General features: G+C 48.6%; 1 protein-coding gene and 1 pseudogene across 2 annotated transcripts; one reads left to right on the top strand and one right to left on the bottom strand.

Annotated features, from left to right (window-relative positions):
• LOC126076498 (60S ribosomal protein L17-like) overlaps positions 1-418 on the bottom strand; it is a 590-nt pseudogene extending 172 nt beyond the window's left edge.
• A 135,211-nt stretch (positions 419-135,629) lies between these two features.
• PHF21B (PHD finger protein 21B) lies at positions 135,630-280,558 on the top strand. Of its 2 annotated transcripts, none has more exons than XM_049884637.1 (13): positions 135,630-135,683; positions 136,868-136,933; positions 247,943-248,035; positions 249,784-250,134; positions 253,083-253,223; positions 265,123-265,174; positions 266,373-266,449; positions 267,494-267,548; positions 269,598-269,620; positions 271,516-271,674; positions 277,074-277,149; positions 277,378-277,481; positions 280,285-280,558. In XM_049884637.1, the coding sequence occupies exons 1-13, from the start codon at positions 135,630-135,632 to the stop codon at positions 280,501-280,503; spliced, it is 1,470 nt and encodes a 489-aa protein (XP_049740594.1). In that variant the 3' UTR covers positions 280,504-280,558. The 2 variants fall into 2 exon arrangements, with proteins under 2 accessions (XP_049740594.1, XP_049740595.1); XM_049884638.1 differs by lacking the exon at positions 135,630-135,683 and adding an exon at positions 136,625-136,693.
• The last annotated feature ends 7,800 nt before the right edge of the window (positions 280,559-288,358 follow it).

Below are 288,358 nucleotides of genomic sequence, written 5' to 3'. Positions count from 1 at the left end.
TTAATCTGCCCGTTAACTGTGTCAGTGCCGCAGCTCATCTCGAGGGCTTTGTTCACCTGGGCGTGCAGCTCAGTGACCGGAGAGTCTACATCTGAACCCGTAAGTTTGACATTACTCTCTGCACTTTTAAGCATGTGCACCAAAAATGCAGCACCCTTTCTGGGCCACCGACCCTGTATCCAACCCCACAGTTTGGCCTGGGCACACCTACCAACTCCACCATTGTCGCATCAGAATGGTTCTCGTCGCTTCTGCAAAGTGACATCTTTCAGAGACTTGGTGGCTTTTCAGATATGCATACCCTTGATGGCCTTGGCAGTTTCATTTCGTGGGTGTTCTTAAAATAGCCCTGAAGATATGAACCTCCTGATTTGCATGATTTTGTGGGGTTTTGGGGGTCGGGTGGGTAGTGAGCCATTCTGACAGATCACCTCAGGCCACTTCTCTTTCCCCTTTTTTAACAGAGTCTTTGGCGTTCCTCTTTTTATAGTAATTCTTTATATGTTTTGGAAATTACATTGTTTCGTTGGACTGCCATGACAAATTACCACAAACAAGGTGGCTTGAAACAACAGGAATGTATCGTCTCATGGTTCTGGAGGCCACAAGTCCAAGATGAAGGTGTTGGCAGGTCATGCTCCCTCCAAAGGCTCTAGGGGAGAGTCCTTGCTTGCCTCTTACTAGCTGCTGGTGTCTCCAGGTTTTCTTGGCTGGAGGCAGTATCAGTCATCTCTCTGCGTCCATTGTCATGTGGCCTTCTTTTTCTCTGTGCCTTGGATCTCCCTCTGCCTTTCTTTCTCTCTGTTTTTAAACTTAAATGCATTTTTAATCGCTTTAAGTAGAAATTACGACATCCAGACGAGCAGAATCTACAAACCAGAGAGATGGGCTCTTGTATGAAGAAGCTTCTGCCAGGTCCTTTCAGGAAGTTTTAAATCCACGGAGAACTAGAAATAACGATGACAGCGAGCAGCAGAACTTACATGGAGAAAAACCAGGTATGGCTATTTTAATAAAATGGATGTCATCAAATAAAGTTGAATTTATTTTGTTATCTCCATTCTTGGTGAACCTAAATGCGATATTCAAAAACTACTCACCTTGGGATAGCAGTTTCATACAACTCCTGCCAAAGAGCATGGGTTTTATAACTATCAGTTAGTGGTGTAATATTTATAGAATGCTGAGTTGGGTGTTGGGGTATCTGAATTTGTGTCCCATGTCAACTCAGGCGGACAAACGAATGTAGCATTAATTCCTTCAGTTCCTCCTTAACTCTCAGGACATTTTTGTCAGGACAGTTACTCCCTTTTCAATCTGAAAGAAGTTTTTTATATGTGTTCTAGAAAAGGTTTCCAGAACCACTGTGACTTCATGGGGAGAATTTTTTTTTTTTTTTAAGAGAGATTTCTTGTTTTCGTTTTCTTTTCTAAAAAAAAAAAAAAAAATTTTTTTTTTTAAATTATTGTACTTTAGATGAAGGCTTACAGAACAAACTAGTTTCTCATTAAAGAGTTAGTACATATATTGTTCTGTGACATTGGTTAACAACCCCAGGACATACCAACACTCTCCCTTCTTGACCTTGGGTGCCCTGTTACCAGCTTTCGTGTTCCCTCCCGCCTTCTAGTCCTTGCCCTGGGCTGGTGTGCCCCTTTAGTCTTACTTTGTTTTATGGGCTGTCTAATCTTGGGCTGGAAACCCTGGTGGATTAGTGGTTAAGAGCTACCGCTGCTAACCAAAAACGTTGGGAGTTTGAATCCACCAGGTGCTCCTTCGAAACTCTATGGGGCAGTTCTACTCTGTCCTGTAGGGTCGCTGTAAGTCGGAATTGACTCGATGGCAGTGGGTTTAATCTTTGGCTGAAGGGTGAGCCTTGGGAGTGACTTCATTACTGAGCTAAAAGGGTGTCTGGGGGCCATACTCTCGGAGTTTCTCCAGTCTCTGTCAGGCCGGTAAGTCTGATCTTTTTTTTTTTTTTGAGTTAGAATTTTGTTCTACATTTTTCTCCGGCTCTATCAGGGACCTTCTATTGTGATCCTTGTCGTTTCCATTTTTTCTTGATGATTTTCACACTCATATTCTAGACACTGAAGATCTAGATGACTAAAGGGCACAATATATTTCCTTTAAGTCTCCCAATATCTACTGAGGAAAATTATACATTTCTTTCTTTCTTTTATTGTGCTTTGAAGGAAAGTTAACAGGTCAAGTTAATCGCTCCTTCAAAGATTTGTACACATATTGTTTTGTGACATTGGTTGCAATCCCTAGCCTTTCTCTTAAAAGAACACTTGTTGTTTGTTTTAGGGATCAACCCAAATCTGGGATGGTCTTATCTCAGGATCCTTGGTTATATCTGCCAAGACTCTATTTCCAAAGAAGATCATATTCACAGATTCTGGGTGGACGTATCTTTTGGGGGCCACCATCTGACAACTACAGAAATCAATCTTTCCGTGTTACATGCATTGCTGAGTCTTCTCCTACCCCGTGACCTGACGTTTCTTTCTGTTTATGGTGACTTAGGTTGTAACGAAGTTTTCGTTTTTTATATAGTCGCACTTAGCAACCTTTTCCTTAACGGTTTGTGTTTTTCGCATGCTAAGACCCTCTTACCCTGAAAACAAACAAGACCAAACCCAGTGCCGTCGAGTCGATTCTGACTCATAGCGACCCTATAGGACAGAGTAGAACTGCCCCATACAGTTTCCAAGGAGCGCCTGGCGGATTCGAACTGCCGACCCTTTGGTTAGCAGCTGTAGCACTTAACCTCTACGCCACCAGGGTTTCCTGAGATCACAAAAATATTCTCTTAGTTTTCTTCTGAAAGTTTGCAAGTCTTGCCCTTCCCTTTAGATCTTTAATCCACCTGGAATTTATTTTGGAGAACAGTGTTAGGAAGGAATTCACTTTTAATTTTTTTCGTATAGAAAACCAATTGCCCTGTAGTGAGTTCAAGGGGAGGCTGATCAAGGAAAAAGATACAACCATGAGATAACAGATTGGGGCTGGAGCATTGACAGCCACAGGCTGGCGGGGGCGGGAGGGGGAGCAGTCCTTTACACAGGATGTCTGCCAGAGGCAAGTGGGCAGGAGCCCCTAGAAGGGGAAGGGAGTTCATGTGTGCCTTCGTGATGTTCTCCGGCAGCAAGGTGGGGAACCTTTGGGTCAGAGAGTTCCAAAGGACAGCAGCAGCTAGGGATCCTTCTAACTATAGGGCTTCATCTTACCTTGGGCTGGCAGAGATTGGGCACCGTTTTGTAGGTAGGCTCTAAGTGGCTAAAACCCAGCTTATTAGGGCTATTTTTAAGATAATTGGATGTGTAAAAATTTAAGTTTGGCATGGCGGGGGGGAGGCTTTTTTAGGCCAATAAGCCTCAGCTTGCTGTAAGGAGGTAAACAGCCTGGGGTCAATACACAGGGGCCATCTTTGGTTCATTTACATAACACGCCCCAAACCCATTTATTAAATTCTTTTCCCTTTGTTATGCCATCTTCTTGCATGCTGTGTTCCCATATATGCATGGGTGTCTTCGTGCTCTCTACTCTGACTCATGGTATGTTCATCTCCGGGCCAGTATATATATATTTTTTTTTGAACAAAATCATTAATATCACATGCAAGCAAAATTTTGCTGAAGAACATTCAAAAACGGCTGCAGCAGTATATCGACAGGGAACTGCCAGAAATTCAGGCCACTTTCAGAAGAGGATGTGGAACTCAGGGATATCATTGCTGATGTCAGATGGATCCTGGCTGAAAGCAGAGAATACCAGAAGGATGTTTACCTGTGTTCTATTGACTATGCTAAGGCATTCGGCTGTGTGGATCATAACAAACTATGGATAACACTGCAAAGAGTGGGAATTCCAGAACACTTCATTGTGCTCATAAGGAACCTTTACATAGATCAAGAGGCAGTTGTTTGGACAGAACAAGGGGATACTGATTGGTTTAAAGTCAGGAAAGGTGTGTGCGTCAGGGTTGTGTTCTTTCACCATACCTATTCAATCTGTATGCTGAGCAAATAATCCGAGAAGCTGGACTATATGAAGAAGAACGGGTTAGAAGCTGGACTATATGAAGAAGAACGGGGCATCAGGTTTGGAGGAAGACTCGTTAACAACCTGTGTTATGCAGATGACACAACCTTCCTTTCTGAAAGTGAGAAGGACTTGAAGCAGTTACAAATGGAGATCAAAGACCACAGCCTTCAGTATGGTTTGCACCTCAACATAAAGAAAACAAACATCCTCACAACTGGACCAATGAGCAACATCGTGATAAACCGAGAAAAGATTGAGGTTGTCAAGGATTTCATTTTACTTGGATCCAAAGTCAATACCCATGGAAGCAGCAGTCAAGAAATCAAAAGATGCATTGCATTGGGCAAATCTGCTGCAAAGGACCTCTTTAAAGTGTTGAAGAGCAAAGATGTCACCTTGAAGACTGAGGTGCTCCTGATCCAAGCAATGGCATTTTCAATTGCATCATATGCATGTGAAAGCTGGACAGTAAGGAAGACCGAAGAAGAATTGACGCCTTTGAATGGTGGTGTTAGCGAAGAATATTGAATATACCCTGGACTGCCAAAAGAATGAACAAATCTGTTTTAGAAGAAGTACAACCAGAATGCTCCTTAGAAGCAAGAACAGCGAGACTGTGCCTTACATACTTTGGACATGTTGTCAGGAGGGATCAGTCCCTGGAGAAGGACATCGTGCTTGGCAAAGTACAGGGTCAGCGGAAAAGAGGAAGACCCGCAACAAGGTGGATTGACCCAGTGGCTGCAACAATGAGCTCAGGCACAGCAACGATTGTAAGGATGGTGCAGGACAGGGCAGTGTTCCGTTTTGTTGTGCACAGAGTCACTATGAGTCGGAACCGACTCGACGGCACCTAACAACAACAATGTGTTTGGCGTGTGTGTGTGTGTGTGTGCGTGCATTGTCTAACAGGATTGGTCATGATGGGGTGGTGTTGCACACTGGAGGGCAAAGGTATGTTCAAATATCTAACAATGGAAACAATGTGTATGCTTAGTTAATTAATAATCCCTCTTTTTTCTAATACGTGTATTTAGGGCTGTACTTTATATGATTCCCACAAGTTTAGATTCATAGCATTTTCATTATTGTTCAGTCTTGAATTATTATAGTTTGTTTTATGAAATCTTCTTTGACTCATGAATTAATTTTATTTTTCAAAGTTTCAATCGTAAGGACATTTTTTGATTTATAGTTTTGTTATCAATTCTTATCTTTAATTAAGGACCCCTGGTGGGGCGAAGGGTAGGTACTTCACTGCTAACTAAAAGGTTGGTGGTTCAAAGCCACTCAGCAGCTCTGCAGGAGAAAGACCTGGCAAACGGCTCCTGTAAAGATTATAGCCTAGGAGGCCCTATGGGAGGGGGGACAGTTCTACTCTGTCACATAGGGTCGCTATGAGTTGCGATTGACTCGATGGCACACATCTTTAATTAATTGAGTTCAGGGAACTAGTCTTTATTGTATCCATTTTTGGTATTTGTTGAGTCTTGCATTCTAGCTTAGTGTGCGATCAACTTCTGTGAACATTCACCATGTCCTTGGAAAGACAGTGTATTCTTCCACTGTGACCGTGGTTTTGTCACTGTCTCCTTGCAGCTCTGTCAGTTTTGAGTTGCTGTGTTTTGAGAGTATGTTTTTAGGTTAGAACGCGTTTGTAATTCTTACATCTTGGTGGGAAAATGCCTCTGTTATCATGTCCTCTTATCCCTAATGACGCTTTAGTTCCTTTTTTTTTTTTTTTGGTAATAAGATAACTGCATCAGCTTGTTACAAGACAGGGCTTCCCAGCTCGGGACTAAGCCCTGCTTAGGTTCTTACCTTCTTCTGACCAAGAATGACCAGGAGAGGCTCAGAGATTCCACATGAATAAAGGTTTATTAGAGACGGAGTAAAAGGCTCGCCAGGGAGAGAAAGAGAGGGGTTTTCGCCTATGCTAGCCTCCAGTCTCTCAACTGGGCAAAGGATTTCATAGGGCTTATAAGAGTTTATAAGAGTTCTTAGGTGCGGGTGGAGGGGGGAGGCATTATCTTTATTCATTAGACGGGTGGAGGTTTCTAGGAGAAGGGGAGGGATTACGGAAATTACATGCACACGCAGTTAGAATTCCTAGCAGAGGACTTCCCTCGCAGAGGTCGCGGGAACTAAAGTGGAGCCTGTCACAAAGGCTGCCGGGATGTCGAACAGGACTTATTCTGGGATGTTGTACATGAGCGATGCCTCTGGATCTTGGTTCGGGCCCCGGCGCGGGGTCCCTGTTCATGTTTGTCTGATGTGGAAGGTCATCCATAGGCCGCGTTGATCTTTACTGTGTATGCTCTGCACCTGGTGAGGCCGTGAAAAAACAACTCAGGAAGCTTCTCAGTAATTTATAGCTGGTCAGGCACACAGGGCCTTGAAATGTAGCCCTTTGTCTTGTCTAAGCACCTAGTTTGTTAATTATAAGTAGTTTTCGAATGCCAGTAGCAAAAGTTATATGGTGGCTTATACTTAGGTTTAGATTCAGAGGGTATTTAATTATAGCTGGTCAAGCACACAGGGCCTTGAAATGTAGCCTTTGTTTAATTCAGCCAGCCCGATCTCTTCCCTGTTTCAAGTTTTTTTGTTGTTGTTAATATTTGTCTGGTAAGCCTTTTTTCCCCTCCTTTCAGTCTCATTCTTTCTAGGTATTGAAGTTTTAAGTGCATTTCTTGCAAATATCACACAGATCAGTTTTTCTTACCTATATTCAGTCTGTGAGTCTCAGCCTTGCTGTGGTAACTACAGTGTTTATAGTCATTGTGACTGCAGATACATACGTATTGATTTCTGCCGTCTAATTTTGTGTTTTCTACATTTTGTATTTTTTTGTTTGTTTGATTAAAAAAAAAAAAAACTCTTCCTGCCTTAAACTGTATTGCTTGAGTTTCCATGACACGCCTTCCTCCACTTTCACCCCACCCCACAGGTTCCAAGGTATATTCTCTTTCCATATCTGTCATTCATACTTGCCCCATCCAAAATGAATCAGTTTCTCTCCCCTACTCTTGTCTCGAGTAACACCAAGGCCTTAAAATGCTTTAATCCAAACACTCCCTTCCATCTTCTATGTCATTCTTGTCCATTGTTCTAGCTCTTCCCTCTTTTTGAATTCTCCCAGTTAGTTAGTATAGTTGTTGTTTGTATGCGGCCAGTGCTAACTTAGGTTTGCCCACATAGTTCCCATTTTCCTTGTCCGCCATTGTTTCTTACAGCTCTCTCTTTCCTTTTAGGCTCAAATATTTTCTTTCTGAAATAAATCCTGTAGTCTTTCTTTCAGCAAGAATCTTTATAGTGGCATTCTTTCAGTCTTCTAAGAAATAAAACCTCTTCTCTCCCCCATTCTTAGGTTCACATTGAGCTTGGAAAGGAATTCTACTTGGGCATTTATGTTCTCTCAGCACTTCCGTTGACATTGTTTCCTGGCTTCTATTGATAAATCTAATTATGCTCCTTCTTAGATTACATTGGGCCACAAGCAGTGAATGGAGCAGCTGTGTTTCGAACCCCGGCTCATCTGATAATACTTGTTGCCATCGAGTTGTTTCTGACTCATAGTGACCCTATAGGAGGGAATAGAACTGCCTCATAGGGTTTCCAAGGAGCAGCTGGTAGATTTGAACTTCCGACCTTTTTTGTGTGCAGCCTGAGCTCTTAACCATTATGCCACCAGGGCTCCATCTGACACTAGTTGTCGTCAAGTTGATTCTGACTCCTGACCACCCTGTGCGTGTTATAGCAGAGCTGTGTTCCATAGGGTTTTCAGTGGCTGACTTTTCAGAAGTAGATTGGCAGGCCTTTCTTCTGAGGCATCTCTGGGTGGGCTCGAACCTCCAACCTTTTGTTAGCAGCTGACCTCATTCACCATTTGCACCACTCAGAGACTCCAGGTCCATCTGATACCAGGGCTATTTAGAGCCACCAAATAATACAACATTTGAACAATAACAAAGTCCTTGATGCATCCATATCATGAAAACATTTAGGCAAATTTTAAAAATGGGATATTCAGTTTAGCTCAGCAAGCATTTTTGCAAACTACCCATCTGCTGAACGACACGGGGTACACAAGGACATTGCCGGTTGACTGAGAGCTGCATCCCCTACGGAAATGGAAGGTATCCCACAAGGATTTATCCCATTTCAGTGGTTAGTGTTCTACTTGCTGGAGATTCACATTGTTTGCAAATAGAAAACAGATAAAGGCTCCTTTCAAGCCATGAATAGACCTTTGTAGGGATTGCCCTCAGAAGTACACACACCGGCATTCTATCCTGGCCAGGTTCCCCTGGAAAACACGCCTGAGACTAGGGTTTGCATGCAGATAGTTTATTTTGAAGGGGACACTGGTGGTTTAGTGATAGAATTCTCACCTTCCACGTGGGAGACCCTGGTTGGATTTCAGCCAATGCACCTTGTGTATAGCCACCACCTATGTGTCCATGGAAGTGTTGCAGGGCAAGGCTTCCCAGCTTGGGACCAAGTTCTGCCTAGGTTCTTGCCTTCTACTGACCAAGAATGACCGGGAGAGGCTCAGAGGTTCCACACGACCAAAGGTTTATTAGTGACAGAAAGAAAGCAGAGGCTCGCGAGGGAGAGACGGAGAGGGGGTTCCACCTACCCTAGCTTCCAGTCTCTCCCGGAATGGAGATTTTCCTGGAGTTTATAAGGGGTTTTAGGTGGGAAGGATCTTCTGTTTTATTCATTGCTTTTGGGGGGAAAAGGTGGGGCTTTCTGGGAAATGGCAGTGTTAAAGAAATTAGGTGCGTGCGCACCTGGAATCCAAGATGGAGTCAGTTTGGACAATGTCACGTCACTACTGCGCAGTCTGGGTGGCCACTTGACATGACTGTAAGGTCGTACCCATTTTCACTGCACACGCCCCAGGGATCCACTGATTCTGTTCATCTTTAGGAAACAGTTTATAGGGAAGATACATAGAACTCCATGTCAGGGCCCAGGATGTGGGTTTTTTTGTGACACCACTCCCTATGGTGGAGTCCTGAAAGACAACTTACAAGAGAGATATGCAAAACTTTGTGCCTCCCAGGCTGTATGTGTGTGTTACCTTGTAACACCACCCCGGGGACAGAGGCCCAGATCAACGGGCAGGTTATTCTGGCCTTGAGGCTGTCCAGCCTTCTGTCTGTGATGCTGCACAGGTTTCAGCAGAACTTCCGGACTAAGATAGACTAGGAAGAAAGGCTTGGTGATCTACTTCTGAAAACCAGCCAGTGAAGACCCTATGGATCACAGCTGGTCTGATTGTGACCGAGCCTGGGGACGGTGCGGGACTGGTGTATGGGTCACCATGAGCTGGGGGCTGACTTGACAGCAGCTGACGCCAGCAGTTCCCACAACCCTATGAGGTAGGAAGCAGTGTTGGTCTGTCTTAACAGACGAAGAAGCTAAGGCAGGGGAGTGAATGCGCTTGTCCAGGGCTAGGAGAAACCACGGAGCTGGAATTAAAACCAGAAGGTGACTCTGGGGGCTGAGCTCTGCATTACACCGTCACGCGGTTGCCGTTTCCATACGCCCTGTCTCCAGATTTCCGGGGCAGTCCTGATTAGCATCATTTCCATCTTCTCAACCAAGGCAATTCATCAGCTTTCCTTCCAGCACATCCTTCAGGACCCAGCCTGCGTGCCAGCTCCCTGCCTCCTCTGCAGAGCTTCTCATGGCTTTCATTGCTCCCAGTTTTTTAATTATAGCTATTTTCTGCATCCCAAACTGGGCACCAAGGATCTGTTCTAAGTTTGAAATCTGTGTGGAAAATCTTACAAATGCTTTCTAGAGAAGTTGCCATGAAATGTGTATCATCAGCCTGAACCTCTCCTCTGAACTCCAGGTTCACTTCTCTGCTTGCCTCCTCAGCGTGTCTATTTGGATGTTTAACAGGCATTGCAAAATTCAAAGCCTGAATCCCTCATCTCCACGAACCCCCCAAGCTACCTCCCTGGTCTGCTTCCCTTGCAGGCTCCCCGTCTCAGGTAATGGTATTTCCAGTCCTCCAGGTGCGTGGGACAAAGCCTCTCCTTCTCTCAGAACTCCACATATAGTCTGTTAACGAATCCGTTGTTGTGGTGTTGGGTGCCGTCAAGTTGATACGACTCATAGTGATCCCGTGTGACAGAGTAGGACTGTCCCATGGGGTTTTCTAGGCTGGAATCTTTATGGGAGTAAATCAGGAGGTCTTTCTCTTGTGGAACGCTGGATGGGTTTGAACTGCCAACCTTTTGGTTACCAACCAGCCTAGCGATTCACCATTGCGCCACCAGGGCTCCTGATGTATCCATTGGTTCTCCAGTTATCCATGCCCAGAATCCAGCCATTTCCTACCACCTCTGCTATCACCTTTGTCCAAGCCGCCCCCGTCTCTGCCTGGATGACTGCGAAAACCTGAATCATGAGATAAATCAACGAATGAGTGTAGGCTGGACTAGAAGGATGCATACGAGTTTGCTAGGTGGAAGATTAACTACATTTACAAGCAAGAAGCAAGCTCTTTGTTATATTAAATAATGATATGTTTGGTGTTTATATATATCCACAGTACGCATATAGGTGCTTATTATAGGGAGTCACTGTTCCACTCATTAATTTTGTTTAGTGACAAGCATGTAAGGACAAAGTTTATAAATCTAATAGGAATATTTTCTATACTAATCACCTATACACACAACTTCAATGAACAATGCATACCGTTTGTATAAATCTTTTCATTTTTTCCCAGGTTAAATTTGTTCTGGTTATATTTATTGGAAGTATAATTTTATATCTGTTGAATCGAATAATAAAAAAAATAGGACTGGTTGAAAAAAAGGGGTTGCTAGATGGAGAAGTGGCGGCAGAATGACATTTAATAGAGGAACCCGCAGAAACAGAGGCATGGTGAGTTGTGAGAGGTTATATCCATCGCTTCAGGTCGAGACCGGATGGGGAGGCAAGGCAGAGCCCATTGGGGCATATCACGAAGTCTCCTGTAAAGTTTTTTTTTTCACTTATATGTCAAATTTCTGCTTTACTAATTCAGAAAGTTTTATCTGGATTTTTATTTTATTTAAATAAGAGCATTTGGTGAAACTCAGTGCTGTCTCTTCGCATTCCCCACCAACTTCTTTTTATTTATTTATTTTTCTTGTGCTTTACGTGAAAGTTCACAGTTCGAGTTAGTTTCTTATACAAACATTTATACACACATCGTTATGTAACCCTGGCTGCTCCCCTACAAGGTGACAGCACGCTCCTCCTTTCCACCCAGGATTTCCTGTGTCTGTTTGACCAGCTCCGGTCCCTTTTCACCTTCTCATCTCTGCTCTGGACAGAAGCTGCCCATTTAGTCTCACGTATCTACATGAGCTAAGAAGCACTCTCTTCACGAGTGTCGTTTTATGTCTTACACTCCAGTCTAATCTTTGTCTGAAGAGTTGGCTTCTGGAATGGTTTCAGTTCTGGGCTAACAGAGAGTCCGGGGGCTGTGTCTCCTGGGGTCCCTGCAGCCTCAGTCAGATCATTAAGTCTAGTCTTTTTACTAGAATTTGAGTTCTGCACCCCACTTTTCCCCTGCTCCGTCAGGGACCCTCTGGTGTGTTCCCTGTCAGGGCGGTCACTGGTGGTAGCCGGGCGCCATCTAGTTCTGGTCTCAGGCTGACGGAGTCTCTGGTTTATGTGGCCCTTTCTGTCTCTTGGGCTCATATTTTCCTTGTGTCTTTGGTGGTCTTCATTCTCCTTTGCTCCAGGTGGGTTGGGACAATTGATGCATCTTAGACAGCTGCTTGCTAGCTTTTAAGAGCCCACACGCCACTCACCAAAGCCCCACCAACTTCTTTTAAAAAAACACTGGTTGATTCCAACTCGAGATGACCTCATGGTGTCACAGCAGGACTGTGTTCTGTAGGGCTTTCAGTGGCTAATTTTTTGGAAGTTCATCACCAGGCCTTTCTTCCAGTGTGCCTCTGGGTGAATTCAAACCTCCAACCTTTTGATTAGCAGCCGAGCACGTTAACCATTTGCACCACCCAGGGACTCCCACCAACTTCTTGTTGTTGTTAGGTGCCGTTGAGTCGGTTCTGACTCCTAGTGACCCCATGTACAACAGAGCAAAACACTGCCCGGTCCTGCGCCATCCTCACATTGTTAGGCTTGAGCCCATTGTTGCAGCCACTGTGTCAGTCCATCTCATTGAGGGTTGTCCTCTTTTTCACTGACCCTCTACTTTACCAAGCATGATGTCCTTCTCCAGGGACTGATCCCTCCTGACAACATGTCCAAAGTATGTGAGATGTAGTCTCACCATCCTTGCTTCTAAGAAGCATTCTGGTTGTACTTCTTCCAAGACAGATTTCTTCATTCGTCTGGCAGTCCATGGTATATTCAATATTCTTTGCCAACACCACAATTCAAAGGCGTCAGCTCTTCTTCGGTCTTCCTTATTCATTGTCCATCTTTCACATGCATATGATGTGATTGAAAATACCATTGCTTGGGTCAGGCGCACCTTAGTCTTCAGGGTGACATCTTTGCTCTTCAACACTTTAAAGAGGTCCTTTGCACCAGATTTACCCAATGCAATGCGTGTTTTGATTTCTTGACTGCTGCCTCCATGGCTGTTAATTGTGGATCCAAGTAAAATGAAACCCTTGACAACTTCAATCTTTTCTCCTTTTATCATGATGTTGCTCATTGGTCCAGTTGTGAAGATTTTTGTTTTCTTTATGTTGAGGTGCAATCCATACTGAAGGCTGTCGTCTTTGATCTTCATTAGTAAGTGCTTCAAGTCCTCTTCACTTTCAGCAAGCAAGGTTGTATCATCTGCATAGCACAGGTTGTTAACGAGTCTTTTCCCAATCCTGATGCCACGTGTTCTTCTTCATGTAGTCCAGCTTCTTGGATTATTTGCTCAGCATATGTAGGTTGAAAAGGTATGGTGAAAGGATACAAGCCTGATGCACGCCTTTCCTGACTTTAAACCACACAGCATCCCCTTGTTTTGTTCGAGTGACTGCCTCTTGATATGTGTACAGGTTTCTCATGAGCACAATTAAGTGTTCTGGAATTCCCATTCTTCACAGTGTTATCCATAATTTGTTATGATCCACACAGTCGAATGCCTTTGCATAGTCAGTAAAACACAGGTAAACATCTTTGTGGTATTTTCTGCTTTCAGCTAAAATCCACCTGACATCAGCGATGTTATCCCTCATTCCACATCCTCTTCTGAATTTCTGAAAGTCCTGAATTTCTGGAAGTTCCCTGTCGATGTACTGCTGCAATCGTTTTTGAATGATCTTCAGCAAAATCTGACTTATGTGTGATATTAATGATAACTATTCGATAATTTCCGTGTTCTGTTGGCTCACGTTTCTTTGGAATGGGCACAGATATGGATGGATCTCTTCCAGTCAGTTGGCCAGGTAGCTGTTTTCCACATCTGTTGGCATAGATGAGTGAGTGCTTGCAGTGCTGCATCTGTTTGTGGAAACATCTCCATTTGTATTCTGTCAATTTCTGGAGCCTTGCTTTTCACCACTCTTGGGTAAGTAGGCCTAATTCAGAGGTTCAGTATTAAGAAATGTAGTTGCCTGCAGAGATAAGCTAGATTTTAAAATATTAGTTTTATCAGTAATAAAGTCAGTGTTTTGTCATTCTTCACAATCCATTCACAAGTCGTACATGGAAAAGGGATGCTTTTTATTGGATTCTCCAAAATGGTAACAAATTTCTGTTACTGTTTTGTACAGTAATTAGTTTGCCAATATTTTCCCAATATTTACTGATTTATTTGTTCATCCTTTCTTCTTGCATCTCAGACTTTCCTCATGGGATCATTCTTCTTCCTGATATTATCCTTTATTTGTTCCTTTTGTCAGGATCTGTTGCTGGTAAACTTTCCCGATTTTGTCTGACTTTTATTTTATCCTTGCTCTTGAAAAATAGTTTCATGTGTATACAATTCTTGGCTTTCAGTTATTTTATCAGAAGATCGCATTCCACTGGCTTCTGACCTTTATTGTTGCTGTTCATAAGTCAGCTGTCAATCTAATTATTGCTCCTCTGTAAGTATCTCTGTCTTCTTACTGGTTACTTTTAAGACCTTTTTGTCTTTTATATTCTACAGTTTCACAATGATAATTCAAAATATAGATTTTAAAAAATCCTATTTGGAATTAACTGCAAATCCTGAATCTGAGAATTTGTTTTTTAATTAAATTTGAGAAATTCTCAACTATATCTCTCCCCTGTTCCTCTGTCATCTCTTTCTGGAACACCTTACTTATTTCTCAACTTCTGATATTTTCTACCTTTATTTCTCACTTTACTGCATTCTATTTTCTTCAGTTCTATCTTCCAGTTCACTAATTCTTTCTTCAGCTATGTCTAACGAGCTGTTTAACATATTCATAGAGGTTTTAATGTTAAGTTTTATGCTTTTTATTTGTATAAATTTTAATTAAAAAAAAAAACTCCTTGGTCTTTTGCTTTATAGTTTCTTGTTTTCTACTCATATTTTTAATCTTCCCTTTTTATTTAAATATGTTAGAGACACTTGTTTTATGTTTCATATCTGATAATGTACAAAATCTGGAGCTTTTGCTGCTCTGCAGTATGTTGTGTCTGCTCACTCATACTCATGGAGGCTTGTTTATTCATGTAGGTGTGCTTTTTGATGGGAAGGGTATGCTCCTTAAAGCTTTGTCAATGTGAATTATTCGAGGGCCTGCTTGAGGGTGAAGATTTAGTTGGCTTCTATCAGGCTCCTGGGGACACTACCAACCTGGGACCACTTTAAATCCCATTCTCAGCCTGAGGTTTTTTCTGGCCACGTAGGTAGTGTTAATTTAAGCTGCAAACCTGTGTGAGGACTGACTTGTGTTTAAGAATTTTTTGTGCAGCCTTTTCCCGTTCACCAAGAGTTAAACCTGAGACAGACTGGTTTCCTTACTGACCACTTTGCAGGGTGCATTTTTTTTCTGGTTTACCCTTTCAGGGGTTTCTGGTAGAAACTCCTATCTTGTGTGCACCAAAGCTTTGTCTGCTTAATGCCAAAGCTGTTGTTCCCATGGCTGGCAGCTGCTGGCCTCCTGCCTCAGTGCTTGCTCTCCTTCCATCATTCCTGCTCCTGCTTTGTTTTTGGCACCTGAGAGTTTCCTTTTTTTTCTTTCAAGTCCAGCCATGCACTTAAAAGAATGTCTTTTATATTTGATCTAGAATTTTAGGCATTTTTATTTATTTAAAGAACAGAAATTTATTTTCTCACAGTTCAGGAGACTAGAATTCACAGCATCAGCTCTAGGGGGAGGCTTGCTCTCTCTGTAGGCTTTAGAGGAAGATCTTTGTCTTTTCCAGCATTCCTTGAATCCTTGGCAAGACTCACTGGTGTGGCATCTGCCGTACCCCATTTGTGCTCACTTGTTTCTGTGTCTGTGCCAGTCCTTATAACTCAGGAGTGATTAGGTTTAGGATACACCTTAGCCCCATATGGACTCATTTATTATGATAAAGAACACCCTATTCCCAAATAGGATTATATCCACAGGTTTAGAGGTTAGGATTCCAACACATATTTTGGTGGGGAACCCAATTCAGTCCATACCAGCTCCCAAACCATTATTTTCCAGCTTTTGCTAAAAGCTAACTTACCGCTTAGAAAGGTAGAACTTTAGGCATTTTTAATACGACAGTGTCAGGATAACTTGACCACGTTTTTGCTGGAAACAAACTTCCTGTGAGGTCCTTTCATTCTTTTTACTTCAAGGAAGCTCACCCTCCTCTTATAATAGAGCCTTCTGTTATGACCATTGCTTTCACCTCAGCGAACTGTTCCTTCCGTGAAATTTATGTATCGAAAAAGATGCTTCCTCTCTGCTCCCACCTTTGCTAAGATAGAAGTATGCCTGTTACCAAACCTGGGGAGGTGGGTCCTTGTCTGGCATGCTCAGACTTGCCAGTTACCTGGACACCCGTCTTTGAGAAAGAGAAAGTAACTTTATTGCAATGCACAGAGTAAGGAGGCAGGAAGGAGTTCCTCAGATCCGGGCTCACTAAGATACAGAGGAGCAGGGCTTCTATGTGATTCAGGCAGCAAGATGGCAGCTGCACACGGGTCTGGGGAGGGAAAACTCTAGCAGGTGGCCAGGAAACAGGAGGTGAGTGATTCTTGTTGGACCTCTCACTTCGAAATAGTGTCAGGGTGATGATTTTCCTTCTGATTTGTTCCTCCAGTTGCTGCGTCCTCTGTTGAGGTCAATTAGCGGTCACAGCTGGCCCTTCTGTTCATTTGGGGTGGGTCAGATCTGATTTGGGTTAGTTTAAGGACTAATGGAAATTTACTGGCATTAGTAGGGTCAGGTTACCAATGGCGGGAACTTCCTCACAGATGCTATGTATGGGGAGTAACTGCCCTCCTTCCTGGACTCTCATTTGTTCCCGTCGATGCCTGTGGTGAATTTTTGGATATTTACTACTTGATTGTGCTCTAGGTGGACTAGGGAACTGAATCGACTAATTCGAAGGAATTTTTTTATTGACTCTTTTTGTGTATCAGAGGAGATCCTTTGGTTGAATATAGGTTTCACATGTCATAAATTGCACAACTGGAATTGTACAATCGTATGTGGATTAAACCAGCGAAAATATTTTGGAAGCTTCTGTAATTATCTTATTGATGAAAACGATACCTCTTTCATCACTGGTATACTTAACAGTCACCCAACACCTATCGCCTGAACGAAGGGACTCGATAAAGCCCTGTTCCGTGTCCTCTGGGAAGCTGCCTTTTGCCTGCTGCCTTTCAGCCAGAGCAGACTGGCAGCCACGTCAGGCTCACTGGCCAGGCAGGAAGACGCCGTTGCCTGTGTACTGTGAGGACGACAGAGCAGTTGGCATGCTTCGTTATCCTTCAGAGAACAGCTACTCATCACTCCTACTTATTTCCAGGAATAATGATCTTCCCTTGTTTCTTTAAGTAACCAAGGGAATGAGCCCAGAGTGGAAGGCGTCCCGGCAGCTTTTGGTATCTCGTTTTGTCATCCTTCTGGAAAGCATGACCAGTATCTTGTTCACTCCTCCCACCTACAGCCTGGATGTTCATTTAAAGACAGTAAGGGAGAATTTTGTGACATGCCTCCCTGACAGGTGCAGTGTGTGGAACATCCAGAAGACGACGAGGAGCCCCAGGGACCCCCGGACAACAGGCCGCAGCATTATTTAGGGAATAAGGAGTTGGAGATGAGGTGGACCTTTCTGAGACTTTGCACATCTCTCTCACAAGCCTACAAAGGAGAGTTGAAGAGCTTCACAATGAGAAAGTGTAAAGTAGTGAAGAACGGGATCAGAACAAAGAGGAATGATAGCCACAGCCTCTTTATTTTAGGGATCTTTTAGAGCTGCTCATTGCCTTTGTCAAGACCAAGGATTCCAAGGAAAAGGTGTCTATTTGTCAACTGTGCTAAGATTTAAAAAAAAAAAAGGTTCTTATGCTGGGAGTTAAAAATGCCAAAGCAGCATTATGACTTTGTCCCATCTTTATGTTATTTCTGAAAATCTAAGAAAGTTCAGACTTCCTTGCAAGCACAGAAGTTCTCACAGTTGCATGTCCATCAGGGGAACCATGGTCAAGACAGCCGTTAGGCTGCCACCTTCCACTGAACCAAAAGACAGCCTTTAATGAAACCCACCTGAGCTGTGCTTCTGATCCTAGTTGTTTCCTCTGCTCCCTCAGGGTGTCCACGTGTTGGAAGCACCCTGGAGAGGCCTTTTCAATGTACAGCACTTTTGGTCTTAATTATCGTGCTCTAGGTACATCAGGAAGCACAGTGTCCTACAGCTGGTGACAACTCTGATAAGTGTTGCGGTCTGATTCCAAGTGTCAGGAGAGCAGAGGGCATCACATTTTTGACCTTGACTTTGAAGGTAGGATCTCATTGCTAGGCTTCATCCTCCCCTCTTGCTACTCCTCACGGATTCCAAAAGAAGTCACCCATGGCTAGAAGAAGCCTTAGCACATTGTCTTAGTTGGGTTCTCTAGAAGAGCAAAATTCAGACATATATATATATATATATATGGAAACCTTGGTGGTATAGTGGTTAACCACTGAGCAACCAGTGCCCCATGTATATGTATGTGTGTGTATATATATATATATATGTATATCTTGGTCATCTAGTGCTGCTGTAACAGAAATACCACAAGTGGATGGCTTTAACAAAGAGAAGTTTATTCTCTCACAGTCTAGTAGGCTACAAGGATGGTGCAGGACTGGGGAGTGTTTCGTTCTGTTGTACATAGGGCCGCTATGAACTGGAACTGACTCAACGACACCTAACAACATTTATACACAGGCATGGCATATGACTATTCTCATGAACGTATGACTATTCTCATGAACATACATTAACAGTCATACATATGTCTTGAAAGCGGAGTGGTGTTTCAGTGGTAGAATTCTCACCTTCCATGCGGGAGACCTGGGTTCGATTCCTTCCCGGTGTGCCTAATGCGCGCCTACCACCCGTCTGTCAGTGGAGGCTTGCGTGTTGCTGTGATGCTGAACAGGTTTCAGCAGAGCGTTCATATTAAGACTGGCTAGGAGGAAAGGCCTGGCAATCGACTTCTGAAAATCTGCCAATAAAGCCCTATGGATCAATAGTCTGAGCTGCAGCCAATCCCGGGGATGGCCCAGGATCAGGCAGCATCTCGTTCTATTGTGCGTGGAGTCCCCATGAGTCGTGGTCTGACTTGATGGTCTCTAACAACAAGAACAACAACAACAAAAAGTCTGTTATGTGTGGCCTGAGATTTTGACCTCTTAAGCCCTGTAATGCCTGTGTCCTGAACAAGGAAGTTTTTGGCTTCAGAATGTCACCCAAAGAACAGTTCTGATTGCCTTGTAAGTAGTATGCGCCTCAGGTTATTATCTCAATAACCACCAGTGGGCTGTGGTTTATCCTTTGGAGACAGAGCCCGTCCATGCTTCCCATTAAATCATGAAGATCAAACCCAAGAATGAGGTTGAATGCTTATTCAATGTTTACGAAGGGGATTTGCTGGGAGGAACGAGAGCTGAGAAAAATAAACAGTGGTGGGCACAGAAGAGCCTTGTTAAATCACCTGAGCCGAGCTTGTCACTTGGCATATTTACAGTAACGTGACAGGGTACATCAGCATCCTCCAGGAAGGCCAGGCCCTCCAAAGAAAGGGGCTTAAAAAAAGAAAGACGCTTTCTGTTACAACGCTGCCTACCTTTGCTACGCTCTAAGCTTTCCCAAAGGTCCTTCGCATGTGCTGTTTAATTGGAATTCTTAGGACAACACTGTGAGCTTGCCCAGATCACAAAGCTGGTACGTCTCAGGTTGGGGCTTGAGCCACAGTCTGCGTCCAGAGCCCACGCTCTGAGCCACAGTAAGCATTTTGGGGGGCTTATCCGTGGCGTAGTGCTAAATCTTTGTTTAAAGGCTGCCTGAGCCAGCACCCTTAAACCCCTCGCCCTCTGTCTCTCTCCCTTTGTTTCTCGTGGGGAAGAAAAGAGACACTTAAGCCATTTAAGCATCAGCACGTTTGCAATTACTTCAAGTACTTTTCTTTGTTATGGCGGAGCCCTGGTGGTGCAGTGGTTACTAGCTACACCTGCTAACCAGAAAGGTTGACCGTTCAAATCCACCAGCTGCTCCTTGGAAACCCTGTGGGGCAGTTCTCCTCTGTCCTGTAGGGTTGCTATGAGTTGGAATTGACTCGATGGCGATGGGTTTGGCTTGGCTCTGGATTTCTTCAGCAAACATTTATTTTGTCTAAAAAGGCTAGAAGAAGAAGGCAGGAGCAGTCACTTTCAGGAGGGTCCAAGGGAGCCTAGTGAAGTTGCACAGACATTTGAAAGAAGAAACGTAATTCAGATAAGGTCCAGCTTCTGTGTCCAGCACAGCGATCGCTGTCTTTGAATCCCTGGGGGGTTCTGAACAGGAGCCTGTTTCTGGGGTCTCCCCTCTCCCTCTGCATCTCCATCGGCTGGCAGCTGGTTCTACCATAGCCTCCGTTCTGAATGACCCGAAGCTTATGATACACAAGTCCCCACTCAGGCTGGTTAATGTATTTTCTGCAGGAAGCAACACATTTCTCAAGCAAAGTAGTAACGATTTCTCAAGGAACTTTATGGAAATGAGTCTCAGTTCTGGGCATATGTGGAGTGGCTATCCTCTCCACTCTCAAGTTTATATTCTCACTGAGAAGGTTAAAGTAGAGTGAAAAAAAAGCAGTGTGAGTTTAGCAGTGACACAAAGGAACCACACAGCAATGTCCTGAGACAGACACGATGAACAGAACTCAGGGAGTAGAGAAGTGGCCCTGGGCTGGGCCAGTTTGAGACGGCTTCACCCAGAAGAGGGGGAGTTCGCACTGCCCGTGACCAGCGTGTAGTGATGAGCCTTCTTCTCATAGTGGCAATCAAGCCCCAGGTCGAAGAAGGCAGCAGCTTGACCTCCTGTAAGCACAAAACAGCCAGATTTACCCAACCGTGGTGGGAATCAGTGTATGGAATGGTTTATCCTTTCCATTCCCCGAACTGATTTCTTTCCATCTGTTGTCATTACTTGATGAATCTTTGCACTAATTAATAGCCGTACTTCATTTTCAGCAGCTTAACCTGCTGCTGAAAATTATGACAGAGCTAAAAACGAATGATTGCCAAGATATACTAATTACCCCTCAAGGGAAGCGCCCAAGATATTTAGCCGATCTTGTCTCCTCCTTGGTGGCCTTCCCCCAGTGAGCAAATTTGCTCTAATCACTTCTGAAGACAGCAAGTTACATTGTAACACTCTAGTGCCTGGGGGTTTGTAAGTGCGAGAGCTAAGGGTAGGATTGGGTTATGTTAGCAGAGTGTTGGCAGCCTTTGAAATGAGATGTGCCAAGGCCTGACCCATTTTCTTCCTTATTCATCAGAAAGGGAGATGACGGTGGAATGTTGGCAAAGGGGTAAAATAGAGCAGGTGGCAGGACCGGCCCGCACAGTCTGACTCCTGATTCAGGTAGTGGGTTCTTGCGATTCGAAAGGAAGAGGGCGAGGTGGTAGATAAAATTCTGATAAAAATTCTGAGGGTACCATCTTTGGTACGTGGCCAGACAGCTTCTTTACCGGGACCTCACCATATTGGTATCTTTGGACTTCATATTTTAGAAGTGGCCACATTTTAACATTGTAAGTTGAAACTTAAGAATTAAAGACTTTGAGTGGAATTTACGTAGATCCAGATTTCTTACATTTTTGTTCTGATTTTCATTAAGTAGGATTAGACTGATGTAATGGATTGAACTGTGTCCCTCCCAAAAATGTGTTAAGGGGCCTTGGTGGCACCATGGTTAAGCCCTTAGCTACTAAGTTTACTGAGAGAAAAACTTGACTGCTATTTCAAATTAAAACAGAGAGGTTTATTAAGGGTTTAAAAAAATTGCAATCGGGGAACTACGTAGCCCATTGAAAATGGAACCGGGTAGTCCAGGGGCAGTTTCGTCCTACAAGTATTCTTATGGGGTAAAAAGAGGAACCAAACCACAGGGAGAGCAATTACAGGCAAACGAATGAGTATTGTAACAGTCATCCTTTGCTTGGTTACTGGTTATTAATAGCATAATTAGTGACTACAGGGTTTCACAGGATGCTTGTGGTCACAAGATACATGTATTTTCTTTGTCTATTTTGTAAAAATATGTTGTTGGCAACAGCACCCAGACAGCACTCTTCCTGAGTCTGTGTATTTTGAGGGGTACAGATGGTCACTTGGTTAAGAACCCTGGAGGGCATACGGTTTCACATCCCAGTTTTGATCACTGAGGAAAAACATGTTTTTCTCAAAAAACATGGCTAGTAGTCTAGAAATCCAGGTTAAAATTAGATAGCGTGGTCAGCATAGTATGCCTCTGTCTCACTGGCTGCAACGTAAGTTGTCTTTTCCTGAGACACAACTGAACGGTTGGTGGTTCAAACTCACAAATGGCTCTGAGGGAGAAAAGACCTGGCGATCTGCTTCCGTAAGGATTGCAACCTAGGAAACCCTATGGGGAGTTCTAGTCGGCCATATCGAGTTTGTCAGAATCGACTCCATGGCACACGATAACAACAAAAATTGTGTTGGGATCCTAACTCTCCTACCTGCAGATGTCATCCCCTTTGGGAATAGGGTTTTCGTTATTATGTTAATGGGGGCCACAGCAGCGTAGAATGGGTCTTAAACCTCATCATTTTTGAGATAAGAAAAGAGCAGTCTAGACAGACAAGTAAGCATGAATGGGGGAAACATGGATGCCACGTGGAGATAGCAAGGAGCCGAGGAACGCCAGGCTAGAGAAGCTGAGACAAAGATTTCCCTCCAGAGTGGACAGAGAGAGAGAGAGCCTCCCCTTAGAGTTGGTGCCCTGAAGCTGGACTTCTAGCTCCTAAACTGTGAGAAAATAAATTTCTTGTTTGTTAAAGCCACCCACTTGAGGTATTTCTCTTACAGCAGCACCAGATAACTAAGACAACTGAGTTTGTTGACTGGTGTGTGGTGCTGGCCACACACTGAGAGTTAGTTACTGCAAGGACCTGCAGTTCTTTTCCCGAGGGCTCTTCTGGCTCTGAGCCCACAGAGTAGGGTTTGGGCATTACATGTTCCGGTGTGAGTTGCCCTGAGTGAAGACCCTGACATCCTGTAAGGTCTAGGTAACTGGCTGCTGGCTGGGTGGCCTCCCTCACAGCACCATGGCCCCCCTACCCAAACATATTTGTACCTTCCTCCTCTCCTGGACTATCCTGTCCCCTTATCTCAAATTGCCACCTGTGGCAGGCGCGGATAGACCTACATATAGACAAGGAGCTGCAGGGAGGTGTTCAACAGTCTCCAGGTCAGCACCTTCAGAGAGCCTCTTGTCAAGGTCACACCATTTCCAGGGCAGCCCATGTCTGGTGACTGAGAGAGGCGAGGGTATGATGCCTAGCCAGTGGGAGACGCTTGTTCGAGAGCGCCTCACTGGTTGGGCCTAAGCCTTGTTGAGCGTGCATTGTGGTTTGACTTCTTCCTCTGTCCAAACCTCTCTGTCCCCTTCCTTTCACAAGTGTTGATCCCTTATAAACATCTTGCAGCCCGAACTCCATCTCAGCTCTTCTTCCCAAGAACCCAATCTGTGACATCGTCCGTCAGGGCCCAGCTTGACCTCAGCCTCTTCCAGCTGACAGTCCTGGTTTGTGGATGCATCATTCCAGTCTTTGCCTCCGCCCTCACATGGCTGCCTCTTCTCTGTGCCTCTTCTCTTTTCTAAGGACGCCCCTCATTGGATTAGGACTCACCCTACTCCAGTACGACCTCTTGTTAACGGACACCATCTTCAGAGACTCTATTTCCAAACAAGGTCATGTTCACAGGTACCAGAGTTAGGCCTTCAACATATTTTTTTGGAGGACACAATTCAACTCACAGCAGGTAGGTTTGTTGTATGGTTGATCTGTTGACTTTTACGGTCATTGGCTGCAGAATGGAACCGGCCTTCCCAGCCCAGTACCTACCGTTCATGATCTACAGAACTAGTTATTACTGCAGGAATTTACTCAGCAAAGAATTCCCACAGCCTTGTGAAGTCTGTCCGTTGTTGTCCTGAGCAATATACCTCTTACATTTTAATGCAGCCTCTCCAGTGTGTGTTGCCTCCCTGCCTGGAATGTGCATCCATGAACGCATAGGCCATGTCTTCAATATCGATCGTGTTGTAGATGCTCAATCAATATTTAGGGATTGGTTTGTACCTTTCAGATTTCAGGTGGGGACAAAAAGACTGAAGGCTACTAACCAGTCTGGTATTTTCAACCATTCTTACCGTTGGTTGGCATATTAGTTTCCTAGAGCTGCTGTAACAAAGTACCATCAACTGGGTGGCTTAAAACAACAGACATTTATTGCCTTACGGTTCGGGAGGCTAGAAGTCCAAATTAAGGTGTCAGTGGGGCCATGCTGTATCTGAAGGCCCTAAGGGAAGACCCGCCCTGCCTCTTCCACCTTCTGGCGGTTGCTGGCCATCCTGGGCTCGCAGATGCATTGCTCTAATCCCTGCGTCTGTCTTCCCATGTATGTGTCTGTGTCTTGTCTCTTTTATAAGGATACTAGTCAGGTTGGCTTAGGATTCATCTTACTATGACCTCCCGCCAATTTCATTGTGGTAAAACATATGACACAAAATTTGCCATCTTAGCCATTTTAAGGGTACAATTCAGCGACATTGATAACGTTCACATTATGCAACCACCCCTCTGCCAACTTCCAAACCTTTTCATCACCCCAAACAGAAACTGTACCCATTACGCAATCCCTCGCCATTCTCTCTTCCTCCCAAGCCCTGATAACTTTCTGTGCATTTGTCTATTCTAGGTATTTCATGTAGGTGGGATCCTACGTGTGGCGTTTTGCATCTGACTTATTTCACTCTCTGTCACGTCTCAAGGTTCGGCGTCACAGCGTGTGTCAGAGCTTCATTTCTCCTTATGGCTGAATAACATTCTTCAGCGTCACAGTTTTTACAGTGCTCAGCCGCTTACGGAAAGGTTGGCGGTTCAAACCCACCAGCTGCTCCATTGGAGAAAGACACGGCAGTTGGCACTGGTAAAGATTTATAGCTGTGGACACCCTGTGAGCAGGTCTACTCTGTCATCTAGGGCAGCTATGAATCAGAATTGACTCCGTGGCAATTTCTTTTTTTAATGGGTGTCTTTTTGACTTGTGTCTATCATTCTTTGAATGCCTCCTTGCCAGTGGCCCCTTTCTCCCTGTGGTCTCTCATCTCTGCCTCCTGTGGTCTCTCATCTCTGTCTCCTGTGGTCTCTCATCTCTGTCTCCCTGTGGTCTCTCATCTCTGTCTCCTGTGGTCTCTCATCTGTCTCCCTGTAGTCTCTCATCTCTGTCTCCTGTGGTCTCTCATCTGTCTCCCTGTGGTCTCTCATCTCTGTCTCCTTGTGGTCTCTCATCTCTGTCTCCCTGTGGTCTCATCTCTGTGTCCCTGTGGTCTCTCATCTTTGTCTCCTTGTGGTCTTATCTCTGTCTCCTGTGGTCTCTCATTCTCTGTCTCCCTGTGGTCTCTCATCTCTGTCTCCTGTGGTCTCTCATTCTCTGTCTCCTGTGGTCTCTCATCTCTGTCTTCTGTGGTCTCATTCTCTGTCTCCCTATGGTCTCTCATCTCTGTCTCCCTGTGATCTCTCATCTCTGTCTCCCTGTGGTCTCTCATCTCTGTCTCCCTTTGGTCTGTCATCTCTGTCTCCCTGTGGTCTCATCTCTGTCTTCTGTGGTCTCTCATCTCTGTCTCCCTGTGGTCTCTCTGTCTCCTGTGGTCTCTCATCTCTGTCTCCCTGTGGTCTCTCTGTCTCCTGTGGTCTCTCAGCTCTGTCTCTCTGTGGTCTCTCATCCCTTTCTCCCTGTGGTCTCTCATCTCTGTCTCCCTGTGGTCTCTCATCTCTTTCTCCCTGTGGTCTCTCATCTCTGTCTCCCTGTGGTCTCATCTCTGTCTCCCTGTAGTCTCTCATCTCTTTTTCCCTGTGGTCTCTCATCTGACTCCCTGTGGTCTCTCATCTCTGTCTCCCTGTGGTCTCTCATCTCTGTCTCCCTGTGGTCTCTTATCTGTCTCCTGTGGTCTCTCATTCTCTGTCTCCTGTGGTCTCTCATCTCTGTCTCCCCGTGGTCTCTCATCTCTGTCTCCACGATTCTCAGCATTGTGTGATTGTCCTCCATTTTGTGATTGATGTAACTTTCCTGTGCGTTGTAAATCCTAACCCCTGCCTGTGGTTAATGAGGCAAGAATGCCAGCCACTGCTGTCAAGTCGATTCCGACTCATAGCGACCCTATAGGACAGAGTAAAACTGCCCTATGCTAAAAAGGATTAGGGTAGAATGTAACACCCTTACCCAGGTCACATCCCTGATGCAGTGTAAAGGGACTTTCCCTGGGGTGTGGCCTGCACCACCTTTTATTTCTTAGAAGTTGAAAGGAAAGTGAGCAGAGAGGCATGGGGACCTCATACCACCAAGAAAGCAGTGCCAGGAGCAAAGCATGTCCTTTGGACCTGGGGTTCCTGTGCAAAGAAGCTCCTAGTCCAGGAAGACTGATGACAAGGACCTTACTCCAGAGCTGACAGAGAGAGAGCCTTCCCTGGGAGCTGACTTTCTGAATTTGGACTTCTAGCCTAATAGACGGCGAGAGAATAAATTTCTCTTTGTTAAAGCCATCCCCTTGTGGTATTTCTGTTAGAGCAGCACTAGATGACTAAGAGAGGTGGCTTCGGCTAGCAGGCCGCCATGTATTGCTGCGGCTGGAGCTGCCTGCATTTCAAAGAGCGTTTCACATTTCCACAAGGCAGTTTCATCCGGAGCCTTGCAGTTGCAGGGGGTTGAAATCCCATCGGATCTTGCTTAAGCAGGGAAGGAAGTTACTGGTTGAATGAGCAGAACTTGCAAGGGCCAGCACAGGCTGCGGGCAGGGCTGCGCTCGGGGAGGTCGGCAGGACTCAGCCTCTCTCATCTCCCAATGCTCTTTTCCCATTGTTGCCTTCGCTCTCAGACATGCTTTCTCTGCAGCAGCCAAAAAACAAAAAAAATAAAATAAAAACGACGGCTCCAGGCTTACACGCTCCTCAGTACTCGAGTCCTTAAAAGGAGAGAAAAATCTCTTTGTCCAAGCACATACCTCTGCCTAGCTGCTGTGCCCCTCCCCTGCCCCGACCATGTCTACACTCTGCCAGGCTGGTCTCTAAGCCCAGCTTGACTCAGAGGAGCAAGGACAGCGAAGCAAAATTGCACAGAGTGGGTGTCCTGGATTAAATTGTGTTCCCCCAAAGAGATGTGCTGAAGGCCCAATCCCTGTACCTGTGAGCGTGACCTTGTTTGGAAATGGGGCCTTTGAAGGTGGTATCAGTTAATATGCGGTTATACTGGAGCAGGGTGGGTCCTAATCCTAGAGGACTGATGTCCTTATGAAAGAGAAGAGACACAGAGACACCCAGAGGGAAGGCAGCCATGTGACATGCAGCTGAAAGCCAAGGAAGGCCTGTAGGTACCAGAAACTAGAAGAGAGGCTTAGAACAGAGTCTGCCTCAAAGCCTTAGAAGGAATCAACAGGGCCGACACCCTGATCTTGAACTCTCAGCCTCCAGAACTGTGAATGAATAAACTCCTGTTGTTCAAAGCCACTGCTCTGTGATACTTTGTTAGGGCAGCCCTTTGTTCACACAGTGGGTGAGGAACACTGAGCTGGAAGGATAAGTGTCGGTTGTAGGAGGCAGGCTGGCCGGTTTTCTTGTGTAATTAAGGGGTGTGAATAGTGAGATTCCAGGCCAGTAAGGACTTGCCTTGGCTCCCACGGGTAGGACTAGAACCCAGCCCTGTGAGTGTCAACGCTGTACTCTTCTCTGCGCTTTATAGAAGCTGTTGATGCCGTGAGGCCCCAGTCCTCACGTGACCGGTCTTGGTGTTCCCTGGACATGAGTTTTGTTACTAGAATTCGGGCCAAGGTCAGAGGGGGATCTTGAGATTTGTTTTTTGGAATTTTATGTTTATTATTTCTTCTTGCAAAAGTGTTGCCCGTTCGCTGTCAAAATATTAGAACGTGTAGAAAATCAGGAAAAAACTCATAATCCAGTATCTGAACGATAGCCATGGCTGATGGAGCGATTTCTTTCTTGATACCCAGCTGAGCTTACACTGTATGTACAATTTGGCACCTGCTTTTGTGCTAAAAATCCTCAGTGTTCCTCCGTGGGTGTCTTGAAGGGTCCTGCCTCAGACAAGCATGGGCCAGTCCCTGGCTGAGATTCCAGGACTGCTTTGTAGGGAACAGCGGGCTTGGGGCAGGAAGCCTGGCAAGTCGTGGAACACGCTGTCTTGGTCACCCAGAGCTGCTGTAACGAAACACCGCACGCGGTGGCCTTAAAAAGCAGAATTTTATTTTCTTACAGTTCTGGAGGCCAGAAGTCCAAATTTAGGGTGTGGCTCTTTTTTTTTTTGTTTATTTCAGCTTAATAGCAGCTAACAAACCTTGGCATTTCTGGGCTTGTAGATGGATTTGCTGTGTGAGTCTGTCTTCATATGGTATCTTTGTCCTGTGCGTGTCTCTTCTGGTCTTTTTATAACTCAGAAGTGATTAGGTTCAGGACCCACTCTACTCTGGTATGACCTCACTAACATAACAAAGAAAGCTTCTTTCTAAACATTGTCGTATTTGCAGGCACCAAAACCAAAATTCTGATTCCAACTCATAGTGACCCTAAAGGACAGAGTAGAATTGCCCATAGGGTTTCCCAGGCTGTAATCTTTATGGAAAAGGAGCCCTGGTGGGAGCAGTGGTTAAAGGGCTCGGCCACTAACCGAAAGGAACCCACCAGCTGTTCTGTAGGAGAGAGATGTGGCAGCCTGCTTCCGTGAGGATTTACAGCCTTGGAAACCCTCTGGGGCAGTTCTTCCCTGTCTATAGGGCTGCTGAGTCGGAATCAACTTGACGGCAGTGGGCTTAATATTTGTGGAAGCAGACTACCACATCCTTCTCCCATAGAGGAGCTGGTGGATTTGAACCTCCGACCTTTCGCTTAGCCCTGAGCACTCTAATCACTGTGCCACAGGGATCAGAGGTTAGAATTTGAACACATATTTTGTGGGGACACAATTCAATCCATAACCTGGTCCAAACTATGCCATTGTGAACAAACACTTTTCTAGGAGACCACAGTCAAGTGTACACGTCGACAGTTCATACAGATGACTTCCCACCTGCTGCCTGACTTTATAGCTTTTGATGTGTGTGATGGTGAGGAAGGTACGAAAGGGGGCATAGCCACCCTTGGGCTGCTTTCCTGTCTTCCTTTGGCTGGTTGGTGGCAGACGAGCAGAGCGTCAAGAGTCGTATCAACAGTCTCTTCACTGGTTGGGCGCACACTCCCGGGGCCTGCCTTGCTGCTGAAGGATTGGTGAAGACGGCTCCTGAGCGTGGGATGATCAGATGGGCGGTGGAGGTTCCTGAGCGTGGCTCCGCACATCTCAGCCCCTTTACAAACCGGGCTATTGACTCAACAGCAGGAGTGGTCCCAGGGGGCCATTTTCCTCCATGTGTACCTCCGTGCTTAGGGAAGTTTAGCACAGATTATACACTCAGCCAGCTGAGATGAGTCGCTGTCACCATCACAGTCAGTGGTGAAAATCCACACACACCACTCTGTAAAGCAAATTATTTCCCCACCTGATAGGCCATAATAGTTCTCCAGAGTTGTTAAGACCTAAATAGTCCGTGGAGAGCTTGTGGGGGTTGGGGGGAGGTGGGGAAGGGTGATGGGTGTCAGAGGAGTCGTCTCACCCTGTTCCTCCTTCCAGAAAGCCTGCATGATGAAAGCGAGCGTGCACTTTTCCTCGAATTCCAATCCTTAACTGTTCCTGCACATAAGGGGCTCGTAAACATCACTGCACTCGTCTACTAACCGAAAGGTTGGTGGTTCACATCCACCCAGAGGCGACTTGGAAGAAAGGCCTGGAAATCTATTTCTGAAAACTCAGCCATTGAAAACCCTGTGGAGCACGGTTCTACTCTGCACACATGGGGTCGCAGTCAGTTGACTCCATACCAGCTGGTTTGGTTTTTTTTTTTTTTTTTCAACACCACTGAGTCCTTTTCTGTATCCCCATGCACAACTGCCTGTTTGGCCAACATCCAACTCCCTTTGTAATGTGTGTAAAGCCCGGAGGAAGGGCCATGTACGTGTGTGGTGGTTAATGTTATGTGTCAACTTGGCTAGGCTGTGATTCTCTGTGGTTTGGCAGACACTGGACTGTTTGCTCTTCTAGAATGTAATATAATATAATCACTTTCTGCCTTAGGCCAGGCTCAACAGAGGTGCAAAACCAGTGAAACTTATAAATATATACTTTTGTTGTTAGGTGCTGTCGAGTTGGTTTCAAATCACAGCAACCTTATGTATACACATATACATATATATATATTGAGAGAGGGATTTAATTCAAGGAAATGGCTCACGCAGTTGTGGAGGCTGGCAAGTCCCAAAATCTGTGGATCGGGTGTTAGGCTGGAGGCTTCTCCTGACTCACGTGGTTGCAGGGGCGGACAAATCCCAAATCAGCAGATCAGACAGCAGGCAGCTGGCTCATGTCCCAAGAACCAGAGGTCAGAGGACGATGAATCAGATGCAGGATCCAGAGTGAGAAGGAGCCTTGCTGGTACATCCATTTATATACTGGAGGAAGGTCACACCCCCAAGGAAACTTCCTTTTCAACCTATTGGCTGCTCACAGCAGGTCTCCTAATGAAGGTGATTACATTATATCAGATGCCATCATGGGGGTGATCACATTATATTATGGAAGAGCAATCGGTTCAATGCCTGCCAAACCACTGAGAATCATAGCCTAGCCAAGGTGACACATAACATTAACCATCACGCCTTCCATGATGTGATCTGATGTGAGCAGCCAATCAGTTGAAAGAGGAGTTTCCTTGGAAGTATGGCCTGCCTCTAGCATATAAATGGATGTTCTGGCAAAGCTCAGTCTCTCTCGACCCTACACTCTTCTCATCACCTTACCTCTGCTTCTTGGGACATAGGCCAGCAGAAGTCTCCAGCCTGTCACCTGACCTATGGATTTCAGACTTGTCAGCCCCCACAGTGTGTGAGCCCTTTCTCTGAAGTAAATCTCTCTCTCTCTATATATGTGTATATGTCTTAGGCTGGGTTCTCTAGAGAAGCAAAACCAGAGAGAGATTTATCTCAAGGAAATGGCTCACGTGGTTGTAGAAGCTGGCAAGTCCCAAGTCTGTGGGTCAGACAACAGGCTGCAGGCTCCTGCTGACTCATGTACCTGCAGGGACTAACGAACACAAGATCTACAGGTCAGACAGCAGACCACTGGCTCACAGGCTGTGGAGGCTGACAAATCAAGATCAGCAGTGAGCTGGCTAGCTCAAGTCCCAAGAGCTGGAGATAAGATGATGATGAGCCAGATGCAGGACCCAGAGTGAGAACCTTGCTGGAAAACCTGTTTATATACTTGAGGCAGGCCACGCCCCCAAGGAAACTCACTTTCAACCGATTGGCTGCTTACAGCAGGTCTCATCCTGGAGGTGATTACATCATTACCTAACTGCCAAGCCGCTGAGGATCATGGCCCAGCCAAACTGACACACAACCTTCACCATCATGATATACATATGGCAATGTGTCTGCCACTAATGATACCATTAGCATTCAACCAGGTCCCACTCTCCTTTAAGGCCTAAGACCCACCTCTTGGTGAAATCCAGCTGCTCCCCGGTGCTCCCCTGCCCTCTGAATCCTGATGATGATGATGATGATGAGTAAGATGAAGATGGTTGGCAGCCAGCACCCATCAAACATGGTTGGTGGGCCAAGCACTACCCTGTTTATCTCTCTTATCTGCACTAATCAGTTAATACAACAGTGCTCCCGGGGGCGCCTGTCACTGTCACCCCTGTTATAACGATTAGGAAACTAAGTCAGGAGCGCCTGAGTGACTTGCCCCAGGCCACAGGCTAGTTAGAGGCAGAGCCAGATCGGACCCAGGAAGACCCACTGCCTTGGCTGTGTCGTCAGAGGCAGCAGCCCCGTCTGGGCACTTTCACTCAGCTGGGATCGCTGGCTAACTGCCTCTGCTGCTGTGCCTTTGGCTCTTGAAGCTAAGAGTCATCCCTTAGTCTCTGTGCTCCCCAGAGTGTACACAGGAAGTGCTCCATGAGAGAAAGACCTGGCCATCTGCTTCCATAAAGACTGTCGTTAAATGCCATCAAGTCGGTTCCAGCTCATAGTGACCCCATGTACAAAAGAAACGCTGCCCGGTCCTGCGCCATCCTCACAGTCGCTGTTATGTTTGAGCCCGTTGTTGCAGCCACTGTGTCAATCCATCTCATGGAGGGTCTTCCTCTTTTTCGCTGACCCTCCATTTTACCAAGCATTATGTCCTTCTCCAGGGATGAATCCCTCCTGGTAACACGTCCAAAGTACGTGAGACAAAGTCTCACCACCCTTGCTTCCAAGGAGCATTCTGATTGTACTTTCTCCAAGACAGATTTGTTTCTTCTTTTGGTAGTCCACGGTGTATTCAGTATTCTTTGCCAACGCCATATTTCAAAGGCATCAATTCTTCTTCAGTCTTCCTTATTCCTCATCTAGCTTTTGCTTGCATATGAGCTTTCTCAGCCTGGAGGGAAAGAGAAACTCTGGGGACAGACCACTCAGGTAGACGGGCTAAAGGAAGCCACCAGGCCACCTACAAGGTTTTTCGCAGGAGTATGTGGCAGCTAATAGGAGACAGAAGTACTTTGAAACCTCTGTCTTTGGGCAAGACACCGATAACTAATTCTGAATCCCACCAGAGGCGGGGACCTTGCCCTCTGCTTTCTTGATTGGCTGCTGCTGTTGTTGTTAGTTGCTGTTAAGTCAGTTCTGACTCATGGCGACCGGACGTGTTACAGAGTAGAACTGCACCGTAGGATTTGCTTGGAAGCAGATTGCCGGGCCTTTCTTCCATGGCACCACTGGGTTTGAATCACCAATCCTCCTGTTAGTAGTGCAAACCATTTGCACCACCCAAGGACAATCAGTAGGTGCTCAACACTTGGTGAGTGAATGCATGACTGTTGAATGAATGACCCACACATCCGGAGCCATTGTGGTGGACAGAGCCAGGAGTCATGCATTAATGCACTAAGCAGTTTCATGCTATCGTTTTTAAAAATAATCGTTGTTGTTGTTGCTGAAAATATGCTCAGCGGAACATACACCAATTCAACAATTTCTGTGTGTCCAATTCAGTGACATTGATTACATCCTTTAAGTTATACACCCATTTTTTTCCCAAATTGTTCATCCCCCATTACTATAAACTCACTGCTCCCTAAGCTTCCTATTTAACCTTTCAAGTTGCTGTTGTCAGTTTGATCCCATACAGATAATTCTTGAAGAGAGTACAATGCTCAAGGCAGACATTCTTTACTAATTAAGCTAAACTATTATTTGGCTTAAAGAAGACTTTAGGGGATATTTTTGATTTAAAGTTTAAATATTATCTCAGGGCAATAGTTTTGGGGGTTCATCTAGCCTCAATGACTCCAGCAACTCTGGATTTCATGGAGACTTTGAAATTCTGTTCTACATTATCCCCCCTTTTGATCAGGATTCTTGTATTCTATAGATGAAAATATTCAGTAATGGTTTCATGCTATCACTCTGACAGAGGAGACAGGTAGGAGTTTTTTAGGTAGGGAAGAACGAGAGCTTTGACTCTCCCGTGACCTCTCTTGATTTCACTGGATCAGTCAATTGCCTGCAACGGACAGGGAGTCCGGAATAGTCTGTCTCAAAGTATGACCCATGAACCCACCGCATCTAAACAGCAGGAGGGGCCCCAGGAGTCTACATTTTTACCAAACACTGTGGGTGATTCTTATTCAGAAGGTAAAGCCTGTTTCTATTAAGAAGAGAAAATGCAAGAGGAAGACGTGTCAGAACGAGACAATAGCTTTAGCCCAAGCGGATTTTGAGTAATCATCTGGGTAACACTGTGCTCACTTTTAAATATAGACAATAATATATAGATTGGTGTTCTCAACCAATCAGCCTAATGCCCCCTTCTCATACCAGGTACTTTGTAATGCCCCCTTTTTTGCACTAAAATGAAATTCATAGATAACATAACCTTCCTACACACATAATTTTGAAAAAAAAAAAACTCGATATAATGCCCTAACTGTAATAAGAGGGAGAAGTAAAAAGAAAGTAATTGATAAAACCAAATCCGCTGCTGCCTAGTTGATTCCGACTCATAGAAACCCCACAGGGTTTCCCAGGCTGTAAACCCGCACGGAAGCAGACTGCCACATCTTTCTCCCGTGGAGCTGCTGGTGATTTCGAACCACCGGCGTTTTGGTTAGCAGTCGATTGCTTTAACCACTGCACCACAGGGCTCCTTAATTGATGATAAGGTAAGGTGTATTTCAACATGTAAATACTCAGGTTTGACCTCACCAGGAGACGTAAAAGAGTGGTCAGATGCTTACACCCATAGGAGTTAGATAATCACTGGGCGTATGTACTGTTACAGGTGGGTGGGATCGACTTGAATGCCACAGCATATTGTGGCCGGTGGTGTGGTTTTTCAAAATGGTGAGCAATCTTTGGTAAGCTTCCAGTGAGAACACATAGATAGTCTTCCCTAGATTTGCTTGTCACTGTTCATTGGGAGTTACTGTTTTGGGCTGAGTTCTCTAAAGAAGCAAAACCTGTAAAGCGTATAAATATATTAAAAAAAAAAAAAATTTTTTATACATATATATATATATATATCAAGAAAATGGCTCATGCAGTTGTAGGGACTGGAAAGTCCCAAGTCTGTGGGTCAGGCTAGAGGCTTCTCCTGATTCTCATAGCCACAGGGGCCGGCGAACCCAAGATCTGCAGGTCAGAGAGCAGGGCCCTTGCTCACAGGCTGTGAAGACCAACGAATCCCAAGATTGGCAGGCAAGACCCCAGGTAAGCTACGAGCTCAAGTCCGAAGATCCAGAGGTCGGACAAACAGAAGCCAGCTGCAGGATCCAGCTTGAGCAAAAAGCCCACGAGCCTTGCCAGAATGTCCACTTATATTTGATGCAGGCCACACACCCAAGGAAATGCCCTTTCAACTGATTGTCTACTCACAGCAGATCCCATCATTGAGTTGATCACATTATATCAAATCTCATCATGAAAATGATCACAACATCATAATAAATAAATAAATACATGCTAAATCACTGAGAATCGTGGCCTAGCCGAGTTAACACACAACCTTAACCATCACGGTTACCAGTGAGTTGATTCCAACTCAGGGCAGCCCCCTATGTGCAGAGCAGAACTGTTTTGTAGGGTTTTCAAAGCTACAACCCCTCAGAAGGAGGTCGCCAGGCCTGTCTTCCAAGGTGCCTCTGGGTGGGTTTGAACTACCAACCTTTCAGCTAGTATTTGAGCACGCAACTATTTGCACCACCCATGGACTCTTATCATGTAAATTAAAACCCTGAAAAAAAAAAAAAAAAAACATTGCTAGGCCTAGATAGTTAGAAACACATTTTTTTTTTTTTTCGCCTATACCAATGTCCACCGAAGGAGCCCTGGTGGCACAATGGTTAAGTGCTAAGCTGTTAACTGAAAGGTTGGTGGTTTGAACCCATCCAGCAACTCCATGGTAGAAAAGTCCTAGTGATCTGCTCCCTCGGAAGCCCTTTGGGGCAGTTCTACTGTGTCACGTTGGGCCGCTATGAGTCTGAATCAATTCAACAGCACCTAACAACGTCCATCAGAACATTTGAAAAAAATGTATGAGACATGTGGCCATTCTTTGTGCGGGACTGTCCCCGTTCATTGCAGGACATCTAGCAAACCTGGTCTGTTGGTGGCCCCCATCATGGTGATAACAACAACAACAAAAAAAACACCCTACATATTCCAGACTGTCCCCTAGGGAGTGATATACAGGAAGAAACACCAAAAGTGTACCTTAATAAATGAGTGTAAGCCAATGTCACAAAACAATATGTGTACTAATTGCTTAATGAGAAGCTAGTTTGCTCTGTAAACCTTCGTCTAAAGAACAAAAAAAAAACTTAAAAAAGCTGATACAACTTCTACTTGGTTCTCTTGGAGCTCTGAGCTGCCATGTAGGAAGTCCAGGGTGGTCAGGTGGCCACGCTGAGAGGAAGCCCAGGCCGTGTGTAGTTAGTCTGGCTGACAGCTGATTGCCAACATCAACTCTGAAACATATCAGTGATCTTATCTCCAGGTGATTCCTGACCCCGGCCGTGGAGCCCGCAGCTTTCTGGTCCCCCCAGTCAAACCTCCAGATATCACTAACAAAGCCTTCTTAACTGTGTTCTTTCTGAAGTGCCCACAGAATCAGTGAGCATAATAAAAGTATTTTAAGCTACTAAAAACAGGAAAACCCTCCAAGACTCCTCTTGCAGCTTTCAGCACCTAGTTCTCTCGGTCACACAAGCTGGACAACCCCAGCGTTCTCATTTCCACACACACTTAACTGCTAAGTCCAAGGAATTCCACCTCCAATGTCTCTGAAATTTCTGGCCCCTCTTCTGCCAACCCACTGCCACAGCCCTGGTTCAGGCCCTCGCCATTGCTTACCTGGATTGTGACAACAGCCTCCTCCCTGGTCTCCCTGAATCCAGTCTCTCACCTTTACAAAGCTATCACCAGAACGTCCTCCTGAACCACGGGCCTTACCTTGTCATTCCAATGCTCAAATCTAAAATTCAGATTCCCGAAAGGTCAATCCACAGGACACTTGTTCCATGGGCTGTTCATAGCTAAATTAAAATAAGGGGGGGGGGGCAGAATTTAATAAGGCGGTGGGGGGCAATGCCCAGATAAGGGGGGGCAATGCCCAAATAAGTTTGGTCCATTGAGAAACATTGGGCTAAACAAGTTTCAACAGGCTCCTTTACTGCAGAACTCGTTCGGGTCCTTCTTGTGCTAGTGGACACTTTAAGTCTCCAAGAAAGAGGTCATAAGTCATCTTTTCTCAAACTTATCTGACACCAGAGTTCTTTTCTTTCTTTCTTTTTTTACAGAATATTCTTGTTTCAAGAAATACCTTAAAGGCCTACACTGACTCTCCAAAGCCTTCGCCCAGTTCTTAGCCCTTGGCTACCTCTCTGCCTCCCTTGCTTCTCCCTACATGACAATGCTCCTCTTACTTCAGGACTTACCGGGTGCTAGCCACCTCCTGCATGAAGCCTTCCAGTCCGTCCTCTCTTCTTCCTTCCCACAGCCTTCTGCTTGAATTTACTTTTTACCTCTCCCTCCAACTTGTATCATGACCCTGGTTATTTGCTTCCTCCACGTGTCTCTGTCTGCCCACCCCCTCAGTGTCTCACATATTGTATATTTGCTGAGTTCGCTAATTCACACGTTTACCCTCCCCTTCCAGGTGTTAGAGGCTCTGTAGTTGTACACAGGAATCTGATTCCACCAAATAAATGGAGTATGTGTGTATGTATAAAAACAGGCTAATTGTTCAAAATAAATAAATAAATGCATGTAAGCAAATAGTACCCTTTCAGCCACCACCCAGGCTGAGAAGTAGAACTTTGCCACCTATTCCAGAAGTTCCTCTCGATCACAGGCCCTCCTTTCCCCCCAAAGATGCCTGACTCTTGTAGTTAACACTTCCTTGCCTTTCTTGAAGGTTTCATCACTCAACAGTATATCCCTGGACACTACAGCTCAGCCTTGCCTACTTAAAACTTTTGATATTTTTTAAAAATTCTTTTCATCTATAACTTGAACCTCCATTTTTTCTTTTTTTTTGTTCTTCTTTACAAGTTCTCTGCTGAGGAATGGGGGCCCTTCGTCCTGTAGAGTTTCCCACTGATGGTCTGCGTTCTGCTGGTTGCGTCTTCATGGTGCAGTTCAGTGTGTTCCTGTCTGCTGGGTTCCTTCCCTTTGACAAGACTCTAGGTGCTGCTGCATTTTTTTGGTAATCAGAGGGCTCATGATGTCTTGTTGACTCTCCTTTTGTGACGTTAGCAGGTGTTGGTTAATTCTAGAACCCATTAATTCATTGAGTGGCATCAGTCTGTCCTAGCAGATGAGCAAGTGAACGAGCGAGCCGTGAATGACCATCTCATTCTAGGGAGCGCTACTCAGTTCGGCCTGATTCAGCACTTCGGGGCTTACATAAATACCTAGCTGTCCTCAGGCCTCACCTCCTTGGTGACAATTTTGTGTCGCCGCTCCCTGTCCCCTGTCTCCTGGCCCAGTCCTTTCTCCCCAACACTCCAAAAAAAACACTCCAGTCCCCTACAATCGCCTCATTTTGTCCTCTGGGCTGCACAAAAGCTCCGAACAGCCCATCTCCGTGTCACTAGATGGCGCTGGAGAGTAATTTTGTTTAGTCTCTTGAAGAAAGACGTCTTTTGTTTTCTTCTAGGCTAGGGTTGCTAAGAGTCAGAATCCACTCGATGACAACGGGTTTTTTTTTTTTTTTTTATGGGAGCAGTTAGGCAGGCCGGGCCAGGTGGGATTGCTTTCAGTGTCACCTACCTGGGGTCACGTGGCCTTAAAGCTTTGCAGTGGTTTTGGGTTTCTAATGTCTTTAGTTGGGGAAGCCCCTGCTGTCTCCTTGAAAAGGGGTAGAAGTATTGGGAAGACATAGGCATATTGGAAAGAGCTTTGAAGGATGTGTCAAAAATCTACATTTCAGGCCTAGCTCTGGCAAGAACTCTCCAGGTGTGACCTGGACAAGTCATTTGGGCTCTCTGGGCCTCAGTTTCCCTGCCTGTAAAATCAGGGGGTTGGGTTAGCTAGTGGCTCTCGGTTGTGGGAGGGTGCATGAGCATTGCCCCATGGAGAGAATGTCACACCTGCCCCCCTGCAGACCAGACCTGCTGCACTGGAAATCTAGAAGTGCTTGTAAACACTGTCCAGGTGATTCTAATAGAGTGGGGTTAGGTGGCCCGCAGGGCAGTGATGGTTCACTGGTAGAATCCCCGCCTTCCATGAGGGATACCTGGTTCAATTCCCGACCAGTGAGCCTCATGCACGGACACCACCTGTCCGTGGAGGCTTGGGTGCTGCTGTGATGCTGAACAGATTTCAGCAGAGCTTCCAGACTGAGACACTAGGAAGAGAGGCCTGGTGATCTACTTCTGAAAATCCGCCAGCGACAACTCTGTGGATCACAGCAGTCCGACCTGCAGCTGGTCACAGGGATGGCGCAGGACCAGGCGGCATGAGGATGGCGCAGGACTGGGCAGGGCTTTTTTCCATTGTGCACGGGGCTCTATCCCTTATCAGCTGGGTAATCGGGAGGAACGAACTCTTTTAAAGCCCCAGATTTTTCGTCTTATAAAATGGTCCCTATTATTGCGTAAGGAGCCCTGGTGACGCAGCGGTTAAGCGCTTGGCTGCTAACTGAAAGGTCGGCAGTTCGACCACCAGCCGCTCCACAGTAAGAAGATATGACAACCTGCTTCCGTAAAGATTACAGCCTTAGAAACCCTATGAGGCAGTTCTATTCTGTCCTGTAGGGTCCTTATGGATCAGAATCGACTGGACGGCAATAGGGTGTGGGGATTAGAGGAAGCAGTATGAGGAAAGCACCTATCACAGTGCCCGGGTGTCAGCCTGTGCCCTGCTGTTGCAACCAAACACTCATTACCATTGAGCCGATTCCCACTCATAGAAACCCAACAGGACAGAGTAGAACTGCCCCACAGGGTTTCCAACACTATTAATCTTTACATACTGCATTGGGCAAATCTGCTGCAAAAGACTTCTTTAAAGCATTCAAAAGCAAAGATGTCATTTTGAGGACTAAAATGTGCCTGAACCAAGCCATGGTATTTTCTTTTTCTAATTGTTCTTTAGAACAAACTAGCTTCTCATTAAACAGTTAGTACACATATTGTTTTGGGACATTGGTTGCAAACCCCATGACATGTCAACACTTTCCCTTCTCGACCATGGGCTCCCTATTACCAGCTTTCCTGTCCCCTCCTGCCTTCTAGTCCTTGCCCCTGGGCTGGTGCGCCCCTTTAGTCTCGCTTTGTTTTATGGGCCTGTCTATTCTTTGGCTGAAGGGTGAACCTCAGGAGTGACTTCATTACCGAGCTAAAAGAGTGTCCAGGGGTCATACTTTCAGGGTTTCTCCAGTCTCTGTCAGGCCAGTAAGTCTGGACTTTTTTTTGTGAGTCAGAATTTTGTCCTGCATTTTTCTCCAGCTCTGTCAGAGCAGTGGTAGCTGGATACCATCTAGTTGTGCTGGACTCAGCCTGGTGGAGGCCGTGGTAATTGTGGTCCATTACTAAGTCATGCTATTTTCAATTGCTTCATATGCATTTGAAAGCTCAATGATGAGTAAGGACGACAGAAGATTTGACGCCTTTGAATTATGGTGTTGGTGAAGAATATTGAATATACCATGGACTTCCAGAAGAATGAACAAATCCGTCTTAGAAGAAATACAGCCAGAATGCTATACTCGAGTTGCTGTTGTCAATTTGATTCCATATAGATAGTTCCTTAAAGAGCGTAATGCTTAAGGCAGACCTTTTTTAGTAGTTAAGCTAAACTATCGTTCGGTTTTAAGATGATTTCCGGGGATATTTTTGGTTCGAGGTTTAAAGATTATCTCAGGGCAATAGTTTCAGGGCTCCAGAAAGTCTAGTGTTCATCAGAATTTGAAATTCTGTTCCGCATTTTCCCCTTTTTGCTCAGGATCCTTCTATGGAATCTGATCAAAATGTTCAGTGACGGCAGCTGGGCACCATGCAGTTCTTCTGATCTCCTGACAAAGGAGGCAGTTGTTCGTGGAGGCAATTAGCTACACATTCCATTTCCTCCTCCTATGCCTGACTCTCCTTCCTCTGTTGCTTCAGGTGAATAGAAACCAATTGTCGTGATGTGGATGACTGCTTGCAAGCTTTTAAGACCCCAGGCCCTACAGAATGAACTAGGAGGCAGAACAAAAGAACTAAGCACATTATTAGGCCAATTCACTGAGATGTCCCATGAAACCATGACCCTAATCCTCCAAACCAAGGACCCAAATTCCATGAGATGTTTGGTTGTACGTAAGCAGCCTCAGCAGCCACTCTTTTTGTTGTTGTAAATACATCTATCATATATGACTTTTGCCAAATCATTGTTTTACAGGTGTACAACGTGTCGTCAGGTGCCATTGAATTGGTTCTGACTCATAGTAGTCCTGTGTACAACAGAATGAAACACTGCCGGGCTCTGTGCCATCCTCACAGTCTTTGTTATGCTCGAGCCCATTGTTGCAGCCACTGTGTCTGTCCATCTTGTTGAGGGCCTTCCTCTTTTTTGATGACCTTCTACTTTACCAAGCATGATGTCCTTCTCCAGGGTCTGTCCCCTCAGGATAACATGTGCAAAGTATGTGAGACGAAGTCTCGCCACCCTGCCTTCTAAGAAGCATTCTGGTTGTACTTCTTCCAAGACAGATTTGTTCATTCTTTTGGCAGTCCATGGTATATTCAATATTCTTCGCCAACACCACAATTCAAAGGTGTCAGTTCTTCTTTGGTCTTCCTTATTCATTGTCCAGCTTTCACATGCATATGATGCCATTGAAAATGCCATGGCTTGGGTCAGGTGCACCTTAGTCTTCAGGGTGACAGCTTTGCTCTTCAACACTTTCTAGAGGTCCTTTGCAGCAGATTTACCCGATGCAATGCGTCTTTTGATTTCTTGACTGCTGCTTCCATGGCTGTTGATTGTGGATCCAAGTAAAATGAAATCCTTGACAACTTCAGTCTTTTCCCCGTGTATCATGACGTTGCTTATTGATCCAGTTGTGAAGATTTTTATTTTCTTTATGTTGAGGTATAATCCATGCTGAAAGCTGTGGTCTTTGAGCTTCATCAGTAAGCGCTTCAAATCCTCTTCACTTTCAGCAAGAAAGATTGTGTCATCTGCGTAACACAGGTTGTTAGCAAAAGTGCACAATGCTAATTTTTTTTTTTTTTTTTTAGCACCAACATGTGGAAGAGGATTGGCATGGCAATGCTTGTAAGGGTGCCTCGAGGAGGGAAGACATGGCCGACAAACCAATGCAGAAGGCGAGCGTTGTTTGTGTAAAAATATGGTACTGTAGCTGTGTTTTAAAACCAGGAAGTGTGAGTCCTCCTACCTTGGTCTTCTCTTTCAACATTTTTTAGCCATTTGCAGCCTCTTGCCATTCCATACAGAGTTGAGGATTGGTTTTTTCTATCTCTGTAAAGAAAGCTGCTGGAATTTTGATCAGGAGTGCCTTGAATCTGTGGATTGCTTTGGGTAATACTGACATCTTAACAATATTAAGTCTTCCAATCATGAGCACAGAACATCTTTGCATTTATTTAAGCCTTCCTTAATCTCTTTCAGCAGTTTTTATAGTTTTCATTGTGTAAGTCCTTCAAGTCCCTGGTTAGATTTGTTCCTGGGTATTTTAATCTCTTAGATGCTATTGTAAATGGAATGGTTTCCCTAATTTCCCTCTCGTATTTCTTATTGCTGATGTGTAGAAACCCAACTGATTTTTGTTTGTTGACCTCATACCCTGCAACTTTGCTAAATTCCTCTATTAGCTCTAGAAATTTTCTTGTGAACTCTTTGGGATGTTCTAAATATAGGATCATATCATCTATGAATAGAGATAATTTTGCTTCTTCTTTTCCAATCTGGGTACCTTTTATTTCTTTTTCTTGTCTTATTGCTCTGGGTAGGACTTCTAACACAATACTGAATAGAAGTGGTGAGAGTGGCACCCTTGTCTTGTTCCTGATTTCAAGGGGAAATCTCTCAGTCTCTCTCCATTAAGTACAGTGTTGGCTGTTGGCTTTTCATATGTGCCCTAAATCACATTGAGGAATTTCTCTTCTATTCCGATCTTCTTAAGGGCGTTCATCAAGAAAGGGTATTGGATTTTATCAAATGCTTTTTCGGCATTCATAGAAATGATTGTGTGTTTCTTTTGTTCTATTGATGTCATGTATTACATTGATTGATTTTCCAATGTTGAACTATCCCTACATTCCTGGAATAAATCCCACTTGGCCATGGTGTATGACTTTTTTAATAAACTGTTGGATTCTGTTCACTGGTATTTTGTTGAGGATTTTTACATCTATATTCATAAGAGATACTGGCCTGTAGCTTTCATTTCTTATGGTGTCTTGTGGGTCTCAGGGTTATGTTTGCTTTGTAGAATGAATTAGGGTGTATCCCTTCCTTATCTATCTTTTGGAAGAATTTAAACAGTGTTGGTGTCAATTCTTCTCTAAATGTTTGGTAGAATTCCCCAGTGAAGCCATCTGGTCCAGGACTTTTTTTTTTGTTGGGAGGTTTTTGATCACTGATTCAGTCTCTTCACTTGTTATGGGTCTGTTGAGACTTTCTATTTCCTCTTCAGCCAGTTTGGGTAGGTCGTGTGCTTCTAAGAGTTTGTCACTTTCATCTAGTTGTCCAGTTTGTTGCCATACAGTTGTTCATAATCTATCATAATTCTCTTTATTTCTATCAGATCAGTTGTAATGTCCCCTGTTTCATTTTGGTTATTTACATCTTTTCTTTGTCAGTCTAGCTAAGGGTTTGTCAATTTTATCAATCATTTCAAAGAACCAACTTCTGGATTTATTGATTCCTTCTATTGTTTTTCTGTTTTCAATTTCATTTATTTCTGCTCTGATCTTTGTTATTTTTATCTTCTTCCAGTAGGTTTAGGCTTAGTTTGCTCTTCTTTTTCTAGTTCCTGGAGTTGTCAGGTTAGGCTGTGAATTTGAGATCTTTTTTTATGTAGACATTTATTGCTGTAAGTTTCCCTCTGAGCACTACCTTCCCTGCAAACCATAAGTTTTGGTACCTTGTGCTTTCATTTTCATTTGACTCTAAGAAATTTATGATTCCTCTTTTGATTTCTTCCTTGACCCATTGGTAGTTTAATAGTGTGTTGTTTAATTTCCATATGTTTGTGTATTTTTCAGGTTTTTTTTTTTTTTTTTTTCCTGTTACTGATTTCTAGCTTCACCTCGTTGTGGTCAGAGAACATACTTTGCATGGTTTAAATCTTTTTAAATTTATCAAGACTTGCTTTGTGGCCTAAAATGTGGTCTGTCCTGGAGAATAATTCGTGTGTACTGGAGTAGAAAGTATATTGTGTAGTTTTTGTGTGGAATGTTATATATATGTCTGTTAAGTCTAGCTGGTTTATAGTGTCATTCAGGTCCTCTGTTTTCTTTTTTATCTTTTTAGATGTTCTGTCCAATATTGAAAGTGGTGTATTGAAGTCTCCAGTAATTACTGTCGTATTATCTATTTCTCCCTTCAATTCTTTCAGTGTTTGCTTTATGTATTTAGGTGCCCCAATGTTGGGTGCATATATATTTATGATTGTTAGATCTTCTTGATTGACACTTTCGTCACTAGATAATGTCCATCTTTATCTCTTTGGACATATTTTGTCTTAAAGTTTACTTTTTCTGATACTAAGATTGCCACCCCAGCTGTCCTTTGGTTATTACGTGCATGGAATTTTTTCTCCGTCTTTTCACTTTCAACTTATTTGTGGCCTTGGTTTTAAGGTGTGCCTCTTGTAAACACCATATAGCTGGATTGTATTTTTTTAATCCATTCTTCCACTCTCTGGCTTTTGATTGGAGCACTTAGTCCATTTACATTCACTGTAATTACTGATAAGAAGGGACTTACTTCCGCCATTTTGTTGTTTTTTTGTGTGTCTTAAGCTTTCTTTATCTTTGTCCTTGAGTACTGCTTGTTTTTGTGTTTTGTTGGCTTCTTGCAGTGAGCCTTTTTGGTTTTCCTTTTCCTTTCCTTTTGTGTTTTTTTTTTTAATGTATTTTCTTAGTGGTTATCATGAACATTACATTTAAGAGCTTGTATTTATAACATTCTAGGGTAAGTTGGTACCAACTTAACTTCAGTAACATACAAGAAATTCTGTATCTATACCATTCTTCTCCCTCCCTTTTGTTGTTATTACTAATTACGACTTTATATTTCATGTGCCCTATAACATAGTTTGGAAACCCTGGTTGAGTAGTGGTTAAGAGCTATGGCTGCTAACTATAAGGTCGGCAGTTCGAATTCACCAGGTGCTCCTTGGAAACTCTGTGAGGCGGTTCTACTCTGTCCTATAGGGTTGCTATGAGTCAGAATTAATTCGATGGCAACGGGTTTTTTTTTTTTTTAATAACAGAGTTTTATCCTTGCTTTTTATATATTTGTTATTAAAAACATGAAGGACAAAACATTTAGAATTACCAAGCATGAATACCTTGTCACCAGCCCTTATACTTGTCCATGCATTTTTCCTTATCATGGATCTTTCTTTTTTATGTATAGCTTTGAATTACTTTCTAGTGTCTTTTCCCTTCCATCTGCAGAAATCCCATTAGTATTTTTTGTAGGACCAGTCTGGTGAATATAAACTCTCTAAGCTTCTGTTTGTCTGGGAATGTTTGAATTTCATCCTCATTCTTGAAGGATAGTTTTGCTGTGTATAGTATTCTTGGTTGACAGTTTTTTTTTTCTTTCAGCACTTTAAATGTATCATTCCATTGCCTTCTGGCCTCCAATGCTTCTGAGGAAAAATCAGCATTTATTCTTACTGGGGATCCTTTGTATGTGACTGTTTGCTTCTCTCTCACTGCTTTCAGGATTCTCTCTTTATCTTTAAATTTTGAGAGCCTAACTATGGTGTAGAGCCCTGGTGGCACAGTGGTTAAGAGCTCAGCTGCTAACTAAAAAACTGGCACTTTGAGTCCACCAGCTACTCCTTGGAAACCCTACAGGGCAGTTCTACTCTGTTCTGTAGGGTTGTTATGAGTCAGAACCCACTCGATGGCAATGGGTTTGGTTTTTTTTAAACTATGGTGTGTCTTGGTGTAGATCTCTTTGGGTTTATCCTACTTGGGGTTCTTTGAGCTTCTTGGGTTTGTAGATTCGGGTCCTTTGTTAGATTGGGGAAATTTTCTGTGATTATTTCTTCATTCTTTCTGTCCCTTTCCCTTCCTCATCTCCTGGGATTCCCATGATGCGTATATTAGGTCCCTGGTTGTCTGTGATTCCATTGAACTGTGCACAGCCTTCTGGAGCCTCAGTTCTTGTTGCTCTTCACCATCTGTAATTTTAACCATCAAACCCTGGTGGCATAGTGGTTAAGTGCTACAGCTGCTAACCAAGAGGCTGACGGTTCGAATCCATGAGGCGCTCCTTGGAAACTCTATGGGGCAGTTCTACTCTGTCCTATAGGTTCGCTATGAGTTGGAATCGCCTCGATGGCACTGGGTTTGGTTTTTTTGGTTATCCTCTAATTTGTGGATTCTTCCTTCTCCCTGATTAAATTTGTTGGTAGTCCTTCTATTGTGTTGCTTATTTCAATTATTGTCCCTTTCAGTTGCAATATCTCTTCTTTTGATCCTCACTTTGTTTTTGCATTGTTTTCCTTATTTCTTTTAGCTTTTTGTCTGTATTTTTCCTTAGTTCTTTAATTGTGTTTAGTGTTGCGTTATATTCTGTTTCTTTCTTCCCCTCATTGGTCGGTCATCCCTAGATGGGCTTTCACTCCTGTTGTCATGTTCCTTTGGATGGGCCATTGTTTCTCTGTTCTTTGTGTGTTGTTAATTGCCATTGTGTGGGCTCCTACTCATGGCAACTCCGTGTACAGCAGAATGAAACGTCGCCGGTCCCATAACATCTTCATGACTGTAGGTATGCTTGAGTCCGTTGTTGTGGCCACTGTATTCTGAGTGCCTCCAACGTAGGTGGTTCATCCTCCAGCACTGTATCAGAAAATGTTCTGTCGCGACCTGTAGGGTTTTCATTGGCTGATATTTGGAAGTAGATCACTAGGCCTTTCTTCTTAGTCTGTCTTAGTCTGGAAGTTCTTCTGAAACCTGTCCACCATGGGTGACCCCACTGGTATTTGAAATCTTGGCGGCATAGCTTCCAGCATCACAGCATCACATAAGCCACCACAGTACAACAAACAGACAGATGCGTGGTGGAATTGTTATTTAAAAATTTTAAAGGTAGGGACGGTTCTCACATCAGTGCACCCTGCTGCCCCCAGCACAGACCAAGGAGGTTCTTAATGCTGTGGAATGGTTTTAGCCCTGTGGGAAAACTCCTCCCATGACAGAAGGGTGACATCACACCACACCAAGGGACAGACCGGAGCCCCCTGTCAGCGCTCCCTGCCTTTGGGAAGAAGGACTCAACTCTTCTCTTAGACAAAGAAGAAGAATCTCGCTTTCTGAGGTGAGCAAGTAAATTAATGAAAGTCATCCTAACCTCTCCAATCTTCAGGAAAGTTCTGGGAAGAGAAGAAGAAGGCATTTGGAAGAAAAATGATGTGTAAAGATGTGAAAGGAAATATGGGATATTTGACTTCTTAGAGTCATGGAACCTAGTAAGTATTGATTATTTTAACACACAATGTATGACGATGTGTGCTGGGCTGGACACAAACTGATTTTTATGATTAATTTTTACAAGCACTTTTCATGGAGCCAATGTAGTTACAGTCAAACTTCTCCCGTCCAGCGTCCTGAGAAATTGACGCATCTTCCACCAGTGAATTTTCTGGATAACTGAAGGATCCTCCTTTGAGGACTGACACCCTGTTGCATTTTAACTCTTTAGATGGAAGCCTTTCTAAAGCGCATAGCACACTTTCCTTCATTCGCAAATAGAGGGTCTTGGGTAGTATTCCTGTTCTTCTTGATGATTCTAGGTCATTGCCATCAAGTCCTGGTCAGGACCTTCCCTGGGAAGGGGCTGTGGTGGTCCCAGTCAGCCATAAAGTCAGATTCCCAAGGATTTAAAAAAGTAAATAAATAGGTCACAGGTTTCCTTTGTTGCCATTAAAAAATCATAGAACATCAAAATGAGAAAGAACCTTAGAAATAAACCTAGCCTAACATCTTCCCCCTTCTATTGACATGGAAACTGAGCTAAGAGAGGTTAAGTGGCTGCCAGGACCCACAGCACGTTTGCTATGGGATGGGGTGTCTTCATTCTTTTGGCCTCCTCTGACCGCTGTGATGAGCTGACCTTGGGCAGCCGGTCCTTACAACACTCTGTGATGGGTATTCCTTGTCCTCCTTACGACACCCTGTGATGGGTATTCCTTGTCCTCCTTACAACACCCTGTGATGGGTATTCCTTGTTAACTCCTTACAACACCCTGTGATGGGTGTTTCTTGTTACTCCTTGCAACACCCTGTGATGGGTGTTCCTTGTTACTCCTTACAACACCCTGTGATGGGTATTCCTTGTCCTTACAACACCCTGTGATGGGTATTCCTTGTCCTTACAACACCCTGTGATGGGTATTCCTTGTCCTCCTTACAACACCCTGTGATGGGTATTCCTTGTCCTCCTTACAACACTCTGTGATGGGTACTCCTTGTTACTCCTTCAGCCCACTTCCCATCCTTCTCCTTCCCTGTGCCCTGGAGGCTGATCCCTGTAATTGGCGTCAAACTCTTTCCCTCTGGCTCTCACTTCAGTTTGGCCAATAGAGGGCACTGGCAGGAGATAGGAGAACAGAAGGAGAGAGAAGTCTGACCGGTTGACTCTCTGCTCCATCCCTGCCAGAATTGCTGGATAAAATATAGGACACAGTGTTAAATTTGAGTTTTTGATAAACAACAAATAATTTTTAGTATAACCATGTCTTATGCAATGTTTGGGACTTACAGTCGATTCTGGTTATTTCTGGTAGTTACATAAAGACCAATGACCTATTAATTGGAATACCTTTTTTCAACAACATAAACAGTGACTATACAAGTGGATCTAACCAGATGGAATACACAGGAACCAAATAGACTACATCTGCATAAACAGACGATGGAGAAGCTCAATATCATCAGGCAGAACAAGGCCAGGGGCCAACTGTGGAACAGACCACCAATTGCTTATATGTAAGTTCAAGTTGAAGCTGAAGAAAATTAAAGCAAGTACATGAGAGCCAAAGTACAAACTTAAACGTATCCCAACTGAATCTGGAGATCATTACAAGAATAGATTTGACACACTGAACACTAATGACTGAAGATCAGACAAGTTGTGGAATGACATCAAGGACATCATACATGAAGAAAGGAAGAGATCATTAAAAAGACAAGAAAGAAAGAAAAGACCAAAATGGATGTCAGAAGAGACTAAAAAGAAAGAAAAGACCAAAATGGATGTCAGAAGAGACTCTAAAACTTGCTGTTGAACACAGAGTAAAGTGAATGGAAGAAATGATGAAGTAAAAGAGCTGAACAGAAGATTTCAAAGGGCTGCTTGAGAAGACAGAGGAAAGTCTTATGATGAAATGTGCAAAGACCTGGAGTTAGAAAATAAAAAGAAAAGAATATGCTTGGCATTTCTAAAGTTGAAAGAACTGAAGAAGGTGTTCAGGCCTCAAGTTGCACTATTGAAGGATTCTATGTGCAAAATGTTGAGCAGTGCAGAATGCATCAAAAGAAGGTGGAAGGAATACACAGAGTCATGGTACCAAAAAGAATTGGTCAACATTCAGCCAATTCAAGGAGTAGCATATGATCAAGAACCTATGGTACTGAAGGAAGAAGTCCAAGCTGCACAGAAGGCATTGGCAAAAAACAAGGCTCCAGGAATTGATGGAATACCATTCGAGATGTTTCAACAAACGGATGCAGTGCTGGAGGTGCTCACTCGTCTATGCCAAGAAATTTGGAGGACAGCTTCCTGGCCAACTGACTGGAAGAGATCCATATCTATGCCCATTCCAAAGAAAGGTGATCCAATTGAATGTGGAAATGATTGAACAATATCATCAATATCACATGCAAGTGAAATTTTGCTGAAGGTAATTCAGAAATGGTTGCAGCGGTATATTGACATGGAACTGCCAGAAAGTCAAGCCACATTCAGAAGAGGTTGTGGAACCAGGGGTATCATTGCTGATGTCAGATGGATCCTGGCTGAAAGCAAAGAATACCAGAAGGATGTTTACCTGTGTTTTATTGACTATGCAAAGGCATTTGATTGTGTGGATCATAACAAATTACGGATAACATGGCAAGAATGGGAATTCCAGAACACTTAATTGTGCTCATGAGGAACCTGTACATAGATCAAGAGGCAGTCATTCAAACAGAACAAGGGGATACTGACTGGTTTAAAGTCAGGAAAGGTGTGCGTCAGGGTTGTATTTTTTCATCATACTTATTCAATCTGTATGCTGAACAAATAATCCAAGAAGCTGGGGTATATGAAGAACGGGGCATCAGGATTGGAGGAAGACTCATTAACAACCTGCTTTATGCAGATAACACAACCTTGCTTGCTGAAAGTGAAGAGGACTTGAAGCACTTACTGATGAAGATCAAAGACCACAGCCTTCGGTATGGATTACACCTCAACATAAAGAAAACAAAAATCCTCACAACTGGACCAATAAGACACATCATGATAAACGGAGAAAAGATTGACGTTGTCAAGGATTTCATTTTACTTGGATAGATGCAACAATGGGCTCAAGCATAACAAGGATTGTAAGGATGGTACAGGACCAGGCAGTGTTTCGTTCTGTTGTACACAGGATTGCTCTGAGTTGGAACTGACTAGATGGCACCTAACAACAGTAACTATTCTATAAAGGCACCAAGAATACTGAATTAGTGAACACAGACATTTGCTCCTAGGCAGAATACAAAGTTGGGTTCCTGCGAGCCTCTAATCACAATACTTTTGTCAATCTATCAATACGTGACCTTGTTTTATGTGTGTTTCTGTTTAAAGACACCTTTTTTGGTTTGTTTTTCGGTTATTTAATATATATGGTTGATTCATTAGCATCAACCTCACGGCCAGTGAAGCTCACCTAATGCAGGTGTTTTCTCTATAAGCACATTTCAGCCTTAATGACCTCCACATCCCAAGGAGGGTGTCTCTCAGGAGGAAGTGCCAAGTGATGTTGGTAGGAGGGAGATCAGACGTCCCCTGTGGAGCTCCGAGTCGCCCTCAGTGTGTGAGGTGTTCTGTGCATGGGTGTGTCTGTGTCTGAGGAAACCAGGTAGCTCAAGGGCTCCACAGAGCCATCACAGCCAGAGAGGTGCAGTTTTAAAACAAACTAAAAGAAAATAACCCATCAGCAATGAGTAGTAGGATCAAAAGATTAATCCTTTATATGTTGGTTTGATAAAGATGATTTTAATTAGCAGTCATAGATTTCTCAGGAATTGGACTTTGGTTTTATTGATTGAGACCCAAGATTTTCACCTAAAAAAAAAAGCAAACTCAGTGTATAGATTGTTACTGAAAGCACGCATTTCACGTATTTCTTCTATGGAGGTGTGTGTTTGCGTGTGTATTTGTATTTGTGTGTATGTACGTATATGTGTATGCATGTGTGTGTATGTTTGTGTATGCACACACGTGTGTGTGTATATGTGTGTATGTGTATATGTGTATGTTTGTGTGTACACACATGTTTTTGTGTGCATATGTTTGTGTGCCAGAATGTTCCTTTGAAGCAAAGATGGCGAGACTGTGTCTCACATACTTTGGACATGTTATCAGGAGGGACTAGTCCCTGAGAAGGACATCATGCTTGGTAAAATAGAGGATCAGAGAAAAAGAGGAAGACCGTCAATGAGATGGATTGATACAGTGGCTGCAACAATGGGCTCAAACAGCAACGATTGTGAGGATGATACAGGACTGGGAAGTGTTTCGTCGTGTTGTACATGGGGTACAACTGAGTCGGAATTGACTTGATGGCACCTAACAACAACAAAAAAAACATGTTTGTGTGTGCACGTGTGTGTTTGTGTGTATCTGTGTGTACACACCCGTGTGTGTGTGTGTGTGTGGCTGTCCACCAGAGATCATGGAAGCTACTGTGTCAATAGTGAGAAAATCACTTCCTGGAGGGCCGTTGCCATTTGATTGCGAGTGAGGAGCTTTTGCTAACATCCTTAGACCCTGCACCTCATTTGCAAGGGCAGCGGATAAGAATATTAGAGAGCCGAGCCCCTCACTGAGCAGGAAGCCAAACTCTGCAGGCTTCAGAAATGCAAACACCGCACAAACTGGCGGCCCCTGTTCCTCAGGGACCCTCGGGAACCCGGGAGGGGAGAGTTCAAACAAACAGTTTGTGTTGACACAAGAAATATAAATACAATTCTGACTGCCAGACTTCAAACAAAGTCCTCTCTGCTTCCTAGGATTGGTCTTCAGCCTTAGTTGTGGGGAAAAGGTTTTGTCTCATTTATATGAATTTCAGGCAAAAGCAGGTGAGAAAGATTTATTGTGCCAAGTGTGGCACTGTCCACCGGAAATGTAATGGCAGCCACGTGGGTCACTTAAAATAGCCTGGTAGTCACATTCAGTCCCTGGGTGGCGCAGACGGCCAAGCGCTCGGCTGCTAGCAGAAAGGTCGGTGGTTTGAGTCTACCCAGAGGTACTTTAGAAGAAAGGCCTGGCAATCTACTTCTGAAAGTCCAGCCGCTGAAAACCCTACAGAGCACAGTTCTCCTCGGGCGCACCTGCGGTTGCCAGGAGTGGGAATCGACTTCATAGCAACTGGTTTAGATTTTTTTTAGTAGTCACATTAAAGAAAGGGGGAAAAATCAGGTGAAATCAATTTGAATCTTAAGCTTTTATAACTCAACACATACAAAATATTATCCATTCCACACGTAATCCATGTAGACATTATTAACGAGCTAGTTGACATTTTTATTTCATGCCTGCTGCATTCTGCAATATGGAGATGACGGAAGATGACCGAGGCGTCCGGGAAGTAAGCTGTTACTAGGGAGAAGGAGGGAGTGCAGAAGTGACGGTCCTTTAAAGTCGAACCTTCCACCCCGTGTGACTGGAACACTCTCCCAATGGCCAAGTTCTGTCCAGCTCAGACCCTGGGCCCACCTGTCCCCAGGAAGGCCTATCAGCTTTCTGCGGCTGCTGCAACCAAGCGCCACAAACTGGGGGATGAAAACAGTTGATCGTCTTGAAGTTCTGGAGGTTGAAAGGATGAAATCAGGGTGTCAGCAGGGCCATGCTCCCTCTGAAGGCTCTAGGGGAGAATGCTGCCTTGTCTCTTCCAGCTTCTGGTGGCCCCAGGCGTTCTTGGCTTGTGGCTGCATCGCTCCAGTCTCTGCCCACATCCTCACATGGACTCTCCCTGTGTGTGTCCATGTCTGTCTCTTCTTCTCTTCATGTAAGGACACCAGTCCTATTGAATTAGGACCTGTCCTACTCCAGTGTCACCTTATCTTAACTAATTACATCTGCAAAGACCCTATTTCTAAATAAGGTCTCATTCTGAGGTTCCGGGGTTAGGACTTTTTCTTAGTTATCTTGTGCTACTATAACAGAAATACCCCAAGTGGGTGGCTTTAACAAACAGCAGTTTATTCTCTCACAGTTTAGGAGGCTAGAAGTCCGAATTCAGGGCGTCAGCTCCAGAGGAAGGCCTTCTTTCTCTGTCAGCTCTGTGGGGAAGGTCCTTGTCATCAATCTTCCCCTGGTCTAGGAGTTCTCAGTACAGGGACCCTGCGTCCAAAGGACACACTCTGCTCCTGGCTCTTCTTGCTTGGTGGTAACGATGTCCTTCTCCTTTCTGCTCGCTTCTCTTTTTTATATCTCAAAAGAGATTGACTCAAGACACAACCTAATCCTATAGACTGAGTCCTGCCTTATTAACATAATTGCCTTTAATCCTGCCTCATTAACATCATAAAGGTTAGGATTTACAACACACAGGGTAATCTCAAAATGGTGGACAACCACACAATACTGGGAATCATGGCATAACCAAGTTGATGTGCATTTTTGACGGATACAATTCAATCCACAACAGGCTTCAACACACATTTTTTGGGGGACACAGTACACCCTATAACAGGAACGTGTCTCAGGAACCCCCTCAGGCCTGGAAAATCATCACCCTGGTGACTTAACTCTTCTGCACCCTGATTTCCTCACCTGGGAAGAGGGTCAGCACAGTGCCCACCTCCAGGGGGTGTGGCTGAGCCCAGCGAGGTCCTGTGCTGCAGCCCCACCCTGTGCTGGTGCGCTGAGCACCCGGTGGGCAGCGGCTCTGATCAGGACAGCAGTGAGCTTAGCAGGAGCGCTGTCAGGGTGGTCTTGGGGGTGAGAGGAGGGAGAGAACGAGCTGACACTGAGTAGATCACAGCCCTCCTCATCCAGGGAGTGGAGAGGGCTGCTCAGCTGCCATGGTAGGCAGGCAGGACATTCAGGGGCAAAGCGGGCAAAGTTGGGTCAGGCTCAGTGCCTGGAGGGCCATCTAGGGCGTGGGCGCAGCAGGCAGACGTTGGGCCTGGATAACTGCAGCAGGCTCTCGGGTGATCTGCCTGAGCAGGGCCTCTGCCGGCTTCCGGCGCAGGTGGTAGACACTCTGGCGGGGCTGGGCAGCCCCCTCAGTGCCCTCTGAGCTCCTCCAGCAGACATCATCCATGGCAGCGGTCAGCTGCCAGTGAGTCCACAGGCCAGGGAGCACCAGTGGTCCCCTCTCCAGCATCACTCAACGCGGATGGAGTGCTCAGTCACCAGGCTGGGCTCAGGAAGGAGGCTGCAGCTCAAAGCAGAGTCTCTGGGAATATGGGGCAGAAGTCTGGGAATATTATGGGCTGTGGATGAAAGTTGGAAACCCTGGTGGCGTAATGGTTAAGTGCTACAGCTGCTATCCAAGAGGTCGGCAGTTCAAATCCACCGGGCGCTCCTTGGAAACTCTTTGGGGCAGTTCTACTCTGTCCCATAGGGTCACTATGAATTGGAATCTACTCAATGGCAGTGGGTTTTGGTTTTGGATGAAAGTTGGTGCTACAGACCTTGGGTCAGCCCGAGTGGCTTCCTGGGTTTCCTGCTGGACTAGCTAGCAAAGCCAACTGTTGGAAGCTTGGGGCTAGCACAGGTAAGGGAGGGGAGCCAGAGGCAGATCCAGCTGTTGGGGGCTTGGGGCAGGCACAGGTAAGGGAGGGGAGCCAGGGACTGGGCCTCTGAGCCCCCACACCTGACTGCACTTAGTGGGGAGGACCAAGGCTGTACTCAGGGAACAAGTGTATCAGTCAGCTGTAGCTAACAAACAGCCCCAACACTCAGTGGCTCAGAAAACCACACCGTGTGTTTTTGCTATGAAGCGACAGCTCAGCGGGACGGTTCTTCCACTCTTGGCTGGGCTACCTCATGCATCTGTGGTCTGCCTGCAGCTTGGCCAATCTGGCCTGCTCCCTCATATCTGTGGGGCTTAGACGGGGACAGCTGGGCTGACTCGGTGCCCCATGGTCTCTCCTCCCTTAGCAGCCAGCCCAGGTTCTTCCCATGGAGGTGTTGGGGCCCAAAGAGAATGTGGGAGCAGGTGAGGCTCCTTGGACCTGGGCTTGGAGCAGGCACGCTGGTACTTCTTCCACAGTCAGTCAGCCAAAACGAGTCACATGGCCTGGCCAGATCCCAGGGTCGTTAGTGGCGGTCCAGTCAGTCCTGACTCATGGTGACCCTGTGCACAACAGCACAAAACACTGCCCCGTCCTGTGCCATCGTCATGGTCGTTGGTATGCTCGAGTCCGTTGTTTTGGCCATGGCGTATTTTGAGAGCCTCCAACCTATGGGGCTCATCTTCCAGCACGATATCGGACAATATTCCAGAGGGCTTTCATTGGCTGATTTTCAGAAGTAGATTGCCAGGCCTTTCTTCCTAGTCTGTGTTAGTCTGGAAGCTCTGCTGAAACCTGTCCACCACAGGTGACCCTGCTGGTATTTGAAATATGGGCGGCACAGCTTCCAGCATCACGGCAACATGCAAGCCACCACAGTGCAACAAACCAACAGACGATGGTGGATGTCCCAGGGAGAGGGTGGCTAGAGGCTGTATCTCTCAAAGGGAGGAGTAGCAAATTCCATTGCAAAGGGTGGAGGAATGGGGGAGGGTGGAGAAATGGAGCCATTACTGCTAAATACCCCCTGAGGGAGCAGAGAAAGGCCCACCACTCCCTCTCCTATCCGATTCCTTGCGGAGCTTCCTTAAGAATTATAGAGGCGAGTAGCGTGGGGCACATGAGTCAACTCTTATAACAAAGGACAGTGATCCTTTCTGGGAAGGCATCTGTAGCCATCACTCATGCCTGAGTCACTGCTTTTCTCGGGAGATGGAGAGAACAGCCCGCCCGTGAGCTGGTGAGCTGCGTGCGGCTCGTTTTAAACCTCACGCCATTCACAGCTCTCAGTGTGCCACGGCACCCTTCTGATGCGCCAGTGGGCTGGGAAGGGGGATTGCTGCCAACGTGACTAATAATTTCTAAATTCTCTGTGTGACAATTATAGGGAATAAAGAGCAAGGCAGAATTTTAACGAAATTTTTAAAAGCATTGCTCTGGCTGTCTCCATTTATTTAGTTCTGCTTTGTGAGCGCTAACTATGCGCCAGGCTGGGCTGGGTCCTGGATAAGCTTTCTGTTATGGACTCCTACAGAGCCTCCCGAGATGGACGTTATCATTCGCTCTGAGGCTCAGAGAAGTTGTGGCACTTGTCCAAGGTCACCCAGCAAGAATGTGGCAAGCCTGTCTGGAACTCACGTACAACCCTAAACTCAAGTGTCTTGGCCTTGGTACCACGGCCTAGCTGAATGTAACTTTGCCTCATGAATTCCAAAGAATTCAATTCATTGGCTCAGAGTATATTGCTGAGTCAGGTCACTGGTTAACAGTATTGGGCACCTACTATGTGACAGGGCCTATTTTAGGCATGAGAGGGACCGAGCTCTGAGAACAGGACCTGCCCTCGAAACGCTGAGATCCCATGTGTGTGACACAGAACCGTGTGTGAGTAGATCTATGCTCCACACGGTTTTCAGTGGCTGGTTTTTCGGAAGTAGATTGCCAGGCCTTTCTTCTGAGGCACCTCTGGGTAGACTCGAACATCCAACCTTTCGCTCCGCAGTGCAGCAGGTTACCCTCATGCACCACCGGGGTACTCCAGAGGTAACCACTATTGTGACAGTTGTCCGGTTTTACCCGTTTTGTGCATCATGTACACGGAATCACACTGACTGCAGTCTTTTGGGTCTGGCGTCTTTCACTCACCACGTCTGTGAGATTCTCCCAGTTGTTGCCTGTAGCAGGAGATCGTTCCATTGTGTAGGTATTTATACCACAGTTTATCCATTGTCCTGTTGACTGTCATTTAGGCTGTTTCCCTTTTTTTTTCGGCAACTGAGTAAAGCTGCAAGGAACATACTTGCGTATGTCTTCCTGTGGGCACACGCTCTCACTCCTCTAGGGTATAATCCTAAAAGCAGAATTGCTAGGCCCTAGGGTAGGCATAAAGAGCCCTGGTGGCACAGTGGTGATGTGCTCGGTTGCTAACTGAAAGGTTGGTGGTTTGAACCCACCCAGCGGCTCTGTGGAAAAGGATCTGTTCCTGTAAAGATTACGGCCCAGGATGGGGCAGTTTTCTCTGTCACATGGGGTCCTTATGAGTCAGAATCAACTTGGCAGCACCCAACAACATCCTCCGCCCCATTCGCATGACCTCGCCTGTGGCTGATTCGAGGAAGCTAAGGCTGGGTGGGCTGCAAAACTTGCCCCAAGTTACCAGCAGGTACAGGGTGGACCTGGGCCTGAGCCGCTAACCAGTGCCCTCCCCCTGTCTATACCACTGCCCTTTGGACACGCGGGCCTGCTTTGTGTTCTCCCTCTGTGCTCTGTCGGTACAGGGCAGCCCCTGGAGGTCGGGTGGGGGTTCCCAGGTCTGGCTCACCTGGGGCTCAGCTGAGGCCCTGAGAAATGGCTGATCGATGTTTGTGGCCTCAGATTGACGGAGGAAGGCCAGGGGGTGGGGAGGAGCCCCCAGGTGCTAAGGAGGGTGCGGGGGAGGGGCCTGCGGGGCGGGGGGCTTCCCCGGAGCCAGGGCTCCCCTCACCTCTTTCCCCCGACCCCGTCTCTGCCATGGTGGCACACCAGCAGCGCTCCTTCTTCAGGCGGCTTCACGACACCCTCTCCACAGCGGGAAACTGCATTTCAGCGGTTGTTAATACCCACTCATGTGAGGGAAGACAAATTAAACCAGGGCTTCGGGCTCCTCAGGCAGGCAGGCGCCAAGCGAAGGGCAGCGGCGCTGCTGGGAACTGGTGGGCTTTCAAAGATGGCGGCGAGGGAGCGAGCAGGCCCGAGGGAGCTCACTGGGGGCCTCTCTGAGCGGCCGGACCGGGGAGGCTCTGACAGAGACCCGGACGGGGGTCAAGAGAAAGGACTTGTCCTCTAAAAGCCTCATGGCCGGGAGAAAATTTCCTCAGAATCGTTGCCCGAGGAGGCAGTGGTGGTTCAGTGGAAGAATTCTTGCCTTCTCTGAAGAAGACCTGGGTTCGATTCCCGGCAAGAGCACCTCATTCGCACCCAACACCCGTCTGTCAGTGGAGGCTTGTGTGTTGCTGTGATGCCGGACAGCTTTCAGTGCAGCTTCCAGACTCAGACTGGGAAGAAAGCCCTAGTGACCGACTTCGAAAATCAGCCAATGACAATGGAGCACAGTGGTTTGACCTCCGATCGGCGTTGGGGGTAGTGCTGGAGCGGCCTTCCCCAGGGCTGCCCATCCCGTCCCCTGCCCTCAGCAGAGCTTCCGGCTTCGATGTCATCCTCACATCCCCGTCCGACCTGCGGTATCATTGAGCTGCCTTATTTTTGCCAAGGAGCCCTGGTGGCGCAGCGGTTAAGTGCTCGGCTGCTAACCAAAAGGTCGGTGGTTTGAACTCACCAGCAGCTCTGTGGAAGACAGACGTGGCAGTCTGCTCCTGTAAAGATTACAGCCTGGGGAACCCTGTGGGACAGTTCGGCTCTGTAGGTCTACCCTGTAGGATCACTACTTGTCGGAATCAACTCCACGGCAATGGGTTTTTTTTTTTTGGGTTTTAAAATTTTTGCCCGTCTCATAGATGTAAAAAGGTAGCACAAATTGTTAGTGCTTGTCTACTAACTGAAAGGTTGGTGGTTCAAACCCACCTATAGACACTGTGGAAGAAAGGCCTGGTGATCTGCTTTGGTGAAGATTACGGCCAAAGACACCGCATGGAGCAATTCTACTCCGGAACACAAATAGGTGTTAAGTGAACCCTTATTGTTATGTCATCACTATTTCATTTTAATTTTTCGGATTACGGTCACTTTTGAACACCTTATCCTCTTGCTTGTTAACTTTTTGGATTCTCTCTTCTGCAGATTCACACTTTTTTCTGTAGAGGTTTGATCTTTTTCTTTTTGAGCTATACAGCTTTCTGAATGGATTAATTATTATTTTGATTTTGTCCTTTTCTTTTTGTATTTTGTCATCTGCACGTTTTTTCAGTGTCAAAAACATTTCATAGGCCATTAAAACTCACAGGCCCTTTTGGCACTCTGCCAATAATATCACTACCAAAATATATATATAATAAAAAAAAAATAGTTGACATTTACTGAGCATTTACTAGCCAGATGTATGTAGAAATTCAGTCTTCACACTTCCATCACAACCCGTTGCCGTCGAGCCGATTCCGACTCATAGTGACCCTATAGGACAGAGTAGAACAGCCCCATAGGGTTTCCAAGGAGCACCTGGTGGATTCGAACTGCCAACCTTCTGGTTAGCAGTCAAGCTAACCAGAGCTAACCAGGGTTTCCAAGTGTTGAAGAGAGAGGCGCTAATTAAGACTTTCTTTTGGCATCACCAGAGGAAATGAGAGTGGTTAGCTGTACAGCGAACACTTGGGAGAGAATCAGGGATAGCTGCGTGCTTGGGGAAGGAGCCCTGATGGTGCAGTGGTTAAGTGCTCAACTGCTAACCCAAAGGTCAGTGGTTCGAATCCATCAACTACTCTGTGGGAGAAAGATGTGGCAGTCTGCTTCTGTAAAGATTATGGCCTTGGAAACCTTAAGGGGCCGCTCTACTCGGTCCTGCAGGGTCTCTGTGAGTCAGAACTGATTGGATGACAACAGAACGGGTATAGCGAGTGTGTTTGGAGCAGAGCATCATGGTTTATTGAGAGTGCCAATTCCCTGGGATTGGGGAAGGGCCTAGCAGAACTGTCTGACTGGAAATTGGACTTAACCCCTGTAACAGAAGCCTTGAAAACTCTGTGGAGCAGCTCTACTCTGCACTCACGGGGTAGTCATGAGTCGGAACTGACTAGGCAGAAACAACCACCAGCTGCAATAGACGCTTCCCTCCCAGAAGTGCTAGAGAGGTGTGAATCAGGGCTTTCCTGAAATCTATGACGCCTGCAAGGTAGGGCCCGCCTTCCACCCCAAGATCCCACCAACCCCCGACAGAGGTACGGGTTATCTGCTCTTGCCCCCTCCTGCCACTTCAAGGACGCTGGCTGATGAGCCCAAGCTGAGATGTACAGCCAAGAAGAACCTTGTGCAGCTGCTGCCAGTACTTGTCTCTGCAAATCTCGCCAAACGGCGGAGGGGTGGCAGCAGGCTGGGGGCGCTGGAGCTGGAGGGACACCACTGGCCACCAGGTGTGGGGCTGGCCCTAGGGCTGTCCGAGCCAGCCAGGGGGAGCCTGGGCGTGGGTGCACAGAACCTTCCAGAAGATTGGCTCTCTTCCCTCTTGGTCCTCTTTCTAGCTATTGCTCCCTCTCCGTTTGCTGTTAGTTTTTTGTACTTCTCTTTTCTCCTTCTCACTTTCTTTCCTATCTTCTGCCTTTCCCTTCTTCTGTCCCTTTTCTGATTTTCCTCCCTCCCTCTCTTCCCACCTCCCTCTCTCCCTCCCTTCCTCTCTTCCTTCCTTCCTCCCTTCCTTCCCGTCTTCTGCCCTCCCTTTCTGTTCCTTCTGTCTCTACACCACGGGGCTCACTCACTTATTCAGCTGTTTATTCAGTAAATATCTAGTAACTGCTAATGTGTCAGGTGCTGTGCTGGGTTCCACGGACCTGATGGCAACAACACCAGATGCAGTACCTGCTCCCAGGAAACTTACATTTTAGCAGGGAAGACAGACCTGTAAAAACACCTGTTGCCTGTTAGGAGCCCTAATACATGGCATAAACAGTATACAAAACATTATAAAGAATGTAGAAGAAAAACTGGATAACTGGGAGCTCCTAAAAATCAAACACCTATGCTCATCCAAAGACTTCACCAAAAGAGTAAAAAGACTACCTACAGATTGGGAAAAAGTTTTTAGCTATGACATTTCTGATCAGTGCCTGATCTCTAAAATCTACATGATACTGCAAAAACTCAACTGCAAAAAGACAACCCAATTAAAAAATGGGCAAAAGATATGAATAGACACTTCACTAAAGAAGACATTCAGGTAGCTAACAGATATGTGAGGAAATGTTCACGATCATTAGCCATTAGAGAAATGCAGATCAAAACTACTATGAGATTTCATCTCACTCCAACAAGGCTGGCACTAATCCAAAAAACACAAAATAATAAATGTTGGAGAGGCTGTGGAAAGATTGGAACACTTCTACACGGCTGGTGGGAATGTCAAATAGTACAACCACTTTGGAAACCGATTTGGCACTTCATTAAAAAGCTAGAAATAGAACTACCATACGATCCAGCAATCCCACTCCTTGGAATATATCCTAGAGAAATAAGAGCCATTACACGAACAGATAAATGCACACCCATGTTTATTGCAGCACTGTTTACAATAGCAAAAAGATAGAAACAACCAAGGTGCCCATCAACAGATGAATGGATAAATAAATTATGGTATATTCACACAATGGAATACTACACAGCGATAAGGAACAGTGAGGAATCTGTGAAACATTTCATAACATGGAGGAACCTGGAAGGCATTATGCTGAGTGAAATTAGTCAGTTGCAAAAGGACAAATATTGTATAAGACCACTATTATAAGAACTTGAGAAATAGTTTAAACCGAGAAGAAAACATTCTTTTGTGGTTACGAGAGGGGGGAGGGAGGGAGGGTGGAAGAGGGGCATTCACTAATTAGATAGTAGATAAGAACTACTTTAGGTTAAGGAAAAGACAGCATACAATACAGGGGAGGTCAGCAGAATTGGACTAAACCAAAAGCAAATAAATTTCCTGAATAAACTGAATGCTTCAAAGGCCAGCGTAGCAGGGGCAGGGGTCTGGGGACCATGGTTTCAGGGGATGTCTAAGTCAATTGGCATAATAAAATCTATTAAGAAAACATTCTGCATCCCACTTTGAAGAGTGGCGTCTGGGGTCTTAAACACCAGCAGGCAGCCATCTAAGATGCATCAATTGGTCTCAATCCACATGGAGCAAAGGAGAATGAAGAACACCAAAGACACAAGGTAATTATGAGCCCAAGAGACAGAAAGGGCCACATAAACCAGAGACTACACCATCCTGAGACCAGAAGAACTAGATGGTGCCCGGCTACAGCTGAGGACTGCCCTGACAGGAAACACAACAGAGAACCCCTGAGGGAGCAGCAGAGCAGTGGGATGCAGATCCCAAATTCTCATAAGACCAGACTCAATAGTCTGACTGAGACTAGAAGGACCCCAGTGGTCATGGCCCCCAGACCTTCTGTTGGCCCAGGACAGGAACCATTCCCGAAACCAACTCTTCGACAGGGATTGGACTGGACAATGCGTTGGAGAGGGATGCTGGTGAGGAGTGAGCTTCTTGGATCAGGAGGACACTTGAGACTATGTTAGCATCTCCTGCCTAGAGGGGAGATGAGAGGGTGGAGGGGGTTAGAAGCTGGCGAAATGGACAGGAAAAGAGAGAGTGGAGGGAGAGAGCGGGCTGTCTCATTAGGGGAGAGAGTAACTGGGAGTGTGTAGCAAGGTGTATATGGGTTTTTGTGTGAGAGACTGCCTTGATTTGTAAACTTTCACTTAAAGCACAATAAAAATTATATTAAAAAAAAACACCTGTTGCCATCGAGTTGATTCCAACTCAGAGCGACCCTATAGGACAGAGTAGAACTTCCCCATAGGATTTTTAAGGAGCAGCTGGTAGATCCAAACTGCCAACATTTTGGTTAGCAGCCGTACCTCATAACCGCTAACCACCAGGGCTCCAGGGAAGACAGACGGTCATGAAATAACAGTGCAAAATGACGTAAAGCTACGGGGGAGAAAGTGCTCTGGAGGAAGGTACAGACTAAAAAAAATCACACACACACACAAAAACCTATTGCCATCCGGTTGACTCCGACTCACAGTGACCCTACGGGACAGATCAGAACTGCCCCATAGGGTTTCCAAGGAGCGGCGAGAGGATTCAAACTGCTGACCTTTTGGCTAGCAGCCAAGCTCTTAACCACTGTGCTACTAGGGCTCCTGGGGGTAGACTAGGAGAGCACTAAACAGCAGACCTGACCTAGACTGGGGGTCAGGACTGGCTTTTCTGAGAGGGAAAAAAAAAAAAAACTGAACTGGGATCAGGTGGGTGAAGAGGAGTTTGACCAGGTGAAGGGGTCAGGGGTGGGGGTGGGCGAGGAGAGGTGGGGGGAGGGAGAGCCTGGTACATCTAGGAAGTGGGAGAGTACAGTGTGGCCGGAGCCCAGAGGTGAGGCTGGAGAGGCAGGTATGGCTGGAGCCCAGAGGTGAGGCTGGGGAGGCCAATGTGGCCGGAGCCCAGAGGTGAGGCTGGAGAGGCAGGTGTGGCCAGAGCCCAGTGGTGAAGCTGGCTGGAGAGGCAGGTGTAGCTGGAGTCCGGAGGTGAGGCTGGAGAGGCCAGTGTGGCTGGAGCCCAGAGGTGAGGCTAGAGAGGCAGGCAAGGGCAGAATGTGCAGGTAAGCAGACGGGCCTCTTCCTGAACTGAGGAGACCCACGGGCAGGTCTTAAGGGAGGCAAGCATCTTGGGAAGATGGCTCGGGCTGCGGGGTAGAGAGTGGGCTGGGGGGCTCGAAATGGCCGTGGGACAGCCCTCAGGGGTCTCAGGTGGGACTCTAGGGAGGCCTGAACAAGTGTACGGCAGTGGCACAGCTGGGACTAGGGTGAGGCAAGTGAGGCATCCAGGGTGCAAAATTGAAGAAGGTGCTCTCTCTTGGGGTCGCACATGCTGGGTGGGCCCCTGAGAGTGTGCGCCCCTTAAATTTTGGGGAGAACTACAGGAGCACGGTGGACAGGCCTTGTGGCAGACTCCATTGGGGAGGGGGAGCAGAGGGACAGGAGTGTGCAGGGGGGTCCAGGCCTCCAGCCTGAGGAACTGGAAAGAGGAGGCAGAGCTAGAGGAGCAGCCAGGGAGAGGTGCCCCGGGACCTAGGAGTCGAGAAGCTTTCAGGAATGGGACATGGGGGTGTGGGGTGGTCACAGGGACCCTGGGCCCTTGGAGTCTCTGTTTCTGTTGCCTGTTTGCTCCTCAGGCTCATCAAGGTTGCTCCTGGAAGTCTAGGGGACAGAGGGGCCCAGGCCTGGTGCCATGATGAGGCCTAGGGTTAGGATAGGGCTCCATGTCCTGGGCCCTGTGCTGGTTTTCCCTCTACCTGGACAAGACCCCACACAGTGCCCACTGCAGCCTGATGTCCTTGCAACCTTCCGCAGCACCCTAGCCCCAAGTCAACCTGCCCTGGTTCATCAGACACTCTGGCCTCCTGCGGGTACTGCTGAGCCAGGCAGAGCCTCAGCCCTGTCTGCTTTCTGCCTCTGCCTTGTTCTCGGCAGGACACGCTCCATCCAAACGTGTCTCCTTACAGGGCCACTTATGACAGACGGTGGAGGTGAGGTACGAGGGGCCTGTCCGAATGTCAGATGGTGATGTATACCCCTGTGTGCTGGCTGAAGACAACCCAGTTAATAGGCTCTCTACAGAGAGAAGAATGCTGGATCCACCTGCCTCTCCCTTTGTCCAGGCTGACCACTGGCCTTCCAGACCCACTTCCCATGCCACTTCTCCCATTCAGCAGCCCCTCTGCCCTCGGGGAGCTGAAGGATTAGCTGTGGGAAAGGCAGACACAGTGCCTGGTCTCTCCACAACTGTACACGGTGTGAACAGGGCTCCAGTGCAGGACACATTGCTGTCTGCCATGGAGCCCAGAGAGGCCCCGACTCTGCGTGGATGAGGAAGATAGAACAACTGTCAATTCCTTGATCGTAACAGAATTTCAAAGTGTGTGTAGCAAGGACCAGGACGACCACAGGGAAAAGCAGACGGCTCCTTGGTCTTAGTGGGTGACTTTAATCAGCCTGTCTTAGTAGCTTGTAAAATTTGAAAAGCAAACAATAAATGAGTAGAGATAAAGATTTGAACAACTCAGTTAACAAACTTGACCCGATTGACAAGGAGCCCTGGGGGTGCAGTGGTTTAGCGCTCAGCTGCTAACCAAAAGGCCAGAGGTTCCGACCCACTATCTGCTCTGTTGGAGAAAAATGTGGCAGTCTGCTTCCATAAAGATTTACAATGTTGGGAACCCTATGGGGCAGTCCTACCCTGCTCTACAGGGTTGCTATGAGCTGGAAGTGACTTGATGGCAGTGGGTTTGGTTTTGGTTTGGACCCAGTTGATGAGGGAAGCTCCATCCCCAATTAAATGTAGGTTTCACATTCTTTTCAAGTAAACATGGAACAAGGAGCAAAATTGACCATACACTGGACCATAAAGCAAGTGTCAACAAATTTCCAAAGATTGAACACATATACAGCATGTTCTCTGGCCAGAGGAGAAGTAAGCCAGAAACCAATAACAAAAAGAGATAAGTACAAAATTCCCACCCCCACCCCACCTCAGTGTTTGAAAGAAAGCAATACACTTCTAAAAAACCAAAAAAGGAAACCAAAAGACTCCATGGGTCAAAAGAGAAATCCCAGTGAGTGTTATCAAACATTTTAAAACTGGGCAATAATGAAAATACCACATATCATCACTTGTGGGATGGAACTATTGTGGTGGCTGGAGGGAAATTTAGAGCCTAAAATGCGTATTTTAGAAGTGATGAAAGGATGAAAATCAATGAGCTAAGTATCCATCTCAGGGAGTTAGAAAAAGAAAAGCAAAATAAACCAAAAGACAGTAGAAGGAATAACACAGATAATAGCAGAAATGACTGAAATAGAAAGCAAATGTATAATAGAGAAAAATCCACCAGACCCTCGCACGGCTTCTCATTGCAGCTAGAATCAAACGTGGAGGCCATGCCTGAGCCTCAGAGCTTTTCACCGTCCAGCCCTTGTCTACCCTACAGCCCCACTGAAGTGGACATGAGGGCTGACCAGGCATCTGCTTCACCCCAGAAGACCTAATCAGTTCTGGGAATCCCATCTGCCTTGCCCGTGATTGGTTCCCAAAAGGCCAAACGAGCCCGTTTTGGCCCATGAGGCAGGAGTGGAAGCTGCTGGGGTTCTTTGCCCCTGCAGAAAAGGCAAGCGATGAGTTCTGTCTTTGCCACCTAGTACTGCTGTGGCACAAATGCTAAAAGTGGGTGGCTTTAAAGAGCAGAAGTATTTTCTCACAGTTCAGGAGGCTAGAAGTCTAAATCAGGGCCTGGGCCGTGTAGCCTCCTTCCTCATCAGCAGCCCTAAGCGTTCCTTGGTTCCTCAGTGATCCTTGGCTTGTAGACGGTCCTCATATGGCGTCTGTCGTCCCCTGTGTCTCTGCATCTATTTTGGTCTTTTATAATTCAGAAGGGATTAGACTTAGGACCCATCCTGCTCTGGCATGACCTCATTAACATAACAAAAGAAAACCCCTATTTCCCAACAGGATCACATCCACAGGTACACAGGTACAGGGGCCAAGAATTCCACTCATATTTTGGGGAACGCAATTCAACTCCTAACAGTCGCTTTCTCCCTCAGGAATTTCTTGTCTCGATGAGATGCTAGGACTGTTGCATCTGGACCCTACGGGGACACCACCCTGAAATCTAAGCCAGGTGCAGTCATCAGAGCCACCGGTGGTCCTTTACAGGGCTGGCCCCGCCTCCTGGCCGGCCTTGTGTCCCACCTCCTTCCCGTGGCTTCCACTGCTCCAGCCACACTGGCCTCCTAGATTCTCCAACGTCCTGTGAGCCCTCTACCTGCAGGCCTTGCTGCCCTGTTCCCTCTGTTTCCACGGCTACCCCCGTGGCTCCCTCCTTCCTCCACATCTCTGCTCAGATGTCCCCAAGACCCTGAGACCTCCTTGATCACTCTAAATGGAATGCACCTTTCTCGTCAAGTTCGGTGTCCTCACTCTGTTATATGTCTTCATAGCACAGTTCCCACCTGACACATACATTGAGCCCTGGTGGCCCAATGATAAAGCGCTCGGCTGCTAGGTTTGAACCCACCAACTGCTCGCAGGAGAAAGATGCTTCTGTAAAGATTTACAGCCTTGGAAACCCTACGGGGCAGCTCTGCTCTGTCTTATAGGGTTGCTGTGAATTGGAATCGACTCGACGACAACGGGTTTGGTTTTTTAAAATTTTTTGCTGTTGTTTGCTTATTGTTGTTACGTGTCATTGAGTCGATTTTGAGTCATAGAGACTCCATGTGACAGAGTAGAACTGCCCCGTAGGATTTTCTTGGCTGTCAGCTTTGCGGGAGCAGACTGCCAGGTCTTTCTCCCACGGAGCTGCTGGGTAGGTTTGAACTACCAACTTTTCAGTTAGCAGCCGAGCTCTTAACTGTTACATGGCCAGGGCTCCTTAGGTCTTTGGACAGGACTGAAATTTCTATGACTGTGGGAATTGGTCTGCTGTGTTCTTGGCTAAATTCCCAGCAGGTGCTTGATATATATTTATCTAATGACTGACAGAATGGGTGAACGAATGGCTCGCTGTGGATGGCAGAGCAAAGACAGGAAAGAACCTGGGTTCTCCAGGCTGCCGTTGGGCTGCCAGACCATCCATGTGGAAGCTTGCTCCCTTCAGACTTTGGCTTTGTGGACCCATTTCCTTACTTTGGAAGCCTCGCTCCAAGTGGCCTTTCCTCCCTGACCAAGCCAAGCCCACTGTTATCGAGTTGATTCCAACTCGTAGCAACCCTGTAGGACAGGGTAGAACTGCCCCACAGGGTTTCCTAGGCTGTAATCTTTGCGGAAGCAGACTGCCACATCTTTCTCCCGCAGAATGCCTGGTGGGTTTGGACTGCTGACCTTTCTATTAGCAGCCAAGTGCTTAACCACTGCGCCACCAGGGCTCTTTCCCTCCCTGACCACACAGCCTGAGTTGCCCTGCCTCCCCACTGAGTGGTCTCTATCCCACTTACCTGCTTTTTTCCCTTCACAACACTCACTCAGGTGCTTTGTTGTAGGCCATCCATCTCCTCCTGTCTCCCCCGCCCCACATCTCTGGAACATAAGTGGGGAAGAGGCCTACAACTATACCGATCAGCGGGCAGGCGGGGCAACTTCAGACTGAAAGGTCGGCTCATGTTGGTGGGTTGAGTGAGTTAGAGCCAATTCCATGGCAACTGTATTTTTTTTTTTAATGTGCCAGGAACCATTCTAGACTCAGGAGATTTGGTTTTGAACAGGATAGACTCCAACCCATGGCAACCCTATGTGTATCAGAGGAAAATAGTGCTCCATAGGGTTTTCAATGATTGATTTTTCAGAAGTAGATGTTGTTGTTGTTGTTGTTGGGTGCTGTCAAGTCGGTTCCGACTCATAGCGACCTTACAGATAACAGAATGAAGCACTGCCCAGGTCTGCACCATCCTCAAAATCTTTGTTATGTTTGAGCCCACGGTTGCAGCCACTGTGCCAACCTATCTCTTTGAGGGTTTTCCTCTTTTTCGCTGACTCTCTACTTTACCAAGCATGATGTTCTCCTGATAACATGTCCAAAGAACATATGAGACACAGTCTCCCCATCCTTGCTTCCAAGGAGCATTCTGGCTGTACTTCTTCCAAGACAGATTTGTTCTTTCTTCTGGCAGTCAATATCCTTTGCCGACACCATGACTCAAAGGTGTCAATTCTTCAGACTTCCTTATTCATTGTCCAGCTTTTGTACGCATATGAGGTGATTGAAAACACCACGGCTTGGGTCAGGCGCACCTTAGTCCTTAGAGCAGCACCTTTGCTTTTTAACACTTTAAAGAGGTCTTTTGCAGCAGATCTGTCCAATGCAATATGTTTGATTTCTTGACTGCTGCTTTCACAGGTGTTTATTGTTCATTTTACATTACACACCCCCAAAAAGTTACCACATGCAGGTACTTATCTGTGAGGATCAGTGTGAATCAGGATTTTCTTGCTACTGTAAAACCAAAATAAAATTCAGAAATAAATTGGATGCTTGGGTGCTGTGTTAGCTTCCTAGGGCTGTGATAACAAAGCAGCACAAACTGGGTGACTTATAAGAACAGAAATTTATTCTCTCACAGCCCTGTAGGCTGGGAGTCCAAGACCAAGGCACTGGCCTTGTTGATTCCTTCTGAGGGCTCTGAGGTAGAAACTGTCCCGTGCCTCTCTCCTAGCTTCCAGCGATGCCAGCAATTCTTGGCGCTCCTTGACTTGTAGATGCATCAGTCCATCTTACCTCCTTCGTCACATGGCCATCCTTCTTCTGTCTCTGTGTCTCTTCTCCCCTTTTATAAGGACACCTTTCACATTGAGTTAGGACCCACCCTACTCCAGTATGGCCTCGTGTTAACTAATTATATCTGCAAAGACCCTATTTCCAAACAAGGTCAAGTGCACAGGTACAGGGGTTAGGACTTCAGCGTAACTTTTTGGAGGACACCATTGAATCCACAGCAGATGCTAAGGGAACAACCATCTTCCATAACCTCAGAGTTAAAATTTGTGTTTGTTTAAACAGCCTTCTTTATATTTGGTGGCGTAGTGGTTAAGTGCTACTGCTGCTAACCGAAAGGTCGGCAGTTGGAATCCGCCAGGCGCTCCTTGGAAACTCTATGGGGCAGTTCTACTCTGTCCTATAGGGTCACTATGAGTTAGAAACGACTCGGCAGCACTGGGTTTGGTTTGGCTTGGTTTTCTTTGTATTTTGGTTGATTTTATTATAAGCATATAAGTTTAAATCTATAAAATAAATTAAACGACTAATAGAAAGCAGGATGGCAATATCAGCCGTATCTTTCACCAGCCTTTCCCGATTATAAGCTCTAAAGGACTCAGTTTTGTTCATTTGCACCAGACACAGACCCAGCTCAGAGCAGGGGTTTGGTTATATTTGTCAAAATGAAGTCACTGTCTGTCCACCTTCTCAGGGACTGAAGAGGGGGTTCCTGTATGAGGGGTCTCTGGGTGGGGGTGGGGTAAGCTCTGGGGCCTCCAACCTTCCGTCTGGGAAATTCCAGGACTCCAACTTGCTGGCTTCTGGTCTGGGTTGTAAACTCCAGGCTTCTCAGCCCACCTTCTCTCCCCATTCGTAGAATTTTCCTAATGCCATGCTTTGTGTTCTAAAGATACTGACGTATTTAAGCAGAGAGGATGAATCACAACACCGAAGACATCAGTGTCCTATAAATAGCGCCTAGCTGTTGACACAGCTAGAGTCCTATATCCATGTGTCACCCTTTGGCCCCCACCCCCACCATCTGCCCCTCCATAAGGCTAGTCCCTCGTCTTCCTGGCAGCCTCTGGCCCCTGAAAGACTTGGGTGGGGGACCTGGGATGTATGATGAGGTGGCTGCCAAGGGGGAGCCAGTCATGCCCCCCTAGGCCTGTATCAGAGGTGACCCCACTGCAGCCACCAGACTGGGTCATGTGAAGTAGACAGTGTGTTCCCCATCATGGGATGTGCTTGTGACGGGGGGAGGAGGTTCGTGGGTCTTTTCTTGTATGTCTTTTTAATACAGGTATAAACACACAGTGAACTGCACAGGCCTTAAGAGTACAGTTCAATGAGTCTTGACAGATGTCCGCACCCATATAACCCACACCTGGATCAAGATCTAGAATATTCCATCACCCCAGGAAGGACAAATGCTGTATGATCCCATTTATATGAAGTATCTAGGACAGGCAAGTGTATAGAGACCAAAATTTATTAGTGGTAAACCAGGGGTGACCCATGGTTATGAACATTTACACTAAGAGTGGTGAGAGAGGGGAGAGAGGGAGGAAGGGCGAGTTATTGCTTGTTCTTATTGTTGTTAGCTGCTGTTGAGCTGGCCCCAACTCACGGGCACCAAGTTTCAGTTCAGGGTGACGGAAAAATCTGGAAACACTGGTGATGGCTATACAAAAGACGAATGTGATTAGTGTGACTGAATTATACACGTGAAAACGGTCGAAGTGACAAATGTTTTGTTAAATACATTTTACCACGATAAAAAAAGAAGACATAAGTATTATTCACTCACTTATCCATTGATGCAATAAATGGGTGCTCAGCATTTGTGGGTGCTGGGCCCTGTGCTGGATGTCTTAGGGTGCCCTGAGGAAGACAGAGCCTGACCCAGAGCTGAGAGATAAGGGACCACAGCAGCCCAGGGGAAGGACCGAGGACCTTGCTGGGGGAATGGTGGGGCAGCCCGAGGATGTGGCACAAAGGTGGGGCCCTGCAGATGAGTGTGGAAGACCCCGATTGGGAATTCTATGGGCATTGGTGAGCAGTGACCGTCTCAAGAGAGCAACAGAACAGTTGGTTTAACAGGGTGGTGGATGCTGGTGGGAGGGCCGGAGAGCAGAGAGAGAGGGGGGAGGATGACGCTGGGGTCTGCCCATGGCATCTGGCTGATGGTGCAGCCACGGGAGGACCGCAGTGTTAGGCGCTCCCGGGGCATCTGTAGGGAGGGTCTGTCAGCTGTGGCCTGGGCGCCTGTCCCAGAGGAGGAGCCCCAGGCGTCTGTGGCGTGAACGGGTGAAGGGGTTTGAGTGCGCGGTAGACCACCAGCTTTCCGCCGGGTGGCAGGTGCAGCAGAGGAGACCTCGTGGAGGAGAGGGGCAGTGAGGCGAGGGGGGCTGGGACAGGCCCCCAGGCCGGGCGGCAGAGACAGGAGGCCACTGAGGGGCTGCCTGGGGGTGTCGGTTCTGGTTGGGGCTCAGCTGAAGGCTGGCATGGGCACCTCCCTTCCCTCTTCTCAGCCTCAGTTTCCCCAAGCTGTAACAAGGGGAGGCTCTGGCAAGAAGATCTCCAAGCGTACCACCAGGTTTGACACTGCATGCCTTGAGAACTTTTGGATCTTGATGACTTGATTTTTCACTTTTTTTTTTTTTTTTTTAATGAATTCAGTTGACTGTGAAGCAAAGTACAGCAACACGGAAGTTAGAACAACCTCGGAAGGTCCTGAGTCCTTCACTGACGAAAATAGATAAACCCCCGTGGCTTCAGATTACACCTTGTGGGGCCACACTCTGAGAGGGTTCCGGAAGCCAAGAAATGATTATAGCGTCTCTCTCTCGTGTGTGTGTGTGTGTGTTCCAGTTATGTTCTAACATGACTTTGGCACTAACTAGCTGAATGATCTTGGGGGATTTATCTAATATCACTGAACTTCAGTTTTCTCATCTGCAGAATGGGGCCAAGAGCAGGTAATAAGCTCATGTGGCTGTCGGACTGAATGAGTTAAGCCAGGAAACCACTTAGAGCACAGATTGGCACAGAGTGGTGGTGTTGTGGGGTACCCTTGAGTCAATTCCAACTCACAGCGACGCCATATGACAGAGTAGAAATGCCCTATAGGGCTTTCTTGACTGTGATCTTTACAGAAGCAGATCGCCAGGTCTTTCTTCCTCGGAGCTGCTGGGTGGGTTTGAACCGCCAACATTTCAGTTAGCAGCTGATCGCTTAATCATTTGTGCCACCAGGGTTCCATTGGGACAGAATAAGAGCTAAATAAATATCAGCTATCATTAGTATTATGATCCGCATTTTGACCACCTTCAAATACCTTTGCCCACATTGTATGTGCATTCATTTCCACCCCGACTCCTGTGCCACTCTTCTCTGCCCAGTTGAGAAATTTATCCATACAGTGTCTGCCTCCTGCTGGTATTTTCTAGTCAACAGCAGGACTGGCTGCAAAGGCATAATCCTAGTAATTAAAAGCTTAAAATGACCCTGTTTACTGAAAGTCAAAGATAGGTCTTACAGCATAGTGTTTTGGGGCTCAGGCCAAGGCCTCCAAGTTTTCTCCAGGACAGAGATTAGGTTGCAAAGTACGGCTGGGGTGACCCCAGTGGACCTCCATTTTCTCAGCTCTTGATTGGGAGGAATGATCTCTGTCTGGTTTACCCAGGACAGGTAAACCAACTCAGGTTACCAGGCCCTAGGTGTTGTGTATTAAAAAAAAAAAAAAAAAAAAAAAATTTTTTTTTTTTTTGTCACCTTACTTGACTTCTCTGACTGAGGTCCTTGCTGGTCAGGAAGCTGTGTGCCTCCACACGTTCCACCTGTGGTGGACTGAATTGTAGTCCCCAAGAATATGTGTTTCCTGGCCCCTGTACCCTGGGATGTGATTCTGTTTGGAAATAGGGTTTTCTTTTGTTATATGAATGAGGTCATGCTAGAGTGGGTTGGGTCCTAAACCTAATCACTTCTGAGTTCTAAAAAGAGCAGAACAGATACAGACACACACACAGGAGGAAGATGCCACAGGAACACAGACTACACAGCAGGTACGTCTACAAGCCCAGGAACGCCAAGGATTGCCGCCTATTCAAAGCTGAAACAGACAAAAACGGATGCTCCCCTAGAGACACACCCTAAATCTGGACTTCCGGTCTCCTGAACTGTGAGCAAATAAATGTCTTCTTTAAAGCCACCCACTTGTGGCACTAGGTAATTAGTTACTAGGTGACTAAGGCACTACCCTATGGGCCCCCAGATGTCCCTGACAGGAGCCCCTTTGATTTCCCATAAGGATAGTGACTGTGCTGGACTTGAGGGTACGTTCAGGGATTCCAGTAAGTTCCTGTTGGGGGTAAGGACCAAGGGCTAAGCTCCCCTCAGGTGATATGGTGTTCCCCTACTTTCCCACTCACCAGGTAAGGCCTCAAGATGGACAGGGAGTCACAGTGATGGGGGGACTGTCCCAGTTACCCGATGAAACCGATGGACCACGTTTTACTCTTCACAGAAGGACTTCACACCCACCTGGCAGGCCGCCTGGGTGGGAATCATCTCCTCTTTCAGATGAGGAATCGTGGCTGACGGGCTTCAAATGACATCTAATTATACAGTTGACATTGCCAGTCACATCACCTCATCCCTCCACTAACTTGTGCTACCTCTGGGCAGGAGGGAGGGGCCTTGCCAAATGGAATCAACTGGGTCCTCTGTCCATGGACAATGCTCAGAGACAGTCATGAACAACATCCATTTCAAGGGAAGAAGCCTTGGTCTCAGCCACAAATAAACTGTTGCTTCTTGGTTTTGCTCATGGGCTGCATTCCCTGGGCCAACGTTTTGCTTTTTCTTGGAAAGTTTGGGAGGTGGGTGGTGACATTTTCAGCTGCTATTTTCATGCATCTTTCTTAGTCACTGTGGGCAGCTTAGAAGCCAGCAAAGAGCCTTCCCACTGCCGGGGCTGGTTATTCCCAACTCGACAGTGCTAGCTCTCCTACTTTCAGGAGAAAGTGACAGGGACTTGTCTCTGCTCTGCGACCCAGGAGGACAGGAGGCATAACGACTCTTCCCAATGTAAAGAAAAGCCAAGTCTCAGTGAGAGCCAACCTCACAGCAACCCCTGACTTCTAGGAGGTCTGTTATCTGCTCCGTTAACCACCTAGAATATTCCCTGGAAATGGAAGAAACAAAGATGGGCCTCTGAACATGTGGGATAGAAGTTAAGGACCAGCACACTCAAGTTTATGCATATAACTCATGAGAGAACCCCCCAGGCTCCCACTGTAAAGCATTTACTTTTATTTTGGGTGGAATTTAATAGCTCTGAGCTTCTTAAGTATGGTGGGTTAAAAGTAACAAACTCTAATGTGTTGTCTCTGTGTGGCTGCTCTCAAAGGGATTAAAGTATCAAGTGGGCGGTCATATTAGATGGATCTTAAGGTACTGTCTTAGTCATCTAGTGCTGCTGTAACAGAAATACCACAAGGGGATGGCTTTAGCAAAGACAAATTCATTTCTTCACAGTAAAGTAGGCTAAAAGTCCCAATTCAGGGCATTGGCTCCAAGGAAAGGCTTTCTTTCTATTGGCCTTCTCATCAATCTTCCCCAGGACTAGGAGCTTCTCTGTGCAGGGACCCCTGGTCCAAAGAATGTGCTCTGCTCTCAGCACTGCTTTCTTGGTGGTATGAGGTCCTCAACTCTGCTTGCGTCCCTTTCCTTTTATCTCTTGTAAGATAAAAGGTGATGCAGGCCACACCCCAGGGAAACTCCCTTTACATTGGTTCAGGGATGTGACCTTATAAGAGTGTTACAATCCCACCCTAATTCTCTTTAACGTAAAATTACAATCATAAAATGGAGGACAACCACACAATACTGGGAATCATGGCCCAGCCAAATGGACACACACAGTTTTGGGGGACATAATTCAATCTATGACAGGTAATTTCCAGCCCCAATATTTCAAATTTTCATAATCCTCAGGATATTATAAAAGAACTTTACATAATGGACATGGCTTTATAATTCATTTATCAACACTAAACTCTTCCACAAACATTACTGTGATTTTAGGAGCTTATAAACTTCTTCAATTATTTCTCTCCCTTTTGTTTTTTGACATTTTAGAGAGGCAGCTTTGTTGCATGAAGGGAACCCTGGACTCAGGAGTGACTTTGTATGTTACTTAACTGCTCTGAGTTTGTCTTCTCTTCTCTTCTATGAAATAGAGACTCATTCATTCACCAACATTTATTGAGCAATAATTACGTGCCAGGTGTCCCTGGGTGGTAGCCAAAAGGCAGGAGAGTAGAGTCCACCCAGAGGTGCCTTGGAAGAAAGGCCTAGCTCTCTATTTCTGCCCCCAAGGTGCTGTCAGTTTGTCGTACTGTGCCCATTCAAAGGAAGATGATCCAACCGAGCGCGGAAATTGTTGAACAATATCGTTAATATTGTACACAAGGCAAATTTTGCTGAAGATCATTCAAAAGCGGCTGCAGCAGTACATCCACAGGGAACTGCCAGAAATTCAAGCCTAATTCAGAAGAGAATATGGAACCAGGGATATCATTGCTGATATCAGATGGATCCTGGCTGAAAGCAGAGAGTACCAGAAAGATGTTTACCTGTGTTTTATTGACTATGCAAAGGCGTTCTACAGTGTGGATCATAACAAATTATGGATAACATTGTGGAGAATGGGAACTCCAGAACACTTAATTGCACTCATGAGGAACTTGTACATAGATCAAGAGGCAGTCGTTCGAACAGAACAAGGGGATACCGCAAAGTTTAAAGTCAGGAAAGGTGTGCGTCAGGGCTGTATTCTTTCACCATACCTTTTCAATCTGTATGCTGAGCAAATAATCCGAGAAGCTGGACTATATGAAGAAGAACGGGGCATCAGGATTGGAGGAAAACTTATTAACAACCTGCGTTTTGCAGGTGACACAACCTTGCTTGCTGCAAGTGAAGAGGACTCGAAGCACTTACTGATGAAGATCAAAGACCACAGCCTTCAGTATGGATCACACCTCAAGATAAAGAAAACAAAAATCCTCACAACTGGACCAGTGAGCAACATCAGGATCGACAGAGAAAAGACTGAAGTTGTCAAGGATTTCATTTTACTTGGATCCACAATCAACAGCCATGGAAGCAGCAGTCAAGAAATCAAAAGATGCATTGCATTGGGCAAATCTGCTGCAAAGGACCTCTTTAAAAAAGTGTTGAAAAGCAAAGACTAAGGTTCACCTGACCGAAGCCATGGTATTTTCAATTGCCTCATATGCACATGAAAGCTGGACAATGAATAAGGCAGACCAAAGAATTGATGTCTTTGAGTTGTGGTGTTGGTGAAGAATATTGAATATACCACTGACTACCAGAAGAACCAACAAATCTGTATTAGAAGAAGTACAACCAGAAGGCTCCTTAGAAGCAATGATGGCAAAGCTTCGTCTTACATACTTTGGACATGTTATCAGAAGGGACAGTCATAGGAGAAGGACATCATGCTTGGTAAAGTAAGGGGTCAGCGAAAAAGAAGAAGACACTCAACTAGATGGATTGACACAGTCGCTGCAACAATGGGCTCAAGAAAATCACGATTGTGAGGATAGTGCAGGACCACCCTCAGTGTTTCATTCTATTGTACACGGGGTCGCTATGAGTCGGAACCGATTTGACGGCACCTAATAGCAACAACATCAATTGCTCCATCAGTGGGAGAAGACATGATGAGAAATACTGTTCTATACACAGGGATCGAATGTTCTGGCCCTGCCAGCATCTTCCTCCCAAGTCTCCAGTGTTCAGCGTCCCTCTGCGTAGGACATCAGTGTGCTTCAGCACAATAAGAGGCTCTGTCAAGTGTACAGTTTGCAAGCCCCTTTGTCACCAGTCGGCTGGCACTCAGTGGGCATCATGCCCCTGACTGCACTGCAAAAGCCTGTCCAAGTGTGGACTGCGGAGTGAGCTGCTGGGACAGGGAGTGCTTGCCTTGCAAGGTCCTGCTCAGAGCAGGAGATCATGGAAGTCACCTCTTAATTAACAACTGTGTGTTGTCAAAACACTCTTATATATGTTTCACTGATTCCTAGTTGAGAAGTCACTCCAATCTCTGATTTCATACAGGAAGTCAGTCCAGGAGTATCCTGGGGAAGCAGATCTGGACTCAGGAGAGCCCTTACCTTGGGTTCCAGTCATGCCTCTACTACTACCTGCAGTGCAACTTTGGGAAAGTCCCTCAACTTCTCCATGACCCACTTTCCTCCTCTGTTAAATGGGGATGACAAGCATATTTGCACCATCTACCTCCAGGGAGTTGTGAGATAGGAGAAGAGATATATAAAAGTGCTGCGTAGGAATAATATGTTGTTGTTGTCGGGTGCCATCCAGTTGGCTCTAAATCAGAACCAAATATTGCCCAGTCATATGCCATGTCATATGCCATCTTCATGATCAAACTCAGAGGTTTCCTCTCCCCACTCAGGATGCCAGCTGTAAGCCAGGGTTCTCAAGGGTCCCCTCACCTGTGACCTGGCTGACTACAAATTTGGAGGTTGCCACTACTCTGCAGAAAGCCAGGTGTAAGCTTGAAGTTCCCCAGGTTCTCCCCACGACTTCGGACCTGCTGGCTACAAATTTGGGAATTCCCATTATCCTCCCCCACCCTTCACCCAGGTTTGAGAATTCACTAGAACAACTCGCAGAACTCAGGAAAGTGCTATACTTAAAATTACAGTTTCATTGTAGTAAAAAAGATACAACTGAAGAGACACAGGTGAGGTCTGGGAGGGTTCTCAGCGCAGAGTTCCCATGTCCCGAAGGATGCGCGACATTTCCCCATGTGTCAATGTCTTTAACAAACCAGGAAGCCCCAAAGCTTTTAGTAGGGCCCCAGTATGTAGGTATGGTTGATTGAATCACTGCCCATCTGGTTGAACTCAGCCTCCAGCCTCCCTCCCCTGAAGCTGGTTGGTCTTTCCACCCAAAACTCACTTCATTAGTATAAACCCTCAGGTGTGGTCTGAAGTCTTTGTGGAAAACCCAGACTCCAATTACTGGGAAATTCCAAGGTTTTAGAGGTTATCTTTCAGGAACCAAGGACAAAGACCCAAATCTCAGGGTGAAATTATCTATAAAGCCCACATTTGCCTCCCCAGCTTTTTCCAACTCCCCTCCTCCCTAATTTGCCAGGCCTCCTCACCATCTCACAAATGTCCTGTGAGTACCCATTCCTCTTCCCTTCTCCCTCTTCTCCTGCCTGACCAGCCCACACCTGTCCTATCCACACCTGTTCCTTAAGGTATGAATCACACATCACCTGCTTGGTGACTTGTTCCGACCTTTCTGTATCCACCCAGGACTTGGGGAGGGAAGGGACACCAGTGACCAGCCACTTGCATACTGTGAATCACAGACCCTGAGAGAAAGGGAGTAACTCAGAGTAAATATTCACCACATTCAGCCATGTCCAGTAAGGCAGGTCACAGAACACACTCATGGGTGCCAGGGGCCACCCTTGAGTGCCAGGACCACCATCAGAAGAGAATCACTATAAAAACAGATGCGCCGCCCAATTAGCACCCTAACGCAGCCAGACAACTGAATGAAGCCATCACCTGGCCCAGAGCCTGGTCTTAATACATTTATTGACTTGGTTGCAGGACCTTTTTATCACACACGACACACACGCACACACACACACAAATCTACACAAAGGAACATGTAGAAGGATTTATGTGTGCACTTGTATGTCATATTGGTCAATTCCTGAAATTTCTACTGAGTCTTAAACAAATAACCAAGATGTGCAAGGACCAGCAATCTCTTCTTTGCAACCCTTTGATGTTTAAATTTGCAGTGACCTGAAGCATCTAATGATTTTAATATCTGAAGTTTTCTTCAATAGACCGTGGCCACTGGTGATGCACAAATATGCCAATAGAAAAAGAATGATTCCAGGCTCCCAGGGTCCAGTAGCATTTGACCTCAAGGCCAGTGTGCACCCGGTCACGACTACCTGCTACCTGTTGTCTCAGTTTCTGGGGTTGCCGTGACAAAGTACCACAAACGGGGTGCTTAAGACAAGAGAAATATATTCTCTCACAGATCTGGAGGCCAGAAGCCTAAAATCAAAGTGTTGGCAAGGCCATGCTCCCTCCAAAGGCTCTAGGGGAGAAACTTCCATGCCTCTTCCAGCTTCTGGTGGTCTCAGGCATTCCTGGGCTTGTGGCAGCATCGCTCCAATTCCTGCCTCCATCTTCACACAGCCTTCTCCTCTGTGTGCATCAAATCTCCCTCTGCCTCTCTCTTATAAGATTACCTGTCATTGGATTTCATGTCCACCCTAAATTCAGGGTGACCTCATCTAAAGATCCTTAACGTAACTGCACCTGCAAAGACCGTTGTTTCCAAACAAGGTCACACTTACAGGTACCACGGTTGAGGGCTTGCCCATATATTTTGGAGGGACACAGTTCAACCTACTACAGTCATCATGTAGGATGATGACCCACCCAACGTCTAGCCTCTATGTGTCAAGCGCCCGTTAGGGATTATTCACAATAATCATGATAGCAAGCACCTTTTGTAAAGCTTTTCCCTCTGTCCCAGTAACTCTGTGCCAGTGCAGAGATGACCCCATTGTAAGATGAGCAACCCAAGCGACTACCCAAGGATGCACAGCTAATGAGGAAGTGGCAACCCCGGAGGCAAACTTCCATTTCTCTGACTGTCTACCCCTCTGCTCTACTGCCCTTTTCATTGTTCTCCAAAAAGCTCACCTGGACAGGGAGGGAGGGAGGAGAAGACAGAGAAAAGAGGAATATAATTAAAGCCACGTGGTAGTCAGCCTACATAAGAGTGACATTCAAAATTAGTAGGCAGATGAAGCAGTAGAAATATTCTGCAGATGCATATCGGCACAAAAATAAAACTAGCAAAAATACAGGGCTCTTCAACATAGCAGGGGTGGGGGTTTGGGGACCATGGTTTCAGGGGACATCTAAGTCAATTGGCATAATAAAATCTATTAAGAAAACATTCTGCATCTCACCTTGGAGAGAGGGGTCTGGGGTCTTAAATGACAGCAAGAGGCCACCTAAGACGCATCAGTTGGTCTCAACCCACCTGGATCAAAGGAGAATGAAGAACACCAAAGACACAAGGTAATTATGAGCCCAAGAGACAAAAAGGGCCACATAAACCAGAGACTACATCAGCCTGAGACCAGAAGAGCTAGATGGTACCCGGCTACAACTGATGACTGCTCTGACAGGGAACACAACAGAGAACCCCTGATGGAGCAGGAGAGCAGTGGGCTGCAGACCCCAAATTCTCGTAAAAAGACCAGACTTAATGGTCTGACTGAGACTAGAAGGACCCCGGTAGTCATGGCCCCCAGACCTTCTGTTGGCCCAGGACAGGAACCATTTCCAAAGACAACTCTTCAGACATGGATTGGACTGGACAATGGGTTGGAGAGGGATGCTGGTGAGGAGTGAGCTTCTGGACACTTGAGACTATGTTGGCATCTCCTGCCTGGAGGGGAGACGAGAGGGTAGATGTGGTTAGAAGCTGGCGAAATGGATACGAAAAGAGAGAGTGGAGGGAGGGAGCGGGCTGTCTCATTAGGGGGAGAGTAATTGGGAGTATGTAACAAGGTGTATATAAGTTTTCGTGTGAGAGACTGACTTGATTTGTAAACTTTCATTTAAAGCACAATAAAAAAAAAAGAGTGGAAAAACCAAAAAAAAAAAAAAAAAAAAAACCTGAGTCAACAGTATAAAAGTCTAAAAATCCAATATATATATATATATGTATAGGGCTCTTTATCTCCTAAAGAAATTATTTGGAGGGCTGTCCCCAGGGAAATTCAGACAAAAAATAAAATAGAAACATTAAGGAAGATATAGGCTGCCGAATATATCATTACATCACCCTGGAAGCTGAGGAAATGCTATTTTTATGCACTTCATTTATAGACTTGAGTTTTTATTAACCAAAGAAAAACACACCAAACTCAGAAATGATGCCCATGACACAATTCTTGCAAATGTTGTCATTGTTGTTAGGTTTCTTCGAGTTGGTTCCAACTCCTAGCAACCCTATGTATGACAGAACGAAAAACTGTCCTGTCCTGCGCCATCCTCACAATCGTTCCTATGCTTGAGCCCATTGTTGCAGCCACTGTGTCAATCCATCTTGTTGAGGGTCTTCCTCTTTTTCACTGACACTCTACTTTACCAAGTATGATGTCCTTCTCCAGGGACTGGTCCCCCCTGATAACATATGAGGTGATTGAAAACATCATGGCTTGGGTCAGCGGCGCCTTAGTCTTCAAGATGACACCTTTGCTGTTCAACACTTCTAAGAGGTCTTTTGCAGCAAATTTGCCCAACGCAATGAGTCTTTTGATTTCTTGACTGCTGCTTCCATGGCTGTTGATTGTGGATCCAAGTAAAATGAAATCCTTGACGACTTCAATCATTTCTCTATTTATCATGATATTGCTTACTGGTCCAGTTGTGAGGATTTCTGTTTTCTTTATGTTGAGGTGTAATCCATACTAAAGGCTGTGGTCTCTGATCTTCATCAGTAAGTGCTTCAAGTCCTCTTCACGTTCAACAAGCAAGGCTATGTCATCTGCATAATGCAGGTTGTTAATAAGTCGTCCTCCAATTCTGATACCCCATTCTTCTTCATATAGTCCAGCTTCTCAAATTATTTGCTCAGCATATAGATTGGATAAGTGTGGTGAAAGGACACAACCCTGATGCACACTTTTCATGACTTTAAACCATGAAGTATCTCCTTGTTCTGTTCAAACAACTACCTCTTCATGTATGTATGGGTTCTCACGAGCACAGTTAAGTGTTCTGGAATTCCCATTCTTCGCAATGTTATCCATAATTTGTTATGATCCACACTGTAGAATGTCTTTGCATAGTCAAGAAAACACAGGTAATTAATTATCTTTCCGGTATTCTCTGCTTTCAGCCAGGATCAATCTGACATCAGCCATCATATATCTGGTTCCATGTCCTCTTCTGAATTCAGCTTGAATTTCTGGTAGTTCCCTGTCAACGTACTATTGCAGCCGCTTTTGAATGATCTTCAGCAAAATTCTACTTGCGTGTGATATTAATGATGTTGTTCGATAATTTCCACATTTGGTTGGATCACCTTTCTAGGGAATAGAAAAAATATGGGTCTTTTCCAGTCAGTTGGCCAGGTAGCTGTCTTCCAAATTTCTTGGCATAGATGAATGAGCACTTCCAGCCCTGCATCGGTTTGTTGAAACAGCTCAATTGGTATTCCACCAATTCTTGGAGCCTTGTTTTTTGCCAGTGCCTTCAGTGCAGCTTGGACCTCTTCCTTCAGTACCTGATCATATGCTACCCTCCTGAAATAGTTGAACGTTGACCAGATATGTATATATATATATATATATAAATTTGGTATAGTGTATTTCCTCTATCTTCTTTTGATGCTTTGTTTGTCGTTTAGTATTTTCCCCATAGGATCCTTCAGTATTGCAATTTGAGGCTTGATTTTTTTCTTCAGTTCTTTCAGCTTGAGAAATGCTGAGTGTGTTCTTCTGTTTTGGTTTTCTGACTTCAGGTCTTTGCACATATCATTATAATATTTTACTTTGTCTTCTCAAGCCCGCTTTGAAATCTGTTTGGCTCTTTTACTTCATCATTTCTTCCACTTGCTTTAGCTACTCCATGTTCAAGAGCAAGTTTCAGAGTCTCTCCTGACATCCATTTTGGCCTTTTGTTTCTTTTCTGTCTTGTTAATGACCTCTTTCTTTCCTCGCGTATGATGTCCTTGATGTCATTCCACAACTCTTCTGTCTTCTATCATTAGTGTTCAATGCATCAAATCTATTTTTGAGATGGTCTCTGAATTTAGGTGGGATATACTCAAGGTCGTACTTCGGCTCCCGTGGAGTTGTTCTAATATTCTTCAGCTTCATCTTGACCTTGCGTATGAGCAATTGATGGTCTGTTCCACAGTCAGCCCCTGGCCTTGTTCTGATTAATGATATTGAGCTTTTCCATCATCTCTTTCCACAGATGTAGTTGATTTGATTCCTGTGTATTCTATCTGGCAAGTTCCACGTGTATATTTTCCCTTTATGTTAGTGAAAAAAGGTATTTGCAGTGAAGAAGTCGATGTTCTTGCAAATCCTATCATGTGATCTCTGGCATTGTTTCTATTAGCAAGTCCGTATTTTCCAACTACTGATCCTTCTTCTTTGTTTCCAAATTCTGCATTCCAATCACCCATAATTATCAATGTATCTATTACATGTTGGATCAATTTCAGACTGCAGAAGCTGGTAAAAGTCTTCAATTTCTTCATCTTTGGCCTTAGTGGTTGGTGGGTAAATGTGAATAATAGTTGTATTAACTGATCTTCCTTGTAGGCGTATGAATATCCCCTATCACTGACAGCCTTGTACTTCAGAATAGATCTTGAAATGTTCTTTTTGACGATGAATGCAACGCCATTCCTTTTCAAGTTGTCATTTCTGGCATAGTAGACCATATGATTGTCCAATTGAAAATGTCCACTACCAGGCCATTTCAGCTCACCAATGTCTAGGATATCTATGTGTATGTGTTCCATTTCATTTTTGACGATTTCCAATTTTCCTATATTCATACTTTGTACATTGCATGTTCTGATTATTAATGGATGTTCACAGCTGTTTCTTCTCATTTTGAGTCATGCCACATCAGCAAATGAAGGTCCTGAAAGCTTGTCTCCATCCACGTCATTAAGATCCACTCTCCTTTGAGGAGGCAGCTCTTCACCAGTCATCTTTCGAGTGCCTTCCAACCTGAGGGGCTCATCTTCCAGCACTGTATCAGACAATGTTCCACTGCTATAAGGTTTTCACCGGCTAATTCTTTTCAGAAGTAGACTGCCAGGTCCTTCTTCCTAGTCTGTCTTAGACTGGAAGCTCAGCTGAAACCTGTCCACCATGAGTGATCCTGTTGGAGTTTGGATACCAGTGGCATAGCTTCCAGCATCACAGCAACACAAAAGCCCCCACAGTAAAACAAACTGACAAACCTGTGGGGGGATTGACTGACAGATGATAGATAAATAGATAGGTCATAGGTAGATAGATAGCTGATAGATATATAGATGATAGTTAGATCATAGGTAAATAGATGATAGATATATAGATGATAGGTAGATCACAGACAGACGGACCGACAGATAGATGGCTGCCATAGAGTCAACTCTGGGCAAACATTGCCCAGTCCTGCATTATTCTCACAACTGCAAGCCTGTTCAGATCCATCGTTCCAGCTATTGTGCCAATCCATCTCACCAAAGGTCTGTTCTCATTGGGCCTCTACCAAACATGATGTCCTCCTTCAGCAATTGATCCCCCCTGTAAATGTGTCCAAAGCAAGCAAGTCAGACAATGTTCTACTGCGATCCATAACGTTTTCAACAGCTAATTTTTGGAAGTAGATCTCCAGGCCTTTCTTCTTAGTCTGCCTCAGTCTGGAGGCTCCACTAAAACCTATCCACTGTGGGTGACCCTGCTGGTATTTGAAATTCCAGTGAGGTAGCTTCCAGCATCCCAGCAACAGGCAGGCCTCCACCGTACGCAAACAGACAGGTAGGTTTTCAGCTACGGTCTCTCCTTTATCCTGGCCTGCAGGAATCTGCTAAGTTGCTTTCCCCCTTGCAATTGACCCCTGCTCCTGCCAACCCAGGAACTATTCCTTCCTAGCTGAGCAGAGAAAACCGGCGTCTAATTAAGATTTTTGCCATTCTTGGAAGATTATTTCCCTCTGCAAGTTAATAATCTCCATCGATCACCATTCTCAGGGCAAATAATTCACCCTGGGAGACAGCGGCAGTGTGAATTGTACCTGATTTACCTGAAATGGCTTTGAACTTTAAAAATATACCCCCCTTTAACTATGGAGCTGAAATAGCTCAGAATTCTTATAATGATTGTAATTATGACGCAGTGTAGTGAGCACAATGAGGTATTAGACACTTTGCAGCCATTCTCTCCACTCTGCAGGTTACGAATTGTTATCTCTGTGAGAGAGAGAGACAGAGGGAGTTCATTAGGGATCTGCATCTCAGAGAGGTTAAATCACTTATCTTAGGTCACACAGCTGGCCAGGTCTGACCTAAGACTTGAACCAGGTGTGTCTGCCCACACTTCCCCCATTCCCCGACGATGCTCTGATTCCAGGACACGGAGCTGTGAAGGACCTTAATCTTGTTGCCCCCCGGCTTTGCAGGTGCAACGGTGGGGCTAAAGGAGAGACCAGGACAGCTGGAGTTCCAAGAAGGAAGGAGCACTGGCTCGTTTTCCTCCTGGGTGGGGCACCAGACACAGAGCAGGTACTGAGGATGAGGGAAGGATGAGGGCTCGGTGGGTTGAGGTAAGGAGGAAAGGGGGCAGGCTGGTTGGGGACACACTATACCCCAGCAGGCCAGAGATCCACCTGCAGGGCGGCAAGGCGAAGGAATGTGCCAGAGTGGGGACAAATTGTTGTCAGAGTCAGACTGGTAGGAAGTGCGGGCTGGCCAGGGGCCTCCAGGTGTCCCTCCATCACACGTCCCTCGGGTCACCTGCTGGTCTCGTATCTTCATGGTACAGGTGTCTGCGGCTCCTCCAGCAGGTGGGCCCACGTTATAGAGTCAGCTCCTACCTTGCTCCTCAGAACTCTGTGTCCTGCAACCTAACCATCCTTCCTCTAAACAACTCCCTGCTTGGTTTTTGTATTTTTGTCTTAATAAACTTTTTTTGGTGTGTGTGAGTGTGTGTGTGTGTGTCTCTAATGTGGTGGCTCTGATCTAGAAGGAAGGTCACCATACCTGCATCTCTACCAGCTCTCACCTGCACCCTCAGGATTCTCCAAGTCGTGGCTCCTGCTCAGACCTTCTCTCCTGCCTCCCTGGTATGCCATGACCATTGCAGACAGAGGAGCCCTGACTGACCCCCTTGTTGTTGTTAGTTGTGGCTCCTGCTCAGGCCTTCTCTCCTGCCTCCCTGGTATGCCATGACCATTGCAGACAGAGGAGCCCTGACCGACCCCCTTGTTGTTGTTAGTTGTGGCTCCTGCTCAGGCCTTCTCTCCTGCCTCCCTGGTATGCCATGACCATTGCAGACAGAGGAGCCCTGACTGACCCCCTTGTTGTTGTTAGTTGCTGACTAGTTGGCTGCAACTCACAATGACTTTATGTACGACAGAACGAAACGTTGCCTCCACCTGCACCGTCTTCATGATTGTCGGTATGTTTGAGTCCCTTGTTGTGTCGCTCTGTCTCACTGAGGGTTTCCCTCATTTTCACTTACCCTCAATTTTATCAAACATGATGTCCATTTCTAGTGAGTGGTCTTTCTTGATGGTGTCCAAGGTATACGAACCTGTCGACACGCTTCCCCTTCTCATTCTGACTATCTTTGTCAAGGACACCCGATGCTCTCCATCACCCAAATGACAAACCTGGAGTCCTTCTTAACTCCCCTCGCTCAACTCCACATCCAACCAGACAGAGCTTGGTCTACATCTCTCTCCTCTCTGTCACCTCCTCTCCATTCCCACTGTCCCTGCACTGTGGCCTCTTAGCTGACCTCCCCAGCCTGAGTCTCTGCTCTTGGAGCCAGAGTGCGCTCTCTAAAATGCAAATCTCAGAGCTAAGGGCAAAGGCACAAAGTGCCACACCATCTTCCTCTGAACAGCAAGCCCTCTAGGCCATCACAGCGTTCAATGTCCTCCCACTCTGACCCAGAGCCGCAGGTCTAGGACTCTGTCCTGCAGAAAGGTCCCAGGTGGCACACATGGCTTGTGCTTGTCCACTAACCTAAAGGTTGGTGGTTTGAACCCATCCGGTGGGGCTTCGGGAGAAAATCCTGGTGATCTGCTTCCGTAAAGATTGTTGTTAGCTGCCATTGAGTTGGCTCCAAATCATAAGCAACCTTATATTTAAAAGAACAGAATGTTGCCGGTCCTGCACCGTCCTCACGATCGTTGGTGTATTTGAGCCCACTTTTGCAGACACTGTGTGAATCCATCTTGTTGAGGGTCTTCCTCTTTTTTGTTGACCCTTTACTTTACAAAGTATCATGGATTTAATTGTGTTCCCCCAAAATATGTGTCAACTTGGTTAGGCCATGGTTCCCAGTATTGTGTGGTTGTCCTCTATTTTGTGATTGTAATTTTATGCTAAAGAGGATTAGGGTGGAATTGTAACACCCTTACTAGGGTCACATCCCTGATTCAATGTAAAGGCAGTTTCCCTGGGGTGTGGCCTGTACCACCTTTTATTTTACAAGAGATAAAAAGGAAAGGGAAGTGAACAGAGAGGGGAGACCTCATACCACCAAGAAAACATACTGGGAGCAGAGCCGATCCTTTGGACCCAGGGTTCCGGAGCTGAGAAGCTCCTAGTCCAGGGGAAGCTTGATGACAAAGATCTTCCTCCAGAGCCGACAGAGAGAGAAAGCCTTCCCCTGGAACCGACACCCCGAATTTGGACTTCTAGCCTACTAGACTGTGAGAAAATAAATTCCTCTTTGTTAAAGCCATCCACTTGTGGTATTTCTGTTATAGAAGCAGTAGATGGCTAAGACACAAAGCATGATGTCCTTCTCCAGGGGCTGGTCCCTCCTGACAATATGCCCAAAGCAAGTGAAATGAAGTCTTACCATCCTGGCTTCTAAAGAGCATTCTGGCTGTACTTCTTCCAGGACAGATTTGTTTGTTCTTCTGGCCGTCCATGGTAAATTCAATCCACCATCTGACTGACAGTTTGTTGTACTGTGGTGGCTTGTGTGTTGCTGTGAGGCTGGAAGCTATACCACTGTCATCTCAAATACCAATAGGGTCACCCATGGTGGACAGGTTTCAGTGGAACTTCCAGGCTAAAACAGACTAGGAAAGGGTCTGTTGGTCTGCTTCCAAAAATTAGCCAATGAAAACCTTATGGCTAAACCATAAAGATTACAGCCAAAAAACTCTATGGAGCAATTCTACTCTGTTATACATGGGGTCACCATGAGCTGGAATTGACAGCAATGGGTTTGGTTTTTTTCTTTTGGTTCTACAGAAGAATGAGTGCAAATGAACACAGAGGATGTTGACAGCAAAGTTATGGGCAAAAGGGAGAAACATGCCAAATATCCACCACGTGGGAGCTGGGTACATCCCATTCCTGAATTGGATCCTGGGACAGAAAAAGGACATCGTTGGGAAAACCAGCAAGATTGAAAGAAAGGCTGCAGTTCAGTTAACAATACGCACAAATGTTAATTTCTCAGTTTTGACAAATGTCTGTGGTGATGTTAACATTGTCGAGGAAGCTGTGTGAAGGGGATATGGGAACTCTCTTTGTGACTTTCCTATAAATCTAAAATTATCCCAAAATAAAAAATCTGTTTTAAAATAAAATAAGAAATGGTACAACCCTTGAACCTACTGCCTGAGATAATCTTTAAACCTTAAACCAAAAATACCCCTGAAGTCTTCTTAAAACCAAACAATTGTTTAGCTTAACTAATAAAGAATGTCTGCCTTGAGTGTTGTGCTCTTTTCAGATCTATCCACATGGGGTCAAATTGACAACAGCAACTCAAAAGGTTAGATGAGAAACTTAGGGGGCAGTGAGTTTATGTTAATGGGGAAGAAACAACTCAGAATAGGAGGGTGAGAATGATCATGCAACTCAAAGAATACAATCAATGTCACTGAACTGTACATGTAAAACCTGTTGAATTGGTGTATGTTTTGCTGTGTATATTCTCCACAACAACAAAATAAAATAAAGTATGTTGTGGTTAGGTGCTGTTGAGTTGCTTCTGACTCAAGGAGACCCCATGTACAGCAGAACAAAACACTATTCCATCCTGCACCATCCTCACAATCGTTGTGATGCTTGAGTCCATTTTTGCACCCACTGTGTCAGTCCATCCCACTGAGGGTCTTCCTCTTTTTTTGCTGACCTTCTACTAAGCATGATGCCCTTCTCCAGGGACTGGTCCCTCCTGATAACGTGTCCAAAGCATGTGAGACAAAATCTCACCATCCTTGCTTCTGAGGAATATTCTGGCTATACTTCTTCCAAAACAGATTTGTTTGTTCTTTTGGCAGTTCATGGTATAGTCAGCATTCTTCGCCAACACCATAATGCAAAGACATCAATTCGTCTGTCTTCCTTAGGCATCAATTCTTCTTTGGTCTTCCTTGTTCATTGTTTAGCTTCTGCATGCATATGAGGCAATAGAAAACAGGTGCACCTTAGTCTTCAAGGTGACATCTGTGCTTTTTAATACTTTAAAATAAAAACTAAAACCAAACCCGCTGCCATTGAGTCGACTCCGACTGGTAGCAACCCTATGGGACAGGGTAGAACTGCCCCAAATTCCAAGGAGCGCCTTGTGGATTTGAGCTGCTGAACTTTTTGTTAGCAGCTGAAGCACTTAACCACTACATCGCCAGGGTTTCCACTTTAAAATAAAGTGTGTGTATGTATATATAAAATATGGAGCCCTGGTGGCACAGTGGTTAAGAGCTTGGCTGCTAATCAAAAGGTCAGCAGTTCAAATCCACCAGCCACTCCTTGGAAACCCTATGGGGCAGTTCTGCCCTGCACTGTAGGGTCACTGTGAGTTGAAATTGACTCATCAGCAATGGGTGTGGTTTTTTTGGTTTTATATATATATTTATAAAGCAATAGTACAATCCTGCTGATGGAATGCTGCGGAGGATTTAAAAAGAAGGTGTCTACTTACAGATAGGAAAGAGTCCCTGATATGCTTACGGACAAAACCAAATTGCACACTAGTAACATGACCCCATCTATCCGTTTAAGAAGCACGCTGTGAGGGGGCGTGCAGTGCACACGTACGTGCGCATTCTTCTTCTTTGTCGCTGTTGTGGTTCGCGTGCGTGCACACGTACCTGCGCGTTCTTCTTCTTTGTCGCTGTTGTGGTTCGCGTGCGTGCACACGTACCTGCGCGTTCTTCTTCTTTGTCGCTGTTGTGGTTCGCGTGCGTGCACACGTACCTGCGCGTTCTTCTTCTTTGTCGCTGTTGTGGTTCGCGTGCGTGCACACGTACCTGCGCGTTCTTCTTCTTTGTCGCTGTTGTGGTTCGCGTGCGTGCACACGTACCTGCGCGTTCTTCTTCTTTGTCGCTGTTGTGGTTCGCGTGCGTGCACACGTACCTGCGCGTTCTTCTTCTTTGTCGCTGTTGTGGTTCGCGTGCATGCACACGTACCTGCGCGTTCTTCTTCTTTGTCGCTGTTGTGGTTCGCGTGCGTGCACACGTACCTGCGCGTTCTTCTTTGTCGCTGTTGTGGTTCGTGTGCGTGCACACGTACCTGCGCGTTCTTCTTTGTCGCTGTTGTGGTTCCCAGTTCTGAACAGACCCGCAGACCAGTTGCTGTGGAGCTGGCTCTGATTCATGGCGACCCCACAGGTGTCGGAGTAAAACTGTCCTCCGTGGCGCTCTCAATGGCTGATTTTCAGAAGTGGATCACCAGGCCTTTCTTCCGAGGTGCCTCTGGGTAGACTTGAACCACCAACCTTTGGGTTGCCAGCTGAGCATGCTAACTGTTTGCACCACCCAGGGACCCTGAAAGGAAAACCGGCAGTGACTTCTGGAGAACGAGATCTGGGAAAGCGACTCTCACGTTACACTCTTTGCCATCACTTTAATTGGCTGTAATTTAAAAACATGTATTTACTAAAATAAACTTGATTATATCGATTCTAAAGCACTTTAATAGATGATTTGCTCACTGCTGAAGTCGAGCAGGTAAGCAAGACTCGGCGGGGGTTACAGCCTGGGGTGGGGTAAATAACAAGTCATTCCTATTGAGTCTCGGAGTCTATGTGCAAGTGGCTAAAGTGCTCGGCTGCTAACTGAAAGGCTGGAGGTTCAAATCCACCCAGAGCTGCCTTGGAAAAAAGCCGGGCAATCTGTATCTGAAAAATCAGCCATTGGAGTCAGAATCAACTTGATGGCAACTGGTTTGGTTTTTGGTTTCCTGGGAAGTGCTGCAACAGAGACAGCTCAGGCTGCTGTGGAAGCCCCCGGAAGGACACTGAGCCAGCTGAGGGATGTCAGGGCCTGACTTGGGGTGAGGGGGCCATCTATGCCGGAAATGGAAAAACAGAAGTAGCAGCAGTTCTCCAGGTGGGGGAGAGTGGGGAGGCTGGGGAAAGGCCCAGAGGTGAGTTTGGGGAGTTGGAGGGATTGCTGGGGTTCCGTATGGCTGGAGTGATCAGTGAGGCCCAGGAGGGGAGTGCCAGCCCATGGAAGCACTGGATCCTGGGGTTGCTGAGCTTGCGTTGAGAGGGGTATGTTCAAATTTGCAGCCCTGCCATGAACAGGTTGAAAACAGGCAGGGCTGGGGCCGGTTATCCAGGGGAGGGGAGGAATCCAGTTGGCGATGGACACTTGGAACTGTCATTTCGCCATGGGGCCTGGGGCTGGATGGTCCATAGTGGTAAGACCAAGCTCAGGGTCAGCCCCAGGCTGTCATGGGGCCCGGGTGGGCTGGCGGTTCACCCAGGTCCAGAGTGCAGGCAGGGGGGTGGTGGATTCTCTTTCAGGCACATTGCATTTACTTTGTCCCAGGTAGTTCCTGCAGGCTGATACCCAGGCATCTCAGGAGAGAGATTGTGGCTGAAAATAGAGATTTGGAAGTCTAAATACCCACTCGATGGTCATTTTTCTTCCCTAAATTCCGGCAAACCCTAACAACCAAACATGGCAGCACCGAAGGCAAGGGAAATATTTAGAATGGCATCTGAAGGAACTCCCAGGCACAGTTTGGTTTCTTTCTCCCGAGCCCTGATCTGGTCTTCATCCAACATGGCTGGTTGGTTGGTTTAATCCTAGACTTAAGGCAAACTCTATTTTAAATTCCTTACCTTTTCCTAGCGCTTCCTAAGGCCTCCTCCCCTTTGACCTTGTAGGTCAGATGCAGGTCTGATGTTTGGGCTGCTCCCCCAGAGGGTGGAGGTTCTCCCTGTCTTGGCCTCTAAATCAGAACCAATCCAAACCAGCTGCTGCTGAGTCAGCTCCGACTCGTGGCAACCCCGTGTGTGTCAGAGTGGAACTGCTCCGTGGGGTTGTCAGAAACAGATCGCCATGCCTGTCTTCCAAGGAGCCTCTGGGTGGATTCAAACTGCTAACCTTGTAGTTAGTAGTTGTCGTAGTTATCTAGCGCTGCCATGACAGAAATATCACAAGTGGATGGCTTTAACAAGCAGAAGTCTATTCTCTCATGCTCTAGGAGGTTAGAAGTCCAAATTCACGGTGCCAGCTCCAGGTGAAGGCTTTTTTCTCTGTCAGCTGTGGGGGGAGGTCCTTGTCATCAATCCTCCCCATCTTAGGAGCTGCTCAGCGCAGAGACCTTGGGTCCAAAGGACGCGTTCCTCTCTTGGTTCTGCGTTCTTAGTGGTAGGAGGTCCCCCCGTCTCTCTGCTTGCTTCTCTCGTTTATATCTCAAAAGAGATTGACTTAAAACCCAACCTGATCTTGTAGATTGAGTCCTACCTCATAACATCAAGTTGCTGTTGTTAGGTGCTGTGGAGTTGGGTCTGACTCATAGTGATCCTGTGTACGAAAGAACGAAACACTGCCCGGTCCTGTGTCATCTTCACAGTCTTTGTTATGCTGGAGCCCATTGTTACAGCCACTGTGTCAATCCATCGCATTGAGGGTCTTCCTCTTTTCCATTGACCCTGTACTTTACCAAGCATGATGTCCTTCTCCAGAGACAGATCCGTCCTGACAACATGTCCAAAGTATGTGAGATGTAGTCTTACCATACTTGCTTCTAAGGAACATTCTGGTTGTACTCCTTTCAAGACAAATTTGTGTGTTCTCTTGGCAGTCCAAGGTATATTCAATATTCTTCACCAACACCACAATTCAGAGCTGTCAATTCTTCAGCCTTCCTTATTCGTCATCCAGTTTTTGCACACATATGAGGCTATTGAAAATACCATGGCTTGGGTCAGGCGCACCTTAGTCTTCAAGGTGCCATCTTTGGTTTTCAACACTTTAAAGAGGTCTTTTGCAGAAGATTTGCCCAATGCAGTGTGTATTTGGATTTCTTGATTGCCACTTCCATGGCTGTTGATTGTGGATCCAAGTAAAATGAAATCCTTGACAACTTCAGTCTTTCCTCTGTTGATCCCGATGTTGCTTATTGGTCCAATTGTGAGGATTTTTGTTTTCTTTATGTTGAGGTGTAATCCTTACTGAAGGCTGTGGTCTTTGATCTTCATCAGTAAGTGCTTCAAATCGTCTTCACTTTCAGCAAGCATGGTTGTGTCATCTACATAATGCAGGTTGTTAATGCGTCTTCCTCCAATCCTGATGCCACATTGTTCATATAGTCCAGCTTCTCAGATTATTTGCTCAACATACAGATTGAAAAAGTATGGTGAAAGGAAACAACCCTGACACACACCTTTCCCGACTTTTTTTTTTTTAATAATTTTTATTGTGCTTTAAGTGAAAGTTACAAATCAAGTCAGTCTGTCACATATAAACTTATATACACCTTATTCCATACTCCCATTTACTCTCCCCCTAATGATATAGCCCGCTCCCTCCTTCCAGTTTCTCCTTTCATGACCGTTTTGCCAGTTTCTAACCCTGTCTACCCTCCTATCTCCCCTCCAGACAGGAGATGCCAGTACAGTCTCAAGTGTCCCCCTGATACAAGTAGCTCACTCCTCATCAGCATCTCTCTCCAACCCATTGTCCAGTCCCTTCCATGTCTGATGAGTTGTCTTCGGGAATGTTTCCTGTCCTGGGCCAACAGAAGGTTTGGGGACCATGACCGCCAGGATTCCTCTAGTCTCAGTCAGACCATTAAGTATGGTCTTTTTATGAGAATTTGGGGTCTGCATCCCACTGTTCTCCTGCTGCCTCAGGAATTCTCTGTTGTGCTCCCCGTCAGGGCAGTCATCGGTTGTGGCCAGGCACCATCTAGCTCTTCTGGTCTCAGGATGATGTAAGTCTCTAGTTCATGTGGCCCTTTCTGTCTCTTGGGCTCATAGTTATCGTGTGACCTTGGTGTTCTTCATTCTCCTTTGATCCAGGTGGGTTGAGACCAATTGATGCGTCTTAGATGGCCACTTGTTAGCATTTAAGACCCCAGATGCCACACTTCAAAGTGGGATGCAGAATGTTTTCTTAATAGAATTTATTTTGCCTATTGACTTAGAAGTCCCCTTAAGCCATTTTTTTTTTTTAAGCCATAGTCCCCAAACCCCAGCCCTTGCTCTGCTGACCTTCGAAGTATTCAGTTTATTCAGGAAACTTCTTTGCTTTCGGTCCAGTCCAGTTCAGCTGACCTTCCCTGTATTGAGTATTGTCCTTCCCTTCACCTAAAGTAGTTCTTATCTACTATCTAATCAGTAAATAACACTCTCCCACCCTCTTTCCCTCCCTCCTTCCCCCCTCTCGTAACCACAAAAGAATGTGTTCTCAGTTTATACTATTTCTCAAGATCTTATAGTAGTGGTCTTGTACAATATTTGACCTTTTGCATCTGACTAATTTCACTCAGCATAATGCCTTCCAGGTTCCTCCATGTTATGAAATGTTTTATAGATTCCTCACTGTTCTTTATCGATGCGAGAATATTCCATTGAGTGAATATACCATAATTTTTTTTTTAATGGCCAACACTTTATTAGCAGAATCAAAGAATTTGCTCACACAGTAAATATGCTTTTGTTGCTTTTATATTTATGTATATCCTGGTGGTGCAATGGTTAAAGCACTCGTTTGCTAACTGAAAGGTTGGCGGTTCTAACCCACCAGCTGCTCCGTGGGAGAAAGATGTGACAGTCTGCTCCTGCAATGATTTATAGCCTTGGAAACCTTATGGGGGCAGTTCTACTCTTTCAATGTCACTATGAGTCAGGTTTGACCTGAGGGCAACGAGTTTGGGTTTTTTTTGTTGTTGTTTTTCATTTGAATTTCCATTCCTACAGATGTGTCTAGAATATACCATAATTTATTTAACCATTCATCTGTGGATGGATGCCTTGGTTGCTTCCAGCTTTTTGCTGTTGTAAACAGTGCTGCAATAAACATGGGCGTGCATATATCTGTTCGTGTAAAGGCTCTTATTTCTCTAGGGTATAGTCCAAGGAGTGGGATTTCTGGGTTGTATGGTAGTTCTATTTCTAACTTTTTAAGAAAACGCCAGATAGATTTACAAAGTGGTTGTACCATTTTACATTCCCACCAGCAGTGTATAAGAGTTCCAATCTCTCCACAGCCTCTCCAACATTTATTATTTTGTGTTTTTTGGATTAATGCCAGCCTTGTTGGAGTGAGATGGAATCTCATCGTAGTTTTAATTTGCATTTCTCTAATGGCTAATGATCGAGAGCATTTTCTCATGTATCTGTTAGCTGCCTGAACATCTTCTTTAGTGAAGTGCGTGTTCATATCCTTTGCCCAATTTTTGATTGCGTTGTTTGTCTTTTTGTGCTTGAGTTTTAACAGAATCATATAGATTTTAGAGATCAGGCACTGGTCAGAGATGTCATAGCTGAATTTTTTCCCCAATCTGTAAGTTTTCCCAACTTTTAAATCACGAAGTATTCCCTTGTTCTGTTTGAACAACTGCCTCTTGATCTATGTACAGGTTCCTCATGAGCACAATTAAGTGTTCTGGAATTCCCATTCTTCACAATGTTATCCATAATTTTTTATAATCCACACAGTTGAATGCCTTTGCATAGTCAATAAAACACAGGTAAACATCTTTCTGGTGTTCTCGTGTGGGGGCATTAATGTCATAGAGCTAGGATTTACAACACATAGAAAAATCACATCGGATGACAAAATGGTGGACAATCACACAATACTGGGAATCGTGGTGTCGTGGATTGAATTATGTCCCTACCGAAAATTTTTGTATCAACTTGGTTAGGCCATGATCGTCAGTATTGTGTGGTTGTCCTCCATTTTGTAATTGTAATTTTATGTTAAAGAAGATTAAGGTGGAATTGTAACACCACCCTTACTGAGGTCACCTCCCTGATCCAAGGTAAAGGGGGTTTCCCTAGGGTGTAGCCTGGATCGCCTTTTATCTTTCAAGAGATAAAAGGAAAAGGAAGCAAGCAGAGAGTTGGGGACCTCATACCACCAAGAAAGCAGCACCAGGAGCAGAGCGTGTCCTTCGGTCCCAGGGCTCCTGTGCCTGAGAAGCTCCTCGACCAGGGGAAGATTAACGACAAGGACCTTCCTCCGGAGCTGACAGAGAGAGAAAGCCTTCCCCTGGAGCTGATGGCCTGATTTTGGACTTCTAACCTACTAGACTGTGAGAAAACAAATTTCTCTTTGTTCAAGCCATCCACTCGTGGTATTTCTGTTATGGCAGCACTAGATGACTAAGACACATGGCCTAGCCAAGTTCACACATATTTTGGGGGGACACAATTCAATCCACAACAGTAGTCAAGTGCATACCTGTTTGTGCCACCCTCGCACTGTTTCCTGACCTGTAACTCTCCACTTACTCTACTTGACTATTGATGCTAATTAGATGACATACTTCGGAAAGCAGGTGAGCTCCTGGCATCCCCTGGAGGGCACTTTTCATGTCACCTTTAGGCACTTATTCCAAGTCGTCCTCATGTCGTGACCTAATCCCCCAGTGTCAGTGGCACTGCAACTGACACAAAACAAGGGCTGTGCTTTCACTGTGTTCACCGTGTCCATTTCCTCTACAGCCTTGCTACCTGAAGCAGGTTGAATGGTGGCCCCATTAAGACATGTCTACGTCCTAACCCCCAGAACACGTGAACATGACCTTATTTGGAAAAGGGGTCTTTGCAGATGTGATGAAGTGAAGGATCTCGAGATGGGGTCATCCTGGATTATCTGGGGGGCCTTAAGTCCAATGACAGGTGTCATTGCAAGAGACACAGAGAGAGATGTAGGAGGAGGCCATGCAATGACCGAAGCAGAAATTGGAGCCATGCAGCCACAAGCCAAGAAACACCTGGAGCTACCAGAAACTGGAAGAGACAAGGAAAGATCTTCCTTCAAACATTCAGAGGGAATGTGGCCCTGCTAACACCTTGATTTTGGACTCCCAGCCTCTAGAATTGAGAGAGAATAGCTTTCTGTTGCTGAAAGCCTTATAGTTGGTAGCTCTTTGTTATGGCAGCAAGAGGAAACTCATACACTGCCAAAGTGTGGTCTGTTGACCAGCAGTGTCAGCATCATCAAGGAGCTGGCTAAAAGTGCAGAATCTCAGCCCCTCTTCCCAGATCTGCTGGAAAGAACTTGTATCTTTAGGAGATCCCCCAGGTGATTCCTATGCACGTCCAAGTTTGAGAAGCCGTTCAGTAGCCCAGACAGTGCTTTGAGTATATAAATAACTTCTCAAAAACCATTTGTTGAACTGAAGCACGACAATTAAATAGTAGCCAGAAGCTACTTTGAGAACACATTAGTTATTCGTAGCAATATTGCCTGCAATACAGTTAACCTTCAGCACGTGCTTACTGAATGAATGATTGAGTATGTGAATTCTTTTTCTTGCTGCTTGTCTGCAGCTAAGCAGACTTCAGACATTTTTCATTAGAATTAGAACTAGAGAGAAGAGGTTGGTGACAGTGGTAAGCATCTTCTTGGGAGCTATTTCTTCATCAGGACGGATTTCTGGATTGCTTCCGGGTTGGACTGGAGTTAAGGGTCTGCAGAAACCTGCATATCAATAAATAAAAGTTTATGCAAAGTAGTGGTGAGAACAGACCTACAGCAAGAGCACAAAGTGGTTTCTACCCGTCATTGAAAAAAGAATTTGAGAGAGTGGGTCATTTCCTTCCTTCTGTTTAACGTTGTGGGCTGGATCAGAGGAGCCTGGAAAGGGACCTTCAAAACAAACTGGTGCTCGGGACAGGTGCCATGGATTGCCAACACTTAGTTTGACGCTATGCCAGTTTGGTGTGCCCACTTCTACCAGCTGCGTGGGTTGCTCTGGGTGACACTAATGTGTCTTTGGGGATTTTTCTGACCCAGGACCCTTCTTCTTCCTGCCCAGTTTGCATCATAGTCATTGTAGTTGCTGTACTTTTTCTCTAAAACCGTGTTCTTCGATAGCAGTTTGTGTTGGCAATGGTATTGTGCTTGGGGGAGGCCAACGCTGAGATACTTTGCTTATCTCTTTCCCCACAGTACTTGGAATTATGTGCAATGCAAAAATATTGAAGATTCCCTACCTATGTGGTCTTGGGAAGCCACTTCACCTCTATGATCCCTGGAGTTGAGTTTCCTGGTATGTAAAGTAAGAGTGGGAGTTGGAGCCAGTAATTTCTAAAGCTCCAGCTCTAAAGTCTAAGTTATTGCCCAGATTTCCTGAGGGAATTCACTTCCTCTACTTCTCCAGTAGGTTCCTGGAAGCCAGATCGACAGCAGCATAATTCCTCAAGAAACTGAAAAAAAGTAATTTCCTGGCTTGAATCTTAGAGCTACTTTTATTCCCATTTACTTGCATCTGAGAGGCATGGCTATGACCTAAAATGGAATTCATCCATCCAATCATCCGTCCATCCATCCATCTACCCACTCATCCGTCATCATCCTTTATCCACTCATCCATTCATCCATCCATCATCATCCTTTATCCATCCATCCATCCATCCGTCTGTCCGTCCGTCCAGCCATCCATCCAGACCCACAGACCCACATAGCCAATGTCAATCACTTGTCTATCCTGGATGATCTTGGGAACTCAAATTCACTATGTCCCAGCTCAACCAACTCGCTTCCTCCACCACAAGCCCACTCTCCTCTGTCTTGCTATTTTGGTTAATGACTTGGAAGTCATCAGAGACATTTTCTCTCCCTGTTCCTTCACATCCAACGAGCCACCAATTCTGTCCTCTCCACCTCTATTTCTTTAGTCTCGCCCTTCCTCTTGATCTCCACTGTAACTGCCCTCATCACATCCTTGTCATTTTTGCTTTCATCCAGTCAATCATTCATTCAACAAATACTAGCGCCTGTCAGGTGATAGGCACTGTGCCAGGTACTAGAAATTCAGTGATAGATGATGATTGCAGTCCCCTGGGTTATTATAGTAGCTTCCCAATCCTTCTCCCTGCCTCCAGGCTCACATCCTCCAAACCATGAAAGGAGAGTGCTCTTTCCAAAATTATAATGAGTTACTCATTCTCCTTTTAAAATTCATCGTTGACTCATCATGGGACCTTGAAAAAGCTCTTTCTCTTTTATGGCTCATCTAATACTAGGAATAAAAATTTTTCTTGGCCAGTATCAGTGGACATTTGTAGCATCATTCCCTTCCAATCACATTATTCCCATTGGCCATCTAGAAATGTGCCCTAGAGCTGTCTTGCCAGGGATTCCTGATTGAAAGGGCCTTCTTTGAACATTTCTCCAACATCTGTTAGAGATGAAGGGTTTGTTATTTAGTTTATAAAACATCTCTTTTGGTGCTACATGAAGGTTCCTGAGTAGTTCAAAGAGTCTGCACTCAACTACTAACCTAAAGGTCACACTGGTTTGAACCACTGTGGAAGGAAGGCCTAGCAGTCTGCTTCCATTAAGATTACAGCTAAGGCATAACACAGTTTATAAAGAAAATGTTCTACATTCTACTTTGGTAAGTAATGCCTGGGACCTTAAAAGCCTATGAGTGGCCATCTAAGATACTCTAGTGGTCTCACCCCTTCTGGAACAAGAGAGAATGAAGAAAACTAAAGACACAAGGGAAAGATTAGTCCAAAGGACTAATGGACCACAATTACCACAGCCTACACCAGACTGAGTCCAGTACAACTAGGTGGTACCTGGCTACCACCACTGACCGTTCTGACAGTGATCACAATAGAGGGTCCTGGGCAGAGCTGGAGAAAAACATAGAACAAAATTCTGACTCACAAAAAAAGACCAAACTTACTGGACTGACAAGAAACTGGAAAAACCCTGAGAATATTGCCCCTGGACACCATTTTAGCTCAGTAATGAAGTCACTCCTGAGGTTTACCCCTGAGCCAAAGATTAGACAGGCCTGTAAAGCAAAACAAGACTAAAGGGGCACACCAGCCCAGGGGCAAGGACGAGAAGGCGGGAGGGGACAGGAAAGCTGGTAATAGGGAACCCAAGGTCGAGAAGGGAGAGTGTTGACATGTCGTGGGGTTGTTAACCAATGTCATAAAACAATATGTGTACTAACTGCTTAACGAGAAGCTAGTTTGCTCTGTAAACCTTCATCTAAAATACAGTAAAAAAGATTATGGCCAAGAAAACCCCATGAAGCAATTCTACTCTGTAATACATGGTGTCACCATGAGTTGGACTCAGTGGCAACAGGTTTGATTTTTTTTTTTTGTTTTGGTGCTATAGGGACATCCCCCAAAAAGCTGTTCCCCTTTTTCTGGAAAGTGGTCTCTGTCCATTCACTACACCTAATACATTTAGTGAAGCCAGCTCTGTGCTGGGACTGAGCCAGGCCTCAGGGCAATGGGGGATGACAGAGGTTCCCTGCCCAGTGTAGTCGGGGAGGCAGGTGCACACATGTGTAATGACAAGACACAGAAACAAGTGTGATGGCTAGCGGGTGCACAGGGAATAATGGGAGCCTTCAAGTTCTTCCCATCCGTCCTAGTTGTGATGGTTAATGTTATGTGTTCACTTGGCTAGACTATGATTCTCACTGGTTTGGCAGACACTATGTAATCACCTTCCATTTTAAGATCTGCTGCGAGCTGCCAATTAGTCAAAAGGGGAATTTCATTGGTCCAGGGGCCTGCCTCAGTATATAAATGAATGTTTGACAAAGCTTGTTCTCTCTTGATCCTGCACGCTTCTCCTCACCTGACCTCCAGTTCTTGAGACATAAGTCAGCAGAAGCCTTCAGCCGCTGCAACCATGTGAGCCTTCAGCTTGCCACCTGACCCATGCATTTGGGACCTACCAGCGCCCACAATTGTTTGAGCCATTTCCTTAAAGTAAATCTCTCTCCATACATTTATATATACGCGTCACTGGTTTTGCTCCTCTAGAGAACCCAGACTAAGACACTAGTCCTCCCTACTCTCTGATTCTGCCTCTTCCTCCAGGAAGCCCTTTGTGACCACACCAGGTCACACAGGCGTCTACCCGTAATCAGTGCCCCACAGTGTACACACACTGATTACTAAGTATTCTGGGCCCACTGGGTGGAATCTCCTCTCTTCAACTACGTTTGGAAGATCCCCACTGAAGCCTGACTTGCCAGCTAACTTCTCTGGGTCACAGTGGGGCAAATACAGGTAGTTCTGTAAGGAAAAAAATGCCTAGCTAACACAATGGAGTTGTTTTTTAGTAGATGAAGAGTGAAGGGGGGATAACTAAAATATATATTGATTAATTTTTTTGGTCAAAAAATTTTTAAGGAAAAAAGTTTTTTTTTTAAACAAATAAAGGAAGGTAAGATCCGGAAACAGAGAAGAGGATAATCAAGCCATTTTCTGGATCAAGAAGTATAAATATAGAGGGACTCTCCCTCAGTTATTAACATTTTCATAAATTACCTGGAAAAGGAGACAGCCAGTGAAATACCTGAGTCTTTAACAGTCACTAACCCCCCTGAGTAATGACAAGCGGCTGAAAGAACGAAACTCCAGGCGGGTCTCCTGAGGCCGGGTGGGCGGGAAGAACATGGCAGACGAGCTTCGTGTCGGCAAGCATTAGCTTAGTGACAGTTCAGTCGTGTTGCTGATACAACGGCTCTGAGATATCAATTATGACTCAGTAAAGACAGGAACAGTGGCATACAGGATTATGGAATTCTAGAACTGGAAGAACCATACTGAAGGTTGGATCCGATCAATATTTAACATATGGGGAGACCAAGTCCTAGAGAGGTTAAGCGACTGGCCTGAGGTTATTGTATAGTAAAGAGTTTAGTCTTGACCAAAGAGAGCTCTGGGAGATAACCTCTAAGCCCTTAGAATTTCCTGAGTAATAGGAGTGTTTTTGTTATCAATGGTGGGCTCCTTGAATCACACCCAATGGTTTATGCTAATGAGGTGATTTATGGTGGGCCCTTGGGATCATGTGGTATCAGTCCGACTTCTGGCGGGAGGTGATACTGAGCTCAACCATGTGTGCAATCAATCAATTAATCAGTCATGTCTATGTAATGAAGCCTAAAAACGCTGAACATTGAAACTCAGGTGAGCTTAAAGAGTTGGCAATACTCCAGGCATATTGTCACATGTCAATTTCGGGAGGGAAGTGTTACGCATCCTGAAAAAACAAGCAAACAAACCAACCCAAAAAACAAACAAAAAACCAAAAAAAAAAAAGGGAAGAACACACTCAGCATTTCTCAAGCTGAAAGAAATGAAGAAAAAATTTAAGCCTCGAGTTGCAATTTTAAAGGATTCTATGGGGAAGATATTAAATGATGCAGGAAGTATCAAAAGAATTATACCGAAAAGAATTGGTCTACGTTGAACCATTTCAAAAGGTAGCATATGATCAGGAACCGATGGTACTGAAGGAAGAAGTCCAAGCTGCGCTGAAGGCACTGGCAAAAAACAAGGCTCCGGGAATTGACGGAATATCAGTTGCAATGTTTCGACAAATAGATGCAGCGCTGGAAGTGCTCACTCGTTTATGCCAAGAAATTTGGAAGACGGCTACCTGGCCAACCGACTGGAAGAGATCCATATTTATGCGTATTCCCAAGAAGGTGATACAATCTAATGTGGAAATTATCTAGCCAATATCATTAATATCACACGCAAGCAAAATTTTGCTGAAGATCATTCAAAATCGGCTGCAGCAGTATATTGACAGGGAACTGCCAGAAATTCAGGCCAGATTCAGAAGAGGGAATGGAACCAGGGATATCATTGCTGATGTCAGATGGATCCTGGCTGAAAGCAGAGCATACCAGAAGGATGTTTACCTGTGTTTTATTGACTATGCAAAGGCATTCGACTGTGTGGATCATAACAAATTATAGATAACATTATGAAGAATGGGAATTCCAGAACACTTAATTATGCTCTTCAGGAACCTGTACATAGATCAAGAGACAATTGTTTGGACAGAACAAGGGGATACTGATTGGTTTAAAGTCAGGAAAGGCGTGTGTCAGGGCCATATCCTTTAACCATACCTATTCAATCTGTATGCTGAGCAAATAATCCAAGAAGCTGGACTATATGAAGAAGAACGGGGCATCAGCATTGGAGGAAGACTCACTAACAATCTGTGATATGCAGATGACACAACTTTGCTTGCTGAAAGTGAAGAGGACTTGAAGCACTTACTGACCACATAAAGAAAATAAAAATCCTCACAACTGAACCAATAAGCACCATCATGATCAACGGAGAAAAGATTGAAGTTGTCAAGGATTTCCTTTTACTTGGATCCACAATCAACAACCATGGAAGTAGCAGTCAAGAAATCAAAAAACGCATTGTATTGGGTGAATCTGCTACAAAGGACATTTTTAAGTGTTGAAAAGCAAAGATGTCACATTGAAGACTAAGGTGTGTCTGACCTGAGCCATGGTATTGTCAATCACATCACATGCATGGGAAAGCTGGACAATGAGTAAGGAAGACCGAAGAAGAATTGATGCTTTTGAATTGTGGTGTTAGTGAAGAATATTGAATATACCATGGACTGCCAAAAGAACGAACAAATCTGTTTTGGAAGAAGTACAACTAGAATGCTCCTTAGAAGCAAGGGTGGCGAGACTGCATCTTACATACTTTGGACATGTTGTCAGGAGGGCTCAGTCCCTGGAGAAGGACATCATGCTTGGTAAAGTAGAGGGTCAATGAAAAAGAGGAAGACCCTCAAAAAGATGGACTGACACAGTGGCTGCAACAATGGGCTCAAACGTAACAATGATTGTGAGCATGGAGCAGGACTGGGCAGTGTTTCGTTCTGTAGTAGTAGGGTCGTTAGGAGTCGGAACCAACTTGACGGCTCCTAACAACAACAATAACACGCATCCTGAAGACAATGGAAGCTTTGCGTTTGGAACCCTCCCAGACTCTACCCTAAGCATCTCTCCTTTGGTTAATAATTTGTATCCTTTCTGTGTAATAAGTAATATTCATGAGTATAATAGCTTTCAGGGTCCCTGAGTGGCACAAACGGTTAACACACTCAGCTGCTAACCAAATGTTCGGAGGTTTGCGTCTACCCAGAGGTGCCTTAGAAGAAAGGTGTGGTGATCTACTAAAAATCAACCACTGAAAACCCTGTAGAGCCCAGCTCTACTCTGACACACATGGGGTTGCCATAAGTCGGAGATGGCTTGACAGCAACTGTTTTTTTATCTTTTAATAATAACTTTCAGGAGAATGAAGAACACTAAAGACACAAGGTAATTATGAGCCCAGGAGGCAGAAAGGGCCACATAAACCAGAGCCTACATCAGCCTGAGACCAGAAGAACTAGAAGGTGCCCAGCTACAACCGAGGACTACCCTGACAGAAAACACAAGAGAGAACCCCTGAGGGAGCAGGAGAGCAGCGTAATGCAGACCCCAAATTCTGGTAAAAAGACCAGACTTAATGGTCTGACTGAGACTAGAAGGACCCCGGAGGTCATGGTCCCCAGACCTTCTGTTAGCCCAAGACAGGAACCATTCCCAAAGCCAAGTCTTCACACAGGGATTGGACTGGACTATGGGATAGAAAATGATACTGGGGAAGAATGAGGTTCTTGAATCAAGTAGACACATGAGACTATGTTGGCATCTCCTGTCTGAAGGGGAGATGAGAGGGTAGACGAGGCCAGAAGCTGGCCGAATGGACATGAAAAGAGAGAGTGGAGGGAAGGAGTGTGCTGTCTCATTAGGGGGAGAGCAATTAGGAGTATTGAGCAAGGTGTTTAGAAATTTTTGTGTGAGACTCTGACTTGATTTATAAACTTTCACTTAAAGCACAATAAAAAAAAATAATAATACTAGCTTTCAGCGAGTTCTGTGAGTCCTCCCAGTGGATTTTCAAAAGTCTGAGTGGTTTTGGGGACCCCAAAACTAGCAGCTGGTGTCAGAAGTGAAGGTGAACTCTTCTAACTTTGTTGTTGGGTCCTAGCCCCTTGCATTTGGTGTCAGATGTCTTGGGCTGACTTGGCAGTCTGTAGGACTGTGTTCTCAACCATGCAGTTTGCTCCAGTAGTACACAATACACTGAGTTTTTGACTGAGCAGGTACAACCCATGAGGCAGGAGAGCCTTTTGAATGACAAGGGCAGTGGGCGGATGAGGAGGAGACAGCACCACAGTGGATGGGGACAGACTTGTCTTGGTGATTGAGTGGAGTCAGGGGATGTGAAGGAGTCCTTGGGTGGTGCAAATGGTTAACGCACTCAGCTGCTAACCAGAAGGTTAGAGGTTTGAGTCCACCCAGAGGCACCGTGGAAGAAAGGCCTGGCAATCTACTTCTGAAAAACCAGCCACTGGAAACCTTAGGGAGCACGGTTCTACTCTGACACACTTGGGGTTGCCATGAGTTGGAATTGACCCAAAGGCAACTGGTTATTGGTTAGATGACGAGAACACAGGATCTGGAGGCAGGAAGCATTTTCCACATTTGCCATACAGGGGGCCTCCGTGGTTAGCTCCTCTCAGGAAAGGCACTAGGGGGTGGCCAGATGTCCAGGGAGGGGCAACCTTGGGATTGATAGTTTGCAAGGGCTGGTGACTGAGGTGCAAGTGGCTGCCTGAGTGAACCCTGAAAACCAGGGGGAGTCCATGCAGCCTTGGCCCAGTCTCAGACCCAGCACTGGGGGTCCACTTGTGTATTAGTTTCTTGTGTCTGCTGTGACAAATCACCACAAACTTAGTGGCTTACAGCGACCCAGACTCGTGCTCTTACACTTGTGGAGGCAGAAGTCCAGAGTCAGCTTCACCAGGCTGAAAGCAAGGTGTTGGCAGAGCTGGTTCCTTCCCGAGGCTCTGAGGGTTTGAAAGTTCACTTCCTGTCTTCTCCAGCTTCTAGTGGCTGCCTGTGTTCCTTGGCTTGTGGTCTGTTCCTCCATCTTCAAAGTGCATCTCTCCAACCTTTGTTTCCATCATCACATTGCCTCCTCCTCAGTCATCAAATCTCCCTCTGCCTCCCCTTAGAAGGACCAGTGATTACATGCCCCTCCATAATCCAGAATAATCTCCCCTTCTCGAGGTCTTTGACTTAATCACTTAATTACAGTTGTTGTTGTTAGGTGCCGTTGAGATGATTCCAACTCACAGCAACCCTGTGTGTACAACAGAAAAAAACACTGCTCGGTCCTGTACCATCCTCACAATGCTTGTTATGCTTCAGCCCATTGCTGCAGCTATGGTGTCAATCCATCTTGTTGAGGGTCTTCCTCTTTTCCACTGACCCTCTACTTTATGGAGGGTGAAGTCCTTCTCCAGGGACTGATCCCTCCTGACAACATGTCCAATGTATGTAAGATGAAGTCTTGCCATCCTTGCTTCTAAGGAGCATTCTGGTTGTACTTCTTCCAAGACAGATTTGTTCATTCTTTTGACAGTCCACAGTATATTCGATATTCTTCACTAACACCATAATTCAAAAACATAAATTCTTCTTTGGTCTTCTTTATTCATTGTACAGCTTTCACATGTGTATGGGGCGATTGGATAGTTAGGGTCAGGCGCACCTTAGTCTTCAGTGTGACATCTTTGCCTTTCAATACTTTAAAGAGGTCTTTTACAGAAGATTTGCCCAATGCAATGTGTCATTTGATTTCTTGACTGCCCCTTCCATGGGTGTTGATTGTGGATCCAAGTGAAATGAAATCCTTGACAACTTCAATCTTTTCTCCGTTGATCATGATGTTGCTCATTGGTCCAGTTGTGAGGATTTTTGTTTTCTTTATGTTGAGGTGTAATCCATACTGACAGCTGTGGTCTTTGATCTTCATCAGTAAGTGCTTCGAGTTCTCTTCACTTTCAGCAAGCAAGGTTGTGTCATCTGCATAACACAGGTTGTTAATGAGTTTTCCTCGAATCCTTATGCTGCATTCTTCTTCATATAATCCAGCTTGCTGGATTATTTGCTCAACGTACAGATTGACTAGGTATGGTGAAAGGATACAACCCTGATGCATACCTTTTCTGACTTCAAACCATGCAGCATCCTCTTGTTCTGTTTGAATGACTGCCTCTTGATTTATGTACAGGTTCTTCATGAGCACAGCTAAGTGTTCTGGAATTCCCGTTCTTCGCAATGTTATCCATGATTTGTTATGGTCCACACAGTTAAATGCCTTTGCATAGTCAATAAAACACAGGTAAACATGTTTCTGATGTCTTTGGCCATATACAGTTTTGGTTATTAGGATAGAGACATCTTTGGAGGCCACTTTTCAGCCAACCACATCTTGGTGCTTGTCCACACCTCCTACTCTGCATTTGACTCACCCGCTCGTCCTACGTTCTGCTGGGGCCACCTCCTTCAGGAAGCTTTACCTCTTCTCCTGGGCTGGGCTAGACATTGCTGAGCCCTCCCATCCCACCACTTGCAGCCTCTGCTGCAATCACCGAGTTACCTTCTGGTTTCCTGCTCAGACTGCTTACTTCTCTGGGTGGTGACCCTGCACCTCACGTGGTGATTTGCCCATAAAACCCAGTCTACTCCACCCGTGGGAGAAAACCCCGAGTGCGTCAGGGTAGAACTCTGCTCCGTACCATTTTCAATGAATGGTTTGTCAGACCTAGATCACCAGGCATTTCTTCCAAGGTACCGCTGGCAGACTCCAACCACCAAGCTTTTGGTTAGTAGCTGAGTGCGCTAACTGTCTGCACCACCCAGGGCCTCTGAGTAGCCCCTAAAAATCTGTTGCTGTGGAGTCAATTCAACGTTGGAAAACGTGTTAACGTCAAAGGAAGGGAAGTCGTATTTCTCTCTGTCGGGGAGGATACTTTTAGGAAATCCAGTGCCCTGAGAAGTGCAGATATATGCGAATATGTTGTTGTTGTGTGCCACTGAGTCAGTTCTGACTCATACCGACCCTGTAGGACAGAGTAGAATCTCCCCATAGGGTTCCCTAGGAGCCCTAGTGGCACAGCAGTTAAGAACTGGGCTGCTAACAAAAAGGTCGGCAAGTGGAATCCAGCAGCTGCTCCTTGGAAACCCTGTGGGACAATTCTACTCTGTGCTATAGGGTCGCTATGAGTTGGAATCGACTCGACAGCAATGCGTTTTTGGTTTTGGGTAATCTTTGTGGGAGCAGATCTCCAGGTCTTTTCTTCTGTGGAGTGACTGGTGGGTTCGAACCACCGACCTTTCAGTTAGCAGCAGATCATGTAACCATTGCGCCAGCAGGGCTACTTCATGTGAATATAATTGGACCCCATATTCATGTGAATATAACTGGACTTTCAGCCTTGCAGGACCACAGGGGCAGCCCGCCTGATGGGAGTTTGCATCTGAGAGCTGTCCAGCTCCATTGCCTCTCTGTGGGTGTGAGCAGTCTCAGGCAAATATCTTTGCAGGCCCCTCTCTAAAGAAACAATTCACTAAATGATGTATTACAAAATTCGCAGCCCGTGTACAGTACAGTGGGTTACCGATGAAGACACAGAATAACGGGCAGGAGGGGTTGCTTATGACATGTTTGTGTTTTGTCCACTCAGTGCACAAGAAGATCCTTCACGGTGTCAGGGCGCCCCCTTTTCCCATCCAGGTCTTCTTGTTCCTTATTGTCAAAGGCATATCTCCCGCAGCGAGAAAAAGTAGCAGCACTGTGATTACGCACAAGGCCACAGCTCTTTGGAACCTGTTAGCTTTGAAACAGTATAGACCTTCCTGCCCTTGCAGGTCTCTAATGGCATTTATTTAATGCTGGTTCCATCATGACTCATGATGTTACATTACCCATTGTGCCTTCCGTGAATCCTGGCTCCAGCAACCACCTCCATGACCCTCCCAAAGGTGGTTACTGCGCTTCAACAGTGATGACCACATCTGAAGTCTTACCCAGAGTGTGCGAAATCAGGTGAATGCTTTGTCTTCCGATCCTGTGAAGCTTGCCGTTCTGAATTTCATGCTCTGAACTTAGAGCAACGTATCATTTGTCTGCGTCTTCTCCTGAATGGTTTAGGCTGAGACCTGTCAGTGTTGTGTGCAGCCCTGCCGTTCACACTCTGCCACCAGCCAGGGGGACAGGTGAGGGGATGAGGTGGAGCAAGAAGAGGGTCCTGTACAGACAAGGAAGGCCTGTCTCTCATCCAGCATGGCGTACAGCTTAGCTGGAGGATCATGATGTCAATGAACTGATCAGAGGTGAGAGAGGATGGTGAGTGGAAGAGCGTGGAAGGGCAGTTCCACATTGAGCAATGGTCTGAAAGCCCTCGGAGAGGTAGATGGCATATGATCTGTGGCATGGAGCCTGCAGGACAGGTGAGTGATTGCCTGGGAGGGGATGCACAGGCTAAAGGATGCCTGCCACCACCTCGCCACCTTCGGTGCTGTAGACCAGAGACAGCCTCAGCTGGAGTAAGCTCAGGCTACAGCCAAGGCCCCCACACATGGGTCAAGCTCACAGGTTGGCAGTGGACCATCTATAGTCGCGAGTCCTGAACTCACCTTTCGTCTAATTGAGTGACAGTCACCCAAAACCAACACCTTCTGTCAACCTCTACCCCACAGGCCCCAGGATGGTCCCATGGGCACAAGGTCTGGGGTTCCCGGGCCATTTGATCAACCCCACAGGCCAGGTAGAAGGTTGGAGTGCAGCCAATATGGGAGCCGGGGTCCACCCTGGCTCCTATCTAGGATAAGGATATCTTAGCCAGATGGCACTGCCATCCTGATCGGTTCCAGGCACAGGAAGGGTATTATGAACTGAATTGTGTCCCCTTAAAATATGCATTGAATTCCTGGCTTCTGTACTTGTGGAAGTGATTCTGTTTTGAAATAGGGTTTTTATGTTGTTGTGTTAATGAGATCATAACAAGAATAGGGTGGGTCCTAAACCTAATCACTTCTGAGTTATAAAAAGACCAGATTAGACACAGAGATAAGCACACGTGGAGGAAGACAAATACCACGTGAGGATCATCTACAAGTCAAGGAATGCCGAGGAACCAAGCAAGACCTGGGGCTACCAACAAGGAAGGAATCAACGCACCTGAGACCCTGACTTTTAGCCTCCTGAACTGTGAGACGATAAATGTCTCTTCTTCTAAGACGCAACTATTGGTCTCTACTCATCAGGAACAAAAGAGAGAGAAGGAACCCAGAGTTTCAGAGAAGAAACTACTCTAAATAGGGCTAATAGCCTACACGAGCCATGGCCTCACCTGCTTTGAGACCAGAAGAGCTAGATGGTGCCCAGCTACCACTACCAGCAGTTCTGATCAGGGTCACAATAGATGGACGTGATAGAATGGGAGAAAAACACAGAACAGAACTCAAATTCTTAAAAAATCCTAGCTTACTGAACCAGTTGAGACTAGAGGACTCCCTGAGACTATCACCCTGAGATACTGTTTAAATCTTGAACTGATGATCTCTTTTGAGGTCACATTTTAGTGAAAATCCAGATTGGCAACCAAAATAAAGGATATTGCCCATGTGTATCATGCTCTATTAAAAAACTATCTCTGTGACGCTAAAAGATCAACAATTACTCTAAAGCAAAGATGAGGAGGTAAGGGGGCAGGGAAACTAGAGGACTGGAAATGGAACAACTAGAACACAAAGAGAATGTTGACACATTGTGAAAAATGTAACTAGCATCATTGAAAAATTTGTGTAGGAATTGTCAAATGGGAAGCTAATTTGCTGTGTAAACTTTCACCAAAACCCATTAAATATTACTATTATTATTATTTGGAAACCCTGGTGGCATAGTGGTTAAGAGCTATGCCTTCTAACCAAAAGGCTGGCAGTTCAAATCCACCAGGCACTCCTTGGAAGCTCTATGGAGCAGTTCTACTCTGTCTTGTAAGGTCACTGTAAGTGAGAATCAACTTGACGGCAACACTTGTTTTTGGTTTTGGTATTATTATTATGTAAATATCTGTTCTTTAAAGACACCCAGTTGTGGGTTTTGTGCTACAGTGGCACCAGCAGACTAAGACAAGCGTTCTGAGAAAATGCGAAGGGAGGCACTAGGAAGGGTAGGACCCAGAGGCTGGAGCCCCATTTGTTAAGGGCTTAGGGGTTTGTTTTTTTTTTTTTAGGGGAGTATGGAGCCCTGGTGGTGCAGTGGTTAGGAGCTTGGCTGCTAATCAAAAGGTTGGCAGTTCAAATCCACCAGACTCTCCTTGGAAACCCTATGAAGCAGTTCTACTCTGTCTTATAGGGTCTCTATGAGTTGAAATCGACTTGACAGCAATGAGTTTTGTTGTTGTTGTGTTTAAGGGTAGTACCAACTCCAGGCCTCAGTTTCCTCATCTGTCACTCAGGAATAATAGTGCAGGTACAGGTGAGAGCAGTGAGTGGGGTAAGACAGGTGTATGGTTCTGAGGTTGGGCTGTGGAGGGTGGCCAACACCACCCCAGAGAAGGCGACATTAAAGCTGCGTTCTGAAGGATCAATTGGAACTTATCATAAAATCTTCCCCGAGAACTCAGGTCCACCAGGGCTCCACTGTCATCTCAATGCCGGTGAAGCTAATGATCTGTTCCCCTATCAGATATCGAGAGTCATGGACTCGTGAGCTGGGAGGACCTAGAGGCAGCCTCCCAGTTCAGGCAGGACTGGCCTCACCGGCCTGTGACCTATCAGTCGCCAGCACCACCTGCTCAGAAGGGATCAATGCTCTGTTGCTGCCATCTTGAAATTCTTAATCAATCTTGAACAAGGGGCCCTGCATTTTCACTTTGTACCAAACAAAAACTAAGCCTGTTGCTGTCGTGTTGATTCTGACTCATGGCAAACCCATGTGTTACAGAGTAGAATTGCTCCATAGGGTTTTCTAGACTGTCATCTTTACGGAAGCAGATTGCCAGGTCTTTCTTTTGTGGTGTCGCTGGGTGGCTTCGAACCACCAACCTTTTGGTTAGCAGTCGATTGCAAACTGATTGCACCACCCAGGGGCCTTCGCTTTGCATCAAACCCAAGTCTATTACTGTGGAGTTGATTCCGACTCATGGAGACCCCATGTGCTGCAGAGTAGGACTGTGCTCCATAGGGTTTTCAAGGCTGTGACCTTTCAGGAGCAATTGCCAGGCCTTCCTTCTGAGGTGCCTCTGGGTAGGTACGAACTGCCAACTTTTCAGTTAGTAGTCAAGCACTTACCCATTGGCACCATCCGGGCACTTCTTCACTTTGCAAGGGCCCAACAAACCAAGTAGCTGCTCCTAGTCTAGCCTTAACCTCTTGCCTTCAGCAAAGATGTCTGCAAATGAAATTCATTGTTTCTTGGACATTTGACATAATTTTAGTTAATATTTTGTTGTGTTTTCTGACCTAACCATTTATCCAGCATTATTTCTGCCCCTGGGAATGAAGTTTCTGGCGACAAAGAGTGTCCTTGTAACATGTTCTCTTTACTAAGAGAGGCAGTATTGTCAATGGAGATTCAAACAGAAGCATCCTATGAATTAGGGAGTGATTACTCCCATTAAAAAGAGGTTCTTGTTTTTAGAAAATGGTCCCCCATGGAATTCCTTTAAATAACCAGCTTTCTAATGCATTTTTAATGTACTTCAGCATACTAAAAATTATTTATATGCAGTTTTCTCAGGTCTGCTCATTCGACCAGCGTTTGCTGAGCCACTGCTCGGCGCCAGCCCTGTGAGGGCCTGGAATTTTCCACATCTGGCAGCGACATGATCCATCCTGGGAGAAACACCCACCTAGGAGAGCAGTCACCTCACCACGCAGGGAGTGAGTGGGTCAGCAGGAACGTGAGCACAGGCGGAGCTGCAGTTCCCAGGGAGCCAAGGCCTCTCCCCAAGCCCAGGAGAGGCAGACGGGATCTGAAAGGCAGCCCAGAAGCTTGCCAGGCAGGACAGGGGGTGGAATTCCAGGGAGAAGGATAATTGTCAAAGACCCCAAGGTGTGAAAGTAGAGAGGCCTTTAGGAAGAGGCTGTGTTTGTGTTGCGGAGAGGGTTGTGTTGGGAGAGGAAAGGAAGGGCTTTGTTGGTGGCAGAGAGTAAGGGCCTTCATGCTAGTCTGAGGGGTGAGGTTATCCCAGGACTGTGGGGAGCAGGACTGTCACCCTTGGAGCTATGCTCTCGGAATATGACCTTGACGGCAGTAGGAAGACAGACCAGATGCTTATGGGCCTGGAATTGGCAGCCGTCTGTGAGGTGGCTGTGATAATCCTGGAAAGCAGTGCTGGGTGGGGCCTGGACTTAGTAGAGACACCAGAGTGAGGGGAGGAGAGGGTGCAGGACGGGACACAGGGGATGGATTGGAGCGGGGAATTGAGAATAACCGTCCTGTTTCTAACTTGGGCAGTGGGAAGAAGGAGGAAGGGCAAGCCTGGAAGAAGTAATGAGCCTGGCAAAGCTCTGAGGCTGGGATGCAGCCCCAGAGAGAAGGTGCAGCTCCCCAAAGGTTAGCTTCTCAATGTTCTGGAAGTTTCTAAAGCTGCGGGGGAAGAATTGACTCAGAGGAAAACAGTGAGGGAGATGTTAAAGGTGGAACCATGTAAGCCTGGCCAGGAGGGAGACAGATTGAGGATCAGGTGGGCTGGAGGTGCAGGGGAGGCTCCAGGGTGGGGGAACGCCTGGTTGGAACCTTTGGAGCCTCAAGGATGATTAGGTGTTAGATGTGAGCATGGGGTGGGCAAGAAGGCCCTTCAGACCCAGGGAAGACCATGAGCAGAAATCCCAAGGGAGGAATGTCTATGGCCTGGGAAGGACAACCCAACTCTTAGAGAGGGGGCACATGCAGGAAGAGCAGGCCATGAAGCCGAGGGAAGTGATTAAGGTTTGAGTGAAATGGTGTGGAATGCCAAGCAGCAAGAATGACAAAGACAATGACAACAAGGATGATGCTGATGACAATGATGATCACAACAACAGTGATAACGATGATGGTGTGATGATGACAATGATGATGACAATGACAATAATGATGGTAACAGCAATGATGGTGATGACAACAAGAGTGATGATGATGATGATAATGATGGTGATGATGATGATGATGACAATTGTTGATGGCAATGATGATGATAATGGATGATGATGATGACTGACAATGTCAACATAATGATGACAATAACAACAATGACAAGACAATGACAACAGCAAAGGTGATGATGCTGATGACAAGGATGATGATGACAGCAATGATGACGATGATAATAATGACAATGATGATGACAAAGAGGCAATGACAATGACAAAGATGATGACAATAATGATGATTCTAATGACAATGACAATGACTGACAATAGTGACAATGACAAAGATAACAATGGCGATGACAATGACGACAAGGACAGCTAACATTTCTTGAACACTTATGGTGTTCTAAGTGCTACATAGAGCACTTCACACGTGTGTGTGCCATTTACTCCCCACGGCATTGCTCCTAATGTTTATTATCCTCATTTTACAAGGAAACTGAGAACAAGAGTGGTTTGTCCAAGGGTACGCACAGCTAGGAAGGGGCACCACAGGAATTTGCACCCAGTCCAGCTGACCTGGAGCCTATGTGTCTAAACACTGTGCTCTTCTGCCAACAGATGTAGCCTTGGCTTTCTTGAGCAGGGAGTGATGGGATAAAATAGTAGAAGATGAGCCCTCCTCGAAGGAGGCTTTTGTAGGGTGTTCCTGCTCCAGCATTTCCTTCTTCAGATGTATACACCTGACAAGATCTCATTTTGACTCTTCTATAATTGGGACTTGAAGTTGCATCCCAGGTGTTGTCTTGGCATTAAATGGAGCTTCCGGTGCCACGTGAATGGGTGTGTTGAAGCCCACATGCCCCACTGGGCTGGGCCCAGATCACATCATATGAAGGTGTCTGTGTTCTGTGGATCAGCCTGGGAGTTGGCTGCAGACTTCATTCTCTATCAGCCCCACTGACAGTCTCCTTCTGGGGCCTGCATCACCTCCCTCCCATCACGCAGGTGACCTGGCATCACCATCCTCATTTTGCAGACCAGTGAGCCAGGCCACTTGCCTGTGCTCATGCAGAGTAAATGGGAGTGGAAACCCTGCCTTTCTGACTCAAGGCCAGGACTCCTCCCACCCCTTGGGGCTCCCACCTGCACCAATGGAACGCAGTCCCCTCCTCTCATTGTTCTGCCTATCCCACCCCAAGCCCCACAAAAGCACAGATCTGAGCCAGTCTTCCTTATGCTCAAAGGCTTCCTATGGCTTCCTGTGGGAATGGACAGCTTCCTTGCCATTCCCCCCCCCCCGCCTCCCCCACCACCCTGAGAGGCAGTACAGGCAGCTCTGCTGTGGGCTAGGGGGACATTCCTAACCCCTTCCTTATCTTGGGCTCCCCTTCATTTGCCATCAGGGCTATGAGACCTAGGGGGCCAAGGAAGGTGGGGGTGTGTAGGGGAAAGGGCCAGGAGACTGCCACAAGCTCAGGCAATGATGCTTGTGGGTGCCACCTGAGTGGCCCAACTCACAATGAAGCTGTGCTGAGCTGTAGGCTGGGTGTGGTCTGGGAGTCCTCTCTGGGGCTCTGCCCTGGAAACTCGCTGTGGTAACAGGGGCTGGCTGAAGTTTGGAGATGCTGGATCTTAGACAAATGCCACTTCATAACAACTGATACTTTTAGAATAATGTCCTAATTTTTGGGCCATCCATGGTAGAACTCCAGCACTCTCCTCCCTCCCTCCCTCCTTTCCTTTCTTCCTTCCTTCAGAAGGGTCGCTCCAGCTGCCCTATGCGGAATGGATTGAAGGGGGATGAAAAAAGAAGTGGGTGGGGGGGGGCACTTATCATCCAGTGCAGGACAAGGTTGTGGAGAGAGATTCAACAGCTCCCTCGGTACCTAACAGTGCAACGCCGGTCGCAAAGGTGGGAAGATGGAGGAGAATCAGAAACTGGGGAGGGAAAATCGGCCTTGGGCTCCCGCAGGTCTTCTAGATAGAGCCAATGCTGGCAATGGGCATGTGGTGATTTGAGAGCTGTTGGCATGTAACTGGTAAGGAAAGTCTGGGATAGAGGTATGATTACCTAGTGAGAGCGTGAAGGGTGAGGAGAGGGTAAGCTCCTGTAGAGCCTGAGAAAGAACAAGAGTGTGCCAAGGAAGAGGGTAGTCTGCCAGGTCCCAGGTGAGGCAAGGTCTACAGAGGGCCATCACTAGACGGAGATCATCTGTGATGCCCTGAGAGCTATTTCGAGAAGAGGACGCCAGGAGGAAGTGGAGGAAAAGGGTGAGTGGGGGCAAGACAATCAGACCAGGAGTGCCTGCCCCATAGAACTCCCCGCCACGAGCTCAGCTTTCTGCCCCACATCCTGACCCTAGGGTGGAAATCTTCTTCTTCCCTCTGGATTTGGCAGACACATGCTTCCTCTGTGATACCTTCCCTGACATCCCCAAAAGATGCCCCAGCCCTTCATAAATACCCTGGTCTTGGGCTCTCCTCATTTTCTGCCTGCATGGTCAATAAAACATAAGTAAGCATCTTTCTGGCCTTCTCTGCTTTCAGCCAGGATCCATCTGACATCAGCAGTGATATCCCTGGCTCCATGTCTTCTGAATCCTGCTTGAATCTCCGGCAGTTGCCTGTCGATACACTGCTGCAGCCGCTTTTGAATGATCTTCAGCTAAATTTTGCTTCTGTGTGATACTAGTACGTTGTTCGATCATTTTCACATCCTGTTGGATCTCCTTTCTTGGGAATGGGTACAAATATGGATCTCTTTAAGTTGGTTGGCCAGGTAGCTGTCTTCCAACTTTCTTGGCATAGACGAGTGAGAGCTTCCAGCGCTGCATCTATTTGTTGAAACATCTCAATTGGTATTCCATCAATTCCTAGAGCCTTGTTTTTTGCCAATGCTTTCAGGGCACCTTGGACTTCTTCCTTCAGTACCATCGGTTCCTGATCATATGCCACCTCCTGAAATGGTTGGACATTGAGCGATTCTTTTTAGTGTAATGACTCTGTGTATTCCTTCCATGTTCTGTTGATGGTTCCTGTGTCATTTAATGTTTTGCCCACAGAATCCTTCAAAATTGCAACTTGAGGCCTGAATTTTTTCTTCATTTCTTTCAGCTTGAGAAATGCCGAGCATGTTCTTCCCTTTTGGTTTTCTAACTCCAGGTCTTTGCACATGTCATTATAATACTATACTTTGTCTACTCTAGCTGTCCTTTGAAACCTTCTGTTCAGTTCTTTTATTTCATCATTTCTTCCTTTCACTTTAGCTACTCAGAGATGAAGAGCAAGTTTCACAGTCTCTTCTGACACCCACTTTGGTCTTTTCTTTCTTTCCTGTCTCTTTAATGACCTCTTGCTTTCTTCATGTATGATGTCCTTGATGTCATTCCACAACTTGTCTGGTCTTCAGTCATTAGTGTTCACCGCATCAAATTTATTCTTGAGGTAGTCTCTAAATTCAGGTGGGATATACTCAAGGTCATACTTTGGCTCTTGTGGACTTGTTCTAATTTTCTTCAACTTCACCTTCAACAAGCAATTGATGGTCTGTTCCACATTTGGCCCCGGCCTTGTTCTGACTGATGATATTGAGCTTTCCCATTGTCTCTTCCTGCAGCTGTAGTTGGTTTGATTCCTGTGCAGGAATAAGCTGCCGTAACTAATCATCGCAAACTGGGTGGCTTGACATAACTGACATTTATTCTCTCACAGTTCTCGAGGCCAGAGATCCAAATTCAAGATGTCAGCAGAGCCGTGCTCCTCCTGGCAGCTCTAGGGAGAACCCTTCCTTGCCTCTTCCAGCCGGTATCACTGGCAATCCTTGGCATTCCTTGGCTTGTAGACACATTGCTCTGCCTCCATTGTCACATGACACCTCCCTGTGTGTCTATGTCTCTGTGTCCAAATTTCCTTCTTATAAAAACAGCAGTCATATTGGGTTAGGGCCCACCCTGATCCAGTACGATCTCATCTTAACTAACTACATCTGCAAAGACTACTTCCAAATAAGATCCAATTCACAAGTTCCAGGTGGACATGGAATTTGGGGGTGTTATAGATTGAATCGTGTCCCCCTAAGTGTGTATCAACTTGGCTAGGCCATGATTCCCAGTATTGCATGGTTGTCTATCACTTTGTGATCTGATGTGATTTTCCTACGTGTTGAAAGTCCGAAACTCTATGGTGTTAATGAGGTAGGATTAGAAGTAGTGATGTTAATGAGGTAGGACTCAATCTACAGGATTAGGTTGTATTTTGAGTCAATCTCTTTTTAGATATAAAAGAATCAAGCAGAGAGGAGAGGGACCTCATGCTACCAAGAAAGAAGCATCAGGAATGGAGCATGGCCTTTGGGCTGGAAGTCCCTGCACTGAGTAGCTCCTAGACTGGGGTAAGACTGATGACAAGGACCTTCCCTCGGAGCTGAAAGAGAGAGAGAAAACCTTCCCCTGGAGCTGGTGCCCTGAATTCAAACTTCTAGCCTCCTAGACTGAGAGAATAAATTCTCTGTGTTAAAGCCACCCACTTGTGGTATTTCTGTTATAGCAGCACTAGATAACTAAGATAGGGGGACACTTATCTAAATACGGGGAGTAAGCTCTCCAAGTCGGGAACTAGACCTCCCCTTCTACAGGACTGGCATCCAGAAGGCATTCAATAAAGACCTGCTGGTGGGTTGAGTCCTCAGAGGGATTCCAAGGGCAGAACCTGTTGAACTGAAGGACAACCTTGTTCACTGCATATTCTGTTTGCATTTCCAATCAGGGCCGGAGTAAAAAGTGTCAAGGAGGAAAAGATCCAAGTGGGCCTTGGCCAAAGGCCGGTCTCAGGGGAGAAAGCTGATCCCCAGTATCACAAAGTGACCTCGTTTTAGGACCCAAGCCATGAAGAGTTCTTTACCAGGTCAGGACTTGAGGGTTTTATTTCTTGTGGGTGTGGCTATGTCCTCAAGCCCAGAGTTCTATGTAACCAGAGCCTCTTACAGGCTGTATGTGAGGGGAATGTTGACAAAATGGGGAAGCAGCCTATAGTGAGGCCTTTCAACCTATTCCTGGGCGCCTAATCAGTAGCCTTGGGCCCTGATAATGGAGCCTGGGAACTCAGCCTCTGTCTCCCTCTCAGTTTTTTCTCATTACCGGGAAGCCTCCCTTCCTCTTCTCCTAGTAACTTTCTCTGTTCTGCTCGTGCATGCATGCTATATGGCATCTGGTCAACCCCACTTCTGTATCTGTTCCTGGCAGGGATAGAATAGGATGTCTCAGCTGCAGCACAGAGGGGCGAGTGCAGACCATCAGCCCTGCATCAGCTGTGGGGAGCGACTGCTGGTCATGGAGGACCTGCACCTGCCAGTGAAGCTGCCCTTGTTCCGTCTCTCCTCTGTGGGAGTTAAGTGTTGTTCCACCCACTGCCTGTGGGGGAGTCTGCCTTTGTTGGTGATCCCAGGCCTTCGTTGACAGGGAGCCTGCTGGATGCCGTGAGACAGACACCTGGTGTTCACCTGGATTGACGGATCCACATCTCGACACCACTAGAACGTGGTCAGAGACTCAAAGGGTTGGAGGCACGGAGACTCCTACTTGGTTCTGAGGACAGTGTGGGTGGCTGATGTCCCTCCCTCTTCTCTTTTTCCTTGACAACGACTTGCTGTATGCCTACGCCAGGCCAGGCATAGTCCCAGTTCCTCGATGGCTCTCACTTTTTTGTTTCCCCCTTGTTAGCAGTGGGTGAATTAGGGCATGTGGAATGGAGAGGGGTAGTCAGGGGGTGGGGAGAGCAGTGGGCTTGGGGAATCCAAGAAGCTTGGTCTGAGCGAGGCAGGGCTGGCCAAAGGGAGGGCGATTCTGCTTTCCTCCTCATGTTACAGACTAGGAACCGGAGTCTGGAGGTCACCCAGCAAGCCAGGGCAGGGCAGACAGAGGAGAGCACTCACGCTGGGGGTCAGCTCCATTTGCCCTCAGGTATATCCTGCGGTGGGAGGTATGTGTCCTTAAATCGGCAGAAGTGGGCGTGGCTCCAAGCTGCACCTCTTACCTGTCTGGGACCTTTGTCAAAAATCCTTCCACCTCCTTGAGTCTCAGCATTCTCACCTGTGGAGTGGAGGGAGGGTAATAGGACCTCCCTGGCTTGGCCTCCCTCATAGGGTCCCTGTGAGCCTCAAACCAAATGAGGTAGCTGGCTGGGAAGTCCTCAGTGAGTGTTCTAAAACCCAAACAAGAAAGAGGGCAGTGGTGGTTCAGGGGTAGAATTCTCGCTTTCCACGTGGGAGGCCTTGGTTCGATTCCCAGCCGATGCCTCTCACGCACACCCACCAGTCATTTGTCAGCAGAGGCCCCCACGTTGCTGTGATGCTGAGCAGGTTCCAGGGGAGCTTCCAGACTAAGATGGACCAGGAAGGAAGGCCTGGTGATCTACTTCTGAAAACCAGCCAGTGAAAACCCTGTGGGTCACAACAGTCTGGTCCACAGCTGATCACGGGGATGGTGCAGGACCAGGCAGTGTTTTGTTTCGCTGTGCGTGGGGTCACCATGAGTCGGGGTCGACTCCACATTGGCTAACAACGACCACAACAAAACCCACGGAGGCCCCTCCCCAGGGGCCGGGTGTGTGCCTGGGCCCACTTGGGACGGAGTGCAGGCACTTGCCCGCCAGTTCCCCGGCTGTGGTGACTGAACAAAGGAGAAGAGGAGGGCCAGATGCAAACGCTTGTTCCCCAGGGAAACAGGTTTCCCTGGCAAATTGGAGCGTTCTTTTCCGCTTTCAAATGCACTAGGTCAAGGAGACCCAGGATGAGCACTGAGGGAGCCGCAGGAGTGACAAGCTTCTGTGACCTACGAGGAAAAAACCATCTAAATATTGTCCAAGATCAAGGCTCTTTCTTGGCGTGCGGGGATCGGGGAGCAGTGTGTACCACTTGACAAATGCTCTCCCAAACAGCCTCAGGGTCAACAAAGGCTGCGTCCAGCTCCTCCTCAGTACTGAAATGTCCGGGAAACTTGCAGAATGTGGATGGAGAACTGACATTCTAAAACAAATGCTTTTTCTTCTAGGGGCCAAGCAGAGGTAGCCCTGTGCTTGAAGCCTGGCAATGGGGTTCCTGTCCCAGTTACTGTGTAAGCCCGGGCAGGTTCTAGACTCGATTTCCCCAGACACTGAGTGGGAACCATAAAGTCAGCTCAGAAGAGATTCTGCAGGGGTTCTGATAAAGATTTAAAAAATAATAAAACAAGCGAGTTCCTGCTGAGTCGACTCCAACTTGTGACAACACTATGAGTTGTGTCAGAGTCGAACCGTGCTCCAGTGGCTGACTTTTCCAGAGGTCACTAGGCCTTTCTCCAAGGCACCTCTGGGTGGACTTGAACCTCCAGCCTTTCAGTTAGCAGCCGAGCATGAGAACCATTTTTACCATTTAGGGACTCCTGGGGAGCCCTGGTGGCACAGAGGCTAACAGCTCAGGCTGCTAACCAAAAGGTTGGCAGTTCGAACCCACCAGCCTCTCCTTGGAAACCCTATGAAAGAGTTCAACTCTGTCCTATAAGGTAGTTATGAGTCGGAATAGACTCGATGGCAAAACTTTGGTTTGGTTTTGGTTTTAGGGACTCATAATAAAGACTCGATGGCACTCGACGGCACTGTTTTTTTTTTTTTTTTTTTTTTTTTAATAAAGACAAAATCCTTATAAATGCCTATCTTGAGGGCAGGGGCTCAGGAATGCCTGGGTCACCAATGCCTTGAGACTGCGTGATTCCAACTCACACCTCACAGAACACATGAGCCCTTTGACTACCCTGGACTCAATAGCCCCTTCTTCCCAAAGACAGATGGAGATAATAGTTAACAAGCAGTCCTAGCGGCGCAGCAGTTAAGAGCTCAGCTGCTAATCAAAAGGTCAACGGTTTGAATCCACCAGCTACTCCTTGGAAACCCTATGGGGCAGTTCTACACTGTCCTATAGGGTTGCTATGAGCTGGAATCAACTTGACAGCAACAGGTTTGTTGTTTTTTACATACCAGGCATGTTTAATTTGGTTTTACAGAAGTGGACTTGCAAGATCTACCGCCTGATACACTGTTGTTGTTGTTGTGCCATTGAGTCAATTTCGACTCATGGTGACTCCACAGGACAGAATAGAAGTGCCCTGTAGGGTTTCCTAGGCTGTAATCTTTACGGTAGCAGAGTGCCATGCCTTTTCTCCTGAGGAGTCACTGGGTGGGTTCGAACCTTTTGGTTAGCTGCTGAGTGCTTCTCCACTGACTCTGGAGGCTAAAAGTCCAAAATCAAGATGTCAGCAGGGTCAGCTCCTTCTGGAAGCCCTGAGGGAGATATCATCCCATGCTCCTCTCCTGGTTTCTGGTGGTCGCTGGCAATCCTTGGCATTCTCTGGCTTACAGATGCATCACTCCAGTCTCTGTGACGTCTTCACATCTCCTCCTTCCCTGTATCCCTCCTATGTCCTCTTAATAGGACACCAGCCATTGGATTTAGGGTCCATCCTAAATCCAGGCTCATTTCATCTTCAGATCCTTAACCAGTTACATCTGCAAAGACCTTATATCCAAATAAGGTCACATCCTGCGGTTCTAGGTGGTCTTGAGTTTTTTGGGGGGACACTATTTAACCCACTACAGTCCACCCACTGGCCCCTACTAACCTCATATTCTTCCATGTGCAAAACACATTTACCCCATCCCCACATACTGGAAAGTCTACTCTTTCCAGCATCAACTCTAAATCCACAGTCTCATCTATCATCAACTCAAAATGTCCCAGATCTCATCATCTAAATCAAGTGTGAGTGAGACTCTGAGTAAAATTCCTCTCCACGCATGGACCTGTGAAACTAGAAACCCGGCTAAGTATAAAATGGACCAGTTCCCACATGATGCTTCTTCTCTTCCTTGGGTGCGTGACGTCATGTAGCCTAATACCATCTAGAGAATATTAAGCAGGAGAATGGTCCTTAAATAACTGAAGAATGACCCAGCATCTCTGCTCTTATTTCCTTTAATAAACAAATTTCCTCCCTCTCTACTAAATACAGTGAGAGAATTTGTCCACTCCTGCTCACCTGGAATAATAATAGTTGTCATGGATTGAATTATGTCCCCCCAAAATATCTGTGTCAACTTGGCTAGCTCATAATTCCCAGCATCGTGTGATTGTCCACTACTTTGTGATCTGATATGATTGCCCTCTGTGTTGTAAAACCTCTCTCTATGGTATCAGTGAGGTGGAATTAGCGACAGTCATGTTAAAGATGCAGGACTCAATCTACAAGATTAGGTTGTGCCTTAAACCAATCTCTTTTGAAATATAAAAGAGAAAAGCGAGCAGAGAGACATGGGGACCTCATACCGCCAAGAAAGTAATGCCGGGAGCAGAACAAATCCTTTGGACCTGACGTTCCTATGCTAAGAAGCTCCTAGACCAGCGGAAGATTGATGACAAGAACCTTCCTCCAGAGCCGGCAGAGAGAGAAAGGCTTCCCCCGAAGCTGGTGCCCTGAGTTTGCGCTTCTAGCTTCCTTGACTGTGATACAATAAATTTGCCTTTGTTAAAGCCATCTACTTGTGGTATTTCTGTTATAGCAGCACTAGATGACCAAGACCAAAAATAAATAAATAAATAAATAACCCTGGAATATGATTCTCCCTTTAAAATGTTCCACCTTCTACTTTGGGGCTACTCCTCAAATTTTGAGCACAATCTCAGGGTCTGGCTCTAACATCAGGCTGAGCAGTAGTTGCCCAAGGAACCAAAGATTGTAAGACACCCCTCCGCCTATAGAAGACCTGCCCCACCCTCACACTCAGCCTGTTTCGGAGACTCGGAAGGGCGGAAGTGTGGTGGTCAGCGTGGCTAGGTCAAGTCCTGGTCCCACCCTCACTAGTTTTGGCATTGGGGGAGATATTTAACCTTTGCATACCATGGAGGTAAGAGTTGTACCTGCCTCATCTCATCGGTTCCTCTACTCATCCTTCTCCTTGTCTGTCTGTATGTATTGCTGGCTGGCAGCTGGTAGTGGTGAACTATGAAATGAAAGAATGGACGAGATGAGCTTCTAATTTGGGGAGTTTAGTTGGATTAAATCAGCAGGGTCTGGCTCCATCCGATTTTGCTTAGCACCGGGGTGTGTGTGTGTGTGTGTGTATGTATGTGTGTACTGGGGTAGGGAGTAGGGAGAGGACTCCTTGCCACTCCTGACACAATGAACAGTTCTCTTTGGCTTGAAAGTGGGAAGCCTCAAGCTGGGTGGGGACTCGGAGAACCAGGCACAGGTGAGTGAGGCAGGTGATACACCACTGAGTTCCAGGATCCCCTTCTCTGCTTCTCCTAGTAGGACTCTGCAGGCAGCCACCCATCAACCAGCACTTACTGAATGCCTACTGTATACCAGGACACACGCTCAGTGCATACCTGCAAACTAACTTACAAACCAACCCCAGAGATCCATTTAGCAGAGAAGGTCGAGTGGGCTGTGGGGCGTTGCTGGGGTCTGGGGCATGGGTTCCATCGTGTCAGTGAAATTTGACCCCTGTTTCTCAATGGCTGAGTGACAGAGTACAGTTCAGTCTCCCTCGGTCACCACAACAAGGGAAAATAAACTGTTTATTCTATGACCCTAGTGTTCTCAGATGTGTTTTTACCACTCAGGCTCCATTTATAAAAGCCAGGCACCAGTTCTGCGCTCAGTACTGCAAATATGCGCACAGCCAGGACTCCTCCTCCCTTCCCCCCCACCCCCAGGCTCAGTCCTGGCTAACGAGGCTAGATGGAGGGCAGTCCTCCATGGGGACACAGACATGGACAGGATTCTGTCCCTGGCCCCAGGGAATTTTCAGTAGTGGGATAGACAGACAGAGAGATAGACGAGGGTGGCACAACTGACTGCCTAGGGCCCACAGGAGGGATGAGCTAGCTACACGGGATGTTATTCACCCGCCAAGCACCGGCTGAGTGTTGGGTGCTGTTATGGATCCAATTGTGTCCCCCAAAATATGAGTTGGAATCCTAACCCCTATACCATGGATGTGATCCTGTTTGGGAAAAGGATTTTCTTTGTTATGTTAATTAGGCCATATCAGTGTCAGGTGGGTCCTAAACCTTATCACTCCTGAGTGATAAGGAGCAGCACGGACAGAAACAAGCAAGCACTGGCAGAGGAAGGCAGATGCCATGTGAAGATTGCCAAGGAACTAAGGAGCAGAAGCTGGAAGAGACAAGGATCTCTCCCCAGAGTGGGCACAGAGAGAGAGCCTTCCCCTGTAGCCAATGCCCTAATTCAGGCTCCTACTTCCTGAGCAGAAGAAAGACCTGGAAATCTCCTTCTGAAGAATCAGCCATTGAGCACCCTATGCAGCACAGTTCTCCTGTGACACACTTGGGATCACCAGGAGCTGGAACTGACTCATCAGCAACCGGTTTGGTTCTTTGGGTTTACCAGGGGGGTGACAAGGGGGCTCGCGCTGTGCAGCGTCAGCCATGCGCAGTGGCTGGTAAACCAGGCAGAGGGTTGAGGGGTATCCTGAGGGCAGCAGGAGGCAGCTGCTGAAGGCTCTGAGCAGGACAAGGGTCCAGAGATCTCTGCCTGCCATTCTGTGCAAGCAGAGGTTACAGGTATTACAGAGAAAAACCCACCCTTTATTTTTCTTCACAACTCTATCAACCCCCCTGGGAACCTTGCAAAAGAAAAACATAACCCATTGGCTTTTTGTTGTTGTTAGGTGCCACTGAGTTGGTTCCGACTCATAGCAACCCTACTTAGAACAGAAACACTGCCCGGTCCTGCGCCATCCTTACAATCGTTGTTATGCTCAAGCTTATTGTTGTAGCCACTGTGTCAATCCACCCCATTGAGGGTCTTCCTCTTTTCCACTGACTCTGCACTCTGCCAAGCATGATGTCCTTCTCCAGGGACTGATCCCTCCTGATAACATGTCAAAAGTATGTAAGACGCAGTCTCGCCATCCTTGCTTCTAAGGAGCGTTCTGGTTGTATTTCTTCTAAGACAGATTTGTTGGTTCTTTTGGCGGTCCATGGTGTATTCAGTATTCCTTGCTGACACCACAATTCAAAGGCATCAATTCTTCGGTCTTCCTTATTCATTGTCCAGCTGTTGTTGTTGTAGAAATAAATTTAACACAACATTTGCCAGTTCGGCCTTTTTCAGGTGTACAAGTTAGTGACATCAGTCACTTTAATCATGTCATGCATCCATCACCCATAGTCATTGCCAAGGTTCCTGTCACCGTCAGCAAACACTCACAACTGGCTTTTCACCCTGACTTCTGGTCCAATTGGTTTTAAGGAACTGGCATGAGTTGTTCTGTCAAGTGGCAAAAATTCTGGCCTTGAAGTGATTCCCTCCATAGCCGCAGATGCCAGTGCAGTCTAGGCAGTGAGAATCCCTTGTTCTCTGCTCCCTTTTTACACTGTTTTTGGAGGAAGGTGGAGGGGGGCATGCCTGAGGGCCCTCCCCCTGCCAGTGTAGGACAGGGTGCACAGGAACAGCAGGGGCAGCAGGGAAAGGCGGAGAATGTGCATTAGGAGGTCCGGGTTCAAGACCCCATGTCACCGGCTAGGCCATCTTGGGTTGCCAAAGCTATGAGCTTGTCCCACAGTAAGCGTTTGGCTTTGGGAGAGCTGGGCCAAGCCCCAGGTCACCTGAGACCCACACAGGTCACTACAGACTATGCTGGGTCTCCCCGCTCTTGACCATTTTGGATGGAAAACGGACAAGGGAGCAGGTGAACAAGCCGAGGAGAGACTCAGCCAGAGAGCAGGCTGTGGGGGTTTCCACAGTCAGGTGGGTGGGACTCAGGGGTCCAGCAAGCACACTTCAGGGTCCATTGGACCTTTCCACAGTCCTGGGAACAATGATGGAACAATCGCTAAGACGTCTATAAGTCCTTACTTTGGGCCAGGCATGGTGCTAGAGATAAACCTGCAAAGGGGGTGGCCATTGGCCCTCCTGCCTGCTCCTGGGTTTAGCTGTTTTGGAGGTTTGGTGTCTAACTTGCCCATCATCTTAGCCTAAATAAAACAATCCTAGGATCCAGGGTGACTTGGCTTTTTTTGCATTGTTGTTATTGTTGTTGTTAAGTGCCACACAGTTGATTCCGACTCATAGCAACACTTTGTACAAAAGAATGCAATACTGCCTGGTCCTGCCTCGTCCTGTACCGTCCTTACAATTACTGCTATGCTTGAGCCCATTGTTGCAGCCACTGTGTCAATCCATCTCATTGAGGGTCTTCCTCTTTTTTGCTGACTCTCTACTTTACCAAGCATGATGTCCTCCACGGACTGGTCCCTCCTGATAACATGTCCAAAGTATGTGAGATGAAGTCTCACCATCCTCACTTCTAAGGAGCATTCTGGCTGTACTTCTTTGAAGACAGGTTCATTCATTCTTCTGGCAGTCCATGGTATATTCAGTATTCTTTGCCAGCGCCATAATTCAAAGGCATCAATTCTTCTCCTGTCTTCCTTATTCACTGCCCGACTTTCACATGCATATAAGGTCACTGAAAATACCATGGCTTGGGTCAGACACACCTTAATCCTCAAAGCGACATCTTTGCTTTTGAACACTTTAAAGAGGTCTTTTGCAGCAGATTTGCCCAACGCAATGCATCATTTGATTTCTTGACTGCTGCTTCCATGGGTGTTGATTGAGAATCCATAAAACTTGGATCTTTGCGTTTTTAGTAGATCTGATATTTCATCCTCTACCCCATGGAAGCTATCTTTGGGTAAGAAATTGCTTTGAAATTCTTCCCTGAGCACTGCCAGGTAGATATTTGTAACCTCCAAATTCACACATTTTCTTAAGCACTCACCTTTCTCATTTCTTCCTAATTTGTAAAGCTTTAACCCTTTTCCAGTTCACCAGTAAATTAGAAATTATTGCCATTAACATTTTTTCATGGCACGTCATTGTTATAATAACAATCTTCATTTTATTATTACAATTACTATTAATCACTCATAACCCCTTAACCACTGTTCTCGCTAGAGACGGCCATGTGGCAGTTGAAAGATTTTTGCCTATGTCCTCCCCAAAGGGTGATAAAACTGGGGCTTGTTATGCAAATGGTTAATGAGTTTGACTGCTAACAGAAAGGTTGGAGGTTTGAATTCACCCAGAGGCACTTCTACTGGCGATCTACTTCCAAAAAATCAGCCATTGAAAACCCAACGGACCACAGTTCTACTCTGACACACATGGGGTCACCAGATGTCAGAGTTGACTCAATGGCAATGGCAATAGAACCTGTGCGCCAGCCTCCCAGTCTATAATGCTGTCCCCAGGCAACAGTGGTCAGGCCCATGGTCAGTGTTTGCTGAGTACCTTTTACAAGTCCAGTCCAGCTGCCATGTGGTAGGTAGGGTACCAGGCTTGGATTTGGGGTTAGGCAGGGTCACAAATGGTTACTTACCAGCTGTACTTCTTTAGATGTGTCACCCAATGTGTGCTGGCTTCGGTTTCCTCATCTGTGTTGTTGCTAGGTGCCATCAAGTCAGCTCTGACTCAGAGTGACCTTATGTATAACAGAATGAAACGTTGCCCAGTCCTGCGCCATCCTCACTATCATTGCTATGTTTGAGCCCATTGCTGCTGTCACTGTGTCATTTCATCTCACTGAGGGTCTTGCTTTTTTGATGACCCTCTACTTTACCAAGGATGATGTCCTTCTCCAGGGACTGGTCCCTTCTGACAACATGCCCAAATATGTGAGATGAAGTCTCGCCATTCTTGCTTCTAAGGAGGATTCTGGCTGTACTTCTTCCAAGATAGTTTTGTTTGTTCTTTTGGCAGTCCACGGTGTATTCAATATTATTCTCTAACACCATAATTCAAAGGTGTCAGTTCTTCTTCGGTCTTCGTTATGCATCATTAAGCTTTCACGTGCATATGAGGCAACTGAAAACACCATGGCTTGGGTCAGGAGCACCTTAGTCTTCAAGGTGACATCTTTGCTTTTCAACACTTTAAAGGTGTCTTGCAGTGGATTTGCCCAATGCAATGCGTTTTCTGATTTCTTGACTGCTGCTTCTACGGGTGTTGATCGTGGATCCAAGTAAAACGAAATCCTTGAGAACTTCAATCTTTTCTCCATTGATCATGATGTGGCTTATTGGTCCAGTTGTGAAGATTTTTGCTTTCTTTATGTTGAGGTGCAATCCAACCTGAAGGCTGCAGTCTTTGATCTTCATCACTAAGTGCTTCAAGTCCTTTTCACTTTCAGTAAGCAAGGTTGTGTCATCTGCAATCCCCAGCTCTGGTAACCTCTAATCTGCTTTCTTTAAGATGCGTTCTTTGAGCATTTATATGTGTCCACTATTGTGTCATTGTTTGGTGCTGTCGAGTCAGTTCCAACTCATAGCGACCCCATGCACAGCAGAATGAAACACTGCGCAGTCCTGCGCCATCCTTACAATCGTTGTTCTGCTTGAGCTCATTGTTGCAGCCACTGTGTCAATCCACCTCGTTGAGAGTCTTCTTCTTTTCCACTGAGCCTGTACGTTGCCAAGCATGATGTCCTTCTCTAGAGACTGACTCGCCCTGACAACATGTCCAACGTATGCAAGACGCCATCCTTGCTTCTAAGGAGCATTCTGGCTGTACTTCTTCCAAGACAGATCTATTCGTTCTTTTGGCAGTCCATGGTGTATTCAATATTCTTCACCAATACCACAATTCAAAGGCGTCAATTCTTCTTTGGTCTTCCTTATTCCTTGTCCAGCTTTCACGTGCATACGATGCAACTGAAAATACCATGGCTTGGGTCAGGCGCACCGTAGTCTTCAAGGTGATTTCTTTGCTCTTCAACACTTTAAAGAGGTCCTTTGCAGCAGATGTACCCAATGCAATGCGTCTTTTGATTTCTTGACTGCTGCTTCCATGGCTGTTGATTGTGGATCCAGGTAAAATGAAATCATTGACAACTTCAATCTTTTCTCGGTTTATCATGATGTTGCTCATTGGTCCCGTTGTGAGGATTTTTGTTTTCTTTATGTTGAGGTGCAATCCATACTGAAGGCTATGGTCTTTGATCTTTATCAGTAAGTGCTTCAAGTCCTCTTCACTTTCAGCAAGCAAGGCTGTGTCATCTGCATAACGCAGGTTGTTAATGAGTCTTCCTCCAATCCTGATGCCACATTCTTCTTCATATAGTCCAGCTTGTGGGGTTTTTTGCTCAGCATAGATTGAATAGATATGGTGAAAGAATACAACCCTGATGCACACACCTTTCCTGACTTTAAACCAACCAGTATCCCCTTGCTCTGTCCGAACAACTGCCTCTTGATCTATGTAAAGGTTCTTCACGAGCGCAATGAAGTGTTCTGGAATTCCCATTCTTCACAGTGTTATCCATAGTTTGTTATGATCCACACAGTTGAATGCCTTTGCATAGTCAATAAAACACAGGTAAACATCCTCCTGGTATTCTCTGCTTTCAGCCAGGATCCATCTGACATCAGCAATGATATCCCTGGTTCCACGTCCTCTTTTGAAACTGGCCTGAATTTCTGGCAGTTCCCTGTCTATACACTGCTGCAGCCATTTTTGAATGATCTTCAGCAAAATTTTGCTTGCGTGTGATATTAATGATATTGTTCTATAATTTCCACATTTGGTTGGATCACCTTTCTTGGGAATAGGCATAAATATGGATCTCTTCCAGGCAGTTGGCCAGGAAGCTGTCTCCCATGTTTCTTGGTACTATTGTACCTAGCACCTAACACAAGGATGGCTAAGGCAGGACCCCTCCCCTCAAGTTGTTGAAACAGATGATATCATAGAGTGAATTCAGTGGTGGGGTCAGTGGGTGGAACGGGGCAGTGACTGGGACAGGTGCAGAGAGTGCTTCTTAGCACCGTACCTGGCACTGAGTAAAAAAAAGAAAGAAAAAAATCCCAGTTGCCATTCAGTTGATTCCAACACATGGTGACCCCATGTGTGTCAAAGTTGAGCCGTGCTCCACAGGGTTTTCAATGGCTGATTTTTTGTAAGTAGATTTCTTCCAAGGTGCCTCTGGGGTGGACCTGAACCTGCAACCTTTTTGTTAGCAGTCTAGTGTGTTACCTATTTGCACCACCCAGGGACTCCAGCATACTGTGAGTCCTCAATAAATGGTGATGACAATTTACTCTTCTGTGGGCAAGAGTCAGGAAAAGCTTCATCAAGGAGATGAAATTTTAATTGGGCTTAAAAGAAGGGTAGATGTTTTTTATCTGGCCTGAAAGATGAGCCAAAGCAAGAAAAAAAGGATGACAGTGGCGTGGGATTGGAGGGACTGTGAAAGCCTAAGGGGCAGAATGGCCATGGGGTGAATGAGCTCAAAGGCCAGGCCATGCTATCGACCCTGGTGCAATAAAGTATTAAGCGAGGCAGAGACTGGTTAATTTAGGTTTTAGACAGATGACTCCCACTGCAGTGGAGGAATGGACTGGAGGGGAGGGAGGTGGGGAGGAAGGAAAGTGATGAGGCTGTGGATCAGATGAGAGATGACAGGGACAGTGGGGGTAGGACTGCTGAGCTCAGATGTGGCTCCAGAGAACAGGGCACTAGGATGATGAATTAAGGTACTGTTATAGGGTGATTCGTGGCCCCCAATAAGACACATTCAAGTCCTAATGTTCAGTTCCTGGGCATGTGGCTTGTTTGGAGACAGGGCCTTTGCAGACGTACTTAGTTAACCTCACATAATGTCATGCTAGAGTTGGGTGGCTCCTAACCCAATATGACTCGTCCCTTATGAGAAAAGGAGAAGACACACAGAGAGACACCATATGAAGACAGAGGCAGAGATGGGAGTGATGCACCTACAAGCCAAGGATGGCTGGCCATCACCTGAAGACAGCAGAGGCTATGGAAGAGACCCTCCCTCTGAGCCCTCAGCAGTAATCAACGCTGCCTTCGGACTTCTAGCCTCCAGGACTTTCAGAGAACATAGCTTCCTGTTGTTTTAAGCCACCAGTAGGTGGTTTCTTAGGTGGTACTTTGTTATGGCAGCCCCAGGAGGTTGAGATGGGTAAGTAGGATTCGGTGTGTATGTGCTGTGGAGCCTGAGAGAGGAAAGGATGACTCCAGCAACCAACTGATGGTATTGTTAAAAAATTTATTGTAGTAAAATATATGCCCACAGGGTGGGGGCACTGCATGGGCAATGGTGGCTCAGATTGGGGCTCCATGTCAGATCCCCTGTCCACTTGGCCACAAAGCAGGTGGGGAGAAACATGGACACTGGAATTAATTGTAGACACTGCTCACTGATATGGCCATTACCACTAGCCCCAAAAAACACCCCCCAAAACCCATGGCTGTTGAGTCAATCCTGACTCGAGTGGAATCAGAGTAGAACTGCTCCATAGGGTTTTCTCGGCTGTAATCTTTGGGGAAGCAGATTGTCGGCCTCTCTTCGGCAGACCCGCTGGGTGGCTTTGAACTGCCAACCTTTAGATTGGTTGATGAGTGAAAATCATTTGTGCCACCCAGGGACCTTCTTTTCCAGAAATGGAGCGTGTCTCTCTTTTAGCATCCATCTATCCATTCATTCACACCCGCAATCACTCATTCATTCACCCAGGAAGTACCTGCTTGGCTCCAGGCACACGGGACCTTCCTTCGCCACATGCCTCCTGTGCTCTACCCACAGGCCAGCCTCAGAGCTGGTTCACGCTCCCCCCGGAAGAGAACAGTCATCGCCATTACGAGGAAGGGTGCCCCATGCTAAGGACTTGAAAGGGAAGGGCTGCCTGGTGGGTCTTCCGAAGGTCAGGCAAAGAAATGATGTGCAGAAATGGAATGTTTCTCAGGAAAGGTGGCACTGGAAGTCGGCCTTGGAGGATGAACAGGGTTTTTAGAAGGAGGGCTGTGAGGAAAGGGCATTCCAGGGGGGACGGTTCAGTGTGAGCTGGGTGAGGGAGGCTGGGCGTGGCCGCACCAGGGAGCTGGGGTCTGCCGCAGGGGATTGGGCTTCACTTGCACTTTGGTTTTTTTCTGTATAATCCAATTCTCCCGTCATCATCATCGTCAGAAGCCCGCCAGCCCTAGGCCTTTGTTCCTCACTCAGGGAGTAAGTAACTATGAGAAAAACGGAGGGGTGTAGAGATGATGAACACTGTACCCCAAGTTTAATTAACACAAACCAGCAAACAGCAAAGCCCCTGGGTGGTGCAAACGATGGACACACTTGGCTGCTAACGGAAAGGGTGGTTGCATCCCACCTGGTGGCACCGGGGAAGAGAGACGTGGTGATCTACTTCCGGAAGGTAACAGCCATTGAACACCCTATGGAGCTCAGTGCTACTCCGACATGCTGTGACTGGGATTTGACTTAAAGGCAATTAGTTCGGTTTTTTGAGTTTTGGTCACTTATGTACTAGTTGCTGTTGAACCCATTCCAACTCATGACGACCCCATGTGTGTCAGAGCAGAACTGCAGTCCATAGGGTTCTCGATAGTTGATTTTTTGAAAGTAGTTTGCTCACCAAGCCTTTTTACCAAGGTCCCTCTTGGTGGATTCAAACTGCCAACGTTTCACTTAGCCCAGTGCTTAACTGTTTGTACCATGCAAGGCACACAGCACCCAAATTCTCTGCAGTAGCCATCTGAGAGGGTCACAGACAACCAGAATACCTCTCTGCTGATTCAACTACTACACATGCTGATGAAATTGCTTTTTTTTTTTTTTAACCAAAAAGCCAGTGACATTTACAGAGATTACAGTAGGAATCCTCTCTCCAGCTCTCTGAATGCTGGTCCCCAGGGCCGCCCACTTTACCAGGCTAGGGTCCAGTCAGCAAAAGAACGTTAAGTAGATGGGGCACTAGCCTGGGTTGGGCTGAGTCTAGAAGTGGGAGGACCGTGAATTTCAGAGTTGGCCTTTTGCTTTGCATCCGATGAACCCCTTCTCTCTGCCTGGCCTCAGGCCAAATGTATCAGGACCGCTTAGAACACGTGCTAGTTTCACGAGGACGACCAAACCCGCGATGGTAGGTGCTGGAGTGCAGGGATGAGGGGTCCTCGGTGTTTGGACGGTCCGATAGACACTTGTGCAAATGCTCTAACAGAGACCAGAGCAACACTGGGGCCCCCATCTGGAAAAAAAAATAAAAGAACCCCAATAACTTTAGCGGACAGTAGGAGAACTGTGTGTGTGCGCATTCTTCCTGCGGTGGAGAAATTCGCAGTTATAACATTGACCAGCTTGAAACTTCACTTTGAAATAGGACTGCACACTTTCCCCCATTATCTTTCAAGCATACCTTTGTCGCCAAATGGGCCCAGAGCCCTCTGACGTGAATTGATGTGGATGGTAACCGCGCGGTGGTAATATCGACTGGCGACATTAACCTCCTGGCGGTGGGGCTAGACTTCTGAAATGCGACCTCGGCAGCTGCAGTTATAACTGCTTTATGTCAAATTGACCGCGCGCGTTTACGAGTTTTAACAACGGTCTTAAAAACTCCAGTGACATCTGTTGAGAGTCTAATTGTGAACGTAAGAGAAAAAAAAATCATTAAGGGCACAGCCAGGCGATCAATTTTCATACTGTTTAAACAACACGGAGGCCATCAGGCGGTGGGGGAATCTGGCGACAGGACTGGTTTAATCTCCCAAATCGCAGCGCTGGTGCAGAAAGGAGAGAGGGACGCAGGCAATTTAAATAAAGTAGGGAGACTGAGGCAGGGAAAGAGAGGGAGAAGGGGAAAGGCAGAAGGAGGGAGCAGCGGGAAGAGAGAAGAAATGGAAAAAATGGACATTTTCCCTAATTAGAAAAGTATCATTAACCCCTGCGTGAGGCTGGGCACCCCAGGGGAGGGGGACGGGGGCGCCCCGCTTTCCTTGGGTTCAACTGGGCGGGCGCAGAGGAGGACCTCTCGGGTGCCCCACTCTCCAGGGCTCGGGCCGGTCCGAGGGGGCCTGCCCCGGTCCGCGGGCCGGCCACTTTGCGCTCCTCTGCCGCCGCCCCCACTTTTGTTCTGCTCGGGCCGCGGGGCCGCGCGAGGCGCAGTGCGCAGGCGCGGCGCGGCGGGGGCGGGGCGGGCGGACCCCGGCCCCGCCCCCCGCGCCCCCACCGCCCCGGCCCGCTCCATCCGGGCACTGCCGAATTAGCCTCGTTCGGAGGCACAACTTTGCCCAGGCCCTGCGAGATCCAGGCGCGCGCCCGAGGAAATATAGTCCCTGCCGCGGGCGGGCCGGCGGGCGGCGGGGGCGCGGGCTCCGGGCGCCGGGGACCATGCGGGGGGCCGCGCCGGCAGCCCCGGGACCCGGCGCGCCGTGCGGGGCAGCCTGAGGAGCTGCGGGGCCGCGGGCCGGCCCGGTGCCTTTCTTCTTCGCCGGCTGGCCCCTCTGTCGGCCGCGGGGAGGGGGCTCGCGCCCCCCTTCCGGAGGACGGCCGGCCCCGCGCGTCCCCGCCGAGCGCGGAACTTCCCGGGAGCCGGGGGCAAAGTGAGCGCAAAGTGCGCCCAAGTTGCCGGTATGGCGCTGCAGAGCCGGCCCAAGGCGCTGGCGGTGGAAGTCGCGCGCCACCAGGTAGGTGGCCGGGGCCCTGGGACGGGAGGACCTGGGGAGGCGGGGGCCCGAGGGACCCGAGCCCGTGGCTTCTCTTTCTGGACGCGGGGCCTGAGTGGCTGGGTTGTCGGGAGGAACCCCCCCCCCCGTGATCCTGCCCGGCGGGAGGAGTGTGCACGGACCCAGTCCGGGCACCCCTCTCGCCCCGGGTGCAGTCATGCACAGTTTACGGTACTTGGAGAGCGCGGGAGACTCGAGCCCGTCGACTTCTCTTTCTGGTCGCAGGGTGTGCACCACTGGGGGTGCCGGGAGGGGTTCCCCGTGAGCTTGTCGGGCCCGGAGAGTATGCACAGACCCCCCTGGGCGCCCCCTCCTGTCCCCGCCACAGTCCTGTACAGTCTAGGGGGGTCCGGGAGTGGAGGCACTAGGGACCCGAGCCCGTCGACTTCTCTGTCTCGTCTCAAGGTCTTCGTGGTTGGGGTACCGGGAAGGCGCTCCCTGTGTGCCTGCCGGTGGGGGAGTGTGCGTGGACCTCCCCCGACTCCCCTGCCGGTCCCCGTACCCAGTGTGGGGGCTCTTGGCAGAGGGCACGTTAAGATCCGAGCCCGACGACTTGTCTTTCTCGTCGCAGGGTCTTTATGAGTGGGGGTACCGGGAGGTGCCCCCCCCCCCGAGCCTGCCCGGGGGGCGAGGGTGCAGGCCCCCATTCCTGTACGACCCTGCACAGTTTGCAGAAGTACTTTTGCAGGCTGGTGCTGGGCAGCCGCGGCGTGGCGGCCGGGCCGGGCAGGCTCGCTGCGCGCGGGTGTGTGCTGGAGAGATTAGGACGCGACTTGAATATTTATGAGCTTTGCTCGACACGGACTCGCGGTGTTTACTTGGCTCTTTGTTCCTCCCCCCCCCCCGGCACGCACTCACACTCACACTCCCCCACACACTCAGCCGGCCTCCAAACTTACCGCGCTCAGGGCGCCGCCGCCGGTGGGCCCGGCCCGCCGCCCACCGCTGCCCCGATGAGGCGGCAGCCACAGGTAAACGGCCCCGCCGCCGGCCGCCACTCGCGCCGGAACGCGCGGGGAACTTGCGAGGGCGCGCGGCGGGCGGCCGGGGGCGGCGGCGGGGGCCGGGCCGGGGGGGAGGGGGCGCCAGGGCTACTTAACCCCTTGGGGGCGGCCGCCTGAGCCCGCTCCTCCGTGTTTCCGCAGAACGGCGACCTCAAGAAGCAGCTCCACGACAGGCCGCCGCGGATCGCAGCGCTGAGCGACAAACAAGTAAGCGAGAAGGCGGCTGCGCCCTCACCGCCGGCCGGGGTGGCAGGGCTGGGAGAGGCGGTGGCACTTTGGCAGCACCCTAAAAAGTGACGGCCCGGGCGCCATCCGCCAGACTCCTCAGAGGGGCCTGTCCCCATCCTCGAAGTTGCCCGCCCTCCTTTTCTCTCTGAGGAGGGCTGGGTGCTGGAGGCGAGGGGAGCGAGGCCCGGAGTAGCCGAGAGCTCCTGGCGTCCATCTTGAGGTAGTGGACATGTTTTTGGAATGTGGACATCCCCCCCTACCCGCGATCGGCGCCCCACTTCGTGCTCGAGGACGTGGGGGTTAATTCGTGCCTGGACACCCAACTCCTGGGAAGCGGTTTCGGGGCTTTGCTGCAAGCTGTGCGTTAAAGCCCCTCCCCCCCACGTCCACTTCGCCAGCTCCACTTTTGATTCTTGGAACCTGACGCCAGCTCCCGGGGAACAAAAGAAAGGCTCCCCCAGGACCCCCAAAATCTGCCCCAACTTTGGTGTCCCAGCGTTAGGTGGAAATGGGGCCTACGAGCAGCTCCCCGCCGGGCGCGCGGTCGCCGGGCCCCTCCGGGAGGAAAGTTGGCCATTGTGACTTAGTTGCGCTGAGCTCAGCGCTCGGGGTTTCAGCACCACGAACAGATGCCGCCGCCGCCGACCGCCCGCCCCGCCCCCTCCCTATCCGCCCCTCCCCCGCGCTCCTCCCCCCGCGCGCCCCGCCCCCTCCCCTCGCCCCCGAGCAGAGAACTTTGAGCCACGCAGCCAATGGCGCTCGCGCGGCTGCGAGGCTCGCGGCAGCGACGGGGGCGGTGGCACTCTCCCCTCTGCCCCCTCCCCCTCCCTCCTCTCTGCCTCCCCCCTCCCTCCGGGCCCCTCCGCCCCCGCCGCCGCGCCTCCTGCCATCGATCGCGCTTCCTTCGGAATGCCGGCCGCCGCCGTCAGCACCAAACTTGGACAGCTCCCGGGCCGCGCCGCCCCCGCCCGCCGGCTCGGCCGGAGACCAGCGCCCCCCGCCAGGGCGCCCCCTCCCCGGAGGGATTTTCGGGTGGGGGACTGAGGCGTGGATGCGGTGGCGAAGGGCAGGGGGCGGCGACCCGGGCGCCAGGGCACTCGGAGGCGGGGTGGGGGTTTCGAGTCCTTAAAGTTGGGAAGTGGTGGGAGGGGGCGTGCGGGCGAGGAGGGGGCGGGGGGCGGGACGCAGGGGCAAACGTAGTTGTCCTCGCTGGTCCCCGCCGGTCCCCGCCGGCCCGGGCGCAGGCCGGGCGGGAGGGCTGGGAGGAGCGCGTTCACCCTCTTCAGCCGGTGCGCTGGGGGCCCCCTCCCGGCTGCGCGCCCCCGGCCGCGAGTGGAAGCTTCCATTCCCGCGGGAGGGGGGCCCGGCGCGCAGCGAAGTCGGGGAGTTCGCTGGGGGAGGGGACCGCGGGCCCCGCATTTCCATTTTGATTGCTTTGATGCCGTTTTTGGAGGGGGAGGGGTGGGAAGCCCCTTCGCCGCGGAGCACAAAGATGTTTAATCAGTGTGTGGAATCAAATCAGATACTTTCTCTCTTAAAAATAAAAAAAAAAACCAAATCTGGTACGGCGAGATCGCCGAGGCTTCCTAAGCCCTTTTTTCACCGCAAGTTCTTGGCTTTCTGAAGCCGAGAGTAGGAGATTTTTAAAAGAGAAACCCAATAAGCCGGCAGCTTGTATTGCAACAATGCCTCTTTTTGTGTGCGTCCTCATGGCAATAGTTTTACTGTTCGGAGTGGCTTTCCGGAGCTTGGATTTGCTCCGTTCTTCCGTATTGTAGCAACTGTTTCAAGGCTGTTCAAATTTTTATGAAAATAGTAAACGAGTAGCTATTTATTATCTGTCGTGCCGGAATTTAGATACCGCAGAGAGAAACGTTTGAAAAATCTGCTTCTAGCGGCTTAGGGAAGGGGAGGGCGCTTTTCCACTCTAGCTGCGTTTGCCTTTAAATTCCTACCAACTCCGGGGAAGGAGGCTTGCGAACGGACCTCCATCTTTTTGTGTGTCTGTGTGCGCGCTCGTTTAAAAAGAAAGAAAACAAGGAAAACTTTTGTTTTCTGCCCTTTTTAAAAGGTTTCTCTTTTAAGGGACTAAAATTAACATCAGTAAGCAGCCAGGGGTTAGTCTGGCCGCTGGGAACTCGTATTTGTCACTGCAAGTGTGGTGTTTTCCAGGCTCCCTTTGTGGCATTTTATGTAACAAGGGCTCGTAAAGGAGGAAGGGAGGGGGCTGAGGCGCTAGACCAGCATGCTAATAAAGCTGCCTCCCTCTCCCGAGCCGGCGCCTGGAAACCTTCCGGAGGTCACCCATGAAATGAGTTGAGTAGACTTCACGTTTACTCGCTGCTGTCTCCTCGAGAGAGTTTGCTGGTGATTGGCAGCTTGGCTGGGGAAAGGTCGCCTCCGAGGTGACTCTGGGCTGGTCCAGGGTCTTGGAAAGGGGCATAAGTGCTCTGCTTTGGGCCGGCTCAGTCGCCCAGAACCTGGTCGGGAGGGACTGGAAGGAGGAGGGGGAGTGGAAAAGCGAGTATTTCTGAGGTTGTTGGTTTTAAACTCACCACAAAATTAAAGAATTCCTTTATAGATCCGCTTGGGTAGAAGTGTTCACCCCCTGGCATTTCTGGGCAGATCCTGCTTGGAATATCCGCGGTAAAGGTTAGGTTTCAGTTAGAGGCACACAGGTGCGTGGTGAACTAGGTAGTGAAACGAACAGGTGATCCGCTTATCCACCTGTGTGAGAAATACCCTAGCCAGAGGGTCAGTTCTTTCTCTGCCCAGCCATCCATTTCTCAGGTAGGTTTTTGGTTGGCGCTGGCATTTTTAAAGTTACTTTTAGAAACAGGAACAGGTATTTAAAGGTGTTTGCAGAGGCTCGTAGAAGCAGTAAGTTGTTTTTCAGGTAAATAGTATATAAGAAAAAAACCAAACCAGTGGCCATCCAGTCACTTCTGACCGAGGCGACCCCACGTGTGTCAGAGTAGAACTGTGCTCCGTGGGGTTTTCAGTGGGTCATTTTTTGGAACTAGATCACCAGGCCTTTCTTCCAAGGCACCTCTGGGTGGACTTGAACCTCCAGCCTTTTAGTTAGCAGGTGAGCGTATTAACCACTCACACCACCCAGGGACTCCAAATTGTAAATAACCATCCACCTTTTCTTCCGCCGTTGGGGGGCCGGGGATAAAGAGAAAACTAGCTTTCATGGGATCTTGCTCTTTGAAAACAGTTTATATTTTTTCCTTAAACAAACAGCCGTGAGGAGTTGGTCAGTGCTGAGTGTGGCCTAGCTGAGGAGGGCCAGGTCGTACCCCCAGGTGCGGCCTCACCCCCGATGTGGCCCGTGCGCAGCCTGCTGCCCCTGGCTGCTGTGCAGACTCGTGGAGGATGGGTCCCTCTTCTTTAAGGAGAGGTGATGTGTGAAGACTCCATTAGTTGCTCCAGTGGTTTTACACCACGAATTCACAGCACATGCAGAGAGGCAGTAACGTTTTTATCTCAATTGTCAAGCAACAAGCAGTTCCGTGTAAATAACAGGCCTGTCGTAAATAGCAGAGAGTTTTTTTTCCCCACTCGGAGCTCTCAATGAGACGTCGAGGTGCCACGTGTAGCGGGCATCTGCAGGCGTAGACTCCCTGCAAGGTGGGCTTTCCAGGAGAGCTAGAAGAGCCCCCTCCCGCGTGAACGGCAGGCCTGGCTGCTGTGACCTCGCTAGTGACACCCGGAGCCCGGGCCTTGGAGGACTAGGTTATCTGTCGATTTGATGGACTCTGGGTTCCCAGGGGCTGTCTTCAAGCACAGCAATAAAAATGTGTCTTCTTGAAAGGTCTTATGTCTGGCGCTCACCCAGCGGCTGAGTCTTGTCTTCACCGTGATTCACATTGGACACTGGAGGGGTCCGCCTTGGAAGCATCCACCAAATGGAGCTGTGGGTGGATGTGTTCCGGAAGCCCCCGATTGTCATTGTCTGAAGTCCTTTAGGAAAAGGGCATTCCACTTCCCAAGTTCTCCTCCCCAGCTTGTTCTCATCCATGAAGGTGAACTTTGATCTTCCTGACCCAGAGTGCCAGTTCTCCTTCTTGAGACAGATGACTGTGCGTTAAAGAGAAAATTAATGCCTTTTCCACGAGCTGCATGTTCCCTGCGGCTAGGACTGAGCAGGAGTCCTTCTTTTTATGGCTTTGCCCACTGCTACTGTGTGGCCTTCGGGGTCTCTGGGTAACACAGAAGGTTAACGTGCTTGACTGTGAACCGAAAAGTTGGCGGTTTGTGTTCACCCAGAGGTGCCTTGGAAGAAAGGCCTGGTAGTCTACTTCCAAAAAATCAGCCATTGAAAATCCTATGGAGCACAGTTCTACTCTGACACGGTGGGTCGGTAAGAGTCAGAGTCTGCTTGATGGGGAGTGTCTTTTAACCGTATGGCCTCCGGTCACACAGTGCAGCCCGCTGGGCCCAGCTCTTGTCTGTGCGGCACTGCTGGGGTCTTTAATCCTGTCACCGCCACGCTGGTGCCCGCCACCAGTGCCTCTCCCTGGAAGATGGCAGTAGCCACCTGCCTGCATCCACCCTCGCCACCTCTAGTACACCTTCCACCAGGGTGTCTTAAAACCAGGGCTTCCAGCTGGCTCTTTCCACTTCGGAGGATTTCCAACAAGTTCTGGGCGTCGCCAGTGCTGCTGGTAGGGACCGATCATGAGAACCACTAGTAGAGCACCGGTTTTCTCAAAATTTCTTATACATGAGACTCATCTGGGGATTTTGTTGAAATGAAGATTCTGATTCAGTATATCTGGGGGTGGAAATGCAAAATTTTAGCAGGGATTTGTACCAGAACGAACCAGTTCAAAGCCTTGCTTAAAATCCTTGCTATAAACCTTTGGTGGTTTTACCTTGCTCTTAGGAGGAATCCGAAGGCCCCATCTGCTCAGGGCAGCCTTCACCTCACCTGCGCGCCCTGCAGGGCGGCCTCATGGGTTGTTTCAGGCAGTTCCTCAGACCCCTGGTGGGTTGGTGCTTCAGGAGCGCACTTGACTCCCCTGCCTGGTCTGTTTGTGATGATTTAAGGCCTGTCTCTGTGCTAGACTGTAAGCCGCAAGTGGGGGATGGGGTTGCCCTGCCTTCTCAGAGCGGTGCTTAGTAGTGCTGATTATTCATACGTGTATGTGTGTATATGTAGAAATATATATGGCTATGCAAAGACATGCCACTGTGTGGATCGTAGCAAACTACGGATAACATTGCGAAGAATGGAAATTCCAGACACTTAATTGTGTTCATGCAGAACCCGTACATAGATCAAAAAGCCGTCGTTTGAACAGAACAAGAGGTACTACGTGGTTTAAAGTTAGGAAGGCTGTGCGTCAGGGTTGTATCCCTTTGCCGTGTGTATTCAATCTGTATGTTGAGCAAATAATCCGAAAAGCTGGACTACATGGAGAAGAACGGGGCATCAGGACTGCAGGAGGACTCATAACCAAACCTCCGTTATGCAGATGACACAACCTTGCTTGCTGAAGGCAAAGAGGACTTGAAGCACTTGCTGATAAAGGTCAAAGACCACAGCCTTCCGTATGGACTACACTTCGACATAAAGAAGACAAAAATCCTCACAACTGGACCAGTAAGCCACATCATGATAAACAGAGAAAAGATTGAAGTCAAGGGTTTCATTTCATTGGATCCACAATCAACACCCATGGAAGCAGCAGTCAAGAAATCCAGCAATACATTGCATTGGGCAGATCTGCTGCAGAGACCTCTTTAAGGTCTTAGTAAGCAAAGATGTCACTTTGAGAACTAAGGTGCACCTGACCCAAACCATGGTATTTTCAGTTGCCTCATATGCATGTGGAAGCTGGATAATGAATAAAGAACACTGAAGAAGAGTTGATGCCTTTGAATTATGGTGCTGGCGAAGAACGTTGACTACACCATGGACTGCCAGAAGAACAAACAAATCTGTCCTGGAAGAAGTACAGCCAGAATGTTCCTTGGAAAGCGAGGATGGTGAGAATTCATTTCATGTACTTTGGACGTGTTTTCAGGAGGGACCAGGCCCTGGAGAAGGACATCATACTTGGCAAAGTAGAGGGTCAGCAAACAAGAGGAATACTCTCAATGAGATAGATTGACACAGTGGCTGCAACAATGGTCTGAAGCTATAGCAACGATTGTGAGGATGGTGCAGGACCGGGTAGTGTTTCACTCTTTTGTACGTAGGGTCACTGAGTCAAATCTGACTTGATGGCATCAAACAGCATGTGTGTGTGTGTTTGTGTGTGTGTGTGTGTGTATGTATGTACATAGTACGTCTGTATGTATATATACGCACACAGACACGTACATATAGTTGTTGTTGGGTGCCATTGAGTCAATTCCAACTCATAGCGACCCTATGGGACAAAGTAGAATTGTCCCCTAGGGTTTCCTAGGCTGAAATCTTTACAGGAGCAGATCACCAGGTCTTTTCTCCTACAGAGCTGCTGGGTAGGTTCAAACCATTGACCTTTCAGTTAGCAGCTGAGTGCTAACCATTTTACTGCCATATATAACATATATATATTTTTTTATTTGGAGAAAAATACAGAAAACAAATTTACTGTTTTAACCATTTTTAAGTGTGCATTTCAGTGGCATTAATTACACGCGCCATGTTAGGCAACTATCACCACTGTCTGGTTCCAAAAGTTTCCCGTCGCCCCAAACAGGAGCTCTGCACCCATTAAACAATAATTCCCCATCCCCCAGCCCCTGGTCACCTCTCACCCACTTTCTGTCTCAAGTATTTGCCTAATCTAGATATTTCACAGAAGTGAAATCACACAATATTTGTCATTTGGTGTTTGGCTTATTTCACTCACCATCACGTTTCCAAGATTTATCCACGTTGTAACGTGTGTCAGGCCTTCTCTTCGTGGCTGGGTGAGAGTGCGTTGCGTGGACAGCCCACACTGGATTTATCCGTTCGCCTGTTCATGGACACTCGGGTGACTTTCACCTTTTGGCTCTTGTGAATACTGCCGAAATGAGCACTGGTGTGCCTGTATCTGTTTGAGATTACCCTGCTTTCCGTTCTTCTGTGTGTATACCCAAGAGTGGAATTGCAGGTCGTGTGGTAATTCTGTATTTTAACTCTGAGAAACTGCCACCTTGGTCTGCCCAGTGACTGTACCATTTGTGGCGCAGTGATTAAGAGCTCAGCTGCTAACCAAAAGGTTGGTAGTTGAAATCCACCGGCCGCTCTGTGGAGACCCCACGGGGCAGTTCTGCTCTGTCCTCTCGGGTTGCTGTGAGTTGGAATCAACCTGATGTCAATGGGTTTGGTTTGGTTATTTCAGTAATGCAAGGGGATTCCGATTTTCCCACATTCTCGTCAACACTTACTATTTTCCACTTTCTTGATTAAAGCACCTTGGTGGGTGTGAGGGAGTCTCTGCATGGTTCAAATTGTTAACGTGCTCGCCTTCGAGAGGTTGGCGATTGAGTCCACCCGGGTGCACCTTGGAAGAAAGGCCTGATGACCTACTTCTAAAAAATTGAAAACCCTCTGGAGCGCGGTTCTGCCCTGACACCCGTGGGGTCGCCGTGAGTTGGAGCTGGCTGAAGGGTGGCTGGTTTTTACTGGTAGTGGTTTTGAAGTGGCATCTCATTGTGGTTTTGATTTACGTTTCCTTACCAGCTAATGAGGTTGAGCATCTTTCCCTGTGCTTATGGGCCATTTATGCATCTCCTTTGGAAAAATGTCTGTGCAGATCCTTTGCCTGTTTTTAGTTGAGTTGTTTATCTGGTTATTGTTGAGTTATAGGAATTCTTTATATGTTTTGTATATTAAACCCTTATCAGATTCGTGATTTGCAAATGTTTTCTCCCATTCTGTGGGTTGTGTTTTCACTGTCTTGATGGTGTCCTTTGATGCATGAAAGTTTTTAATTTTAATGAAATCCAATTTATCTGTGTTTTTTCTTTTGTTGCCTGTAAATGCACGCCTGTTGAACACATTGTAAGAAGATGGCACCAGTCTCGGGCAGGTGTGGGATTACCGGTGATTTACTTGACGTCCCTAGTAGAGTCCCTAGCCTGGAGTGGGCGTGCAGTCAGTTCTAGATTTTTGAAGTCACGTGTTTGAAATGAGTTGAAGCAGGGATAAATAAGGCCAGCTCCCTGCCTTGATGAGCCTCACAGAAGAGTGTAGACTCTGAGGCGTAGACACCTATGTTTCAAGGAGCTTCCAGAAAAGTGCTACAAAAATCAGTGAAAAGAAAATGCCATGGGAATACCAGCATCCTTTCTGGCCAGGAGACCCAGGAGGGCTTCTTGGAGTTGGTTGCCTCGGAGGTGGGTCTTCAGGAACGCCTGGGGTTGTGGATGGTGGGGAGGGTAGCCAAGCTTGCTAAGAGGAAAAACAGCTGAGTACAGCCTGGAGGTGGGAGGCAGAAGTGCTACAGGTCACAGCATGAGAGACAGAGAGAGAGAGAGAGCAGAAAGGCGAGCTGGGCCAGAGCAAGGAGGGCGGGAAGGCTGAGATGAGGGGTCCCGAGTTTACGATGTAGGTTCAGAAACCACCAAATGCTTTTAGAGTGGGAGTCAGGAAGGTGCAGGCAGCTGTGCTGAGGGCAGATTAGAAGGGAGGTGAGTGGAGGAGGCCTAGACTCCCTGCTCGGGCTAGGGCATGAATTCCTTCGAAGTTTGTCCCCTGTGCGGGGAGGTGCTGAGGGGGCGATGGGAGCCACATGGTCAGGCATGGGGGTGGGGAGCAGAAGGTGCTGGACCCATAGCTGGGGGTGACCAGTGGTCAGGCCCTGCTGGTAGGGCCACAGGTGACCATTCTCCTCTGCTTCACCTGAACTTCTTAGAACTCTGGAACCTCCAAGGATAACTCAGTGGGTATCTCTGTTCAGCTGGTTTAAGAAAAGTTTGTGTGTGTGTGTGTGTGTGTACACAGACACACGTTCACATTTATGTGTATTTGTCGATAAAGTAAAATCTTTCCTCAGGAAGGTGGTTGTCAACGTTCTCTCTCTTCTTTCCGGCACGTTGAGATTAAAAGAAATTATACTGTTTGAAAAAATACTTCTTATAAAAGCAATACACGGTTGTTAAAACAAGTTAACAGCCTGGATTTGAAAATCCGAAAGCTCCAGCCCTCCACCCCACCTGTGGATGAGAGCCATGTTACTTTCGAGACGTGTTCAGCAGACATGTCCGTGTTCATACACACGTCTGTAATACTATCCTCTTACGCGAGCGGGTATACTTTTGTTGTTGTTGGGTACTGTCAAGTCGATTCCAACTCATAGCGACCCCACGTGACAGAGTAGAACTGCCGTGTAGGGTTTTCTAGGCTGTCGTCTTTATGGAAGCAGATCGCCAGGTCTTTTCTTCCATGGAGTTGCGGGTGGGTTTGAATCAGCAGTCTTTCAGTTAGCAGCCGAGCACTTAACCGATGTGCCACCAGGGTTCCTTGCACTAAACATACTACCTCTTATCTTGCTTTTTACATTTAATGGCATATCATGGGCATCTTTTGGGGACACCTTAGTTCCATTCCACCAACATTTAATGTGTTCCCACCAGCTAGGGGAATGCAGAGGTGGGGGGCGTAATTCGATATCAGCAGTGAGGCCATCTCACACTTTATGAGACCTCACACTTGAAGAATGCTTCCATTTAGTGTCTGCTGGCACAGATTTTAGGACATACCTGGGGAAGCAGGTGTCCAGTTACCTGTCCTGGGAGGCCCAGTGAGGTGTCTGTACAGGAAATCTAGCCACCAGGCTCACCCCAGGCAGCACATGGAACAGTATGCTTTGACGGGACGTGGGGGTGGCTCTGGGGTGTCTGCAGCGCTGCTGCTCCTCGGGTCCTTGCTGTCACCTTTCAGTCTGAGTGTCTGCACAGTCCTGTGACTTGGGTTGGGCTCGGCCGACAAATCTTCCTGGCTGGACGGATCAGAGAAGGCAGACCTCTAGGAATGAATGTTCGATTCTGCCCGCTAGCCTGGGGCACACTCGTCTTACCACCCCCACCCCACCCCCACGCCACCCCCACCCCACCCCCACCCCAACTCAAACTGGCTCCTTGTGTGTCGTTGTTGTTAGCTGCTGTCAAGTTGGCTCTGACTCATGGTGACCTTACACGTAACAGAAGAAATGTTGCCTGGTCCTGCGCCATCTTCGTGATTGTTGGTGTGTTCGAGTCCGTCGTTGTGGCTTTTGTGTCAATCCATCTCGTGGAGGGTCTCCCTCGTTTTTGCTGACCCTCCACTTAACCAAACACGATGTCCTTCTCTAGCGGTTGGTCTTTCCTGAGGATGTGCCCAAAGTGAGCGAGCCAAAGTCTTGCCATCTTGGCTTCTAAGGAACATTCTGGTTGTGTTTCTTCTAAGGCTGATTGGTTCGTTCTTCTGGAAGTACGGTGTACTGTAATGTGGCTGGAAGAGCCCAGGCCCTGGAGTCAGGACACCGAGGGTCAATCCTGGCTCCCTGCCTCTCAGCTGAGTAACCTCAGACAAGCCGTTGGCCTCCTTGAGCTCTCTTTCCTGTGTACAAAGTAGGGGTGATAATAGTAAGGCCCACCGTGCCGGGTTGCTGAGGTCAGATCAGGTAAGAGTGGTGAACGTGGGCGTCAGCCACAAAGGGAAGGATGTGTATGAACACTTCTCCTGCGAGATCAGTGTTGATTTGGAGAAATCTGCTTGTTGCTACATCAATGACAACAAAAAAATGCCCGCTGTCCCTGCCCTGGGTGCCTGCGGGACGTGGCGCCTTGTGTTGTCACCTCCTGTCGTCACCTCATGCCCCCGTTCTGGGGCATCCTTTTCTGCCTGAGGGGCATCATGATGCTAGTTGCCCTTGGTAAAGGTTGACTGTGTTGTTGACTAATCATTCCAGAGAGTTCACTGGGTATTTTATATTTTAGCCCTTTAAAACACCTGCCGTCAGAACTGTCCAATTCACTTCAATAACTGAGGTGTTTTTTTTTTGTAAGACAGTTCACATACCAATTTCGGTAATCCCACGATGCCTCGGAGTGCTGGCCATGACGATTGTCCTATGACTGTAAGTTTTAACTCCGATGCTTTTGTCTGTTAAGAAGCTGGTGCCTTTTCTGTGTCACTGGTGACTGTCCAGGAGGCGGCTCTCTGCCCTGTCCACGGAAGCAACTGTCAGTCCTTCAGAGATGACATTCCATCTTCAGCGGCGGAGCAGCGTCTCAGAGACACCCCGGTCAGGCGCGAGGGCTCTAGGGCGGCCTCTTTGGGGGTGTCTATGGGCCCAGCCTCCGAGACCCTCGCCCTAGACATGAGGCGGGCTTTGGGGAAGAGGCCAGCTTCGGGGAGGGGCCCATCTTCCTAACAGCGTTTACGGCTTTGAAGGAAATGAGTCTGGATTGATTTCCACTCTAAAAGAGTGCTGTGGAATGCTGTTGACATTGTCCCTGGGAGGCACGTGATGGGGGTTTACGGCTCAGGCTTTAAACGAGCCCTAGCAGAGTTCTGGAGCCGGCTCCACTCTGTCCTGGCTGTGCAGTCTTGGGTGGGTTATGCCACTGCGGAGACTCAGGTGTCTCAACGGGACGTAGGACGTCAGGTCGCAGAGCACCTGGCATGTGGCGCGTGGCCTGGGCAGGGGACGGGGGATAACACACATGCTTTTGACCTCTAGTGGCTCCGTGACAGGTGGGGCTCTGAGGTCATCATCCAACCCCATCAAGAGACTCAGCTTTTTTCTCTGTGGTACGTTCTCTGAGCCAGGCCCTCTTCCAGTGCCCTGTGAGGCTGGCGTGCCAGTGATTTCCGTCTTTCTCACGAGGAGGCTGAAACTCAGAAACACTGAGAAGCAGCCATTGACACCCAGCTGGTGAACGGAGACGATGTGACCCAGTGCTGGGCAGCTGGGCCCCAGGTCGTGATCTGAACTCTCAACATGCTGGAGTGTGTGGGGAGAAGGGATGACACGTCATGCTGTTGAGATAAAAGGTTGGGTTTGTCACCATGTGACTCCAGGGCATATGTTAGGATAAAAATAAAACCATTCTGGTGACAGTAGGGATTTCACTATGATAGAAGGTCACAGGACTTTAGAGGGTCTGGGTGTGTGTTTGGAGTCCCTGGATGGTACAAACAGTTAATGTGCTCGGCTGCTAACTGAAAGGTTGGCAGTTTGAGTCCACCCAGAGGCACCTTGGAAAACAGGCCTGGCGATCTCCCGAAAAATCAGCCATGAAAACCCTGGGGAGCACAGTTCTACTCTGACATGCATGGGTTGCTGTGAGTCGGGGTTTGGCTGGGGTTTGCGTCCGGCCTCTGCACCTGCCTAGCCTGTAGAAGGTTGGGGAGTGTACGTGGCAGGCTGGGCGTGGGGGACAGGGGAGTTCTGTGGTTTACAAGTTGAAGCAACTGGAATTGGGGGTTTGGAGTGACCCCAGTGCACAATGTCCCCACGCTTGTGTAAGGAGCCCTCTCTCTGCTGCCTGGAGCTGCGCGTTGCCACCCCACGCCTGCCCTGAGCCTTCCCTGGCTTGGCTGCTGCTGTTTTTATTCTTGTTATTACTACTGTTATTATTTCTGTTTTAAGGTAGCAGCATCTTCTCATTTTGAAGTGGTCTCTGCTCTTGGAAGGAACAGACATGCTTCCTTAAGTTAAATACACACACCCTCACACATATGCGTATGTTTTACGTATATATATATTTTATTGGCAGTTACTTATTGTTCTGTCGTAGCAATTTGCCGAGTTCCAGGAAAAATTGCTGATGCGGCTCCTGCTGGTTACAACCTCCGTCGGTGGCAGGGAGCGTGCCCGTCTCCCCACACGCTGTCCTGTGGGCTGCGCTGTACGTGGGTTTAGGTTTTGCCTGCCAGCTGTGCTTGCCTTGTTGAAATGCAACAGAAAGAAGCGGGTCTGGAGGGGTTACTTTGTTGCCCAGAGTCCAGTCGGACCCCCAGCCCTGAAGTGGGCTGGGAGCCAGTCTGAGCTGGCACGCACTGCCCAGGGTGTGGCTTTGGTGCCTTTCTCTGCTTGGAGGGAAATGCTGCTTCTCAGGTGTGGTTCTAGGTGTCGTCCCCAACATGCCGCAGGCACGCGTGTTCCTGTTTCTAGTTGTCTTCGAGTCAGCGCCGACTCATGGTGACACCGTATATGACAGAGCGAAACATTGCCCGCTCCTGCATGACCTTCACGGTCCTTGGTGTGCTTGAGTCCGCCGTTGGGGCCACCGTGTGTTTTGAGTGCCTTCCAACCTAGGGGGTCATCTTCCAGCACCGTATCGGACAGTCTTCTGTTGTGCTGCATAGGGTTTTCATTGGCTAACCAAAAGGTTGGCAGTTTGAATCCACCAGCAGCTCTTTAGAAGCCCTATGGGGCAGTTCTACGCTGTCGTATAGGGTTGCTGTGAGTCAGAATCGACTCGATGGCACCTATAAACAATAAATATTTAGAAGTAGATTGCCAGGCCTTTCTTTTTAGTCTGTCTTAGTCCGGAACCTCCTCTGAAATTTGTCCACCGTTGGTGACCCTGCTGGTATTAGAGATACCGGTGGAGTAGCTTCCAGCATCACAGCAACGTGGAGACCGCCACAGTACGGCAGACACACGTGTGGAGTGGACCAAGTCCCCAACATGGCTTTATTGACAGCAGTATGAGAACCGGGAAGCTGGCGGGCCCTGAAGATGTTACTGCCCCAGTGAAGCAGAGAAACTGCCATGGATTTTTGTTAGGAAGACGCTTCCAAATTGTGTTTTGTCCCTGGAGACTGGTGTGTCCAGAGCTGGGGTTGGGCTCAGACTTGGCATCTAGGGGAAACTGAGGTGACGTGGCTCCCACACAGAACCTGATGGCTTGGGCTAAAGGCATAGGACACGAGAGCCCGGGGGCTCCACAGGGCACCGAGGCCAAGCCCTAGTCTTACCCGTGGGAAATGGAGGCTCTGGGTGGACACCCAGGAAACAGAACCAGCCCGGGGACCATAGTCGTCCAACCACCTGGGCAGCGCTCATGTTCAGAACAGCTATTGGGGGTGCGGAGCAGGTGATTCCAGGTTTGCACCCGTCAGAGACTTGGGTGCCTTCAGCCGGCAGAGAGCACGCTGTCGTTTTCCTCACGGACAGAAAGGCTGGTGGCAGACATTGTATCTGCAGGGAGCGCTTGTCCCCTGCATGCTGGGAGGCACTCCTACTTCCAGAGCCCACACTTGGGGCGAGGTCACTGTGGGCTGGAGGGGCGGGGCGGGGGTGTCCCAAAAGGAAAAAGTGCTGAAAATAGGTAATGTGGGAGGCAGGTGCTCGTCATCTTTGGGGAGATAGTGACCGTCTTTTTGATCACTTGAGCAGAACCAGCAAGAGTTACACGTGGCGGCAGCAGGGGAGTCATTTGGGGTCTCCCTGGGGGTGCTAGCATGTTGTCCCCCATTGGAGCTATAATCATTTTGTTGTCGTTAGCTGATGTCAAGTCCGCCCCAACTCGTGGCAACCTCAAGCACAGCAGTTGAAATCCTGCCACATCCTGCGCCATCCCCATGACTGGTTGTGGATTGGACCATTGTGACACCTGTAAGGCTCTCAATGACTGCTTTTCAGAAGTGGATCTCCAGGCCTTTCTTCCTAGTCTATCTTGGTCTGGAAGCTCTGCTCAAAAACTGTTCTTCCACTGACGGGTGGTGGCTGTGTTTGAGCTGCATCGGCCGGGAATCAAACCCAGGTCTCCCACTCAGAAGGCGAGAATTCCGCTTCCGACCCACTGCTGCCTCTCATAATCACTTTGGAGAGCGGCTTTTTTGCCCCCCCCCCCAAAAAAACCAAAAAACCCAGGAAAGAGGAAAGAGCAGGAATGGGCAGGGGGACGGGGAGCAGGAGAGAGAGGGGGGAAGAGATGTTTCTCTTTGATGTCCTTCAGGCGGAAAAGCAATCTGCACGTGTAAATGAACTTGAAAGTATAATTAAAAATATATACGTAGTGGAGGCTGCAGTCCCGGCTTTCACGTTCCTTACAATCAGTGACACCAAACCTGCTCCGTGATTAATGCGTCTCAGTGGTAATAAACGTGCCAGAGACAAATGCCGCCATTATTTCCTAAACTGCAGTTGTGACAGCCCACTGGCTGCAGGGGTCTCTCTGCCGTCCCCAGCTTCCTTCTCCCTGCTGCCACCGCAAGGGCCACTTGCTAAAGATGCCCCTCCGAGAGTGTGTCCTGGCTTGTGGACCAAGATCAGAGGGGCTCTGAAAGTTGTTTCGGCCGGAGGCGCTGGGCAGTGGGGAGCAGGGGGCTTAGGGCAGGAAGGCTGCGAGAAGCCAGCTGCAGCTGTACCACAGAGCGGGAGGTGGACACGGTCAGCCCTGGTGTTCAGTGTAGGGTGCTGAAGGAACCAGGGTGGCAGAGTTCCCTTTACAAATTCTGTGGCTGTGCCCAGCGCTGGGCTGTGTTTAAGACTACCTGTGACAGCTAGCGTGTGTCTAGAGTGGATGCTTGGAAGGGCCAGGGCACCAGTAACATCAGCAGGAAGCGTCCACTGATGGACGTTAGCCTGTCAGCTGAATGAAGACGCACAGGGCGGTGCAAACACAGAGATTCAGCAGGTGCCTGCTGTGTGCCGGCTCTGTGCCAGCTCCGTGCTCAACGTGGGGGACACAGCAGTGGGCAGAGCAAGCCGTCAGCACGCAGAGTCACAGTGGAGGAGACAGGTAATAAACAGGAAGCATAAACGAATAATGGAGACAGTTAGAAGGTCTGGGGGACTTGGGGAAAGCAGGTGGCAGTCTTAAACAGGGTGGTCAGGAGAGGCCTCATTGAGAAGGCCATTTCTGAGCAAAGGCCTGCAGCAGTTGAGGGAGTGGGCCCTGGGGGAATAGCCGTGCAAAGGCCCTGCGGTGGGACGTGGCTGGAATCAAGTGAGTGGCAGGTTGACTAAGACAGGAAATCCGAGAACTGACAGGACAGAATGAGGGCTGTACCCTTGGACATGATGACCCTGGCCCCCACTGACAGGCCGCGGTGTGTAAGAGGGTGCAGCCCTTTCCTGGGGCAGATTTTTATTTATTTTTTAATTGTTCCAAATATATTCATAACCAAGCACTGGCCAGTTCATCCATTGTTTGTGTGTACTGTTCGGTGTCATTAATTCCATTTGTCATTTTATGCAGCCATCTCCAGATGTTTCCACCTCCCTCAGTAGATGCTCATTGTGGGGCAGAATTTTGACTAGAGCTGGAACTTACTGGAAGGCAGATTTCAGCTCACGATCTAGAGGGCTCCCCGGGAGTGAGGGCTGTCCAGGATGGCACTGGTTGCTTTGAGACATCCCTCCCCCATTACTGTACCAAAACGCCACTGTATTGGTGAAGAGGAGGCAGCGCCCCCAGTGGTTGGACAGGGTGAGACGCAGGTTCTTCCTCCTCGTAAGATTCCGAGTTCAGAAACTGCAAGACTCACTGAGGATGCTGTGCCTGAAATTACAATGTGAGGTCCCCTGATGGAGCCCAGTACACCAGTCTCCGCTGAATTGACTCCAACACATGGCGACCCCGTGTGTGTCAGAGTAGAGCTGTGCTCATGGAGTTGTCGGTGGCTGACTTTTTGGAAACAGATCCCCAGGCTTTTCTTTTGAGGGACCTCTGGGTGGACTCGAACCTCTAATCTTTCAGTTACCAGTTGAGTGTGTCCACTCTTTACACTACCCAGGGACCCCTGTAACCCTCAAGGCTCTGTAATAGCCCGAGGACCTGAGGTTCGGTGATTCTGTGGTCCGGGAGTGAGACCACAAACTCCCAGCAGCAGAGAAAGTCAGTGGCACGACCTGAGAGCTGCTGAGGTTCTCCAAGGGTGTTCATCTCTCATTTCAACAGTTAAGTGGAACTCACATATATCTCTGTAAATAGAATAGTCCCACAGCCTGGCCCGAGTCGGTGTCTGGATAAAGTTATCTTATTAACGGGTTCTGCTGAGTGGGCTTGGATGGGGGACGCAGCCTCTCTGACGGCGGATCTAATTATAAGCACGAGGGACTGCACCAAACAAGGAGCCTCGCAGGGAGGCGAGGCTGGCAGCTCGGGCCGAAGCGCCCTTTAATGAACTTCCTCGGCACGTGTATCTTAGCAACACGCCTTATTACATCCGGCCGCAGGTGGAGTTGCACCACAGTCATTTATTCCCCTCCTCGGTCCCCCGCTCTGCTTTTCTTTGGTGACGGGAGGGAGGAATGCAGACCCGCTTACCCAAGGCCGTGGTTGGCTGTCCTCTGCTTTGTGTAGTTGATGGACGTGGGGGACTGTGCCACAGTGGAGGCTGGCGCGATGGGGACAGCTTGATGGCCTGGCCTGAGGGATGGGCGCTACGCTCCGGGTGCTGCAGCCGCCACAGATCTGCTGAGTTGCTCCTCAGCATACCCTGAGTTTGGGTATTTTTATCTGGACTTCTTTCCTAATGACACTAACTTGGATCCGAAGGAAGTGGGGAATGTGCAAATCGTTGATAGTAATTAGCAGCCTGAAAGTTGAGATGGGCAAGTGTTGGAGAGAGGCAGCTTCTCGACCAAGTGGACATGCAGAGAGGCACAAGGAAGGAAAGAGAGAGCCCAGAGCATGGAATGGAGGTGACCTTCCAGCCCCAGGCCCTGGGCCAAGGTGACCCTCCGGCATGGAGCACAGAATGGAGGTGGTCTTCCAGCCCAGGGCACTGGATGGAGGTGGCCTTCCAGCTTGGGGCCCTGGATGGAGGTGACCTTCTAGCCTGGGGCCCTAGACAGAGGTGGTCTTCCAGCCTGGGGCACTAGATGGAGGTGACCTTACAGCCCAGAGCCCTGGATGGTGGTGGCATTCCAGCCTGGGGCACTGGACTGAGGTGACCTTCCAGCCTGGGGCCCTGGACTGAGGTGACCTTCCAGCCTGGGGCCCTAGACAGAGGTGGCCTTCCAGCCTGGGGTCCTGGATGGAGGTGGCCTTCCAGCCCACAACCCTGAAAGGAGGTGACCTTTCAGTTTCGACACTGGACAGAAGTAGCCTTCCAGCCTCGGTCTCTGGATGGAGGTAATCTTCCAGCCTGGGGCCCTGGATGGAGGTGATCTTTCAGCTTGGGGCCCTGGACAGAGGTAGCCTTTCAGCCTGGTTTAGCTGCTTATAAGCCCAGGGATTTTGGCCAGTTACTTCCTGTCTCTGAACCTTACATTTTTTTTATCTCTTGTATTGGTTTTTTGGGGCCACTGTAACAAATGACAGTTGTCCCTCAGTATCCGCGGAGAATTGTTTCCAGGACCCCCTGCGGATACCACACTCTGCAGATGCTGAGCCGAAGTCCCTTTTATGAAATGGTATTTGCATGTAAGCTATACACATCCTCCCCCATATGTGAAAACATCTCTAGGTTACATACGATGCCTGATGCAATGTAAACACCGTGCAAGTAGCTGTTGTCCTGTATTGTTTAGGGAATAAGGACAAGACACAAAGTGAAGACAAAAAGTGAACAACGCTCCCATGACAAGTGCTGGGGAGAGACTGAGGATCCGTGAGATGGGGAGGCTACAGCAGGCATGCTGCACGTCCCTATCTTCACGTGCATCCAGTGTAGTGCTCGGCGCAGGCAAATTCTGGTTTGGCTTTTTGAACTTATTTTTCTTGATCCGTGGTTGGTTGGATCTGCAGAGGCAGAACCTGTGGATATGGAGGGCCTACTGTACAAAAAACAAGGTAGCTCCAAAAAAACAGGAATGTATTGTTTCACAGCCTGAAGGCCACAAGTCCGAAATCAAGGTGTCGGCAGGGCTGCACTTTTGAAGGCTCCGGGAGAGAACCTTTCTGTCCCTTTGCTGGTGGCTGCTCACAGCCCTTGGCGTTCCTTGGCTTTGAGTTGCATCACTCAGATCTCTGCCTCTCTCGTCACCTGGCCATCTTCCTCCTGTGTGTGCCTGTCTCTGTTTTCTCCTCTTAAGAACACAGTGCCATTAGATTTGGAACACACCCTAATCTCATATGACCTCACCTCAACTCGTTAGACCTGCAGAGACCCTGTTTCCAAATAAGGCCCTATCCCGAGGATCTGGATGGTCTTGAATTTGGGGGGATACTCTTCAACCCGCTGCATCTGCCCATTGGAGCTAGTCACGCTGACCTCAGATTACGGTCAGGTCAGAGCAGACGGAGAAGCCAGCACTCATAGGCTCCGGTGTGTCTTAGGGGTCACATTCACAGTCCCTGCCTTTCCTTCCGGAAGTAGAGGGGCTGGAAATCTTGGGAACGGTTCCCACAGGAGCTGCAGTGTGACGTCCTTTTCAACAGATCACCTGGTGGCTTGTTTGCATATTTGAAGTCAGGACCATCGCAGAAAATCTGGGGTCTGTCATTTATCGGATTTCGTGGCTCACCAGAAGCAGGACTTGCTCTTAGTTTGTGTAGTTTTGAAAACAAGCCAGCCAGTGGTGTCCCCTGAATCATCTCGTTGGGTAATGAAAACAGGAGGAGGCTTTAGAAACAAAATTGATTGTAAATACAAATATGTATATGCAACCGCTGGATTGCCGAAGATGTCCAGGTTTCTAGTTGCAGGAAGGTAAAGAATCCCTGGGGGCACGTTTGAATTATGGTGTTGGTGAAGAATATTGAATATACCATGGACTGCCAGAAGAACAAACAGAACAAATCCGTCTTGGAAGAAGTGTAGCCAGGATGCTCCTTAGATGCGAGGATGGCGAGACTTTGTCTCGCGTACTTTGGACATGTTAGCAGGAGGGACCAGTCCCAGGAGACGGACATCATGCTTGGTAAAGTAGAGGGTCAGTGAAAAGGAGGAAGACCCTCAATGAGACAGATTGACACAGTGGCTGCAACAAGGGATTCAAACATAGCGACAATTGTGAGGATGGCACAGGCCCGGGCAATATTTTGTTCTGTTATACGTGGGGTAATGAGTTGGAACCAACTTGACGGCACTTAACAACAACAAAGAATCCCTAAGCTGGGGGCAGAGTCCCCCTCTTAGCATAGTCCCACCTTTGAGGAGGCTTATGACTACACAGGTTGCTCATCTCCTTAAACCTCGGTTTATTCATCTGTAAAATGGCCGCAGCGCAGGGCGCCGTCCCAGGGCCGTGGTGAAAGCCTATTTGTAAGCTTCACTGTAATCTACATGTGTAGGCTATTTTTCAATTGCCGTCCCTGGGCTGTGGCCTGTCCCCTGGCTGACCAGGAAGTCTGTGTCCATGTTTAAGTCTCAGAAGCTGCCTGCCCTTTCTGCCACTGCAGGACCCTCACTGATGCGGGAGGCAGCTAGCATCTGCTAAGCGACTGCTGAGAGTGTGTCAGGCACCTGCCGCCTCTACTTCTTCAACAACTTTGAGTCCTACTCCTCTCCTCATTGTACGGGGGAGGAAACTGAGGCACAGTTTCAATACCTTTCACCAGGGCTTAGCTCTGGAGTGTGAACGTGGAGACCCCAGGCTGCCTGGCAATCCCTGCCAGTAATCCCAGTGTCCCCAGCATGTTGTCAGCCCCGGCCCAGGGCTGCCACCACGTACATATGCAGTGTTGGGGGTCACATAGTTCCCATGTACCCGATGGTCCTTGGCACTCAGGGTGGTGGGGCAGCGGGATCCTTGCCTGACTGAGCGTGAGGATGCTGAGTCCCCGAGGGGTTTAGGGCCACCCTGCCATGTTCCCACAGCCCTGTTGGACACTGTGGTCTTGGGCAGACCTCATAATCTTTCTGACCACATCCCCAAGGAGACTTTTACTACTACTTATAATCCTTTTTTTTTTTATAATCCTAGCAAGTCCAGGGTACCTGCTCTTCCACACCCCTGGGCCTGTCACAGCCCCAGCCAGAGGGTCACGTGGCGTGATCCCAGCCTGTTGGGGTCTGCGTGTTCCCAGTGTGCCTGAAGCACCCAGCACACAATGGCCATCCAGTCAACTCACTGGCTGAATGACCCACTTTGCTTTCAACAACTGTTGACTCTAGGTCCAAACCGAAGCACCGGAATTAAAGAGCAGCCTACAGTCCTGGCAGCCCCCAAGGAATAAAGAATGCCTTTATAAACTGCAGGCAACTGCTGCATTCCCGCTGGCTAAGACCAGCTGTGATCGTTAAGGTTGTGTGTCAACTTGGCTGGGCTATGATTCTCTGTGGTTTGGCAGTTGCGATGTAGTTCAGCAGTCGTGTCATGGTGTGTGATCACTTCCATGGTGAGATTTGATAAAATGCGATCGCTTCCATGATAGAATCTACTGTGAGTAGCCAGTCAGTTGAAGGGGAATTTCCTTGGGCATGTGGCCTGCATCAAATATAAGTGGACATTCTTGCAAGGTTCAGGGCCTTTTTGCTCATGCTGAATCCTATAGCTGGCTTCTGTTTGTCTGATTCCAGTTTTTGGAACTTGAACTAGCACTGGTCTTGCCTGGTGATTTTGGGATTCGTTGGTCTTCGCAACCTGTGAGCAAGAGCCCTGCTTTCTGACCTGCTGATCTTGGTTTCACCAGCCCCTGTGGCTACGTGAATCAGGAGAAACCTCCAGCCTACCTACAGATTTGGGACGTCCCAGCCCCTTCAACCACATGAAGCATTTCCTTGATATAAAGGTTTTTATATAGATATTTATGTGCTTTACTGGTTTTGCGTCTCTAGAGAACCCAGCCTAAGACATTTGGTACCAAGAGTGGTTCTAGAGAAACAAGATTGTAAGGATGAGTTTTCTAAATTGGTTCTCAAGTCTGGTGAGTCTTAAAGACGTTAATGACTCTGCTTCCAGTAATAAAGAGGGCACTGCTAACCCATGGCATGAGGCAACATACAAACACAGAAAATATCACCGCGAATAGATCAGGTATTGGTAAAAGGCGAGGCTCTAGGTGACTGCATGGGTGATACCGTTCTATAGTTTTGTCATAATGAGAAGTATAAGGAAGCTGGTGGGTTGTTCCTACTTTTGCTAGAGAAGCTGGTGAAAGAAAGAGATGAGCTCAGGGCTTCAGAGTCAAAGCTCAAGTGCCACATGAATGACCTCCAGGTTTCCACTTGTGCCTTGAAGGAAGGATTTACTTCTTGGAGTAACAGAGCTGATATTGCTGAAAACCAAACTCAAAGAGTCTTATTGTTAGAGTGGCTGAATTCTATAATGCCAGCTAAATTGCCAACCTCTAGAGGTGTCTGAAGTTAAAGTGAGGGCATTGATTGGGAAGAAAGGGGATCCTGAAATTTGGAATGGAAACATATGGGCAAATAGTCAGGAAACTGGAGACACTGAGCCCCTAAATTCCATGAATCACTCCTGCCGACTGAGCCAGCCCTCTCACTCCCATCTGAAGAGATTAGTCCATCTTTGTCTGCTAATCCACCCTTCCCAGTAAAACCATTAGCCCATCCACCCCCATCTAATGAGATTAACCCACCTGTGTCTAAAGACCCTTTGCCTGAGTCATTGCCTGGGGCATTGCCTGAGGCAGATGCCTTACAGGAAAATGATGAATGTTCTCAAAACACATCCCAACCACCAATTTTGGCTTCCAGACCTATAACTAGACTTTAGTCCCAGAAAGCCCCAAAAGTAAAGTAGAAAGTGTGACCCAGGAAGAGGTACGCTATGCTCCAAAAGAACTGCTTGACTTGTCTAATACGTACAAACAGAAACCTGGGGAATATGTGTGGGAACGGCTATTAAGAGTGTGGGATAATGGTGCAAGGAGCGTAAAGATGGATCAGCCAGAGTTTATTGATATGGGCCCACTAAGCACATATTCTTCAGTCAGTGTTTCAGCCTGAGAGGTTAGGAAAGGATCTAGTAATTAATTTGGTTGCATCACTGAAGCATGGATTACGCTGTGGCCTACATGAAATCAAGTTGAAGTACCAGGCCTGCCTTGATATACTGTAGAAGAAGGTATCTGAAGGCTTAGGGAGATTGGCAAGCTAGAATGGATTTATCAAGTTAGACTCACAGACCCATACATGGAGTTCCCAGAGGACACACCTTTTACTACAACAGTAAGGAGCGAGTTTGTGAGTGGAGCCCCAGCATGCTTGAAAACTTCTGTGATTGCTATTTTATGTAAGTCAGATCGGATGGTGGAAACTGCCCTAACTGAATTGAGACACCTAACGCCATTGGGGTTGATTGGTTCCTGTAGTGGTAAGGGCCAAGTGGCAGTACTCAATTGACAAAGACAAGGTGGGTGTGGTTACCGTAATGGACAGCAGAGTCAAAGCAATAATCAGAATAGTCTGACTTACAGATTTATGGTGTTGCCTACTTAGACACGGTGTCTCTAGGAGTGAAATTGATATGTAATCTACTAAATATATACTAGATCTGTACAGCGGATGAATTCTAGGTCAAGTAACAACAGTCTAACTTGAATCCCTAGAGCAGAGAGTCATGGCCCCTCGATCAATTCCCAGACTTGAATGATTTTAAAGACCCACAACCTCTTGAATGAAGGAGAGGCCGGTCCCCTTGAGGAGGGACACCAATATACTGCCAAAAACTTAAACTGTTCATCTTTCTCCCAGCCTTCCCCAAATGGATCTATGGCCTTTCACAAGAGTGATTGTTCACTGGGGAAAAGAAAATAAGACTTTTCGGAGATGAGTGGATACTGGTTCTGAACTGACACTAATCCACGGGACCCAAATGTCATTGCGGCCCACCAGTCAGAGTGGGGGCATATGGAGGTCAGATTATTAATGGCATTATTAATGGAGTCTTAGCTCGTGTCTGTCTCACTGTAGGTCCAGTGGGTCCCTAAACCCATCCTATAGTGATTTCCTCAGTTCCAGAATGCAGAAGGGATAGTATTGCTGATGTCGGATGGATCCTGGCTAAAAGCAGAGAATACCAGAAAGATCTTTACCTGTGTTTTACTGACTATGCAAAGGCATTCAACTGTGTGGATCTTAACAAATTTTAGATAACATTGGAAAGAATGGGAATTCCAGACACTTAACTGTGCTCATGAGGAACCTGTACATAGGTCAAGAGGCGGTCATTCAAACAGAACAAGGGGATACTGGATGGTTTAAAAGCAGGAAAGGTGTGCATCAGGCTTGTATCCTTTCACCATTCATATTCAGCCTGTATACTGAGCAAATAATCCAAGAAGCTGGACTGTATGAAGAAGAACAGGGCACCAGGATTGGAGGAAGACTCATTAACCTGCGTTATGCAGATGACACAACCTTGCTTGCTGAAAGTGAAGAGGACTTGAATCACTTACTGATGATTATCAGAGACCACAGCTTCCAGTGTGGATTACATCTCACCATAAAGAAAACAAAAATCCTCACAGCTGGACCAAAAAGCCACATCATGATAAATGGAGAAAAGACTGAAGTTGTCAAGAATTTTATCTTACTTGGATCCACAATCAACACCCATGGAAGCAGCAGTCAAGAAGTCAAAAGATGCATTGTGTTGGGCAAATCTGCTGAAAAGACCTCTTTAAAGTGTTGAAGAGCAAAGATGTCACCTTGAAGACTAAGGTGTACCTGACCCAAGCCACAGCATTTTCAATCCTATCATATGCATGCGAAAGCTGGATGATGAATAAGGAAGACCAAAGAAGAATTGGCGCTTTTGAATTGTGGTGTTGGTGAAGAGTATTGAATACACCATGGACTGCCAAAAGAACGAACAAATCTGTCTTGGAAGAAGCACAACCAGAATGCTCCTTAGAAGCAAGGATGATGACTTAGTCATCTAGTGCAGTGAAGATATTTGTGTCTCCTGTGAATGCTCACCAGAAAGTGACCTCAGCAGAGGACGATTTTAACAATCAAGTCAATAGGATGACGCATTCTGTGGAAACCACTAATCCTCTTTCCCCGGCTATTCTTGTCATTGCCCGGTGGGCTCATGAACAAAGTGGCCATGGTGGCAGGGATGAAGGTGTCGTGCATGGGCCCAGCAGTATGGACTTCCACTCACCAAGGCTGACCTGGCTACAGCCACTGCTGAGTGCCCAATCTGCCAGCAGCAGAGACCAACACTGAGTCCCTGATATGGCACTTTCCCTTGAGGTGACCAGCCAGCAACGTGGTGGCAAGTTGATTACACTGGACCACTTCCATCATGGAGAGGGCAGCGTTTCATCCTTACTGGAGCAGACACTTACTCTGGATATGGATTTGCCTTCCCCGCGTTGCCTTACTTCTGCCCAAACTACCATCTATGGACTTAAAGATACCATCATGGTACCACACACAGCATTGCCTCTAATCAAGGGACTCATTTCACAGCAAACGAAGTACAGCAGTGGGCCCATGCTCATGGAATTCACTGGTCTTACCATGTTTCCCATCATCCTGAAGCAGCTGGCTTGATAGAACGATGGAATGGCCTTCTAAAGACAAAATTATGGCACCAGCTAGGTGCCAGTACTTTGCAGGGTTGGGGCAGTGTTCCCCAGGAGGCTGTATATGCTGTAAACCAGCATCCAATATATGGTGCTATTTCTCCCATAGCCAGGATTTATGGGTCCAGGAATCAAGGATTGGAAATGGGAGTGGCATCACTCACTATTACCCGTTGTGTCCCACTTGCAAAATTTTTGCTTCATATTCCCATAATCCTGTGCTCTACAGGTCTAGAGGTCTTAGTTCAAGAGGGAGGATTGCTCCCATCTGGCAACACGTCCGTGATTCCATTGAATTGGAAGTTAAGAATGCCACCTGGCTACTTTGGGCTCTTTATGCCTTTGGATCAACAGGCAAAGAAGGGAGTTACTGTATTGGGTGGTGTGAATGTTCCTGATTTATCAAGAGGAAATCGAATTGGAGGTAAAGAAGAGTACATCTGGAATGGGAGAGGTCCCTTAGGGCGTCTCTTGGTATTACCACCCTCTGATTAAAGTCAGTGGAAAACTACAGAAACTCAATTCCAACATGACTACTAATGGCCCAGACCCTTCAGGAATGAAGGCTCCTGTCACACCACGAAGTAAAAAACCACAACCAGCTGAGGTGCTTGCTGAGGGCAAAGGGAATACAGAATGGATGGTGGAAGAAGGTAGTTCTAAATACCAGTTACAACCATCTGACCAGTTGTGGAAAAGAGGACTGTAATTGTTATGAGTATTTCTGCCTTGTGTTTGTACATCAAATATTTTTGTTTTCACTTTTAAAACATAAGATGTAGACAGGGCTATTGCATTTTTGGTTGTATGTGTGTTAGTTGTATCATGTTAGGTCCAAGTATGACTTTATAATTGTCTTTGTTCAGAGATCATGTATAGTTTAAGGAGATATGTACAGGTGCCAAGTTGACAAAGGGCAGACTGTGATAATGTTGTGTGTCAACTTGGCTAGGCCTTGATTCTCAGTGGTTTGGCAGTTATGATATAGTTTGGCAGTCATATTATGATGTGATCACTTCCATGATGAGATTTCATATAATGTGATCACCTCCATGATGAGATCTGCTGTAAGTAGCCAATCAGCTGAAAGAAAGTTTCCTTGGGGTGTGGCCGGCTTTGAATACAGGTAGACTGGCAAGGCTTGTGGGCTTTTGCTCGCTCTGGATCCTGCAGCTGGCTTCTGTTCGTCTGACCTCCAGTTCTTGGGACTTGAGCTAACAACTTAACTGCAGTCTTGCCTGTCAGTCTTGGGATTCATTGGTCTTTGCAGCCTGTGAACAAGAGCCCTGCTGTCTGACCTACCAATCTTGGTTTCGCCAGCCCCTGTGGCTACATGAATCAGGAGAAGCCTCCAGCCTGACCTGCAGATATAGGACATTCCAGTCTCTGCAACCGTGTGAGCCTTTTCCTTGATATATATCTCTTTATATAGATATCTATATGCTTTTTTTTTTTTTAGTGATTTTGCTTCTCTGGAGAAACCAGCCTATGACACCAGCCAACCAATAGACCCTGCACTCCCACTGTGCTCCCAGAGCCATGTCAGGGCAGGGGGTGTGTCACTGGGAGGGGCCCATCCTGCCTCCTGCATTCCTCCAGTGATTACAGGAGGTACATGTGCCAGGGGGCACAAGGCAGGGAGACTCAGGACAGAGGCAGGGAGGCCCTGCCTGAAGGAGGGGCGTATGCACCCAAACCTAACAGATGTGCAGGTCTGAGATCAGGAGAGCGTCCCAGGCAGAGCGCAGCACGTGCAAAGTCGCAGAGGTGGGAAGGACATGGCACTTGGAGGAGCTGGGAAAACGCACTGTGACTGGGGCAGAGTGAACAGGGTGAGAAATGTCTCCAGAGGTCGAAGAGCCTGTAAGAGGCAGGATTTGAACCCAGGCTCTCTGACTGCAAAGAACACATCCTCCTAGCTCCTCACGTTGCCTCCTTGCCTTGGGTCCAGGACCTTGTGGAGAAAACAGGAAGTGAGTGTATCAAAGGGGCCACCTGCGCAGGTGTCTCGCCCAGTGATCGATGACATATTCGCTGATTATGCAGTTCTGCCTTTGACCGTGGGACTCTTTGGGCCTCTCTGTAGGCAGGGTCTCCTTCCCATCTGTGACGGTTAATGTTGTGTGTCAACTTGGCCGTGATTCTCAGTGGTTTGGCAGACACTGGACTCGCTGCTGTTCTGTAATGTCATATAATGCAGTGTAATGTTTGAACATCATATTTCATGCATGAAAAACGGAGGCTTTGTGGCTGGTGTACCTTGTCCAAAGACACCTCCAAATAAGCATCAGAAGTAGACAGAGGCCAGGCTGGAACTGGGAGGCAGGTTCCTTCTTAAACTCTGTTATCCACCCTCAGTCCACTACCACTTCTGAACCAATCCTTCATCCAGGGGTTTGAGGAATCTCGTTACTGAAAGGTTCCCCGGACGTCTCCCAGTTAAGTGGTTCTTCAGCTGTGGTTCTTCGGTGTTCCTGAGATAGGTTGACATGCCCTAGGTCAGGCTGAGTTACCCCACAGCTAAACTTCAACCATGGAACCTTTTCCCAATTTGCAGAAAAAGTGTAGCAATCAACAGACATTTCTCAAGTAAACGTTTTTTTCTTTTTCGGGCATTAATATCACTTAAAGCTTTGGTGCCTGGGCTCTGACAGAGGACAAAATACATAATACGTAGCAGATAAAAATTTACAGTTGGTTATCATTATTTTAAAGACACTGGAGGATTTCTGTAGTGACTTTTTTGAGGAGGCATGCAGTTATATTTTCTACAGTAAAGTTTTTCTTGGTTGTATCATTGAATTAAATATGTCAGTAGCTCACGATGTTCTGCAAAGATGTTATCCCTGGGTTCTGCTTCATAAATAAGTTTGGCAAATGTTGACCGAATTCTGTGGGAATTCTCTCTTCACCATTCTTACTGCTTGAGTCCTTTCTGTGACAGGGAACTCACTGCCTCCAAAGCAAGACCGTTTCAGGTCTAGACAATTGTAATCTTCAGAGCGGTCTCCTTTATTTTGGGGTCCATCAGATTTCCATCCTCCCATCTGTTTATCAACCTACTCACCACCCACCCATCCATCCACCCACCATCTGGCCACCCACCATCCATCTACCCATCCACTCACTCATCCATCCGTTCACCCACCCAGCCACCCATCTATCTACCCATCCACTCACTCATCCATCCGTTCACCCAGCCAGCCACCCATCTATCTACCCATCCACTCACTCATCCATCCGTTCACCCAGCCAGCCACCCATCTATCTACCCGTCCACTCACTCATCCATCCGTTCACCCACACAGCCACCCATCTAGCTACCCGTCCACTCACTCATCCATCCGTTCACCCATGCAGCCACCCATCTATCTACCCGTCCACTCACTCATCCATCCGTTCACCCACACAGCCACCCATCTAGCTACCCATCCACTCATCCATCCGTTCACCCACGCAGCCACCCGTCTATCTACCCATCCACTCACTCATCCATCCGTTCACCCATGCAGCACCCGTCTATCTACCCATCCACTCACTCATCCATCCACCCACCCATCCTGCACCACCATCACAACCATCATCCCCACTACCTTTATCATCGTTGTCGTCATTATTGCCACCATGATCACCATCAACAGTATCATCATACTCACCACCGCCATCACCATCCATGATCAGTACCATCGTCACAGTCATCACCGCTACTACGATTCAATCCAGGTGAACCCAGAGGTGCCTTCCATTTGGATTGTATCATGGTGGTGGTGATAACGATTGTGGTGCTGGTGATGATTATGATGGTGATAATTAATGGTGGTGATGATGGTGAATATTTTGATAACGGTGATTGTTGTAATAATGGCGATTATTGTGATGATTGGTGATAGTGGTTGATGATGGTGATGATGATGGTGTGATAGTGATGGTAGTCGTGGTGATGATAGCGAGAGTACTGGTGATGATAACGTCAGTGATGACAGTTGGCCGCTTATTGACCACTTCCTGTGTTAAGTGTGTTTTACAAGTTTTCTTACTTATCACAACACATCCCTATGAGGACATATTACCCCCATTATACTGTGGAAAAAACAAGAACTGCAGAGTTTTTTCATAATTAAAGGTGACTTCTTAATATATCAGGTAAGGAGCCCTGTGTCATGGATTGAACTGTGTCCCCCAGAAATATGTGTCAACTTGGTTGGGCCATGATTCTCAGTGTTGTGTGGTTAGTCCTCCATTTTGTGATTGTAATTTTATGTTAAAGAGGATTAGGGTGGGATTGTAACACCACTCTTAGCCAGGTCATATCCCTGATCCAACGTAAAGGGAGTTTCCCTGGGGTGTGGCCTGCACCACCTTTTATCTCTCAAGAGATAAAAAGGAAAGGGAAGCATGAGGGGAGGGGGACCTCATACCACCAAGAAAGAAGCACCGGGAGCAGAGCACATCATTTGAACCCAGGGTTCCTGCACAGAGAAGCTCCTAGTCCAGGGGAAGATTGAGGACAAGGACCTTCCTCCAGAGCCAACAGAGAGAGAAAGCCTTGCCCTGGAGCTGACGCCCTGAATTTGGACTTCTGGCCTACTAGACTGTGAGAAAATAAACTTCTCTTTGTTAAAAGCCATCCACTTGTGGCATTTCTGTTACAGTAGCACTAGATTACTAAGACACCTGGTAGCACAATGGTGAAGCGCTCAGCTGCTAACTGAAAGGTTGGCAGTTGGAACCCACCAGTGGCTCCACAGGAGAAAGGACCTGGTGATCGGCAGCCTTGGAAGCCCCGTGCTGTATTTCTCCTCTGTCCTGTCGGGTCGCTGTGAGTCGGAATTCACTTGACGACACAACAACAACAACAGCAGTATATCGGGTGCCAGATCTTGATGGTTTTGGCTTTGCCACTTTGTGAGCTGGAGTTTCCTCATCAAATGGGGAGAGTAAGAGTTGTTTCTGTGTCTGAGGCTTGATAGGTGTGCAGCACTCACTGTTTGATTAAGAAATAACGGACATGGCTGGTAATGGGGAACCCAGGGTTGAGAAGGGAGAGTGTTACCATGTCATGGGCCTGTTAACCGCTGTTGTAAAACAATATACCTACTGTTTAATGGGATGCTAGTTTGTTCTGTAAACCTTCCTCTAAAGTACAATTAAAAGAAAGAAAGAAATACTGGACACCGAAGTGCCTTAATATGATGCAGATGTCATTGTTGTTCTGTTACATCTCTGACGACGAGGTTGTGTGTGTGTGTGGCAAGAAAAACAGAGTGTAAGAAGGTCTGAAGTCACTGAAGTTGACAGCCAGGCAGTGAAGTTCGTTGTCATCCTAGGATGTCCTCCTGAGAACTCACTAACAGTTAGTAACAAGATAACATGAAACACAAGACGTTGCAGACATTACTGTTAAAGACTGAGACTCATAGAGCATGTTCTCTGGCAAGTGTATCTTGTTGCTTTTGTGATCATTTTTATGACGTTTGCTGTTACTTAATAGGGCTGAGAACATCAGGTCAGTCTTTGGTGCTGTCTGTCCCTCCCCTGCCTTGGCCGGCAGTTCTGTCGGCTGCCACCTACCACAGCTGGGGTTCTGGAAGGAAATAAGGAATAGAAAATGATTTTGTTAATTGTATATTTCTTTTTAAATAATACTTTAAATGGAAAAAAAGAAAAAACAGGATAAATAATTACTCCTACTACCATTTAAATTTAATTGATAAATTACGGCACAAGATTTTAAACTATACACATAATTGTACGTGTCAAGTACTTGCATGAACATAACTGCTACTTTTGCTTGACACATTTTTTTTACTTTTCTGGTGGACCTTTGCTCTCAATGACAGTGCTTTCAGGCTTTGGAAAGACCCAGGCCCTGCTTGGGCCTTCGCTCAGGGTCTCTCAGAGGCTGCCCCTGGACCACCCGTAGCTGAACCCCCAGAGAGTTCTGTTCACCTGCAGATGCCTAGCGCCACCCCACACTCACGGACTCACACCTTCTGCCGCAGGAGCCTAGACTCTGTGTGTGTAACACGTGCCCCGTGAGATTCTGAAGCCCTTGAAGTTTGGGAACCTGCTGTGGGTGGGAAAGCCACTCTCCTAGGCCATCTAATAACGGAGAGGCATGGACGCTATGCCTCTTAGCTCTTGTCGGATCCTTTTCTTTTAGTGATGATGGTGATGGTGGTGATGGTGATGGCGGTGGTGGTGATTAATGGTTACGATGATGACGGTGAGGATTAGGTGGTGGTGATTATCGTGGTGATGGTGATGGTGGTGTTGGTGATGACAGTGGTGGTCATGGTAAACCAAAAACCAAGCCCGTTGCCGTGTTGTTCATTCTGACTCCTGGTGACCCTATGTGGTACAGAGTAGAACTGAGCCCCGCAGGATTTTCTTGGCCGTAATCTTTATGGAAGTAGGCCTTGGCCAGACCTTTCTTCTGTGACCCAGTTGGTGGGTTTGAACTGCTAACCTTTCGATTGATAGTCAAGTGCAAACTGTTTGCACATAATGGTAATAATGGTGATGGTGATGGTGGTCGTGATGATGATGGTGATGGTGATGGTGGTTGTGATGATGATGGTGATGGTGATGGTGGTTGTGATGATGATGGTGATGGCGATGATGGTTGTGATGGTGGTGATGATGATGGTGATGGTTGTGATAGTGACGATGATAGTGGTGATGATGATGATGGTTGTGAGGATGGTGATGATGGTTGTGATGATGGTGATGATGGTTGTGAGGATGGTGATGATGGTTGTGAGGATGGTGATGATGGTTGTGAGGATGGTGATGATGGTTGTGATGATGGTGATGATGGTTGTGAGGATGGTGATGATGGTTGTGGTGATGGTGATGATGGTTGTGAGGATGGTGATGATGGTTGTGAGGATGGTGATGATGGTTGTGGTGATGGTGATGGTGGTGATGATGGTGATGATGATGGTGATGGTTGTGATAGTGGCGATGATAGTTGTGATCATGGTGATGATGGTTGTCACGATGGTGATGATTGTTGTCACGATGGTGATGATGGTTGTGAGGATGGTGATGATGGTTGTGGTGATGGTGATGATGGTTGTGAGGATGGTGATGATGGTTGTGAGGATGGTGATGATGGTTGTGATGATGGTGATGATGGTTGTGAGGATGGTGATGATGGTTGTGGTGATGGTGATGATGGTTGTGAGGATGGTGATGATGGTTGTGAGGATGGTGATGATGGTTGTGGTGATGGTGATGGTGGTGATGATGGTGATGATGATGGTGATGGTTGTGATAGTGGCGATGATAGTTGTGATCATGGTGATGATGGTTGTCACGATGGTGATGATGGTTGTGAGGATGGTGATGATGGTTGTGAGGATGGTGATGATGGTTGTGGTGATGGTGATGATGGTTGTGAGGATGGTGATGATGGTGATGATGGTTGTCACGATGGTGATGATTGTTGTCACGATGGTGATGATTGTTGTCACGATGGTGATGATGGTTGTGAGGATGGTGATGATGGTTGTGGTGATGGTGATGATGGTGGTGATGATGGTGATGATGGTTGTGAGGATGGTGATGATGGTGGTGATGATGGTGATGATGGTTGTGGTGATGGTGATGGTATGATAATGGTGATGACAGTGTTGATGGTTGTGATGCCTTGTTAATCTTAGGGGAAGATTGAAGATACTGGGGCATGAAAGGAGGGCCCAGCCCAGCTCCTTAGATTACCCACCTTGCACACTTGGGTAGGACGTAGAAACTTCCTGAACCTCAGTTTCCCCACCTGCAAAATGGAAATATCTTTTCATGCTGTAAACGTCTATGTAAATATTAGTGGTTTTATTATTATAGCTCAGAAGACTACACTGGATCTTAATCATGTGGCTTTATACAAATAGCAGGAGGAAGAAGGGGTAACAGTTTAGAAGTAGCCTGTGATGCTGTGGTGCTAGGCCCTTCTCATTTATGCGATTGGTGTTTAGACATTTCTGTTCAGCCGCATTGGTATTTTTTGGGTTGGATTTTAAAACATTTTAAAAAGCAAACACAAAAACGTACAAAAGAGAGCATAACCAGCCTCTGTGTACCACCCTTCTGCATGGCGTGTGGGTGTGGGCCTGGGTCCCGCATCATGCCCTGGCTCTGCTGAGCCTCAGCCGTGGGCTGAAAAGTCGGCTGAGGAGTCCAGGCTGGTCTGCTGGAGTCTGTGGTGGCTCCCACAACTTCCACCAGAGTCAGTAAGTGCCTTGAGCCAAGCAGCTGGGGCCAGTTTGACCTCCTGAGTGCCACCAGAGGCACGATGCTTGCTTCCAGTTAACTCCTGGGAAGCACCATGAGCCTAGCTCGTGTTTCCCGTTTTATTATTCAGTATTTAGTGGGTTTTTTCCCCCTAATTTGTCCTTGCATGCATGTCGTTTCAAATCTGCTGGAGCCTTGTGGTGTTATTCTTCTGGCTTTGATGTTGCCATCCCGACTTAGACCCCCTTCCGCTTCTCCTTAAGCCCCAGGTGCGTCCTTCCTGACGCAGAACCTGCTGCCCCCATAACATGCACTCACCTCTAATGAGCTACTTAAAAAATAAGCGTTGATTTCTAGATAAAAATCACAATTAATTATGAATGCCCTCTGTAAACCTTGTTACCCATAATTGCCAAAAACACACAAAGTCTGAAATTAATTAAAACAGACAGCCTCATTTGATGCGGGAGGTATTGCTCATTTCTTAGTCTTGTATATGAACCTCGTGGAGGTTGCTCGGGCAGCAGCCATGGCTGCGAGATGCGGGGGTGCGTGGGGTGGGGCTTGTGGAGGAATGCCTGTGTTGCCTGGTCCTGGCAGAGGAGCGGGGGGAAGAACACAGGCTGGGAGTGGTACAGACGTGGCATGCAGCCCCTTGTAGTATGTGGATGACCAGGGCTAAGTTGACTTCCAAGCCTCAGGGCTTGCTTCTGTGAAATGGGTTTAATGATACCAACCTCACAGGATCCTTGGGGTGTCCAGGGGTGACAGTGAGGCTGTTGCTGCTCAAGGTGGGTGCTGAGTTTTTATTCCCGTCCCTCTCCTCCCTGCTCTCGTTGCCTGTTTTACTCCCATCCCTCTCCTCCCCGCTCTCCTTGGCCCTTTTATTCCTGTCCCTCTCCTCCCCGCTCTCCTTGCCCCAGACCTGCCTTGGAGAGGCTTAACCAGCACACGGGTAGTTGAGGCCTGTTATTTCACTCACTCCCTCATCTCTCAACCACTCACACTCTGTCTCAGTCTGTCAGCCTCTCACTCTCTCAGCCACCAATTTGCTCTCACCCGCTCACTCTCACACACACTAACACACTGTCGTTCATCCTCACCAACTCGCTCACTCACTCCCTCTCACTCATTCACACACAGTCTCACTCACCCATTCACTGTCTCACTCTCTGTCTTAGTTACCTCGCGCTGCTGTAACAGAAATACCACAAGGGGATGGCTTTAACAAACGGAAGTTTATTCTCTCACAGTCTTGTAGGCTTAAACCAAAAACCCATTGCCATCGAGTCAATTCTGACTCATAGCGACCCTAAAGGACAGAGTAGAACTGCCCCACAGAGTTTCCAAGGAGCGCCTGGTGGATTTGAACTGCTGACCTTTTGGTTAGCAGCTGTAGCACTTAACCAGTACGCCACCAGGATTTCCGTCTTGTAGGCCATAAGTCCAAATTTAACACGTCAGCTCCAGAAGAAGGCTTTCTCTCTGTCGGCTCTGGAGGACTATCCTTGTCATCAATCTTCCCCTCGTCTAGGAGCTTCTCAGCACAGGAACTCCGGGTCCAAAGGACATGCTATGTTCCCTGCGCTGGCTTCTTGGTGGTATGAGCCTTCTTGGCTCAAGGCACAATCCAGTCTTATCGATTGAGTCCTGCCTCATTAACATAACGCCCATATCCCACCTCATCAACATCAGAGAGTTAGGACTCATAACACATAGGAAAATCACATCAGATGACAAAACAGTAGACAATCACACAGTACTGGGAATCATGGTCTAGCCAAATTGATACACATATTTTTGGGATATACAGTTCAATCCATGACACTGTATCACACACACTCATTCTCTCAACTTCTTACACATACGCACATACTCTCTTCACTCTCGTACTAACACTCATTTTCTCACACACACTCTCACTGTCTCACTCTCTCTCTCCCACTCACTTTCTCACACTGTCACTCATTCACTCACTCATTCTCTCAACCACTCTGTCTCTCATGCTCTCACTCACACTCTCACTGTCTCTCATTCGCTCTCACCAACACACTCACTCACACTCACTCTCATTCACTCGTCTCACTCTCACTGTCTCACTCTGTCACTCACTGTCTCGCTCTCTTACTCTCACTGCCTCGCTCATGCTCTCGCTGTCACTGTCTCACTCACATTCACTCTCATTCTCTCACTAACTCACTCTCACTCTCACTGTCTCACTCTCACTGTCTCTCACTCTGTCGCTCGCTCTGTCTCACACTCTCACACTCACACACACTGTCACTCTCACTCTTGTTCACTCTTACTGTCACACTAACACTCACACACACCCTCACTCATACTCACTGTCACACTCTCTCTCACTGTCACTCTCACTCACACTCACTTGCTCTCACTTTCTCACTCTTGTTCACTCTTACCCACTCTCACTCACTCTCTCACAACTCTCACTCACTCTTTTACTCTCTCATTCAATCACTCACTCACTCTTGCTAGATAAACAGCACAGTGTCGGAGCTGGCAGGCATTGGTGTTCTTCTTGGTGAAAACCCTGAGGGTCAGAGTGGGGAGATGAGGTGGTCCACACCCGTCCTGGCCAAGCCAGTTGAGGAGCTGGATTTCCCAGCCACTAGCCAAACACCATCCCAGCCCACCCCACTCTTGTTCTCTCCCGGCTGAGAGGGTGTTCTGGAATCAGCGGCATTTGCTGAGCAGAGAGCCAGCTGGGGGTCGTGCTTGGCAGCTGTGATGCTGTCCTGGCTCAGCAGAGGGTGGAGGTGGAGGGTGAATAGAGTCTGCAGCAGGATTGCTATAGTAACTGGATCTGCTTACATTAGGTTGTATTCAGTCAACCTTTGTCAGTTTCTATTCCAGAATCCTCAGACTCTCTCCAGCGTGGCGTTGAGCAGAGCCCTCACATTTCTCCGGGGTCCCCATGGAGCCAGTCCCTCTGGTCCCCTTCCTACCCCCCCAACTCCCTTCCCGAAAGACCCCAGATAGGGAGCCATACCTACCAGGGCTCCACTCCTTGGTCCACTCTTTACTGATCATAAATGCTGGGCAGTTACTTGCTGTCTGAACCTCAGTTTTAGTCTCTGCAAATGAGAGTCTCATTGATGGGGAGGCAGTGGATTCATTCACTGGGCTGGGTTCCTGAGCACCCACCGTGTGTGGGGCCTGGGCCAGGTGCTGGGAAAGCTCAGAGCCACAGCTTAGGGCCGCTGCCCCCCACAAGCCCTGGTAAGTGAAAGGGGGAGCCCAGAGGAGGAGCCACCAGCCCAGTGGCTACTGGGGACAGTGTCCCGAAGAGGGGGAGATACCGCTGAGGGAAAAGCATTGGACAGGTAGACCATGCCAGCTCAGTTAATGTCCATGCCTTGGCCTCCTGCCGTCTTCCTTCTTTCTCTCCCTGTTCCTGGGCACCTCTCTCCCTCTTGCTCCAGCTTGATTGGAAACTTTGGATAATCAAAGCCAGTCCTCATCCAGTTTATTCTGTGCCTTTGGTCCCAGAAGTGACAATCCCCCACCCCCATGTCTCTGCAGATGGAGGCAACAGAGAGGAGAGAACAAAGCTCAGAAGTTCTTTATTTATTCCCTGCTTTGCAGAAATGTTTATTTGAAAGCACATGGCAAGGTGGAATGGTTTGATTTGATTAGCAAGTCTGAATGTATTAGCAGCAAGACAGAAACGGTATTACAATTAGTGGTAATTAGCTGTGCTGATGACGCCAGGGGGCGGGTGGTGGCGGTGTGGGGTGACAGATGTTTCCTGGTCTCAGGTTAGAGGAGAGGGTGCCTTTCCCTTGTGAAGGTGCTTGCCTCCTGGAGGGCACGCAGGACCCTGGCCCATGTCGCAGAGTCTGAGTAACAGCTAATTAGTCACCTTGTGGAGACACATGTGCCAGCACCCTTGTGTTGTGCCAAGTGCGTCTGTTTGGGGGGGCGATGGGCCTGACTTCTGGGGAGCGGGCATGTCTCAGCCACCCCTGGTGTGGCACCGTTGATGGCGGCAGCAGCAGCGATGGCCAACACTCAGTGGCCTCCTGTGTGCCCACGCATCTCTCTACGGACCTGGATCATAGCCCAGCACCTCAAAAGCACATTTGTCTGTGTGGACTTATGGGTCTCTCTCTGGGATGAGGAAACCCTGGTGGCGTAGCGGTTAAGTGCTACAGCTGCTAACCAAAGAGTCGGCAGTTCGAATCCGCCAGGCGCTCCTTGGAAACTCTATGGGGCAGTTCTACTCTGTCCTTTAGGGTTGCTATGAGTTGGAATCGACTCGATGGCACTGGGTTTGGTTTGGTTTTTTCTCCAGGATGAGGGCCCCGTGTCCCTGGGCCCAGCTCGGGGCTGCAGTGAGGCTGCCCTCAGTGGCGTTTGTGGGATACGTGGTAGCTGTGCAAAGTGCTGGGATATCCTCAGGAGCAGCTGGGCCTGTGTGACTGCATCTTTGCAAGTTAACTTATTTCTGCATGTGGTCACTGACTGTCCACGAGGCCCGGGTGGGCTAGAGATGCCCAAGGTGCTGTCCCTGCCCTCCTGGAGCTCCCGACCTGCCACGGGGCTGCCAAATGTGCACATCCGGCAGTGTGAGAGTGTGCTGGAATTAGACAGAGGTGGTGGTGCACCCAGTGAGAATGCCCTGAAGGCCACGGACTGTCCGTGTTAAAACGGCTAAATTTGTTCTGTGCATTTCACCTAACAGTGTGGAGGGGTCTTCTGGACGCACCAGCACTGGATGCTCGGCCGTCTCACGGATGGATTCAGACTTTTGGAAGCACGTAGGCCAATCCCTCATTGACTGGGAAGTAGCCACGGAGGAGCTGGCTGGGGAGAGGGGCAGCGTACCCGCCTAGTGAAGTGTCCGGCTGGGCAGAGCGCGCAGACTTTGGGTGGAGTGAGCAAGAGGCTGGGTAGAAGGTGGGTGGGGACAAGACCACGTCTTCTTTCTGCCTCTGACTGCCCTCCGGGGACTGGGGGCAGGGGTGTGTGTGGCATCTCAGTGGCTGGGAGGAAGCCGGCTGCGTCCCACGGCCCCGCCTATCCTAAGGCCCCTCCTAACCTCCCCGTGCATGGGAACCTCGGTGTCAGGCCAGGGACTGCAGCAGCAGCTGAAGCGCTGGCCGCCCTTTCCTGGGCATCTAAGGAGATCTGGAAGGTCTGGCCTCGTGGTTGGACTTGGTCACAGCAGCTGTCTCCATCAGGCACTCAGCACCAGTGGATCCAGGGCTGCTGGGAGGCGACCCCAGATGGCAGCTCCTTCCTGCCCCCGCAGCTTGCCTGACTGTTGGGAGGATCCTCTGGGCCCCAGATCTGGGCCCGGCCCTGCAGGCACAGGAGAGAGTCCCAGATGTGGTCTGCGCACATGGGCTGCCAGCCCGGAGCTGCTGAGCCATGGGGCAGAGGTGTCTACCGGAGCTGGAGTGGCATCAAGCTTGAGGAAGCACCTGGCTGATGAGCTCAAAGTACCATTTCAGTGTGTTGTTATCGGGTGCTGCTGAGTGAATTCCGACTCACAGGGATCTGCATGTTACGGGGTGGAACTGCTCCGTAGGGTTTTCTAGGTTTTTTTTTTTTTTAATCTTTACAGAAGCAGATCATCACGTCTTTCTACCGTGAAACCACTGGGCAGGTTTGAGCTGCCAACTTTTCAGTTAGTAGCCAAGTGCTTCACCATTACAACACCGGGGCTCCTTCAATTTCAGCATAAGGGATTATTATTGTTGGGGTGAGGAGGCCCACCTTGCTTGGGGTCTCCAGATACAAGGGTGGGGTCCACTCAGAGCACTGGCTGGTCCAGTCCCCCAAAATACGCGTCCTTGGTTCCTTGGGAGGAAAGCAAGTGGTCCAGGCCTTCACATGAGAAGCCGGGGATTGGACAGGCTGTCTAGGAGGGGAAAGAAGAATGGTCAGTCTGCTTGAAAATTGCTGCTCAGCCTTGTCCACGGTCAAGGCCATGCTGTGAGAACCACAGTGAACCCCTGTGTCATCCCTCCGGAGAACCACCGATTGGGAATGCTGACCCTGCCCGAGGGCTGTGAATTTGTGCAGTCCCTGGAACCTTCAGCATTGCTGGTGGGTCGGGGGGAGATGGAAGAATTTGGAAAACAATTTGGAGTTACTAGTGTTAGGATTGAATTGTGTCCTCCCAAAATATGGTTATAACCCCTATACCTGTGGTTGTAATTGCATTGGGGAATGAGTTTTCTTTGTGTGTTAATGAGACAGGATTAGTGTAGGGTCAGTGTAGTGTGGGGTAGTTTTGAGTCAATCTCTTTTGAGATGTGAAAGGAGCAGATTAAGGAAGCAGAGAAGCAAGCGGGCGGGGGGGGGGAGGGAGACAGATGCCAGGCCACATGAAGATTACCAAGGAGCCAAGGCACAGAAGCTGAAGAGACAGGGACCGTCCCCCAGAGCTACACAGAGAGAAAACCTTTCTCTAGAGCCAGCTCCCTGAATTTGGCCTTCCAGTCTCCTGAACCGTGAGAAAATTAATTTCTTTTCGTTAAAGCCCTCCGCTTGTGGTATTTCCGTTGTAGCAGCACTAGATGACTGAGACATCTAGGAAAACTGAAGATACACATATCCTGTGACCCAGAAATTCTACGTCAGGATTTATAAACCAACCACCGTTGAGACAACCTTAAGTGTGTCAGAGGAGAACTGTGCTCCATAGGGTTTTCACGGGCTGTTTTTCCAAAGTAGATCACCAGGCCTTTCTCCCGAGACACCGCTGGGTGGACTCAAACCTTCAGCCTTTCCATTAGCAGCCAAGCGTATTAACTGTTTGCACCACCCAGGGACTCCCCAGAGTGTTTACCTTAGAGGAATCCTTCAGTAGTGTACCAGGAGACCAGGTATTACTAGCGGCCAAAGCAAAACAACCATTAAAAGGTGGTGACCACCTAGATGCCCGCTGATGATAAAAAACCAAACCTGTTGCCGTCAAGTTGATTCCGACTCATAGTGGCCCTATACGACAGAGTAGCACTGCCCCACAGGGTTTCCAAGGAGCGCCTGAGGGATTCGAACTGCCGACCTTTTGGTTAGCAGCTGCAGCTCTCAACCACTGTGCCATCAGAGTTTATCCCAGGTAAATGCGTCGAGGCTTGTCTGTGCACTAACGGCAGTGACAAGGAACCAACCAGGCCCCTGGCAGTAGCAAGAGTGCATCTAAGGAGCATAACTGAGTCCAGAAAGGAAGCTGCCGAAGAATGCTTCAGTATGATGCCATTTACGGAGAGTTAAAAACTGATAGAGACCATCAGGGCCACAATGGATGGGTCCTGATAGAACGAGAGAAGAGTGTGGAACAGAACGCAGATTCTTACAAAGTCCAGACTTAGTGGACCAGTCGAGACTGGAGGACTCCCTGAGACTATCACCCTGAGATACTCCCTAAACCTTGAACCAAAACTACCCCCCGAGGGTACCTTTTAGCTAAATAGCAGACTGGCTCATAAAATAAGAAATATTACCCGTGAGTACTGTGCACCTTTCAAAAAATCATCTATATGAGACCAAAGGGTCGACAGTTACTCTGAAGCAAAATTTGAAGGGTAAGGAGACAGGGAAACCAGATGCCTGGAAGCAGAACATCCAGAAGGGAAAGAATGAGAATGCTGACACGATGTGAAAGTGTAACCAATGTCTCTGAACACTTTGTGTAGTCATTGCCAGATGGGAACTTAATTTTCTGTGTAAACTTTCCCTGAAAACACAATAAAATAGTACTTTTTCAAAGTCATACAGGACAAAACGGTTTTTGAGTGATGGACACACGGTAAACTAAAGAAAACTCAGGGAGTGAAAAATATAGGATAGTTGTAGCTACCTCTGTGTGAAAGGGGGCGGGAGGGGCGCACAGGGAGATTTGACAGCTGCTGTTCATTTTCTTTTCTTAAACTTGGTGCTGTGCACACAAATGTTGATGGTATCGTTATTCTTTATATGTTACATACGTTTCATAATATTTCTTATCTATTCAGTGCTTTCGCCATGAGTCGGAATCGACTCGATGACAACTAACAATAACATTCAGTACTTGACCAAACATAAAAGTTTTGAAGTGAGTATGGGGCTTCCTGAGAGCCCTAGTGGTGCAGTGGTTAAAGCACTCAGCTTCTAACTGAAAGGTTGGCCATTCAAACCCACCAGCCACTCCACAGGAGAAAGATGTGGCAGTCTGCTTCCCTAAGGGTTTACAGCCTTGGGAACTTGGGGGCGGGGGGCAGTTCTTCCCTGTGCTGTGGTGTCTCTGAGTCAGAATTGGTTTGATGGCACCTGGTTTGGTTTGGGTTTTGGATGGGACTTTTGCCTTGAACGTGAGATTCTGTGCTTTGGGGCAGGCAGACTGGGTCAGGACTGTCCTTGGCCAAATGGCAGCTGGGATCAGAGAAGCTCCAGGTTCCCAGAGGAGAAAAGGTGTGTAACTTTCAGAAACAAGATAGAACCATCAGAAGTGCATGAAACCAGCTGTGTAAATTGTGAAACGTAAGTTGTAATTTTTTTTCTAAAATAGCATAAAAGCTGCATTTTACAAGTAATGTCTTTAACCAAGGTCAATTCTGAAAATGAAGCAAAAATGATTAGTGCCCTCTGGTGAGGCGGAGTGGAGCCCGGGCATCCCTGGCTAGGAGGACGGACTGGCCGCTGAGCTGGTCCAGCACCATAGACAGCACCCCATAGCTGCCGCTGGTGTTGGTGCGAGCGCCCCCTGGTGGAGTTATTGGCTGGGGCTGCTTTGGGGAAAGAGGATGGACCTGGCTTGGAATCCTGGCTCCTGTGCTTACTAGTTGTGTGGCCTTGAGCAAGTCGCTTAGACCCCAAACCTTGGTTCTCTTGTGTCTTCTTGGTAGGACTTGCTGCTGGGATGGAACAAGATAGGTGGGGACCTTCCCGCCAAGGTGCTCAGCCACGTGCAGTGCTCTGAAGATGGTAGATGGTTAGAACATCCTTTCTGCTCTCAGAGGGGAAGGGATTGAAAGATGGCCAACGGGGCTGGGGTGAGTCGGTCAGGGCTGGGAGGTGCTGGATCAGTCCTGCTTGTTGGAGCCGTATGAGTGGTGACTGTGTCACCAGACCCAGAGGAGCGTCTGCTCTTCACAGACTTTCCAGGCTGGTTGGTGGCAGGGGAGGGCCAGGAGCCCCAGTGTGGCTCTGCAAGGCCCCCATCTATCCACCTACCTGTACTTCCTGCTCAGGGCCAGGCTCAAAGTGGCCACAGAGGAAGAGGCCAAGGCCATGCAGGTGCCAGGCATGTCCCAGTGGTGAGTCAGGTGGAGGGAGCATTGGTGTCTCAGGCCACACCACCAGAAGCCCGGGGGAAGCCATTCCTGGTCTAGGAGCAGAAACTCACAGACCTTCACAGCAGGGTTGGCCTGGGGGCGGGGGAAACGGGGCTGAGGGTGCTGTGATTGCAGCTGCTGTTGCTGGGTGCAGGGAAGGCCCGGGCATGTGGCCTTCTTGGAAGAAATGGTTCTGGCTGTTCACGTGACTGTCGTTTTCGTTGTCATCATCGTATTCGGGCGTCTGCTCTATGGCAGGAACTGTGGTGAGGGCTTTCTAAGCATGTTTTTTGTTTTGTTTTGTTCTAATGTTCACAATGCCCTTACAGAGTCTGCCTTACTATGCCCGTTTTTTATTAGTGGGGAAACTGAAGTTCAGAGGGGTTAAGGTACTTTCCCCAGGTCACACAGTAAATGGCGAGCTGTTATTCAGGCCTGTTAGATTCCAAACTGGTTCTCTCCCACCCCACCTCCTGTTGTGCTCCTTTGAACTTGGTCTTTCCAGCATCCCACAGATTTGAGCATCAAAACGCGTCCCAAAAGGACCCCTAAGTGATTCTTACATGTGCGTGGGAACCACCCGGGGGCCTTGTAGAAGTGTGGATTCTGGTTCAGTGTATCTGCAGTGCTTGCGAACCATCCGGGGGTCCTGTTGAAGTGTGGATTCTGGTTCAGTGTATCTGCGGTGCTTAGGAACCACCTGGAGGTCCTGTTGAAATGTGGATTCTGGTTCAGTGTATCTGCAGTGCATGGGAACCACCTGGAGGTCCTGTTGAAGTGTGGATTCTGGTTCAGTGTATCTGCAGTGCTTGGGAACCACCTGGGGGTCCTGTGGAAGTGTGGATCCTGGTTCAGTGTATCTGCGGTGCTTGGGAACCTCCTGGGGGTCCTGTTGAAGTGTGGATTCTGGTTCAATGTATCTGCGGTGCATGGGAACCACCTGGGGGTCCTGTTGAAGTGTGGATTCTGGTTTAATGTATCTGCGGTGCATGGGAACCACCTGGGGGTCCTGTTGAGGTGTGGATCCTGGTTCAGTGTATCTGTGGTGCTTGGGAACCACCTGGGGGTCCTGTTGAGGTGTGGATCCTGGTTCAGTGTATCTGCGGTGCATGGGAACCACCTGGGGGTCTTGTTGAAGTGTGGATCCTGGTTCACTGTATCTGCGGTGCTTGGGAACCACCTGGGGGTCCTGTTGAAGTGTGGATTCTGGTTCAGTGTATCTGCGGTGCTTGGGAACCACCTGGGGGTCCTTTTGAGGTGTGGATCCTGGTTCAGTGTATCTGCGGTGCATGGCAACCACCTGGGGGTCCTGTTGAAATGTGGATTCTGGTTCAGTGTATCTGCGGTGCATGGGAACCACCTGGGGGTCTTGTTGAAGTGTGGATCCTGGTTCAGTGTATCTGCAGTGCTTGGGAACCACCTGGGGGTCCTGTTGAAGTGTGGATTCTGGTTCAGTGTATCTGCAGTGGAAGTGTGAGTTCTCAGCCAGGGTCAGGCCAGAGTGAACCAGTTCGAAGCCCTGGTAGAAACAAACACATCCTGAGATTTAGTTCTTTGGTTTGGAGGTTTAGGGTCATGGTTTCGTGGGACATCCCAGTGAATTGGCCTAATCACGTGTTCAGTGCTTCTGTTCTGCCTTTTAGTTCATTGCATAGTGCCTGGGGTCTCAAAAGCTTGCAAATGGCCATTCAAGGTACAACAGTTGGTCTCTTTTCACCTGGAACAACAGAGGAAGCAGGAGAGTCAGGAACGGAAGGAGGATATGGAACATGTGGCTCATTGCCTGCAGGAACAACTGCCTCCTTTGCCACGAGACCAGAAGGACTGGATGGTGCCTGGCTACCATTACTGAACATTTTGATCAAAGATTCCATAGCGGAATCCTGACCAAAAGGGGGAAATAGCAGAACAGACTTTCAAAATCTCATGAACTCTAGACTTTCTGGAGGGTAGATGAACCCCTGAAACTGTTGGCCCTGAGATAATCTTTAAACCTTAAGTCGAAAACATCCCCTGAAGTCAACTTAAAACTGAACAGTAGTCTACTTAGTAAAAAAAAAAATCTGCCTTGAGCATTATGCTTTATTTAAAGGACTGTCTATATGGATCAGATTGACAACAGAAACTCAAAAGATTGGATAGGAACCTTAGGGACAGTGAGTTTATGTTAACGAGGGAGGAACAACTTAGAAAAGAAGGGTGAGAATGGTTGCACAATCTGAAGAATGTAATCAGTGCCACTAAATTGTACATGTAGAAGCTGTTGAATTGGTGTTTGTTTTGCTGTGTATATGCTCAAGAACAACAATAAAAACAAGATAAAATTTAGAGAAAGTAACGCACCCTGACAGGACATGATAACGGTGACTAGGATGGTGGTGGTGGTGGTGGTAGAGCTGGTGGACGTGGTGGTGGATGTGGTGGTGGACATGGCAGTGGAGGTCTTGGTGGTGGTAGACATGGTCGTATTGATGGTGGTGGTGGTAGAGCTGGTGGACGTGTTGGTGGATGTGGTGATGGATGTGGTGGTGGAGGTCTTGGTGGCGGTGGACATGGTCGTATTGATGGTGGTGGTGGTACTGACGTGGTGATGGTAGTAACAGTGGAGTTGGTGATGGTGGAGGGAGTGTGGTGGTGGTAGAGATTATTCTAGGATTGGTGGAAGGAGATGATGGTGGAAGTAGTGGTGGCACTGGATGGGGCAGAGCTGGTGGTAGGATGTGTGGTGGAGGTGGTGATGGTAGCAATTGTTCTATAGTTACGGGGGGAGGGGAGGAGGTGGTGGTAATAGTGGTGATTGTGCTTGGTGGTGGCAGAAGTGATGGTGATGGCGGTGGTGCTGGATGGGTTAGAGTTGCTGGTACTGGTGGTAAAGGTGTGGCGATGATGCTAGTGAAGTTGGTGATGGTGTTGGAGGTGGGGTGGTGGTGGACTTGGTGGTGTTGATTGTGATGGTGTGATGGTAATGGTGGTGATTGTGCTTGGTGTTGGGAGTGGTGATGATACTGGTGCTGATGGGGTAGAGGTGGTGGTGATGATGGTGGAGGTTATCATGGTGGAGAAAATGGTAGATTTGGTAGTGTCGATGGTAGGGGTGTGATGGAGATGGAGATGGTGATGGTAGAGGTGATCGTGGTGGAGGTGGTGGTAGACTTGCTGGTAGTGATGGTGGAGATGGTGGTAGTTGTTCTGTAGCTGTTGGGGGTGGTGGTGGTAGTGGAGGTGGTGGTGTGGTGGAGTTGGCGATGGAAGTTAATTGTGATGGAGGTGGTGGTAGACTTGGTGGTGTCGATCGCAGTTTTGGTGGTGTGGTAGAGCTGGTGATCGTGGAGGTTATCGTGGTGGAGGTAGTGGTGGACTTGGTAGTATTGTGTGGTAGCTGTTGTGGAGGTGGTGGACTTGGTGGTATTGATTGTGGTTGTGGTGGTGGTGTGGAGCTGGTGATGGTGGGAGTGGTTATGTTGGTGCTGCATTTGATGGGTCCAGGACCTGACCCACAGTGGAGAAGATGGCAGATAATTCCCAAGAAAAAGAGACAGTGAGCCTGGAGTAGTATTATCAGCGTCTCAGGTTTTACCTGTCTGTCTGTCTACTCGTGAACATGGCGTGCTTGAACTTTTCTCTCAAGGAAGGAAGGGAGAGCTCCTTGCCATGAAGCTTGACAGCATGAGTCACGGTGATGGAACAGTGTTCCTTGTCCTAAAGAGCCATCTAGCAGAGGGAATGAGGGAAGGAGTCCAAGTCCACTTAGGCTACTCCAGAAAATTCCGTGAGCAACTGTGGAACACCTACTCTATGACCATTTGACCCTCAGGGCCCATGAGTTTGGTATTAGCCATCCTGTTTCATTGATGAGGATCCTGTGGCTCAGAGAATTTGTTCACTGCCAAGGGCTCCACAGCTGGATATGACAAGGGGGCACTGGGCTGGTCATTGGTGCAGTGTGTCCTGACTCAGTGCCCAGCTCAAGGAGTATCCTTCTCCACCATGGCTGTGGCAGGAGCCACCTTCCAGGCTCCATGGCCCTGGCCCTGCTCCTCCAGTCTGCTTCTGCACAGCAGCGGGAGGGAGAGCTCAGACCAGTACCACTTCTGCTCACAGTGAGGACAGAGGAGAGAAGAGGCCCGGGGACCATGCCCCACAGCACTTCAGTGCTTACGGGGCAGGAAGAGGTTAGGAGCCCAGAAGACAGACAGCCCAGCTGGCTCAGGGTCCTGGCAGCCGGGTGAAGGAAGTTTCCAGAAGGAGCAGGTGATCTGCTTTGTCACCTGCTGCTGCCAGTTGTAGTAAGCTGAGGACCAAGACATGGTAGTTGGATGCAGCCACACATCGCCCTTGGTGGCCTGGCTGAGGTGGTTTGGGGGCTGCGGAGGGAACAAGAGCAACATTGCAGTAGATACTTGAGAGGAGGGGAGGGGAAAGTGTGGAGACAGGGATTCTGGAGGAGTCTTTGGAGAAGTTATTTTTGAAATAAATGGAACAGTAGTAGAGAAAAAGGGAGGTCAAGAGAGGTTTTTTTTGTTTTGCTTTGCTGTTGAAGGTGTGAGAAACTCCTGCGTTTTGCCTCTAAGGATGATTCCACAGAGAGGGAAAAAGAGGTGGTTAACAGAGGGGAGACTTGGAGGCCAGACTGGGTGAGGGCTGGACAAACAGCACACTCAGCTGCTAAACAGAAGGTTGGAGGTTCAAGTCCACTCAGAGGTGCCCAGGGAAAAAGGCCTAGCGATCTACTTCCCAAAAAACCAAACCTTGACAACCCTGTGGAGCACAGTTCTGTCCCAGCACATGTTGGGCACCCTGAGTCGGAGCCAGCGGCAACTGGACTAGGGGAGAGGCGGTGGGGCCCAGGTCCCAGGAGCGGGAGGCCGCGGCCAGGAGTGTGGACTCTTGACCCCCCGTGCTGGAGACAAGGGGCTGGGTGCTCGGGTGCAGGGGTGGGAAGGCGCTCTGCTCCATTCCTCCCTGAACTCAGAAGCAAGGCCCTCAGCTGGGGGTGTGGGTGGGGAGAGGAGGGGGAGCTGCAGGAGGAGGAGAGTCGGGGGCCGGTATGGCTCTGTGCTGGAGGGACGGCAAGGGCCGGTATGGCTCTGTGCTGGAGGGACGGCAAGGATCCACGGGTCCCAGCGCTCCTCCTGGGGCTGAGAACAGGGCAATCCGAGGATCCTTCAGCATGACAGCCCGACACGCTTGCTTCTAGCACGCTGATTTCTTCAGGGGTTGGATGCGGAGCAGCATTACATGATTCAGACTTTCAGTAGGAGAGAGAACATTCTACCATTAATTGGAACAGATTGGCTCCGGCTCGTAGTGACCCTATGGGACAGAGTAGAACTGCCCCATAGAGTTTTCAAGGCTGTAGGTCTTTATGGAAGCAGGTGGCCACGTCTTTCTCCGGTGGAGCAGCTGGTGGGCGCAAACTGCTGACCTTTCGGTTAGAAGCTGAGCGTTTTAACTACTGTGCCAGCAGGGCTCCTTAATTGGCTCCCACCCTTGTCTGTTACCTTTAAATCATAGTCCTGCCCCGTGGCTCTGGATACAACCAGAAGCCCAGGGTGAGTGGAGTGGTGCTTTCCGGGTGAGGAGTCATCATTCAGTCTCCCCTGATTGCTGGTTTGATTTGACACACACTCTGGCACAGCCGGTTAAGCACTCAGCTACTAGCCAAAAGGTTGGAGGTTCAAATCCACCCATAGGTGCCCTGGAAGACAGGCCTGGTGATTTGCTTCTGAAAGATCACAGCCTTGAAAATCCTATGGAGCAGTTGTACTCCGCACACATGGGGTCGCCATGAGTCGGAATCAACTACAACAACAACTACTACTACGTCAGACCATGCCTGGGAGAGCTACTCAGGTGGAGACAAGAGCCCGGAGGTGACCAGCTGTGGTGCACTGCTTTCGTCTAGCTTTAAGCCCAGGGTAAGTTGTTCGGAGGTAGGACTGGGCGCTGCGCAGCACCAGCTCTGTGTGTGTGTGTGTGTGTGTGTGTGTGTGTGTGTAGGCGTGTCATGTTGGGGCATGTTTATTCGAGCAGATCACTATGTCCTCAGCACATTCTCATTTACATTACACACAAACACCCCAGACAAAGGATGGAGCGGATACATCATTCCTGTCGGTTGTCATAGCTGCAGTGGCCCCAGCTGGTGACTTGACCGAGGAGGGAGGTTCAGCGGGGCTAGGGTTTCAGGGACACTCTCAGTACCCTGGGCTTCAGTCTGGGATGTCTTTGTCATTGCCAAAACACATGCTCCCCCAGTGTGGCTTCGTGTCCCTAGACCTCGGCGATTTTTGCCGAGTTGTCCTTTCCTGCCTCTCCTCCTCTGGCTTATTCCTGCCAACCCTTTAAGGACTGACTTGGCAGGAATCAGAGGAGGAAGTGGAATGTGTGGCTGATTTGCTCCGTGAACAACTGCCTACTTTGCCATGAGACCAGAAGAACTGGATGGTGCCTGGCTACTATTACTGAATATTTTGATCAGAGATTCCATAGAAGAATTCTGATCAAAAGGGGGAAAATGTAGAACAGAATTTCAAATTGTCACAGAATCTGGACTTTCTGGAGCCATGGAGGGTGGATAAACCCCTGAAACTATTGCACTGAGGTAACCTTTAAACCTTAAACCAAAAATATCCCCTGAAGTCATCTTAAAACCAAACAATACAAACCCAAACCCATAACCATCAAGTAGATTCCAACTCATAGCGACCCTATAGGACAGAGTAGAACTGCCTCATACGGTTTCCAAGGAGCGCCTGGTGGATTTGAACTGCGGACCTTTTGGTTAGCAGCCATAGCACTTAACCACTACGCCACCAGGGTTTCCAAGCCGAACAATAGTTTAGCTTAACTAGTAAAAAAAAAAGATTGAGCATTACAATCTTTTAAGAACTATCTATATGGGGTGAAATTGATAACAGCAACTTGAAAGATTAGATAGGAAACTTAGGGGGCAGTGAGTTTATGTTAATGGGGGAGGAACAACTCAGAAAAGGAGGGTGGGAGTGGCTGCAGGACTCCAAGAATGTCATTAGTGTCACTAAATGGTACATGTAGAAACTGCTGAATTGGTGTGTGTACTGATGTATATATTCTCAACAACAACAAAAATAAATTATTTCAAAAAAAAAAAAAGAATGACTCGGCACCACCTCCTCCAGGAAGTGTTCCCTGACTCCCCAGTTCGGGGCTAGATCTTCCTCAGCTGTTTGCACAGCTTCGGGGGCAAGGGCCACACAGTGCCCTAAGTCCCCGCCCCATGGTGCCCCCACCGTCTCTTGCAGTGCTGTGGCAGAGCTGGAAGCACAGCAGGGGCTCGACGTGTGTGGTTGTATTTCAGAACGGTTTCTTTCTCTTCCCTCTGGCCTTACAGATTGAGTTTTGTTGCCTGCAAAATACGTATTGAAGTTCTGACCTCTGTACTGTGGTTGTGATCCTGTTTGGAAATAGTGTATTCCTTTTGTTATGTTAATGAGATCATACCAGTGTAGAAAAAATGAAACCCGTTGTCGTCAACGCCAATTCCAACTCACAGTGACCCTATAGGACAGAGTAGAATTGCCCCACAGGGTTTCCAAGGAGCAGCTGGTGGATTCGAACTGCTGACCTTTGGGTTAGCAGCTGAGCTCTTAACCACTGCGCCACCAATGTAGGGTGGGTCTTAAATCCAACCATGTCTGAGTTATCAAAAGAACAGAACAGACACAGAGACAGACGGGGAAGACACACACCAAGGAATGCCTGGGGCTGCCAGCAAGGAAGAGCCGTCCTAGAGCCGGTGCCCTGATTGTGACTTCTAGCCTCCAACACTGTGAGACAATAAGTTCCTGTTATTTAAAGCCACCCACTTGTGTGGTAATTGCCGAGGGAGCTCTAGGTGGGTAGACACCTGGCCTAGCACCAGGGGAATTTTCTCTGACCTTTATCCTAAGACCTGGTGAGTGTTCTGGAGGTAAAACTGAAAAGGGTGTGGGCCCCCCTTAGCCTGGGCCCCCAGGAGTTCCTCACTCTTGGGTTAGTCCATGCTTAGCCTACAGCAATCCCTGACGTCCCCATAAGCATTCCTGCCAGCTCCTGGCTTCAGCGGCTTCTGCTTCAGGTGAGCTGGATTCTCTCTATTCACCTGTCTCTCTGGTTTTTGGGATGGCCATTTGCCCTGTGATCTCAATTCCCTGGTGGATCTAAAAAAGGCGGCTGACTTTCAGCCCAGCTTTTTTTTTTTTTTTTTTTTTTTCGCAAAGTCACAGTGTGCGGGGTGGATGGACTTGAATTGTCCCCTTGGCCATGGGGGAGCCTGAGGCACGGGAGGGAGACCAGCGGCTCGTCCCTCTGCTGGGACCTGGGGGACGCAGCCCCTTAGCGAGTGTTGTGTGAAGCACGACAGACTCCTCCGGGCTGTGATGTCTGTTGGGAGAGGGAGCCAGTCATAATATTTGCCCTCACACTGACGAGGGGTGAGGCCATCTGAGCCTGGAGTGGGAGCTTGTTAGTGTGACAGCCACCTGGCGCCTTCCAGCCACCGGCAGCAAGCATGGCGCCTCCAGGCCTGTGAGCGCCAGTGACTCCTAAGGTAGAGGCAGGGGCGGAACCTGCCATCGAGGCACAGTCAGGTGGCCTGGGCTGTGCCCTCCCTGTCTCTGACTGTCCTGCCACCAGCATCCTCCTCCTCCTTTCCCTCCCCAGGTCACCCCTCCCCTGCCCTACCAGGTCCTAGGCCTTGGTCTCCCGGCCTGACAGGACAGAGCTCCACAAGTGTATAGCTTTAGAGAACAGAGGCTGACTCTCTCTGCATCTGGGAGGCTGGGAGTCCAGATTCAGGGCATTGGCAGGACCATCCTCTCTGTCAGCTCAAGGGGAGGGTCATTCTTGCCACTTCAGTATTCTGGCAGCCACAGGCGCTACTTGGGGTTTCGGGGTTTGTAGACAGATTCCTCACGAGGCATCTTCCCCACTTGTCTCTCCTATCTCCGTGTTGCGTGTCTGTTTCCCCCTTTTGTAAGACACCATCCAGAAGGGAAAGGAGCCCTGGTGGCACAGTGTTTAAGCGCTCGGCCGCTGACCAAAAGGTCAGCGATTTGAACCCACCAGCTGCTCCACAGGAGATGTGACAGTCACCTCCTGTAAAGATTACCACCTTGGAAACCCTATGGGGCAGTTCTACGTTGTCCTGTAGGGTTGCTGTGAGTTGGAATCTATTTGGCGGCAGTGGGTTTTGGTTTATTCAGAAGAGAGTAGGACGGGACCCTGCACTCCAGTATGACTTACCTGATAATATTGTCAAAGAAAGACCCTACTTCCTCAGAATGTGTTTCCCCAGACATGGTCCCGTTCTCAGGCTGGAGTTAGGACTTCACCATATCTTTTGGGGGACACAGTTCACCTCACAACAACGCCTGTGCAAGGGCCCGGTGGCCCTGGCAGCGAAGACACTGTCCCTGCGTGGAAGGAGCTCCCTGCCTGCGCGGACACGGAACGGACTCTCCTTCGTCCCGGAGAAGCAAGCTCCACGAGGTGCAGGGCCGAGGCGTGGGTAGTGCCTGGCCGGTGTTTGCTGAGTGACAGAGTGAGCTCCAGGCCTGGCTCTGCCAGGTGCTCCCCTGAGCAGCCCCCCTGAGGGGCTTGTCCTCAACAGTGTGGCTTGAGGGCGTCACCGGCCACCTCCGTCCACTTGGGAAGTCATCACGCAAAGACTCGTTTTCGGATTTCTTTGGCTTTTCAAGGTTTTTTTTCCCCCTTAACAAAATGCTGAAAATGTACAACAGGCCACAGTGCCCAAATCCCTAGGTCAGTATACATTGTCCGAGAGTTTAAAAAAAAAGAGAGAGAGAGAGCTGTTAATCACCTTTCACATTCCCAGTAGCAGCGTCGGAGCACTTAGGCCTGGGAAAATCGCAGTCATCTTGTGAAAAGCTGGTGAAGAAAGCAAGGAATTTGACTTTGAAAGCCGAGGCTCTCTCTCGGGAATGTGTGCATCGTGAGAGCTCCCCCGAGACCCGAGACCCGGCAAGGCACTGAGCAGAGGAGGGGAGGCTGGGCAGACGTGGTGTTGGTGCGCTTCAGCGTGCTGTGTGGGTCGCCCTGTGTAAGCTGAAAGCCGAGGCTCTCTCTCTCGGGACTATGTGCATTGTGAGAGCTCCCCCAAGACCCAGAAAGGCACTGAGCAGAGGAGGGGAGGCTGGGCAGACGTGGTGTTGGTGCGCTTCAGCGTGCCTGCTATGCGCTGTGTGGGTCGCTCCGTGTAAGCTGGCACCGCCGCCCCCCCCCGCCCCCCGAACCTCAGATCTGGCTGCCTCTTTGGCCATCCAAACCAAAACCAAAACCCCGCTGCTGTCAAACTAGATTCCAACTCATTGTGACCCTATAGGTTAAAGCAGAACTGTCCCGTAGGGTTTCCAAGGAGTGCCTGGTGGATTCAAACCAGTGACCTTTTGGTTAGCAGCTGTAGCACTTAACCACTGTGCCACCAGGGTTTCCTGCTGGCCACTCGAAGCGGTTCCTTATTCTTTCTTCTGCAGCGGGGGCTTCTGCTTCCTGCCTGACTCTGGGTGGATGAGGAGAGGGCAAGGTGTATAAGAAACATGTCCACGGGACTTGCGCAGAGCTGGGGCAGGCACACCAGCGTGGGGCGGGTCAGTGGTGAGAGTGCTTATTTCCCAGGACATTTGTGAGGCACCCAGCTGCCCAGGTCCACCCTGGCCCCACAAACTCTGCCTCTCCAGGGTGGCCCAAGGCTCAGGTCTGGGAATCCCTGGTGTTGAAGGTGGCGGAGGTGCCGAGATGGCCGTGCAGAGAGAGGTGGCTGCCTGCCCGTGCACAGGCCTGAGGCTGCAGGTGTGGGCAAGTCAGACAGGCTAGGCCTTGGTGCACCTATGAAGCTGACTTGGGGGGACACCTGTGCTTGTGGGGCAGAAGATCTGGAGGGGTGGGGTGGGAGCTGCTGCCCTGCATACCTGGCCCCACCCCCACCTGGCACAGGTGTACAGCACTGGTCGGCCAGGATCTGCCCAGTGGCTTTTCAAAATGGACTGAGAATTGCTGGAATCTTCATCCCGAAAGAAATAGTGCACGTAAAAGGATCCCCCACCTTGTCAGTAGGGCAGATCACAGGGCGGGGATGTTATCACCACTCGGAGGTGGGCGCTGCAAAGCCTCACGGCACAGGGGCTTGGGCACACAGAGAGTTGGGTCTATGGACTTCCACTTTCCATGCTGCTGTCCTATCCAGGCTGGACAGAGGCCGTGGGCTCAGAGATGAGGAAGCCCTCCTGGCAGCAGCTAGAGCCGGGTACCCGTGTGGGCACGTCCACCAAGCCTGTCCCGAGGCTGCCAGGTAGAGCCAGGCGAGGTCCAAAGCCAAGAGTGGGAGTAGCTGTGGCATCTGCCCCGCCCGTAGGCAGGCCTTCCCCGAGACCAGCTGACCACAGGGACAGGACAGTGATGAGCCCTGTGCGCATGGCATTCGGCGTGCATCGTTCTCCCAGCAACCTCGTTGCAGTGGATGGACAAGAAAGCTGAGGATCGCAGAGGTTGAGGTGCTGGCCCAGGCTCACACAGTGGGAAGCAGCAGGAGTGGGCTGGGTGCTGAGGGAGACTTCCCAAGGGGCAGCTTTAAGCCTGTGTCCAACACGAGCCTGTGGTGGCCCAGGTGTTGGGTCTCCCCCGTTAAGGCTTCAGGTGACTCAGGCCAGAACCCCTGTTGTTGTTGGGTGCCGTTGACTCTATTCTGTCCCATGTGGCAGAGTAGAACTGTCCCCATAGGGTTTTCTTGGCTGTAATCTTTACAGGAGCAGATGAACAGTTTTTTCTCCCACAGAGCCACTGGGTGGGTTTGAACTACTGACCTTTCGGTTAGCAGCTGAGCACTTAACCGTTGTGCCACCAGGTGTCCTTAGAACACTTTTACCCCCCCAACCATGAGTACTTGGAATAGACCCATTCCTTGTCTAAAGCCACTTTTAGAACATTGCTGCAGGTAGAAGCTACCCCCAAAGATCTCACCCTGGGAGGTATTTCCCTTTAAAATGTAGTTATTAACCACTGTGGCTGAAATTAGCATAACTGAGTGGAATCTTCTCCCTCCCGGAGTGGAGGGGCGGGGAGTGGTTTTGTGTTATTCCTGGAGATGGAGGTGCAAAGTGAGTCTTCTGCTTCCTGGGATTGCAGAATGTTCAGCTGGAGCCTACAGGAGGAGACAGGATCCAGGGGTTGGGGCACAGGGGCGGGGACAGTGAGCTAGGCTGAGTCCAAGGGAGGGGCCTGGGCACCTGAAGGTGGGCCAGACAAGGTCCTCAGGGGGCTGATGCTCCCATTCAGAAGAGGGACTTGACTGTTGAGCATGTCTGTGTGTGGTGGGTCTGTGGTTTAGTGAAGACAATGGTTGTTTATGGTGTGGGTAGGGACAGAGCGTTGGGATCTTGACTGATATTAGTGTATCATGCTGTGGTGTGATGGATCGCTTTTGTGTGGTCTTTCTCACTATGGTCTTGTAACTCCCACGAAATAATTATGTGAGGCTGTGTGGTGGCCAGCCAAGTGGATTAGACTGCTTGCTAATAAAGCAAATAAGTTGCATGGGACCCTTGTGGTGGCGGGACCAAGCAAATAAGGTGTATGAAACCCGGATCAAGGGGATTGGTCAGTTTTGCCATCCTGCTAGGCTTAAAATGAACCATCCTAGTGGCAGAAAGGAGGGGACCTCAATACCACCAAGAAAGAAGAGCCAGGAGTGGAGCATGTCCTCTGGACCCAGGGTCCCTGTACTGAGAACTTGCTAGACCCAGGAGACAGAGAGAGAGCTTTAACACTGAAGACAGCGCAGGATGGCGAGAAGTGGCGGCAGAGAAACGGCAGCAGCAGAACCAAGAGACTAGCTCGAGATGGTGCGGTGGGCTTCCCAGCCCACTGAGCGAGTTGGTTACATGGGGTGTGCTGACCCACAGAACAAGAGAGCTGCGTGCCTTCAGGCAGGAGGCTTCCTGGCAGAGTGGGGTGCCTCTGGGCACTTGTTGGCAGAGCTAGACTTGCTGACCCATAAAGGTAGAGAGCTGAGCATCTTTGGGCCGAGTCCTACTGGTTGAGTGGGGTACCTCTGGGGACTAATTGGTGGAGCTAAAGAGCTTTGTAACACTTGCCTGAGCAGGGCAGGGGCCAAGGGCCAGAGAGAGGCCTGCCTGTGGGTGTGGCCGAGAAGAAGCTGCCTTGATCTAAGAACTGTATCCTGAGTTGTTCCTGATCCTGAATTGTAACCTGTTACTTCCCTGATAAACCCTATAATCGTGAGCATTGTCTGTGAGTTCTGTGTGGCCATGGCAATGAAGTATCAAACCCAGCAGAGAAGTAGAGAGTACGCAGGAGGGATGGCTGGCATCAGATTGGTAAAAAGGCTGGAAGGTGGAGGTATGGTTGACCTCCACCTCATAGGAAGCAGCCTTGGGCTGATGATCTTGATTCTCCCCCCAAGTAAAGTTAGATGAAGAGGTCAGATGATGAAGCTGCCGCCGTGCAATTTGTACACGTGCTCTTACTGTGTGTTTGCCAGAGTCCCTGGGTAGCATATATGGTTAAGTGCTTGGTTACTAACCAGAAGGTTGGCAGTTCAAGTCCTCATAGGAAAGGCCTGGCGATCTACTTTTTGAAAGGTTGTTGTTGTTGTTAGGTGCCGTCGAGTCGGTTCCGACTCATAGTGACACTACTTAGAACAGAAACACTGCCTGGTCCTGGCCATCGTTGTTATGCTTGAGCTCATTGTTGCAGCCACTGTGTCAATCCACCTCATTGAGGGTCTTCCTCTTTTCCACTGACTCTGCACTCTGCCAAGCATGACGTCCTTCTCCGGCGACTGATCCCTCCTGACAATGTGTCCAAAGTATGTAAGACACAGTCTCGCCATCCTTGCTTCTAAGGAGCATTCTGGTTGTACTTCTTCTAAGACAGATTTGTTCCTTCATTGGCAGTCCATGGTATATTCAATATTCTTCACCAACATCACAATTCAAAGGCATCCATTCTTCTTCAGTCTTCCTTATTCATTGTCCATCTTTCACATACATATGATGTGATTGAAAATAACCATGGCTTGGGTCAGGTGCACCTTAGTCTTCATGGTGACATCTTTGCTCTTCAGCACTTTGAAGAGGTCCTTTGCAGCAGATTTACCCAATGCAACGCGCCTTTTCATTTCTTGACTGCTGCGTCCATGGGTGTTGATTGTGGATCCAAGTAAAATGAAATCCTTGACAACTTCAATCTTTTCTCCGTTTATCATGATGTTGCTCATTGGTCCAGTTGTGAGGATTTTTGTTTTCTTTATGTTGAGGTGTAATCCGTACTGAAGGCTGTGGTCTTTGATCTTCATTAGTAAGTGCTTCAAGTCCTCTTCACTTTCAGCAAGCAAGGTTGTGTCATCTGCAAAAAGCAGATTGTTAATGAATCTCCTGCCAGTCTTGATGCCACGTTCTTCTTCATATAGTCTAGCTTCTCGTATTATTTGTTCAGCATACAGATTAAATAGGGATGGTGAGAGAATGCAACCCTGACGCACACCTTTCCTGACTTTAAACCAACCAGTATCCCCATGTACTGTCCAAACTGCCTCTTGATCTATGTAAAGGTTCCCCATGAGCACAATTAAGTCTTCTGGAATTCCCATTCTTCGCAGTGTTATACATAGTTTGGAATGATCCACACAGTTGAATGCCTTTGCATAGTCAATAAAACACAGGTAAACATCCTTCTGGTATTCTCTGCTTTCAGCCAGGATCCATCTGACATCAGCAATGATATCCCTGGTTCCACATCCTCTTCTGAAACCGGCCTGAATTTCTGGCAGTTCCTTGTCGATATACGGCTGCAGCTGTTTTTGAATGGTCTTCAGCAAAATTTTGCTTGCATTTGGTATGAATGATATTGTTCTATAATTTCCACATTTGGTTAGATCACCTTTCTTGGGACTAGGCATATATATGGATCTCTTCCAAGCAGTTGGCCCAGGAAGCTGTCTTCGATATTTCTTGGCATAGACGAGTGAGCACCTCCAGCACTGCATCTGTTTGTTGAAACATCTCCATTGATATTCCATCAATTCCGGGAGCCTTGTTTTTTGCCAATGCCTTCAGAGCAGCTGGGACTTCTTCCTTCAGTACCATCGGGTCCTGATCATATGCCACCTCTTGAAATGGTTGAATATCGACTAATTCTTTTTGGTATAATGACTCTGTGTATTCCTTCTATCTTCTTTTGATGCTCCCTGCGTCATTTAGTATTTTCCCCATAGAATCCTTCACTATTCCAACTCGAGGACTGAATTTTTTCTTCAGTTCTTTCAGCTTGAGAAGCGCCAGGCGTGTTCTTCCCTTTTGGTTTTCCATCTCCAGCTCTTTGCACGTGTCATTATAATACTTTATTTTGTCTTCTGGAGAGGATCTTTGAAATCTTCTGTTCAGTTCTTTTACTTCATCAATTCTTCCATTTGCTTTAGTTGCTCGACGTTCGAGAGCAAGTTTCAGGGTCTCCTCTGACATCTATCTTGGTTTTTTCTTTCTTTCCTGTCTTTTCAGTGACCTCTTGCTTTCTTCATGGATGATGTCTTTGATGTCATTCCACAATTCGTCTGGTCTTCGGTCATTAGCATTCAATGCGTCAAATCTATTTTTGAGATGGTCTCTAAATTCAGATGGGATATACTCAAGGTCATAATTTGGCTCTCGTGGATTTGATCTGATTTTCTTCAGTTTCAGCTTGAACTTGCATATGAGGAATTGATGGTCTGTTCCACAGTTGGCCCCTGGGCTTGTTCTGACTGATGATATTGAGCTTTTCCCTCATCTCTTTCCACAGATGTAGTCAGTTTGATTTCTGTGTGTTCCATCTGGTGAGATCCATGTGTATAATTGCCGTTTATGTTGGTGAAAGAAGGTATTTGCAATGAAGAAGCCATTGGTCTTGCAATATGCTATCATTCCATCTCTGGCATTGTTTCTATCACCAAGGCCACATTTTCCAACTACTGATCCTTCTTCTTTGTTTCCAACTTTCCCAGATGTTTGAGAGGTTACAACGTGAAAACCCTATGGCGCACGGTTGTCCTATGCACGCGTGGGGTTGCTAGGAGTTGGGTTGACTCCGCAGCCGCTGGTTTGGGTTTTTTGTGTGTGTGTTTGTCACTGTTCTGACTACTATACGTACGTACTTGTATGCATACATGCACACATACATATATCCATTAAATCTTCCCAGCAGTCCTATGAAATACTGCCGAGGAAGCTGAAGTGTTAAGCTGGACAGGGGCAAGGCCAGGGTTTGAACACAGGCTGCCAGGCTCTGGGGCTGGCGCCCTTTCCAAGAATACTGTTGAGTGTCCTCTGTGTACTGGGCTTTGCCCTTTACAAGGGAGTTCAATGATATGAACTAAGGCAATTTGCATACGTGTTCACAAAATTAGTATTTAAAGGTACCTGTGTGGCTAGTCAAGTGGGTGTTCCACATTGGGAGAGAAGCCTCGAACAGAGGTCTTGGGTCATCCCTCTTCTCTGAACTCTGGGACCAAGTGCTGGGCATGGCTGGTTTGCAACCAGACGGGACTTCCACAGTGCCCACAGCCAGGGAGAGGCCTCCAGGCCTCAGAGTTAACCCAGGGTCTGCTGGTCAGCAAGCAGTTCAGATCCATTCTCTCCAGTCCTTAAACAATATATCTCAAAGGGTGTAATTGTTATTATCAGGATTACGATGAGGGTGGCGATGATGATGAGAGTGGTGGTAATGGTGATGATGGTGGAATGATTACAGTGATGATGATGATGGTGATGATGGTGGTGGTGTTGATGACAACACTGATGATGATGATGGTAATGATGATGATGACAACGGCGATGATGATGACCGTGGCCAAGAAAGGCTTAGAGAAGCCCTGTGCCACAGCGACTGTGGCTCTCAGACTCAGCTCTCTGGTGCTGCCTTTATGACAGATGTTTTCTAGGTAAATACAGACCAGAAAGCCGTTGGCTCTGGAACGGTACGAGATGATAACGTCTACATACCTGGGTGTCCCGGAACAGTCCAGGTGACCTCCACCTTTCATCCATCAGTGTATTGTCTTCCTGTCTGGACCGCTGCCAGATGGTGTGGAGAGAGTTGAAATGCTCAGGTCTTCCATTTGAGAATTCCCTGCTCGCTCCCAGAGGGAGAGAGCGCCTAGGATGCATTTCACAGCTGTCAGGAACTCATGGAGGGAGCGCACTCAGACCTTGAGTCTGCCGCCAGGTGGCAGAGAGACCCAGCGAGAATGGAGGAGCCACTAGTTTTGTAAAACGCTGCTCAGCTATGTCATAGTGAAGAAACTCCAAGTTCGTTTAAAATTAAAACAGAATTTTATTATTCACAAAGGGTGTTTCACCAAATGGGGAAACACAGAATCAAGAAGTCCTTGACACAGAGCTCCAAGAGGCTGCAGTATTACAGAAACTTCTGAAGGAAAAAAACCACAAGTAAGGGGTGTCATGGATTGATTTGTGTCCCCCCAAAATATGTGTATCAATTTGGCTAGGCCGTGATTCCCAGTATTGTGTGATTGTCCACCATTTTGTCATCTGATGCGATTTTCCTGTGTGTTATAAATCCTACCTCTATGATGTTAATGAGGTGGGATAGAGGGAAGTTATGCTAATGAGGCAGGACTCGGTCTACAAGATTGGATTGTGTCTGAAGCCAATCTCTTTTGAGATATAAAAGAGAAGTAAGCAGAGAGACAGGAGGACCTCATACCCCCAAGAAAACAGCACTGGGAGCAGAGCACGTCTTTTGGACCCAGGGTACCTGCACGGGAAGCTCCTAGACCAGGGGAAGATTGATGACAAGTACCTTCCACCAGAGTTGACAGAGATAGCCTTCCCCTGGAGCTGGTGCCCTGAATTTGGACTTGTAGCCTACTAGATTATGAGAGAATAAACTTCTGTTTGTTACAGCCATCCACTTGTGGTATTTCTGTTACAGCAGCACTAGATGACTAAGACGGGGTGTACAGCTGGGGCATTTCTGATTGGTTAACGTTTACAAAGTTGCAGGTGACAGGATCTCGATCACCCACCTTTTCAGAAGTTGGCTTCCTTTTCGAGGGTGGATCCAGGTGTTTGGCTGACCGTGGTTTCCTGGAACATTTAAAATGTGGTCACACAGAACACTGTAAAGGGCTCAAAAGAAAACAGTTTCTCTAGGGCGGGGGGTCAAAGGAGCCTAGGTGGCTCAGTGGTTAAGAGCTCAGCTGCTAACCAAAAAGGTTGGCAGTTCAAATCCACCAGCTGCTCCTTGGAAACCCTATGGGACAGTTCTGTTCTGCCCTATAGGATTGCTATGAGTTGGAATCGAGTCGGTTCTAACTTATAGCGACCCTGTGTACAACAGAATGAAACACTGCCTGGTCCTGCACCATTCTCATGATCATTATTATGCTTGAGCCCATTGTTGCAGCCACTGAGTCAGTCCATCTCATTGAGGGTCTTCCTCTTTTTCGCTGACCTTCTACTAAGCATGATGCCTTTCTCCAAGGACTGGTCCCTCCTGATAACATGTCCAAAGTATGTGAGACAAAGTCCCACCGTACTTACTTCTAAAGAGCATTCTGGCTGTACTTCTTCCAGGACAGATTTGTTCATTCTTTTGGCAGTCCATGGTATTTTCAGTATTCTTCACCAACACCGTAATTCAAAGGCATCAGTGCTTCTCTGTCTTCCTAATTCTTTGTACAGCTTTTCACATAGATATGAAGCGATCAAAAATACCATGACTTGGGTCAGGTGCCCTTTAGTCCTTGAAGTGCATGTTTGCTTTTTAACACTTTAAAAGAGATCTTTTGCAGGAGATTTTGCCCAATGCAATGTGTTATTTGATTTCTTGACTACTGCTTCCATGGGCGTTGATTGTGGATCCAAGTAAAATGAAATCCTTGACAACTTCAGACTTTTCTCCATTTATCATGATGTTGCTTATTGGTCCAATTGTGAAGATTTTTGTTTTCTTTATGTTGAGGTGTAATCTATACTGAAGGCTATGGTCTTTGATCTTCATCAGTAAGTGCTTCAAATCCTCTTCACTTCCAATAAGCAAGGTTTAGCAGAGTAGGGTAGGTAAAACTGCATTTTTCTGCAGAACTGCTTGTCTTTAGGTTAAAGATACACAGTGGAATTTTTACAGAGGTGACAGGCTGCATTTTATGACTGAAGCTGGAGTGAATTTCGTGCACAATTCAGTTAGAGACCTTAGTTCTGTGAAATGCCCTAAATTTTGATACTCTTTATCACTCCCTCCTTTTGATCAAGAATTCCTTTAGGACTTCAAGTCTTGCACTTAAGAGTACTTTCTTCTACATGGGGTTTGTTAAATGTCTATCTTCAGCTTGCATAATCTAGGAGCCTTATCTTCAAGGTGAGTTGTTTTTCAGATTTGTTTTATTAGGTTTCTGATCACTCACAAAGGAGTAACTCTTCTTTCACAAGAGCTTGGTCAAGATTATAGATGGCTGCTTGTTTGTATGTTTTTAAGATTTTGGCCGCTATATATTGGAAATGGTAGTAGGGCATCACTTAATCTTTACCATGCTGTGGTTTAAGTGCTTTGCTTTAGTGATCTTGTTATTATGGGGACATAAACAGAGCAGGGCCGAATGAGAAAGAACAATACGACAGAAAATCTCTAACTATGGTGTGAAGTCAAATTCTTTTGAGTAAATACTTTATAATAACAATAAGCAATAAAGCTAACTGCTTTTTAGTTTGACATATAGAGCATAGTCAAGAGTTAATACTTTTTGTATATTATTTATAAATATTAGGAAGAGTTAGCTTATTGTGGAATGTCGAACTAGGTTGCTGCTTGGTAAATTTGACTTAATTTAGGAAGTGGGTGAGTGTATAGTAGTTTTAACAGTTTCTTTAAAGTACATGATACATTGCGTATGAGTGGGAGTGAATGTTCGAGTACAGAGCTGAGTGATGTGGTAGAAGAAACATTTGATTAGGCAATAGAAAATGACTACAAAAAGGTGTATTATTGGTTCAGTTTTTACAAGAGACCTGACCTAAAATTTGATGCTATTGGGTAACTAACTGGAAATGTTAAACCAATTATTAGCGTACTTAGTATTACTATTAAAATTATCATTCTTTGGATGGGAAAGCAGGAAATTATATGACACTAATGTATTAGAGTAATTAATATTTAAACAGCTATAATAATGAATGACATTATTAGGTGCCATTGCGTCGGTTCCGACTCATAACAACCTTACATACCACAGAACGGAACACTGCCCAGTCCTGTGCCATCTTTACAATTGATCTATTCATAAGCTTTTCACTGCTGAGTCCTTCTTCCTAGTCTGCCTTAGTCTGGAAGCTCAGCTGAAACCTGCCCTCCATGGGTGACCCTGCTGGTGTCCGAATACCAGTGGCATAGCTTTCAGCGTCACAGCAACACACAAGCCCCCACGTTACGACAAACTGACAGACACATGAATAGGAAAGTAATAATGTTAAAGTAAATTACTTAAAAAAAAAAAATCTAAAAGATTAAAGAAATGAATAAAACATATATAAAATATTTGAATTAAAGCAATTCTAAAAGCTATCAGAATGAATCAAAGTCTAATGATTTTAGAAGTTCATGTTAGCAAAGATTAGGTACAGGTCTGGTTCTGAGATTTTGGGAAACATAGTTTGTGCCAGATGCCGTTTGCTTCTAATCTTGGTAAGGTTTAAATTTTAGTTTGATTCCTTCTGTGGGTTGATTGTCTTGGCAGGAGCTGCAGTTTTTTTTTTTTTTTTTAAAGTTGAAGTGGATCCAGGTCTTGACTTGTGTAATTTTGCGGCACAAGGATTTGTAAGAAGGACAAAATGCAATTCCTTTTATTGAGTTTTAAGAGAGTCTTTTAATTGATGCTTTTAAAATAAACACAGTCTCCAGACTGAATAGAAGGTAATTTATATACGTCTGACTTTTGAGTATTAAATTTTTTTTGACCTGTGAAGAATACATTTTTAAAGCAAAATTAAATATGGCAGACACAGCATTTTATAATAATAGAAGCGATAAGAAAGATTTTAAAGTAAAGTAGGGCAATAAATTTTAAGAGGAAAATTATTTATATAATTGGTTAAGGGAGGAACAGGCTTGTTAAGGTTCAGCCTTAACAATTAGGTTTCGTAATGGCATAGGTGCCTCTGTGTGCGGTAGTAAGGGCGTTGAGAGCCATTCCGTTTTGAAGGTTATTTCTCTTATTATAGTTGTTTCAGCATTTATTTCTTGGAGTCCACAGGCAGAATCATTTAACATACTTTGAATGTATTTAGTCAGAGCTTTGGTATGTGCCATAACATCTTCCAGTCTATAGAATATTCTATAGCCAACATAATGTTATTAGTTATTGAAATAACTGATTTTTACATTAAAAGAGGGAAAGGAAAATATTTTTTTTTATATTTGGAAATTAGAACACTGAATATCAGCAATATTCTTATAAAAATTTTATGGTAATTTTTTTAGTTTACCCAGTTCTATATGGTTAATTTCAGTTTTATGCAATTTCTGATCAAGAGTAGCCTGAAGACTCTATTAGTTTCTACATACGAGTTCTGGAAATGTTAATTTAGTCCAATTGTACTCATATTTAAATTACTATAGTCCTTTTTATGAGTTTGATACAATTCATTTTTGTCGTAATATCTGGATTAAACGTTTTAATGAAATAAAATTTACCTGTAAAGGACAACTTAAAATATTTATGATTAATTTATAACAAAAAAATTTTTTTAAACAAAAGAGGCGATAGGAATTATCGAAGTAATACGAGGCCAGATAAAATTAAAAAAAAAAAAAAAACTTTAAGCAAAAATAAAACATAATTAACTCAGATCAATCTATTAAATTAGATTTATTAAATTCAGTTCAAATAAAATATAATGTAGAAAAAACTGAGACATACCTTATAACAATCTTAAAGCATAATATTATGTATTTGACATATTAAAAACAAATGAAGATTTTTAGGTGTCTGTACAGTTGATTGGAGCCCTGGTGGCACAGTGGTTAAGAGCTAACCAAAAGATGGGCAGTTCGAATCCACCCGCCATTCCTCGGAAACCGTATGGGGCAGTTCTACCCTGCCCTGTAGGGTCGCTGTGAGTCAGGACTGACTCGATGCACATAGGTTTGGGTTTTTTGGTTTATATATTTAACTAGTAATAAAAGTTTCAGTGGCAAATTATGTTAATTCCTTATTTAAATTGTTGGACCAAGTTAGTAATTAAAAATTATGTAACACATTTTATACAACATAGTAATTTAAAAGTTTTTAATACTTAATCTCCTGATAAAACAGAAACAGTTTTCTTTTACTTTTTATAAAATTTTAAAGTTGTTAGGAGTTTATTACAGGTTATTGAGAAACATTATTTGCTTAACAGAAACCTAACTTTTTCTTAGTTGACAAAGATCTCTTAGAAATTTTTATAAATTAATTTTTTAGAATATTTTAGCTGCAATAAGTAAGAGGCTTGACCATTTTAAATAAATTTCTTAAAAATTTTTTTATCTTTGCCACAACCTTTAGCTGCTTATTGTTAAAAAAAAAAAAAAGTTGAATCTTTTAGAAAATTAATAAGATGAAGTTTTAATTTAGTCTTAAGTTATTTATTTATTTATTTTTTAAAAGTTTGGTTTTTAAAATTTTGCTTCCAAGTTTGACATAAAAGCTTTTGTCAGGCTAGGATTTGAATTAAGACTCATATTAATTTAATTTATTTAATTTGTATAAATGCTTATTTATTATTAAACCAATTACAATAATACCATCCAGAGGTAAGAAATCACTACATTTTCCTTTGCATATTTTATAGGATTCTGTGAAGAAGCAGTAACTTAAAGGCCTTGGTGTACCAAATAAACAATTTATCTTTTTTAGTGTAATTTTGAAGTCTTTCACTTGTCATTGAAAGCTTATTTCATGGTTATCTAAGTCAAAACAGAAACTCAAAAACAAAATGAGACAACAATTATATAACTTTGTTGGTCTGCAACAAACAAAAATCCAGAAATTCATTTGTCTATGGGACTAATTTAAGAATTTCAGGCTTACATTTAATATTATATAAGACAAACACGAGCAACTACCTGGGGCTGAGTTTTGACAAAGCAGAACAAAGGCCTGCGTGCAGCAAGAAACTTTTTCTGTTACTTAATTCAGGGTTCCCCCACGTGTCTGTCAGTTTGTCGTACTGTGGGGGCTTGCGTGTTGCTGTCATGCTGGTGGTAGAAACAATGCTGGAGATCGAATGATAGAATTTTGCAAGACCAAAGACTTCTTCATTGCAAATACCTTCTTTCACAAACGTAAACGGCAATTATACACATGGACCTCGCCAGATGGAACACACAGAAATCAAGTTGACTACATCTGTAGAAAGAGACAATGGAAAAGCTCAGTATCATCAGTCAGAACAAGGCCAAGGGCCGACTGTGGAACAGACCATCCATTGGCCACATGCAACTTAAAGCTGAAACTGAAGAAAATCAGATCAAGTCCACGAGAACCAAAATATGACCTTGAGTACATCCCACCTGAATTTAGAGACATCTGAAGAGTAGATTTGACGCATTGAACATTGGTGACTGAAGACCAGACGAGTTGTGGAATGACATCAAGGACGTCATACATGAAGAAAGCAAGAGGTCACTGAAAAGACAGGAAAGAAAGAAAAGACCAAGATGGATGTCGGAGGAGACTCTGAAACTTACTCTCGAACGTCGAGCAGCTAAAGCAAAAGGAAGAATTGATGAAGTAAAAGAACTGAACAGAAGATTTCAAAGGGCGGCTTGAGAAGACAAAGTAATTATAATGACATGTGCAAAGAGCTGGAAATGGAAAACCAAAAGGGAAGAACATACTCAGTGTTTCTCAAGCTCAAAGAACTAAAGCAAAAATTCAAGCCTCAAGTTGCAATAGTGAAGGATTCCATGGGGAAAATATTAAATGATGCAGGAAGCATCAAAAGAAGATGGAAGGAATACACAGAGTCATTATACCAAAAAGAATTAGTCGATGTTCAACCATTTCAAGAGGTAGCATATGATCAGGAACCGATGGTACTGAAGGAAGAAGTCCAAGCTGCCCTGAAGGCATTAGTGAAAAACAAGGCTCCAGGAATTGATGGAATATCAATTGAGATGTTTCAACAAACAGATGCAGCGCTGGAGATGCTCACTTGTCTATGCCAAGAAATATGGAAGACAGCTTCCTGGCCAACTGACTGGAAGAGATCCATATTTATGCCTATTCCCAAGAAAGGTGATCTAACCAAATGTGGAAATTATAGAACAATATCATTCATACCAAATGCAAGCAAAATTTTGCTGAAGACCATTCAAAAACAGCTGCAGCCGTATATCGACAAGGAACTGCCAGAAATTCAGGCCGGTTTCAGAAGAGGACATGGAACCAGGGATATCATTGCTGATGTCAGATGGATCCTGGCTGAAAGCAGAGAATACCAGAAAGATGTTTACCTGTGTTTTATTGACTTTGCAAAGGCGTTCGACTGTGTGGATCATGACAAATTATGGATAACATTGCAAAGAACGAGAATTCCAGAACACTTAATTGCGCTCACGAGGAGCCTTTACATAGATCAAGAGGCAGGTATCCGGACAGTACAAGGGAATACTGATTGGTTTAAAGTCAGGAAAGGTGTGCGTCAGGGTTGTATTCTTTCACCATACCTAGTCAATCTGTATGCTGAGCAAATAATCCGAGAAGCTGGACTATATGAAGAACAGGGCATCAGGATTGGAGGAAGACTCATTAACAACCTGCAATATGCAGATGACACAACCTTGCTTGCTGAAAGTGAAGAGGACTTGAAGCACTTACTGATAAAGATCAAAGACTACAGCCTTCAGTATGGATTACACCTCAACATAAAGAAAACAAAAATCCTCACAACTGGACCAATGAGCAACATCGTGATAAACGGAGAAAAGACTGAAGTTGTCAAGGATTTCATTTTACTTGGATCCACAATCAACAGCCATGGAAGCAGCAGTCAAGAAATCAAAAGAGGCATTGCATTGGGTAAATCTGCTGCAAAGGACCTCTTTAAAGTGTTGAAGAGCAAAAATGTCACCTTGAAGACTGAGGTGCGCCTGACCCAAGCCATGGTATTTTCAATTGCATCATATGCATGTGAAAGCTGGACAATGAATAAGGAAGACCGAAGAAGAATGGATGCCTTTGAATTGTGGTGATGGCAAAGAATTATTGAATATACCATGGACTTCCAAAAGAACGAACAAATCTGTCTTGGAAGAAGTACAACCAGAATGCTCCTTAGAAACAAGGATGGCAAGACTTCGTCTTACATACTTTGGACATGTTGTCAGGAGGGATCAGTCTCTGGAGAAGGACATCATGCTTGGCAAAGTACAGGGTCAGTGGAAAAGAGGAAGACCCTCAACGAGGTGGATTGACACAGTGGCTGCAACAATGAGCTCAAGCATAACAACGATTGTAAGGATGGCGCAGGACTGAGCAGTTTTGTTCTGTTGTGCGTAGGGTTGCTGTGAGTCGGAACCGACTCGGCACCTAACAACAACGATTCAGGGTTAATTTAAGATCTGTCTATGAGTGTCCAGTAAATTTAATAAAATTTCTTCTGAATTGTGGACTAATTTTATTTACTTATTCTCTCCTTTTCTTGGTGGGCCAAACAATTTGGGCCACCCATGAAACTGTTCTTTGAGGGACTATAGGAGCTTGCAGGTGGAAGGAGTTGTTTTTGATTGTTGACTCTCTTTTTTAGTTTGAGACATAGTCTTTTAAGGTGACCTGGTTTCTTAAAGTAGTAGATCTGTGGTCCAGAAGGTTCTTGGCAAAATTTACAGGCTTGTTTTGTTGTGCCTGTCATTTTTGTTCTAAGGTCTGGGCTAATTTGAGAATAACAAACATACAAAAAAAAAAAAAAAAAACCCGTTGCCCTCAATTCGATCCCTCCTCAGAGTAGAACTGTCCTAAAAAGTTTCCAAGGAGTGGCTGGTGGATTTGAACTGCCAGCCATTTGGTTAGCAGCCAGGCTCTTAACCACTGTGTCACCAGGGCTCCAATTTGAGGATAAGATTGGTAAGTTCAGTGATGGGTGTAGTTTCCCAGTCTGATTGTTAGTGGTTGACTTATTCAGCAAATTTAGGGTTTAAACCATTTGTAAATATGGAATTAAAGCTTATTTTAATATCTTTATTTGTAACAAATCTGTCTTGGAAGAAGTACAGCCAGAATGCGCCTTAGAAGCAAGTATGGCGAATTACATCTCACGTACTTTGGACATGTTAGCCGGAGGGATCAGTCCCTGGAAAAGGTCATCGTGCTTGGTAAAATAGAGGGTCAGTGGAGAAGAGGAAGACCCTCAACGAGATGGATCGACGCAGTGGCTACAACAATGGGCTCAAGCCTAACAGCAGTTGTGAGGATGGCGCAGGACCGGGCAGTGTTTTGTTCTGTTGCACGTGGGGTCGCTAAGAGTAGGAACCAACCGTGGCACTTAACGACAATAACAGTATTTTTAAGGTGGAGGCCAGAACGTTCACTAAGGTTCTGGTTAAGTAGTGTTTAAGATGGTTAATGTTTTCATCTGTCTTGTTTAAATTGTTTCTTCTGTAGTATTCTTTGACTCATAACAAATTTTTTGTCCCACGCCCAGATTCCTTGCAATATTTGCTAGTATCAGGAAGGGAAAAAAGTAGGTCAAGGTGGAAACCCGTTTTTTTAAGGTGATTAGGAAAAGGTTTTAAGGTTTCTTAGAAAAAAAGGAAAGTCATGAGTCAGAACCGACTCAACAGCAACGGGTTTGGTTCGGTTTTATATGTAAAAAGGAAAGTTAGACAGGGTGGGCTGCCCCCGAAGGGGTAAAGCAAGCAGCTGTAGAGTTCCGACAAATTTAGATAGAGTAGCTTCTTACATTGTTCAGTTAACTTAGGGATAGTATATTATTCTGATATTTTCTTAAAATTTAAAATTCTAAGGTACCAATTAAAATAACCCAGAGTAGAACTCCCCCGCAGAGTTTCCAGGGAGCACCTGGTGTATTTGAGCTCCCAGCCTTTTTGTTAGCAGTCGTTGCACTTAACCACTGTGCCGTGAGGGTTTCCCCAATTAAAATAGACATTAGATAAACAAGTTTAAAGAATTCAAAAGAACCCTGATGCAGTTTTACTGAAGGTTTAAGATCGTTTGAAGTTTAGGACTTTTAGATTTAGTAAAATCTTAATGGGGTGTCCTGCGGGGGTTGAACAGGGTGAATGAAACAGTGAAAGAGATTAAAAAAAAAAAAAGTAGCCAGCAAAAGAACAGAAGGGGTAAGGGTAGAACTTTGAATTTGCAGCTTCATGTTTTGTTTAACCTTGAAACTGCCCTCTGCAGGGAAGCTTTTAAAATATAAAACAGTGGATTTGCACGTGCCGTTGATTAAGATTTTAATACATACTCAACGAGCAACACTGGGGACGTTTCCCTTGGCAAAATCCTTAAGGTGTTAAAATGAAGACTGACAAAACAGAACAAACGGAATTCTTGAAGAACTTAAACGCAGAAATTCTGAGTTTGATCCGAGATGTTACTCACCCATCAGCGGTCCCTTGAGATCCATGGAGGTGGTTTTTTGTGTTTTTCCAGAATAAAAAGGGGGCCCAGAAAGAAGACTTTAGAGGATATTAAAACTTGTTTTAGAGACTGAAAGGCACACGAAGAGACTTTTGTGTACTTAAGAAAGTGAGGAAACCCTGGTGGCGCAGTGGTTAAGATTTATGGCTGCTAACCAAAAGGTCAGGAGTTTGAATCTGCCAGCGGCTCCGTGGAAACCCTATGGGGCAGTTCTACTCTGTCCTATAGGGTCGCTATGGGTCGGAATCGATGCAACAACAACGGGTTTGGTTTTTTAAGAAAGTGAAAGTGATTAGCAGCTGCTGGGGACTTCAGATTTTAACTCCAAAGCCCAGGTTTTTGTTTTTGGAAACCAGACCCAGCCTCTGAGAACCTAGTGTTAAGAATTCAACGAGATGTGTAGACAGTGAATTGAAAGTAAACAGAGGAATTTGACAAGGGAACAGGAAGAGAAGTGACAGGTGCCTGAGACTTTAGTTTTTTGGGTTTTTTTTTACTAGTTTATTAAATCTCAAGATTGTATTTTTTAGGGAGGCAATTTTCTTGTTCTGTTTTGGACACCTCCTGGTACTCATCAAAAAGGTGATCTCATTGTGGCTTTATGCAGGAGCTTCTGTTCTCTAATTTACTGTGCAAAGAAAATTAGCCTAGACATGTTATAAATTCTTTGTTTTTGGATTTGCTGTTACCCATTTCCCTGTTAGACCAAACGTGTGCACAAACCAGATCGGAGAACTACTCTTGCTTATTGTCTTGGAACTAAAATTCAAAAGGACTTGAGATTCTGACAGGAGGACAGATGTCCAACCTTGGGCTGCCCTTTGAGTAGTTTACCAAAATTTCACATTTTAAGGACAGTTTTCTCTAACAGCATCCCAGTAGAAGAAGCTAAAGGCTCACGGATAACCAGGCCGAGCACGACTTTTGGATTTCTCCGGGTTATGATAAATCCAGATCACCCTGAGCCATTTGAAAGCGGAATTATCCTCCATGACTAATCTGAGACTCAAGAAGTAGAATTACCTCCAACACCAAAACAGTGAGATATAGAAAAACAAATCCAGTCCAAATTAAGAATGAAATTAAGCTAATAAGAATAAAAATAAGCCAGTAATAGAACCCGGCCAAACCTCAGACAGCAAAGCAGAGTTTCAGGGATCCCAGAGGTACCCACCCAGGCAGCTCCCAAAGATCTGTGGAAAAGGGGGAGTCAGTTGACTCAGCTGCGTCCACAGCCCCATTTCCTGGCTCTCTGGGGGCTGCTGGAGGAAGTCACCTTTGAATCCCACGTATTCTGACACCGAAATTGTCGTAGTGAAAAAACGACGTTTGTTTAAAGTTAAAAACAAAGAGTTTTGTTATTGGAAAAGGATGTTTTGCAAAATAGGGAAACAGAGTCAAGAAGTCTTTGACATAGTGCTCCAAGAGGCTGCAGTATTACAGAGGCTTAGGAAGGGAAAGTAGGAGGCCTGGTGGTGCAGTGTTGAAGAGCTGGGCTGCTGACCAAAAGGTTGGCAGTTCGAATCCACTGGCCACTCCTTGGAAACCCTGTGGGGCAGTTCTGCCCTGTTCTATAGGGTCGCCATGAGTTGGAATCGACTCAACAGCAATGGGTTTAGTTTTTTGGATTTATGAAGGGAAAAACCTGCAGGCTAGGGCGGGTGCAGCTGGGGATTTCCGATCGGTTAACATTTACAAAGTTGCAGGCGACAGGGTCTGAGTCGACCATCTTTGTGGGAGTTGACCCGCTTTCCAGGGGTGGCTCCAGCTAATAAGATTTGGCTGACCATGGGTTTCCTGGAACATTTAAAATCTAGGTATACAGAACATTGTAAAGGGGTTAGAAAAAAGAATTTCTTTAGGGGGGTCTAAGGGTATGACTGGGCCACTGAAGTAACGTGTTTAACACCTGTGGAGATATGAATAATCTCTCCTTAGCATCGGCAGTTTTTAACTTCAGGCTCTCCCTTAGCAGAGTAGGGTAGGTAAAACCACCTTTTTCTGCAGACCCACTGGTCTGTAGGTCAGAGGTCCAGTGGAATTTTTGCAGAGTGCCAGGCTGCATTGTGTGACAGAAGCTGGAGTGAGCTTGGTTCACAGTTCAGTCAGAGGCTTTAGTTCTGTCAAATGCCTTAAATTTTACTACCTTTCTCAGCTATAAACCAAAAAAAAAAAAAAGACCGATTGCTGTCTAGTCGATTCCAACTCATAGTGACCCTATAGGACAGAGTAGAATTGCCCCATAGTTTCCAAGGAGCACCTGGTGGATTTGAACTGCCGACCCTTTGGTTAGTAGCCATAGCACTTAACCGCTATGCCACCAGACTTTCCTTATCAGCTTCAGGTGGCTCAGTGGTTAAGGACACAGCTGCTAACCAAAAGGTCAGCAGTTCAAACCCACCAGCCGCTTCTCGGAAGAACGATGTGGCAGTCTGCTTCCATAAAGATTTACAGCCTTGGAAACCCTATGGGGCAGTTCTACTCTGTCCTGTACGGACGCTATGAGTCGGCATTGACTGGACGGCAGTGGCCACCACAGGAGAGACAGTCCCAGTAGCCTCGAGAGAAACCCATCTGGGTTAGAGCAGGAAGTGGAGGCTTCCAGAAAAAAACAAAAAGGAGCTCCTGGAAGGAAGAAAAGTCGTGTAAGAAGGAGAGGGTTGAGTATTAATCACGCGCATGCGTTACTTAAATACAAATAAAAGTTCGTTTTAAGATCCTGCAGGAGGCAAGGTGGAGGACGGGTGCCGTGGAGAGGCTGAGCTGCCCTGGAAGACAGCCACTGTGGATGACAATGGTGACCGACCGGCCGCTCCCTGGCTGAACAGTGCGCTGTGCTAACTCACATTTGTTCTTTACAAGGCTTTTTTCATGCAAAGAATCAGAAAAAAAGATGAAAAGCCCTTTCCAAAGAGAGTTAATCCATGCAGAGTGCCTGGGACAGCGTTTGACCCGTGAAATGGCTTAGCACTTACCAGTGGGTTGTGCCTGAGTGGTGCAAACGATTAAACACTCATCTGCTAACTGGAAGATTGGAGGTTAAAGTCTACCCAGAGGCACCTCGAAAGACAGGCCTGGTGATCTACTTCCCAAAACCCAGCCATTGGAAACCCTATGGAGCATACAGTTCTACTGTGACACACCCGGGGATATATCATGGCTCAGTGCATTAGCAACCGGTCAGTTGGATAGATGAGCGGTGTGATGCTATGGTTGTCCACCCATGTGTCTCAGCCTGGTGTTTGGGAACTGTGCTTCTCCATCAGTGGTGAAGAGGTCATGGGCTGGCAGAAGCCTCCTCAGAAGGTGGGGTGAATAGGACTTGGATGTGAGGGGCTGGGGCCCCTTTCTCTCAGGAGTCAGCCCAGGGAGGGAGCCGGGAGTGAGGAGTACAGATTCAGGGGGCTGCTGACTTGGCCCTGGCCACAACACCTGCACAGGTCGGGTAAAGCTCCCACCACCAGAAGGCAAGTGTGGGGCGAGGACTGTGAGGGCACCCATCTCTCCCCCAACCCCGTCACAGTCGGCAGGGGGCAGACAAGACCACCGTCCCTCTTCACTCATTAACTCTTTATTTTAAAATTTTTTTTTCACTTTTTTATTGTGATAAAATATATGTAACAGAAAAATGGCCATTTTAACCATTTTTAAGTAGTGTACAATCCATCAGCATTAATTAACAATATTATACAAACATTACCATTATTTATTTCTAAAACATTTTCATCACCGGAATCGGAAACTCTGCCCATTAAGTAGTATCTCTCCATTTTTCCCTCCCTTTTTTTTTCCCAGCCCCTGACAACCGCTAATCTTCCTTCTGTCTGTGTAGATTTGCCTGTTCTAGACTAGGTCCCAGGGTGCCTAAAGTTTGTGCTTGGCTGGTGACCAAAAGGTTGGTGGTTTGAACCCACCCAGTGGCACTGCAGAAGAAAAGACCTGTCAGTCTGCTTCCATAAAGATGGTTGTTCGGCGCCATCCAGCCAGTTCCAACCCACAGCCACCCTTCGTACCACAGAACGAAACACTGCTCGGTCCCGCACCATCCTCACGATCGTTGTTATGCTTGAGCCCATCGTTTCTGCCACCGTGTCATTCCATTTCATTGGGGGTCTTCCCCTCTTTTCACTGACCCTCTACTTTACCAAGCACGATGTCCTTCTGCAGGGACTGGTCCCTCCTGATAACATGTCCAAATAAAATGAGATGAAATCTCACTGTTCTTCTAAGGAGCGTTCTGGCCGTACTTCTTCCAAGACAGATTTGTTCTTTCTTCTGGAGATCCATGGTATATTCGGTATTCATCGCCAACACTGTAATTCAAAGGCTTCAATATGTGGCGACTGAAAATATCATGGCTTGGGTCAGGCGCAGCTTAGTCCCCAAAGTGACATCTTTGTTTTCGAACACTTCAAAGAGGTCTTCTGAAGCAGATTTGCCCGATGCAATGTCCTTTGATTTCTTGACTGCCACCCCCATGGGCACTGGTTGTGGATCCAAGTAAAATGAAATTCTTGACAACTTCAGTCTTTTCTCCATTTATCATAATATTACTTGTTGGTCCAGTTTTCTTTATGTTGAGGTGTAATCCATAGTGAACACTGTGGTCTTTGATCTTCATCAGTAAGTGCTTCAAGTCCTCTTCACTTTCAGCAAGCAAGGTTGTGTCATCTGCATATTGCAGGTTGTTAATGAGTCTTCCTCCAATCCTGATGCCTTGTTCTTCTTCATATAGTCCAGCTTCTCGGATTATTGCTCAGCATACAGACTGAATAAGTATGGTGAAAGGGTACGACCCTGATGCACACCTTTCCTGATTTTAAACCGTGCAATATCCTCTTGTTCTGTTTGAAAACCTGCCTCTTGGTCTATGTACAGGTTCCGTGTGAACACAATTCAGTGTTCTAGAATTCCCATTCTTCACAATGTTATCCGTAATTTATTATGACGCACGCAGTTGAATGCCTTTGCATAGTCAATAAAACACAGGTAGACATCATTCTGGTATTCTCTGCTTTCAGCCAGCATCCATCTGACATCAGCAGCGATAGCCCTTGTTCCATGTCCTCTTCTGAATCCACCTTGAATTTCTGGCAGTTTTCTGTCAATGTACTGCTGCAACCGGTTTTTTAATTATCTTCAGCAAAATTTCACTTGCGTGTGATATTAAAGATATTGTTAGATAATTTCTGCATTTGGTTGGATCCCCTTTCTTTGGAATGGCACAAATATGGATCTCTTCTAGTCGGTTGGCCAGGTAGCTGTCTTCCAAATTCCTTGTCATAGACGAGCGAGCACCTCCAGCATCGTATTTGTTTGTTGCAATATCTCAGTTGGTATTCCGTCAGTTCCTGGAGCCTTGTTGTTTGCCATTGCCTTCAGTGAAGCTGGGACTTCTTTCTTCAGTACCGTCAGTTCTTGATCATATGCTACCTCCCGAAATGGTTGAACGTTGACCAATTCTTTTTGGTACAGTGACTCTGTGTATTCCTTCCATCTTCTTTCGATGCTCCCTGCGTTTTTTAATATTTTCGCATAGAATCCTTTAGTATTGCAACCTGAGACTTGAATTTTTTCTTCAGTTCTTTTAGCTTGAGAAGTACCAAGCGTTTCGGTTTTCTTACTCCAGGTGTTTGCACATGTCATTATGATACTTTTCTTTGTGTTCTTGAGCCGCCCTTTGAAATCTTCTGTTTAGCTCTTTTACTTCATCATTCCTTCCATTCGCTTTAGCTGCATTCTGACATCCGTTCTGGCCTTTTCTTTCTTTCCTGTCTTTAATGACCTTTTGCTTTCTTCATGTATCATGTCCTTGATGTCATCCCACAACTTGTCTGGTCTTCGATTATTAATGCTCAATGTGTCAAATCTATTCTTGAGATGGGCTCTAAATTCAGGTGGGATCTACTGAAAGTCATACTTTGGCTCTGGTTGACTTGTTTTAATTTTCTTCAGCTTCACCTCGGACTTGCGTATGAACAGTTGATATCTGTTCTGCTGTCAGCCCCTGGCCCTGTTCTGACTGATATTGGGCTTCTTTGTCATCTCTTTCCACAGATGTAGCCGATTTGATTCCCGTGCTTTCCATCCTGTGAGGTCCACGTGTATAATTTCCGTTATGTTGTTGACAAAAGATATTTGCAATGAAGAAGTTGTTGGTCTTGCAAAACTCTATCATGCAATCTCCAGGAGTTCTTTCTATCACCACGGCCATATTTTCCAGCTACCTCCCGATCCTTCTTTGTTTCCAGCTTTCCAATTCCAATCACGAGTAATTATCAGTGCATCTTGATTGCATGTTTGATCACCACAGTACAACAAAACTGACAGACGAGTGGTGGCCATAAGGATTACAGCCAAGAAAACCCTCTGGAGCAATTTTACTCTGTAATTTTTTTTTTTTTTTTAACACACAGGGTAACTATGAGTGGGAATCGACTTGATGGCACAAGACAATGGACAACAATTCTAAATATTTCAAATAAGTGGGATCACACAATATTTGTCCTTTAGTAATTGGCTTCTTTCTCTCAGCATAATATTTTCAAGGCTCATCCATGTTGTAGCATGTATCAGGGCTTCGTTCCTCCTTATGGCTGAGTAGTATTCCATTGTATGGATAGACCACATTTTGTTTTCCGTTCGTCCATTGATGGACACTTGGTTGTTTCTACCTTTTGGCTCTTGAGAATAATGCTGCAATAACTTGATTAAGCCTTTTTTTTTTATTTAAATATTTTATTGTGTGTAAGGTGAAAGCTTACACAGCAAATTAGGTTTCTATTTAATAATTTCTACACCAATTATTCAGTGTTACTGGTTACGTTTTTCACAGTGTGTCATCATTCTCATTCACACTGTTCTGGATGTACCACTCTCAGTACTCTACTTTCCCTGCCCTCCTTACCTTCTTATTTTTTCTTTAGAGTAATTGTTGATGATTTTTTTTAAAGGAGCTCATTATTCACAGGTGGTGATATTCTTTATTTTATGAATCAATCTGTTATTTAGCTAAAAGGTGATCTCAAGGGATAATTTTGGTTTAAGGTTTAAAGTGTATCGCAGGCCAATAGTTTTGATGACTCCTTGGGTCTCAACCAGTCCAGTAAGTCTAGACTTTTCTAAGAATTTGAGTTCTGTTCCACACTTTCCTCCCCTTGTTTCAGGGTCCATCTATTGTCCTGATCAGAATGGTCGGTAGTAGTAGCCGGGCACCATCTAATTCTTCTGGTCTCAGTGTAAATGTGGCCATGATTCATGTAGACTGCTAGTCCCGTGGACTGCTTTCTTCTCTGAAACTTTGGTTTCCTTCTTTTTGTTCTGCTCCAGATGGGTAGAGACCAATAGCTGTGTATTAGGTGGCACTCAGATGACTCTTGAATGAGTTCATCTAAGATGCTGCTCCCTTGAGAACTCCCTCAAGTACCAGCTCCCCATGAGACCAGGTGGGGGAGGCCAGAGGACAAGGGAGAACCCCCACCTGGTCTGGCCATCTAGCATTAGTTCTTTCTAAGTTTCTTGTTTCCAAAGAGGCCGAAATCATTTCCAAAATGCCTTGGGTGGTTCCAGCAAGAGGCCCCCAGGGACTTTGTAAATAGCCCCAGGATCAAGCTCCCGGGGTTGGGTCCCCCCAGCTAGGTCTGAACTCTGAGCAGCATGTGGAGAGGCCATAACGTCCCTTCCCTCCCACCAGCCAGGGGATCCGCCACCTCAGGAGAGAAGCCCAGCACGTGTTTAGCTCCATAATGAGTGATAAATACCAGTATTTCTGCCATTAAACAACATTGTCACAAGGGCTAAATTGCCACCTGCAATGAGTAAATTAAATATTGACGATTTCATTGACTGTTAGATTTAATTTGGAGCCATCTTGCTGGGGCCGTAATGGTGCTGGAGCTGACTTCCTATTTAATCTTGGCTGTCATCCCTGTTAAGTTTTGAGTAATGAGGAAAAGATGGACTCATCAGGGTGAGAAAGCGCTGCATGCTCCTGCAGCCTCCGCCTGGCCCATAGATTGGGTGCCCGAGTCATTGTGGACTCTCTGGACCAAAACCATTGCTGTCGAGTCAGTTCCAACTCATGGGGACCCCATGTGTTACAGAATAGAACTGCTCCACAGAATTCCCTGTAATCTTGTCAGAAGCAGATTGCCAGGCCTTTCTTCCATGGCAGTGTTTGCACCCCCTAGCCCTCCCCTTTGTCGTCCTTCCTCAGCCTTTCCTCAGGTAAAATTCACAAACCTCATCTTCCTCCTGGGCAATTCCTGCTGAATTCACTTTGTTTCCCTCAGAGGAGCCTGGGTCTCCGACCCATCGAGGCCAGCCTGCTGGGGCTCTGTTGTTGGGACATTTCTCAAGTGTCTGTGTCATGCATGTACTATGGGCTGTCAAGGCTGGGGTGCTCGGTGTGCCCCGCCCTGCCCGCTGACGGGGGACAGTGTGGCAGTGGGAGGGGTGGAGAGGCTCAGCCGCGTTGTTCGTCACTTTGTCCCAGACACAAGCACAGCTACTGCCGGGCATGAGTGGGACTTGTCACGTATTTATCAAATGAGCGCAGGGACTTAGCGTCATGATAACAAATGGACACTGAGCGCTGATCATGGGCCAGGTGTGAATCTAAGCACCTTTCACATGTCATCTCACCTGGTGGTCGCAACAGCCCTGTGGGGACATGTCACAATTATCCACATGGGGGAACCTGAGCCCAGAGAGGTCCCACGGCTGAAGAGCAGAGACCGGATTCTGACTGAGGCCAGCCAAGCCCAGAGCCGGTGCTCCACAGGCAGGTGATGCTTCCCTGGCAGCATCCTGGAGGCCGGCGACGCTGTGTGGTGCGCCCCCTGTGGACACTCACTGCATGGCAACTGAGCTGTCGGTAGTTGGCCGTTCCCACCTGCTGCCATTGTCCTACCCCGAGGCGCTGGTTGTTCAGTGGTAGAGTTCTCACCTCCCACACAGGCGACCCGGGTTCGATTCCCAGCCAATGTACCTCATGCGCAGCCACCACCTGTCTGTCCGTGGAGGCTTGTGTGTTGCAAGAAGAAAGGGGCAGACAGTAAATATTTCCAGTTTTACAGGCCGTATGTTCCAGGCCACAGCTACTCAACTCAGCCGTTGTAGCGCCAGAGCAGCCACAGGAATGTGTTAACAAGTAGGTGTGGTTGTGTGCCAGGAAAACGTTATTTGTGGATACTGGAATTTGAACAGGTTTCCGCAGAACTTCCCGACTAAGATGGACTAGGAAGAAAGCCCTAGAGATCTACTTCTGAAAAGCAGCCAGTGAAAATGGATCGAAGCAGAAGCAACCAATCATGGGAATGGTGCAGGAGTCGGGGCAGCGCTTCGTTCGGTTGTGCATGGGGCCCCTGTGAGTTGGGGCCAACTCCATGGCAGCTGACATCGGCCCACTGCCCGCTCAGGTCCGTCCCGGCTAGGCCAGCCTGTGGTGGGCCTGAGCTTCACCAGTCATGGCTGCCGACCTAGAAGCCCACCCCGCTGCTGCGGGGCCTCCAGCCTGGCTGCTGACCTAAGGAGCCCACCCTGCTGCTGCGGGGCCTCCAGCCTGGCTGCCGACCTAGAAGCCCACCCCGCTGCTGCGGGGCCTCCAGCCTGGCTGCTGACCTAAGGAGCCCACCCCCCTGCTGTGGGGCCTCCAGCCTGGCGGGACACAGATATTCATCCAGTTGTCCCCAGACCAGCGGGTGACTCCAGACAGATGTGTTGTGAGAGCACAGAACCGAGGGCCTGGCCTTGTCTGGGGCCAGCAGAGCTTCCTCAGGAAGCCCCCCTGAGCTGAGAGCTGAGTGGGCATAACCAGGCAGAGACCAGTGGGAAAGGCATTCCTGGCAGGGGAACAGCGTGTGCAAAGGCTCTGAACAAAGGAGGCAGGGTAGATGTAAGAAGGGGAGATGGTAGGGGTGGTCTCCATGCTGAGAGGATTGGTGGATTTGAGGGTTCTCTTGGTGCAGGAGGATGGGGGTGCTCTTGCCCTGGGTGGTGATCTCTGCCTGGGGTGGGTGAGGATCAGGGTGGTCAGGGCAGCCAGTGTCCTGGTCCAGGCAGGGGATGCTGGACTAGGGCGGGGCAGCTGGTGGCCCTTAGTAAGAGCCAGAAGATTGTCCCTTCCTGTTCAGAACTTGGACCTCTCCCCAGTGGACCACCCGCCATATCCTTTTGTTCTACCGGGGGGGGCCTTGAGTTTAGGGTCATCAGTGTTTCAAGCCAGAGGGATTTCAACCTTTCCTTTCTTTTTTTTTTTTTTAATTGTGCTTTAGATGAAACTTTACAGAGCAAATGAGTTTCTCATTCAAGAATTTATACACAAATTGTTTTGTGACATTGGTTGCAATCCCACGATGTGTCAACACCCTCCCTTCTACATTCCAGGTCCCCATTTCCATCCATCCGTTTTTCCGTCCCTTCCTGCCTTCTTGTCATTGCTTTTGGGCAGGCGTTACCCTTTTGGTCTCGTGTACATGGTTGAACTAAGAAGCAATTCCTCGCATGTTATTGTTTGTTATATAGACCTGTCTAATCTTTGGCTGAAGGATAAACTTTGGGAGTGGCTTTAGTTCTGAGTTAGCAGGACGTCTGGAGGCCATAGTCTTTGAGGGCTAGTCCAGTTTCTGTCAGACCAGTAAGTCTGGTCTTTGTGTGTGTGTGTGAATTTGAATTTTGTTCTGTAGTTTTTCTCCTGCTGTGTCTGGGACCCTCTATTCTGACCCCTGTCAGAATGATTGGTGGTGGTAGCCGGGCACCATCTAGTTCTTCTGGGCTCAGGCTAGTGGAGCCTGTGGTACTTGTGGTCCATTAGTCCTTTGGGTTAATATTTCCCTTGTGTTTTCTTCTATTCTCTCTGTTCTGGATGAGATCGGACCAGTAACCTTGACCTTTTCTCTTTGAGATATGTTCTGGCCCAGAGTGGGCAGCTGCTTTGCCAGGGCTACTGTGAAGCCCAGCTCTCAGCTGGGCAGTGTGGACACGTGAGTGCAGGGGCTGGTACTGGAAGGCCAGCAGTGAGCAGATCCCCGCGCTGGCCTGGGGTGACCTGCAGGGACACCATTGTGACCATGGGCCCTGGAATGAAGTTGGACCCCACGTGGGACCCAGAGCCTTGCTTAGTCTCAGGAACCAGCAGTGACCACAGCAGTGACCTTGATCAGATCAAACCCCCAGTGGGCTTGGCCAGGCCCGTGACCTACTGCCCTCAGGCACTACCCCAGAGGAGCGACAGAGCAGCAGCTGTGAGGAGAGGCCAGGGTAGGGAACCCTCAGGTATCAGCCTCAGCAGCCTGAGGGAGGAGAAGGGCTGGTGGCCCTTCAGGTAGCTGGTTTCAAATCAAAGAAGACCCCAGCCGAGCTAGAAAGCAGCATAGCCTTGGGCAACATCCACACATCCAGAAGCTGCAGGCCTCAGGGAGGGAGGAGTGGGGTCCTCCCTGAAGAGTTGCCATCTTGGCAGGAAGCACCCACTCACTCCCGACCACAGACACTCTGTAGAAGAAAATATTCAGAGCTGCTAGTTGTATTTGAAGATCACTCCGGGGCTGGGTTATGTTGCGAGTAGAGAGACCAATTAATAACTTACAGCCGGAATCATAAAATGAATATGGAAAATGAGAAGTGACCCCACCATGAGTGTTCGGTGGAGCCTGTGACTGGCTGGGTTTGCAGAACACTGGTGGGATAGGGTTGGGGGTGACGACCCCAGTTGGTTGAGCTTCTTAAAAAAGACAAGCCCAGACGAGCAGGTGCCCCCTACCCTAGGGTATAGGAATCAGATCCACGGGAGCCATCTCAGCCCCCTTCTGGGGTGGTCCTGGTGTGCCTGCGGAGGGCTCCGGATCTAGCGTCGGTGGCCACTCTGGGCCTCAGAGATGGGTAGGGGCTGCTTAGGCAGGAGCCAGGCCTGCGACTAGCTCCCTGATTCCCAGCCCACCCCCCTTCCTGTTCTCCTTTGGGGTGTTGTAGAGAAAACTCGGGGTCCCTGGGATGGGGAGGGGCTAGGCCATTGGGGTTGGGAATGGGAACCCGCTGCCCAGCTTTCCTGAGGGCAGACTGGGGCTGAGCGTGGCGAGAGCTGGGATCGAGCTTCACCTCTCACAGCTCTCACCTGGAAAGCTCCCAGCATCCTGAGAAGCCGAGTCCGCCACCCCTAGACAGTATCAAGGGCCACCAAGGCCTCTGACCCTGGGGTTACTTGGGGGAGGTTTTTAATCATCACTCTTCGTAAAACCATGTTGTCGTTGGGTGCCATCGAGTCGGTTCTGACCCACAGCAAACCCACGTGGCAGAGTAGAACTGCCCCACGAGGTTTTCTTGGATGTGGTCTTTATGGAAGCGTGTTGCCAGGTCTTTCTCCTGCGGAGCTGCTGGGTGGGTTCAAACTGCCAACCTTTAGTAGCCAAGCAGATAACTGCTGCACCACCAGGGCTCCGTGGTAAACTCAGAGACCCTTAAAGTCCTAGACTGTTAGAAACCCAGTTACGGTTGAGTTGGCTCCAGCTCGTGGCGACCCCACGTGTGTCAGAGGAGACCCATGCTCCGTAGAGCCTTCAGGGGCTGGTTTTTCGGAAGCGAATTGCCAGGCCTTTCTTCTGAGGCACCCCTGGGTGAACTTGAATCACCACCCTTTTGGTTAACAGTTTGCACCACCCAGGGACACGTAGACTCTATACTCCTCTTTGTTTACCAGACATATATTTTTCTCTTTATAAAAAGACATATTCATCACAGAAGGTACGGAAAGTATAGAAAAGGATAAAGAGATAGAGATGCAGAAGTCGTATTTTACCCACCAGAAGCGATCGCCGTGAGTAAAAAAAAAAAAAGTACTTTGGCTTAATTTCCACCAGCCCAAAAGCCTGAAAATTCGAAGCGTTGTCCAGCCTAGCTGGAACCGTGCCTTGTACGATTGTGTATTCGCCTTTTTATTTTTCCCTAAAATGGTCAAAAGCATTTCCCCAGGTCAGAACTTTGTTCTCAGTGACCTTATGCCGTTCCATTGTGGGAACATGCCACAGGACACGGAACTACTTCTACAGCATTGGACACACGCTTTGGTTCCATGTTTTCATTGTATAAAGAACGTTCAATGCATACCTTCACAGCCCATGGCCTGGACCCTAGCTCTGCCACCCTTGTGCTGTGTGACCTCGGGGTACTTGCTTAACCTCTCTGTGCCTCAGCTTCCTTAAATGTAAAAAGGGGATGAAAATGACCTACCTCGTGACATTGTCATTAGATTCAAATGACTTCCTAGGGGTCAAGAGCTGAGAGCAGGCTGTGTGAGGAGGCGTGTGCCACCACTGGTGGAGTTGAGTGGTCACAGCCCTTTAGACAGGTGTCTGCTCCTCCTCTCCTCCGTGGGTGCCCCTGCTCTCATGGCCCACCTTGCACATTTTTAGACCCCTGTGTGGGTGGCAGAGATGGTCAGGGTCCCCAGAGTGTCACCAGAGGTCCCCTCAGTGAGAGGCTCCTTTTGTAGAGCTCATGGCCTCAGCTACCCAGGACCAGGGCCGAGGGCACCTGGCACAGCACCAACTTCTGGGACATCCTCTCATCACTGCAGTCCTAGGCTGCCTGGGGACAGAGTGCCAGGCAGAGGAGACTCTGCAGAATGCCTCAAGGGGAAGAAATGTCTTCTTCTATCTACCAATCCATCCCTCCCTTTATCCACCCACCCACTATCTGTGCATCCACCCATCTATCCACTGTCCATCCATCTGTCCATCTGTCCATTTATCCACCCACTGTCCATCCGTCCGTCCATCCATCCATCCATCCATCCATCCATCCATCCATCCATCCATCCGTCCGTCCGTCCATTCATCCATCCATCCATCCACCCACCCACTGTCCATCTGTCCAGCCACTCACTGTGCATCTACCTATCCAGTCACCAGCTGTCCGTCCATTTATCCACTGTCCATCCATCTGTCCGTCTGTCCATTTATCCACCCACTGTCCATCCATCCATCCACTCACTGTCCGTCTGTCTATCCAGTCACCCACTGTCCATCCATCTATCCATTCACCCACTGTATATCTAGCTATCTACCCGCCCACTGTCCATCCATCCATCCATCCACCCACTGTCCATCCATCTATCCATTCACCCACTGTCCATCCATCTATCCACACACTATCCGTCTATCCACCCACCCGCTGTGTGTGTCCATTCATCCACCCACCCATTCACCCCCCCACCCACTGCCCATCCATCTTTCCACACACTGTCCGTCTGTCCACCCACCCACTGTGCGTCCATCCATCCATCCATCCACCCACCCACTGTCCATCCATCCATCATCCACCCACTGTCCATCCATCCACTTACTGTCCATCCATCCATTCACCCACTGTCCATCCATCCACTTACTGTCCATCCATCCACCCACCCACTGTCCATCCATCCACTTACTGTCCATCCATCCACCCACCCACTGTCCATCCATCCACTTACTGTCCATCCATCCACCCACCCACTGTCCATCCATCCACTTCCTGTCCATCCATCCACCCACCCACTGTCCATCCATCCACTTACTGTCCATCCATCCACCCACCCACTGTCCATCCATCCACTTACTGTCCATCCATCCACCCACCCACTGTCCATCCATCCACTTTCTGTCCATCCATCCACCCACCCACTGTCCATCCATCCACTTACTGTCCATCCATCCACCCACCCACTGTCCATCCATCCACTTACTGTCCATCCATCCACCCACCCACTGTCCATCCATCCACTTACTGTCCATCCATCCACCCACTGTCCATCCATCCACTTACTGTCCATCCATCCACCCACCCACTGTCCATCCATCCACTTACTGTCCATCCATCCACCCACCCACTGTCCATCCATCCACTTTCTGTCCATCCATCCACCCACCCACTGTCCATCCATCCACCCACCCACTGTCCATCCATCCACTTTCTGTCCATCTATCCGTCCACCCACCCACTGTCCATCTATCCGTCCACCCACCCATTGTCCATCCATCCACTTACTGTCCATCCATCCATTCACCCACTGTCCATCCATCCACTTACTGTCCATCCATCCACCCACCCACTGTCCATCCATCCACTTTCTGTCCATCTATCCATCCACCCACCCACTGTCCATCTATCCGTCCACCCACCCACTGTCCATCCATCCACTTACTGTCCATCCATCCACCCACCCGCTGTCCATCCATCCACTTACTGTCCATCCATCCATTCACCCACTGTCCATCCATCCACTTACTGTCCATCCATCCACCCACCCACTGTCCATCCATCCACTTTCTGTCCATCTATCCATCCACCCACCCACTGTCCATCTATCCGTCCACCCACCCACTGTTCATCCATCCACTTACTGTCCATCCATCCACCCACCCACTGTCCATCCATCCACTTTCTGTCCATCTATCCGTCCACCCCCCCACTGTCCATCCATCCACTTACTGTCCATCCATCCACCCACCCACTGTCCATCCATCCACTTACTGTCCATCCATCCATTCACCCACTGTCCATCCATCCACTTACTGTCCATCCATCCACCCACCCACTGTCCATCCATCCACTTTCTGTCCATCTATCCGTCCACCCACCCACTGTCCATCTATCCGTCCACCCACCCACTGTCCATCTATCCGTCCACCCACCCACTTTCCATCCATCCACTTACTGTCCATCCATCCACCCACCCACTGTCCATCCATCCACTTTCTGTCCATCTATCTGTCCACCCACCCACTGTCCATCTATCCGTCCACCCACCCATTGTCCATCCACTTACTGTCCATCCATCCACCCACCCACTGTCCATCCATCCACTTACTGTCCATCCATCCACCCACCCACTGTCCATCCATCCACTTACTGTCCATCCATCCACCCACCCACTGTCCATCCATCCACTTCCTGTCCATCCATCCACCCACCCACTGTCCATCCATCCACTTACTGTCCATCCATCCACCCACCCACTGTCCATCCATCCACTTACTGTCCATCCATCCACCCACCCACTGTCCATCCATCCACTTTCTGTCCATCCATCCACCCACCCACTGTCCATCCATCCACTTACTGTCCATCCATCCACCCACCCACTGTCCATCCATCCACTTACTGTCCATCCATCCACCCACCCACTGTCCATCCATCCACTTACTGTCCATCCATCCACCCACTGTCCATCCATCCACTTACTGTCCATCCATCCACCCACCCACTGTCCATCCATCCACTTACTGTCCATCCATCCACCCACCCACTGTCCATCCATCCACTTTCTGTCCATCCATCCACCCACCCACTGTCCATCCATCCACCCACCCACTGTCCATCCATCCACTTTCTGTCCATCTATCCGTCCACCCACCCACTGTCCATCTATCCGTCCACCCACCCATTGTCCATCCATCCACTTACTGTCCATCCATCCATTCACCCACTGTCCATCCATCCACTTACTGTCCATCCATCCACCCACCCACTGTCCATCCATCCACTTTCTGTCCATCTATCCATCCACCCACCCACTGTCCATCTATCCGTCCACCCACCCACTGTCCATCCATCCACTTACTGTCCATCCATCCACCCACCCGCTGTCCATCCATCCACTTACTGTCCATCCATCCATTCACCCACTGTCCATCCATCCACTTACTGTCCATCCATCCACCCACCCACTGTCCATCCATCCACTTTCTGTCCATCTATCCATCCACCCACCCACTGTCCATCTATCCGTCCACCCACCCACTGTTCATCCATCCACTTACTGTCCATCCATCCACCCACCCACTGTCCATCCATCCACTTTCTGTCCATCTATCCGTCCACCCCCCCACTGTCCATCCATCCACTTACTGTCCATCCATCCACCCACCCACTGTCCATCCATCCACTTACTGTCCATCCATCCATTCACCCACTGTCCATCCATCCACTTACTGTCCATCCATCCACCCACCCACTGTCCATCCATCCACTTTCTGTCCATCTATCCGTCCACCCACCCACTGTCCATCTATCCGTCCACCCACCCACTGTCCATCTATCCGTCCACCCACCCACTTTCCATCCATCCACTTACTGTCCATCCATCCACCCACCCACTGTCCATCCATCCACTTTCTGTCCATCTATCTGTCCACCCACCCACTGTCCATCTATCCGTCCACCCACCCATTGTCCATCCACTTACTGTCCATCCATCCACCCACCCACTGTCCATCCATCCACTTACTGTCCATCCATCCACCCACCCCCTGTCCATCCATCCACTTTCTGTCCATCTATCCGTCCACCCACCCACTGTCCATCCATCCATCCACCCACCCACTGTCCATCCATCCACTTACTGTCCATCCATCCACCCACCCACTGTCCATCCACCCACCCACTGTCCATCCATCCACTTACTGTCCATCCATCCACCCACCCACTGTCCATCCATCCACTTTCTGTCCATCTATCTGTCCACCCACCCACTGTCCATCCATCCACTTACTGTCCATCCATCCACCCACCCACTGTCCATCCATCCATCATCCACCCACTGTCCATCCATCCACTTACTGTCCATCCATCCACCCACCCACTGTCCATCCATCCACTTTCTGTCCATCTATCCGTCCACCCACCCACTGTCCATCCATCCATCCACCCACCCACTGTCCATCCATCTATCCATCTACCCACCCACTGTCCATCCATCTGTCCATCTACCCACCCACTGTCCATCCATCTATCCATCCACCCACCCACCGTCCACCTATCCATCCACCCACCCACTGTCCATCCATTTGTCCAGTTATCCATCACTGTCCGTCCATCCATCTTTCTGTCCTGGTAGCCCCCACCCCTGCCTGTCCCTCTGTCCGTGCACTCCCAGGGATGCTCACTGCCCAGTGGCCCAGTTGCAGGAGACCCGAGCAGCACAGGGACCTGGGGCTGGGCCTGCGGGCAGAGAACTGTCCAGCTCAGCCCCAGGCTGCACCTGATGCAGGTGATTATGTAGAAAGCATGAGAACCCTTGGTTCCCACTGCGGACGTACGTGTCTCTGTGCCACCATCACCGGCAGGCACCTCCCCTGGAGTGAGTACAGTATCTCACAGGGAAGGAGCGGAGCCCTTAGAGAGCACTCCCGAGTAGGGTGGTGGAAGCTTGGGTCAGAACCGCCTCCCTGCCTGCCTGCTCTTCCTGCTGGGTCCTTCAGAAGCCAAGAGCCTGCAGGCTTCCTGGAATGAAGGAGAAACGGGATAAAGTAATTTATGCGTGGACTCCATCCTAATATAACCCAGTAATCTGCAGCACTTGGCATACACTGTGGGCTTTTCTGTCCATTTTATTATTAAATGAGCATGATAAGCAGGGAAGTCAACCTCATTTTCTCCAGCAGTTTACAGGGCAGGAAATTAAGGGCAGGAGAAGGGAAGTGAGTGGGCCACGATTAAGCACCTTCTAGATGTGTGATCAGGTGTCCCTGGGTGGTGCAAATGGTTAACATTCTTGGCCGATAACCAAAAGGTTGGAGGTTCGAGTCCACCCGGAGGCACCTCAGAAGAGAGGCCTGGCAATCTGCTTCTGAAAACTCAAGTCAGTGGAACCCTCGTGGAGCAGAGTTCTACCCTGACGTGCACGAGGCCGCGTGAGTTGGAATTGACTGGACTGCAGTTGGTTTTCGGTGCACACTCAGCCCTTGATGCAGAAATTTCACGATTCTAAGACATAAGGGTCGCGCCCTGTGGGTCAGAGAGCGGTGGGCACAGAATGCGTGTGTGGGGGACAAGGGTGGGATCTGCCCTGCCTTGCTCCGGACGTGGACCTTTTCCTTCCTACGCCCTTCATTCCGTCTCCAGGACTTTGCCCGAGCGGACGCCCAGGCAAGGGACTTGTTTGCTGCTGGAGGGAATCGTCATTCATTCATTCGTTTACCAGGAGCTCGGTCTTCTTTCTCTCAGGGTCAAAGAGCTAGGAGTCCACAGGGCTGGGGAAGCTTTTATTGAGCACCTACTGTGTGCAGGTACTGGGGATTTGCATACAGATGAGAGCAGGCCCTGGCCACACGGAGCTCCAGCGCAAACACTGGACTGAAGTGACTGTGACGGAACCTTTCCCACAGGGCCATTGAGAGGGTGAGACCAGCCACGCACGTGGACAGCACTCCGTTGGTCAGCCAGGGCTGGTGCCCTGTGCTGTTCACTTGCCACTGGGTAGTGTGTTCCGGGGTGCTGGGGCCAGGGTGCCTCTTAGGGCCTCAGGAAGCCTACAGGGTGGTGCCGCTGCCCACGCTGTCCAGGGGACTGGCTCTGTGACCAGACCTCACACCCAGGTGTGCATGACCTAGGCCCTGGACTTCCTTCCTCCTTCCTGAGTCCTGCTGGGCAAGGGAGAAGGTGCCAGCATGCGTCTAAATCCTGAGCCTGGCATCGGAGGCCTTCCGGCCCCAAACTTGCTCTATAACACCCACCAGTGCCATGATTGTCCATGGCCATGCCTCTGTCTTTGCTGTTTCTTCCACTGTGCTTGACCACGGCCGTGCCTCTGTCCTTGCTATGCCTTCTGCCATGGTTGTCCACGGCCATGCCTCTGTCCTTGCTGTTCCCTCCGCCACAGTTGTCCATGGCTGTACGTTTGGCCTTGCTGTTCCCTCCACCATGGTTGTCCATGCCCTGCCTCTGTCCTTGCTGTTCCCTTTGCCGCGCTTGTCCACGGCCATGCCTCTGTCCTTGCTGTTCCCTCCACCACGGTTGTCCATGGCCGTGCCTCTGTCCTTGCTGTTCCCTCCGCCGAATGCCGATCCTCCTGTTCCCTGGGCCCTAACATTTTACCCTCCTCTCAAGGCCCTGGCATTGCTGCCTCCTCTGGGCATGGGACATATTCCCTCTGCCCTCCCACAGATGGGGGCGGGCAGCTCTGTGCCCCGTGGAACTCTGAGCACCGGGAGGATAGGGTCCGTTCCTGATTCATCTCCGTATCCCTGTGCCTGGAACAAAACATTGAATTAGTAAGTGAGTGAATGAATGACTTGATGGAGGATGCGTGCCGCGACGCAGGCTGAGTGGGGCCTCTCTGGGCTGCTCTGGCGCTCTGTCCCTGGTTTCCCCTTAGTAGGTCGTGGTCATCAGGTTGGCCCTACCCTGAAGGCCCTACTGTGCTAGACACGCAATAGGTGCGCAGTACGGCTATGTGCATGAAGCAAGAGGCCAGGCTGAGGCTGGGGTGGCTGTGGCTTCCATCCCTTCCTGCCCCTGTGACCGTGGAGAGTTCAGTTGGACGCATTTCACAATTACAGATTCCGTGTCCACTGCCAAGGTCAGAGGAGTTAGATGTTCTCTGCCTCGGCTGGGGGTCGGCAGTGTTCTGGTCTTTCTGGCCCACCTCCTCTGCCTACTCTCAGCTGAGCAGTTTAGAGATGAAAACCAGAGCTGGAGAGGTGGGGTGAGCGGGAGGATGGAGCTTTCTTCCACACATGCTGAGGAGCAGCAGTGCTGAGTCACAAGGCCAGACTGGCCTGACCCCGGCCTTCTGGGCTCCATGGCTGGCCACAGTGACCGCTGGGAGCTCAGCCTACCCTGTGCCCTGTGCTTGGCAACTTGTAGGGAGTGCCAGAAGCCAGGGACATGGGGAGGGGCCCAGGGAGATGAGGAGGGGTCCAGGGAGGGAAGGAGGGGCTCAGGGACATGGGGAGGGGGCCTAGGCACATGGGGAGAGGGCCCAGGGAGGGCTGGAGGCCAAGGACATGGGGAAGGGCCCAGGCACATGGGGAGGGGGCCCAGGGAGGGAAGGAGGGGCCCAGGGACATGGGGAGGGGCCCAGGGAGATGAGGAGGGGCCCAGGGAGGGAAAGAGGGGCCCAGGGACATGAGAAGGGGCCCAGGGAGGGAAGGAGGGGCCCAGGGAAATGGGGAGGGGGTCCCAGGAGGCAGGCCTGCAACCCTCTACCATCCCCTTCCAGAACCTTCTCATTCCCCAGGACCTGACCTGGCTGTCTGGGCGATAAGTCCCAGCGCCCGGTTTGGCGGTTTCTAGAATTTCCCTCATGTGCATTGAATGGCTTGTAGCTGATGGCCTTGGGCAAGTCACTGAACCCCTCTGACCCTCCGTTTCCTCGTCTGTGAAAGGGTTCCCGAGAGGGCTCGGTAAAATCATGGCTGTGTGACTCACGGCAAGGGAGCAGTTAGTGCCGGAATTTATCACTCAGTAATCCCTCTACTGAATAGAAACCCTGGTGGCGTAGTGGTTTAGAGCCATGGCTGTTAACCAAAAGGCTGGCTGTTCGAATCCACCAGGTGGTCCTTGGAAACCCACTGGGATAGTTCTGCTCTGTTCTATTAGGGTCACTATGAGTTAGAATCGACTCGATGGCATCGGGTTTGTTTGTTTGTTTTAATTCCTCTACTCATTCAACAAATACTTGTTGAGCCTCTTACACCTTTTATAAAACTGTAACAAATTGGAATGTTTAGAAATTGAAATATTAAGTTAAAATTCTCTGAAACACTGAATTTCCCCATTCGATACCACAGCCACCAGGGAGCCTACCGGGCCTTCACCAGCCGGGCTGATGGCCCTCGCCTGTGTTTATCTCATGCACCTGCAGGCCCTGAGCCTGGGGGCAGGCGTGAGGCCATGGTTTGTCCTGCCCCATCCCCAGGGCTTGGCCGGAGTGCTCTGCTCTTTTGCTGCGTGAAGGGATAAGTGCCAGAGGAGGCATGTCTGCGGTGAGGGCACCAGAGTAGGCAGGGCCAGTGGTGGGGGATATGAGCCCTGGCAGTGGGCCAGAGACCCCTGAGGGTGGGGAGCCCCAGTGTGTCATTGCTGGTACTTGTACCACTCTCTTGGTCCAGAGAGGGATTCTGTGGAGCACCAGGCCACCCCAGACCACACTGCACCCCCTTAGCCCAATGGTCACGAAAGGGGTGAGTGTGGTTTCTGTCCCAGCCTCGTGCTGAGGACCCCTTTCTTTCCTGGAACACCTGTGCTGCTAATCCTCCTCATGGCCCCACCTCCAGGACTTGGAGACCCAGGGCACAGACATCTGTGCTTAGGGACAGGATGGAGGGCGCCTGGAGGGGTCCTGCGTGAGGGCTGGGGCCAGGGCCGAGGGAGCCCCTCTCTCCCCCGGGGCAGCAAGGGGCCACCCTCATGCAGACATCGTGAAGTCCCTGTGTCTGTGCTGTTTAGAGCACCTGGGTGTCACAGTTTAATGCGCGACTACTTGAACCCACGCGGAGGTGGCTCCGGAGAAAGGCCTGGGAGCCTGCATCTGAAAGGTCACAGCTTTGAAAATCCTACGGGTTTTGTTTGTTTGCTTTTGGTGCGACTGAAACAGGTCCAAATTCCAGGTGTTTGGATCTCAAGTTAGGACGCAAGTGCATCCCGGGGCCTCTTCCCTCGCCCCCCAACCCCCCGCCCGTACGCCTGCCTCCTGAGATCCAAACACCTGGAACTGAAATGTCGCTCCGTCCTGTGGCACTGCTGCTCAGCGCGGCCTCGTTATCCCGGCTTATCCCCGCAGGGAGCAGCCCAGCTGGCGCTGTGGCCGCGTGGCAGGGTGGGCGGGGATGGGAAGTGCCAAAGCGGTGGTTAGACGGAGGGTAATGGTCGGGACCTGTGAGTAACAATGAGGTCGAGCGGTGGGTTCCAGCCAGGTCTGCCGAAGCAGCTGCAGAATCGGGCCGTCTTGCCTGGGGAGACGGTACCTCCTGGTGATCTAAACAAACGTTGCTGCAGTGGGAGTTTGCTGCTTGCCGTGGGTATCCCCAGTGGGAGCGCTGTGCGTTGACTGCTCCCTTTTGCAGATGGGGAAGTTGAGGCTCAAATGGGCAGCGGCTTTCCCAAGACTCTCCCCTCCCCGCCCCTCGTGAGCTCAGAGGACAGGAACTGTCTTCTTCCTCTCCGTGTCTCGCAATCTATCTCTGACTCGTGATGATTTTTTCCTGCATCGTGTCACTTCCTGCCCACAGAGCCCACCAGGTCTCCTGTGGCCCCTCTTCATGCCTGCTCCCTCAGGGTCACCTTCTCATGGGCTCTGTCTCCCCAGACACCCAGCAGCCTGCCCCTCCCCACCAGCCCCCCGCCTCCAGGTGAGGAGCCTCCAGGCCATGCACACCCCGAGCCCTTCCTTCCCTCCTGCCCATGTCTCTTCCCCAGGCCAAGTTCCCTCCTTGGGGGCCCTGGTGGCCTCTGAGACCCGTTCCCCACAGCCCTTCCAGCCCGCCTCAGCCTTCCCCCTGTGACTGTGCCTCCTACTGGTCTCCCGGCTGACCCCAGGACCAGCTGAGTGTCCCTCCATCTGTGGAAACCCTATTCATCCTTCCAGACTCGGCTCCAGCGTCCCCATCATCACCTCCTTCTCGGGGCTCCCATGGTCTCTGTTTGTCCCTCTGCTACATTGTTCCTGGGGTCATCACGAGTCACAGATGTGTGAAGCCCCTGCTGCCCCTCCCCTAGGGGAGGTTCCTGGCGGGGCGGAAAGTGGGGCCTTTGTGGGTGCACCAGGGTGCACAGTGCTCCCTTGATCTTATTTGATCTCCCCAACCTTGCAGTGCCCTATTGGTGCAGCAATTAAGAGCTATGGCTGCTAACCAAAAGATCCGCAGTTTGAATCCACCAGCCACTCCTTGGAAACCCTGTGGGGCAGTTCTGATAACAGGCTTCCCGGGGCACCAGTGCACATGGGCGGCCCCTAGATTCAGTTCCCAGGGCCTCAGAGGCAGAGGCAGCATGGCGATGTGCCGAGGCCGTTGGTGTGGGCATCGGCTGACCACTTGCAGAAATTAGATTTTCCAAATGCTTGTCTATTTTGCAGAGATGTGGAGAGAGGCGGTTAGAGGCTCGACTATCGGCTGGGTTTCGCTGTTAATGCGATGTGCTTTGAAGACTGAGGGCCCAGGTGGTGGCCCCAGTAACTCCCGGAGCCGGGGTGTGAACTTGCAAAGTAGGGTGCGAGGGGAGCAGGGCAGTCTGGGGGACAAGGACGGTGGAGGCAGAGCAGGCACTGGCCCCGAGTGTCCCCACCATGCTCTTACCCGACACCCCAGGGAGGCAACCCCTCCTCTCTAGGGCGGGATCCCCCAGTGTTGGATTAGGCTGCCTCATCCCAGGGAACAGATGGAAGGGAGGAAGCCTAACCCCAGTCTCCGCAGCAGAGGTGCAGACCTCACCCCACTCCTGTGAGCAGAGACCAGCACCCTGTCCTCTTCCCTTAGGGTACACAGTGGGTCAGGAGAGGCAGCCCCTTCACTGGTAGAACGAGCACAGCTGGCTCTTCCTGAGGCAAGGTAGCAAGGCAGGTGCCTCCCTCGTTGGGGACAGGGGTGTCCTCCTACGGCCCAGCAGGAGAGTCCAACAAGAACATTTGGCTACGCCTGCTCCGACACCCCCTCCCAGGCCAGTTCTTCAGAGATGGGACTCACTTTCCAGCTGAACTGATGCAGATGTGGCTTGCCCGTTGCGGAACCCACGTGGCTTCAGAGGGTGCTACTTCTGTCTGAAAGTTTCCAGAATGCCCCCCCCCAGTCGATCACCAGGAACCCGTGGGCATTTTTGGGGCCACCTTCCAGATCACAGCCCCCAATCTTAGTCCATTGTGCCACTTAGAGTGTGTTGTTTTTGTTGTGTGCTCTCAAGTCGATTCTGACTCATAGCGACCCCATGTGACAGAGTAGAACTGCCCCACAGCGTTTTCTTGGCTATAATCTTTAGGGGGGCAGATCACCAGGTCTCTCTTCTGTGGAGAGGATAGGTGGGTTCAAACCTTTGACCTTTTGATTAGTAGCCGAGCACTTAACCAGTGCACCACCAAGGCTCCTTAAAACAAAAAACCAAGCCCATTGCTATCGAGTCGATTCCAACTTACAGTGACCCTATAGGACAGAGTAGGACTGCCCCATGGGGTTTCCAAGACCATAATCTTTACTGAAGTCGACTGTCACATCTTCCTCTGTGGAACAGCTGGTGGGTTCGAACCACCAGCCTTTCGGTTAGCAGCCAGGTGCTTAACCGATGTGCCTCCAGGACTCCTTACTTTGAGCATCCTCCTAAATAGCATGAAGTGAGCTTTTCACGTTAATTAAACCACCCTGCAGTGCTGTCTGCTGCTGGAAGGGGGTTTAAATGTCAGTGGTGAGGAGACTTGGGTTTCTGGTGCTTTCTAATCAGGCCCAGCCTCCCTGCGAAGGCCTCTGCAGTGGGGTAAGTGGCCTTGGGTGCCAGCCTTGGCGTGGCTCCTGGCTGGGTCGCGGTCAGCAGGAGCCGGCCAGGCAGGGCCGCCTGTGCCAGGCAGCCTGAACACATGGGGCCAGCTCAGCAGCATTCCCCCACACACTGTAGGTGGGTTTGGGGCGCAGTGTCTCCAGGATCAGAGGCTCCGGGGGGCTGATGACACCCGCTGGGAACAGGATTTCTGCTTTTACAACCCAGCGCTATAGTCTCATAAGAGTGCTGGCACACCTTTCCAGGATCACCTGTCTCAGGAGTTGCCACGTATTGGGATCACCCCCAACATGCTGGGAGAAGAGAAAGCTCAGGGGGAGCAGGGTGGACAAGAGCCTCAACGTGACACCCAGTACTGGGAGAAGAGGGCCTCAATGGCCAGGGCCTAAACAGGCCTGTGGAGACCCTGGTGGTGCACTGGTTGTCATGTTCAGCTGCTAATTGAAGGGTTGGCAGCTCGAGTCCGTGCAGAGGTGCCTAGGAGGAAGGGCCTGGCGATCTTCTTCTGAAAAATCAGGCATTAAGACCTCTGTGGAGCACACATCTCCTCTGACATGCATGGGGTCGCCCTGAGTCAGAATGGACTTAATGGCAATTGGCTCACTGGTTAAACAGACCCCTGCACCCCACTGGGGTTCCCCTTCCCTTGGAGAGGCAGCCACAATCAAGAAGCGTGAGTTTTTCCATGGCGTGAGAATGTTCCAGTTGGTCCGTTCCCCTGCCGTTGGGCAGTTAGCCTGTTCCCAGCTTCTCCAGTCAAAGGCAGTTCTCCAGGGGCACAGGGTGTGCAGCCAGCAAGGGGCCACAGGTCCTGGGGTCCCGTCCTCAGTGGCACCAGTGGGCCAGCCGACAATGATGGGCCCTCACATTTGCGAACGGCCCGTCCTCCGTTTTTCTGTGACCCCTCTCTGGGCCTGGTCCTTGATGCCGGTTTGAGGAGGAAGATGGGGTGGGGGAACCAGCAGTGGGGCCATCGGAACGTGTCACACACCTACTGTGTGCCAGGAGTCCCTGGGTGGTGAAAACTACTCAACTACTAACCGAAAGGTTGGCAGCTGAAATCTACCCAGAGGCACTCGGAAGACAGGCCTGGGGATCTGCGCCCAAAAAGTCACAGCCCTGAAAACCCTATGGACCAGACTGCTTGGCACACATGGGGTCACCATGAGCCGGAATGGACTCCTTGGTAATGAACACCACCACCACAACTGCGTGCCCGGTGCTTTACTGACCTTGTCTCTGTTCCTTGCAAACTGTCTAGGTGCTTATAGCTCCCCCTCTCTGGAGAGTGAGGCTCAGTGTGACCACGGTCAGCAGGAGGGTGAGTGTCCCGCTGTCCCCGGCCCGTTGACCTTGGCTGCAGGCATGCAGTGCTGTGTCACAGCGGTAAACACAGACGTGGGCTGGGAGGAGGGACCTCCAAGAGACGGGGCAGCCCCTGCAGAGACAGAAGGGTAGCTGCCCATCCTCTGGGCTTTCTAGTGGGCTCCAGTCAGCCCAGGTGGTCCTGGGGAGAGCTGTGGCAGTGGGGCTGCCAAGCTGTGTGTGAGGCTGGACCTGGCACTGGACGCCCCAGCAGCGAGGGAGTCATCTCAGAAATCGCTCCGACAGTAATAAAGGTGGCAGTTTGGTTTCATCTGTGAACAATGCACTGGGTCTCACAGAAGCAAAAGCAGTGCCGATGTTATACTGATATTTATTGGCATTTGGCGATGTTGCAGTTCCGTTGTTATCTTCGCCCGACATCACAGCGGTTCTGTCGATATGCAGGGAAAGTTGCAACCTGAGAGAAAATTCAATGACTCTGCTTCAGGCCGTGTGCCGCTGGGCCAGGCGGCCACCACCACTCAGCCCGAGGGGAGGGACGGGCCAGGCTTCTCCTAGGGGATCCTGGCGTGTTTCTGGGAGGCCTGGGCTGCTCCCCAACTTCCCTCACCCAGCCAGGCAAAGGGGAGCCTTGCAGAGTGTGGGAAGCAGGACCCCCTGCTCTGGTCAGTTCGGCAAACTCTTCCAAGGCCCAGGGAGGGCTGGAGAGGCAGGACGCTCACCTTGGCCCGCTGACCCCTCAGCCCTGCGGTGAGTGTTTCCTGACAGGAGCTGCTCAGGTCAGACCCAGACGCCCCAGCCCAGCTTGGGCGTATGACACCAGGCTCCCCAAGGAGGGTTAAGCGAGGGCAGATGGAAAGGCATATGGGGTGCTTAGGAGTGGGGTCCCCTTCCTCCTCCTACAGGGAAGTTGGGTTCAAGGGGAGCCTCTGCTTCCATGTTCACAGCACCCACTCCTGTCCTCGAGGGGCAGGGGGCAGCAGAGAGGGCCGGGGTGCAAGTCCCAGCTCTGCTGTAACTGACCATAACGCCAGCCAGCATGTCCACCGCTGTGTTCCCTCGTCTGTAGCACAGGGCAGTACCCTCCTTCCACAGCACAAAGAGGGACACATGGGGCAGTGGCAGACGCCCACGCTGGACACTGTCATCCCTGTGTCTGCTGTAGCATCACCCCACGGCCCTGCTGCCCCCCAGAGGAGGTCTGAGCTGCTTGTCAGGCGTCACCCGTAACTGGCCCTCAGCCCCCTCCAGCTGCACCTCCTGCATGGCCCAGCACCTTCTACTTCAGCCACCAGGATGCTTTATGGCTGACCCTGCAGTGCCCACCACCCCCAGCCTCTGCCCACGCTCCCCTTCCTCCTGCCTGCTCACCGGCAGGATGGAGCCTGGGCCTGAGTCCTCCTCTCTGATTCAGCCTCAGGCCCCGTACTCACCTGTGCATGGCATCGGGGCCGTGTAGGGCCAGGGATCTGCTGTAATGGAACCGGTCAGCAGAACTGAGGAGCCTTGGGGTGCTAGGGGAGCAAGAGCCCTCAGGAACCCCCACAAGAGGTCTGGAGGACCCCTGGCGTGACCAAGCATTTCGCCCCAGCGGGAGCCTGGCTCTGCTGTTGACTGATGTGTGGCCCAGGTGAGCCACTGAGTCCAAGCCTTCTGCTGTCTGGGCCGCAGTTTCCCCGTCTGTAACAGGAGGAGGCAGGAGTGCACAGTCCCTGAGCTCAGGCAGCCTGGAACAGATGCTTCTGCCCTCCGTTCGATTTCTCTAAAGTGAGAACAGAGCTCCTTTGCCACAGCTGACCGAGCCTGTTTTCACATCCTGGCCTCTGGGTTCTGAGATGTTAGATAAAAAGCTTCTCACGGGGCTCTGATCTGCCAGCCTCTGGCCTGTCGGCTGTGGCGAGACCCTTCTGTCCCAGGGGAGTCCTGAGCTGTGGATGGGGCGCATGGAGCAAGGTGTGCCTCTCTGGTGGCGATCCCAGCAGGGCAGCCCTTGCTTCAGGAGGCTCATGGGGTCAGGAAACCCAGCCCACTCTGGGAGTGGGCAGGAAGCCAGAGCCATGGGTGCAGGAGGGCCAGGTGTTCCCTGGGAAGGCAGCGTAGGGTCATACATGGCCCTCATGTGGCCAGATGACATGGTTGGGTGAGGGGAGACCAGAGAAACCCCAGAAAGCCGGCCACCCCTGCACTCCCACCCCAAGTTCCCAGGGCAGTCCAGATGCTGTTGTGGCCATTGCCATGTGGCCCAAGTGGACATGAGACACAATCAGGTTTGCAGTAGCGTCCGACGCACCATATGCAATTGGAAGTAAGGCTGGTTCTCTGGGGGGGAGCATGTCCAAGGGCCGGCGGTGACCCCACGAGGTCTTGGTTTTGGTGGAGGGGTGAGTGTGTGGAAGCCGTCCAGCCTGTAAGTGCCCCACCAAGCCGCATCCCGAACACCCTCAGCCTCACACTCCCCTCACACCACCTCCACCTCAGAGGGAACTCCCGGCCCCTGCCCACACTCGCGGAAGATGGCGCATGTTACAGACGGGCACTCCCTCCCTGCCTGTGTTCTTGGGCCTCAGGTGGGCTGTGCTCTTGGGCCTCAGGTGGGCTGTGCTCGTGCCTCTGGGGCTAAGGCGTGCTCACCTGTGTGTTACACAGAACAAAGCACTCACTTGTGACAGTCCACGCTGACAGAGTCCTGGTAGACAGGAGTTAGGTCACCTTCAACTGACAGCTGTGGAAACAGGCACAGAGAGGTTAGGGAACGCGCCAAGGACACACAGCTGGTCAGGGTCGGAGCTGGAATCAGGGTCAGGAGAAGCCATGGGACGTTTACAGGGACTTGCCTGGGCCTGGGCAGCAGTGAGTCCTGAAGTGTGAATCCAAGTGGAGAAAAGTTCTGGAAAAGGGTGGTCCAGGTGTGGCTGCACCTTTCCTGCCTCCATCTCTGCATCCTCAGCTGTCGGGGGGCTCTCTCTCCTTCTTTCAACCCCCCCCCATGAATACCCCAGCCCCCAAAGTGGCGTGGGGGAGGGGCCAGTGAAGCTCAAGGGAGACGGACTAACTGTGACCCCACCAAGGCTCACTGTCCTTCACTCATGACCAGGAAAGAGAGGAAGAGTCTCGAGAACTGAGTTCTGGCTGGATTAGGACTCAGAGCTGTGGTGTGAGGGGGAGGCAGAGGCCCTCAGCTAGCTCCACTGTGGTGGCATGACTCTTGTGTCTGGCCCAGTTCTGTGGCGTTCCTGTTGCCGGCTGTGACTGTCTCCCCCCATCAGTGTGCAGGACTCTAGCCAGCAGGCTTGGGATCAGACGCCACACTCACTGCCAGTTTGTAGACCCTGGTGCACACCTGCACATGAATGGGTCCACCACGTGGGAGACTTATGACCGCGGGTGCCATCAGTGGTGTCAGGTGGTCTCAAACCAGGCAGGCATGGCCAGGAGCCAGGGTTGGGAACCATGTGGAAGGTCACCCCATCCATCCTGGATACGGGATGGTCCCTGAGGCTGAGCTTCTCTCTGCTTCTGGTACATGCGTACGTGGACACCCACCCAGCGGCCCAACTGGGGGTGAATCTGTGGTCAGGGGCACTCTGGGTGCTGGAGCTTATCATGGCCAGAAGGTCGGGGAACCAGGTGTGTACACATGTAGATGGGGTTCTCAGCGAGTTGGCCCAGGGTCCATGGCGGTGGGTGCAGTGGGCCTCCATGTGGTGCGAGGCTCTGATCCCACCTTCTCTGCTCACAGCTCCCTGAGGGCCTGCTGAGCAGGACCTTGGAGTTGGGCCCTGGGACCCTAGTTGTCCTCACACCACCACATCCATCAGGGAGCATTATCAAGCTCCTGCTTGGCAGGGATCCAGGAGCCCGGCCCCCAGGAGCCCATGATCCCGCAGGGGAGCAGTGAGGTGAAGAGGCAGTTAGGATCTGTCCTGGGTTGCTGGGAGGGGAGGAGCCCTGCCCCACCTGTTCACCTCCCCTTCCCAGGGCCAAGCCCAGGACCAGCCACGCAGTGCACACCCCAAAATGTTTTCTGAATGAGTGATGGAGTGCAGGGGGCACCTGGATCAGCTCAGGTGGTGGGCATCAGTGAAGTCTGGGTGTCATCGAGTTAAAGGAGGCAGCTGCAGGGGGTGGGGGATCTGGAGGGACGGGGTCAGCACTATGAGCCCAGGGCGGGCCGTCCGAGGGCAGGAGGAAACCAGGAGCACAGGGCTCCTTGCTTTGGGGAAGGGATGGGCCGTGGGTCTGGTGCTTCACAGGGGTCCAGGGAGGCCAGAACCAAGCAGGCCAGTAGCACCCGTGGCAGGGGGGACCTTAGCGCCCTGTGGCTGCTGCGACAAAGTACCACATGCTGGGTGGCCTGTGAGAACAGACACATATTCCTCACAGTCTGAGTCCGAATTCAGGATGTCAGCAGGGCCCTGCTCCCTCTGAGGGCTCTAGGGAAAGACCCTTCCTTGCCTTTTCCGGCTTCTGGTTGCCCCAGGCCTTCCTGGGGTGCAGATGGACCTTCACACGGCCCTCTTTTCTGTCTCTCCGTCTCTATGTACCGTCTCCTCTTTACAAGGACAGCACTCAGACAGGATCAGGAGTACCCTACTGCAGGATGACCTCGCGTTAACTGATAGCATCTGTAAAGGCCGCGTTTCCAAACACGGTCACCTTCGCAGGTACTGGGGTTAGAATTTCGGCTCATCTTTTTTGGGGACACAGTTCACCCATAACTCACCCCTGTAGCAGGACCAGGGTTGACGCACCTTCACCCCATGGGGGAACGGTCCTGGAGTTTACACTGACCTCATGTTTCGAGAAAGCACAGGACACAGTGCAGGGCAGTGTCTGTCCTCTGCACAGAAGGAAACGCCATAGAAGGAGACAGGAAGCCTGCCAGTGCAGGGCCGGCCCAAAGCCGTGTGGATGGCTGGTTTCCTTTCTCCCTCTGCTCACTTCTCCGCGCTACTGTATTTACCCTGGTGATGGGGGGAGAGGGGTACATGCAGCCCATTTGGAGGTGAAGAAGTGGGTGCTAGAAGGTGCGGGGGACTTTCCTGGGCTTCCCAAGAACACGGCGCCCACACCAGGGTTTGCACCTGAACAGGCTAATGTGGAGGCCTGCGTCGCTGCCTTGGCACCAAGGTGGACCTTCCTCCCAGGGCACCTCTCACTGCACTCTTGCCCCACCTAGCACGGCCACGTCCCTCCCCAGCTCCAGGCAAGGCCAGTCTTCTGCTCACCCTCTGCCCAGTGCGTCCCAGGCCTCTTCTGGCACCAGGCGCCGTGCTGGTCCTCTGCGCCTGGCTCTGTTTAATCCTCGCAGCCCTGGGCAGCAGGGACGGTTTTCTTGTGGCTCAGAGAGCCGAGGGCCCAATGCAGCTGGTGTTGGAGCCAGAACTCGAGCCCACCCAGAGCCCGGTCGCCCCCCTGGGGTCAGGACCAGCGTGTGCTCATCAAACACTTGCTAGCTGGGCACATTTTGCTAAAGCCAGGCGAGGCTTTCCGCCCTGGGAGAAGCAATACCTGTTCCATCGCACCTCCCCACCATCTGTGCTGTGTCTGAGTTTCTCTGAGGTTTTCCGGACTGCCAAGGGACTCAGCCGGTGCAGGAAAAATGTGAAGTTGTCTTTGACTTTTACGGCCGTTCTCCCCCATTACAATGCTTAGAGCTGTAAGTGTAGTCATAAGGAGTTCATTCATCTTGACGAAAGTGTGCCATAAACTGTCCGCGCTCATGAAACAGCCTCTGAGATGATTGTTCCTGCCGCTATCGATAAATTCCAGCTCGGAGCAGAAAGGTCAGCCCTTGCCAGATAAAATGTCTTTTCAGCTTGTTAATTAAAGGTTTATAAAGACGTGGGAGAACGCACGTGGGGACGCCTGAGAGCCCAGGGAAAGGCAAGTCACTGGAGATCTTAGGACATCGGAAGCCTGCATCACAATGACAGAGGATGGAGGGTCAGCCAGAGGTGATTTGGGGTTCCAGAAGCAGGGAAGCGGGGGGACCCTGCCTGGCAGCCTGTAACAAGCTCCTCCCAAAACCACAGGGCCATTGGGCTTTGGCTCAGAGGATCATCACCTTGTCGGTGCCCGGGGTGTAGGCCCTTGGTGAGCACAGCATCTGTCCCTCCCGCTTACCTGGCACAGAGGGGACCCAAGTGCCCGAGGTCTCTCCACATTCGGACTTAGAAAGGTGCCAGTCCCTGGACTTCCTGGCAGTGGGTAGAAATGCCAGTGGTTGGTGGGGTCAGGGTCAGGCACCGGGATGGCACCAGGAGCCAGGTCAGAGTACTGTAGTTCATGGAGTTGACAGGTAAGTTGGGGTGCACCCAGAGGCTCTGTTTTTCCCACAGTCCTCTATGGTGATTGGCATGGTGGGTTGTTTCTTGTTTTGTGGTTCCCAAGAACAAGGTCAAAGCCAAGCTCTCCCTGTCTCTCTCCCCAGCCCTCTCAGGGCCCAACTCTCCACAGCCTCTGTCCATCTGTCCCTCTGAGCCCCCCTCCTTCCTCTTTTCCCTCCCTGATTGTGAATTCCTGAGGATGGATGTTCAGGAGTCGCCAGCGCCCCAGGTCAGGAGGGAAGGCCAAGCCCCGACCAGAGAGGAAGGCCGAGAACCACATACACTGGCCCTGTAAGACACATGGGCACAGAGAAAAGTTCCCAGCCAAGAATTTGTAGAAAGACGTGTGATCACACCAACGTGGGTGCCCAGGGAGACTGGTGACCGGTAACACCCAGAAGCAGACACACGTTGTGAGCCTCACACCCACCAGCATTGCCCACAGGAGCAGATTTACAGCAGAGAGGGACACGCAGGGGACTCACACAGGTGCACATGGGCTCGAGGAAGTATGTGCATGCGTACACACGAGCGCACACAGAACATGCCAGCGGCACACACGGCGCCCCCTCCTCCGCACTGGCTGTCATCTGGACATGTTTGGGGCATCTTAGCCAGACATACTACGCTAGGCAAGTGTGCTGCAAAAGACCTTTTAAAAGTGTTAAAGAGCCAAGATCTCGCTTTGAGGACTGAGGTGTGCCTGACCGAAGTCATTAGGTTTTCAATCGCCTCATGCATGCAAAAGCTGGACAGTGAATAAGGACGACTGAAGAATTCATGCCTTTAAGTCATGATGTTGGCAAAGAATGTTGAATATACCATGGACTGCCAGAACAGCAAACAAATCTGTCTTGGAAGAAGTACAACTAGAATGCTCCTTAGAAGCAAGGAAAGTGAGACTGCGTCTCACGTACTTTGAACACGTTGTCAGGAGGAATCAGTCCCTGAAGAAGGACATCATGCTTGGTAAAGTAGAGGGTCAGCAAAAAAGAGGAAGACCCTAAACGAAATGGACTGACACAGTGGCTGCAACAACGGGCTTAAACGTAGTAATGATTGTGAGGATGGCAAAGGACCAGGCAGTGTCCCGTTCTGTTGTACATAGGGCCACCATGAGTCGGAACCGACTAGATGGCACCTAACAACAAGCCAGAAGAGAGTCCCCAGGAAAGCAGGTCTGTTCCTGCTCCCTGGCTCCCAGGTCTTGGGTGCATTCTGGGTTCTGGGTTCTAGGGTTTTCTGGTCAACCCTCTACCCATGCCAGAATGCCTGCTCCCTGGAGGCCACTCAGCTTGGCCCACCCACTGCTGGTGGGGTGCTCACCCCAGGAAACCACTGGTGGGAAGTGCCCACGTGGACTGTCATTTATTTTTACTGAATTTATTGTGCTTTAAGTGAAAGTTTACGAATCAAGTCAGTCTCTCATACAGAAAATTATACACACCTTGCTGTGTACTCCTAGATGCTCCCCTCCAAAGAGAAGGCACACTCCTTCGCTCCACCCTGTATTCCCCGTGTCCATTCAGCCAGCTCCTGTCCCCCTCTTCCTTCTCATCTTGCCACCAGACGGGAGTTGCCCACATAGTCTCACGTGTCTACTTGAGCCAAGAAGCTCACTCCTCACCAGTATCATCTGTCTTATAGTCCAGTCCAATTCCTGTCTGAAGAGTTGTCTTTGGGAATGGTTCCTGTCTTGGGCTAACAAAGGGTCTGGGGACCATGACCTCCAGGGCCCCTCCAGTCTCAGTCAGACCATAAGCCTGCTCTTCTTACAGGAATTTGAGACCTGCATCCCACTGTTCTGCTGCTGCATTGGGAATTCTCTGTTGTGTTCCCTGTTATAGCCGGGCGCCATGTAGTTCTTCTGGTCTCAGGCTGATGGAGTCTCTGGTTTATGTGGCCCTTTCTGTCCCGTAGGCTCATATTTGCCTTGTATCTTTGGTGTTCTTCATTCTCCTTTGTTCCAGGTGGGTTGAGACCAATTGATACATCTTAGATGGCTGTGTGCTAGCGTTTAGGACCCCAGACGACACTCACCAAAGTGGGATGCAGAATGTTTTCTTGATACATTTTGTTCTGCCAGTTGACCTAGATGTCCCCTGAAACCATGGTCCCCAGACCCCCATCCCTGCTACTCTGTCCCTTAAGTGTTTGGTTGTATTCAGGAAACTTCTTAGCTTTCGGTTTAGCCCAGTTGTGCTGACTTCCCCTGTATTGTGTGTTGTCTTTCCCTTCACCTGAAATAATTCTTGTGTACTATCTAGTTAGCGAATACCCCTCTCCCTCCTTCCCCACCCTCGTAACCATCAAGTAATATTTTCTTCTGTGTTTAATCTTTTTCCATTCTTCTTATAATAGTGGTCATACAATATTTGCCTTTCGCAACTAATTTCACTCAGCATAATGTCACGCGGACCTTTAGATTGTGGAACCTGCTAGAGGGACAGGCCAGTTGGTTCTCAACCTGAGGTCCCAGGTTGGCAGAACCATCTGGAAGCTTATGAATCAGGTGGCTGTTCTGTGCCAACCCCCCCCCCCCACCAATGGTCTGGGCTGGACCCGGAGTCTGGTGGCTGACAAGTTCATGGTGACACTGGTGTGTTGGTAGATCCAGTCAGGAGAAACCAGGCCTTCTCTGCTCACCCTGTTGCTGGCGGGATGGGGCCAGAGTGGGGGCAGAGCCCCTGTAACAGGAAGCGACCATTCCCAACCCCAGCATCTGTGTTTGGGAAAAGCGCAGTGCCTGGGACGCGATTGCAGCCTCACTCACAAAGCCAGGGTCGCGGGGTTGGCTGAGGGACATAAAACCACATTAATAATCGAGATGCTTCCCCATAAAATGGTTGTGTCTGTTTTTAACACACTCTGCACTGCATTTGGAGCTCTGTTCCGACAAACGTCCACAGTGAGTTTCCAGTCAGATGTGGATAACCCGGCTCCACTCAGAGAGGCTGGCAGCTGGCTTGAAGGAGCTGGGCCTCAGGAAGTCTGGCCCACTGGGGCAGACGGCAGATTCGGGGAGGGGGAGCCATGCCATCACCCTCGGGAGAAGGAGCTCTGGTGTGCGGGGTTTGAGACCCTCTGCTGTGTCATTTTGGTTTTATGCATTTTGGGGGTGGAGAGAGATGAAGTAAGGGGGGAGATAAGGAGGGGAGTTGGTTGAACAGCTTTATTGAGGTGTAATAGGCAAACAGTATACTTCACAAATCTGAAGTATACGATAGGATAAAACGGACACGTGCGTACAGCTGTGACACCGTCGCCAGATCAAGGTCGTGAACGTATTCTTCACCCCCGAAAACTTCCTCACACCCCTTTGTAATCCCTGTCTCCCACCCCACACCCCCAACTCCAGGCAAGGTCTGATCTATTTTCTGTTACTGTCAATTAGTTCACATTTTCTAGAAATTTATATAAATAGTATCATACGTATTCTCTTTTTGGGGGGCTGTCTGGCGTCTTTCATTCAGCAGAATTACTTTGAGAGTCGTCCATAGCGTAGCGCGTGTCAACAACTCATTCCTTTTTATTGCTGAGTGACATTGCACCGTGTGGCTAGACCACGGTTTATCCGGGTACCTGTTGATGGACACCTGGGCTGTTCCCAGTCTTGGGCTGTTACCAGTAAAGACCCTTGAGCTTTTGGGTACAGGTCTTCGTATGGGCGTGTGCTTTCCTTTTTCTTGGGTAACGCTTAGGAGTGGGTGGGTCGGATGGTAAATGTATATTCTGCTTTTGAAGAAATTGCCGAGCGGTTTTCCAGAGTGGTTGCACCATTTTACGTTCCCACCAGCATGTGTGAGAGTTGCGGTTGCTGCGTGTCCTCGCCAGCACTTGATCAGTCGTTGTTTGGTGTTTCAGTGGTAGAATTCTTGCCGTCCAGGTAGGAGACCCGGGTTCGATTCTGGCCAGTACACCTCACGTGCAGCCATCACCTGCATCACTGGAGGCTTGTGTGTTGCTAGGACGCTGAACAGGCTTCAGCGGAGCTTCCAGACTAAGGTGGACGGGGAAGAAAGGCCTGGCGATCTGCTTCCAAAAATCAACTAATGAAAACCCGATGGATCACAGCAGTCCAAGCTGCAACCAGTCCTGGGATGGCGTGGAACCTGGCCTGTTTGGTTCCATTGTGCTTGGGGTCCCCACGAGTGGGGGCCAACTTGACAGCGGCTAACAGCAAGTGCTTTATTACGGTTTTAATTTGCCTTTCCTAATAACTGGTGGTGTCTGGTGTCTTTTCACGTGCTTATTTGCTGTCATGTATCTTCTCTAATGATGTATTTATTCAAATCTTTTGCTCCTTTAATCTTATTATCGAGTGTCAAGAGTTCTTTTACATATTCTGGATACAAGTCTCTCATCAGATGGGTGATTTGCGAGTTTGTTTTTTCCCCCCCAAACTGTGGCTTGTTTTCTGATTCTCTTAACACCATCTTTCCGATTGCAGAAGTTCATAATTTTGTTGCAGTTCAGTTTATCAGTTTGTTCTTAGATGGATTCAGCTTTTGGTGTTCTATCTAAGAAGCCTTTGCTTGTTCAAGCATCGTTTGTGAAAAGACCATCGTTTTCCCACTGGATTCATTGTCCTTGGATCTTTGCTGCAAGTCAGTTGACCGTGTATGTGTGAGTCTGTTTGGCCTCACTTCTCTTCCCCTGAACTGTGTGTGTATCCTGACGCCAGTACCACCCTGTCTTGATTACTGTAGCTTTATAGTAGATCTTCAAATCAGGCAGGGTAAGCCCTTTGCCTTTGTTGGTTGGTGGTTACTTGTTTGTTTCAGGGTTGTTTTGCCTACTCTAGGTCCTTTGCATTTCAGTATACATTTTAGAATCATCTTGTCGATTTCTACCAAAAAACAAAGCCTGCTGAGATTCTGATTGGGGCTGTATGGAATCTATAGTTCCGCTGGAGGAGAATTGATATCAGTACTGAGCTTTGCGATCTATGAATATGATGTCTCTGTTTACTTTATAATTGTTTTTATCTCAGCGGCGTTTAGACGTTTTCAGTGTACAAGTTTTACACTTCTACTCAGATTTATCCGTGACTATTTCTTGATACCGTTGCAAATGGCGTTTTAATAGAATTTTCAGTTTCTGAATGTTGGTGACTAGTATATGGGAATACAGTTGCCTTTTGTATATCGATGTATCCTGCAGCCTAGCTAAGCGTCTTAGTTCTAACAGCATTTTTGGTAGATTCTGTAAGATTTCCTAGGTAGATGATAATGTCATCTGCAAACAAACGCAGCTTTACTACTTCCTTTCTACCCTAGGTGCCTTTTTAAATTTTTCTTACCTATGGCACTGGCGGGGAGGGCCACGCGCTGTGTCCACCGTGAGCCATCCCCCAGGTTGCCTCTGGCTGGGAGAAGAGGCTGCTGAAGATGTACACGGGGCGTTACATTTCTTCTGCAGCAGGATCCTGGTCAAAAGGCGGGGAGATGCAGAACAGAACTTTGAATTCTCACAGATTCCAGACTTCCTGGAGATATAGAGGCTGGATGAACCCCCAAAACTAGTGCCCTGAGATGATCTTTAAATCTTAATCCTAAACCAAAAATATTTCTTGAAGTCTTCTCTAAACCAAACAATAAAAAAAGCAAACCCAGTGCCATCGAGTTGATTCCGACTCATAGTGACCCTATAGGACAGAGTAGAGCTGTCCCATAGAGTTTCCAAGGAGCGCCTGGTAGATTCGAACTGCTGACCCTTTGGTTAGCAGCCGTAGCACTTAACCACTATGCCACCAGGGTTTCTGAAGCCAAACAATAGTTGAGCTTAATTAGTAAAGAATGCCGGCCTTGAGCATTGTGCTTTTTTAAAGAACCGTCTATATGGGATCAAACTGACAATAGCAACTCTAAAGGTTAGATAGGAGGCTTAGGGGCAGTGAGTTTATGTTGACGGAGAAGGAACAACTCAGAAAAGGCGGGTGAGAATGGCTGCACAACTTGAGGAATGTAATCAGTGTTGCTGACTTGTCCCTGTAGAAACTGTTGAATTGGGCTATGTTCTGCTGTGTATACTTTCAACAATAATAAAAAATAGAATAAATTGTTTTTTAAAAAATGTACGGGGTGAATAGAGATACTGTCTGGGGAAGAACATGGGGAGGGAGGCTTGAATGGCTGCAAGTCCCCCAGAACCCAGGGACAGGGAGTACAGCCGGCTCCACAGTGCTGGGCGTCCAGGATCTGGCCCATATGCTGTGTCTTAGGTGGTTCCGGCTTCTCCTGCTTGCTCGCTCGCTTGCTCACTCGCTCTCTCGGCTGCTGAGAGCTCTATTGCGGTGGCATTGACTCAGCTTCTTCCTGCTCATCCCGTCCCTCACCCTACCTCCCAGCTGGCCTTCTCTTGCTGGTGGCCCGCAGACGGGGCACGGCCTGCCCGTTCCCCACACAGAGTCGAGGTCTCCTGTATCACTAGAGAAGTGACCATGGCATGGCTGGCTTTGAGTCCAGTGGGCCTCATCCTCGGGGGCAGGCTCATGGGGTACAGACATGGCTGTCTGGAGCTGCCCCTTCAGCAGGGACTGTGAGCAGCGATGGTTCCCACAGAAGGAGACTTGGGGCAAGCAGGTGCCCAAAACACATCCCTGTGTTGTGTGGGCCTGGAGTCACTGAGAGGTTGTTCCCCTCTCCTCTCTCCAAATGCCCAGTCATTGCTGGCATGCCATCCCATGATGCATTGGACCAGTAAAAACCAGCTGCCGTCGAGTCAGCTCCAACTCATGGCGACCTCCCGTGTGTCAGTAAAACTGTGCTCCATAGGGTTTTCAGTGGCTTGACTTTTCAGAAGTGGATAGCCAAGCCTGTCCTCCAAGGCGCCTCTGGGTAGACTTGAACCTGCAGCCTTTCAGTTAGCAGCCATGATACATTGGCGAAAGCCCCGAATGGGAGGGGGTGCTGGATTCAAGAGCTGTGTCAGGGCGTGCCCAAGTCCCTCCTCCTCCCCAAACCCCACTTTCTGAGGAATGTAGTGGGGGTGTGGATCAAGGACCTGAAAAATACCTCTACCTGAATTAATGATCTCCAGCCATTGTGCAGGGGTGATTGGAAAGGTTGTAGCAATGTTGGGAAATCTTACCCGTATCATTAAGAAAAAGTAGAAATGTTGTTGGGTGTCGGCTTGTCGATTCCAACTCACAGAGATCCTATAGGACAGAGTAGAATTGCCCTGTAGGGTTTCCAAGGCTGTAATCTGATGGGAGCAGATCGCCAGGTCTTTTCTCCCACCAAGCCACTGCTGGGTTCAAACCACTGACAGGTTGCAACGTCCACTGACAGGTTGCAACGTTCTATGTATAGCTATGTAAAAAAAAAAAAAAAAAAAATTAAAAACAGAAACTACTATATAACAAGGAATGGATGTAAAAAAAAAAAAAGAGAATGATTATTTTCTGGGGGTGCTATTCTTTTTATTTCTCTAGTTTCCAAAATTTCTTCCATGAACACATACTACTTTTGTGATGAGAGAAATCCTAATCAAAGAGAGACAAATGGAGATGGCTCTCCCAGGCCCCACCTGGCCTCAGCCCACCACCCTCTCTGTCTCGCAGGCTTTGGGAACCACCACTGCAGTGCCTGTCACCGGTCCTCAGGTCAGCTCCTTGCAGAGGTTGGCCGGGCAAGGAGCAGCAGTGCTACCTCAGGTAAGCTGCCCCGCAGCGGGCCACGGGCTGCCTGTTGTCTGCCTGTCTCCTCTCTGGATTCTGGTCCGTATTAGTCTCCTTGCTGCTGCTGTAACACAAACAGCAGGAGCCGGTGGCTTGAAGGAACAGACATCGACTGATGGTTCTGGACATTAACGTCCACATCGGGGTCTCGCCCGGGTCGACTCCTTCCTTGTCGGTTGGCTGCCCCTGTGTTCCTCAGCTGCCTGGCGATCCTCACGTGACACCTGCGTTCCCCCATTTGTGCTCGCTGCTGTACCTAATTTGTTTTTATACCTCAGAAGTGATGAGGTTTAGGACCCACCCTACATCGTATGGCCTCATTAACATACAGAGAAAGCCCTGTTTTCAAACAGGATCACATCCACGGGTACAGGGGTTGGGATTCCAGCTCATATTTGGGGGCACACAATTCAATCCATAACGTAATCCCATCAGCGCTGCACTGTCAGGCGGGCGCTGAGGTGGGGGGGACCCTGCTCTTGGGGTCTCTCCCTTGGCTGTGCCTTCCCTCCTCAGCTTCCCCTGCCCACTCTTCAATGGAGACAATTGGACCAGATCGTGTTTTCCACATGGGAGGAATTTTGAAATCAATTTAGTGGGTCATAACCAGATTTTTTTTTTTTTTTTTAATGAAATAAACTAGGCTAGGCTAGACTAGAAAACATCAAGCTGCATCAGAAGCGTTGTCTCTCGAACTGTTTGCGCCTCTTCTGGGTCACAATGTAACGCGTGTTTTTAACTGTGGGTCACAGTGGAGGAAGTGACGAGACGATGCCTTTCGGGAGGCCGCGTAGATGCTGGGGCCCGGTGCCCTGGGCTCCACCCCAGAAGGCCATCGTCCTGGGCTTGCCACTTTGGACGGGTCACTGGGCCTCATAACCGTTCTGGCCTGAGCACCTCATTTCAGGGGCCTCACACAGGAACCCACTTCCTGGTGGCTGCAAGCTTGAATCCGCCGACATGAAGCGTTTATCACAGCGCCTGGTGCAGGGCAAATGCCTGCTGATTATTAACCCGTGCCCTTATTGTCACTAACTCAGCTTCACTGAGCACCTGCTGTGTACCTGAGCACAGGTGTTGGCCCAAGGCTGCACGGGTCCTGGAGTAGCCAGGACTGGCCATGACCTGACCCCCTCATGGGCTGCCCGCGTCAGCCCACAAAGCCCTTAGACTCCCTTGTTTTATGTGGGCTTCTTATTACCAGTCACATGTGTATAGTCCTGTGATTTTCACAGGGGACATGCCGGCAACCCCCACCCAGATCAGGAGGCAGGACTGTGCAGGGTCCGCAGCCTACAGCCCCTCTGGACCCTGCCCCACTGCCGGGCAGCACCCTCCAACCTCCGGTGCCAAGGCTGGCCCTGCCTGTGTTGGGACTTGGCATGTGCAGATTGGAACTGAACGGACCCCCTAACTCACCCAGGGGCTGTGCCTGCCACGTGCCTCCTCTCTGCTCCCCCTTTTAGTTGATGCAGAGGGTCTTAGCCTGAGAGGCTTCCCCTGAACCCCTGGGTCCATCTGCTGCAAGCCCAGGACACGGAGCATCGGGGGCTTGGCTGAGTGCCCCAGGCTCTCTGTGCTGCTGTCCCTTCACCTCTGCCGTGGGACATCATAGTCGCTGTCCGTTCCTGAGTCCTGGCTCTGCTCAGGGCTGTCCCTCCATGCACCTCTCGAGCTATCGCTCTGCCTGTCTGTCTGACCATGCATCTGTCCCTTACCCCCAGGTTAGGCCAAAGACTCTGATTCCAGACAGCCTCCCAGTCACCCCGGGCCGGGACCGGCCCCCCAAGCAGCCCCCAACTTTCCAGAAGGCCACTGTGGTCAGTATCAAGAACCCCAGCCCGGCCCTCCCCACTGCCAACAACACCGTCAGCCATGTGCCAGCGCCCGGCAACCAGCCCCAGGCCCGCGCCGAGCCCGCCACTGTCACCTCTCCTCTGAGCAGCGCCGGCGTGGCCTACGCCATCATCTCCACCTCCCCCAGCAATGCCACCGCCATCACCCCCAGCACCACCGTGTCTGTGGTCAGCGACGGCATCAAAGTCCAGCCCCTCCTCATCAGTGCCGACAACAAGGTGAGTGCCCCGGGGCCAGCTCCAGGGAGGGTGTGCCACACACACTGTGCAGGGGTCCCAGAGGGGCCGGAGGAACGAGACCTGGGCTGAACCAGGCTGGCCAGGTGATGGAGTGAATGAGCAGAGGTGTGAGTGGATGATGGGATGGGATGGGATGGGATGGGATGGGATGGGATGGGATGGGATGGGATGGGATGGGATGGGATGGGATGGGATGGGATGGGGTGGGTGGACGGACGGACGGACGGACGGACGGATGGATGGAATTAATGAACTGGCACATGAGTGAATGGGGTATGAATGAATGATTCTGTGCTTACAAGAATATGCGGCTGAATGAATTAATACGAACGGACAAAGAATGACTGATTGATGGTTGCCTTACTCCGTTCACTGGATTATTGACGAACGTGTGGGTGGATGAGTGAGTGGGGAAGAGCTCCATGCTGGTGGGGTCAGAGCCGAGCACTTTTTTAGACCCCAGGTGCTGGAATGGAAAATCTCCTATGATTTGTTTTGCCAGGATTTAAGGCTAAGACCCTCTTCCTGTTCCCCTCCGACCTGCCTTGTGATCGCGGCTAGGTGAGGGCTCCAGGACCATGTAAAACCCCAACCAAACAGTTGCCATCGAGTTGACTCTAATTCATGGCGACCCTGTATGTGTCAGAGTAGAAGTGTGTTCCACAGGGTTTTCAAGGGCCGATTTTTTGGAAGTAGATCCTCAGGCCTTTCTTCCGAGGCACCTCTGGGCGGACCTGAGCCTCCAAGCTGCTGGTTAGTGGCTGAGTGCATCAACTGTGTGCACTAGTATCATTTCCTAGGTTGGGCCTCTTCACCTCTGTCTTGGTCACCTAGTGCTGCTATCACAGGAATACCACGGGTGGATGGCTTTAACAAAGAGAAGTTTATTTTCTTACAGTCCAGCAGGCTAGAAGTCCAAATTCAGGTTGCTGGCTCCAGGGGAAGGCTTTGGAGGAAGGTCCTTGTCATCAATCTTCCCTCGATCTGGGAGCATCTCAGTGCACAAACCTGAGATCTAAAGGATGTGCTCTGCTCCCGGCACTGCTTTCAGGGTGGTGGGAGGTCCCCATATCTCTCTGTGGGCTTCTCTCTTTATATCTCAAAAGAGATTGGCTTAAGACACTATCTAATCTCATAGGTCTCATCAACATAACTGCCACCGATCTACCTCATTACATTATAGTGATAGGATTTACAAGACATAGGGAAATCACATCAGATGACAAAACGGTAGACGATCATACAATAGTGGGAATCACAACCTAGCCAAGTTGACAGATATTTTGGGGGGACACAGTTCAATCCATGACACCCTCTGTCCCCATTCAAGGTCTGCTGTCCACCAGGCCATCCCCTCTGACCAGTGTCCCTTCTGTATTCCATCCCAAATGTTTACTCGACTTTCATGCAACCATATGTTATTGCATAACGTGTATTTCTACGAGTTTCATGCTTTCAAGTCCTCCCGCCCTCTAACGGTGTCCTCGAACATGGTGCCTGCTTCAGAGGGGGAGCTTAGCAGAAGCTTGTTGAACGAATGTGCTTGTCTCTCAACAGCCACACCAGCACTCAGTGTTGACGTTTTAAACACTTTTTGCTCGTTCACTAGATGTGAACAGGCCCCTCGTTGTCGTAAGTTGGATTCCTTTGGTTATTGTTAAGCATGGCTATTTTCCCTGTGTATTTAAAGAAGTCCACCTCCTGATGTATGACTGGTTTGTCTTTTTTCTATTGGGAATCTCAGTGTATTTCTTACCTTGAATATAAAAAAGGGGCACTTTTTCCCCAGCCTGAGAATTCTAGGGTTTTAAAAAGCTGATACAAAGGAGAGCAAAGTGGTCTCCTATAAGCCGGCCAAGTAAGCCAGCCAAGAAACGGCTTGCAGTTTTTCCTGGTGCTTAAGAGCCTTAAAGTCACAAGACAGTCACCACATGTTCTTAGAAGTTCACGTTCGCGTGGTGCCTGGCTGGGCCAGACCTGGCTGCCAGCTTTTCCCGGGATCCATGAAGGAGACAGTTCTTCCCAAGTCCCTGTGCAGAAACATAAAGTGAAACCGTTGAGTGACAGGGACGGCCACTGAAGGACTTCCCACCCCGGGAGAGGCTGAGCTGGGTACCTTGATTTCAGACTTGGTTCTTAGCCTCAGGTCCTTCCTTTGATCAAACCAAATTTTATCCTGGACCCCAGGAAGGCTGGGCAAAGTGGGGCCACCCTGGGTGAGGCTCAGTGGGGTCTGGAGCCCACCCTGGCCCCACTTTCCCCACCCCTCCCCACCCCCAGGATGGGCAGGGCCCCTCAGGTCAGAGTGGGAGAACTGAGGAGTCATTCCACCCCTTCCCAGACCAGGTTTGGGAGCCTGAGACACTGGCCTGGGGGCTCATGGGACTGGCTGGGGAAGTGGGCGGGCCCTGGAAGCTGCAGCCAAATAGACCTCATGACGTGCCAGCCCCCCGCCCCCCTACTCCACTTTCTGACTTGAAGACCTCAGGCAGGGGGTAGACTGATCCCTCTCTGCCTCAGTTTACCTGCATTTGAGCTGGGGATAAACAGACCAGCCTCCCTGGGGCCCATGCACCTGAATCTTCTCAGTTTCCAAGGAGGTGGGTGTTGGGAAGATTTCGCTGATGAGGAAGCTGAGGCTCAGAGAGACCAAGTGACCTCTCCAAGGCCACACAGCTGGGAAACAAGGGTGGGGCAGGATCTGAACCCAGACCTTCCTGCTCCTCTCTCAGCCCTTGCACAAGGTGGAAAGTGTCGTTGGGGGCAGGAACAGCCAGGTGGAGGTGTCCTGCAGAGCGGGGACCTCGGCACAAGCTCCTCGTTCCCCTTGATCTGCCCTGGCCTGCTCACCCCTCTGGCAGACAAGTCCGGCCCTTCCCGGCCCCCGCCCCCCGCCCAGGCGCCCCTCACTCCACCACCTCTTCCAGGTTATCATCATTCAGCCTCAAGTGCAGACGCAGCCCGAGAGCTCGGGGGAGCCACGGCCGCCCACGGAGGAGCCATCTCAGGGAGCTCAGGCCACCAAAAAGAAAAAGGAAGACAGGCCCCCGGGCCAGGAGAACCCCGAGGTAGGGCAGCAACCCCGGCCTGATGCAGGGGTTGGGGCGGGGCCTTGTGCAGGGAGTGGGACCTGTGTGCCAGGGGTGGGGCCTTGCAATGGGCGTGGCCTTGCAATGGGTGGGGCCTTGTACAGGGGTAGGGCAGGACCTTGTGCAAGAGGTGGAGCCTGTATGTGGGGCGGGCAAGCGGGGAGGGCCTGTGTGCCAGGGGTGGGGCCTGTGTCCAGAGGCTGGGCCTGTGTGCTAGGTGGCTAGGCGGGGACCAGGAACCCTGAAGCAGAGTGTCCAGACTCTGCTCAGGCTGTGGTCCCCTGGTCTGGGGGCTGCTCTAGCAGACGCTACTGTGCAGGGGGTGGGGATGGGCACCTCACTTTGGGCATCGTCCCGACAAGCCCACAGGCTCCCAGGCCTGGGACTGGTCTCAGCAAGCCATCTCGGACTCTCCAGGGTTTGTCCACCCAGAGGCAGCGTGGCATTCTGGTTAGAGCAGATTCTAGAACAGACTGGATTTGCAGCCCACGCTGCCGAATCAGATCCTGGGCACATCACTATTTACTCTTCTGTAAAATGGGCATAATGATTGTTCTTTCCTGGGGTTTTGGGAGGACTCCATGGGTTAGTATTTGCAAAGCCCCATAAACAGTCCTTGGGAGGTACTGTGGGCTGTTATGCAGCATTGTGGGGGCCCCAGCATTGGGCCCTGCCCTCTCTCAAGGCCCCTCAGTCCGAGAGGGGGGCTGTCACGCCCCTTGGACCTAGAACAGCTTCTTGCCTTTCCCTCTGTCCTCCGCCAAGCATGAGCATCTGAAAGGCAGAGCCCTGATGCCTTAGAAGTCAGCTGCCCACAGCTGGCGTGGTCCCCTGAAGGTCCCTGTAGAACTTTCTGGAAACTGTACATAGCACCATTTCACCAGCCCCCACCTAAAGGAGGAGGAGTGAATAGGCTTTTATTGCCCCATCCTGATAGCCTGGCCCTGGTGGTGCAGTGGTTAAGCTCTGTACTGCTAAAGGGAAAGTTTGGTGATTTGAACCTACCCTGCGGCTCCATGGGAGGAAGACCTGGCGATCTGCTCCTGTAAAGATGACACCCGAGGAAGCCGTGTGGGGCAGTTCTGCTCTGTCGCATGGGGTCACTATGAGCTGAAAACTGAAAACAACAATACGTGGCTAACACACAGTCACCAGCGCTGATGGAGGTAGAAGAGATGGAAACTCATTCAAGGCCATTCTTTGTTGAACTTTTGACTACAGCCAGCGACAGTCCTGTACTTGGCGTTGCTGCTTGCATCCCCAGCCGTAATCAACCCTGTGGACCCTGTGTTCTCTGCTCTGTGCCCTTTTCCGTGTGATCCCCCTACCTGGCTCATTCTTCTCTCCCTGCCAGACCCCCACTTAGCCTCCAAGATTCTGTCCAGACGTTATCACTTCCAGGGGTCTTCCCTGACCTCCCTGTGCCACAATAGGCTTAAGAGGCTCCTGCAGCTTTTTTTCATCAATATGTTGTCATTATCACAGGGAGGGGCTCACTCACCCATTCATTCGTTCATCACACCCATCTTAGCTCTGCCCTGTGCCGAGGGCTGAGGATACCGTGATGGGCAGAGGTCGTCTTCACCCTGGAGAGACTCACTTTACGGGCAGAGACGGGCATGGCCACAGAGGACCCTGATGGGTCAAAAAAGTGTTGTGTCATCAGAGAATTACAAATTAAGAGCTGTGGGCGATCAGGGCAGGGAGACAGCCAGGTTTCCCTCTGGGAGGACTGGGAAAGCTTTATAGAGGGACATGGTTTGTCAGGACTGGAGGAATCAGGAGGAGCCCTGGTGGCGCGGTGGTTAAGAGCTACGGTTGCTAACCACAAGGTCGGCAGTTTGAATCTGCCAGCTGCTTCTTGGAAATGCTACGGGGCAGTTCTGCACTGCCCTATAGGGTCGCTGAGTCAGAATTGAGTGGATGGGTTTGGGTTGTTTTTTTTTTTTTGAGTAGTAGGTAGGATTTTGGCAGGGGAGCCAGAGGTAGGAGGGCTGTGAGGTGGAGGCAGGGCTGGATTACCCAGTAAGCAAGGTACACGCAGGTCCGATTGTGCCTTCCCACCAATCTGCAGTGTACAATTTCACCTGTCCGCCACCACATTAACAATGTGGCAAATCACATGTGAAATCGCTAGCCACAGATTAGCAAGTAAATACAATGAAGCCTTGCATACCTTGCACAATACAAAACTGTGCGTACCATTCTTACAGGTTAACCCAACCCTGAGTGGAGGGTACTGTGTGGGCAGTGGCACGGAAGGTCAGCCACTCTGTTTGGACTGCGGGTGGGGAGTGCCTGGGTGGTACAAACAGTTAACATGCTCGGCTGCTAACCAAGAAGTTGGAGGTTCGAGCCCACCCAGATGTGGCTCAGAAGAAAATTGTCTACTTGCGAAAAATCAGCTTTGCAAACCCTGTGGAGTGCAATCCTACTCTGACACACACGGGGTCGCCATGAGTCAGAATGGACCCGACGGTGACTGGTTTAAGCATAGATGCTTGGGGACGTCTAGACACGGGGTAAAAGATAGACATCAGAGACCCATCTTGGAAGGCCTGAATATAAACTGCCGAGACTGAACTTTATTTAGGCAGCAGGGAGCCATGGAGTGTTTCTGAACAGGAGAGTGACTTGATTGTTTTCCTTTCACCTGTCCAAAATGCTTGGGGACCTAAAGTCAACTGCTGGCCAAGGCTGAGGTGTGAACCAAGTCTCCTGTGGCCCCAGGCCAGCTGTCTCAAGAGAGATAGCCAGTTCCATTCCCTGGCAATGTCTGAGCACCTACTGTGTGCAGGCTGAGGTGCCAGGCCAGACCATGCCCCAAGGCTCCCGCTGGCCCCCTTCTGTCCTCCGGGGAAGGTTTTCTGGGCAGATTCCCTTTGTTCTCTCAAGCCTTAGTTGATTGTTGTGCCTTTATACAATTAGTGTAATTACATCTAACTACATAATTAGTGTAAATACGTGTAATGACTTAAATAGAACTTGCAGTTACAGCAAGCACTGGTATAAAGATCCTTATCGAAGTTTCTTTAGGGAGAGGGCAGGGCAGAGTTGTGCTATAGGACAGCGGGCCTTGGTGGCCGACCTTGGAGCCCACTGATGGAGAAGTTCAAGTTAAAAGAGCTCTTGAAACCAAGGCGGCAGCTGCACCTGGAAACGTGATCAGAGGAGCCATCGGGAGTGTGGGGGTCGGGGGTCATTGGGTTGGGAGGATGGATATTTTTAAAGAAATGTTAATTGGTATATAAGGTCCCTAGGTGGTTCAGGAAGGAGCCCCCCCCCCCACCCCGGTGGCAAAATGGCTAAGGGCTTGGCTGCTAACTGAAAGGCTGGCAGTTCAAACCTAACAACAGCTCTGCAGGAAAAAGCAGGGGGCTTAGCCAGGGTAACAGGTGCCCCGGGGCAATCTCTGAGTTGTAAGCCCCCACATTCAAGCACCCAGGGGCAATTTCTAAGTTGCCCCCTCCCCACCCAATTTAAAGATGAATAGAAGTTGATAGCAGCAAAGCCTCAGCATAAACACTCCCCCCACCCTCCGCCTCCGTCAGGCACCTTTCATGCTTGGAATGTCATTCGTGCCTCATTTGGCGCCCCCTTGGACTTTCATCCAGGGACAGGTGCCCCCCTCTGCCCCTCCCTTGCTGTGCCCCTGGGAGAAAGACCTGGACCTGGCGATCTACCCCTATAAAGGTTGCAACCCAGAAAACTCTGTGGGGCAGTTCTCTGCCGTATAGGATCGATATGAGTTGGAACGGACTGCACAGCAGACGACAACGGCAGGTGGTACAAATTGTTTGCACTTGGCTGCTGTCCTAAAGGTCGGTGGTTTGAACCCACCCAGCAAGACCTCGAAATAAAGGCCTGGCAATCTGGTTCCATTAAGATTATAGCCAAGAAAACCCTTTGAAAAAGTTGCACGTTGTAACACATTCGGTCTCCATGAGTCAAGGTGACTTGATGGCAACTAACAACGACAAAATTCGGGTTTCTAAGGCTCAGGCTTGATAGTGGCTGCCAAGCAGTAACTGTTACACCACAAGTCCCGCTTCTGCAGCCAGGGGCAGACGTGGGGGCACCAGCCTGGCAGTTGCCCAGAGTGGTGCTAAGACAACACGGGAAATGTATCCAGAAAGGGGGCATCAGATTACCAGCTGACCTCAGAGCGGCTCCTGGACACTTCAGAAGCTTGTGGACCCCAGGAGGCAAGCAAGGAACAGCAGATTGTGAAATGCCTGGAGAGCCCTAACCTCTGGCCCCGCAGTGCCCAGTGGGCAAGGTTCAGCCCTTACCAGGAGTGACCTGTGCACTGGGGAACGTTGTTTCCCTGTTGTACGGATGGGGAAACCGAGGCCCCATAGTAATGGCCATCAGAGCTGGGATCCACACTCAGGCAGTCTGATCCCAGACCCTGCAGTCTAACCCCTCTTCTCCCTTCTCCAAAGGGCAGACCTGGGTCCTCATGGTTTTGGCCCTGCTGAGTGGGTCAGGTTTGGGCCAGAGCTGAGCTGCTCAGCACAGCCATGGGAGGGCGTGGCCTCTGGCTTTCTTTAGGACAGAGCTGTGGCCTTTTTGATGGCCACCCATTATCCAGGCTGTGTGTTCTGTGGAGGGGCAGCCAAAGTGCTGGGGTCTAACCCACAGGGGCCCTGACTCAGTCCCAGCCCAGCTCCCTCTCTGGTCAAGACCTGGTCACAGGATACTTGTCTTCCACGCCACCCTGCTGTGTTGCCCTTCCTCCTGCCTCGTCTCTGCCCTGGGCTCCCATGGTAGCCCTGTCTGGACCCCCTGCCCCTAGACCTGTTCCTCCCTAATTTGTCTGTTCACCATGCAGCTGAGATGATCTTCCCCAAATTCAGAAGTAACCAAGTCCCTCCCCTTTCTGAAATCCACCAAAGCACACACCCCATCGCCATGGCTCTGAGTTCTCACGTGGATGTGGCCGTCTGCCCCAAACACACAGCAGTCATAGAAAAAAGGCAGAAAGAGACAGTGAAGGTGGAGCTGGGCTCACAAACGAGCACCCTGTGTTCTGGGAACATGAGCAGTGAGTGGCCTTCACACTCAGGCTATTGGGCTCCAGGTTCAGGATCAGGCAGGGGTGGCCAGGAGGGAGGGCAGCCCCCACTGGGTGAGCCAGTAGAAAATCCAGTAGCTTTGGAGTTGATTCTGACTCATGGTTCCGCCACGTGTGTCACGGTAGAACTGTGCTCCATAGGGCTTTCAGTGACTGGTATTTAATAAGTAGATCACCAGGCCTTTCTTCCAAGGTGCCTCTGGGTGGACTTGAACAGCCAGTCTTTCAGTTAGCAGCTGAGCATGTTAACAGTTTGAACCACTCAGAGAGCTCCTCGTGCAGGGTGTTATTGTTAAGTGCCATAGCGTCGGTTCCAACTCATAGCAACCCCATGCACAATAGACCAAAATGCTGCCTAGTCCTGTGCCATCTCACAATTGTTATGTTTAGCCCATTATTGCAGCCATTATGTCAGTCCATCTCGTTGAGGGTATTCCTCTTTTTTGCTGACCCTCTACTTTACCAAGCATGATGTCCTTGTCCAGGGATTGGTCCGTCATGATAACATGTTCAAAGTACGTGAGACAAAGCCTGGCCATCCTTGCTTCTGAGGAGTATTCTGGTTATACTTCTTCCAAAACAGGTTTGTTTGTTCTTCTGGCAGTCCGTGGTATATTCAGTATTCTTCGCCAGCACCATAATTCAAATATATCAATTCGTTTTTAGTCTTCCTTTTTCACTGTCCAGCTTTCATATGCATATGAAGTCATTGAAAACACCATAACTTGGGTCAGACACACCTTAGTCCTCCAGGTGAAATCTTTGCTTTTTAACGCTTTAAAAAGGTCTTCTGCTGCACATTTGCCCAGTGCAATACATCATTTGATTTCTTGACTGCTGCTTCCATGAGTATTGATTGTGGGTCCAAGGAAAATGAAATCCTTGACAACTTCAATATTTTCTCTGTTTATCATGATGTTGCTTATTGGTCCAGTTGTGAGGATTTTTGTTTTCTTTGTGTTGAGGTATAATCGATATAGAAGGCTGTGGTCTTTGATCCTCATCAGTAAGTGCTTCAAGTCTTCTTCGCTTTCAGCAGGCAAGGTTGTGTCATCTGCATAACGCAGGTTGTTAATGAGTCTTCCTCCAATCCTGATGCCCCGTTCTTCTTCATATAGTCCAACTTCTTGGATTATTTGCTCAGCATACAGATTGAATAGGTATGGTGAAAGGATACAACCCTGACACACACCTTTTCTGATTTTAAACCACTCAGTATTAAAGTGTATAAAAGGAAAAAGAAAGATGAGGTTTTAAACATTAGAGGGAAAGTGTCTATAGAAGACAAACAAATGCGATACAACAGATATATAACTGGAGACTCCAAAGAAGGAAACCAGAACAATGGAACAAAATAAATACAGTAAAACTTTGTCCTATTTCCTTGTAAACGTGAATTTGGATACAATGTGATAGGCAGTTGGCTCCTGTTGCCTGTTCTCAGATGGGGGTAGGCTAAAGCCATCTTTTGTGAGTGAGGGGGAAGTGGAAGGAAGGGAAAGATTGAGTGGGGAAACAGGAGGCAAGAACGTAGTCTTCATATCCCTAGTATTCTCACAGCCAGTCTTCCCAGAGTAGGCCAGTGAAACAGGTTCCAGCTACTGGGGATTCCTAGAGTCACTGCTACTGACCTAGTCAGCCACAGGACCCAGTAATGTTGAAGCAGGTGGCACCAAACTGTAGCCTGGACTAGTATTGATTAGATCAAGCAGTGGAACTTCAGAATTCCCATTCAGGCAACAGTGCAGCTGTCCTAGTCATTTCATTAATCTCGCATTAAGGTAACCACACATTTTACAGGATTGGATTTTATGGACCCCATTTTTTTCATGGGGTGGTGCTGCTTCATTGTTTTTTAAATGTAGTTCAAGAAAAGTTTACTGAAATAAAAGATGACTTTAATCTAAATATTGAAAAGACACACTGTGTACCAGGGAAAATTGATGCACAGAGTGAACACTGAGACACAACCCAATGAAATGGTTGGTTTGTCAATGGAAATGAAAGAATCACGTTGACATCCTGGCAAAAGAATCAAATCGCTGGAGAGGGAAAACGGTCAGGCTGACTTCTGACCTTAACACAGCACCGTTTAATTCCAGAAGACGGTAGAGCAAATTGACAAGATACTAAAGGGAAGAAAGTGAGAGCCAAGGAATTTATATCCAGCTAAGCTATCCTTCAAGTTTAAAAGCTGCAGGTAAAAAGTTTTAACCTGCAAAGATCTCAGAAAAGATTGTTCCCGTAAGCTATTCATGAGAAACTATTGGAGGCTCAGCCCCAGCCAGTCAGGAGACAACTGGGGAAACTTGGATACCAGCGCTGGGCGAGCATCAAATACGTTTAACCGCAGAGTAAGACTAAGCAGGGTGAGGATGTTGGAACAGAATGGAAATATCACATGCTCCGAAAATGTAGACAACATTATCTAACAAAAATATTAAGGTTGTTGTTAGCTGCCTTCGAGACTTTCCAACTCATGGCAACCCCATGTGACAGAGTAGAACTGGCCCGTAGGGTTTCCTAGGCAGTGGTTGAGAGCTACGGCTGCCAACCAAACAGTCATCAGTTCGAATCCACCAGCCACTCCATGCAAACCCTGTGGAACAGTTCTGCTCTGTCCTGTAGGGTCACCATGAGTCAGAACTGACTCGACAGCAACGGGTTTCGGGTTTAATCTTTGTGGAAGCAGGTTGCCAGGTCTTTCTCCCACAGAGCCACTGGGTGGGTTTGAACCACCAACCTTTCGATTAGCAACCAAGCGCTTAACCGTTTAAAATTTTGAGGACAAGTTGGGAAAGAAGGTGGGAAATAGAATAAGCTCTCAGATTGTCTCGTTTGTAGCAGTTAAGACTTAAAAAAAAATAAAAACTACCATTTAAAACTGATAAATTGAGTGAAAGAACTATATTTAACAAGAAGGAGACAAAATTGAAAAGAATAAACAGCCACTCTTTGCTGATGATGTGATTGTATGTCTAGAAAATCCAAGAGAACTGGTGGAAGCTTGCTACAGGCAATAAGAGAATTGTCTTGGCAACAGGGTGTAAAATTAATATGCAGACACCAGTAATCTTCATATACACATCGGCGACCTATTAGAAGCTTTCTAGACAACACCATTTATAACAATAACAACGAGGTAAAATGCCTAGGAATAAACACAGCAAAAATATTCAATTCCTATATGAGGAAAGTTTTCATATACTCCTGAAGGCAAAAAAAAAAAAAAAAAAAAGAACAAAAAACAGAGAAGCCCACCATGGTTTTGGAAAGAAAGATTCAATATTATAAAGTCAGTGCTTCCTAAGTTAATTTATCATTTTAACATCAGCCCAGTAAATAGACCAACTAGTCCCTCCACCCTCAGAGCTCCCTAAGATGATTTTTGCATTTCATATAGACAAATAGACAAGCAAGAAGAGCCAAGGAAATTTTGAACAGGAAGAACAATGAAGAGATTCTGACTCAACTGGAGAGTCAAACACTCTGTAAAGCCTCAGTAACTCAAAGCACGGTAGTGGTTCATGATCGTGCAGACAGATTTAAGGAACAGAATAGAGGCCCCAGAAATAGGCCCAAATATTGATAATTTAGTATGTGATTTAACTGTGAACTTAAATCAGTGAGAAGATAGAATTTTCAGTAAATAATATTAGAACAAATGGGTAACCATATGGAAAAAATGAATCCATACTCCACAACGTCCATACCAGAATCAATTCCGTTCTCGTGAAGTCTCTGGACCAACACTCTAATTTGATATTAAAACAAATAAAATTTATTGAAAGAATAAACCACGGGAGAGCACGCATTCAGCTGGCTGTACCGCATTCAGCTGGCTGTAACGGTATGCTCTGCTTTACGGGCAAAACAAAGAGATGTTTAACAAGCAGAGTGAGTGCAGATAACGGTTTCACGGCAAAGCAACGGCGGGAGAGGAGGTGAGATTTACGAGGATGGTAATTAACCGTGAAACTTCCTTTATATTAGCTTCTAGTCTAAGGCAAATCTCTCACACTTGATACAGTTTTACTAAGGCATTATTTCAAAATGAAAAGTATGAACAATTTTGACCTGAAAGTTGAGCCATATGGAAGTTCAGTGATAACTCTGCAGCTGGGCCAACTTAGTTGGAATCTTTGGATATAAAACTGACCATTAGTTAGGAACAAAAAACAAAACAAACCCATTGTCATGGAGTCAATTCCAACTCATAGCAACCCTGTAGGACAGAGGAGAACTGCCCCCTAGGGTTTCCAAGGGGCGGCTAGTGGATTTGATCTGCCAACCTTTTAGTTAGCAGCCGAGCTCTTAACTGCAGTGCCACCAGGACTCCCTTATTTAGGAAAGTGTAAATAAACTCCAGATATTTAGCTGAGAGAAAAGAATGCCTAGGCCCTTGCCGGGGACCTTCTTTAAGGTGGTTAAAACAACATGTTTATCTATACGCTTTAGCTGACTTTAACAACCAACCAGTGAAGCTTTTTCTAAGACCAGTTGTGGGAACACTCTTAACATAACAGGTGTGACTGAGCTTTGTTTTTCAGACAGCAAGCTTTAACAGAAGCCGAATGGTCATCGGGAGCCTAGAAGTAAGGCCCTCGGTTTAATTTCTGAGTGGAGTGCTTAGTTTTAGTTCTGAAGTCTCCCCAATTAGACCTGCTGGCACCTCAAACTTTAAAAGTTCATTGCACAACTCCAAATGGATCAAAAATTTAAATGTAAAAAATGAATCTGTAAGAGCAAAAATTAAATATAAGCGTATTCCTTTATAACCTCAGAGTCTCTATCCAAGACTCAAAAATCCATACACTATAATGAAAATATTGGTAAGAAATGGGGAAGGTATCACCCACTTCAAATCATATCAAGTGGGCATGCCTCTTTGTTATGACTTTCTAGGATAAAACCAAAAAAATCTGTTGCCATCGAGTCAATTCTGACTCATAGTGACCCTATAGGACAGAGTAGAACTGCCCCATAGGGCTTCCAAGGAGCAGCTGGTGAGTTTGAACTGCTGACCTTTTGGTTAGCAGCTAAACGCATAGCCACTGCGCCACCAGGGCCCCCCAATGGAATATAAATGGATAAAATATGTGGCACATACAGCCCAGGAATGACATACATGAAGAAAGCAAGAGGTCATTAAAAAGACAGGAAAGAAAGAAAAGACCAAAATGGACGACGAAGAGACACTGAAAGTGGCTCCTGAACGTAGCTAAAGTGAAAGGAAGAAATGATGAAGTAAAAGAGCTGAACCGAAGATTCAGAGGACGGCTCAAGAGGACAGAGTATTATTATGAAATGTGCAAAGACCTGGAGATAGAAAACCAAAAGGGAAGAACATGTTCAGCATTTCTCAAACGGGAAGAACTGAGGAATAAATTGAAGTCTCCAATTACAACACTGAAGGATCCTACAGGGAAGCTATTAAACGACACAGGAAGGACCCAAAGAAGATGGAAGGAATACACAGAGTCATGTACCCATAAAAACTGGTCGGCGTTCAGGCATTTCAGGAGGTAGCACATGATCAAGAACTGATTGTCCTGAAGGAAGAAGTCCAAGCTGCACTGAAGGTATCGGTGAAAAATAAGTCTCCAGGAGTTGATGGAATACCAAATGAGATGTTTCAACGAACAGATGCAATGCTGGAAGTGCTCACTCGTCTATGCCAAGAAATTAGGAAGACACCTACGTGGTCAACTGACTGGAAGAGATCCATATTTATGCCTGTTCCAAAGAAAGGTGATCCAACCAGTCCCTGGAGAAGGACATCATGCTTGGCAAAGTACAGGGTCAGCAGAAAAGAGCAAGACCCTCAATGGGATGGACTGACACGGTGGCTGCAACAGTGGGCTCAAGCATAACAATGATTGTGAGGATGGCACAGGACTGGGCAGCATTTCATTCTGTTGTACACGGGGTCACTATGAGTTGGAACAGACTGGATGGCACCTAACAACAACAGTGGGTTCATGCATATTCAATTTATTATTACATTAACAAATAACAGGAACCATGAGAGGAGCAATAAAGAAAATGGTATGAACCAATGATTGTGATGATCCAATTTTATGTAACTTGTTTTTGAGTGCCACCAAGTCGATTCCGACTCCTGATGACCCTATGTGACAGAGTAGAAGTGCCCTGTAAGGTTTCCAAGGCTGTAATCTCTACGGAGGCAGATCACCACATCTTTCTCCCTTGGAGCCGAGGGTGGGTTCAAACCACCAACCTTTTGCGTAGCAGCTGAGCGCTTAACCATTGGGCCACCATTGCTCCTTTATGCACTTTAACCAAAAAACCCAAATCCGTTGCTGATGAGTACAATCCGATTCACAGTGACCCTATATAGGCTGGAGTAGCACTTCCCCGTATGGTTTCCAAGGCTGTTTATAAGTCATTATAGAAGCAGACTGCCACATCTTTCTCACATGAAGCAGCTGGCGGGTTCAAACCACCAACTTTTCAGTCAGCAGCCAAGTGCTTAACCACTGTACCACCAAAGCTCCTTTTATGCATCTTAGGCCTTTAAAATACACTTGAACAAGCGTATTTATCCAGCACATTCATGGGTCCTTATTTGCTCCAAGCAGCTTCTCTCAAGTTTCCTGTGAGTTGTCTTTGTTGACTGGGATCCTTAGATGCTGACTTGGCCCAGAACTACGGCCCCCAGGGACTGGGGCACCCAGAGATCTAGCCTGCACCCACAGCAGAGTAAGCGTTCAGTAGCATTTGTTGAAGGACTGAATGTTGGAGGCCATGTTATCTCTCCTATCTGTTTCCCTCCCTCAGAAAATCGCCTTCATGGTAGCCCTGGGGCTGGTTACAACGGAGCACTTGGAAGGTAAGGACAAGTGGCAGGCTGGGCTGGGACTGACTGCCAGGTGGGGTGGAGGCTGGGCCTGGCTGAAGAAGATCCCGCTACGGGGGTCTACCTGGAGGTGGGTGTGGCCTCAGAGAGAAGCGGCAGGCCTCAGGATGCCCCTGGTCAGATGGTAGCACCCGAGCGTGAGCCCCTTTCTGGGACAGCTACACCAACGCTGGAGGTCAGTTGTTTCCATCACAGAGACAAGACAAAGTTTCACACACACGCACACGCGCATAGGCACCGCATACACGCCCCAAATCCATTGTTGGGATCTCTTGTCTCTTTTCCCCACTCTGACCCTCGGTTTCTTCATCTGCAACACAAGAAAAATTTCATCTTTGTTTGCAGAGTTGTGGGATTGAGAGGAAAGTGCTGTGATTTCTATTACTTTTTCTTACAAACAGACCTCATTTTGGATACTGTTCCCTTGTGATGTTCTAAATACGTACCTCCTTGGGCCCTGTCTTCTTCCTCAGAGGGTCTGAGATGCCCTCTTGGAAACATACTCAATCATATGGAAAAGGCTTAAAAAAGAAAACCCAGGTCCAAGGAGAAGGAGGTTTGAGAAGAACATCAGAACCACTGCACATGGAGAGGCACGTCACAGCTCCCAACCCAGCCCCAAAGGCTGCACCAAATATTTGACTTAGACCCTCCTGGCAGTCAAAGCAAAAAGAGAAAAAAAGAACACAATCACTGTACAGGGATCATTCTCACTACAGGGTACAGAACATAGCAGGCCCTTGCAAAGAGCTTTCGTTTCAGGCATGACTCAGGCCAAGTCCCCTGAGCAGCAAATGTGGGCCTGGTCTCCCTATAAGCCCTGAGCCTCACCTGCGGCTCAGCCGGCCCCAGTCTGTTGTCCCCAAGAGAGACGACTGCAGGCCAGGTGACTACACAGAGGGTCTCTGCTAAGAGTGGGGTCCCTGGATTCTGGGTACCTGTCACCCTCCACCTACCTGTCACAGCCTGAGGCCACCAGAACAGAATGGGTGATCCCTGGAGACCCCAACCCGCCCGGGGCCACTCTGGGGCATGGGTGCTGGGCTTCAGACAAGGCTTCCAGCAGCAGAGAGGCATTGGGGCATGAAGGAGGGCACGGTGGAGTCCAGGCTGTGCCGCGGAAGCAGGTAAGAGTAGGAAGGACCCAGTAACCCCGGTGTCTGCTTTCCAGAAATCCAGAGCAAGCGCCAAGAGCGGAAGAGAAGAAGCACTGCCAACCCCGCCTACAGTGGCCTCCTGGAGACTGAGGTGGGGTGCCGCTGCAGGGGAGGGGCAGGGAAAGTTCCCTGGGCCTCCCACACTCTGGTCGTCTCACTCACTTGCCCCTCTTGGGTCTGGGGTTCAGAAGGTGTCGAGTTCAGAATCAGTGAGAGAAAGGTCAGGAAGATGCACGATCCCCCAGGTGTAAGCTGCACTGGGGAGTCTGGTTTATATGCTGGCTCCTGGGGCTTCGGGCTTCCTCACCCTGAGTCGGGTGGCGGGTGTGGCCCAGTCAGCAGTGCCGCTGCCCCGGGCCTCCCAGGACCACCGCGCGCCTCGTCTGTGGAGCCTGCCCGGTCAGCCTGGAGGTGGCCAGTGTGTACATCGTGGACAAGCTGACCCCAAGAGAATAGGCCCAGAAGGGGGGCGGGGAGGGGCCAGATTGCCCTCCAGCTGCAGTCCCTCTGGGAGGAAGCAGGAGGGAGGCGGGAAGCAGGACCACTGAGGTTCACGCTGAGCTGGGCTCCAGGGAGTGGCTTCACAGCCACCTGTGGGGGCATTCAGCCCATCTCCACACAGTAGCCCTCAAACTCCAAACATGGCCTCTCTGTGCGTCCACCTGGGCCCTGGGGGACGAAATGCAGTGTCCCAGACGGCTCTGAGAGGACTAGGAGAGGATATTGCAAGGCCCCAGCCGACTCCAGTGCCACTGAGAAATAAAATACAGGAGACAGACAGATAACAAAACATTGGCTTCGTTACCGGCCTGCCTCGATTTGGGGTCTCTGACATGCCGTTCCTGAGTCAGACAGGGGTGCCCACCAGGACAGAGGTGGGCGTTGTGGCCCCCACAAGGCAGAGCCCCATGCTGCCTACTATTACACCCTTGCATCCCTGCTCTCCTGCTGCCCCCGTGTCCCTCCACATCTGTCCCTCTTCTGCCTCAGCTGGGATGCCCAGGGGAGCCTGTCCCCCCAAGTAGGGGGAGCCTGTCCTGGGTGGGTCCTCGGCAGGGCAGATGGCCGAGGCAGCAGGCTGAGTAGAGGCTGCCCACTGATCCGGGGTTTTGTTGTTCTGTTTTGTCTCCTGCAGAGGAAACGGTTGGCGTCCAACTATCTCAACAACCCCCTGTTCCTCACAGCAAGAGGTGTGTGCTGCCGGGGGCCTGTGGCCTCTGTTGCTGGGCCAGGGCGGGGGCTGTTCCACCTGCAGCCTTCCTACCTCCAGGTGACAGGGGGCTGTTTAGGGGTGCCCAGGCCTGGCCCCATCTAGGGAGACGCATCTGCACTCCAGCAATGACTGGTTCCCGCCTTGTGGGCAGTATGTTGACAGTCACCTTCGAGCCATTGTCTGCTTCGCTCTCACGGCTCCTTTAGGAAGAACAGGGGAGTCCCCTGCCATCTGGCAGGGGCAGAAACTGGGGCTCTGAGCAGCGGTGCTGGCTCAGGGCACACAGAAGGCCTGGGACCCAGGGCTCGGGGCTGCTCCCCTCTCCTGAGCAAAGACCCAGCCACATGGTGCCTGAGGTATGGTTGCAAGACTGCTCACCACAGGGCTGGCCTGGGTAGGGATGAGGCCCCTACCTGCCCTCCGTCTGCAGCCCACACAGGTGTGGTGCCACATTCCAAGGCAGGTGCCGCAGGCCGCCCTGCTACAGGTCCTGGGTGTGGCCTCATTTGCCTCTGTCCCTGTGCCCAGCCAGTGTGGCCTAGGCAAGGCACCACCTGCTACCAGGTGGCCCTGGAGAGAAGCTTTCTTTGCTCTCTGCCCCTTCTCCCCCACCCCTAGGCAACATCAGACACCTCCCGGGCTGGGCAACTCTGAAGGCCCACACCTTGCCCACCCTCTTGTGCCTGACCTGGCAGCCAGAGAACTGAGACTGGACACAGGAACCCTGGGTCTCTTGCCATCTCTGCCTCATGCTCCCTTTTCACAAGGCCTTGGACCAGATCTTCTAGGGCCCTCGGCTCAGACAGGCTGGGACTGGCCTGAGGCCCATGCTCCATCCGAGGGCCCACAGGCCCTTCCCTCTCTGCTATCCTTGCCCTAGTACAGGGCCTCAGGGGAGCCAAGAAACCCACATAGCCACAGCCAGCAAGGAGGATGTGCTTTATTTTCCATTAGAAAAATGCAGGAGTCTTAAGGGCAGAAAATGAGTGCCTGTTTCTTGATACTGTGTGTGGCTTTCAGCACGTCCTGTCTCCTCCACTTGTTTGGGCTTATTCATCTGTAAAGTGGGCCTGTCACAGTACCTGCCTCTCAGAGTAGGAACAACGACACCAGGGGTAAAAGGAGAGCATCCGTAAGCTGTCTAGAGCTGTGCAGACATAAGGAGTGTTCTTTCCACAGGGTGGTTACTACAGGCAGGTCTCATCCAGAAACTAAAAGGACAACTGCTCTCATGTATAGTCATGAAAATTGTCTGCTTTGGTATGAGAATAGGAGTGGATTGTGGCCAACAAAGCATTGAAAATAAGCCACGTTTGCGGAGTTCCTGGAGGATGGCTCCCTGTGCCTGGGCAGCTCCCTGCTGTGTGATCCTCAGAGATCAGAGGCCATGGCCAGCCTGTTCCCGGGGTGGGTCCTGGCCACCAGCCAGGGTAAAGACCCTTCTTCCCACCATTTCTCACTAGGGTGCTTATGGCAGGCCTCCTATCATGCCCTGGGTGAGGACCCAGGTGTCACTGGGGCCTTATGGTCCTCCCATCATGCCCTGGGTGTGGACCCAGGTGTCACTGGGGCCTTATGGTCCTCCCATCATGCCCTGGGTGTGGACCCAGGTGTCACTGGGGCCTTGTGGGCCCCTCATCATGCTCTGGGTGAGGACCCAGGTGTCACTGGGGCCTCCTGGTCCTCCCATCATGCCCTGGGTGAGAACCCTGGTCTTGGTCTGGTGGGCCTTCCATCATGCCCTGGGTGAGGACCAGGTATCACTAGGGCCTCGTGGGCCTCCATCATGCCCTGGGCGAGGACCCTCGTCTTGGCCTGGTGGGCCTCCCATTATGCCCTGGGTGAGGGCCTTGGTCTTGTCCTAGTGGGCCTCCCGTCATGCCCTGGCTGAGGACCCAGGTGTCACTGGGGTCTCCCATCGTGTCCTGCGTGAGGGCCAAGCCACACTAGGCCTGATGGACCCTATCCTGATTTGTGCTCCTTCGAAGCCCGCTAACACATTCTCCACCCTTCTTCCCCATGCTAGCCAATGAGGACCCCTGCTGGAAGGTACGTGTCTGCCTCCATCTTCACACCTGGGTGGGATGGCGCATGCTTTCAGTAAAGGGGGTGACCTATGGTCTAGGTACCATCACGCCCAGCAAGGCCAGGGAGGAGGTGCCCCACGTTCTCTCCTGGAGTTGAGCCAGGAGTTGGGCCGCTGGGCTCAGTGCCAGAATGTTCCAGAACACCCAAGTCCACTTTCCAGCCTTTTGGGCAGCAGGACATCGCTGCAGGGCTTAGCTCCTGGATTCTAACAGGAGCCATCCCTGCCCAGCCCCGGGGATGCAGTGAGCCCCGTAGCTGGGAAGGCTCAATGGAAGTAGCGGCGGGGGGAGCGAGCTGCCTGGGCCCCGCGTGACCCTAGGCAGAGCTGCCCCTCTCTGTCGCCTGCTGAACTCAGTCATCCCCAGAGCCTCACCCCACCTGCCCACATGCCTGTGCTTCCGTGCGACCCTCATCCACACAGTTTGTCCTTGCTTCTAGGACATTGACTGGTGCTGACCTCAGTCCCGGACACAATCTCAGAATTTATTCAGTGTTTCTCCTTACTAAATCTCTGATCTCAGAAAAACATTTTCCAGCCGTAAAGACTTGGACTGGTCAAGCTCTAAAAAGCGACAGCATTGGGTCCATCCAGCCCTGGTCAGACTATGTTCCCACAGCGACTGCTGCAGTGGCACAGAAAGGTGCCGGCATGCCTGGCAACGTGTGTCCACAGCTGGCAGGTCCTGGGCTCCTGGATGCTGGTCCCCGCCCCCCCTCTAGCTCGCTGTGTGACCTCAGCAAGTGCCTCGCCTTCCCTGGGCCCTGAAACGAGGGGCATGGACGTGGATCACCGAGTCCTCGCCTGTCTGCCGCTCCCTCCTGTGGGTAGCCCTGGGCTGCCTTTTTGATCCCGTGGCCTCGTGGCATGGGTCATCCCAGACGAGATCCCTCTGGTCTCTTTCACCTCTGCCATCGTATGAGCCTTGGAGCTGCTGGTACAGGACAGGGGACCGAGTCAGAGTGCAGGGGTGGTGAGAAACGGTTCCCATTTGGCAGGTTACAGGGATGTGGGCTTACAAAAATGCTCCCTCCTCGCTCAGCCAGAGCTGTCGGCCCTGCAGCAGGCTGGCTGGTACAGTAGTGAGCTCCTTGTTACTGGGAGTGTGTAAATAGAGGCTGAACAACCAATGAACGCTGTAGAGGGGACATTTAAAGTTCCCTCACCCCAAGGAAAGGAGGACGCTCCCCTACCTCATAGAAGCTCCCTGCCTAGGCTCTGGCACACACAGGTTCATCCCGTTGGGACTTCCCAATAACCACCAGGGCTGGCATCCTTGTCCCACGTGACAGATGTGGAAATTAAGGTGTGAGGTAACTCACCTGGTTGTTGGAGGTGCCAGGTTCGACTGAGGTGGTGTGAAGACAATTTAGGGGTGCCAGGCAGAGAGGGTACCTATAGCTTGTCACAGGTCGCACCCTCACTCGCCAAGGCCGGGCATGCATGGAGTCTGTGGCAGGAAGCTGTGGGAGCCTTGGCCTGGGCCCCACCCACAGGACCTGGGCCTCGGGTACAGTGGACCAACATCAAGGAGGACTTTCTCCTGGGCCAGCAGGTGTCTGGCCACAGCAGGCACCTTGCCTAGGAGTCCAGAATCAGAATACCGTAGCCCAGCCATGCCTGACTCGGGGACACTGCCCACTAATAGATGTGGCCCAGGGGTCATTCCTAGATTCTGGGGCATCTGGCAGCTGCTCCCCCTCCTGGGACCCAGCCTGCCCCAACACCATCACCATCAGGGGCTAACCCCACTCTCCCTGCATGCTGAGTACTGCTGGCACAAGAGCTGGGGCCCCAGGGGTGACAGTGGCAGCTGCCCAGACCCCGCTGACCAGTGCTGGCCATTTTTCTCTTTCAGAGCGAGATCACCCATGATGAGCACTGTGTGGCCTGCAAGCGGGGTGCCAACCTGCAGCCCTGCGGCACCTGCCCCGGGGCCTACCACCTCAGCTGCCTGGATCCGCCCCTTAAGACGGCGCCCAAGGGCGTGTGGGTGTGCCCCCAGTGCCAGCAGAAGGTACCAGAGGCGTACGGGTGCGGCTTCCCCCACCCAGTACCTGGGAGGCAGTTCACACATCTGTGCTTCCTGGGTGGCCCCGCCCTGGGTCAGAGATGGGAGGGGCCGGAAAGAGGAGCCTGGGTGTCAGCAGCTTTCTCAGCCCCAGCCCAGTTGGCATTTTGGGTCTGATCATTCACTTTGGTGGTAGTGTCCTGGGCACTGCAGGATGTTAAGCAACATCCCTGCCTGTCCCCACCGCCAGTAGTACCCACCGCAAGTCGCGGCCATCACAGACATTGCAGGCTGAGAAGCACTGTTTTAGAGGAGCGACCAGAGCTGTCCCCTGCCACCGTGTGACTTGGGACAAGTCTGCAGCCCCTGCACTCCAATTCCCCCCTCGAAGAACCAGACTAACAACATGAACCAAAAATAACAGTGCCAATTAATATGTTCAGTCTTAGTGATAGCCAGCGACATACAAATGAAAAGCGTATTGTAGCAAAAAACAGTAACACTCACTTCTGGTGATGTTGCTGTGAGACAGGCAGTCTTACACGTTGCAGTATTTTACAATGAGTACACCTCAAACGCGAAACCCTACCGTGAGGAATGTAGTCTAAGGAAGTGACCTGAACACAGGCAGTTTTATGCGTGAAGAAGTCCTTCACCTTTTATTTATAAAAGGGAAAAGATGGAAACAACCTAACTCCCAGCAACAGGAGATGGTTCACTAAATCCCAGTGCTTGTGTTCAGCACAATAGTATGTAGTCATTGCAAGAAGGTTTTTTTGTTTTTTTTTTTTAACAAAGTTCACAATTCTTTGGAACTTCTTTATTACGTGGAATGACCAAACCCATTGCCTTCGAGTCAGTCCTGTCTGTAGCGACCCTATAGGACAGAGTAGAACTGTCCCATAGGGTTTCCAAGGAGTGGCTGGTGGATTTGAACTTCCAGCCTTTTGGTTAGCAGCCGAGCTCTTAACCACCGTGCCACCAGGGTTCCAACATATGGAATGAAGTTTAAAAAAAATTTTTTTTTTTAAGGCTCTACACCTGTCATATAGTTTGGTGGCCAGTTACCTGAGGAAAAAAAACTGCAGGAAGAAGTCTGGAAGAAGATACTTCAGAATGGTGGTTATGTGTGTGGCTTGCAGTTGGGAGCGGTGCTTTTGTTAGAAGTCTCTTTTCTGAGACCCTGTTACTTGGATAAGGAAAGGCAGTTACCTTTATTTCAGGAAACATTAACAGTTGTGAGTTCCCATCGTTCAGGGTCTTGTGGGCACCAAGGCAGAGGGTGGACGTGGTGAGCTGCGTGCTGCTGTGGGGCTGTCCCCTGTGTGGTCCACTAGCCCCTGCACCGTGACTGCTCTGGGGCCACAACTGTTGGGCGGGTGTGGAGAGAAAACGATATTCTTTGCCCACCTCAGCACACTGGAGGGGCCTCACGGGGTCCCCCATTGTCCCTGGCTTGCTGTCTTAGTTCCCTTGTGTTGCTGTAACAGAAATGCCATGGGAGGGGGGAAGGTGTTTTAACAAACAGAAATACATTTTCTCAGTTTGTTGTTAGGTGCTGTCGAGTCGGCTCCGACTCATAGCGACCCTATGTACCACAGAATGAAGCACTGCCTGGTCCTGTGCCAGGCTCACAATCGTTGTTACATTTAAGCCCATTTTGCAGCCACTGTGGCAGTCCACCTCACTGAGGGTCTTCCTCTTTCCCGCTGTCCCTGTACTTTATTAACCAAGCATGATGTTCTTCTCCAGGGACTGATCCCTCCTGTAATGTGTCGAAAGTATGTAAGATGCAGTCTCGCCATCCTTGCTTTTAAGGAGCATTCTGGTTGTACTTCTTCCAAGACAGATTTGTTTGTTCTTTTGGCATCCCACGGTATATTCAGTGTTCTTCACCAACACCACAATTCAAAGGCATCAATTCTTCAGTCTTCCTTATTCCTTGTCCAGCTTTCACATGCATATGATGCGATTGCAAATACCATGGCTTGGGTCACGCGCACCTTAGTCTTTAAGGTGACATCTTTGCTTTTCAACATTTTAAAGAGGTCCTTTGCAGCAGATTTGCCCAGAGCAGTGCATCTTCTGATTTCTTGACTGCTGCTTCCGTGAGTGTTGATTGTGGATCCAAGTAAAATGAAATCCTTGATATCTTCAGGCTGTTCTCCACTGATCGTGATGTTGCTCATTGGTCCAGTTGTGAGGATTTTTGTTTTCTTTATGTTGAGATGTAATCCATACTGAAGGCTGTGATCTTTGATCTTCATCAGCAAGTGCTTCAAGTCCTCTTCACTTTCAGCAAGCAAGGTTGTGTCATCTGCATAACGCAGGTTGTTAATGAGTCTTCCTCCAATCCTGATGCCCCGTTCTTCTTCATATAGTCCAGCTTCTTGAATTATTTGCTCAGCATACAGATTAAATAAGCATGGTGAAAGGATACAACCCTGACGCACACCTTTCCTGACTTTAAACTACACAGTACCCCCTTCTTCTGTCCAAACAACTGCCTCTTGATCTGTGCACAGGTCCTCATGAGCACAATTAAGTGTTCTGAAATTCCCATTCTTTGCAATGTTATCCATAATTTACTACGATCCACACAGTCAAATGCCTTTTCATAGTCAATAAAACACAGGTAAACATCCTTCTGGTATCCTCTGCTTTCAGCCAGGGTCCATCTGACGTCAGCAATGATATCCCTGGTTCCATGTCCTCTTCTGAAACCGGCCTGAATTTCTGGCAGTTCCCTGTCGATGTACTGCTGCAGCCACTTTCGAATGATCTTCAGCAAAATTTTGCTTGCATTTGGTATGAATGATATGCTATAATTCCCACATTTGGTTGGATCACCTTTCTTGGGACTAGGCATAAATACGGAGCTCTTCCAGCCAGTTGGCCAGGAAGCTGTCTTCCATATCTCTTGGCGTAGACGAGTGAGCACCTCCAGAGCTGCACCTGTTTGTTGAAACATCTCAATTGATATTCCATCAATTCCTGGAGCCTTGTTTTTTGCCAATGCCTTCAGGGCAGCTTGGACTTCTCCCTTCAGTGCCATCGGTTACTGATCGTATGCTACTTCCTAGAGTGGTTGAAGTCGACCAATTCTTGGTATAATGACTCTGTGTAGTCCTTCCTTTTGATGCTTCCTGCATCATTTGATATTCTCCCCATAGAATCCTTCACTATTGCAACTCACGGCCTGAAATTTTTTTTTCTTCAGTTCTTTCAGCTTGAGAAATGTTGAACGTGTTCTTCCCTTTTGGTTTTCTAACTCCAGGTCTTTGCACATGCCATTATAATACTTTGTCTTCTCGAACTCCCCTTTGAAATCTTCTGTCCAGTTCTTTTACTGCATCATTTCTTCCTTTTGCTTTAGCTGCTCGACGTTCAAGAGCAAGTTTCAGATTCTCTTCTGACATCTATTTTGGTCTTTTCTTTCTTTCCTGTCTTTTTAGTGACCTCTTGCTTTCTTCTTGTGTGATGTCCTTGAGGTCATTCCACAACTCATCTGATCTTTGATCATTAGTGTTCAACGCATCAAATATATTCTTGAGATGATCTCAAAATTCAGGTGGTATATACTCAGGGTTGTACTTTGGCTCTGGTGGACTTGTTCTAATTTTCTTCAGTTTCAACTTGAACTTGCATATGAGCAGTTGATGGTCTGTTCCACAGTCAGCCCCTGGCCTTGTTCTGACTGATGATATTGAGCTTTTCTATCGTCTCTTTCCACAGATGTAGTCAGTTTGATTCCTGTGTGTTCCATCTGGCGAGGTCCATGTGTATAGTCGCCGTTCATGTTGGTGAAAGAAGGTATTTGCAATGAAGAAGTCGTTGGTCTTGCAAAATTCTATCATGCAATGTCCGGCATCGTTCCTGTCATGAAGGCCATATTTTCGAACTACTGATCCTTCTTCTTTGTTTCCAACTTTCGCATTCCAATCACCAGTAATTATCAATGCATCTTGATTGCATGTTCGATCAATTTCAGACTGCAGCAGCTGATAAAAATCTTCTGTTTCTTCATCTTTGGCCCTAGTGGTTGGTGCGTAAATTTGAATAATAGTTGCATTAACCGGTCTTCATTGTACGTGTATGGATACTGTCCAATCACTGAGAGCGTTGCATTTCAGGAGAGATCTTAAAGTGTTCTTTTTTGACAATGAATGCAACCCCATTCCTCTTCAAGTTGTCATTCCCAGCATAGTAGGCTATATGATTGTCCCATTCAAAATGGCCAATACCAGCCCATCTCAGCTCACTAATGCCTAGGATATCGATGTTTATGCGTTCCATTTCATTTTTGATGATTTCTAGTTTTCCTAGATTCATACTTCGTACATTCCAGGTTCCAGTTATTAATGGATGTTTGCAGCTGTTTCTTCTCATTTTGAGTCACGCCACCTCAGCAAATGAAGGTCCTGGAAGCTCGATTCCATCCACATCATTGAGGAGGCAGCTCTTCCCCAGCCATCTTCTGAGTGCCTTCCAACCTGGGGGGCTCGTCTTCCAGCACTGTATCAGACAATGTTCCATTGCTATTCATAAGGTTTTCACTGGCTAATTCTTTTCAGAAGTAGACTGTTGGGTCCTTCTTCCTAGTCTGTCTTAGTCTGAAAGTTCAGCTGAAATCTGTCCACCATGGGTGACCCTGCTGGCATCTGAATACCAGTGGCATAGCTTCCAGCATCACAGCAACACACAAGCCCCCACAGTACGACAAACTGACAGACACTTGGGGGTCTCACAGTTTAGGAGACTAGAAATCTGAATTCAGGGCACCAGCTCTAGAGGAAGCCTCTGCCACTTGAGGGTTGGGGGGATCCTCTTCTCAGTTTCTCTAGTGTTCTCCTTGGGGTTTCTTCTCTGTGCACCTCGGCAATGGCCATGTGGCATCTGTCTTGTCCCATTTGTGCTGGCTTTCTTCTGTGCCTAATCTGCTGTTTTATATTTCAAAATTGATTGTCTTAAGACGAGCCCTCCACTGATACGGCCTCGTTAACATAACAAAGAAAACTTTGTACCCAAATGAGATTACATCACAGGTACAGGGGTTAGGATTTCCAGCACATATTTGGGGAGGACACAATTCAGTTCCTAACACTTGCCAAGGACTGCCCTCGGGTCCCCTGGACTTGGGAAGAATACAAGTCACCATTCACTCATCCATTCATTCAAGAAGTCTGCACCGGCTCCGCGCCAGGCCGTTTGGGATGCAAGACCCAGAATCCTGCCCTCGTGGCGCTGATGTCCCTATTGAGCAGCCTCTGCAAGCCAGATCATGAGAGATGTATGGCTGCCACCCCCGGTGACATTTGCGGTTCAGAGAGGTCAGGATCACACAGCCAGAGCATGGCAGGTCCCGGTGGGTCCGAGGTGCCACACTCTTTCCCATGTGTCCCCAGGCCTTAAAGAAGGACGAGGGTGTGCCCTGGACCGGGATGTTGGCCATCGTGCACTCCTATGTCACCCACAAGACAGGTGAGGCATCCTTGGGGTGGAAAGGGCTGGCGGGTCCAGGCTGCTCTAGGCCAGAGCTCTGAGAAGAGGGTGCAGGGACTGGTCCAGCGTGCGGGGCCGTCACTGCATGGGGTGGGGGGCGCTTCCAGGCCCCATGCATCTGGCCACACCACTGCTCCTGCTCCCGCCCCCTGCCGGCCTGGTTACTACCACTTACGGCCCTTCCTGGTGGTGGCTTCTCTTTGGCAGTCAAAGAAGAGGAGAAGCAGAAGCTGCTGCAGAGGGGCAGCAAGCTGCAGAGCGAGCACCAACAGCTGGAGGAGAGGGACCGACGCCTGGCCTCAGCTGTGAAGGTGCGTGGGCCGGGGCACTGCCGGGTGTAGACCCAAAGCTTCCCTGTCTGGTGACGGAGGGAAGAAGACAGACTCACTGAGGATCACTGGCCAAGTCAGTAAGTGGGGAATGCGGCCCTGTGACCCATTCAGAAAATATCTGTCAAGCAAGGGACAGCATCCTGGCTCTGCTCCTTCTCAGCTCTGTGACTTGGCAAGGACCTAACCTCAGAGCTTGTTTCAAAATGGACATAATTCCTCCTGCTTAGGGTGGTGATGGACAAGATGATGATAATGGTGATGGTGGTGGTGACGATCAGTGGTGATGGTGGTGGGGTGATGGTGGTGGTGATGGTGGTGATGGTGGTGGTGGTGTGATGGTGGTGGTGTGATGGTGGTGGTGTGATGGTGGTATGATGGTGATGGTGTGATGGTGATGATGGTGGTGGTGTGATGGTGGTGTGATGGTGGTGATGGTGATGGTGTGATGGTGGTGGTGTGATGGTGATGGTGGTGTGATGGTGGTGGTGATGGTGGTGGTGGTGTGATGGTGATGGTGGTGGTGTGATGGTGATGGTGGTGTGATGGTGGTGGTGATGGTGGTGGTGGTGTGATGGTGATGGTGGTGGTGTGATGGTGATGGTGATGGTGGTGGTGGTGTGATGGTGATGGTGGTGGTGTGATGGTGATGGTGGTGGTGGTGTGATGGTGATGGTGATGGTGGTGTGATGGTGGTGTGATGGTGATGGTGGTGGTGTGATGGTGATGGTGTGATGGTGATGGTGGTGTGATGGTGGTGGTGGTGTGATGGTGATGGTGATGGTGGTGTGATGGTGGTGTGATGGTGATGGTGGTGGTGGTGTGATGGTGATGGTGATGGTGGTGTGATGGTGGTGTGATGGTGATGGTGTGATGGTGATGGTGGTGGTGTGATGGTGATGGTGTGATGGTGATGGTGATGGTGGTGTGATGGTGATGGTGGTGGTGGTGTGATGGTGATGGTGATGGTGGTGTGATGGTGGTGTGATGGTGATGGTGATGGTGGTGGTGTGATGGTGATGGTGTGATGGTGATGGTGATGGTGGTGTGATGGTGATGGTGATGGTGGTGTGATGGTGGTGTGATGGTGGTGGTGATGGTGGTGGTGTGATGGTGATGGTGTGATGGTGATGGTGATGGTGGTGTGATGGTGGTGGTGGTGTGATGGTGATGGTGGTGGTGTGATGGTGGTGGTGATGGTGGTGGTGGTGTGATGGTGATGGTGGTGGTGTGATGGTGATGGTGGTGGTGGTGTGATGGTGATGGTGATGGTGGTGTGATGGTGGTGTGATGGTGATGGTGTGATGGTGATGATGGTGGTGGTGTGATGGTGGTGATGGTGATGGTGGTGGTGTGATGGTGGTGGTGTGATGGTGGTGGTGTGATGGTGGTGGTGTGATGGTGATGGTGGTGGTGTGATGGTGATGGTGGTGTGATGGTGGTGGTGGTGTGATGGTGATGGTGGTGGTGGTGTGATGGTGATGGTGATGGTGGTGGTGGTGTGATGGTGATGGTGGTGTGATGGTGGTGGTGATGGTGGTGGTGGTGTGATGGTGATGGTGATGATGGTGATGGTGTGATGGTGATGGTGATGGTGGTGTGATGGTGGTGGTGGTGTGATGGTGATGGTGGTGGTGTGATGGTGATGGTGGTGTGATGGTGGTGGTGGTGTGATGGTGATGGTGGTGGTGGTGTGATGGTGATGGTGATGGTGGTGGTGGTGTGATGGTGATGGTGGTGTGATGGTGGTGGTGATGGTGGTGGTGGTGTGATGGTGATGGTGATGATGGTGATGGTGTGATGGTGATGGTGATGGTGGTGTGATGGTGGTGGTGGTGTGATGGTGATGGTGGTGTGATGGTGGTGGTGATGGTGGTGGTGGTGTGATGGTGATGGTGTGATGGTGATGGTGATGGTGGTGTGATGGTGGTGGTGGTGTGATGGTGATGGTGGTGGTGGTGTGATGGTGATGGTGATGGTGGTGTGATGGTGGTGTGATGGTGATGGTGTGATGGTGATGGTGGTGGTGTGATGGTGGTGATGGTGATGGTGGTAGTGTGATGGTGGTGGTGTGATGGTGATGATGGTGGTGGTGTGATGGTGATGATGGTGGTGGTGTGATGGTGATGATGGTGGTGGTGTGATGGTGGTGATGATGATGGTGATGATGGTGGTGATGATGCCGGTGGTGGTGGTGGTGATAGTAACAGCAGTGCCAGGCCCTAGCAAAGCTCTTTAAATGCAGCATCTCATTTCATCCTCTCACTAAGCCTTTGAAAGAGGCTCTGTGATTATTTGTGACAGTCCAATGAAGCTGGCACATGCATCCAGCTTTCTAACTGGGGCCTTCAGTCCTTACCGCTTCCCCATGTGGCCATAGTCATAGAAAGGATAAAAACATAGAAGCGACACAGCAGGCAAGAGGCAGAGTGCAGGCCTGCCCAGCCATGTGAAGGTCTTCTGTAGCTGCTGGCTCAGCCAGCGCTGGCTCTGAGCTTCTTGCCCCCAGGAGGAGAAAGAAGCTGTCTGCTAGGAGGCATGGTGATCCATGTTGCTTCTACAGAAGTGCACCTTTTCTAGACCTAAGTTCCAAAAGAAACCTTCCATGGAACTGGCTGCCATTGGTTCCATTTTTAGCAGCTGCCTGATTTTTGTGAGGCCCCCTGCCTGGTTTCTTTAGGCCTTGGCAATGCGACAAAGGGGCCTCGTGTCCCGGGCTGGGCAGAGGGGACCGCTGCCCACAGTTGAATTCTGAGACCATTCTCTCTACCCCTCCCCCTGACAGAAATGCCTGGAGCTCAAAACGAGCCTGCTGGCCCAGCAGAGGGGCACCCAGTCATCCTTGGAGCGCCTCCGGGCCCTGCTGAGACTGATACAGGGCGAGCAGATGCTCCAGGTCACCATGACGACCACCAGCCCCACCCCACTGCTGGCCGGGCCCTGGACCAAGCCCTCCACAGCAGCCATGCACTCTGCCCTCCAGCACCCGCAGGGGCACAACTGACCCCCAGGGACCTGGCTTCGCACCCGCAGGAAGTTCCTGGGACCCTGCTCACACACCTGGGGTCCTGTTGGCCTTAATCTGTATCACTATGAAGTTCAGACAAAGTAAACCAGACAGAGACAGCGGAACAAAGGGGCACAAGCTGGGCAGGGGTCCCAAAGCGGGGACTGGGTGGGGGTGGCAGCGGAGACCACCGCCTTTGCACTCCCACAGGGTTCCCCAAAGCCAAGTGAGGAGAGGTGGGCCCAGGGCACACCATCGTCCACCACCTGCAGCTGGGCTGCCCCAGGCCTGCGGCTCCCAGACCACGGCTCTCTCCCCAGCCCCAGCTGCCTCAGAGAGAGGCGGAGGTTGTGGGAGGGCCTAGAAGACCACAGGGCCAGTGCTTCCGGGGTGTCCAGCCAGAGGGAGACCGGAAGACACAGACATAGCGAAGTAATAGATCTAGTTGGGTTTCATGCTGTTGGAATGAGAAATGGGTAGCAAACTCTAGGTAGGACTCCGACCCCCCCCTCAGGGCCACGCTCATAGGTGCCCACCTGCACCTGGGTCCAGACCGGGCCACCCCCTGCACCTCGAAGGATGACCAGGCCCTCTGTCAGTATTAATAGGGTGCATAATTGCCGCTGTTTCACTTGAAAGACTGGAGCTGTGCATCCCTGAGGGGTGCTTGGTGCTCCCCAGGCTCCGTCCCTGCACCCCAACCCTGGAGCAGCCCTCCAGCCGACCTTTTGGACTCGTTTTGCCCTCGGCATATTTTTCTCATGGAGTTTTTGGGCCAGATGGAGCCGAAACCACGTGGGGGAGGCAGCTGGTGGGTTTTCTCTTTGGGGTTATCATATCATGCAACGTATGATGGGAGCCTTCAGCGTTCTTTCGAAGAGCCGAGAAGTATTTCACTCTTTTCTTGCCAGTACAGACACTATGCCAAAAAATAACTTTACATTTTTGTATGGCGTTTTTATTGTAAGATATGTAATGTGAAGGGGAGCACTTGCTGACCTGTTTTTTTTTTTTTTTTTTTTTTTCCCTGCTTCTAGAAATCTCTGCTTCAAGGTACGAATGGGGAGGCCTCCCCTTGGGGAGCCTGTCAACCTGGAGAGATCTGGGTTTTTTTATTTTTAAGAACTAGGGTGGCGGGTGGAGGAGGAAGAAGGGGCAGTGGCCCCAGGAAGGTTTGGCCTTTGGGGACTCTTGAGCCCCCCGCTTCTTGCTGGCTCCCGAGTCAGCCGGGAGCCCAAGGGCTGCATGCCCAGGGCTCCCGTGTCCCAGGACAGGCTGTGCCAGGTGCCTCCACCCAGCAGCTTCTCGGGTTCCAAGGAACTTAGCACAACAGGACAAGCACCCAGGAGCCCCAGAGCTCCCGCCCATCAGTATATCACATGGTGCCGAATTGCATTGAATACACGTGAGTGTTGTGCATCTGTGGCCACGGTCACATGCACTCAGACACAGGTGCAGAGCAAGGGGGCCGGCCTGGCGGCCGCGGCCCCACCTATCATTTCACGATTCCGGGAGAAACTGTGCTGTACGATACAGATCTATTTTAATACACTCAACACTGGGTTGAACAAGATTTTTATATTCTTTTATTGATGAACAAAGAGCCGTGGGAGACGCACGTCTTCTATGTTGGCTGCTCTGTGCCGATTATGTCTCTGCTCGGCTTGCCGCGCCAGCGTCTTCAGGTCCCTTGTTTGTCTGTCTGTTTTCTTCCCGGATGAATTGAATTAAAAAACAAATTTTTTTTTTTTTTTTTTAATGTCATGGGAGGATACGAAAGGTTGGATCCAGGAGGGGTAGCTGCCGACGTGTCTTGAGACTTGTTAGTTTTTTTGACCGAGAGGACCGTCCAGTGGATAGTGAGAATAGAGGAAAAGTGTTTGTCTTAAATATGTCAATGTAGTTTTCCTTCTGTATGACACATTAAACGCGATCGATGGTTTCAAAGCCCTGGGGTTCTCGTTTCCTTGGCTACGGCGGAGTGCTCCCTGGGAGCACGTGGGGCGGGGGGCGGGCAATGGAGAAACCCAAACAAACCCATTGCTGTCGGGTGGATTCCGACTCACAGCGACCCCATGTGTCACGGAGTAGAACTGCTCCACAGGATTTTCTCAGCTGTCATCTTTACAGAAAGATTGCCAGGCCTTACTTCTGTGGCACCTCTGGGTTCGAATCACCAACCTTTAGGTTAGTAGCTGAGAGTAAACCATTTGTGCCACCCACAGACCTGGGCACAGGACAAGAGGCCAAAAACCAGGGTCCTGCCTGTGTAAAGGAGGGAGGGGAGGAGAAGAGCCCATGTGAGGATCCCACGCAGCATCCCCAGGCCCCAGGAGGTGGTAACTGCTTCTGTAGGGCCAGGATCCATGGTTGCAAGAAACAGAAACCCACCAAGACAGCCCCTGGGCAGAGCCGGAGGACAGTGTGCCGCCCACCCACTCACCCGTTTCTGCTTCAGCACGTTATGTCACCGCCGTTCCAGGCAGCGTGCAGATGAAGTCCCACGACCCCTGGGGGTTCGTACCTCAGCCTTGCCAGGGAGCAGCCAAACTGGGAGGCCAGACATTGCGTCCTGATTCCAAATGGTGGGCCCGGTCGGCTCAGGTGCCCGTCCCCAGGCCAATCAGCCGTGGCCAGAGTATGGGACCAGGTACCACAGTGGCTGTGCCCACTGCCCGGAGAGGTGGGAAGGGGTGGGCCAGCAGTGTCACTGTCTGTGTCACGCTGAGAAAGCTTGAGGCCCAAGTCAGGTGCCCCAGTGAGAAACAGAGCCAGTAGAGTACACACACACACACACACACACACACACACACACACACAGATTTCTTCTAATAAGAAATTGGATCATGTGACTGGGGACTGGCAAGTCTAAAAACTCGGTGGTGAGCTGGAGCTGCTGGTACCCTCTTGAGTCTGAAAGGTGGAAACTCTTGCAGGGTGTCGAGGTTATGGTCTTGAGGCAGACTTCCTTCTCTGGGAAACCTCAGTTTTTGTTCTCGAGGCTTTCAACTGATTGGATAAGGCCCACCCACATTCTTGAGGGTAATCCCTTAGAGTTAACTGGTAGTAAATGTTAATCACATCTACAAAATACCTTCTCAGCAACATCCAGACTGGTGTTTGACCAAACACCGGGGCACCGTAGCCTACACCAGTGGACACGTACAATGAACCCAGGGTCACATAGTTGTGGGGTGGGGGCAGATTTCAAGTCTGCCTGGCCTCAGACTGTGCATTCCTCCCCTCCCTGTAAAACCTCTTCACAGTCCCCAAGAGCAGCCCCAGCCTCCTTCCCAGTGGCCACGAGCAGACTCCGGAGCCCGTTGGGGTGACCGTGACAGCCCCCAGCCTTCTTGGCTGGTGGGCTCAAAGCTCTCATCTGTACTCAGCGCTTCCAGTTTCACTCCCCCCCTTGCGCTTCCAGTTTCACTCCCCCCTCTTGGATCACCCTGACCCTTTTACACCATTGGAGAAGCCCACCTCTGGGTCACCAATGGCCTCCATGTGGGTGTTTCCAGGCATTGCCTGGATTCTCAGGGCCCTGTGACGCGTCGATCTGTCCTCCATTTGAGGAGCCCCAGGAACCCCATGGCTGGGTGTCCTGCCTGTCCTCCCCCTCCCCCTGTCTCCAGGTTTTGTCTCCTCTGCCGAAGCTCTGTGTGCGGAGGTCCCAGTGGGTGCTCCAGCCTCTCCTGCCCCCCAACACCCCTTGGCCAACCTCACCCGGCTCCTGGCTTTCTGCCTCCACACTGATGCCTCCCCAATTTTAATTCCCAACCTGGGTGCCCAGGCAGCGTCTCCAACTCGACACAGCGCCCACCAGGCCAGCTCCACTGCTGCCTCCCCATCTCAGGTGACATTTCAGCCTTCCCGTCCTGTGGCACCCCCTGGGAGCTGCCCTGCCTCCTGTCCCCCCACTCCACACCTGTTCCGTTGTCAGAAGCAGGACGTGACCTTTCTCACACCCACACTGGCACTGCCTCAGTCTTCGCACCTGGATCTTTGCAGCCGCCTCACCTGGTCTCCGCCCCACACCGCCAGCTTCTCAACCCAGCAGCTGCTGTTTTTGTTGAGTCGATTCCGACTCATGGCGACCCCGTGTGCGCAGAGAAGAATGCTCCGTAGGGTTTTCAAGGCTGTGACCTTTTGGAAGATTGCCAGGCCTTTCTTCTGAGGCACCTCTGGGTAGGTTCAAACTGACCAGCCTTTCCAACAGTAGTCGAGTGCTTAACCATGTGCACCACCCAGGACTCCCAGCAGCTACTGTGATGGTGTGAAAATGAGATCATGTCATGTCTGCTGTCACTCCCCATCCCGCTCAGGCCACAAGCCACGGCCTTTGGCTGCCTCTCTTCTCCACATCCATCTCTGGTCCAGCCACCCTGGCCTCCTTCCACTATCCTGAACCCACCGCAGGGCCTTTGCACGTGCTTGCTGCCTGGACTGCCCTTCCCCAGTGTTTCCCTGACTGGCTCCCCCACTTGCATGGGGACTAGACCACAGCCCCGCTCTGTGCAGCCTTCCCAGCCACCTGGCTAAGGCTTTTAATTCCCCATCTCTTCCCTGCTCTTTGATTTCTTAGACTTTGTACCACCTACCACGACTCCGCTTTGTGTGTTCCTATCTGTCCTCAACTGGACCAAAACCTCCATGAGGGCAGGGATCGAACCTGAGGGCTGTCCTGGCATGGAGTCCTCATGGTGCTACTGGTGGGGTGCGTGGGAGCTGCAGGAGCTGATTTTGGCACAATTTGGGACCCACTTTCCAATGAGCGGGGCATTGGTGGCACAGTGGTTAAGCACTCAGCTGCTAACCTAAAGGTCGGCAGTTTGAACCCTCCAGTGCTTCTGCGGCAGTAAGATGGGTCAGCCTACTTCCGTAAAGATTACAGCCTTGGAAACCCTGTGGGGCAGTTCTACTCTGTCCTACGTTGTTGTTGTTGTTGTTGTTGTTGTTGTTGTTAGGCACCGTCAAGTCCGTTCTGACTCATAGCAACCCTGTGTACAACAGAACGAAACACCATCTGGTCCTGTGCCATCCTCACAATCGTTACGCCTAAGCCCATTGTTACAGCCACTGTGTCAATCCATCTCACTGAGGGGCTTCCTCTTTGCTGACACTCTACCAAGCATGATGTCCTTCTCCAGGGACTGATCCCACCTGACAATATGTCCAAAGTATGTGAGATGCAATCCCGCCATCTTTGCTTCCAAGGAGCATTCTGGCTGTACTTCCGAGAAAGATTTGTTCATTATTCTGGCAGTCCATGGTGTATTGAATATTCTTCACCAACACTATAACTCAAAGACATCAATTCTTCTTCGGTCTTCCTTATTCACTGTCCAGTTTTCACATGAATAGGAGGCAATTGCAAATACCATGGCTTGGGTCAGGTGCAGCTTATTCTTCAAGTTGACATATTTGCTTTTCAACACTTTAAAGAGGTCTTTTGCAGCAGATTTGCCCAATGCAATGCATCGTTTGATTTCTTCACTGCTGTTTCCATAAGTGTTGACTATAGATCCAAGTAAAATGAAATCCTTGACAACTTCAAACTTTTCTCCATTTATCATGATGTTGCTCATTGGTCCAGTTGTGAGGATTTTTGTTTTCTTTATGTTGAGGTGTAATCCGTACTGAAGGCTGTGGTCTTTGATCTTCGTCAGTAAGTGCTTCAAGTCCTCTTCACTTTCTGCAAGCAAGGTTGTGTCATCTGCAGAACGCAGGTTGTTAATGAGTCTTCCTCCAATCCTGATGCCCCGTTCTTCTTCATATAGTCCAGCTTCTCAGATTATTTGCTCAGCGTACAGATTGAGTAGGTATGGTGAAAGAATACAACCCTGACGCACACCTTTCCTGACTTTAAACCAATCAGTATCCCCTTGTTCTGTCTGAACAACTGCCTCTTGCTCTATGTAAAGATTCCTCATGAGCACAATTAAGTGTTCTGGAATTCCCATTCTTCGCAATATTATCCATAATTTGTTATGATCCACACAGTCCAATTCCTTGGCATAGTCAATAAAACACCGGTAAACATCCTTCTGGTATTCTCTGCTTTCAGCCAGGATCCATCTGACATCAGCAATGATGGCCCTGGTTCCACATCCTCTTCTGAAAAAAAAAAAAAAAAAAGGCCTGAATTTCTGGCAGTTCCCTGTCGATATACTGCTGCAGCCACTTTTAAATGATCTTCAGCAAAATTTGACTTGCGTGTGATATTAATGATATTGTTCGATAATTTCCTCATTTGGTTGGGTCACCTTTCTTGGGAATAGGCATAAATATGGATCTCTTCCAGTCGGTTGGCCAGGAAGCTGTCTTCCAAATTTCTTGGCATAGATGAATGAGCACTTCCAGCACTGCACCCACTTGTTGAAACATCTCAATTGATATTCCATCAATTCCCAGAGCCTTGTTCTTCATCCTTTCAGTACCGTTGGTTTCTGATCGTATGCTACCTCCTGAAATGGTTGAATGTCGACCAATTATTTTAGATATAGTGATTGTGTATCCCATCTTCCTATGTCATTTAATGTTTTCCCCATAGAATCCTTCAATATTGCAACTCAAGGCTCAAATTTTTTCTTTAGTTCTTTCAGCTTAAGAATGCCAAGTGTGTTCTTCCCTTTTGGTTTTCTAACTCCAGGTCTTTGTATATGTCATTATAATACTTCATTTTGTCTTCTCAAGCCACCCTTTGAAATCTCCCATTGGGCTCTTTTACTTCATCATTTCTTCCTTTCACTTTAGCTACTCGATGTTCAAGAACAAGTTTCAGAGTCTCCTCTGACATCCATTTAGGTCTTTTCTTTCTCCCCTGTCTTTTTAATGACCTCTTACTCTCTTCATGTATGGTGTCCTTGATGTTATTCCACAACTCATCTGGTCTTCAGTCATTAGTGTTCAACCTGTCAAATGAGATGGTCTCTAAATTCAGGTGGGACCTACTCAAGGACGTACCTTGGCTCTTGTGAAATTGTTCTAATTTTCTTCAGTTTCAACTTGAACTTGCATATGAGCAATTGATGGTCTGTTCCACAGTCAGCCCCTGGCCTTGTTCTGACTGATGATATTGATTTTTTCCATCATCTCTTTCCACAGATGTAGTCGATTTGATTCCTGTGTATTCTGCCTGGCAAGGTCCATGTGTATAGTCACGATTTTTGTTGTTGAAGAAAGGTGTTTGCAATAAAGAAGTCATTGGTCTTGCAAAATTCTATCATGCGATCTCCGGCACCATTTCTATCACCAAGGCCATATTTTCCAACTACTGATCCTTCTTCTTTGTTTCCAAGCTTTGCATTCCAATCACCAATAATTATCAATGCATCCTGATTGCATGTTGGATCAATTTCAGACCACAGAAGCTGGTAGAAATCTTCAATTTCTTCATCTTTGGCCTTAGTGGTTGGTGTGTGAATTTGAATAACTGGTCTTCCTTGTAGGTGTATGGATATTATCCTATCACACTGGCAGTGTTGTTCTTCAGGATAGATCTTGAAATGTTCTTTTTGACGATGAATGCAGCCCCATTCCTCTTCAAGTTATCATTCCCTGCATAGTAGACCATGTGATTGTGTGATTCAAAATGGCCAATACCAGTCCACTTCAGCTCACTAATGCCTAGGATATCAATGTTTATGCATTCCATTTCATTTTTGATGATTTCCAGTTTTCCTAGTTTCATACTTCGTACGTTCCAGGTTCCAATTATTAATGGATGTTTGCAGCTGTTTCTTCTCATTTTGAGTCATGCCACCTCAGCAAATGAAGGTCCTGAAAGCTTGACCCCATCCACATCATTAAGGTTGACTGTACTTTAAGGAGCTAGCTCTTCCCCAGTCATCTT

This window comes from Elephas maximus, chromosome 4, assembly GCF_024166365.1.
Source record: "Elephas maximus indicus isolate mEleMax1 chromosome 4, mEleMax1 primary haplotype, whole genome shotgun sequence".
In the NCBI taxonomy this organism is placed as follows: domain Eukaryota; kingdom Metazoa; phylum Chordata; class Mammalia; order Proboscidea; family Elephantidae; genus Elephas; species Elephas maximus.
The sequence above is the reverse complement of the archived record's forward strand: the minus strand, read 5'-3'. Positions and strand labels throughout refer to the sequence as shown.

Bases quoted from the DNA above. Each gene is read 5' to 3' on its own strand.
- PHF21B (XM_049884637.1), top strand. From the start codon at position 135,630: ATGGCGCTGCAGAGCCGGCCCAAGGCGCTGGCGGTGGAAGTCGCGCGC. The intron at 265,175-266,372 runs GTAAGGACAAGT...TCTGCTTTCCAG, and splicing joins TACAACGGAGCACTTGGAAG to AAATCCAGAGCAAGCGCCAA. The intron at 277,150-277,377 runs GTGAGGCATCCT...TCTCTTTGGCAG, and splicing joins CTATGTCACCCACAAGACAG to TCAAAGAAGAGGAGAAGCAG.